The 282325-nt window shown below is 43.4% G+C and overlaps 14 protein-coding genes and 1 pseudogene across 35 annotated transcripts in view; 8 read left to right on the plus strand and 7 right to left on the minus strand.

Annotated features, from left to right (window-relative positions):
- Nucleotides 1-66879: 66879 nt before the first annotated feature.
- On the plus strand, nt 66880-93592 carry CTDSP2 (CTD small phosphatase 2). The gene is made up of 8 exons (XM_027855124.1): nt 66880-66982; nt 85719-85867; nt 87124-87162; nt 87819-87920; nt 88817-88873; nt 90666-90758; nt 90879-91064; nt 91429-93592. The coding sequence occupies exons 1-8, from the start codon at nt 66919-66921 to the stop codon at nt 91552-91554; spliced, it is 816 nt and encodes a 271-aa protein (XP_027710925.1). The 5' UTR covers nt 66880-66918; the 3' UTR covers nt 91555-93592.
- Nucleotides 93593-95800: 2208 nt separating this feature from the next.
- AVIL (advillin) lies at nt 95801-124715 on the plus strand. The gene is made up of 20 exons (XM_027855123.1): nt 95801-96770; nt 99600-99697; nt 101384-101458; nt 103473-103669; nt 104171-104279; nt 104634-104744; nt 105921-106123; nt 106650-106728; nt 106836-106934; nt 107872-108025; nt 108155-108255; nt 108761-108898; nt 109023-109181; nt 119393-119572; nt 120779-120924; nt 121088-121232; nt 122126-122314; nt 122662-122730; nt 123664-123789; nt 124452-124715. The coding sequence occupies exons 2-20, from the start codon at nt 99632-99634 to the stop codon at nt 124563-124565; spliced, it is 2460 nt and encodes an 819-aa protein (XP_027710924.1). The 5' UTR covers nt 95801-96770; nt 99600-99631; the 3' UTR covers nt 124566-124715.
- Nucleotides 124716-126629: 1914 nt separating this feature from the next.
- On the minus strand, nt 126630-137314 carry TSFM (Ts translation elongation factor, mitochondrial). The gene is made up of 6 exons (XM_027854926.1): nt 136446-137314; nt 135889-136041; nt 134103-134231; nt 132534-132656; nt 131810-131897; nt 126630-127216 (listed from the first exon to the last, which is right to left on the minus strand). Exons 1-6 carry the CDS (start codon nt 136500-136502, stop codon nt 126810-126812), a joined length of 957 nt encoding a protein of 318 aa, XP_027710727.1. The 5' UTR covers nt 136503-137314; the 3' UTR covers nt 126630-126809.
- A 231-nt stretch (nt 137315-137545) lies between these two features.
- EEF1AKMT3 (EEF1A lysine methyltransferase 3) lies at nt 137546-148330 on the minus strand. Its single transcript, XM_027855037.1, has 3 exons — nt 147812-148330; nt 147497-147608; nt 137546-138477 (listed from the first exon to the last, which is right to left on the minus strand). Exons 1-3 carry the CDS (start codon nt 147980-147982, stop codon nt 138095-138097), a joined length of 666 nt encoding a protein of 221 aa, XP_027710838.1. The 5' UTR covers nt 147983-148330; the 3' UTR covers nt 137546-138094.
- On the plus strand, nt 144924-145978 carry LOC114037923 (annotated as a pseudogene).
- A 1099-nt stretch (nt 148331-149429) lies between the features above and the next one.
- On the plus strand, nt 149430-153535 carry METTL1 (methyltransferase like 1). Of its 3 annotated transcripts, none has more exons than XM_027855021.1 (6): nt 149430-149572; nt 151260-151423; nt 152162-152346; nt 152429-152542; nt 152753-152854; nt 153008-153535. In XM_027855021.1, exons 1-6 carry the CDS (start codon nt 149466-149468, stop codon nt 153125-153127), a joined length of 792 nt encoding a protein of 263 aa, XP_027710822.1. In that variant the 5' UTR covers nt 149430-149465; the 3' UTR covers nt 153128-153535. The 3 variants fall into 3 exon arrangements, with proteins under 3 accessions (XP_027710822.1, XP_027710823.1, XP_027710824.1); XM_027855022.1 differs by having other exon boundaries at nt 149479-149568; XM_027855023.1 differs by lacking the exon at nt 149430-149572 and adding an exon at nt 149772-150692.
- Nucleotides 153536-154359: 824 nt separating this feature from the next.
- LOC114038025 (25-hydroxyvitamin D-1 alpha hydroxylase, mitochondrial) lies at nt 154360-160271 on the plus strand. The gene is made up of 9 exons (XM_027855096.1): nt 154360-154793; nt 155566-155756; nt 156440-156642; nt 156861-157061; nt 157160-157332; nt 157877-158049; nt 158369-158447; nt 158820-159017; nt 159433-160271. Exons 1-9 carry the CDS (start codon nt 154599-154601, stop codon nt 159586-159588), a joined length of 1569 nt encoding a protein of 522 aa, XP_027710897.1. The 5' UTR covers nt 154360-154598; the 3' UTR covers nt 159589-160271.
- Nucleotides 160272-163383: 3112 nt separating this feature from the next.
- Nucleotides 163384-167270, minus strand: MARCH9 (membrane associated ring-CH-type finger 9). The gene is made up of 4 exons (XM_027855095.1): nt 166914-167270; nt 165563-165718; nt 165118-165310; nt 163384-164280 (listed from the first exon to the last, which is right to left on the minus strand). The coding sequence occupies exons 1-4, from the start codon at nt 167268-167270 to the stop codon at nt 163946-163948; spliced, it is 1041 nt and encodes a 346-aa protein (XP_027710896.1). The 3' UTR covers nt 163384-163945.
- A 3260-nt stretch (nt 167271-170530) lies between these two features.
- On the plus strand, nt 170531-173295 carry CDK4 (cyclin dependent kinase 4). 2 transcript variants are annotated; one of them, XM_027855046.1, is made up of 8 exons: nt 170531-170616; nt 171034-171258; nt 171413-171548; nt 171661-171828; nt 172020-172129; nt 172357-172407; nt 172536-172671; nt 172884-173295. In XM_027855046.1, the coding sequence occupies exons 2-8, from the start codon at nt 171041-171043 to the stop codon at nt 172977-172979; spliced, it is 915 nt and encodes a 304-aa protein (XP_027710847.1). In that variant the 5' UTR covers nt 170531-170616; nt 171034-171040; the 3' UTR covers nt 172980-173295. The 2 variants fall into 2 exon arrangements, with proteins under 2 accessions (XP_027710847.1, XP_027710849.1); XM_027855048.1 differs by lacking the exon at nt 170531-170616 and adding an exon at nt 170739-170785.
- Nucleotides 173296-173465: 170 nt separating this feature from the next.
- Nucleotides 173466-176167, minus strand: TSPAN31 (tetraspanin 31). 2 transcript variants are annotated; one of them, XM_027855049.1, is made up of 6 exons: nt 175991-176167; nt 175385-175552; nt 175034-175114; nt 174601-174732; nt 174226-174339; nt 173466-174048 (listed from the first exon to the last, which is right to left on the minus strand). In XM_027855049.1, the coding sequence occupies exons 1-6, from the start codon at nt 176051-176053 to the stop codon at nt 173974-173976; spliced, it is 633 nt and encodes a 210-aa protein (XP_027710850.1). In that variant the 5' UTR covers nt 176054-176167; the 3' UTR covers nt 173466-173973. The 2 variants fall into 2 exon arrangements, with proteins under 2 accessions (XP_027710850.1, XP_027710851.1); XM_027855050.1 differs by having other exon boundaries at nt 175385-175399; nt 175991-176165.
- A 7142-nt stretch (nt 176168-183309) lies between these two features.
- On the plus strand, nt 183310-200175 carry AGAP2 (ArfGAP with GTPase domain, ankyrin repeat and PH domain 2). Of its 4 annotated transcripts, none has more exons than XM_027855101.1 (19): nt 187457-188588; nt 190784-190842; nt 191763-191850; nt 192032-192117; nt 192316-192463; nt 193034-193168; nt 193593-193702; nt 193970-194128; nt 194338-194424; nt 194531-194635; nt 195148-195310; nt 195552-195668; nt 195918-196046; nt 196780-196839; nt 197084-197232; nt 197598-197688; nt 197968-198190; nt 198331-198586; nt 198961-200175. In XM_027855101.1, the coding sequence occupies exons 1-19, from the start codon at nt 187457-187459 to the stop codon at nt 199165-199167; spliced, it is 3504 nt and encodes a 1167-aa protein (XP_027710902.1). In that variant the 3' UTR covers nt 199168-200175. The 4 variants fall into 4 exon arrangements, with proteins under 4 accessions (XP_027710905.1, XP_027710902.1, XP_027710903.1 ...); XM_027855102.1 differs by having other exon boundaries at nt 195555-195668; XM_027855104.1 differs by lacking the exons at nt 187457-188588; nt 196780-196839 and adding an exon at nt 183310-183601.
- Nucleotides 200176-213996: 13821 nt separating this feature from the next.
- On the minus strand, nt 213997-224442 carry OS9 (OS9 endoplasmic reticulum lectin). Of its 3 annotated transcripts, XM_027854969.1 has the most exons (16): nt 224250-224442; nt 223555-223731; nt 222881-222944; nt 222677-222753; nt 222338-222436; nt 221860-222070; nt 221638-221742; nt 221341-221441; nt 221097-221148; nt 219391-219479; nt 218849-219097; nt 218167-218356; nt 217450-217614; nt 217031-217146; nt 216679-216733; nt 213997-216589 (listed from the first exon to the last, which is right to left on the minus strand). In XM_027854969.1, the coding sequence occupies exons 1-16, from the start codon at nt 224409-224411 to the stop codon at nt 216558-216560; spliced, it is 1944 nt and encodes a 647-aa protein (XP_027710770.1). In that variant the 5' UTR covers nt 224412-224442; the 3' UTR covers nt 213997-216557. The 3 variants fall into 3 exon arrangements, with proteins under 3 accessions (XP_027710770.1, XP_027710769.1, XP_027710768.1); XM_027854968.1 differs by having other exon boundaries at nt 213997-216733; nt 221638-221739; XM_027854967.1 differs by having other exon boundaries at nt 213997-216733.
- Nucleotides 224443-259201: 34759 nt separating this feature from the next.
- Nucleotides 259202-269493, plus strand: B4GALNT1 (beta-1,4-N-acetyl-galactosaminyltransferase 1). 2 transcript variants are annotated; one of them, XM_027855015.1, is made up of 12 exons: nt 259202-259340; nt 259581-259715; nt 260757-260975; nt 262370-262543; nt 262679-262785; nt 263362-263399; nt 263560-263740; nt 264014-264112; nt 264232-264422; nt 264620-264760; nt 265767-266007; nt 268493-269493. In XM_027855015.1, the coding sequence occupies exons 3-12, from the start codon at nt 260758-260760 to the stop codon at nt 268708-268710; spliced, it is 1608 nt and encodes a 535-aa protein (XP_027710816.1). In that variant the 5' UTR covers nt 259202-259340; nt 259581-259715; nt 260757; the 3' UTR covers nt 268711-269493. The 2 variants fall into 2 exon arrangements, with proteins under 2 accessions (XP_027710816.1, XP_027710817.1); XM_027855016.1 differs by lacking the exon at nt 268493-269493 and adding an exon at nt 267677-268098.
- SLC26A10 (solute carrier family 26 member 10) lies at nt 269440-277900 on the minus strand. Of its 7 annotated transcripts, none has more exons than XM_027855014.1 (18): nt 277541-277900; nt 276915-277025; nt 276093-276250; nt 275559-275723; nt 275172-275324; nt 274934-275016; nt 274546-274693; nt 274351-274464; nt 273986-274063; nt 273812-273907; nt 273182-273288; nt 271309-271378; nt 271098-271214; nt 270921-270954; nt 270762-270844; nt 270253-270307; nt 270040-270146; nt 269478-269619 (listed from the first exon to the last, which is right to left on the minus strand). In XM_027855014.1, exons 1-18 carry the CDS (start codon nt 277884-277886, stop codon nt 269581-269583), a joined length of 2064 nt encoding a protein of 687 aa, XP_027710815.1. In that variant the 5' UTR covers nt 277887-277900; the 3' UTR covers nt 269478-269580. The 7 variants fall into 7 exon arrangements, with proteins under 7 accessions (XP_027710811.1, XP_027710810.1, XP_027710808.1 ...); XM_027855013.1 differs by having other exon boundaries at nt 270034-270146; XM_027855010.1 differs by having other exon boundaries at nt 269440-269619; nt 270034-270307; nt 275559-275702.
- Nucleotides 277901-279969: 2069 nt separating this feature from the next.
- ARHGEF25 (Rho guanine nucleotide exchange factor 25) overlaps nt 279970-282325 on the minus strand; it is an 8204-nt gene continuing 5848 nt past the window's right edge. For 4 of the 6 annotated variants that reach the window (XM_027855119.1, XM_027855115.1, XM_027855116.1 and 1 more), the window contains 4 exons: nt 282042-282242; nt 281631-281811; nt 281080-281360; nt 279970-280320 (listed from right to left, as the gene is read on the minus strand). In XM_027855119.1, the coding sequence (XP_027710920.1) occupies nt 280252-280320; nt 281080-281360; nt 281631-281811; nt 282042-282242 (732 nt within the window). In that variant the 3' untranslated portion in view covers nt 279970-280251. The remainder of the gene's footprint in view (nt 280321-281079; nt 281361-281630; nt 281812-282041; nt 282243-282325) is intronic. The other 2 variants (XM_027855118.1, XM_027855121.1) reach the window with 1 other exon arrangement.

Genomic DNA, 282325 nt, shown 5'->3' on the forward strand with positions numbered 1-282325 from the left:
CCAGCAGTCAAGGAAGAATCCACCTCTTTACTTCTTAGGAAAGGGAAGAAGAGAGTATGGCACCTAGCAGCAGAGGTATTCATCCAGAAGAACTTACCTCATCCAGCAGTTGCAGAGTCAGTTCCAGAGAGTTTGAGGCATGGTTGAGGAAGCAGAGATGAACACTTTCCAGAGAGAAACAAACACAGGGAGGTAGTCCCTCAAAGCCAGAAATGGCTTCAAGGAGTGGAACCTTGGGCATCCAAGAAGAGAGTCAGCTAGGGACTCCAGACAGAGCTAGCCCTGGCAATCAAAAATTGACCCTTAGAGAAGAGCAGACTCTGGGAACCCAGCTAAGAAGAGACATTGTGTCCGAGGGGGAAAGGATTGTGAGGCCTCAGCTAGGAGAGAAAAACTTGCAAGCCTGAGAATATTGGAGGAATGGCCTTGGCCATATGTATTTCCTACATGGTTGCTTCACTGCCATTTGCCCTGTTATTGCCTGCTCTTCCTATAGATGTTGTGAGTATTTGTGGAGCAGTGTACCCCGAGTTTATGGTGAGAATGTTTTGTAATGATTGTTCTGTCTATGCCATCTTAGTAAATAAGAGCTAATTGTGCCCGATGGATTTTTGTTAATGGAAAGCATGCCTACGGGAACTCATGACTCTTGGTTATTTCCACTCAGCATATCAGTGTGAGTACAAGTTGGAAGGGTATCCCAGAGAGTGTGCTATACCTTCTTCACCTCTTTTGCCTCTTAAAACAAAAAGAGAAGCCAGGCGTAAGTGTTTTCCCAACCCCTCAATGCAATGCCAAGAGTCATTAGGGCCAACCTAGGAGAGAACATTAGAACTCTAAATCTCTCTAGCCCCAGGTAACACACTACAGAAAGAAATCACTTTAATATGCAAGGGACTCACCTGATGATTTTTCCATACTGATTCCCCAAGAGAACTACATAGCTACCATCTCCCATCTCTACTTCCTCCCACACATTGTCTATACTAGGATGTAAAACTGGATCCTGGCCCAAATGAGTGCTGGCAAACTAGCAATGTGGTCGATCTTTTGTCTTAATAGTTGAGAGGCTCTCTGAGACTCCAGCTTCAAACCTTTTGCCTCACATACCTTTCCCTTCAGTAGTCATCCTGTTCTCTAGATCCCCAGCTTCTATATCTTCTTCTAAGCCCCTGTTTTAGTTTCAGTAACACTTTCATTTTCAAATAGATCCTCACCCATCTCCTATAACGAAGAATAAGAGGAAAATAAAGCAGTTCAGCAAAACTAACCACCACATCAACTGAGTGACAATATATGTAATGTTTCACACCCACAGTCCCCCACCTCTGAAAAGAAGTGAGTATGTATTTTTCTCCTCTCATCTTCAGAGCCAAGTTTAGTTTTTGTTTTAACAATTATACAGCATTCAGTCCTGTTTTGCCTTTTTCTTCTTTCTAATTACATCATTGCAGTCATAGTGTATGTAGTTTTCCTAATTGTATATGTTTATGTTTCCTATTTGTATATGGTTTTCTTATTTCACTTTGCATCAATTCATACAAGTTTTCCCACGCTTCTCTTTACTTTTCTTAGTCATCTTTTTCTGTAGCACAGTAATGTCTCAATACAGTCAGATAACTACAATTTGTTTAGCTGTTCAGTCAATGGGCATCTACTTTGTTTCCAGTTCTTTGCTCCTATAAAAAGAGCTGCTAAAATATTTTGGTGTATATGGGACTTTTCTCTCGTTCTGTTTTTCACCTCCCTAGACTATATGCCTAGTAGCAAAAACTTCGAGTCAAAGGATGTGGATATTTTAATGACTTTCTCAGCACCGTCCCAAAATGCCTTCCACGATGGTTATAACAATTCACAGCTGCTAGTACTTTTTAACCTGCAAAAATGTGTTTAAAGAATCATTGAGAAAAGGATTAATTCCTAAAGCTAATCTCTCTATGTATCTTGCCCCTTTCTTCCTCCTTCTGTCTAATTCAAAGTCGTCTGTCTTGGCCACAATTGTTTTTCAAGGGGAAATAAATAGCCCCTATACCCATTCACTGTCAGTATGGGTTTGCTTTCAGTAGCCTAGCATGGTCTCCAGTTTCAAAATGAAATTCAAAGGGTTCACATGGTCTACTTCAAGGTTTGGAGAACATTATATACAGTAACAACTCTTATTTATATTGGTTTACATAGCATGCCCTCTGGGATACCTTTTCAGACTTGTACATTTGGGGATTAAATCCCCCAGAGGGCTCTGCTGCTACCTTGGGTTATAGGGCATCTCACAGTTCTGGGATCCTAGTATTATAGTTTGAGAGCCCCCACTGGTGGGCTTCCCATTAACAATCAATCAGTAGACACAATTAACTCATAAAAAAAAAGCATTTCCTAAGATGGAATCATAAGAACAGCAGCTACAAAACATTTCTCCCCAACAACCCTGGTGCATACTGTCCTACAAATTCACACAGCATGTGAGAAGAGTGGGCACAAACTGAGTACAATGTTTGTACATACAGAGAGAACACTAGGTAGGGCAATTTATGACTCCAGTACTACAGGACCACAAAGTCCTTTTTCTCCTCATGGAGTCCTCATGCAGCTCTCCCCAAGATGTAGCATCTCTGCTGGGCAGATTGCTCAGCTGGGTTTCCAGAGTCTGCTCCTCTCCTCAGTTCTTGATTGCCAGGGTTATTCCTCCCTCAAATTCACAGGATGCTTTCTTCTCTGGTGTCAGGAGCGATGCTTTTTGAAGCTATTTCCTTGCTGCCTCATCATATCTGTGTCTATCTACCTGGAGACCATGGGTCTCTTCTCTCTTCCTTGAGTCAGTGGAGTTTGTGAGCTCAGCTTTTTAAGAGTCCACCAGGGGTGTGGCCAACCTTGTTCTAGCCAAGGGTGCTGGCCCTTCTGATTCAATCAAGGAGAGTTCCTTTACACATCCTTTCTCACAGTCAATGATTTGTGTGCTCTATTCAGGTTTTCAAGGAGTCCAGTTGCTTGGGTAAGTTTTACCACTTTCTCTTCTAAGCTATTTATTCTTTTTCCAATTTTTTTCTGCCAGAGTGTTTATTTGTTTACCTCTTGTTTCATTTTTTTCTAGGTATTCATGTAGTCCTCATGGAATCCATTTTTTTCCTTTGAGTCTCTACTTACAGAGTTATTCTCTCTTAGTTTGGGTTTTAGGGCATTTCTAGATCTACAATAATTTTCTATAATGGTCAATGTCTTCTTTGGTTTGTTCATCTCTTCCACCTTAGTTCCTGAACTGGGGCTTTGTGCTATGGCCAGGCCCCACTCCTTGCTGTATTTTTGGTGGAGTGGTTAGCCCTGGTTCGTCTCACCCTGAGTTCCCTGGGTTCTTGTGCTGACCTCTAGTTCCCAGGGTTGGGTTCCCTTGAACCTTTGAGTTCAGATTGTACCTTGGAACCCATGGGCCTGAGTCGTCCTGGTTTGAGTGCTACCATGCTGAATTGGTAGCTATAGCACCCAGAGCTTCCAAGGTCTCCACGCTGGGGCTTTCTTGAATGCTTCTAGACACAGAGTTTTACATATTACACATATCTCAGGCCCTTCTCTGGTTTTACTGGGAGACTACCAGCTTGGTTGCTTGACTGATACTGGCTTTGCTAGTGGCCCATTTTTCCTACTGCCTGTGGGCTTCTGGCTGGATTTTTAGGTTTTTGCTGGAGTAGGTATATGAGAGCTGGGTGGTCTGCCTCCTATTTAAGCAGCCATCTTGGCCCTAAACCTCTTCTTACTCCCTAATGGGATGACAGGGTTTGGCATTCAGCTGCTCTTCTAATTTCATTAGGAGAAACTTTTCCACACTTATAAAGGGATAACATAAATTAACAGTGGGGTTTTTTTTTGCACTTCATTAACATGTCATTGGGGCAGCTAGGTGGCACAATGGATAGAGCACCAGGCCTGAAGTCAAGAAGACCTGAGTTCAAATTTGGCCTCAGACACATAATAGTTGTATAACTCTGGGCAAATCACTTGCCTCACTTTCCTCATCTGTAAAATAAGCTGGAGAAGGAAATGGTAAACCACTACAGTATCTTTGCCAAGAAAACCCCAAATGGGGTCATAAAGAGTCAGACATACCTGAAAAGACTGAATAAACAAACAAAAAATGTTGTTCCTAGCCCATTACTTCTGTTATCTGCCTTTTTTGCTTTCTATAATTACATGGGGTTTGGGGAGGAGAGTAAATCTTTCCCCTCACGTTTACAGAATAGTGAATTAATATTAGAGGATCTCTGATTCTTAGATTCATAGAATATCAGAGTCAGAAGGAACCCTAGAAATCATTTTGCACCAGCTTTTTATTTCCAAATGAGGAAACAGGCTGAAAGATATAGAAATACTAGCTACAGAAATACTAGCTGTTTAATGGAGAGAGGTCTGAATTTGAATGCAGGAGACCTGGGTCCTAATTTTCCCACTCACTAAATTCACTAAACCTTAGACAAGCCCCTTGCCAACTATGAATCTCAGTTTATTAATCTATAAACAGATATTTTTGGACCAAATAAGCTGTAAGATTCCATTCAGCTCTAATACCTTTTGAGGTTACTTGGTAGAGTTAGTGGCAGAGCCAACAGTATAATTTCTGGGTGTCTTTCCCCTTTTTCTTTCTTCCACTTGGGACACATATTAAAAAGACTTTAGCACTGGGAGGAAACTAACTCAATAAAATAGTAGCTGAAAATAAGATTGGGTCAGGGTCACCCAAATCATTATTGCCTATCCTACTTCATTCAATGGAAGAGAAAATATCAAAAAAATGCCAGGCTACTCTAATGCTGACTATAGTACCCCTTTCCAGGAATATAACCAGGGAGGAGCCTGGGTGCAAAGGGGCAGGTAAAGAGAACTGGGCATTTTTCCCTGGGTGTGCCTGGTGTTCACTGGGCTATGAGAGAAGATCACTCATATCCACCCTGAATAACCCTCCAGTGACATTTCCAGGGAAACCAGAAAAGTTAACAGGCAGGCACCAAATTCACAACATTGAAAATGCCTAATTATCCTTACTAGTAAAGTAAGTGTATGAGCATATAAGCCACACCCTGTCCTCCTCCTTCCCCCTAATCCCTAGGTCTGAGGCTGCCTCAGGGGAACAGCAGGAAATCACCCACCACCACTGGGATGAGGTTGATGAAGAAACCTCCTTACATTTCCCTCTAGGATTGTAAACCTTGAACCACCAGCCTTGATCCTCACAAAGGTAGTTTCTCTCTGATTCTCCCACACAACAGGTCCAGGCCGTACGTCTTCCCCCAACACCCCACCCATGCTTACAACACAGACTTCCTAAAAGAACAGATTACAACCATGTTAATGTGGGATATTGCTTCCCAAGACCCGCTGGAACAAAGGCCACATATGAATAAATGTTCAAGGGGAGCTTGTCAGGGCTCCAAAGAAATATAATTATAGTGAGGCAAATCCACACACAGCAGCCACACCTGGCCACACACTAAACCTAATTTCTTCTTTTCAAACTGGGGAGAACTGAGAGACAGGAAGGCAACAAACCACAATTTGTATCATTTGAGGAGAATCTATAAATATAACAATGAGTCATTTTGTAAAATATAATTTCATCCAAAAGGCACACACACACACACACACACAGAGATACATATATACATACATACAAAAGAGAAAATGGGCTCTTCTGCTATTTCAGGTTAAATTATTCAAAGGTGTTCTGCCAAAAAGAATGAAAGAAGGCATTTGTGGCATTAGACAAGCGTTTGGCTTTCCCTATCAAAATCAAAGCTGCAAGTTCGACCCAGATTTTTTTATATGAGTCCTCTCACTTATCCTATGGCCCTTTCATCACAGGACTCTTCCTGCCAGGATCCTCATGTAGGATGACGTTTCCATTACTCAACAGTATTTGGTTAAACAGGTCACATTCTAGAGCTTCATCCTCTAAAACGTTCCAATCCTCCAGTGTGGCGTAGAGATGACCATGAGCTCTTCAAACCTCAGCCAGCAGAATAGAAGCCTGGCCGCAGTCTAATACTGACTAGCCTATCTAATTTCAGAGGCTCATCACCACAAGTATGATCATTGAAAGATGAATTTTTTGGCCATAACACTCACAAAGGCCTTAGTGGAACTACGAACTGGTTCAGTGGAAGGAACGTAAACATGGAAGAAATTACAGAATCTTGAAATATTTTACCATCTGCCCCAATGGAGTGTATGCTATTGGAAAGCTGATGAAATCATATTCTATTCAGCTTCCTGCCCTTACTATTCAATCTGAGCACACAGTACACGATGGACAGGCAGTTTGGAGGGACAACTCTTCACTGTTTATTTTCATTTCAAAGCATACCTTAAATGTAATTGTTTACTTTTTTCCCAGTTCTCTTGGAAAGCTCTAAGAAAGCTCATTCCCTGGGCTGGATCACTACTGCTCTCAAGGGACCTGATTGCCTAAAGGCACAGATTGGCCAAGGTGGCCAGTAGCTTTCCTATGGCACTTTTGGGGCAATAGGCAACTATAGGAAAAGAAGAACATTTAAGCTGCTAGCTAGTGGTGTGCTGACAAATGTTTAACAACCAGCTCTCCAGGGGGGAAAGCTTGTACCCATGATACACTTTAATCTTAATCTGAATTATTAACATTTTCTCCATCACTATCTAAAGTCAACAAAACAATAAATCAAGCCCTGACTTGTATGTTTTGTCAATATCTAAGGAGTAAATGCTCATACTGAAAATTTTAACAATTGACTCCTTAAAGCTGATTCAAACTGAATATTGCTAGCCCAATGTCATCAGTAATATGTGTTCTCCTTCTTGCTCTTTCATCAATACACTGTCTGATCTTGTGCAAACCATTTGATTTCTCTGTGCCTTTGTTTCTCCTCTTCTTTTTCTCTGCCCTATATTTGAAAGATGGTAAATTTTTCTAGGGTATGAGCCTAGAATGAAGAAACATCATCCCACTATATTTTTCAAAAGCTTGAATCTATCTCACCACTTTTGAGTAACTCCAAAACATCCTAAGATGGTATTTTTACCTATCCTCTGTCTTTATTCTATTTTCTTCTCTCCTCCTCTTTCCCTCTTTTTTTTTCATATTTCTATAGCATTCTCTCTCCCAGTCCTCCAATCTGTACTTTTATTTTTAGGTTGAGTTACCAGAAGGGTGTATTACAGACTCATTCTCAAAATTGTTACTTATACTTACTCTCAAGCTTCTGGGGTCACCTAAGGAGCTGTGCTACTAGTACTGTTGCTTCTGAGCTCCCACCAATGTGCTTCTCATCAACAATGAGCTAGTAGATATCAATTAGGCTTTAGGAAATGTATTTGCTAATATAGTGTGGTAAAAATAGTTGATATAAAACATTCCACCCAAAAAAGACTGGGGCACACCATCCCACAAATGCAAACTGGCCCATGGGAAGCGTGGACTCAAAATTAGAGCACAATGATGGTGAAGTGCATGTGTAGTATACAGATGTGTCAAAGAGATCATTTATAACACTTGGTAGTTTACAGTCTAGAAATCTTTTCTTGAATCCATAGCCAGCATCTTTCTCTGGTGCAAGGGATCGGGTAATTTTTTTTGATTAATTAATTATTTTAAACAGTCTTTCTTTTTAAATTGAGTCCCAAATTCTCTCCCTGTACTCCTCCCCCACCCACTAAGACAAGTGAAATGATAGCAGTTAATTATACATGGGAAATTATGCAAAGCATATTTCCACATTAGCCTAAAAAAAAAGCAAAAAAAAATTATCCTTCAATTTGTACTCAAAGTTCATCAGTTCTCTCTCTGAAGGTGGATAGCATTTTTTTCATCATAAATCTTTTGGAGCTGTCTTGGATCATTGCATTGATGATTCACCAATTCTTTCACAGTTGATCATCATTACAACACTGCTATTACTGTGCACAAAGATCTCCTGGTTCTTCTCATTTAACTGCATCAGTTCATATAGGTCTTGCCATGTTTTTCTGAAACCACCCCTCTCTTCATTTCTTATAGCACAATAGTACTCCATCACAATCATATGCCCCAACTTCTTCAGCCATTCCTCAAATGATGAGCATCCCTTCAATTTCCAATTCTTTGCCACCACAAGAAGGGCTGCTATAAATAGTTTCATGCATATAGGTCATTTTCCTTTTTCTTTGATCTCTTTGGTATACAAGTCTAGTAGTAGTATTTGCTGTGCAAAGGCTATGCACAGTTTTATAGACCTTTGTACATGGTTCCAAATTGTTCTCCCAAATGATTGGACTGGTTCACGATCGCACCAACCTTTTATTAGTGTACCTATTTGTCCGCATCCCCTCTAACATTTGTTACTTCTGGTAAGTGTGAAGTAATGCCTCAGAGTTGTTTTAATTTGCATTTCTCTAATCAATAGTGATTTAGAGAATTTTTTCATATGACTATAAATAGCTTTGATTTCTTCTTCTGAAAACTGCCTTTGACCATTTATCAATTGGAAAATGGCTCTTATTTTTATAAATTTGACTCAGTTCTCTACATATTTGAGAAATGAGGCCTTTATCAGAGAAATTTGCTTTAAAAATTTTTGAGAATACTTTACTGTCTGTGGTGCATTTTAACAAAATGTAGTTTCCCTGATTATCTCTTTTAATTAGGTCTATTTTTGCTTTTCCTTTGGCTGAGATCACGATTGCTACCTCTGCATATTTTTTACTCTGGCTGAAGCATAACAATTCTAGCCTTTTATTTTTAACTCTGTGTGTGTCTTTCTGTTTCAGGTTGGTCTCTTATACACAACATATTGCTGGATTCTGGTTTCCAATCCATTCTGCTATCCACTTCTATTTTATGTATGAGCTCATTCCATTCACATTCACAGTTGTAATTATTAATTGTGTATTTCCCGCTATCCTATTTTCTTCCATTTATCCTTCTTTCTCTCTTTTTATCTTGTTCCTCCTCAAAAGTCTGTTTTGCTTCTGACCACTGTCTCACTTAATCTGTCCTCTGTTTTATCATTTCCACTCCCCTGACCCCCATCTCTCCTATCCCCTTCCCTTCCTATTCCCCTATTGGGTAAGATGGACTTCCATACCCAACTGAGCGTGTATATATATTCTTCCTTCTTTGAACCAATTCCAATGATAATGAGGTTTGACCATTGTCTGCCATCCCTCCCCCCACCCATTTTTCCCTTTACTATAAAAGCTCTTCCTTGCATAACTCTTTAATGTGAGAAAATTTTCCCCATTCCACTTTTCCCTTCCCCCTTCTCTAAGGATATCCCTCTTTCCCCTCCCCTTCATTCTTCTTTGAGATCATTCCAATATAATCAACTCACCCTCATGCCCTCTGTCTATGTGGAATCCTAACTTCCCTAATAATAACAAAATTCTTAGGAATTAAATGAATCATCTTCCATACAGAAATATAAACAGTTTAACTTTTTTGAGTACTTTATCATTACTCTTTCATGCTTACCTTTTTATGCTTCTCTTGAGTCTTCTGTGTGAATGTCAGATTTTCTATTCATTTCTGGTTTTTTCATCAGGAATGCTTGAAAGTCCTCTATTTCATAAAATATCCATTTTTCCCCCTGAAGGATTACATTCAGTTTTGCTGGGTAATTTATTCTTGGTTATAATCCTAGCTCTTTTGCTCCTTTAACATGGAAACTACTAAATCTTATATGATCCTGACTGTGATATTTGAATTGTTTCTTTCTGGCTGCTTACAATATTTTCTCCTTCACCTGGGAGCTCTGGAATTTGGCTATAATATTTCTGGGAGTCTTAATTTTCGGTTCTCTTTCAGGAGATGATCAATAGATTCTTTCCATTTCTATTTAACCCCCTAGAGCTAAGATATGAGGGCAGTTTTCCTTGATAATTTCTTGGAACATGATGTCTGGACTCTCTTCGCGATCATGGCGTTCAGGTAATCCAATAATTCTTAAATTAACTCTCCTCAATCTGTTTTCTAGGTCAGTTGTTTTTTTAATGAGATATTTCACATTCTCTTCTATTTTTTTCATTCATTTGACTTTGTTTTGCTATTTCTTGAAGTGTCAGGCCAATTAGAAGGCTTTTTATCATCACACAGTGCAAGTCCCTAAATCCCCATGGCCAAAAACTGGCTCTCCACAAGTTTTCATGTGGTCACTTGGACTAGAACCAAATAGAGAATAACCATGCATATTCTAAGGACTGGTTCCCACAAGCCTCCATTGCATTTCCCTTTCCCCCCTTATTCCTCCCTCCTCTTTTTCCCCCCTATTTCGTTTTTCTTCCCCAGATCAGTGTTGACAGAGAAGAAAGCCATCAGGGTAGTTGTATCTATGAGATTTGGGGGAGAGGAGGAAAATAAGGAAAAAAGAAAGCTTCATGCCAAAAAATCCCTTTTCTTCCCCCCCTCTTCTAAAGTGACTTCTCCTCAGGCACCCCACCTGAAAACAGGTGTGAATCCAAAAAGTCATAATTTGGAAGATATCAAGAACCTTTGTGCCACCACTCCGTACTTTCTCCCCAGAATGCTCCAAATGTTCATCATCCCTCACCCAGAGTGAGGGGCAAAAAGAGGGAGGATTTCATTGAACTGTAGATTTAGAGCTAGAAGAGACTTTAGAGGTCATCTACTCCAACCCTCTCATTTTACAGAGGAGGAAACTGAGACTAGCACGGATTAATGGCTTGCCCAATGTCACACAATTAGTACAGAACCAGGATTGAAATCCAGGTCCTCTGATTCCAAATACATCCATCTTTCCAGGGCTACTTTGCATGTGATATCTAACCTGACTAAAACTTGTTTTGCCTAGGAGGCAAAAGATGCATCACCTAGAACTGTGAAAAACCAAACAAATCAATAACCTTCACTTGTGTTAAAATGAAGGGGCTGAAACATAAGAGGAAAGACCAATAAAATGAAAAATAACATTGCACAATCACAATGATCAAGTCTGTCTCCAGAAAAGAGTTGAGAAAATATATAGGTTGGGACATACGGATGTGGAATATTGTATATATATGGTCAGAGATTTGATAGGTTTGTTGATTTTGCTAAATTGTCCATTTTCTTTCCCTTCAATTTTTCTTGGGGGAAGGCAATCGGGATTAAGTGACTTGCCCAGGATCACACAGCTAGTAAGTGTCTAAGGTCAGATTTGAGCTCAGGTCCTCCTGACTTCTAATTTTTTTTTTTTTAATAAGGAATGACTTGCTGGGTAGGGGAAGGTAAGCAATATATTTGGGAATGAATGTGATATAAAAAACAAAGTCAGGCAAAAGGCATTCAGTAGAAATTAATTTTAAAATATGTCTTTTTAAATTAAGAGGTTGGAATAGGTGATTTCTTAGGTCTCATCTAGCTCTAATTCCTATGGTTATACAATCCATGAATAGAGAGCCATGGGCTCCCACCATTGCCTTTTAAGTGATTTCTGCCTTCTACCCTAAACTATCTATGCTCAAAGCCCTCTAGGTTCATTGACTTTAAAAATCCTGAACCTTGTAAAAAAATTTATTATATTAAAAATAAAAAAACTCTTGAACAAAATAAATGCACTTTGAATAAGAGAAGCTGTTGAGTAGAAAAAAAATACCTTTCTATCAAACATCTCTGATAAAAGTGATATTTCAAGATATGTAGGGAAACTTACAATAAAATAGTCAAGTAATGCAGAGACCCAGGATCATGTAGACTTTGGAAAACGACTGAATCTGATTAGTTGGCATTCAAGAATTGAATTTGCTTGCAGGTTCCAATGGCCTTGAGGAAGGAACTTCTGCCACAGTTTTGAGATGCTAAGACAGAAAAGTTAAGAGGCAAAATCAAAACAAGAGCAGAGGAATGAGAAGACTGGAGATTGAGAGATGAGAAAGGCACATGTCAAGACTGGACAGGAGCTGAGATCAGGCCAAATCTGCATTTGTAGTTTTGGCAGAGACTGAAGTCCAGTCATCAGCAACTTTCTTCCTCCATTTTTCTCAGAGCATTGTGCTGGAGAAATTTTTACCCCTAGTTTAAATGTCAATTTTTTTCTTTGGAAATTTTCCTCAGACCATCTGGAAAAAGGATATAGAAAGAGAGAAAGAGATGACCTTATCTGTAAGCTCCAACACAGCTTTTTAGTAAACAATCAACAAAAATATATTAAACCAGGCATTGTGCTGAGCATTGGCGATACAATGAAAGGTAAAAAAGCTGTCCCAGACCTCAGAGAGCTTGCATAACTTGTTTGAAAGTTGGTGTTTTTATATTACTTGATGCTGCTAATAAATTACATACTATTTACAATGATTTTTTCTAAGGCTGTAATTACCATATTCTAGATTGAGAGGGAAGATTATTCCATGAGAGAATACATTTTCCCCAGTTTTACCACAGAGCAGGGTCTGAATCAATTAAAGAGAAAGTTTCTGCAATTTTGGCAATTTCTGAAAATAATCTAAAACATACTTACTAGACTGCCTTTGAACCCTGAAAAAAGAGAATAAATAAGGAGATGAGCCAGTAGTGGCCAGGGGTGGGATTGTTGTAGGAAGGCACTGGCATACTTACACTGCAAAAGAGCAACAAGAGATATTTCTCAAGAAAGAAGTAGACAAGGGATATAAGCAAGAGTTTTCAAAAAAAGAAAATATAATCAATAACCATAAGAAAAAAATCCACATCACTAACAATAGAAATTCAAATTAAAGTGAGTCTATTTGCTAGTTCCTCATCTGTAAAATGAACTGGAGAAGGAAATGGCAAACCACTCCAGTATCTTTGCCAAGAAAACCCCAAATGGGGTCATGAAGAGTCAAACACAACTGAAAAGACTTAAACACAACAACAAAAGGTTCTCCCTCCATTGTAGGCCGGGACTGACCACGCCAGTCCCAAACCTCAGATTTGGCATTAGAATGAAATTAAATGCTCGGGGATCTAACAGATGAGTAAAAGAGATTTACTCAGCTATATCGGGGGCAAGATATTTAACAAAGATATTCTGCAATGACATTAGGCTGATTCAGCTGAGGACAAGTCCTCTGCTTCTCTGTTACTCTCGGAGAACCACTGGTCATGCATCAGGTCCCAGATGAAGCTACTCATTGGCCTTTTGTACTAAGGCAACGAGGAAACCATATCAATGGCCTTAGCCTTAGTCCTCAGTGTCAATTAAATCTCAATAACAGTTTCAATACATTTAACCTGCATGGGGCAGAGCCTTAGATACTGTTCTCACTATAACTTCATACTCATCAAATCAATAAAGATGACAAAAGATTAAAATAAATACTGGAGTTATGGGATGATAGCCACACTAATACACTTCTGGTTAGCACTGTGAATTGGTCCAACTCTTCTGTATATGAGTTTGGAATTATCCAAGAAAAGTTATTAAACTGTTCATACCTTTTGACCCCACTATTATGTATATAACCCAGGGAAGCAAATCACAAAAAGAAAGGTCCTAGATATGCCAAAATAGTTAAATAATTACCTTTTCTAGTAGCAAAAAGCTGGAAACAATCACTCAAGGTGCTGAGGATACAAAAAGAAACAAAAGACAAGTCCCTGACCTCAAGGAGCTCATAATACAACAAGAAAATATATACAAAAATACTATATAGGATAAATAAAAAATAATTAACAGTGAGAAGGCACTAGAATTAAGAAAGGTTGGGAAAGATATCCTGTAAAAGATGGGATTTTAGTTGGGACTTAAAAGAAGCCAGGGAAGGCAGTAGGAGGAGATGAGGATGAAAAGCATTCCAGGCATGAGGGACAGCCAGAGAAAAAGACTAGAACTAAGAGAAAGAGTGTCTTGTTCATGGAATAGCCAGGAGGCCAGTGTCACTGGATCAACCAGGAAATGGAGGGAGTAAAATGTAAGACGACTGGAAAGTTAGGAGGGGAATAGGTTATGAAGGGCTTTGAATACCAAGTAGAGGATTTTGTATTTGATCCTGAAGGTAATGGAGACAAAATGGAGGTGGGAGGGGGGGGTACATGATCAAATCTATGCTTTAGGAAAATAACTTCAGTGGCTAAATGGAGAATGGATTGGAGTGGAGGAGAGATTTAAGGCAGGAAGACACACCAACAGGCAATTTCAACAGTCCAGGCATGAGATGATGAGGGCCTATGCCAGGGTATGGCAATGTCAAAGGAGAGAAGGGGAAGATATTACAAAGGTGAAATTGACAGGCCTTGGAAAGAGATAGAATGGGGGTATAGGGGAGAGTGGCTGACTGATAGTGAGGATTTGAGGATGACTCCTAGATTTCCAGCCTGAGGGCCTAAAAAGATGGTGTTGCCCTCTACAGTAATAGAGAAGGTAAAAGGGAGAGAAGATTTAGGGGGAAAGAGAATGAGCTCCATTTTGGACATATTGAGTTTAAGATGTCTGCTGGTCACCCAGTTCTAGATGTCTGAAAGGCAGTTGGAGATGCAAGATTGGAGGTCAGCTGAGAGGTTGAGGTAAGATGGGTAGATATGAGAGTCATCAACATAGAGATGGTAATTAAATCCACGAGAGCTGATGAGATCACCAAATGAAATAGTATAGAGGGAGAGAGAAGAGGACCCTTCACAGAAGTCTGAAGGACACCTATGGTTGTAGGGCATGATGTAGATAAAGATCCAGCTGAGACTGAGGAGTGGCAAGAGAAGCGTAAGAGGAGGTGGAGCTAAGATGATGAAGTAAAAGCAGGAACTCGCCTGAGCTCTCCCCTAAACCCCTCCAAATACCTGTTAAAAAATGACTCTAAATTCTACAGCAGCAGAACCCACAAAAAGACAGAGTGAAACAAATTTTCAGCGCAAGACAATCTGGAAGGTCTACAGGAAAGGTCTGTTGCACTGGACTGAGAGAGGAGCATAGTCCAGCATAGTCCAGCCCAGGCCACACCGGCATAGATCAGGCCCCAGAAAACCCAGGGCAGACCTCAGGAGACTGAATCACTGGCAGCAGTGACGGTTTGCAGACTTCTCAGCCCACAAACGCCAAAGACAACTTAGAAGGTCAATAGGAAAGGTCTATTGGACCTGGGTGAGAGAGGAATGCAGTCCAGCCTCAGCCCCAGCAAACCAGGAGCAGGCCTTGGGAGTGACTGAATCAGCAGCGACAGCAGCAGCAGCTGCTTCTGGAGCTCTCAGCCCACAGATGGTAAGGGGATCGAACAACTGGTCAGAAGGAGATTACAGGGGTCTCTTTGCTAGCCCTGAGAAAAGACTCTGTTGCTTTGCCCATACTCAGATCTGGGTCACAGTCCAGGGTGGGAGTCTTGGGGTGAGGAGGAGCACTAACATAGCAGAGCTTCTGGCAGCATTGGAGAGGGGACCCTACTCACAGTTCCAGTGCAGCCAGGAGAAGAGTAAATACCTCTCCATAGTTCATACCACCTTGAAAGAACTGAAAACTTACAGGCCCCTAGAAGTATCTCTGAGAACAGCTGCACAAAACCCCTGAAGTTTGGGAGAGTTCTCCCTCCACACTGGAAGCAGAGCCTTACCTTAACAAAGAGTTAAAAAAAATCAAGTAATATGCTGGGAAAATGAGTAAACAAGAGAAAAAAAACTCTGACTATAGAAACTTACTTTGGTGACAAGGAAGATCAAATCATACAACCAGAAGAAGACAACAAAGTCAAAGCTCCTACATCTAAAGCCTTCAAGAAAAATATGAATCAGTCTCAGACCATGGAAGAGCTCAAAAAGGATTTTGAAAATCAAGTAAGAGAAGTAGAGGAAAAATTGGGAAGAGAAATGAGAGTGATGCAAGAAAATCATGAAAAACAAGTCCAGGTTGCTAAAGGAGACCCAAAAAAATACTGAAGAAAATAAATAGACTTAAAAAATAGATTCGGGGCAGCTAGGTGGTGTAGCAGGTAGAGTACCAGCCCTGGAGTCAGGAGGACCTGAGTTCAAATCCAGCTTCAGACACATAACACTCACTAGATGTGTGACCCTGGGCAAGTCACTTAACCCCAATTGCCTCACACACACACACACAAAAAAAAATAGACTAGACCAAATGGTAAAAGAGGTCCAAAAAGCCAATAAGGAGAAGAATTACTTAAAAAGCAGAATTGGCCAAATCAAAAAGGAGATCCAAAAGCTGACAAAAGAAAATAATTCCTTAAAAATTAGAATGGTGCAAATGGAAGGTAATGACTCTATGATGAGAAATCAAGAAATTATAAAACGAAACCAACAGAATGAAAAATAGAAGACGATGTGAAATATCTCATTGGAAAAACAACTGACCTGGAAAGTAATCCAGGAGAGATAATTTAAAAATTATTGGACTATCTGAAAGCCATGATCAGAAAGACAGCCTAGACATCATCTTTCAAGAAATTATCAAGGAAAACTGCCCTGATATTCTAGAACCAGAGGGTAAAATCAAAATGGAAAGAATCCACCCATCACCTCCTGAAAGAGATTGCAAAAGGAAAACTCCCAGGAATATTATAGCCAAATTCCAGAGTTCCCAGGTCAAAGAGAAAATATTGCAAGCAGCCAGAAAGAAACAATTCAAGTATTGTGGAACCACAATCCGGATAATACAAAATTTAGCAGCTCCAACATTAAAGGATTGGAGGGCTTAGAATATGATATTCCAGAGGTCAAAGGAGCTAGAATTAAAATCAAGAATCACCTATCCAGCAAAACTGAGTTTAATCCATGATGGAAAAAAATTAACATTCAATTAGATAGAAGAATTTTATGTATTCTTGAGAAAAGACCAGAGCTAAATAAAAAAATTTGACTTTCAAATACAAGACTCAAGAGAAGCATGAAAAGATAAACAGGAGAGAGAAATCATATGAGATTTATTAAAAGTTAGACTGTTTACATTCCTACATGGAAAGATAATATTTGTAACTCATAAGACCTTTCTCATTATTAGAGTAGCTAGAAGGAGTAAATATAGACACAGGGCACAAGTGTGAGTTGAATATTAAGGGATGATATCTAAAAAATAAAATTAAAGGGTGAGAGGGGAATGTACTGGGAGAAAGAGAAAGGACAGGTGGAATGGGATAAATTATTTCACATGAAAGAGGTAAGAAAAAGCTTTTACAGTGGAGGGGAAGAGGGGGGAAGTGAGAGGCAATGAGTGAACCTTACTCTCATCGGAATTGGCTTAAAGAGGGAATAACATAGACACTCAATTGGGTATAGAAACCTGTCTTACCCTACAGGAAAGTAGGGGGGAAGGGGATAAGAGAAGGAGGGGTGATAGAAGGGAGGGCAGATTGGGGGAGGGGGTAATCAGAAGCAAACACCTTTGAGGAGGGACAGGGTGAAAGGAGAGAATAGAATAAATGGGGGGTGGGATAGGATGGAGGGAAATACAGTTAGTCTTTCACAATGTGACTATTATGGAAGTGGTTTACATGACTACACATATATAACCTATATTGAATTGCTTGCCTTCTCAATAAGGGATGGTGGGGAGGGAGGAAGGGAGAGAATTTTGAACTCAAAATTTTAAAAACGAATGTTAAAAACTGTTTTTTACATGTAACTGGGGAAAAAATAAAATACCAAATTAAAAAAAAAAGAGAAGCAGAAGAAAACCTAAAGAGAAGAAAATGGGTGATGGAAACAGTAGGTGCCTACCAGTTGGAAGCGATTAAGCTAATTGTGGTACATAAACATATTAGAATATTCCTGCTCCATAAGAGTCATGAATATGACAAATTCAGAGAAACATTAGAAGACTTTTGTAAACTGATGCAAAGAGAATAAAGCCAGAATAGTCAGCCAGCCAGTCAACAGGCATTTTTAAAATGCTGAGGATACAGGGGGCGGGGGGGGGGGGGAAGGCAAAAAAAAAAAAACCCAGTCCCTGCCCTCAGAGAGGTCACATTCTCATGAAGGAGACAGCCTATAGACAGCTAAGTACATATATGATATATGCAGAATACATTAGAGGTGATTTCAGAAGAAAAGAACTAGTGGGAGAGAGAGCAGGGGGGAGGGGTACTAAGAAAGGCTTCTCATAGAATGTAAGATTTGAGCTGAGTCCTGAACAAAACCAGGGAAATTAGGAGTGAGAGTTGAGCAGAGAGAGCTTTTCAGGCACAGGGCATAGCCATGGAAAAGGCACAGAGTTTTAAAATGGAGCATCCTGTGCAAAAATTACTACAATATGCAATGACTATAACAACATCAATGAAAATAACACTTAAAGACATCAAAATTCTGATAATATACAATAGTTAATCTTGGCCCCAGAAACCAAAAAATAAAACACGTTTTTTTGTCCTCAGCAAAGAAGTAAGCACTGACCAGGAATGTCCAGTATTTCAACATGGCTGGCAATTACAGTCACTGTGTTGGTTTGTTTAACTGATTAATTTTGTTAAAAGAAAAGGTACTGGGGGCAGTTAGGTGGCTCAGTGGATAGAGCACCAGACCTGGAGTCAGGAGGCCCTAATTTTAAATCTAGCCTCAGACACTTACTAGCTAGCTGTGTGACCCTGGGCAAGTCACTTAAGCCCCATTGCCTCCAAAATTAAAAAAAAATTAAATTTAAAAAAAGAAGAGATGTACCATTGGAGGTGGAGTTATTGGGGAACCAACAATGTGAAAATCAAAAACTTTCCAAAATGTTTTAATAAATAAAAGAGCTATCTCCATTTTCCACTTGAAAAAAAGGTTTAAATGTAAATTTTTTTAAAAATCCCAACAACCTTACCAAGCCCCAGGTGCTCAGTACAGGGGTATGTAAAGTTGAAAAGTGTGAGTTATCAAAGATGCTGCTAAGAATGTGTAACTACATCACTACAACTCCCAGAATACTCCCATGGAGGTGTAACAGTGGAAATAAAATAAACATGAAAAACCTGGTAAAAAAAAATAAACCTCTGAAAAGCTAAAAAGATGCCTAACTTCCCACATAGTTTGTCAAGGATCCCTCTGTCTGAGCATGTGAGCTCCAACTGGAGAGAACCCAAGGACCCCAGAGCAGAGTTGTTACTTACAGCTGCTATCTTCTAAGGCTTTTTTGCAAAGAAGATCAGAGCTGGTGCCTATCAGCAGTACACTAGAGTTCCCTCAAAGACACATACCAGAAATCTGCCAATCCTTACATATTTCACCTGCCTACCAGATTGTAGAGGACTCTAAATGACAAATAGAGGAGTCTATGTTTGATTCTCAAAGTTTAGCTAGTCATTATATTTTATTGCATAAAAGAGTGACATGGTCAGACATGTACTTTAGCTTTTTAAAGGCGGTGGTTGAATAGAGGATGGATTGGAGTAGTGAAAGACTTGATGGAAGGAGACCAATTAGGAGGTTATTGCAATAGTCTAGGTGAGAGGTGATGAGGAACTGAACTAAGATGGCAGTTCTATGAGTAGAGAGAGGGGGATGGATTCAAGAGGTGTTATGGAGGTAAAAACAATGATATTGGTTAATAGAGTGGTGATGTGAGATGGGGGAGACTGAGTCAAGGATGACACTAAGGTAGAGAATATGGGGCAGCTACATGGCTTAGTGGATGGAGCACAAGGGCCTGGAGTCAGGAAGACCTGAGATCAAATTTGGCCTCAGACACTAACTAGCTGTGTGACCCTGGGCAAATCACTTAACTCTATTTGCCTCATTTTCCTTATCTGTAAAATGAGCTAGAGAAGGAAATGGCAAACCACTCTAATGTCTTTGCCAAGAAAACCCCAATTGACATCACGAAGAGTCGGACATGACTACAACTACTGAAAACAACAACAGTGACCGTGAGTAACTGGAAGAATAGAAGTGGCTTCTTCTGGCCATGTCCTTACTATACCACCCATTCCTCACCACCACTTCCTGGCCATCTCCATGAGGTACCATCTGCTTTCCAGCACCTACCTCTGATCTCTAGTTCCTAACCCAGTGACTATGAGCTCTGATCAGTGAGTATTCACCCAACCATATTAGGTCTCAGGTCTCCCGCAACTTCTCAGTTATCTTCATGCCATGCTGTCATCTTCGTACCCTCCACCACCCCCTTTACACCCCTCAGTTCTGAAAACCCCTGGCTGCCTAATGAATAACCCAGGACATCTTAAACTTGTGGCATAATGTACTAATCTAGCTTAGTCCCTTCATCCAACATCTGGCAGTTTATACACATCAGGATGCCAGTCTTCTTCCATACCGCCAACATGATCTGTCTGCCTCATGTCTTTCCCCATTCTGATCCATCCTCAATTCTTCCACTGAAGTGATTTTCCTGAAGCATAGTTTTGATCAACTGGGGCTGCCTCCTGTTGTCTCCAGGATCAAATACAAAATGCTCTGTCTGTCATTCAAAGTCCTTCATAACCTAACCTCCTCTCAACTTTCCAGTCTTCTTATACCTTACTCTCCAGCATGTACTATTCAATCCAGCAACACTGGCCTCTTGGTTGTTCCATGAACAAGACATTCCATCTCTTAACTTCAGGAACTTTCTCTGGCTGTCCCCTATGGCCTGAATGCTCTCCCTTCTCTGCTCTGACTACTGACCTCCCTGGCTTAAGCCCTAACTAAAATCCCACCTTCTGCAGGAAGCCTTCCCCAACTCATCTTAATTCTAAGGCTTTCCCTGTTAATCATTTCCTATTTATCCTGTATATAGCTTGCTTTGTATATATTTGCTTGTATGTTTTCTCCCCTATTAAATTGTAAGCTCCTTGAAGGCAGGGACTGTTTTTTGCCTCTTTTCATATCCCCAGTGCTTAGAACATTGCTTATGGGACTTTGTGATGATACCATCAACTGATGGTTCCTTTTTGGTTTCAGTCTTTTGAGACTTTCCCTATTTCACCCAGGCAGGAAGTACAGCAGCCACTCACAGACCCAGTTCTGCTATTGGTATACATGGCAGCATTGACCTACTCTATTTCCAATGTGAGCCTGTTCATCTTTTCTTACAGTTGCCCTTCCCTGGGTGGACCATTACTCTTGGAGGCTCACCATATTGTGTTAGACTTAGTGCAGACACCAAATCAGCTTATCCTACCACAGCTCAGAACTCTCAAGAAGGGATTTACAGGCCTGCATTAACTTCAGATAGTTTCTGACACCTTACAAATAAATCCCAGAGGGAAGTCATTTAAAACCATCTCCAAAAGGTCAGGAGTCTCTGAGTTGGGTTCTGTGCATTGATCTTCAGAGTTACCCACATCCTGCTCATGAAGTAAGAATGTGGCAGTCCTTGGTCTAACCATTCTGAAAAGCAATTTGGAATTATGCCCAAAAAGCTATTAAACTGTGACCCAGTTTAAACTGTGACTATTCAAACCCTTTGACCCAACTATGTCGCTACTAGATCTACACCACAAAGAGATCAAAGAAAGAGGAAAAGGATACATATATAAAAATATTTATAGTAGTTCTTTTTTGTGGTGGCAAAGATTGGAAACTGAGAGGACATCCATCAACTGGGGAGGAATGACTGAACAAGTTATAATATGTGAACGTGATGCAGAACTATTGAGCTTTAAGATATAAAGAAGGGGATGGTTTCAGAGAATATACCAGTTTCTGAACTTTTTTTTGTTTTTGGGTTTGTTTGTTAGGTCTTCAGGCAATAATTCCTTAGACACTAGAGAGTCCTCAAAGTCAGATGTCCCTAGACCCACCACTGAGGTGGAAGAGTCAATAAGTACTCTCTCAAAGCTCTCTGTTCTCATTATTCTCTTATTTTCCTGTAAGTTTCCACATAGTAGGCTTGGATGCCAAGGAGTCCAGATACTGAACCCCAACCCTGCTGCCTGCTGTATCCTGGTAATTCTTCAAGCAGACCAGAATTGATCCCAGTTGATGCTGACAAGCAGAGATTTCACCGGAGCCATGGGACTGACCATCCTGATGGTACTCATGGCTATCTTGGAAAACTTCAAGTTCACCCCAAATCAAACCCCAAATTCAAGTAGTCCTTTTCACCCAGGCCACAGAGGCCTTCACCCCTGCATAGACTGAGTAGGAATCTTCATAGCTCTTATAGAATCAATTAGTCAACAAAAATTCATTAGGTGCCTACTACGTGCCAGATACTGTGCTAAGTACTGGGGACACAAAGAAAATCAAAGATGGGGCTCCTTCCTGCCCTTGAGGAACTCACAGGCTAATGGGGGAGACAACATGCAAACAATTATATACAAACTCCATAAAGGATAAATAGGAAATAATCAATAGAGGGAAGGCACTAGAATTAAGGAATATTGGGAAAGGCTTCCTGTAGAAGATGGGATTTTAGCTAGGGTTTGAAGGAGTCCGAGGAAGCCAGGGGTTGGAGATGAAGAAGGAGAGAATTGCAGGTATGGGGAACAGTGAGTTAAAATGCCCAGAATCAAAAGGTGGAGCCAAGTATTGTATGAGGACAAGGAGGCCAGCATCACTGGATCACAAAGAACATGGGGAAGTAGGAGGCAAAACTTGTAAGAAAACTGGAAAGTTGGAATGGGAGAGGAGGAGAGGAGGAGATTATGAAGGGCTTTGAATACCACAGAATTATATATTTGATCTAGGTGATAGGGAGCTCTTAGTTTATTGAGTGAAATGGGGATGGAGGGAGGGGGAGCATGACACCATCAAACCTAAATTCAGTCTTTTGGAAGATCAATTTGGCAACTGAGTGGAAGGTGGACTGAAGTTTGGACAGATTTGTGGCAGACAGACTCACCAGCAGGATACTCCAACAGTTCAGGCAGGAGGTGATGAGAGTTTGCAGGTACCAGAGCAGCAACAGTGTCAGAAGATGGAAGGTGGAGTACAAAAGAGATGTCATGCTTCTCCAAAAGCTATCCACGTCCAGAGAAAGAACTATGAAGTTTGAATGCAGATTGAAGCATACTATTTGCTCTTTTTTTTCCTTCTGTTTTGTTTTGTTTCTTCTTTATTGTGGTTCCTCCTATTGGTTCTAATTCTTCTTTACAACACGACTAATGTGAAAATATGTTTAATAGGAAGGTATACGTAAAGCCTATATCAGATTGCATGCTGTCTTGGTGAGGGAGACAGGGAGGGAGGGGGAGAAAATTTAAAGCTCAAAAGCTTATGGAAGGGGCGGAGCCACGATGGCAGAGTAAAAGCAGTGACTTGCTTGAGCTCTCCCCCAAAGCCATCCAAATACCTATAAAAAATGGCTCTAAACAAATTCTAAAGCAGCAGAACCCACAAAAAGCAGAGTGAAATGAATTTCCAGCCAAAGACAGCCTGGATGGTTGATCAGAAAGGTATATCGAGACGGGCAGGGAGAGGAACACAGTTTGGTGTGGGCGCGCAGGCCACAGCGAACCTAGGGCAGGCCTCAGAGGACTGACTCGCAGGCAGCTGTGGCACTTTCCAGACTTCTCAACTCACGAATGCCAAAGACAACTTAGAAGGTCAGTGGGGAAAGTCTGTTTCTGCGGTGCTGAGAGAGAAGGACAGTGGGGTCCCAGCTCCATTCCCCAAGCACGGCCCAGGGTGGCGGCTGCCTCCTGAGCTTCTGGCCCACAGACTGAGGGGGAATCGAGTGGCTAATCAGAAAGGGATTGCAGGGATCTCTCTGCTGGTGCAGGATTCTCTTGTTTTGCCCGTGCTTGGATCTGGGTCACAGTTCTGGGTAGTGGTCCTGGGGTGAGGAGGAGTGCTGGCATGGTGAAGTTTGCAGTGGCTGTGGAGAGGAAACCCTCCTCACAGTTCCAAGACAGAAAAGAGTGCTCATAGACCAGAGCACAGGCCAGGAAAGGATCTGAACTGAAAATTTACAGGTCCCTAGAAGTATCTCTGAAAACAGCTGCACAAAACCCCTGAAGCTTGGGACAGTACATTCTCCACACTGGAAACAGACTCCTACCTTAACAAAGAGTTTATAACTCAAGTAATTGGCCGGGATCATGAGCAAGCAGCGCAAAAAGAGTCAGACTATATTATCTTACTTTGGTGACAAAGAAGATCAAAACATACAACCAGAAGAAGACAACAAAGTCAAAGCTCCTACATCCAAAGCCTCCAAGAAAAATATTAATTGGTCCCAGGCCATGGAAGAACTCAAAAAGGATCTTGAGAAGCAAGTAAGAGAAGTAGAGGAAAAACTGAGAGTGATGCTAAAGGAGACCCAAAAACAATACTGAAGAAAATAACACCTTAAAAAAATAGCCTAACCCAAATGGCAAAAGAGGTCCAAAAAAGCCAATGAGGAGAAGAATGCCCTAAAAAGCAAAATTGGCCAAATGGAAAAGGAAGTCCAAAAGCTTACTGAAGAAAATACTTCCTTAAAAATTAGAATGGAGAAACTGAAAGCTAATGACAATTTGAGAAATCAAGGCACTGTAACACTAATCCAAAGGAATGAAAAAACAGAAGAGAATGTGAAATATCTCATTGGAAAAACAACTGAAGGGGCCACTAGGTGGCGCAGTGGATAGAGCACTGGCCCTGAAGTCAGGAGGACCTGAGTTCAAATCCAGCCTCAGACCAAACACTTGACACTAGCTGTGTGACCCTGGGCAATTCACTTAACCCCAATTGCCTCAAAAAAAAAAAAAAAAAGAATTCTTATTTGGGGGCAGCTAGGTGGAGCAGTGGATAAAGCACCGGCCCTGGATTCAGGAGAACCTAAAGTTCAAATCTGACCTCAGACACATAACACTTACTGGCTGTGTAACCCTGGGCAAGTCACTTAACCCCCATTTCCCAACCAAAAAAAAAAAAAAAGATCAATTTAAAAAAAAAACTGACCTGGAAAATAGATCCAGGAGAGAGAACTTAAAAATTATTGGACTATCTGAAAGCCATGATCAAAAGAAAAGCCTAGACATCATCTTTCAAGAAATTATCAAGGAAAACTGCCCTGATATTCTAGAATCAGAGGGCAAAATAGAAATTGAAAGAATCTACTGATCACCTCCTGAAAGAAATACCCAAAGGAAAACTCCTAGGAATGTTGTAGTCAAATTCCGGAATTCCCAGGTCAAGGAGAAGATATTGCAAGCAGTCATAAGGAAACAATTCAAGTATTGTGGAAACACAATCAGGATAACACAAGATTTAGCAGCTTCTACATTAAGGGTCCAGAGGGCATGGAGTATGATATTCTGGAGGGCAAAGGCGATAGGACTACAACTTAGAATCACCTACCCAGCAAAACTAAGTATAATCCTTCAGGGTGAAAAATGGTCATTCAATGAAATAGGGGACTTTCAAGCATTCCTATGGAAAAGACCAGAGCTGAATAGAAAATCTGACATTCAAATACAAGACTAAAGTGAAACATGGAAGAAGTAAACAGGAAAAAGAAATCATAAGAGACTTATTAAGGTTGAACTGTTTACATTCCTGCAGGGAAAGATGATATTTGTAACTCATGAGTCCTTTGTCAGTATTAGGGTAGTAGGAGGGGAAAAAATTATATGTGTGTATAGATAGATAGATAGAGGGCACAGGGTAAGTTGAAGATGAAGGGGTAATATCTGGAAAATAAAATTAAGGGGTGAGAGGATTATACTGGGAGAAGGAGAAAGGGAGAAGTAGAATGAGGTAAAATATCTCACATGAAACAGACATGAAAAGGCTTTTACAGTGGAGGGGAAATGGGGGAAGGTGAGAGGGAAAAAAATTTTTAAAAACAGCTTATAGAAGTGAATGTTGAAAACTAAAAATAAATTAATTAAAAATAAGAAATAAAAATAAGAAAGAGATGTCATGAAGGTAAACTCAACAGAATGATAGGAAATATGATCAAATGCTGTAATCCACTGTCCGACACTATAAGATATTTGATATCTTCAGTGTTCATAGTCACAGGTGCACAAGGTCCTATGCATCCATATGGAAAAGACTTAGGAACCATGACACAGTTTAGGTTCTTCAAGGTCTGGGGTTGTCCCCTTTCCCCAATTGCACTGGCATTTTCCAATGTTAATTCAATGAAATTCAGCTATTATATATTCAGCTAATATACTGTCTCTCCTCTAGAGTCCAATCCATGAAAGTGGAATACTATATATATTATGAAATCTATCTGTAGAGAGACAGAGACAGACAGAGACAGAGTTGGAGAGAGAAAGACAGAGAGAGGGAGAGAGGGAGAGAAGCAGAGAGAAGTGGGGGAAGAGAGGGGAGAAGAGAGTGAGAGGAGATAAATTTTAATTAATTTTTCCTCTTTTTCTTTAAAAAAATTCTTTGCTATATCTGTGACTGTCTAGTCTACATTTTCAACCAAAAATAATTTGACCTCTTTAGATGCTGTTCTTGAATGAAGATGCTGTAGCTTCTGGTCCCAAGCCTCTTCTCCCTTCCAGGAGGTGTGGCTGTGCAATTGATTAAGCCATCTCCCAGCAGAACTGCTTTGAGCTCCAGCAGTGTAGTTTGAGTAACCCTCAAAAGCCTTTCATTTGACCACAGTAGCCCATATCTGCCTTGAAACCTTGAGGCTAATTTCAATTGCCTCAGCACGCTGCCTCTCTTCATAAATCTGTCCTCTTTCTGTTGGTACCACTCCTAAGTAGGTGAGATATTGTTGGGTCCATACAAAGATAATATACATCGTAACCCTAAGAACTTAAGCCATCTGAGTCCATGTCCATGTCCTCCAATGACATTTCAACCCTGATCACAGACCTCTTGCAGCAGCTTCTCCAACCTTAAAACCGAATCAGAGATCTTTACTCCCTAATGCTGAAAGGTAATTAAGAGTTTTACCTATGTTCCATTGGCATTCTCAACACAACCAAACTGGCTCTCCAGCACCTACATCGATTCAAATATGGTGACTTCAGAGAGTGGAACTTTAAACTAATATATATTGTAATGGGGTCCCCCAGGGCTCTACAAAGAAGTATCACATTTCTCTGCCTTAGACCTGTATCACCCCCTCGTCATATCTGTGACATATGCCAGCCAGGACTCAAAGGATTCTTCATGTAGTAGATGGGTTTGTCAATGAAAAAGAACCGAAACTTTCAAAGTTGAGTCTCTTGTAATAGAACAAATGTGGTAATAACAGTTGTCCAGAGGATTTCTGGTTAAGAAGGCCAACATGTAAGAACCTAGACAAGCCCAGCTACCCTAGCAAAGATTTTAAAAATGTACCAGATGCTTTTTGTGGTAGCAAAGAATTGAAAACAAAATAGATATCCACTGATTAGCTATTGCTGAATAAATTATAAATGTAATAGAATATTACTATGCTGCAGAAAACACTGAATATTATGAATACAAAGAAGCATGGAAAAGCTTACATGAACTGATACAGAGTGAAGTACAGCCTAGAAATAATATATACAATGACAACAACACAAATGTAAAGAACAACAAACACAAAACAACTGAAAATCAATGTTGCAAAATTACAGGGAACAAGTGTGGCCCCAAAGGAGAAATATGAGGAGACACTCCCACCATACTACATTGCTCGTGGGAGGCTCGTGATCGCGGAATATTGCATATACTGTAAAATTTAGGTAGATAGATAGAGATTGATTTTCCTGATTTTTCTCTTCTTTATTTTTTCATCTAAAAAATTCTTTGTTCCTATGGGTCTTCTAGAGAGTGAGGGGAGAATTTAGCAATATAAAAACAGAAAATTTCAATACAAATTTAATTTTTTACTTAATTGTTATTTAATTTGATTTATTTAATTTAATATTTAATTAATTTAAATTAAATGAAATTGCTTCCAGGTGAAGCAATGGTCAATAAATACAAAGGGAGAAACCAGTAGGCTCCTCCACTCCAGTCTGAGACTGCACAAGGAAACAGCTAGAAGCCTATGGAGCTCTCCGAGAGGGGATGTGTCAAAAAAGCCTAAAGCCAGCAGGGTATCTCAGCCCTGGCCTGAGGGAGCTCTTGCAGGGGATGAAGTCAGTCCCCAGAAAGATACTGTGCAAGGAGATGGGGTCCTCGAATATGTCTGAAGCCAGCACTCCCATAGTAACCATGGTAGGGGACAGAGTCATCTCCCAGTGGGTGACTACTCAAAAAAAGAGATTGTGTAGCATCCAGCCAGTCTGAATGAGGACTCTTAGGGTCCCAGCCACTCTCATTAAAAGCCACCCCCACCCCCCGGGATGGAATCTGGTCCAGACTGCCTACCTGCATGGATCCAGAGCTGAGAGGGGCCACTTAGTGAAGAGGGATAAGGAGCAGAGCCTGGGTCTCTTGGGCCCAGCAGCAGGTCTTATTGTTAGATGTGAATGGAATGGAATGGAATGGAATAGTAGAGTACCATAAGAAATGACAAAAGAAATAGATTCATAGAAACCTGAAAAAACTTATATAAACTGATAGAGTGATATGAGAACAATTTATACAATGACTACAATAATGTAAAAGAAAACAACTTGAAGAGACTTGAGAATTCAGATCAGTGCTGGGACCAATCACAACTTCAGAAGACTAAGGGTAAAGCAAGTTTCAGACCTCTTGGCAGAAAAGTGATGGACTAGAGGAACAGAATGAGACATGTATTTTCGGGCACAGCCAACATGTTAATCTATTTTGTGTGACCATACTTACTTGTTAAAAAGGAGAAGAGTTTCTCTATCAAATAGGTAGAGAGTGATGGGAGAAAGAGAGTGAATATTGATAGTGATGCCAAAAATAATAATAAAAGAGGGGAAAGAGCATCCATGAAACATTGAAAATTACACAGAAGAGAGCAGAAGAAAGTTCAGAAGGGGACACAGAAAAACAGGGAAGTTTTGTTCCTATTATATTAAAAGTAACATTTAAAAATCTAAAGCTGAAAAAATTTTAATTTTAAATTTAAAAAAATAAATTAAATTTGATTTGCCCCCTCTGAAGTTTCTGAGCCATTTATTTTGTTAAGCATTGCTCACATTCTCAACTGTTTTTAATTTCATTTGTGTTTATCTTTTATCTCCCCTATAAGTTTGCAAGCTCTTTGAGGGCAGGTTAGAGGAGATCTAAGGGGTTTTTTTTGTTTTTTGGAGTTTTTTTCAGGTAGAAAGCAAGAAGCCAAAGGACAGGGAGAGATTGAAGATGTAAGGAGAATAGAAATGATTGATGGAGTGAGGTTCAGAATGCACAGGTGAAGGGGTTAGCCATGGTGAGAAGAGCCACCTATCTCTGAATCAGAGAAGAGAGAATAAGTAAAGATACTGAAAAAGTTTGTTTTGTGGAATGATGGTACAATGGGAAAAAGTTGTGGGTTTAGAAGCTTAGAACCTGGGTTCCTCTCTCAGCTTTACACTTGGTTCCCATGTAATCTTTGCATTTGATACCCACGTGACCCATGTTACTTTCTGACCTCAGATTCTTCAAATATAAAATAAGGATTGTACTAGATGATCTCTAAAGCCCCTTCCAGCTCTAAATCTATGAGAACAATCAAAATGGCCTTGATATTCTTCATTAAGTGACCAAAGAGGACTGAGATTTCATCATCTCTTAAAGGAATGCAGGGAGGGATTGTGGAGAAAGAAATAATCTCAGAATCAGCAGTGAGGTCCTGGCTGAGATCAAAAATGCTTTTAGATCTTTCTCAAGAGGAGGTATAAGATGATGGGCTTCAACTCAGAAAAGACTTCAGGGAGCATCTAGTCTAACCATTTATTTTGTGAATGAGGAAACTAAGGCCCAATGAAGTCAAGTGACTTGCCCAAGATCACATAGTAAGTGTCCTAGCCAAACATAAGGGTTCTCAGGGCCCTCCTCCTTGTGCTACCATAAGGCACAAGAGTAGAGAGTATCACCCTGTAGAAAGATTTTAGAAGAAACGCTCCTGGCAAAGGAGCATTCCCTGAGTGGCTTCATGTTCCCAGAACAGAAATGGAGACTCTGAAATAGAAACCAGGACACTCTTCCTCCCCACCCTTGCCATCAGGGTGTTTGGTATGCTTCGCACTTCCTGCTGGGTTTCCTTCTTCTAAATGCTCTAAAATTTCAAATCCAAAGGTACAACAAGGCCAGCAGCAGGATAAATAGCCCCAGTGAGCTGAGCTGAAGGGCTGGGAGCTTTATTTGCATCTTTGGAAAGGAAAAAAAACATCTCTGAAGGCTCCTAGTAGCAGCTGCAGCCCAAAGACTAGCACTTTAATTCTACAGCTGCCAGAAATAGGCCCATCAGGCCTGAAATATCCCTGCATTTTGTGGCTGGTACATGCATATTACCACCTCTGATTCATTATAGGCTGGAGACAACCAGGAATCAGTAACTCCTAGGGATGGAAGGAGGGTTGAGATTGGTGATAGGGGATGGGGGTGGGGAGGGTGCTGAACAGCAAGCCTCTACAACTAGAAAGCTCCTGAAGAAAGACTCAAATAGATAGGACTTCACCAAAAGCAGAGCCTCCTGATTAATAAAAATGCTCCCAACATGTAGAAGACATCCCTTTAGGAAGGCAACATGGTATCAGAGAAAGCATAATGAACTGGAAGAGGCCTGGAATCTAGTCCATCACAAACTTGCAACGTGACTTTGGACAAGACTCATCCTTTTTCTGGACCTTATCTGTAAATCAGGGGGCTAGACATAGGAAGCACTGATTTGGTGAAGAATGCTACATGAACTGATGCAGTGGGAAGTAAGCAGAACCAGGAAAGCAACATACACAATAACTGCAACAATGTTAGGGATTCTTAACCAGGGATCCAGGAACTTCTTTTTTAGGTGTTTTGATAATTACATATCAATATAATTGGTTTACTTCGTAACCCTGTATGTTTTATTTTAGACATTTAAAAACATTATTCTAAGAAAGAGTCCCTAGGTTTCATCAGACTACCAAAGCATTCCCTAACATATAAAAGTTAGGAATCCTTGATGGAAATGGAAATGAAATAGGAATTGGAATTGTCATGGAATTATAGTGGAATTATAATGACCAAGCTTGGGCCCAGGAGATTAGTTGAGAAAGCGTATCTCCCTCTCTTCTTTGCAGAGTAGGGGGGCTATAGATGTGGAAGATGATTGGTATCTTGGTTAGTTTTTCTGATCCGCTTTTTTCTTTTCTCTACTTTTTATTCCTTGTTACAAGGGATGACTCTGTGGAGAGGATATATTATGAAATGAAGACAATATAAAAACAAAACATATCAATATTAATTAGAACAAAAATAAATAAATAAATAAATGAGCAGCTTGGACAAGGTGATCTTTAAGATCTCTGCCAGTTCTAACTGTGTGATTGTGATTTGACCCCAAGGAGGTAGGGTAATGCCAAAGAAAAAGTAAAGTGCCAGCCTGGGAATACCTGGGGCTGATAGACAATGAGGAAAAGAGTCATTAAGCCTGAAGTCATAAAAGTCCCAAGGATATAAAAACATTCTGACAAGGGTCACAGGTAAGAGTTAACCATAGGTAGACAGACTGTCGAAGTCCAAGAAGTCAGAAATCAGATGGAGAATCATGCCTCCTGCCAATCTATGGAAAAGTGGTAAATTACAGATCAAAAGAGATGTAAGGATGGGGGTGGCATGCTAGGTAGCATGTAAGGATGGCAGCCACACAGTGCAGTACAGAGAGAGCACTGGGCCTAGAGTCAGGAGAACCTGAATTCAAATTTGGCCTCAGACACTAGCTATGTGACCCTGGGCAAGTCACTTAACCCTGTTTGCCTCAGTTTCCTCATCTGTAAAATGAGCTGAAGAAGGAAATGGTAAACCACTCCAGTATCTTTGCCAAGAAAACCCAAAAGGGGGCATGAAGAGTCAGACATGACTGAAAATGACTGAACAACTGGGGTTGTAAAGGAAGCGGTTAGGTAACCAATTAGAGCAAGAGAGCTTCACTCAGTTAAATCAGCTTGAGGCCTCATCAATGCCTATCCTTATTGAACATTGTTCTCTTGCCATGGCTGAGTAAATCTTCTTTTGTTAACTGTTGAAAGGCCTGCAAGTATAGAATTTTGTTCCATTATCAAACATAAATTATGATGCTCAGTATATCACTAATGAAGACCTCCAAAGAAAAACAAGAGTAAAGGATGCTATCAAAGAATTGTATGATATGGAGCATCTTGGTGGTGCAGTGGATAGAGCACCAGCCCTGGAGTCAGGAGAACCTGAGTTCAAATCCAGCCCAGATACAAACACCATAATACATACTAGCTGTGTGACTCTATGCAAGTCACTTAACCCCAATTGCCTCACAAAAAAAAAAAAAAAGAATTGTATGATAGAAAGAGAAGACGGACTGGTCCCATGGCAAAAAGGAGGGATGATGGGAAGGCTGAACCAGAGTGCTCCACCGGTACCCTAGCAGTGTCTAGAAAAGTTGAGGAAGGCCAGATCAGAAGTGATACCTCCCTCCTTCCATCATGGGGAGCTGCAATCAAAATGATTGACCCCTAAGCCAAGAATAGCCACTCAGTCCAACTCAAAAGTGATAACTAGGCAATCTAATGGTCTCTTTCTCATCTATGTGTGGGTAATCTGTAAAACTCTTGAAGTTCTCATGGGGAAAATTGGAAGGTTTCTTTCCCTACCACTGAAAGTATAGCAGCTTCATGGCATCAAGAGCACATGCATTGTAAAAAATGATAAAGTTTCAGAGAAACTTTAGAAGATTTATATGAACTGATACAGTCAGGTGAGCAGCATCAAGAGAACAATTTATGTGATAATGACAACATTGTAAAGACAAACAACTTTGAAAGACTTAGGAACCCTGATCAACACAACCACAATTCCAAAGTACTCATGATGAATACACAACTCCTGATGGAGAAATGATGAACTCAGAATAGAGACTGAGATTTTTTTTGAACATAGAGAGGCCCCTAAGTGGCACAGTAAATAGAGTGCTGGGCCTGGAGTCAGAAAGACCCAAGTTTAAGTCCTCCTTCAGACCCTTATAAGCTCTGTAATCCTGGGTAAATAACTTAATCTCTGCCTTGAGTTTCCTCTATTGTAACATGAAGATAATAATAGTATCCACCTTCCAGGGTAGTTGTGAGGATCAAATGAAATAATATTTATAAATTTCTTGGCACATAGTAGGTCCTTAATAAATGTTTGTTTCCTTCCTTCCAAATTCAGGAATTTGTTTTGTTTGACTATACGTGTTTGTAATAGGTAATTTGTTTTTCTTGTTTTCTTAGTTGGGGGAGGAGAGTAAGAGATGGAGGAGAGAAGATTTAGATCTAAAATAAATTTTTATTAAAATTTGGGACAATTTTTTTAAAAGAGTATATGTACTGGACTAGATGAACCTGTGACTAGACCTCAAATCTCTAGTGTCCTATTCTACTCTATGTTTCTTTCCCTGACCACTGATGACCAAACAGTGATCATGAAAAATGGACTATGTGGAAGTAGTTGTCTTTGAAGTTTAGGAGTTCCTGGTTTCCTCAATTGAAGTTAACTGGCAGCAAGAGGATTTTTCTACAACTATACTCTCTTGAGAGAAGGTAACCACTCCCAAGAAGATGAGCCCAAGCCATGCACTGGCTTGCCCAAAGCTTTGTACTTTGAAGGAACTTCTCTGAAAGGGAAGAAGTGAGGAGACAATGAAATTGTTATTCAGGAGCCCTACAATATGTTTCTTGTTTTGATGTTTTAAGTATCAACCCCTCAGAAAAGTATAATAGGAGTTTCTAAATCACATTTTAAGTCTTTGTCAATGTGGGATGAGCCTTTTGTGTTTTAAGCATTTCCTTTGAGTGGAGAAAATAAATAGCTGTCCTACACCCATTCTACCTTGTACTTAGAGCATCTTTCTAGAAGGGACCTTAATAATCCTCTTCTAGAGAGACCTTAAACATGCTCCAAACCTAAGCTTAAGTGATTTTTCCCTAGGGCTTAGGGGTAAAGGCATAGTCAGGGGCAATGAGAAAGAGCCTGGCCCCTTTCTTTAAAGACCAGGTTCCTCCAGGACTCAACACAATGCTGAGCTCAGAGCTGGAGTTCCTTAGTTGGAGAAGGTATCTCCTGCCCCATGGGCCAGTACTGGTTGTGCCTTTTAGCACTCACCTTTTTCATAGTCTAACTTGTAGCCTAATTTAGTGGAACTGTGAACTGACGCAACCATTTTGAAGAGCAATCTGGAATATGCCCAAAGAGTTATTAAACTGCCTGTACCATTTGACCCAGCATACCACTACTAGGTCTGTTTCCCCAGATGATTAGGGAAAAGGGAAAGAACCTTAATGTTCTAAGATATTTATAGCAGCTCTCTGTGTGGTGGAAAAGACCTGGAAATTTCAGGGACGCCTGTCAATTAAGGAATGGCTGAACAAGTTGTGGTATATGATTGTGATGGAATACTACTGTGCTGTAAGAAATGATGAGCTCGATGACCTTAGAGCTTGATGATAGGGAGTAAAAACAGTGGCTTGCTTGAGTTCTCCCCCAAACCCCTCCAAATACCTGTAAAAAAATTACTCTAAACATGTTCTAGAGCAGCAGAACCCACAAAAAGGCAGAGTGAAACAAATTTCCAGCCCAAGAAAACCTGAATGGTTGATAGGAAAGGTCTGTTGTGCTGGGCTGGGAGTTCAGTGTGGGCCACGCAAGCAAAGATCAGGCCTCAGCAAACCCAGAGCAGGCCTCAGGGGACTGAATCAAGGGGAGCTATGGTGGTTTCCAGACTTCTCAATCCACAAACACCAAAGACAACTTGAAAGGTCAGTAGGAAAGGTCTGTTGGACTTTGGTGAAAGAGGAGCACAGTCTGGCCCTAGACCTGGCACAGCCCCAGGGCAGTGGCTGCTTCTGGTGCTCTTGGCCCACAGACGGTGAGGGAATCAAGTGGATGATCAGAAGGGGATTGCAGGGATCTCTTTGCTGATATAGAGGCAAGATTCTCTTGCTTTGTCTGTGCTTGGATCTGGGCCATTGTCCTGGGTGGCAGTCCTGGGGAGAGGAGGAATACTGGCAAGCCTGAGCTTGTGTCGGTGGTGGAGAGGGAATCCTCCCCACAGTTCCAAGGCAGAAAACAGTGCTTGTGGTCTCTCATAGACAAGAGCACAGGCCAGGAAAGGAGTAAACACCTAGCTTTTTGACCATACCACCTTGGAAGAACTGAAAATTTACAGGTTCCTAGAAGTATCTCTGGAAATAGCTGCACAAAACCCCTGAAGCTTGGGACAGTACATCCTCCACACTGGAAACAGACCTCTACCTTAACACAGAGTTTAAAAGTCAAGTAATTAGCTGGGAACATGAGCAAACTGCGCAAAAAAAACTCAGACCATAGAATCTTACTTTGGTGACAAAGAAGATCAAACTATACAACCGGAAGAAGAAAACAAAGTCCTACATCCAAAGCCTACAAGAAAAATATGAATTAGTCTCAGGCCATAGAAGAGCTCAAAAAGGATTTTGAGAAGCAAGTAAGAGAAGTAGAGGAAAAACTGGGAAGAGAAATGAGAGTGATACAAGAAAATCATGAAAAACAAGTCAACATCTTGCTAAAGGAGACCCCAAAAAATACTAAAGAAAATAACACCTTAAAAAATAGACTAACCCAAATGGCAAAAGAGATTCAAATAGCCAATGAAGAGAAGAATGCCTTAAAAAGTAGAATTGGCCAAATGGAAAAGGAGGTCCAAAAGCTCACTGAAGAAAATAATTCCTTAAAAATTAGAATGGAGCAAATGGAAGCTAATGACTCTATGAGAAATCAAGAAATTATAAAACAAAACTGAAAGAATGAAAAAATAGAAGTCAATGTGAAATATCTCATTGGAAAAAACAACTGATCTGGAAAATAGATCCAGGAGAGATAATTTAAAAATTATTGGATTACCTGAAAGTCATGATCAAAAAAAGAGCATCATCTTTCAAGAAATTATCAAGGAAAACTGTCCTGATATTCTAGAACCAGAGGGTAAAATAGAAATTGAAAAAATCTACCAATTACCTCCTGAAAGAGATCCCCAAAGGAAAACTCCTAGGAATATTATAGAATTCCAAAGTTCCTAGGCCAAGCAGAAAATATTGCAAGCAGCCAGAAAGAAACAATTCAAGTATTGTGGAAACATAATCAGGATAACACAAGATTTAGCAGCTTCTACATTAAGGGACCTAAGGGCTTGGAATATGATATTCCAGAGGTCAAAGGAGCTAGGATTAAAACCAAGAATCACCTCCCAGCAAAACTAAGTATAATCTTTCAGGGGGAAAAATGGACATTCAGTGAAATAGAAGACTTTCAAGCATTCTTGATGGAAAGACCAGAGTTGAATAGAAAATTTGACTTTCAAATACAAGACTCAAGAGAAGCATGAAAAGGTAAACAGGAAAGAGAAATCATAAGAGACTTACTAAAGTTGAAGTGTTTATATTCCTACATGGAAAGATGGCATTTATAACTCATGAGACCTTTCTCAGTATTAAGATAGTTGGAGGGAAAAAAATATAGGTATACATACATTATATATAATGTATATGTGTATGTGTGTGTGTATATATATATATGTAGACAGAGGGCACAGAGTGAGTTGAAGATGAAGGGATGATATCTAAAAAATAAAATTAAGGGGTGAGAAAGAATTATACTGGGAGAAGGAGAAAGGGAAAGGTAGAATGGGGTAAATTATCTCACATAAAACAGACAAGAAAAAGCTTTTACAGTGGAGGGGAGGGGGGGTAAGGTGAGAGGGAATGAGTGAATCCTACTGTCATCGGATTTGACCTAAGGAAGGAATAATATGCACACTCAATTGGGTATGGAAATCTATCTTACCCTACAGGAAAATAGGGGAGAAAGGGATAAGAAAAGGGGAGATGATAGAAAGGAAGGCAGATTGGGGAAGGGGGTAATCAGAAGCAAACACTTTTGAGGAGGAACAGGGTCAAAGGAGAGAATAGAATAAATGGGGGGTGGGATAGGATAAAGAGAAATATAGTTAGTTTTTCACAACGTGACTATTATGGAAGTGTTTTGCGTGACTACACATATATAGCCTATATTGAGTTGTTTGCCTTCTCGGTGACGGTTAGTGGGGAGGGAGGAAGGGAGAGAATTTGGAACCCTAAGTTTTAAAAACAAATGTGAAAAATTGTTTTTACATGTAAATGGTAAATAAGATATACAGGCAATGGGGTATAGAAATCTATCCTGCTCTATAGGAAAATAGAAGGGGAAGGGGATAAGAGACAGGAGGGGGGATGATAGAAGGGAGGGCAGATTAGGGGAAAGGGTATTCAGAATGCAAACCGTCTTGAGGTGGAGGGAGGGGAGAGATGGGGAGAAAATTTGGAACTCAAAATCTTGTGGAAGTGAATGTTGAAAACTAAAAATAAATTAATTAATTTTTAAAAAAAAGAAAAAGAAAAATATGGATAGACTTGCATGAAATAATGAAGAGCAAAATGAGTAGAACCAAGAGAATTTTGTATATGGTAACAACAATATTATTTTAAGAACAATTTTGAGTGACTAAGTCATTTTGATTATTATAAATAGCCAAATTAACTACAAAGGACATATGAAGAAAGACACTATCTGTATCCAGAGAAAGAACTGATAAAAAGAAGTATGTATAGAATGACTTTACATATATATATTATATATATATATAATATATATAATGTATATATACATGTCTCTGTGTGTATTTGTTTCTAGTGGTAGCCATGGACGGGGGTGGAGGGAAGAAAAAAAGAGGAAAAAAAAAGAAAGTTACATGATAACTTTATTATATATTGAAAAGGAATAACAAGTTGTACATAATAGATTTGCAATTTCATGTATAATCATTTTTTTCTATTCTATTTCTTAAGTTCAGAATAATTTAAAAAACAAATAATTTGTAGCCTGTTTGTTGGCCTACCAATCTTAACTCTCTTGCCATATTATAAACTTCCTATCATTGTATTTCCAACAAGGTCAGTGTGTTATCAAGTGAATGCCTCAGTTTCTTCTTTCCTTGTATATAAAATGGTGATAAACATAAGGACCCAAGGAAAGTTTCAATGAGATGAAAGTCATTTGAAAGACAAAGGCCCAAACTTACTTTAACCCATCCAGCCATTCATCAGGACACCTCAGGCTGACACCTTGATCTCATCCATACTGCTGTCTATCTCTCTCTACTAGGAACAGACCATCCTATGAGAGTTAACTGAGAATATGCTCCACTACCCTCACGGCCACAAATTAATTGACCTATTTTTTGGACTTCCCCAGAGTGGAGGATAGACGTGTCCGGATCAAAGTTTGAGTAAGTTATCCTCACCTCAGTCCCCTGTATTTAGCCAGCCCCAGACTCCAAGACCACACTTTATCCCAGCCATCCAATCACCAGGATGCCAAGGCCTAGCCCAGATGTGAGGAACCTGCAGCGTCGAGGTCACATGTGGCCCTCTAGGTCCTGGGGTGTGGCCTTTTGACTGAATCCAAACAAATTGTCCTGTGAAGTTTGGATTCAGTCAAAGGGCTTCACTTGAGGATCTACAGGACCACTTGTGGCCTCTAGGCTGCAGGTTTCCCACCCCTGGCCTAGCCAGTATAAGCATCTTACCATCTTCTCTGCCATCACGTACCTACTACCATTCCTCATCAGCTCTTGCTTATTGCCTCTTGGCCATGGAATAATAATCAAATGAATGACAATCTACTGCCCTATGGCTCCATCTACAATCTGTAAGTGACTGCATAGGCCGGTAGTTATAGAATGACCCAAAGGGATAACCAGTCAGAAAGTGGAAAGATTCTCATCTTCCTGGAAATAGCCAATCTGTGCAACACTCCACCTTTACATTTTCAGACACAAACATCTTTTTGGCACCTTTATCTACTCTTTTTTTTCTGTGACTACTTCAACTATGGGAAGTGTATGGGGGGGTAGTAGGGTCACACACATATGGAGAGGATGATTAAAAACTTTACTGAGAGTGCTGCTCAATGAGAAAAGTACCCACTTGTCTAAACCAAAGTTCCTTTTCCTGGCCTCCAATCTTGTAAAATGCTGTATTCCCCTAATAGTATTTAAGTTCTTTGAAGTCTAGGACTGTTTCTCTTTTATATTCTTATCTCTAGCACCTAACACAACGCCTTGCACATTATTAGGCAGCCAATTTATGTTTATTGATTGATTAATTGAAATGTATAAATTTATACAAGCACTTCTTTGAACTATTGTCATTGTATTGTACAAATAAGATCCTGAGTTGGGGAGCCCACATTTCTATCCCCACTGGGGAAGAACTGCCCCAAGCAATAGCCCCAGGATCTCCCAGAGGCTCTTCATCTCCTTTAATAGAGACAAGAGAATGGCACAGACATAGAGCACTTAGATTTTAGCAAGGCATTTGACAAAGCCTGTGAATATGCTCATGAGAAATACGGAGTGAAGTTGATTCAAAACCTGCTGAGCAACTAATTCTGAAGAGTGGTGATTAATATAGCTGAATGTCAGCTTGAAGAGAGGCTGCTAATGGAATTCCCACCCCACCCCAGAGATCTGATTTTGACTCTGTTTTGTTCAGTATTCTTTATCAAGGTCTTAGTTAAAGGCATAGATTATCAAATTTATGGAGAGCACAAAGAGAAAAGGAAAAGCTACAACATCAGGGGCTCTTGCCCTTTTTTTGTGCCATGGACACAACCTGGCGAAATCTATAGACCTCTCAGAATAACATTTTAAATGCATAGAATAAGATACTTAGGATTACCAAAAAAAAAAAAAACAGATTGAAATAAAGATGTCATTTTTTCCCATCTCAAATTCATGGATTCTCCCTCCTCCCATCACACTCCCCGCCCCAGGAAATCTATCCATGGACCCTTGGGGATCTGTGGACTCTAAATTAAGAACTCCTGCACTGGATAAAAGAATAGAGGTTCAAAAATGTCTTGATAACTAGACCAAAGGCAAAATCTAAATTGATTTGTTTAATAGGAACAAATATAAAGGGTTCAAAAATCAGTTGTACAAATCCAGGAAAAAGAAAGCATAGTTAGACAACAATCCATTCGAAAAATACCTAACCAAGTTCAATATAAATGAACAGTAGGATATGGCAGTCAAAAGAAGCCAAAGTGATGTTAAACCACATTTATTGAAATGTAATCCCATGTTAAGCTGGATTAATTAAAGCAGTGGATGATGGTCCCACTGTACTCAGACTTCAACTAGAGACTAGCATCGTGCTCTGTTCTGGAAGTTACATGAAATTTAAGGAAGTGCATTGGTACATTAGAGTGTATCCACAGGAAAGTGTCTAGGTGGCTCTTGAATTGATGGAACCTCAAATGGGATCATGAAAAGACAACAACAAAAGGGATGTTTAGTCTGAAGAAGAAGTGACTTTGGAAGACCATGGTAGGACTGTCCAAGAAGAGTTAGAATTGTTTTACTTAACCCAGAGGGCAGAACTAGGAAGGGAAGCTATAGGCACAGATTTAGGCTTGCTGTAAGCCAAGTCTTTCTAACAATTAGAGCTGTCCAAAAATGGAATGAACTGCTCCAACATAAGGTCTCCATCCCTATCCCCATCCCTCCATCTGGTGGAGGTTAGATGAGCATTTATCAGGTATACTATAAGGGATATTCCTGCTCAAGTAGGAACTGGATTAGTTGACTTCTGAGGTCTTTTTGGAGATTTTTGGATTCTAGGAAATCACCCTGTAAAGCTTACAGCCCAATATAAAATGCAAGTTGTTGTTACTATTATTATTCTCCTCTCCCAGATGTGACTGACTAAAGTTTTCCTGCCTTTCTCCTTTTCCTTCCCTTCTCCATCAATGCAGCAGTCCCTGGTGCTGCCAGCCACTCTCCACCACTGCCCCTACTCCTGGTTTTTCCACTTTTCACTTTACCCAATAGCCTATCCAGAAGGAGGAGAGGAGAGGGAAGGACAGGAAAACAAGAGAAGACAAGAGAGAAGAAAGAAGGGAGGGGACAGGCTCTCTGCTTCTCTGACATTAATCCCAGGGTTCTTCTCTGAAATGTAAAAGAATCTTAAATTTGTTTCTTGTGTTGTGGTCTAATGAAAGGAAGAACAGGACAGAATGTGAAGGGAGGCTTCCAGTGCCTGTGGCTACTCCTACATTAGCAGAGAAGGGCTTTGGAAAAGAAGCTGAGATTTCATTCTCTTAGTTCTCAGCTGGACCCAGGAAAAGAGCTCTGCTTTGGAAGAGGCACTGGGTAAGAGTGATAAAAAAGAAACAGATGAGCAATCCCCTGAGGCCTAAGCAAAAAAAGGAAAACGGTGGCAAAGGAACTGGCCCAGGATGAGAGGTACCCTATCCCTTCCTAACTCTTCATCACTACCTTCTCCTAACTGACCTAGAACCCCCACCTCTCCAGTCCTCAGTCCCAACCCTGGTACAGGCTATAGACGCTACTGCTTGGAGCTCAGGACTGGGTGTGTTGCCCATCCAACTGCCAACAAGGACAAAGGTTGGGAAAAGTCCTGCTACAACCTGCCTATATGCACTGATGCTGTCCCAAGCTGGAACGCTGAATGTATTTTCCCAGAGAAGCATTACAAGGAATGCCACTGTAGTACCATTAGTGTTATGCTGTAACAATAATAGCTAGCCTTTATATGGTGCTTGAAGGTTTGTAAAGCACTTTACAAAGTATCTCATTTTATCCTCACAACAACCCAGGGAGGTAGGTGACATTATTATTATCCTCCATTTTACAGATGAGGAAGCTAAGGCAGATAATGCCTCATGTTCCCACAGTCACACAGCTAGTGTCTGAGATTGGATCTGAACTCAGGTTTTCCTGACTCCAAGTCCAGCATTCTATCTACTACAACACTTAGCTGCCCCTAATGCAGGTCTCCCCTGAGACGAACTAGCCTTTGCCAACTAGCCTGGGAACCTATTATAGCATTTAACGGTCTCCTGATGCAAAAACGAGTACCAATTTCTGGAAATTTCTGGAAAACAACTCCTAAATTGGAGATTTCCTTGTAGGATATTCCTACAACAATCATGTAGTGTCTATTCAATTCGACTCAAATTTTTAAAAATCTTTATTTTATGTAATGCCCAAGTGGACATTCCAGGGGACTGGAATGAATTGACAGAGAATCATAATGTGCTTAACATTCCCAAGTGAAGGGTCCCCTTAGGATGACTATCTCTCCCTACCAAGGGGAGTGAGATGGTCCCAGAGTCAAGAACACCGGAGTTCAAATCCACCTCATATGCTTACTAGCTCTGTGACCTTGAGCAAGTTAAACACTCCCTCATTGTCCTCATCTGTAAGATGGAGATAATAACAGCACTTACCTCACAGCTTCATTGTAAGGATCAAAAGAGATGAGTGGTCTGCCATTTCCTTCTCTAGCTCATTCTATAGATGAAGAGACCGAGGCAAACTCAGATTTGCCCAGAGTGACATAGCCAGTTAAGTGTGAGGCTGCATTTGAACTCAGGTCTTCCTTACTCCAGACCCACTTCACTACCTAGTTGCCTCAATGCCTGGCACATAAAAGATGCTTTAAAAATGTTTGTTACGTTTCCCTTCCCCCTACCCCCTATACCTAAAGCCATGGTCCAGCTGCACTAGTAAAGAGCTCATTTAACTGTAAAATCAGCTATCCTACTCCTTCCCACTTCCCAGACTGGCTTCTCTAGGCACAAACAGTAACACAAGCCCTTTGCTCTCTGGAACAGGCTGGCTGCCTCCTGCGCCCCACCCTCCTCAGCCCTCTTCCCCAGACGGGCAGCATGCTGTCCTGGAAAGAACACTGAATTGGGAGTCTGACTCTGACTCTCCCACTTCCTAGGTGGGTGACCTTAGGGCCTAAAGTTTAGGCAAATAAATCACTCAACATCTCCAAGACTTAGCTTCTTCAGCTGTCAAATGAGGGAGCTAAACCAGCTGATGGCTTAGATGCCTTCCAGCTCCAGAAGCTATTCTAGGCAGATGAAGAAAAGATACAAAGATGAGAAAGACACAGCCCCTAGCCTTAAGGGGTTTATAAAAGTTCAATTCAATGGACATTTATTAAAAGCTTACTATGGGCAACAAGGTCCCTTCCAACTCTGACATTTCTGCTCCTCAATTTGATCATTTTTTTTCATCAAAAAAATGTATATTGAGGTCACAAGTTGAGTATCTGCTAGGGTTCTCTAAAGATTGCCATCCAGTCTTTGTAAGATTTTATCTCCTCCTTCTGAGGGAATAATGACTCATAAGTTCATCCCTCTCCCCCAGTCCCAAACCCAAATGTCTCAATCAAATCAACAAACCTTCCTGGGCTGTTTCAGGAATGGACATTCCAGGGCCTGCATAAGTTAGACACAAACTCAGCATCCACGGAGGGCTCTCCAATTAGGAGTTGTTTTCCAGAAACTGCTACTCATTTTTGCATCGGGAGACTGTTAAATAACAGGTTCCCAGGCTATATATTGGGGTTTCTCCCAATATATAATAATCTTAAACCAGGAGTGGGGAACCTTCCGCCTAGAGGCCACATGTGAACTCCAGGCCACAGATTCCCCGACCCTGACTCTTAAACCATTTCCCTAAACAGCTCTCTGGGCAGGGGCACAATCCTCCAAGAAGCACTTTGATTTCCAGGGTTTCCAACAGATAGGACATTGACCTATCGGGCGCCTCCCAGACCCTGTTCTCCCTCTGCAGCCCCCAAGGACATACAGTCACAATCCCTTCCACTAGCTAAGACCTAGCCTAGACCAAAAGAAGCCAAGACTGGGCACAGTTTCTCTCTCTCTCTGCAAACCGAAGCCCAGACATCTGAGTTTGTGCAATTAGGGGGTGGGGGTGGGGAGCCGCCAAAGAAGACAAGGTTTGTGTGTCTTGTACGGACTGAGTGTGTGTCTGTGTGTCTTGCGCTTCCTGTGCCCATATCTTGTCTGGTTTTGTGTCTGTGACTCGTGGCTGTGCCTTATTTGTGACCTGTGTGCCTGCATGTCAGAGATGTTTCTGCACGGATCTGTACGTGCTTGTCTTGTGTGTCCATGTGTACCGTGGGTCTGTGTATCTTACAATGTGTGCGTCTTGTGTGCGCTTGTGGGTGTGTTTGCTGGAGCTGCGGGTGGAGGAGGACTTCGTCCAGGAGCGGCTCCGCCTTGTCCAGCCTCGGAAGCCCCACGCTCCTCGAGGGAGCCCCTAAACGGGGCCCCGGCCCAACCCACCCCCGCTGGCCCCATCCCGCCCCCGCTGGCCCCAACCCCTCCGCGTCGGAGGGAAAGTTGTTGCTCAACGCTCAGGAATGCAGAGCCCACGGAACAGCGAGAGGAAACAGCTCCGAGGTTACAGCGGAGCGGAGGGGGCCGCGAGGGGGGCAACTCGCTGGAAACGTAGACCAAATGTAAACAACATCTCCGGGCAGCGAGACGCCCGCCCTGAGCCGTCTCCCAGCAGCCAGAGGGAAGCTGGGAACAGGCAGAAAGCACGCCCCAAGTGTAGTCAACAGACCTGGCAAGGGGCTCCTGCAACCCGGTCCCCTCCTCTCTCCTTTCCCTCCCTCTCCCCTCCCCCTTCCCCTCCAAACCCATCCACTAGTCCTCGCTTCCACTCTCAGTCTCCAACGCACACCCCACCCCCTAAACTCCCTGGGCTACTGGGGTCAGAAGGTGTTTGTTAACTGCAGAGTAGAGGACAGTAAATAAGCCTAGTGTCCGGAAAGGTGATGGGGGTGGGGGACACAGAGACAGCAAGGTGGAAAAAGAAGAGAGAAGAAAGAGACAGAGAGAGAGAATGGAAAGAGAAGACAGAAGACAGAAAGGGAAAGAGAGAGAAAACAGGAAGAAAAGAGGAGGAAAGAGGATAGACAGCTAAGAGAAAGAAGAGGCGAGAAAAGGAGAAAAAAAGGGGGAAAGAAGAAAAAGAAGGGGAGAGAAGAGAGGAAGAGAAGAGGGGGAAAGAGGAGAGAGAGGGAAGGGGGAAGAGAGAGAAAAAGAGAGAGAGAAAGATATGTCTGTGAGTACTGGTGTGGCTTAGGCTTTTATTTTTTCCAGGGACATTTTTAGTGCTACCCTTTATAATGTGCCAGGAGAGAATCTGACACCAGATGGCTTGTTTTTGTTGTTTTTTTTTTCTTGTGTGTTTTTTTTTTTAAGGAAAAAAGAAATCAAAAGGGAGGGTGAAAAATATTTTCCAACTGGTAGTGATGACAGCATTTTGGAAAAGAGGCCCAGGGAGCTGTGGAGAAGATATTTCATAGAATTATAGATTTTTAGGGCTGGAAAAGAGCTGTGTGTTCAATTTCTGTCCAGTCTTCCTCCTGCCTTCAACTCTGCCACCCAGGAGTCCACCACAAATGAAAGGCTATATTACAGCCTGTATTACAAATGAGGTGAAGGAGATGTCATCTTAGGAAACTCCTTTCTAGATTCTTGAGCTCTCTTCAAGTTCAATATGTCTCCTTTGCTGAGAAGAGGACAGGCCCTGAAGAGACTGTCTTCCGACTCTTGGATGCTTACACCATTCCTGGGTTCATGCTAAAACAGGTGTTGATAGGATGATCACAGAAATACCTGGAAATCCGCAAGCTACAGCTTGCTCCCTCAGGAACATCCAGGGAAATTGCCAACCAGACTGTGTCTTTTCTGGAATTCCCCTTAAATCAAACCCAACCCTATTTCTTGCTTGAGGCAGGCAAATGAAGATGGAGTCCTTCATTTCCAGAGTGACAACAAGGATTCTTCATTCAGAGTCTATGGGTATAATGTGTAGATTTGGATTTGGAGGATTTGGAGTCAGGAGGACCTGAGTTCCAGTATTACCTCACAGTATTACCTGTGTGACCCTGACAAGTCATTTATGCTCTCCTGGCTTCACTTTTTTCAACTATAAAATGAGGGAGGGCTAGATGCCAATCTATGATCCTATGGCCCTTTAAAAATAATCCCCAATGAGGTCCCTCTTTGAGCTCTACACTAAATATTTAAAGGGGGGGAGGGCAAGCAAGAAAAGTGCTTTCCTGTTCACAACATGGGTAGCATACAGCTCGACCTGACCTGATCAAGCAGAAATCAAGATCGACTGGAGGGGCAAAGGGACAATAGCTCATTCTTTCTCTCTTCACTCACATGGGGGTTCCTTCCGTTTTTCTACAATTTGCCAAACATTAAACCAGACCATCAGTTAACATTAATCCCAGGTAGTCAGGGATTAATCCTTCAGCAGGGGCTCTTAACATGGGGTCCCTGATCTTGACTCTAAAAAATATTTTGACAACTGTATTTGAATATAATTGGTTTCCTTTGTAATCCTGTGTATTTTGTTTTATACATTTAAAAACTTTATTTTGAGAAGGGAGCCATAAGCTTCCCAGCCTTCCAAAGCACTCCATAGCACAAGAAGGATTAAAAACCCCTGTTCAAGAAAAAAGCCAGTCCCAATGTATTTACTGTGTGCTTTAATAGACTGAAAGGTCTACAAAAGTACAATCCACTGAGGAAAACAGACTTGAAACAATATAAGTCAACAATTATATATGGCATTTGAAGATTTGTAAAGTGTTTTACATATATTATCTCATTTGATTCTCACAACAGCCCTATAACATTGGTACTATCATGATCCCCATTTTACAGATGAAGAAACAGAGGTACAGAGAAGCTAAGTGACTTATCTAGGTTCACACAGCTACTTAAGTGTCTGAGGCAGGATTTGAACTCAAGTCTTCAATCAGTCAAATGACTATGTGCCAGACATTATACTAAGCATTGGGGACACAAAGAAAGGTAAAAGATGGTCTCTATTCTCAAGAACTTATAGTCAGGGTCTAGCACTCGATCCACTGGGCCACCTAGCTCATACAAGACTATGTTTTCATAGTACTATGGAAGTTTAGATAAGGATGAGTTTGGAAGTTTTGGAAAGGCTTCAGAGAGGAGGAGTATGAGTCAGAATTTGAACCCAGGTTCTCTGACTTGATACATCATATTTTCCACCATACCGACTCCATCCATCCCATTGCCCAATCCTCCATCGCAGTATGGAGCCCAAATTGTTTAGCAAAATATCAAAATTCTGCTTCAAGGAGCATTCTAAAGCTAAAGATCTGGGACTGAAGCCAGAGAGAGAAGCAGGAGCCAAGGGCAAGAGGAGGAGTTTGCAGCAAGAAGTTTAGTTTATATGTTTTAAGAAGGACCTAAGATAGAAATAAAAGCCTAATATGTACCAAAATATTAATAGCTACATTTCTCTGGCAGCAAAAAAAAAATGGAAACAACGTGAGTGCCCATCATTTGGAAAATGGCTAAAGAAACTGTGGCACGTGTGATAATAAGAAATGATGTATAGGATAATAATAATAAGTAAGTAATAAGTAAAATAGGTAAGATAATAAGAAATGATGAATAGAAAAGCTGAGAAACCCAAGAAAATTTGTATGAATTGATAAAGAATCAAAGAGTAACATAGACACCAATTGCAATATTATAAATGAAAACAAGGAAGCTTAATGTTGTACGTTGTAAGGATGGGCAGAATATTGTCAGACGTAATCATTATATTAAGTGATTTTGCTTAACTGCCTGAAACAGAACCCTACAGGAGAACACAGACTTAGGTAAATTATGTGATACAGTTAACATGTGCAACAGAAGTTCAGAATAGTATGAATCCATATCTGGAATGTAAACACTTTGAGGGCTACGAGCATATACAATATAATATACAGACGTGTGAGGTTCTACCACAGTGCCTAGCACATGGCAGAGCCCTGAAGAATAACTCCAAAAATATGTGTTGGTTGGTTGAGTCACTATCAGGAGGGCAGGCAGGGTTCTGATACGGTAGAAGCCATGTTATATGAAGACAACCTGGATTGGGGGAAAGCTGAAAACTATAGCATTGGCAAAGATAACAAAAAATAGCGAATATTGGAGGAGGAGTAGGAAGGCAGGCACACTAATGGGTGCTGATAGAACTATGAACTGGTCTAGCTGTTCTAGGAAACAATTTGTCATTATTTAAAAAAAAAATCACTAAACTGTACATACCCAGTGACCACTATTAGGCATAAGACTCCAAAGAAGTCAAAGACAGAGGTCCTATATATGCAAAAATCTGCATAGCAGCACTTTTTGTAGTAGCAAAAAAGTGAAAGGCAAATGGATGAATGGATCAACAAATTAAGAAGACCAGAATAAAAAAAACAACAACCAGATGCACAACCTGAATATTATAGATTACAGAATTAATTTGAAGCAGATAGGTGACACAGTGAATAAGGCTCTGAACCTGAAGTCAGGAAGATCTGAGTTCAAATCCACCCTCTGACACTAGTTGTGTGATCCTGGACAAGTCACTTAACCTTTGCCTCAGTTTCCCCAACACTAAAATTGGGGATAATAACACCTACAGCTATCTTTATATATATATATGTATATATGTGTGTGTGTGTATGTATGTATATGTATGTATGTGTATATATATGTATGTATGTATGTATGTATGTAATCACCTACACCTATCTTGCAGGGTAGTTGTAAGGATAAAATGAGATTTTTTTAAGTATGTAGCACAGTACCTTGCATAGAGTAGGTGCTATATAAATGCTTATTCCCTTTCTCCTTCCCCCTCCCCTTGAAAATTAAAAGAGAACCAGATCAAGTACCTTTCTTAGCTATGACTTGGGAGAGAGCCGGAGACAGCTAGGCATCACAGAACAATGAGCTATGAATCAGGAAGGACTGAATTCAAATCCTGCCTCAGACACTTAGTAGCTGAGTGACTTTGGACAAGTCAGAGAGTCACCTCTCTGTGCTTTAGTTTCCTCCTTAAAATGAGAGTGATTGTACTTGATCATCTCTCTTAATCTATGATCCAATGATGATGCCCAAACGGGGAAAGAGGCAATCAAATGCTCCAACAAATCTGTGATGTCATCATTTTGGGAATTCTCTAATGAAGATTTGCACCCATCCATGCTTTCACATCTAGTGCAGCTCTCATTCTTGTCCTCCTGAACTTTTGCCCTGGGGCTGGAGGAGGTTGGGAGGGAGTCCACTAGATGTGTTAGAGGCCCCTCCTCAACTGTGTAATTCTTAGCATCCTCTGCCTCTTTTTCTTGCCACTCTCACCAATACTCTTAGGGTGACAGGGGCTACACAGCCCACTCTTCCAACTCCTTTTGCCTCTTCAAGAAGAACCTATGAGCTCTCCTTCCATGAAATTGGTTTGATTTATAGCAAGAACATCAAGATTGATGTGATTGATTCCTCCATCAATACATCTACTTGTTAGTCATTGAATAATATTTTCACAAGTTGGGTACCAACAGTCAAGTTTGATTTTTTTACACCTTCTGCCACCATCACTGAAGAAACAGAAAAAAGCCACACAGGACAGAGGGCCAGTTTTTCTTTCTTTGCTTGATAGGTTGGCATGGACCAAAAAACTTCATATCCATAATTAGCTAAGCTGGTTCTCAGAAAACAGAATTGGTCTATTGCCAAAGCCATTCTCAAAGCTTCTCTAGCATGGAAGAACCTGCCAGCATTTGTGATCTACTGACATAGTCTTGGGAAACCCATGGTCACCTCCACACTACAATGAGGCATCAGAGTAGTACTTTTGTAAAGAGTCATCCTTACAAAATATGTGAATTGAGGGGACTGTCAATGAGGGTATTAGTAGGGAACAAGTAGGCTGTGGGGATAAGTCTTTAGACACTTGAGACCATAAAATAACAATACAGCAGGTTTGTCAGAGGCTTCTGACTCCACCAGTGAGCCCCTCTCACTGTGCCCTGACCAGCCAGACCCTGGCACCCTTATCATCTTGAGGCCCTTTAAAAGAACATTAGGAGGAAGTTTTGTGAGAGCCCTCACATTCTACTCAGAAAGCTGGGGTAGATTCACCAACTAACTTCCTCTAATAATAAACCAGAGATATTCCTTTACTCTCAATCTCTTCCTCTGCGGCTGACACGTACCTCCCCCTTGCTTTAGGATGTGTGAAGTGTTCAGGAAGACTGGTGCCTCTGGTGTGAGGGCTTGCCAAGTCTTTTTCAGGACCCCTTAGCCCATATCCACTTTTGGTGTCTGCCTGGTTCATCCAACTCTCACTTGTCACTCCAAGAAGCTGTAGCTCCAGGGCCACACCCTGATAAACCATCTCAGTATATGGGCTAAACCAGGTTGAGGATAACCCAACAGGCCTCAGACCTATTGGTGAGTTAGGGAGATGTCTACCGCAAACATGTAAAGGCTTCTCCTGGCAAAATGGGTAAATGAGAAGAGTTTGTTTCAATAGCCATAAAGAAAACTGATGCAAGCACGGTGGAGCACTCAGAGTTTGGTCAGATATCGAAGATACCAAGGTCATGCACTGCATCCCAAGCTATCACCAGTTGTCCTGACTTTTGTTGTTCCACTGGACCACTATGACTCAGGAAGAGAGAATAAGGCTGACAACTTTGTACAACTCTGCCTCATTTAAATCCACTTCACCAGCAAGTCAATACATCACCCATGATGTCATTGATTCTCTTCAAAAACAAAGACAAAGAGGCAGCTAGGTGGTGAAGTGGATAGAGCATTGGCCCTGGAGTTAGGAGGACCTGAGTTCAAATCTGGTCTCAGACCAGACACTTGACACTTTCTAGCTGTGTGACCCTGAGCAAGTCACTTAACCCCAATTGCCTTGCAAAAAAACAAAAACAAAAACAAAAACAAAGGACAAACAACAACGACCTACTACTTTGTCTCAGAACCTACTACTTTCTTCCTCTGTTATCCTCACTTGCTACAAGCCCCTTCCTGTCCTCAAGGGGAATAGGAGTAATGAGGTAGAATGGGGACATGGCTTGTTTGGAATTGGAGCTCAGAGGAAGACCCCTTGTCCAATTCCATCACTACTCCCTTCCACTGGGTCCTTCACTCCTTCACAATCTTCTTACCTCCTCTGAAACCTGCATTTCACCTAAGATACCATATTTCCCACTGCCTTCTTCCATCCAGGGATTCATCTTCAAATCCTCTTACCTCAATGAGAAAGGAGGAGGACAATGTTCCCTGCTCTCCAATTCAACTTCCACACTATTAATCTAACACAATCACTCCACTTTTCTTTTGAAGTTTTTGCCAAATTGTTATGCCGCCCTCTTCAAAGTTCTGATACTTTTCTATTTCACCATTATCTATCCAGACAACATAGTTCTACCTTCCTTGAATTCAACCCCTAGCTTGCTCCCCTCTACATGTCTTGTCATTCTGCTTGGTAATTTCAGCGTTCACTGCACCCTGCCATCCCCTCCAGACATGAATGTGGCTTTCCTTCTTTTCAATGCCAAACTTTTTGAAGGAATGGTCCTCACTCTGTTTTTATCCCTTGCTACTAACCCTATGTACTCTCTCTTCTCTATCCCCTAACATTCTACAGACATGGTTCTCTCAAATGTTGGAGGATTCCGGGAATGTGGCAGAGTAGGTCAGAAAATTCCAAGCTCTCCAAATTTTCTTCACAAATAGACAGAACATGGCCTCAAAATGAATGTAGGGTGGCAAAAATAAAGGGGTAAAGCAGCTGTCCTCCTAAGACAACTGAGAGGACCTCAGAAAAGACAGGACTTCTAGGGGCTAAGGTTTGGTTTGAATGGAGTATAGACACTTCCAAGCCAACTCCAATGAATCAACAAACAGCAGATCCTGGGGGCAGCTCTTTTGGAAGCTATCTTCAAACTCCAAAACCTTTTTTCAAAGCTCATTCTTGCAGCATTTGACACCATTGAATACAATCCATTTCCTTCTTTGGAATACTTTCTTCCTTGACTTCTGTGATATTTCATTACATACTTAACCCACCAACACAGGTTTGTTACTGTCATCTGTGATTATCTCTGGAACATAACTTCTATCTTCCTTGGTTTCAGTATCTGGCCTCATGAACTAATCCCTCTTTTCTCGTCTTCAAGCACTCCTCCTCTACTGGCTCTATTCATACTCTCCCAATCCTCAAATCTTTCCTAAAAACTCTTCCCTGGATAGTACTACTCCTCAGTCTGTCATTCTAACTTGTTCCTCCTCTTCCCTGCCAAATTTATAGAAAAAAATAGTCTCCAATCACTGCCTCTCCTTCCTCACCGCCACCCATTCTTCAACCTCCTGCAATCTAATTATGTCAGCCATTCCACTGAATCTACTCTCTCCAAGGTCAACAGGGACTTCCTAAATTAAAAATCCAATAGTCCCTTTTAAGTTCTCATATACCTTGACCTTTCTGCCGCATTTAACATTGCTGACCAGTCTTTCCTTGATGCTCTCTCTATCTTTGGTTTTCCTGATTCTTCTAATCCAGGAAAACCTGAACTCAAGTTCTACCTCAGAACTTGGTCAAAATCACTTAACATCTCAGTGCTCTAGGCAGCTCTTAAAGATCGAAGTTCTTAACCTTCTTTGTGGATCTTGGACCACTGTGGCAGTCTGTTCAAGCCTACAGACCTCTTATCAGAAATTTTTAGTCATAATTGGAGGAAATTATAAGTCTCAGTAAGAGGATTGTGTCATTCTTTCATCCAAGGTCATGATACCCTAAAATCTATCCATAGACAGTTGGGTTTCCATGGACTCATGATTAAGAACCCCTGCTCTAAGACTATAAATTAAAGAGAAAAATAAGTCCAACATGCATGGATAGAAGGAATTTCTAACCTGGGAGTTCCCTATACCAAAAAAATCAAAAGTTCAGTTATCTCTTCCCACCCTCTAAGTGGGAACATCTCCCTCCTCCCAAGTTTGGTCATTGGACCTCTTCTCTTTTTACTCTATACTTTGCCATCTGACTCACTCCCAATGGCTTAAGCACCACATCTATGCACAGGACTCCCAAATTTATATCTCCATCTCTTGACCAACACCTTTCCTATGCTCTCATCCTGTATTTTGAGCTTCTCTACCTCGATGTCCTACAGAAACCTAATACTCAACAGGCTCAAAACCAAAGACATCATCTTTCTCCTAAAACCTGCCTTCCTTCCTAACTTCCCTACTTTTGTGGATAGTATCCCCATCTTTGACTCTGGCCAAGAAAAGCCAAGCTAAAGCTTGCATATACAGAAATGGAAGCATTGTGTTTCCATCTCATGAACTTGGTTTGCAATTTGTGGAATCTGGCCCTGTGACCACCTGAACTATGCAGCCTCAGGCTCTGGTGCTTTCAATATAGCCCTGAGAAAATGGGGAAGGAAGGTGACCACTTTACCAGCCCTCCAGAAAGCATATTCAGCACTTGGCAAAAATGACCAAAAAATAGCAATAGTCAATGTTGAAAGGGTTATAGAATGATACATTGTTGGTGGAGCCATGAAATGGTATAATCATTTAGGAAAGCAATTTAGAATTACACTAATGTAATAACTAAAATGTCCATAACCTTTGAACCAGGGACTCCATTACTGGGTTTATAGACCAAGTAAGCCATCAATGAGAAGGAAGTCTCCATATATACCAAAAGATTTATAGCAGTGATTTTTTATAAGATCAAAGAATTGTAAACATCAATTGGGGCATGGCTAAACAAATTGTGATACATGAATTTAATGGAATGTTATGATTCTTAAGAAATGATATATGTGGGGGCAGCTAGGTGGTGCAGTGGATAGAGCCTTGGAGTCAGAAGGACCTAAGTTCAAATCCGGCCTCAGACACATAACACTTACTAGCTATGTGACCGTAGGCAAGTCACTTAACCCCATTGCCTGACCCCCCCCCCCAAAAAATTACTATTTGTTATATGGAATGGCATTCTGGGAGGGGGAGGGGAAGGGATAATGGGGATAACTATGATGATTATAAGAAACAGAAGACATCAATAAATTTTATTTTAAAAAAAGAAAGTATATTCAGTCTTTGGATGACATTATAGCAATCTATAGCTTACAAAGTATCTACACATACAATATTTCATTTGATCCTTGAAACAACCTGTAAAGTGAGTAGGACTTGATTATCCCCATTTTATAAATAAAGAAATTAAGGCTTAGAAAGGTTAAGTGACTATCCAAAATCATACAACCAGTAAGTGGCAAATGTAAGATTCAAACCTAGGTCTTTTAACTACTAATCCAGCATTTGACCCTGGGTACCCCATGATGTGACAGTATCAGAATATGGCTCCCCTAGGACACTCCTAATTTCAGAAGACAAGTCATTTGGACCTTTTAGGGGTAAGGAGGTCCATTCCTGAACTTCTTATATTAGAGATACAAACTGTCTTATGGCCCCTTCCCCTGATTAGTTCTCCTCTTTATTTCACTCTGGGGTTCACTCTTGCCTCTCTGGACTTCCAAAAATATTTTTTTAATTAAAAAGAAAGAAGAGGAAAAAAATCAGCAAAACCAGTCAAGACATTGTAAAATAATAACAATAAAATCTATACACAATATTCCACATCCATAGATCCCTGCCTCTACAAAAGTTCAGAGCCTCAGGACCTTTGGAGGCAGCTGTTTTTGGTTTTCCCCTGTTGCTGGGTGGAGTTTTCCTTTTAGATTGGGTGTTTTAAGGCAGGATCTCTGGGTTGAGATTCTCAACTCTAAGGGTGACCTAGACAATGAAAACTTTGACCATGCAGGCTTCCTAAGCCACCTTGATTCTGGTGTGGAGGGGTTGCCCAGCTTAGTTTCAAATTCAGCAACTTGTGTCCCCAAATGGGATGAGATAATTTCTCTCTCCTATCACAAGGTTAGAGCAAGGATTCTGAACTTGGGTTCTGTGGATAGCTTTCAGGGGGCCTGTGAACTTGGATTGGAGAAACAAAATTACATCCTTATGATCACCAACCGTCAGTTTTCTTTGTCATATCAGATGTACTTTAGGCCCTGGCTTCACCAGACGGCCAAAGCTCTTCCAATGCCTCTTCTGGCACAAGGTCAAAAAAGAGCTGGGAGTTAGAGATAGAGGAGGGGGATGGGGAAAGGGAGAAGGAGTTCCAACCAGTTGGGATCCACCTGAAATCCATCCCACCTTCTAAGAAATCTTTTTCTCAATCCCTCTTAATTCTAGTGCCTTTCCTCCACAGTTATTTCCTATTTATCTTTTATATAGTTTGTCTGTACAGAGTTGTTTGCTCGTAAGCTCCCCCTATTAGACTGTAAGTTCCTTGAAGGCAGAACTATCATTTTGCCTTTTTTTTTTTTTGTATCCCCAGCTCAGCATCTGGTAAGCTTATATAATAAGTTTAATAAATGCTTATTGACTAACTGAAAGAATTGGGCCCCCTCCCTCCACAGTCACTTGCTTGGGTTGCCAAAACCACTCTGAGAGGCAAAGGAATACCCACTACACAGAGAGGGAGGAGGGGAAGAGGAAGGAGGATGAGCCAGCAGCAAATGCTGGCAGATGCAGCAAGGTATGTTTTGCTCTGGTGAAGTAACCTGTAAACACAGAAACAGAAACTCTATCTGGTCCTATCACTTCCCTATTTAGGAGCAGGGCTGGATCGTGCTACTCTATTAGCGGCTGCCTCTGAGGGCACCACATCATGAGCCCTCACCTTTACTATATAGGTCATCACCCTTCTAGCAATTTGCCCAATGGGAAGGCAGGGAATCCGAGAACTCATCCTTGCCTCTCTTTCCTGTTTTATTTATGTTTGCCCTTCTCTCTGAATAACAGTCAAGCTATAACTTCCCGTTTGACATCTATCGTAGAGAAAAGTTATGCTTCTGTCTCCTCCTTTCCCCATTCTTCCATTCCTCCCTCCTTTCCTCCTCTGTCAGTGCATGTGAGTATTTGTCTCTCCATGTCTTTAACCACCAGAATCTCTTTTGTGCTTCTCTGAAACAGGGGTCCTTAACTTTTTTGTGTCAAGAACCCCTTTGGCCGAGTGGTGAAGTTTACAGATCCCATCTCATAATAGTGTTTTGTGTGTGTGTGTGTGTGTGTGTGTGTGTGTGTGTGAGTGTGTGAGTGTTTTAATTAATAATGGAAGGAAATGCTAAATTTAGTTAGAAGACAGCAAAAATGAAGATGAAACTTTTTCCCCATTCAAGTTCCTGGACCCCACACCTGAAATCTGTTCGTACATCTATGGATAGGTGGATCTCAGATTTAGAATCCCTGCCCCAGAGCCTTTTCCATGTTTCCTGCAGTAGAATAGGATGTATAGGTTTTAGGATTAAAGTACTGGATGGCTCTGTCTCAGGAATCTGATCCCTCAAGGTTAGGCAAGGCCCAAAAGAAATGCCTTTTTTCCTCTCTGTTTTGCCTAGAGAGATCAGAAGCTCTTCAGACATCTGGTGGGGAAAAGGTCATTTTTGTGTCTCCCCTGAGAAACTACAGCCCTGGTATCCAGTTTAGGTGTCCAAAGGGGAATGCCTTGAGAAAATTCAGGACAACATCAAAGCCACTCTTGATTATCTCCAGTGATTAAGCAAAGTCTTGGAATTTAACCTCCAAAATCCTAGCATGGTGTGTGCCAACAGCAAGTCTGGGCACAGTTACACTCTATGAGAGGCCACACTAGAGTTTCATTAGGCACTAGGAAGACCCAATTTCAAACTCTTCTTGGAGTATCTGAGTATTTATAGATTTAAGGCCTCTTGGACCAATAGGTCCAGGGGTTCTTAACTTGGGATCCTCACACCTTTTCAGGAGGTCCATATTTTGTACAAATTTTGTGTTTTACCAATTTGATTCACCAAGGGGGATCTGAAACCCAAGGGGACAGTGGATTATTTCCAAAAGTAGACTCAATCCTGAGAAGGTTATCAAAGAGTAGAGCCAATAGTCTGTGACACAAATCATTGTGTGTCACTAATAGAGGGGGCATTTGCCAGCTAAAACGCAATACTTATTTCTGTTCTAAAAAATATTAGCATTTTCTCTTCTGTTCATGCGAATTTCCTCATTTTATATACATGTAATACAAGAAGAAACAGGCTCTAATGAATGTTGTTATTTGAAGGCTACGTACTCTGATTCATTCTATGGGATCCCTTGAGGGATAGATTTTAGGGGGTACATTAACTGGATCAGGAAATAAATTACATCTTCATTTTCACTAAATTTTGGCTTCCTTTATCATCTTATATATCTTTTATTGTTCGGAGAAGGATCCACAGATTTCACCAAACTGTCTAAGAGGTCCATGACACAAAACAAGTTAAGAACCCCTATAGGAGACTATAAATTCCATAAGGCAGAGGTAGGGACTTATCTATCTTTGCATCACTTCCAACTTTGAACATATATCTGTACGTCGGTGGATCTGTTGAGCTCATTGATTTGGGAACTCCCTCCCAGAATCTTAACTAGGAAATTTTCATGCCCACGATTAGGACCACAAATCACACACACAGGACAAGCAGCTGAAAGCTGACCTCAATTAAGAGGGCAGGGGCTCCATGACACCAGTGTGAATCTCATACTGGGAAGGTTAAAGGTGGGAGGGGGGTGGGCACAAAGGAGGGGAGACTTTTGACACCTGATAGTTTATTTTAATTATTCTTGCTAAATAGGCTTACATTTGCTACTGAAATTAGCACCCTCTAAATTCGGTAGCTCTAAATTCAGTATGTTTGCATTCAGCACCCTGGGGGATAAATAAAGTTCAGTTCCCTTTACCCTAGTTATATCTCTGCTCTCTGCAATGGTGGGATTGCAACCCATCCACATCTCATCCTCTTGTCCCAGTGTGTTGTTTTTCCCCCTAGATCATTTGACAATGTACATATTTGCTGATACAGTATGCAGACCTTTTCATCAATTATCCTTCTTTCTTGCTACATGACCAGCCCATCTCCTTTTCTAGTCATACACCTATCTCTCTGTCGTCAGCCTTTATACTTCCTTTTTGTGTGTTGTCTTCTCTTTTAGAATATAAGCACCCTGATGGCAGGAACTATCTTTCTTTGTACTTGTATTTGTATCCCCAGAGCTTTGCACAGTGGTGCTTAATAAAGACTTGTTGCTTGGACTTTTCCTGTGCAGCTCCATATTGATAATATGTTCAATTCAACTCAACAAACATATTTTTCCTGCTATGTATGCAAGATGTTACACTGTGGGAGATACAAAGACAAAAGAGTCCCTGCCCTCAAGGAACTTACAGTCTATTTAGGGGGGTAGAGCATGCCTACTTGCAATAAAAAGTATTACAAGGAAATGCTAAATAATATCAAAAGGAAGAAAGCACCAAGGGATGGGGGTGGGAAGTAGGGGGAGGATCCATAAGGCAAGCCAGGTGGCATAGTGGTTAAAGTGCTAGACTTGGAGTCAGGAAGACCTGAGTTCAAATCCAATCTCAAGACACTTGCTAGCTGCGTGACTCTAGGCCAGTCATCTAACATCTCTTAGCTTTAGTTTCTACATCAATAAAAATGGGGATAATATTAGCACCTACTTTACAGTGCTGTTGTTAGGATCAGATGAAAATATATGTAAAATGCTTCGCAAAGCTTAAAGAGCTATATAATAATGAACAATTCAAAGAGGAGAACAAGAAGGATGCAGGAGGCTGTATCTCAGTAGCATTTGAGGGGTTGGAATTTGAGGAGACAGAAGTAAAGAAGGTGTGTGTGTTCTAGACATGGGGAACCCCTTGTTCATGGAGGCAGGAAAGATGGAACATTGTACAGGCCAATTTGTAACAGATGATTTGTAAATGAGGGCAAAGGGACTATATGATATCAAAATTCGACTGGAGGGTAGGAGGAAACTTCCTCAATAATGAGGAGAGCTTTAAAATGCCAGGCTGAGGATTTGGATATTTTACCCTAGAGGTAACTAGTGAGCCATTTAAGATTTTTTTGTTGGGAGCAGTACATGGTAACATCTGTTTTAAGAACATCAACTTGGCAGCTGGGCAGAGGATGGAAAGAAGAGAAAATATAATCCAGGAGACCACTAAAAAGCCATTGAAGATTGTCAAAGATGGCAAAAGATGGGAATAGTCAATGTTGCAGGGACTGTGGGAAAATAGGCACACGCTATATATAGTTCATTGGTGGTGGAGCTATGAATCAGTACAAACATTTTGGGAAGCAATTTGGAATTATGCGAATAAGATAACTAAAATACCCATACCCTTTGACCCAGTGATTCCATTACTAGGCTTATACCCCAATAACGATATTGATAATAAAAACCAAAATATTTACAACAATACTTATTCTAATGCCAAAGAATTGGAAACAAAGTAGATGCCCATTGATTAAAGAGTGATTAAACAAATTGTGGTACATAAACGTAATGTAATATTGCTTTGCTATAAGAAATATGATGAATACAAAGAGACATGGAAAGATTCCCCAAGAACTGATGCAGAGTGCAATAAACAGAGCCAAGATAACAATACACACATGATGACTGCAACAGCGTAAACACAAGGAACAGTCACATAAAATTCCAAAGTGAATGTTGCAAAATTACAAAGAACTGAGGTGGCTCTGAAGAAGAGATATGGGAGGTATACAGGTAGTTAGTCAATCAATAAGCATTTGTGAAGCACCTACTATGTACCAGGCATTGTGCTAAGCTTCAATGAGACATAAAACCAAAAATAAGACAATCCCTTCCGTCAAGGAGCTCACAAGCTAACAGTGGAAGACTCAGAACTGGAGGGCACGACAAAGCCCTGAAGAGTACAGGCAGCAGAGAAAGGAAGGAACGGCTGGACCAGGCCCCCTTCTCAGATGGAGGATCTAGCTGGAACTCTCTGCTCTTCACTTCCAATCTGAAGGAGGAAGAAGGCTCCAAGGGCAAGGGATACTGACTAAATCTGAGTTCCAGGGTTGATGTGATCTTGCAAGACAATGAGGTTCCTAAAGACATAATAAAGTATAGAATATTACACATATTTTCAGATTTTTGAAAGTGTATTTTATTTTGATATTTTTATCTTAAAATATTGTTATATGGGATGCTCTCTGAGAAGAAGAGGGGTACTGGAGAAAATTATGGTAATGTAAAAAAATGACATAAATAAAAACTTTTTTTTTTAAAGAGGCCATTGTTGCAGTAGTACAGGTAAGACGAGATAAGGGAGGGCTTGCTTTCACACTTTACTGAGTAGAGAGAAGGGACAGATATGAGAAGTGTTGTGCAGGCATAATCAACAACAACTGATTGGCTATGGGGGTTCAGGGAGGTAAAAAGAAAGGGAAGAGAGTCAAGGAAGACTGACAAAGCTGCAAACCTAGATGACTATAAGGATGCTTGTACTAATCAACAAAAATAGGGAAACTCTTGAAGATTGACAAGTTTTGGAGAAAATGTAATCTCATATTTTGAACAGCCTTATTTATTGCCCATCTCCATTGCCCTTTGGTGACTTGAGATAGCCCAGGCAGCCTAGTAAAGACAATTTTGGATTTGGAGTCAGAACGACCTGCATTCAAATCCTACCCTAGGGGGCAGCTAGGTGTCACAGTGGATAGAGGACTGGCTCTGGAGTCAGGAGGACTTGAGTTCAAATATGAACTCAGACACATAAAACTTACTAGTTGTGTGACTCTGGGCAAGTCACTTAACCCCCAATTGCCTCACAAAATAAATAAAAAAACAAATCCTACCTCAGATATTTAACTACTTGTATATAACCTAGGACAAGAAACTTAATCTCTCTGTGCTTTATTCAGTTTCCTCATTTGTAAAATAGCTGCGTGGGGGAGCAGTTTGTGAGGATCAACATGAGATAGCACATACCAAGAGCTTTACAAACCTTAAAGTTACAATATAAATACTAACTATGTACATTGATTTCCTCTTCTGTCAAATAAGGATAATTATTATGCCTACCCTATTCATTTCTCTGGGGCCATTCTCCTCAACATCAGTAATAACTGTGAACTAAAGGGACCATGTGCCCTGGCCAGAGACTTAAGTTAGTGAAGATTTGAGCTTGAAACAAGAGTTCCCTTACTCTGTTTTGGCAATCTAAAGACGATTAGACAGACCAGCAATAGTGACTTCCTCAAGGGAGCCTTGAGGCCTCTAGGGAGTTGTTACCACATGCTCATTACTCCTTACAGTTTGTATCCTAGGTATTAATTCACACTCCTTTGCATGCAATTTGGCAGTATTTCTGTCCATTCCTGGAGCCTTCATGATTCTCACACCAGACTGGGATCTTCTGGGAGTCACGGGCTATGTACACTCCTCGGTGTCTCTTATAGAAAGTAGTATAGCCACTACAAGATTCTATATACAAAGATGGCTCTGAGCCACATTGTTGGCTAAGAACCATGTTAAGAAAAGTGGCAGGAGGGGCAGCTAGGTGGCTCAGTGGATAGAGCACTGGCCCCAGAGTTAGGAGGTCCTGAGTTCAAATATGAGCTCAGACACTTAATACTTACTAGCTGTGTGACACTGGGCAAGTCACTTAACCCCAATTGCCTCACCAAAAAAGAGTGGCAGGAGAAAGCCCTGTTATTAGAATGGGGCAGAGGAACAAAAGGATTTTTTCCAGCAAAATGGAAATTGGTCATTTTAAAATTTAAACATTTTACCAAGGAGGAAAATAAAACCTCAACCCCCATTTTAAGAATATGACAGATAAAAAATGTTGTTCCTCCCTTCCCCCTTAATTAACAATTTTAAAATCAGACCTGCGGTTTCAATGGTGTAGGGCGGTCCCCTCTCTATTGGTGATGGTCTGCACTTTCCCTGCAAGTTATATAGTCTCAGTTGCCAGGGAGCAATGAGCAGTTTTATTGACTTGCCCAGGATCACAAACCTGGAGATAGATAGATACATAGATAGATAGATAGATACATAGATAGACAAAAAAATAGATTTGTATATATGTGTGTGTTTGTGTGTATGGTTCTGGGACTCTATCCCCAAGTCTTCCTGACTCCTAGATCGTCTCTCTATCCACTATGCTAGGATGCATCTGATTAATGAATCTAGAACATGCAAAAAAAAAAAACCTGTTTTAGAAGTAATATAAAATATCCCCTTGTTCATAAGCACTTTTTCCTCACTCTGACCTCAACAGTATTCTGATACATGCATCCCCTAGCTCCCTACTATACTTATCAGAGTTTGTCTTTTAGCTAACTAGATTGTAAACCCCAAGAAAGCAGCCTCTTCAAGTGTTCTCTTGTCTATACTTTCTAGTCCCTCAGAAGCTCTGAAAACAATGAATTCTTAAGGTTTGTCAAATGGAAATGAATTGTCCCTCAAATGTTTAACTTCATAACTTTGGTCACTTTCAGTGAGAGGATCAGGAATGGACCTGTGATTTCATTAATACAAAAAATTCTAGATGAGGAAACTCCTCCCTTATGAGACTGGTCAGAACCTTTTCTGCTAGGACTATGGGCTAAGAGAACTGTCTATACCATTGAGCAGTTAAAATGTGACTTGCCCAAGGACACACAACCAGGTAAAACTTGAAACCTAGGGCTTTTCAGCTTGAAGGCCAGCTCTCTAGTCACTCTTCCACATTGCCTTGAGAAAAATGTCTCTCTACTCACTTTGATTATATAAAACTATAGATCTGAAAGGTAGATTAATTTAGTACATTCTTTAAGGGTAAAGTGTTTTTCTTTTTTGTCTTTGTAATCTTAGAGCCCATAGAGTGTCAAGCACATCTTAATAAAATGCCTGTAGGTGTGAGGTAACATCTCACACCCATCATATTGGCTAATCTGACAGAAAAGGAAAAAAGACAAATGCTGGAGGGGATATGGAAAAATAGAGACACTAATGCACTGTTGGTGGAGTTGTGAGCTATGAACCATTCTGGAGAACAATCTAGAACTAATGCCCAAAGGACTACAAGACTGTGAATTCCCTTGGACCCAGCAATACCACTACTAGGTCTATATTCCAAAGAGATCAAAGAAAAGGGGAAAGGACCTATATGTACAAAAGTATTTACAGCAGCCCTTTTTGTGGTGGCAAGGAATTGGAAATAGAAGGGATATCCATGAATTAGGGAATAGCTGAACAAGTTGTAGTATATGATTGTAATGGAATACCATTACGCTATAAGAAATTACAAGCAAGATGGTTTCAGAAAAACTTGAGAAGACTTATAGGAGCTGATGCAAAGTGAGGTGAACAGAACCAGGAGAACATTGTACACAGTAACAGCAATATTATAATGATGATCAACTGTGAAAGATTCAGAGTACTGATCAATACAATGACCCAAGACAATTCCAAAGGACCCATGATGAAAAATGCTATCCACTTCTGGAGAGAAATTAATTTCTGAGTACAGACTGAGATATATTTTTTCACTTTATTTTTATTGCCTTCCCCAACATACACACACACGTACACACACACACACCATGGCTAATGTGGAAATATGTTTTGCATGCCTTCATACATATAATGGGTATTGTATTTCTTGTCTTCTCAATAGGTAAGGGAGAGATGGAGAGAAGTTGGAACTGAAAATAAAAATTAACAAAAATTTAACCAAAAAATGCTTATTGTTTGACTGAAAGATTGGACTTAGAGTCAGGGGACCCAGGCAAACTTGAATTAGCCTCCTATGCTTATTTCACAACTTGTAGGACTACAGGTTTAAAAATAAGTCACATCACCCCATCCCCACATTCTCCCCTCAATACAGTTTCACTGGTGAAATGGAGAAAATAATATCCATACTACTGAGGACCCTTTTTTCCAGGGCCCTAAAATGTGTGGGTTATCATTCTTATTGTAGCACCAATCCCAAAGCCCATTGGTATGGAACTCTGTCCTCATTGATAGAAATGAATGCACTGTCCTATGTGAGGGTCGGGGGTGAAGTTAGTGAGAGTGAGAGCTGGCCTCTCTCATTAGTTACATTAGTATATTGAAATGGCATTACTATATAGATGGGCACTCATGTGCTCATGAATCCTCAGGCACATCACATAATTAAGATAATGTATGCAAATGTGTTCTGGAAACTTTAAAGGGTTATTAAAATATAATTAGTGTTAATAATTATATATCTCTAGGTCATTTCCTCCCCCTCCCCAATATGGATGGAGTTTGAAAGAATGGCAGAGTGGCTTATGCTAAATTTAATAACAGTTATATGTAGGGCTAAAGTCACATAAGGTTATAGTCTGTGATCTGCTTAGAAGGAAAAACAAGTCCTAAGGATGCCCAGCCCTTATCTTCTAACTGGAAGGTAAAAAAAGTTTCACGGGTAGGCAAAGTGACAGTGAAATCATAGCCAAGCACTGTGCGAGGCACAGGGGATCAAAATTTAAAAGTGAGTGAGATAGTCTCTGCCTTTGAGGAGTTTCCATTCTACTAGAGGGATATAATACAGGCATGGGTAAATAAATACAGAATACATACCAAAAACTCACACAGTAATTGGCTGGGGGCCATTAAAGACTGGGGATATCAGGAAAGGTCTCTTGAAGGAGGTGGCTGAGCCTTCCTTGAAGGAATTCCAAGAGGCAGAGGTGAAGAAGGAAAGCATTCCAGGCATGAAGGGCAGCAAAGGAACAGACATAGGAGATTGAATGTCATGTCATGGATATGGAACAGCAAATAGACATTTTTGGCTGGACTACAGAGTACACAAGGAGGAGTAAGGTGAGTTAGGTGCAGATCAGCCTGGATAGGCTGAGGCCAGATTGGGAAGGACTTTATGCCAAACAGAGAAGATAGCTAGAACATTTATTAAGCACTTACTATGTGTCAGGCAAAGAACTATGACTTAATATGTATTATTTAGGAATGTCGATTCAGATGTACTCTTATTTGGGAATATCAATTTGGCAACACTATCCAGGATAGTTTATAGAAAGGAGAGACTGGATATGGAGACACCAGTGAAGAGATTACTACAGTAGACAAGGCAAAAAGGTGTTGAGGGACTAGATTAGGGTAGTTGTCATTTAAGTAGAGAGAAGGATGGACTGGGGAAATGATGAGGGTAGAATCAAGTCAAGACTTGACACCAGAGTGGCTTTGGGGTGTGAGATCCAAAATTAAGGATGACTCCTGGATGAATGGTGGCATGGCATCCCCTCAACAATAAACCAGGGAAATTTAACAGAAGGATGAATTTAAGGGATCATGAGTTCTGTGTTGACATGCCTATGAGACAGACATCTAGGTGAAGATATAGAACTGAATCTCAGGAGAAACGTGAGGGCTGGGCATGTAAATTTGGGAGTCATCTGCATAAAAGTAATACATGAATCTAGAGAGGTTCTAGAACCTGGAACTCTGTATGTTGACACATATGGGATGGGATACGAATGAGAAATCTGAAAAGGAGACTTAAGAAGTCAGACAGGCACTAAGACAGCATCTTCTAAACACCACCCCCGCCCCCACCCCAAGGAAAGTATCCAGAAGGAGAGGGACAAGAAAGGTCAAGAAAGGATGAGAACCAGAAAAGGCCTATCTGCAGTGTTTGACACTATTAATACTACTAGCACCCTTCTGCACACTCTCCTTCTGGGGGTTTCTACATGCTGCCCTGTTATCATTCTTTTACTACCTTCCTAACAAATTACTGGTAACCACGATGTTTCAATGACTGGCAGAGAGTTAAGCCACAAGGGTTTGAAAAGTGAGTGGGAGGTGAGAAAGCGGAATCTAGTAGAGATAGCTTTTTTTCCCTAAGAATTTAACTGTGAAAGGGAAGAGAAACATGGTGATAGCTGAAGAATGGTAGGGTCTAGTGAAAGTGTTGTTTTGTTTTGGCTTTCTTTTTTCTTTTTAAGGCTGGGAGAGATCTGGGCATGTTTGTCGTCAGCGGATAAAAGAGGTTGAAAATTAGGAAGAGAGAGGATATCTAGATGATCTGAATAGAAGACCCTTGGGCCAACAGGATCAGTTTTCCTCATCCAAAAAAATCAGAGGAGCGTCTATATCACAAGATTTAGGCTCTAGCTAAGGGCCCTTCCAGTTCTAAATCCTATGATTCCATAATTAGAAACCGGCCCAGTCTTGAGCAAGAGGAAGGAAGGGGAGGGAAGATCCGAGCTTATATTGGAGCAGATATTCACAACTGTGGGGTTTGGGGGGGTGTGTAATAAAGAGTAGGAAGAAGGGAAACTGGGGAAATTCCCATGCTCCAAGGTTCTTCCCTCGGAACCGCCTGGCCTGGGGGACAGGGAGACCGAGCAAAAGGGATTGGTGACTTTCAGGATCCCTGTAAGTGCCATCAGAAGAGCGGCACAAGGTGTGGAGGGGCTCGCTGTGCGCTTGTCCTAGCAGCATCCATGCTTTGGATCCCTCCAGTCCAGTCTCCACCCTCCAGGACACCGCCCCAAGTTGCTCAGCCTCGGGGACCCCGAGAGGCGGAGTCAACGAGGCGAGGTGACCCAGACTGACAGCTCCTCTTCAGCTCCCGAGCGCTGAAAAAAAATTTTAAAAACCGTAGAGCCCTAGACTCTCCGCTTAAATAGGCAGGGGGCGTGGCTAGGGGGAGGAGGTAGAGCCTGGGACCCGGAGAGGCGTGGCTCGAGACGGCTGGAATGTTGTTGGGTCCTCGCACCGCATAGTAAAGCAGGGGCACGCCCTCTTTCTCCAGCCTGGCCAATCGGAGCGCCGGAGCGGTTTCAAGTCTCCCCCGCCAGCCAGCCCGCCTCCCACCCCACCCCCCTCCGGGATTCGCTTTTTTTTTTTCTTTTTTTGGATAACAAAATTGCTAAAGCCCCGGAAGCTTCGCCAGCCCAGCCCGATCGCACGTGAGGGGTCCAGGGACTAAGCGCGCTGCCCGAGTACGGGTGGCGCAGGCTGGGTCCCCGAGCGGGAAAAGCCCGGAGGAGAGGGGAGTTGGGAGGAGGAGAAGGAGGAGGGGGTGGGTACAGCAGCCGCGGGTTGTTTATCTGGAGTACGGAGGGAGGGGGGGGCCTGGAAACTGCCCCGTGTCCCATTTCCTCCTCTTGTTTTCGCTCCGGATTCTCCATGTTGGACCCCAACTGAGGAGCCCGGAGCTGCTGCCGGGGGATTCGGGCTGGGGGGACCTGGGGGGGGTGGGGGGGAGCCGCTGCCCGGGCCGCCGGCCCTCCTTGCAGGCCGCCTCCCTTCTCTGCCTTGGGGAGGGGGACGGAGGGGGATGTGAACAGCCCAAGGAGCCGCCTCCGCCGCCGCCGCCGCCACCGCCGCCGCAGCAGCCCCAGAGCCGGCCCCCGCCCAGGCCCCCCGTCCCCGCCCGCCCGCCCACCCATCCACCCATCCCGGGCCCGCGGGGTTGTTAGATGGAACACGGCTCCATCATCACCCAGGCGCGGAGGGAAGACGCCCTGGTGCTCACCAAGCAAGGTAAGGCCGGCAACTTCGCAAAACTTTGCAGCCGCCGCCGCCGCCCCCTCCAGCCCTTGGCGCCCGAGCCGGGGTCGGGCTCCCTCAGGCCCGCGGCCGCCCCCGCAGCGTCCCCGCGCGGCGCTTCTCCCAGGAGAAGGGGCGGGGCGTCCCCGAGAGCTAGCGGGGGATGGAATGGCCCTGGCGACCCTCCCCCTCGGAGGGGCCCGGGGCGGCCGCCACCCCCGAGGGGGGGAGGGGCGGGTCTGCGCGGCAGCTGTCACCCAGGCCCCGGCCTTCCGCCCCCGCCCGAGGAGGGGTGGGGGAGGAAGGGGTGCCTCGGGTGGGCACCCACGCTGGGAGGCCCTGCGCCGGTCCCGCCCACTCAACCCCGGGCCCGGCCCGGCCCGCGCTCGAACTGGGGAGGGGGCGTTCTGGGATGGGGTGTGAGCCAAAATGAAGCAGAAATCTAGGTTCTCCTCGCACGCCTCTCTCCCGCCTCCACCGTCTCCCCATTTGGGGAACCCCGAGGTCCTCCCCGCAGCCCCGGCGGTGGCCGTGACCGTGCCCGGTTAGAACTTGGGACCCAAGTTCACAGCCCGGGAGCCGAAGATGGAGATGGGGGGGAGGGGGAAAGAAGAGGAGGAGGGGCGGTCTAGACCAACTGAGCATCTCCACCCGGGACCCTGGCTTCCCAGCCCCACCCATCTCCGCCCCCACCCGCGTCCCGCTCGCTCGGGTTTAGCCGGGTCCCCGTCCCGCCCGTTTGGTTGAGCCAAGGAGTCTCTGGCCGAGCCGCATCGGGCAAGCTGGAGAGGAGGCCCCTCCTTCCCTTCCCTTCCCTTCCCTCCCCGACCGGGCTCCCCCGGGAAACAGCGCTGCACAGAGCCGCGTTTGTTTAGCTCGGGAGCTCGTGTCCCCGGTTACATAATTCTCCTGATGGCATCAGACCCCGGCGTGGTTCTGAATCGCGCAGTGACAAAGTGGGAGTTTTCCCGGGTCAAGCGCCTGGATTCTCCCTGGACCGTGGTCCTGTCAAAGGGAGCAAGGAAGGAGACAGGGTCTCCTACGGCTTGGGTCTTGCTCCGAAGGATGTCGATGGAGCCGCGGGTGTGTGGGGGCTGGGGGCAAAACCGGCCAAGTAAGGTAGAAAGATCATAAATTTTTAGAGCTAGCAGGAAGACAAGGAGGTCAGGCAGTTTAGGTCTTTCAGTTTCCAAACATCCCTTCCTTTGGGAAAGGAACAAGAGGAAAATGGGTGGAAACTGTCTTGTGGAGGAAAGAGGTGTAAAGATTAGGAAGAAATTCCACTGGGAGGAGGAAGGGGAGTTCTTTTCCGTGGGTCAGCCTTTAAATTCGAAGCCACTGGGTCTGTCTGAGCCAAGAAGGGGGAGCTGCTCAATGTTAGGTGAGGAAGGAGTAGATATTGTTGAGGGAAGGGCCTTTGAAATAAAGATTGAGTTTAGACATCCTTGCTCTGATGAGGGGGAGAATGTCCCATCCATTCCTATAGAGATCTAAAATAAACCTTAGAGAGGATATTTTGATTCAGGGAGTGTGGAGATTCTGGCTTCTTGTACCATGTCTGAGCTGTGGGTAATTAATGTCTCTTCACATCACTCCTATTAATAACTCCCACTGTCTGAAATTTACCCATTCTCCCAGTGTTAACTGCCCCAGAGTGCTTTACTCAGGGCAAATAGAACTGGTTTGATGGGTTTTAGCTATTCCTGGGTTCCATTCTTTGAATGAACTGGGGCTTAGTTTGTGCACCCTTCATGTATCTCTCTCTTCTCTGTCTAAGCTGACCACTTCCTTAAGTAAATATGTCTTCCCAGTGGGCAAAAGCCTTCTAGAGAACCACTTGCAGTGGTTACACTGGGGTGTCCAATTTGTGTTTAAAAACTGTTTGTTGCATTTGCAAACAAAATCTGACCCCTCAATATGAGAATTTAAAGTCTTTGACTACTTGAATTTGTTGTACTTTATTTCTTGAACTGTGTTGTCTGATTGTGATCCTGCCTTCACTTAAGGTGAAGCTGGAGAGGAGTCAAGACCTCTAGCAACTTGTGATGGCTTGCTGAGGTCCAGAGAGGTGGGAATCCTTCCTGATCATCCTTAGGGGAGAGGCCCCCAGAAGCCTGGCCTCTCTCATTTGACATGATTAAAAGGTAGAGAAGGTATCACTTGGGTGTATATGATGCTCCCACCCCTACCTTCCCCCTCCCAACCCCCCCACAAGGAAAATGAGTAGTAGATAATCTCTCACACTGGGAACACATTTTGCCTCCTTAAGGTTTATTTATGGTTACCTCAATACACTCCTACCCTGCAACTGGTTGTTACTGGAGTTTTGGGTGTTTTGGTTTTGGGGGGAGGGCAATAGCCAGCGTTCAAAAGTAGACTTGATGAAGTTCTGCTAATTACAGAATCAGGATATGAGCTAAAAAAAAACAACAACTGTACAAGCCATTTAGTCCCACCACCACATTTTGCAAAGGAGGAAACTGAGGCCCACGGTCACACAGGTAGTACAGGTCATATTTTTGTTATGGTGAATACTGAAGAAGACTGAAAATCAGGGAATCCAGCTCCTGAATGGCAGTTAGTTGTTCACATGGCTTAGTTTTTCTTGGGTAGCACTCTGAACATGCCTCGAGATAGATAGGAGCTTTCAAACCAGCAGGTTAGTCACACATTCTCCCCATCTTTCTGTACCATTACATTCCAGTGTGCCCTCTTAGTTCTTTTAACTCTGGTACATCTGACCCTAATGTAACAAATTTCAAGTCAACTTTAGGACAGTGCCACTAGTAAGTCTTTAATAAATGCTTGTTGATGTTTCAGATCCCTTGTCTTTAACCAACAGAGATTGGGATAAATCACATTTGGAGAAGGAAAAAGGAAGCCTGGGGCAGTTTACTCTTAACAAATTGTTCTTAGCCAAGGTCTGTTCAAAGTAGAAATCCAAAGGCATCTGTATTTTAAAATACAGAAAAAATTTTTAAATGTGTATAAAAATTATTTTTAAAAATTTAAAATACAGAAGCCTAAAGCTATCTGTATTTTATGTATTTATTTCTTTTGTTTAGGATTTTATTCCCTGAGCATTGAGGCTCTTGCCTGAAGTTTGTTGATGATTCAAAAGTAATTTTAGAAAAAAACAGCAAAATTCCTTAAAGTAGTAGAGGAAAATGTGTGTTCATCATCTCAAGACATGAGAGGAATGCCTTTTCAGGGCTGTGCATACTAAGGCCTTTTGGACACTGGACTGTCTTCCACTGAAAATGTTTAAATGCCGAAATGTAATTTTAGTAAAAAGAGACTGTCCTGAGATTAGCTTATTATGGGGGGAGTGATTGCCTAGATGTGTGTTTGGAGAGCCAAGGAGATAAGTTGTCCCTAAAGCAGACACACCCAATATAACCCCAGTGAACACACAGTGCTGGTGCCTCCAATGGGACCTCCTTGTTTGTCGTCTGTGGTCATTCGCCTCAGGGAGAGAATAAACCTATGTTTCCTGTTGTCACATCAGGAAATTGTCATTGATAGTGAGGATGGATTCTTCTGAATCTGGAAACCTAAAATATGAGCAGCTTAAAATAAATGCCACCTTTTTCTAGTTTGTTTTCCTCTACTGTGAAAGGAAGAAAATCCACCTTCTCTCAGGAGAAAACAAAACTAAACCAAAAGACATTTCCATTGTATGTGCTATTTAAAAGACAACAACAGTAACCCAAAAAAAAACCCTTAGAACCAAGAAAAGGATCTGGATTTGGATCTGAGCATTTGACATGTTTGGTTTTCATACTGGGAAGTGTTCTTTACCACAGTCAGCAGTTTCTAGAATTCAGGGCCCGGCTTCTCATGGGGCAGCTCCCTTCCCTTTTTTCATCCTGGCCTCACCTTTTCCTTGTGGCCTCATCCAGACAGGTTCCCTTCTTCTGTCTCCCTTGGAGCCTTCCCATGCAGCCAGATCCCAAGGGGGCTGGTGCTTGGCTTTGCTCATTGTTTGAGAACCTACCTTCAGGAGTCGCTATTAACTCAGCACTTTGGGGGACTGAACTTGGATGGGAGTGCTGCTGCCTTCCATGTTCAGTTCGTTATTAAATTGATTATTGGTTTGGAGTGTCCAAAGAAAGCCACTCCCAAGGTCTCTGGGTACTGTCCTCGGCAGCATTTCCTGTCCTCTCAGTCCCCAGCTCTCTCCAGGAAATCTGTGGGAACAGAAAGTCCACATACTGTAGGTAAAATGCTTTACTGTCAAACTCCATAGAACTTAATGATTTCTTCTTTTTGTCAGAATTAGTATTTTGTTTGAAATCCCAGTCTGCAGGACCGAAAGGTAAAGCAGAGTTACTGCCCCAACCTCTCAGTAATAAATTAACGAGAGGAAAGCAGGAGTCTAAAACCTTATTAGGGAAGGAGGACGAAAAACACAACCTCCCCCCCCCCCCAATTTTTTCCCCTGAAACCCCTCTTATAGACAATTTTTTTTCTTTCTTCTGACTCCAGTATTTAGATGACTAGACTGTTTTGAAATGAAAAAGGCTGAGGGGGAGTTAAAGGGTCAGGACGAGAACTGTCAATACTTCGGCCATAATGCAAATAGTTCTAGATTATGTATGTCATCAAGTCCTTTTCTCAGAGAAGAAATCAAAAAGAGTCTGTGATAAAGGAGGATTCCTGACAGAGAGGGATGGGCCGTCCCCCCACCCACCCACACATCTGTAAGGCTCGGAAGCAGCCTTATTACACAGATATCTCCTTTGCAATAGTAAACCTTGCTGTTGGATTTTACCCATGGGGGCGGGGTGTGCCCAGCAGGATGCTGGTAGTGGGAGACATTACTTTATTATGGAGGCATATCTACAAATGTAATTTAATAAACATTTATTAACCACCTAGCAGTGAAGGTACAAAGAGGAAAAAAAACAACCTTCTTTCTGTCAAGGACCATATGGGACGGGGGAATACAGTGTATACAAAGATAAGTAAATACAAAGTAATTTGAGGAGAGCGGGAACACTCACAAATGGTGGGACTTCATGAAAATAGTACCTGAACTGAGTCTTAAAGAAACCAAAGGTTCATACGGGTAGGAGGTGAAGAAAGAGGGCAGGGCAAGCTTGGGGAAGACAGCCCAGAGATTTGAGTTGGAATACTGTTTTTCTGGCAATTGCTCAGAGTCTCAAAAGTGAATGTGATAAATACTTGTAGTAACAATTTACCGTACTTTAAAAAACAACTTCAACTTGCTTTAGGATTCTATGAATTTTTTCCCTGTAAGATTTGGACTCCTTTTAAACAATTTTAGTACTGGAAGTGAAAAGGAAACAGGGATTTAAATAAGAAATAGAGGTTCTTAAAATACAGTTTCCTGGTTATTACCACTTGCTATTTAAAAAAACAAAACAAAACAGTTAAATCGACAGTCTGAACTGAAGATTTAGATTAGCTAATATGGAAGGTTCATTTTAGCTCTAGACCCATAAGATCCTATGAACTCAGGTTTTTCATTGTTCATTCTGTGGGAGTGAAAGGGAAAGCTTATATATCTTGGCCAGCCAGTTCCACATCCCACATAAGAGGGAGCAGTAAATTTGTTCTGAGGTGATGGGATCCCCAATTTCTGAATTCAAGGTGGGCAGGGATACCATGGAATTCCTGCTTTTTCCCTCATAAAGGAAACATCAGAAATTGTGCTGGGCTCCAAATAGAGGAGTTTACCTGGTAAGTTCCTTTAGCCCCTAAAAATGCTTAGAGCATGGTGTCTCTTCTGTGCATTTGTCCTGCAGCATGCTTCAGCTCTTGACATAGGACCTGGTTTGGTATTTGGTCACCTTTGTTCCTCACTGCCCTAGTAATCCCAGAGTAATAAAGGTGATCACAGTACATGTGGATGCCAGGCTAACTTCAAGCCTAGGGACATTTACAGGAAATCACAAATCACAAAAAAGTGTTTTTTGGGGGGAGGAGGATCACTGAATTATAAGTGGAACAGAGGTGTGTGTGAGACACACACAGAGTCCTAGGGGGCAAGCCTAGGATATTGGAAAGGTGAGCATAAGGGTGGTAATAATAATGATGGCTCACATTTATGTAGAGCTGAAAGGTCCTGTCTTCATAATAGCTCTAGGCGGTGGGTGGTAGAAGGGTCATTATCCCCATTTTACAGATGAGGAAATGGAGATTAAGAGAGTGATTTCCCCCACTGCCACAAATACAGATCTTCTGTATTGCACTGCCTCCCTGAGCTACCTTATGAAGGAACATCCTGTGGCCTGGGATGGTAGAGTAGAAAGAGCATAGGGCTTGAACTTAGAAGGCCTACGGCACGGTAACTTTGTCACCTACTTCCTGTGTGACCTCAGTTAGGTCACGCCACATCTCTGACTTGGAGGGAGTATTACATTACATGGTCTCTAAAGGCCTTTTTAACTCGAAAATCTTACATTCACATGACTCAGGAATCTCAGCCAGTCTAAATGAAGTTATATTAGATGAATGGACCAGAGCAAAAAGAGGAAAGAATTTAACAATTCTAAGGACTATCCAAAGACATGCTTAAAAATTGGCTATTTTTCTTTAATTTGGTTGAGTCCTTTTTCCCCTTAGATAAGATAAAGAATGTTAGTGGGGAGAAGGAAGACTCATACTTTGTTTCCCTCTGTGGAATCAGAGCCTTCCCTGTGACGGAGAACACAGGCTCCTTGCTAGCCACCAGATCAGCCACCTAAGACAGCCTCCTCTTTAGAGGGGGGCAGAAATCCCTGTAGCTAAATCTTGCTACCAGGAGATAGATGCTGGTAGCTCCCATTGGCCTAACTTTTTTGGCCTTAACCACAGCCATGTCAAGGACCTTAAGTTTTAAACACAGGCTATTTGTTTATAATGAGAAAGAGTAATATTAATTCAGAAAAAAATTCATGATACTCTGTGTGTGTGTAAGTAAAAGGGTTCTATCCAACCCAGGCTGAGCCTGCCTGACTTACTTAGCTAAGATTTCAAAAGCTGAGCCCAGCCTATCATGACTCACAACTACCCTTGGATCTCAGCTCAGCTTGTCTACCTCCATCCTGGTCCAAACCAGCCCTTTCCCTATGCCAAGCTTTAATTGTTAAAAGCTGCCAGGGTGACTGGCCACCATTTACTCTTCCTTCATAAGAAACTACAGCCCAGCCCCAATTTTTTTTTTCCCTAGGCCTCTGGAACTTAGAAGAACACCACCAAGGGCTCTATTCTTTGATCTTGTTGGGTAGTTTGAGTTCAAAGAATGTCCTAGACATAACAATCCACTATGGTACATCCATAGTCTAAAACCCCCAGGCCCAAAAGTTCTTCCTAATAATTGCTAACTTACAACAAGCAAGGGAAAAAGGAAATACAGTAATCAGGATATATGAACTGGTAGAAGCAATTTTCCTATCATTTAAAAAATTGAACTCTTTTTTCCTCCACATACCCCCCCCAAGCTGTTTAGCACTAAAACAAACTTGGAGATAAGCAAGGAGTCACACTCCCATTTCCCTTTGATCTGACTAGATTTTTCAATTCCAGCTGAGACCTCAGAAGCAGAAATCATAGGTAAGAATTGAAATGGCCAGTGAGGAGGAGTGTTTTTATCTCAGGTTGTCAGGCATCCTTTCTGCATCTCCCCCATCTCCTCCTAGGTCTGCATCTTCTGAAGGTAGAGTGGCCTCCAGCCATACCACAAAGGGAGAGCTTTCTCTCCTTTGACCATCAACACATCTTTTCCACTGACTTCTGGGAGTTAGCATGTTGGTAGCTGTGCCAGGGGTTCAGTATCAGTAAGTGAAGTGTCTGACGAAGGTCTTGATGCCACTGCTGTTCAGTTGGATTTGGGAGTAAATGTCACCATATATACTTGCTTTTTTTTCTAAATACTTAAGAATGTCCAGATAGTCTTTCCATCCTTGTCTGTTCAAAGGGATGTTAAATTTGAATTTTATTAAATTCAGCAAGTAGTTTTCAATCTTCCGTGTGTAAGCACCAGAGATAATGAGACAAAGATTAAAAAAAAAGTCCTTGCCATAGAGCTTACATTCTACCAAGAATACTGAAGAAAGTGGAATTCTTTTCCAGAGGAGCATGGATATAGAGCAGAAAAGGACCTTAAGGGTCAGCTCGTTTAGTACTATTTTACAGATGAGGTAATTGAGGCTCAAAGACCCTCACACAGTCACACTGTAAGGTGACAGAAACGGGTTTGAACTTAGGTCATCTGACTCTAATTCTGGTACTCTTTCCACTGAATTATGCTACCTTCCACTTGAGTTTCTGAATTTTCTTCCCTGATGTGATTATCTGAATATCTTACAAAAGCCCCGGGCCGCCTAGATGAGGAACTGAGTCTAGAAAAAGCCCAGCAGGAAGCCTGTGCTCCCAGCCTTTATCTGGACCACAGCATCAGCATTTATTTTAAGCATTCTACAGCTGCTCTTCCCTCTGAGTTGTTTGGACAGCTACTTCTTGAGAGGCTGATGCTGAAATCTTGACAGAAAGTGTCTCATCATATTTCAGAAATTACTGGAATTTTTCCCCTCAGATGAACAGATCTCTACTCTCTTAGGAATCCCTTTGGGGGAGGAGAGTCTCTCTTCCCCCTTGATGGTACTCATGTCAAAAGCACAGAAAGGCCCTGTGCTCTAGGGTCCACTAGCATCAAAGGAAATGGGCATCTAATTGTATAATAAGGCTCCCTACCACCAATGCCCACTTCTTAAATTCTCAGCATTGCCTGTCCCATCAAAGGGAGAGAGGGGTGGATGTGTACATCTGTTTTCAGCTCCCTCAGAAGATGTCTACTGGCCCTGGGAGTGGCTCTTCTTTTCCCGCCCACCCCAGTTACCCCGGGGAAAATGGAACTAAAGAGAGCGCAGTACTTATAAATACCGGGGGAAGTTTTGTTTCTCATCTGCCCCCATCTCTGTTTAGTGCATAGGCCTTTTTACGAGCACCCGCCAGACTTTGAATACAGTTTTTCTGAGTTCATGGCTTTTGTTTTTGTCCTGTTTTTTGGCAGAGCTGCTGAAGAGTTGGCACTATATAGATATCATTTGGGGAATCCTGAAGCTGCCATCTCTAGAACCAGAATTGTAGTCCCATTTAATGATGCCTGGTGGGCAGGGAAGGAGGCCAGGGGCCAGAACAGGGACTCCAATCCCATTCCACATCTCTGCCTCCAATCCCACACCCATGCCCGTTTCAAGACTAGGTTAGTCAGCAGACTGCATTCTGGACCCAGGACTCCCTTGACTTGTCCATGGCACAGACTAGGAAAGTAAAGAGAGATTGAGCACAGCATCAGCTTCCCAGAGGAAAAGGATGATGGTGGGGACAAGATTTTCCTCATGGTTACCATTACACATGAAAGACCTTGGCTGAGAGAGAACTTCCATAGCCTGTGAAGGGCAGAAGTTCTCCAAGTCTTATTTAAACGTGTTGAAACTTTGAGGAGACCTAGAAAAGGTAGTTATTTGCTTAATTAACTCTACTTCCTTCTCCCATGGCTGAAGGAAACTCTGCACCTGTAGTCCCCAATTTCTTTTTGTTCTGGCATCCTCAGGTGGCTTAGAAAGACTTAAATCACAGCTGGAGAGCTAGAAGGAACCTCAGAGATCATCTAGTCCAACCCCTTCATTTTACAGATGAGGAATTGAGGTGCATGGAGGTGAAGGGGTCACACAGGTCACACATCAGATACAGGATTTGAATCAGGGTCCTGTGACTCCAGAGCTAGTGCCCTTTTCACTGAACCCTGCTGCTTCCCACTTGACAATATTTCCTGGGTATGGCGCTGTCCAGTCCTCAGCTACCTCTCTGAGCTGGCTACTTGTCCATGCTTCCTAGTGTCTCATCTAGTATTCAGAGGTACCTATCCTGCCACTTAGCATTTCAGGGCCTACGCCTAGAGATTGCTAGAGTTGATTCCTCAAAGATAGCCAGGGAAGTAATCTGCATTTTGGAGGAAAGGAGGGCACAGGACACAGATCCTGAGAAAGTTGTGCTTTGGCCCCAAGATGCAAGGCATTGAGCCAATGGCAGGATGGAAATGCTCCAAATTTTCTTCCTCTACCAGTAGCCTAGGGGAGTCCCCTTGAAGAGGCCATTTCGTGACCAAGTCCCAGCCTCTATTTAGCCATCAGGAGGAACCTGTTGGGGGGAGGATGGAGAGAAAAGATGTTTGAGGGAATGAACCAAGAAAAAGCATACCTCTTTGACTTCCATGCTTATTAGATTCTCAGAGATAGTAAAGAACTTTCAGAATCCTCCTTTGGTTTGGTCCTGAACCAGTGTTTGGCCACACCATTGCTGGGATGTGAGGCTGGGGACTGTAAGTGACAATATTGCCAACATTCAGAAGAGGATTAACTATTTCAGACCATTCCTGGCAGGTAGCATTTCTGCCCTTAAAAAAAAAAAAGAAAAAGAAAAAGGTGAGAAAGTGTGTGTGTGTAATGGGAACCAAATGACCCAGTTAGATAGTTTCATCTGGTGCTTTTCTCTTATTCAAAGATACTGACCATCCACCTAAATACAGTATGCCCAGTGGATACCCATTTATCAGATTTCTTTAAGTGGGGATTACATGTGGGTTGGACTAGGTATCTGTAACCTTTCCTTCAGCAGAACTGCCACCCCAACATAGGCTTGAATCATAGTATTTTAGAGCTAGAAGGAATTTTAAGAATTGAGTCCACCTGTTTTCTTTCTCATTAGCGTGAGATTCCTGTGAGTATGCTAATTGAAGGGTAGAGTTCTCAGAGAGGATCGGGGAATTGTTTTGATTTTGAGAGGGTCAAGGGATTATCAGAAATAGGCTTTTATTTGGTCCTAGCACCAGTGAGGCATCTGCCTCTTTTACACTCTGTGAACTGCTCTTCAGGACCTCTATCCAGCCCTGTGGGAGGCCTCATGCCTTCCTACTGTGAAGCCTGTGCTTATGGCCAACCGGTGCTGCTCCCTCCTCCCAGGCTGGGTCTGCTACACTCCCCATCCTGAAAACAGATTGTCAGAATCAGAGAAAGCAGGTGTTTGGCGACAGCTTGACTTGCCAATGTGGGGATTCTCCCAATGCCAGAACACTCCTGATCCAAAGAGGTGCCTGGAGGGATCATGGGCTTCCTTTAGGAGGGAAGATTGAGAATGTTGATGGAATAGGAGCTGGAAAAAGAGAAATGGGGAGTTGTCTTCCTGGAGAAGCCTTCCCAGCCTCAGTCTTCTTTAGCCTTTGGAAACTATTAGCTTATAGTAAAATTACAGATCTGGCCTGTGCTGTAAAGTAGTCAGAAGTGTCCAAGATCCTTGGCCTAGAGCAGTCGTCTTCCGTGACTGAAGAGAATATCTCCCCCTTAATCCCAGTGTACCACGACCTCCCCCCCACCCCCCATTTATGCTGCTTGAAGACAGCTTCTTGCACCTGGCTTTGAGGAGCACAAAGCCTGAGGCTGAACTGAAAGGAATGATTTGAAAGGCTAATTGAGTGAAGTTTCAGATCCCACTCTGCTGTGTAGTTTCCCTCTTCCCCTTTAAACCAGCTAAACAAAGCCAGAATTGAGGGCCTCCCACCCCTCCCAACCCCCACTGACTGCTCTTTATTGTCCTTGCACTCCTCCCCCTATGGTCTCTGCTCTGGAGAACAAACCAGGGCAGTCGATGAGACTGTGGGTTGGAGCAGAGTTCCCCAACCCTCGAACGTTACTTTGCCTGCTCAGGTAGAGGAGAGCTTAGGCCAGAGCTGGAAGGTTTATCAGCTCACTTACCATCCCGTGGCATTTTCTTGCTAGCCTCTCTTGTCCTCGGGTGTATAGCAATCTATGGGAAGAGTGAAATAATTGAGCATCATTTCCCCAAATTAATAATACCTTGAATTTGTGTAGCACTTTGCCCAAGTTATTTTTAGAGGCAACAATATCTCGTTTGGCCCTCATAATAACCTGGAAGGTAGTTAAGATCATCATTATTATCACCATTTATAGCTGAAACTGAAGCATAAAGCATCTAGGATTTGCCCACTAAACCCACACCTAATTTAGTGTTCTTTCCATTACATTAAGCCTGGGTGCCTTCATGTTTTGCCTCTCCAAACTAAAAATGCAAGTCCCTTTTATCAGTCCTCAACAGGACATGATGTGAATTGTTAGAATTACATGGCAAAGTGAGGGCCAGGCAGAAAGGAACAGGTCCTCCAAAAATGGAACTTCAGGGAGAATTGAGGGAAGCAAAAAATAAGGCATTCAAACAAATGAAGCTAAGACCAGGGATGGAACCCATCCTCCACCCTTCCCACTGCCCAGTAGTGAAATTGACTATGCTGACTGGTTTAGAAGAGCTACCCTTTGTTTCATTTCCCTCAGGACTGTGGCCCTATTTAAATCAAGGATCAGACCTGGTCTTGCCTTTGGGGTGGAAGTTCTTTGTGTCTTATAAAGTTCATCAACTGACAATCATTGTTATATTTCCCTGAGATCCTCAATCCCGTGATATTTCAGAGCTTGGAGGGAAAAAAGGACCTGACTAGCTGATCTGAACATAGACCCAATGCTGCTAATCTTGCTAGTCAGACAGAACTGTCTAACTAGAGGAGGAGCTTAAAGGGCCTTAGCCCTCACTATGGCTAATGCCCTTCTGTGACCCAGAGGCAGCTACCCTCCCCCCTTTCACTCCCTGGCTCTTAGGAGTCTGTCTTTAGAAAATGCTGAATGCTTTTTTGGTCTGTCCTGTCATGGAGAGAAACCTGGAATGTTTGACTTTTCAAAAAATACGTTAGCCAGAGAGCTAAGTCTCCAGTTGTGGATTGTGGTTCTGGTCTTAATCTTTGAGCTATGGCTCCCTCTTCTGTGCTGTGTCATTGCCATCAGAGCAGAACAGATATAAAAAATGACTGCCTTAGAACTAGATTTCTAGTTACATAATACACAAATACATACACACACACTAAAATAAAAACAACAGAAAAAGCCAATGAACTTTACTCTTAAGTACTGGCTGCTGTGTTCTGTGTCTGAACAGTTAGCTTTTTGTAGAAATTCAATAGAGCTGGAGCAAGAGCACCAAGTATCGCTTCAGCCATCTTATACTTAGACCTTGCAAATTCCTAAAACCAAGATTTTATGGGATCCTTCCAATTCTGAGATTCTGTGATTCTGGAATGGAGCTGGGCAGATGGGAATGAGCCTCCCAGGTTGATGCATGAGAAAACCAAACTGTAGGTAGGATTGTTACTGGTGAGATCTTTCCAGTTTCCCTGATTTTAGATATTGGAGTAATATAAGAGAACTCTTATATTATAATATCAGAGAACTCTGGCCCCAGCCCACCTTAGGTGGTAGATGGACAGCAGGGAGTGGAGGAGGAAAGAGAACTCTGAACTTTGCTGGTTGGAAAGGTTGTGGGTACTTAAACCCTCTGTTTGTGGTCTCTCAATCACCCCAGGCTGCACCTGCCGGAAATCCTCTGTCTTTCATGTTGTTGCTCATGTTGAATGGGAGTTAAGTTACTGAGCTGGGTTGTCTGATATCTGGTGCTGACGGGTAGCTGTCCTACTATTCCTGCTTCTTGGTCCAAAGGAGTAATTCGTAGTTTTGTCTTTTCTCAGAAAGGGCTGTCATAGAGGCTGCCCAGTAAGAAGTGGAAACAGTTGCTCTAAGAATCCAGTTCTGGTAAGGCAGAGGATGAAGACTGTGGGTGAACATTTGGGACCAGAATCCTAGAGCTATCTGTGATCTTTCCAAATGCTTTACCTTCTATGCTTCGTCCTTTCTCTACTGCCCCACAAACAACAACAACAACAAAAAAAAACCCAAATGTCTGCCCTGCAAAGAGAGACATTTATTTTAGCCTTTGATTTTCTTTCTTCCATGTAACTTTCACTTCGGTCAAGTTGGCTTGGTGGCAATAGGCAGAGTGGAAAACACTGGCCTTTTAATAGCTCTGTGACCTGGAACAAACCATTGCATCCTTCTTAAATGGAGATAATATTTATACTGCCTACCCTGTAGGATATCATAAAGAAAGTGACTTTGACTTCATAGACACTAAATAAATCTTAGCTACTACTACCATATTGTGCTTGTTTGAGCTGGTCCAGTGGACCTGGCTTCCAATCCTGGCTCTCTGTGGCACTGGATAAGTTACTCTTTGGACCTTGTTTTCCTCCTGTGTAAAATGAAGGGTCTGGACCAGGTCTTAGGTCCTTTCTAACTCAGAATTGATGGTCAATGGCCTAACACAGCTAGGATAGACTACAGAACTCAGGACATTTCAGATGTGAATTTCCTTTCGAATAAATCATTTGTAGGTAGGGCTTGTTGGAGCTTTGGCCACATTGCTGTGCTGAGTGGGTCTCTTGCACCACCTGCTGACTAGGACTTAGCATTGCTTATTTCTTGAGACTTCATTAGCCGTGCTGATTGAGAGAGAGCAAAGTCAGAGACATTCAGAAATGGAAAATAACTTATAATCATTTTTTGTTTCAGTCCATCAGCAAGCATTTGTTAAGTGAAAGGTTCTGTAAAAAGGAAGGAGAGTACGAACACAAAAGTAAAAAGTTCCTGCCTTTAAGGATTAAGGAGCTTTTCTTCTAATAGGAGAGATAATATGAATGTACAGAATATACACAAAATAAATACCAGGCAGTTTCAGGAAAGAAGGAGGACACTAGTAGCTGAGGGGATCAAGACAGGTTTCATGGAGAACATGAGGTTTGGATGATTCTGGAAGGAAGAATTCCAAGAGGTGAAAGTGAGAAGAAGGGAGGGTATTTCAATCATACTAGTCAATCAGTACAAAGGCACAGAGAATCATGAATAAAAAAAAAAAATAAGCAGGCCAGTGACTAGACCAAAGAACATGTAAAAGAGAGGAAGAAGCCTGGAAAAGTAAGAAGGAGCAGGCTTCTCGTAATCACTGGGTACCAGTCAGTGAAATTTATATTTGATCCTAGAAGTAATAGGAAGCCACTGGAGTTTAGGAAACCTAGTCAGATCTGTACCTTAGTAAACTCAAGTGAGTGGCTATGTGGAGCCTGGATTGGAGTAGGGAGTCAGTATTACAATAGTCCAGGTGAGGTGAGAGGTAATGAAGCCATTAAGTGGCAAAAGTTAGAGATGCTAGAGATGTCACAGGGATAGAAGCAACATTTTCCATGAGTAGATATGTGGGATAAGTAAGAATGAATAATCAAAGATGACTCCAAGGTTGTAAACCTGACTGACTAGAAGGATGGTAGTACCTTCAATAGAAATAGGGAAATTCAGAAGAGGAATGAGTCTGGGAGAGAAAATAGGAGTTCTGTTTTAGACATGTTGAGTTTAGGATGCCTACTGGACATCCATTTCAAAGTATCTAATAGAGAGTTGGTGATGTGGGATTAGAGCTCAGGAGAAAGAGTAGGGCTGGATATATAAATCTTGGAATAATTTGCATTGGGGCAATAATTGAACTCATGGGAGCTGAGGTCACCAAAAAGTACAGCAAGAAAAGGTCTAGAACTGAATCTTGGGTACACCCATAGTTAGGGAATGGGATAGGTATGATGGTCCAGCAGAATTAACTGAGAAGGAGAAGCCTGTCAGGAGGAAAATCAGAAGTGAAATGTGTCAGGAAAATCCAAAAAGAACAATAAATCCAAGAGGTAAAAGCAGTTAATAAGGTCAGATGCTGCAGAAATGTCTCAAAGGATGAGGTTTAAGAACAGGCCATTAAGTTCAGCAATTTAAAGACTAATGGGGAGAGCAATTTCTTTTGAATGATGAGGTCAGAGACCAAATTTCTGAGGATATAGAAGAAAGTGAGAGGCCACTCATGGTGTGGAACACCTATAATCCCTGCTACTGGGAAGGCTGAGGCTGGGGGATCTCAGGAGTTCTGAGTTGTGGTGAGGTAAGCCAATCTAGGTGTCCATACCAGGACAGAAATGGAATAGGTCAAAGCTCCCATGCTGAGATTGGGCTTGTGAATAGCCACTGCACTTCTGGGATGAGTGAGATAGAAAGGCCCAGTCTTTTAGAGGGAATGGAGGAAGTGAAAACATCACAAGTAATAGATTTTATTTTTTAAGGAATTTGACTGAAAAGGGGAAAAGAGAGTGAGGATATCTAATAGTCATTAGGATAGTAAGATCTTGTGAGGGTTTTTTTTTTTTGGTTTTGGTTTTTTGGGGTTTTGTTTTGTTTTTAGGCAATTGGGGTTAAGTGACTTGCCCAGGGTCACACAGCTAGTAAGTGTCAAATGTTTGCTCTGAGGCTGGATTTGAACTCGGGTCCTCCTGACTTCAGGGCAGGTTCTCTATCCACTTTGCCACCTAGCTGCCCCTGAGGATTTTTCAAGGATAGAGAAGACGGGTGTATTGGTAAACAGCAGGCAAGGAGCTAATAGAGAGACCCTGGAAGTCAGGTGGAGTATACACAATTTAGTGGAGAAGACTGGAGGGGAAGGGATCAAGGCTGAAGGTAGAGGGGTTGACCTTGAAGGGCCACCTCTTCATCAGAGACTGGAGTAAAGAAGCAATAGCAGGAGATGATATCAGGAGACTTTGAAAATAAAGAGGGAGAAGAGGGAGCTCCCAGTAAATGGCCTTGATTTACTCAGTTAAGTGGTGGAAAGTGTGGGAGGAGCAGTGGAGTGGATGACTTGAGAACAGAAGAAGAGGGTGAATTAGCTACGGTGGTGAAGAATGACAGAGCTGAGATTAGATAGAAGTGGAGGAAATCATGCTTCGTTTCATGACTTTCCTCCAGCTGAACTCAGTAGCCCTGTGAATTAGAGCGGCCCAGAGTTGGGTTTGGTAAGGCCTGAGCAGTGATAGGACAAGGAGCAAAGGCACCTACCTGAACTGGTTAACTTTAGAGTTGAGATTGGGAAAGAAGGAGCTGGTAGCCAGAACAGGGGTGATGCCATGGGAGGAAAGTACTAAGGGGGTGGAGAGATTGGAAGAGATAGTGAAGATAAAAAAATAGATTTAAGAGTAGTAAGGCTTAGGAAGAGGTGAATGATAAGAGATTATGATTGAATAAGGAAGTTTAGGGTTCTCAATCATGGAAGTGAAAACTTAGAGATGATGACAAGACCAAGGGTATGACAATCCCTGTGTATAGCTGAGGTAAAGTGGAGGATAGGTCAGGGGAATTGAGTAGATTGAGGAACTTGGAAGTTAGGCTGAATGAAGGAACACCATGTATGTTGAAGTCCTTAGTACCAGGGCAGGAGCTGGTATGGAGAGAGAGAATGTGACCCAGAATACATTGAGAAAATAGGGAGAAATGTCTGAAGGTCAATAGATAACTACAACCAGGATGTGGATTGGACCACAAACTTGTGAACCTCAAAAAAAGGTTGCTGCAACAGGGAGAAGAAATATTCTGACTCTTCTTTCTGGGATCAGTGAGTTGGGGAAAGGCAGAAGGTGGTAGTGTGAGAGATGTGGCCAATACTGGGAAAGGATGGCCAATTATGCAGTGTAGGAGTGAGGGATGTAAAGAGCCAAACAGGTGAGTGGATGGTAGGAAATGGAAGAAGCATGACAGAAAGAAGTCTAAATTGAAGGCAAGTTTGTTTATTCTAAAGCAGGAATTGCAGAGGTAGATACGGGGTGGGACATTTTGGATACAGGACTCAGGGGGATAGGAACAAGAGATGGGTTTTCCATGCTTTCAGTCTTCCCCCGAACCCTTGAGCTAGCTAGTAGAAATGTTGTTATCTCCGTTTTACAAGTCAAGAATTCAAGACCTAGAAAAGTAGAGTGATTTGCCTAAGGTCATCAAGATAGTGGTATATCTACAGTTTGAATCTAGATCTGCTGACCCTAAGTCAGTGTTCTTTCTGCTGCACCAGACTGTCCATCAGGTGTGGCCAACTAACGAACTGTACTTTTCTAGACAGTGGATAGGTCTCCAGCACGTGAGGTGGACCCCCTGTGGTGGCTTTATGGCAGGAAATGGACAGGACTTATATAGGATGGACAGACATGGATAGGTTGAGATCTGCATTGAAGAGAGTGAGATCAGAGATGCATTAGAATATTGGGTTAATCTTACTGCTGTGCTTAACCTAATGTTAAATTAACCGTATTCCTCAGATTTACATTGGTTAGGTGGTAAAGGAACACAGTCTGCTGAGCAAAGGTGAGGAATGCAGCCAGGATTTGCTATAGATAGCCATTGCAAGTGGATAATGCATATGTGAGTAATTGAGTGTTAGTTATACATCTTCCGAGGATATTGGCAGTGGGAGAGGGGATTTGAGGGAAAATAAAGCTTAATCATCAGAGTTTGTGGTTTTTCCAGGGGCTTTTAGCCTGATGGTGAATGGGAACTCCACTTTGGGTAAATCAACTAATGGGCTGGGAAATCTGACCCTTCTCTATTGGGGAGGGATGGTTGTACCTGAAACACTTTGGTTTTGGGTCCCAATTACTGCCATTTCTTTGGTCTTCTTCAGTTTAACTTTGTGGATGGCTTCAGTGTATTAGGTGCCAGAAGCCACAGCTCTAGGGTAAAGTAGCAGAATGCCTGAGCTCCTGCCCTGGCTTCATTTTCTGGAATTAGGAGGAAATTCTCTGTACCTCATTCCCTTGCACAAGCACCTTGGAGCTTCTCTGCCCACCGAATGAAGTTGGCTGGGGGAATAAATAAGAACAAGAGACTCTGCCATTATGGGCATCCCATAGGAATGGGAGGAGTAGTATCCAGATACATGCCCTGCAGCTCACACCTTGTCACTATCTCTGTTCTAGGTCTGGTTTCCAAGTCCTCTCCCAAGAAGCCTCGTGGACGTAACATCTTCAAGGCACTTTTCTGTTGCTTCCGTGCCCAACATGTTGGCCAGTCAGGCTGCAACAATGAGCTCGCCTCATACAAGGAGGAAACCAACACCATTGCCAAGGTAATAGGGATGCCCTGAGAAGTGGGGGTGGGACTGTAGAGGAAAGCCTTGACCCACATATGTCCCTCATTGACTACCCCAGTAGAAATTAGGGGTCTCTCCCTTCTGGTAGTCACCTCTGTCAGGCCAACTGCAATGCTCAAAACACTTCTTCTAGCCCACACCCATATTCTCTTTCTCAAAAAATCAATCCCCAAGTCTGCTTCCTTTTAAGGAAGGCCTTCCATGATTAACCTTACCAACCTCAATTCTCTCCTTTACTGTATTGAATTCTCCTTAGCATTTAATGGACTTAGCTTATACTACATTAATCTGCATTTCTATATAGTAGACTTTGCAGCATTAACTCTTTTTTTTTTCCCATCAGCTGGATTATACAATCCAAAGAGAAGGAGAATATGTCCTCTATCTTTATGGATATCTTTACGGCCAGATCTAGCCAATTTAGAGCGGCAACTTTTATACCTCTTCGTAGCCTTTAGGTTTTTTAGACTTGGTTATGGTTGTCTTAAGAATTTGAGTTTATGCTTCAGATATTTGGGGACCATCTTGCTGGAAAAAAACAGCATTTAGAAATCAAATTAAAAAAAATCATATTCCCCTAAAAAGACTGTTGTTCAAGGTTTCCAGGGATATCCACATAAGTTTGGGTGGGCCATCAAGACCCTTAATGCACCAATCCCGGTCACAATAAAGTTTTAATAAAATAGGTATTAAAAAAACCAACTATTGTTCCAGTTATCATATAACTGGAAGGTATGTGATACATATGCTTACATGGAGGCCCTTGAGTTCGGGGGCAAAGCATGAAACCAGAATTCCAGTATTTTGAATGAGCTCAGACTCTGAGTCTGCCCCTTACACACATTATGTCCTGGGCCGGTCCCTTAATCTAGCTCTGTTCCTTAGTATCTTTTTTTAAAAATAGAGGGAGCTGAGAATTCACAGGCCAGTCCCAGGAAATGTAAGAATGGAAACACAATTTTATTTAGGCCCCAAAGCCCCCTTTCCTTCTTTTGTGCTGCCCATGTCTCCAAAGGTCTTTTTTGCATAACTGGTGTGGCTTTAACTGTAGGGAGCCATTTTACACTGCTCTGGAGAAGAAAATATAATAGTGCTTCTCATTTCCACCAGGTGATTGCAATATGCAGGGGGAGTGTTTTTTAGGTCTGGTGTCTGAAACAGAAGATGCAGAGAACACTGGAAGGGGAAAACAGGAGCTTCTTTCACTGATACGTTTCCCTTTCTCTTTCTAGTCGGATCTCCTCCAGTGTCTTCAGTACCAGTTTTACCAGGTATTTAAATTCTAGCAGTGCCATTCTGAGTCCGGCCTTGGGACAAACAAGTGCCCAGGCCAACTTCTTGCCTTCTGGAGAGCTTTATAGGAAAGCTAGAAAATCCCTAACGTCAGCTTTGGGGGATTGAAGCTCTTGTCTCTGTTGGACAGTGGGCACACTGTGGGGGTGAGGGAAAGAGTAAAGAATGCTTCCTTCTCAGACCCTCTAACTCTAAGAATATAGGGAGCAAAGTATTTTTACTGATGCCACAAACTTTTCCATCTTGAAATTGATGACCCTGCCCCGTATGTCAAACTGGCAATTCATCCTATGGACAATTCTTTTTCCCGGGGAGAAGTTGTCAGGTTTCTCCCCGATAGATCACGTCTCTGGGGAGGTTAGGAAACTAGGAAATCTGCTCTGCTTAGAGTTTTCATGCATGACGAGCTCAGGGAATAAAGACTTTTTTCTTCTTTATCCAGCACACTCCTTGACTGCTTTCTCTTATCAGGGTTCCTTTTCTAGGTGAATCCTAGAGTCTGTTTTCTAGCTCAGCCAAACTTTTCATATCCCTGGGCAGGCTGTGGCAGTGCTTCTGTCCTTTGCAGTTTTCCTGTGGGGAACCTAGTTTTCTCATTTGGAGAAGTCACAGCAGCTTGAGTTTTTATTTTCAGATTCCAGGAACATGCCTGCTCCCAGAGGTGACACAGCAAGACCAAGGAAGAATCTGTGTGGTCATTGACTTGGACGAGACCCTTGTGCATAGTTCCTTTAAGGTAATCTGACTGCTCAGGCCCCCTTGCTGTTCCAGCGTTCAGGCTGGGAGGTTCGTGTGGTTACTGAGACGAGGTGAGGATAGTGCAGGCAAAAGCTAGAAGAGACTAGAAGAGTGCCTTACACATGGTGGGTGATTAATAGATATTTGTTAGATAAGAAAGAGGGACAGACAGGCAGGAGGGAAATACCTTTTGGTATTTGGTATTTCGTACCTCAGCTTCACAAGCTCTGTGATTGCCGGATAAATGTCTGGATACCAGATTAGTTAGCTGTAACTCACCTTCCACTAAGCCAAACAGAACTTAATGCTGTTGTCACCCTAACTCAGGGTATAGGCAGCAGGTCTAAATAAGTTGAATAAAGTCCTCTTCTCTTTCCTTTCTCTTAGTTTGCCTGAGAATCTTTTTAATTTTACCTAAAATACTGGTGTTATGTGAACCCTGCAACATTGGGGGGGGGGATAGACGACACAGGTAGAAACGTCTGGCCGGGGATGAGCGTAGTGAATGTTGCATCTAATTAAGATATCCCCTGCTTAGTGATTCAGGGAAGAAAGAAAGAAAGAATCTTCCTTAGACTTCCAGGTGTTCAAACAACCTTCTGCTTTATGCCCAGGAAGAGAAAGCAGTGATGAAAACATGGGGGTGTGGGTGTGGTGTGGGCCTTATATTCCTAAACAAGTTTGTGAGATGCAGAGGTGTTTGATGTGGGGTTTGCAGCTCTCTAAGCCTGAGTGACCTTTTTAGCTTTTGTTCATCTTATCAATCAATAGTAGAGGAGAAGTCCTCCTTGCAATTTTTTATCAGTAAATCCAAGATGGAGCCAAGACTCAACTGAGAATGGGCTCCCCACTTTCTGGTATGTTGACCCCTTCTTTGACTTTTCTTCCTTCTAGCCAATCAACAATGCTGACTTTATAGTGCCTGTGGAGATTGAGGGGACAACTCACCAGGTAAACAAGACCCTACATGTTGATGGGTTTGTGGCCTGGGGCCAAAAGTCACTGTGGATCAGGTGTTAAGCAGCAGTATGATAGTGGGAGTAAACTAAAGATCAGCAGTTCATCAGGTTGGCTGCCTGCCCAGGGCAACAACCAGTCAGAAAGCCTTGGGAGGGTCAGGACAGATTTCGGGGTGGACACTGGTGTCCTTATGACCTGTTGAGAGTTCGAAGAAAACCATCCTCAGAGATGGTGATGAGGCTCTCCTGGTCACTGTCATGGCATGACAGGGCTTTTGTTAGCCATTTTACTATGATTGGCGCTGTGTAAGCACCTGTGCTTCCCCCTTTGGTCAGATGAGCACTCCTTGGTGGGGCCTAAAGAGACCTGAGTTTGGCCCTCAGGGCCCTCGAGCTAAGGACACAGAATACACTCGTGAAAAAGACTGGCCATGTACAAAAAACCATATAAAGGAGGACATACTACAAGGAATAGACAAGCTTAGAGTGATCTGATGTAAAGTTGAGCAGGGAGAGGTGATTACGGGATGGGTTCCTAGAGAAGAGCTTCCAGTGGGGTTTAAGGGTGGAAAGAGCAGGGTGTGATGCTTTGGCAAAGAAAGGAGGAGGCCGTCATGCTACTCTGACAAAATGGCATTTGTGGAATGAGCAAGCTACTTCTATAGGACGAGCATACTGGCTGCAGATTTCTGTTGCACAATAGCGAGAAAAGGCTGGTGAGGTGGTCCAGCCTTGGAAGGAAGGCTCTTGGGTCCAGTAGAATGCTGTGGAGTGACAGGATGAGACATTGTCTAGCTCCTCTGTTTATGTAAGATGAATTGCAGGAGGAGGAAAAGAAAAGCAGAGAGACCAGTTAAGACTTTGTAAGGTCTCACAGGTAATTATAATATACCGACAGCAAAAGTAAAAACATGTAAACTAAGATGTTCTCAGAAGCCACAGATAAATGTTTTAGGGGAGGGGGCAGCTCAGTGGTAGAGCACCAGCCAGGTGCTCAGGGGGACCTAAGTTCAAATCCAGCCTTAGACACTTGACACTTACTAGCTGTGTGACCCTGGGCAAGTCACTTAACCTTGATTGCCTCACCAAAAAGCAAAAAAAAAAAAAAAAAGAAGTTTTTGGGGTAGAGGATAAGTACATAATTGGAACAGCTGGAGAAAGAGATCCAGTAAGTGCTTGTAAAGGAAAGACTGGGAGCAAGGATGGTAAGCACAGGGGGCTTTTGCCCGTCAATTCAGCAGTGATTTTGGAGGAAGTGGAATTTGAGAGCAAGGCCACTTTTAGCCCACCACTGACTCCAACAGACTGGCCACCCAGAGCTGAAGAAAACAGGAAGATCCAGCAAAGGCTGTAGCCAGGTTCAAGTAATCCAGGATAGGCTGTGTCCAGCTGCTGGCCTATTCTTGATTACTTGTTTCTGGAGGCAGCTGACTGCACCCTACCAGAAGCAGACACTCCCAGGACACACCCCGAACCCTGCCCACCATGTTTCCATTTTCTACCTTGGGCCATGGAAATGGTCTTGGCCCCAAGCTGACAGACGGAACCTAGTGACAAAAGAAAAGTATAGGTGAGTGATGCTGACCAACCTGGCCATGGTCAGTAGGGCTGAAGTTTTCTGTTCATGGCAGCCCAGTTGCCAAGGACAAGTGAAGTCTGAGCACACATTGTTGTTCTTTGGAACAGGTTGGGGAAAGAGTCAGATGACTGGTTTTAAGCTTTAACTAAAACTTCGAAACCTTTGCAACTTTCCCCCTTCTCACAGTTCCCTCTGGTTTTTCCAGGTATATGTGCTTAAGAGGCCTTATGTGGATGAGTTCCTGAGGCGAATGGGGGAGTTGTTTGAGTGTGTCCTCTTCACTGCCAGCCTGGCCAAGGTATCTTGGGATAGAGTGGAGGGCAACAGGCAGAGAAAAGATCGGTGCCTCTGCTAGATAACCTGGGGTACACAGGAAAGGAAGGACGGAACCAAACATAGATTTCCTCTTTCTACACAGTATGCTGACCCTGTGACTGATCTCTTGGACCAGTGTGGTGTGTTCCGGGCCCGCCTCTTCCGGGAGTCTTGTGTGTTCCACCAGGGCTGCTATGTCAAGGACCTCAGCCGATTAGGGAGAGACCTAAGGAAAACCCTAATATTGGACAATTCTCCTGCCTCATACATCTTCCACCCAGAGAATGCAGTGAGTACACTTGAGTCTCAGTTCATTCCAGCCCCTGGCTGATAGTTGAGATGGAGGAGGAAGGTTAATAGGCTTACATTCTGTTTATTGTGTAGAGTAAGTTGAGTTGGAAAAAGGCAGTTAGTGCCAAGAGCCATTCATGAAGGTTTGTCTTCTAGAGCTTGTGGAATACCCGGGAAGGTTATTTTAGTCCCTTTTTTAACTTTCAGAGGTAACCTTTCCTAACTTAAGGAAGGCTAACAGGACTTAACCCACATTGAAAAGAAGGATGGGAGAAGTCCTGAAATCCAGTGAACTCTCCACCTGAAATCCAAGGGTGCTGGCCAGCTCTGTCCTGCTCATTCTGCTTGTTGTTCTTCTACAGGTGCCTGTGCAATCCTGGTTTGATGACATGGCAGACACGGAGCTGCTGAATCTGATCCCCATCTTTGAGGAGCTAAGTGGAGCAGAAGATGTTTATACCAGCCTTGGGCAGCTGAGGGCACCGTAGCCTTCTCAAGCTGGGCGGTGTCTAGGACTGCAGAGGACTGTGACACACTGTGCCTTCGCTATCAGCCAGGAAGGGATGGCGGAAACAGGAAGCAGGGAGAAACAATTGTAAAGTGAGTTAGGGCAGGTTAGATGACAATATGGGCAAACAGCAGACCAGTGACAACTAGTACCCCCTGCTCCGTGACCTGGGCGCTAGAGGGACACACTTGTGAGCATGTATACGTGTGTATGTGTATGACACCGACACGTTCTCTCCTTGACATGATGATTCAGGTGGGGGAAGAGTCAAACAATCAAGGGTCGAATGCCCCTGAGCCAGAGCTCATCTCCTGGAGAGTCAGTCCAAGAGCCATTGACCTCTCATGGGAACAAAGACCGTTCAGTGCTCTATTGCCAAACCTCGAGTCTTTCCTCATATGTAGGGCCTGTGCCAAGGAGGTGAGGATATGCTGCTTTCAGCATAATATGTAGGCAAACTGGCACCAGATCCAAATGCACACTATTCAGAAACTTTGCTCGGGACCCGTGGTGACCTTGGAAAAAAGATTGTTTCTAAAACATCCTAGGAGCCTATACCTTAGCCTCACAAACGTGGCCATGAGATGAGGGTCAGGTCCAAGGGGCCATCACTGCCACCTGCCAAGAGCTCCTTCCTGGCCTTCTCCCGCTAGCCTTTCCCTCAACTTCGCACCCCAGTTACATTTCTGAAACCATGGACAAGAGATCTCCCCTACCCTCAAAGGAGGACAGAGAATTGATTTCACTTGATGGGACTCTGTTTTAAAGTTCTCTTTCTAAAAATGGATTGTGGGGCTTGGTTTGTTGCTGAAAGAAGCTTGGGCTCTGGGCTGAAAGCTAGGGGATGAGGGAGTCAGAGGCTCAAGAGGAATTTTCATAGCCAGAATTTCTGTTACTCTGAGTCATGGATCAGATTACAGATCTTGAGAGAGGTCTAGAGAACGATTCTTTTCAGGGATCCTTCTTCAAAGGAACAGGAAGGAGCCGTTTTAATGCCATTGGAGCTCTTCCAGTTCCTCGAGCAGAATCCTTTCCCATTTCATCTTCCAAGCAGTTGACTTTGGGGAGGGAGGAATGGTGAGGCCTTTGCATGGGCAGCCCCACAGCACCTATGTCCTGTAGACAGGAAATAAACAAGAACCAACGATTGGTTCTCTTCATTGTGGTATACTGGCTTCCTGCAAATGCCTTAGTAACACAGAAAAGAAAGGAGACCCAAGGCATGCTCAGGTGTGAGCTTTCTAAATAAGTATGCACTTCAGAGTCAGCGTGATGTTAGGGGCTCTTTTTTTAAAAAGCATTCATTCTTATTAAGCCACATGTACAAAATGGAATCGTTTTCCAAGTTTGGAGAGCTCTGATGTATTGGGAAACACTTTTGGGGATTTCATAAGGCGAACCCCAAGTAAGCAGCACTATCTTGTAATCACATTCTGCTATAGCCTTGGCTTCTGCTGGAATGGGTGTGGTATGGAATCTAAAGGAAGATCACGTAAGAGGTAATTAGGAGCCAATTTCCTTACCTTTCCCTGAAGAAACTCCACACTGCTTCAGGTACAGTACGCTTAAAACTTAGGATTCTTCCTCACCATTCTCTTTGACTTTCAGATGCTTTCTTGGGGTGAGGAGAGCTTCAGGAAATAGCCAGTTGGATGAAAATCAAGGGGAGAGCAGTTTTTTTGTGTTTTGGTGTGCATTCTGGTTATAGTCTCTCTTTAACCTAATTTTTGGTGCCAATTCTGGTTCCCTCCATTGCTGTTTTGTGGTTTCTATCTTTTCTCCTTGGTTTTTATACCAAGATGGTGCCATGGAGCACATATCCAGGGACCTAAAAGCTTTGTAGATCTAGAACAAAATTTCCCGAGTCCATTTTTTTCTCTCTAGCTACTTCTCGGATGTGGCAGCATTTCCTCAGACTGGTTCTCTTGAATATAAATGGAGGGTAAGTCTGGGTGCTGACAGAAACCTGCAAACCAACAACCAAAAAAAAAAACCCCAATCATCAATCCCACATTTAATGCCAAATTCAATGGCCAATTATCACAGGAGAGTGGGGGGGGGGGGGGGGGAAATAGATTTTGAACTTAATCCTCCCTACCTCCAGGCCATTCATTATCTACTAGCTTCTCAAGGTTGAGTGAGCAGTAGTCAAAACATTCCTGACGTCTGGTCCAAGCCCACCTGCCTTTGCCATTAGGGGCTTTGAGACCTGGACCTCCTGAAACATAACATGAGCAATAATGAAAGACAACTGCTGAAAGACATTCCTAAGCCTCTATTCCGGGCCCCTTTGTGCCACCCTCTTGCTGCCCTGAGTCTGGTACTAAAGAAGGTAGGGGGAGGGGTAATGCTGACATTCCTATATATTGTCTCTACTGAGATGCCCTTTAAGTGACCTGTGACAAATATTGATATTTCCTGGCCCACTGGTACATATACTCACTGTATTTCATAGGAAGCCCTGTGTACTTGGCATCCCTGCACTACAGCCACTAGTTTTTACTCAGCTGTAAATATGTCATGCGCCCTGGCCCCTCTATCCAGTCTTCATGGTCTTCCAGCTAAAGCATGTTCCCTTAGAGAACTGTCACCTCATTCACCTCAACCAGATTTGAACAGGACCTTATGCTAACCCTGCCAGAAGTAGTTTGAAACAGTAGTTTGGGAAAGTTTGGCAGGGTTTTCAAACCCTGGTCCCAAGAGAAGTTATTACTGAAGTAATGGCAGGTTTACTCTTGGAATGAGCCAGGGCTAGGGGTAAAAGTGTACTCTTTCCCCTGTGGGTCCCAGTGGGTACACTCTTTACCCCCACCCCTACTTTAAAGAGGTCAAGAGTCCTTAAGCAAGTGGAGGGCTTCTCTCCAAAGGGTGGCCAGAGTTCTTTACCTCACTTGGCTATGAGCAGAGCTCAGCCAGGGTGCCCTGTTTAAACTAGGTCTCAGCTAAAGAGCTAATGCTTCATTAGAGAGATCTTCCTACACATAGATCAACCATTCCAGGAATACACCCTTCTGCCAAATTTCGTTCTTTATGTTGCCTCTTCAGTGACACAATAGTTGTCTCTGTTTGGGCTTCTCTTTAGAAAGAGCCTGATGTTCACATCCCTCTCATAGGGGGAAGCTTTAAACAAAGGGCCAGTTTGGGAAAGAGTCAGGGTTAAGCATCTCAACTCTGCACATTGTAGAGAGGATGCTCTTCAGAGGCCTGTGGATCCCAGGCTGGGGAGGCAAACAGAGCAATGTCCTGGACCTGAGGGAGTTTTGAGAATTGGACCATGAACTCGAGTGTTAAATTGTTGAACAGGGAAAGAAATATCCTTGGGTAAATTTGCCTTAAGAGTTGTCTGGGACTTTTAGCTCCCTCCTGCCTCCCAAAGATGTTGACTATTTTGTAAACTTGTAAATTTACCTTTACTGTTTTATATAAGAACCCAGAAACTTTGGATGTGCTAATCACGGAAAGTCTAAAAAAGTAGCCAGCCCCCTGGCCCTGCCCTGCCCCATTGCCTTCTTTCTTGGGAGCCCCTTGTGCCATATTAAAGATTTCTCCATGCCCAAGTCATGGGTAGAGCATCTCCCTCTGTATTGAACCAGTAAGGTTTGGGAAAATCGGGAGACTAGGTACCTCTGTACAATTCCCACTGCCTCCAGGGTGTCTGGGGAGAAAAAGGGGAACCCAGGGTGTTTGGCTTGTTTGTTACTGCAGAGTTTCTGGCTGTCATGGAGTTCACTCATGACTCAGTCTCCTCTGCAGAACGGGGCTTCACTCAAACCTGGATTCTACAGGGGGTGCTAGTTGGCCAGCTCCCTTCTCTAATGAATCCAGGCCTTTTTCCCTGTAGAGGACACACCTTTCTCTTCCAGCCTCAAAGGCAAGCTTTTCTACTTGGAAGGACCCTAGGTATGAGAGTTACTCTTTCTTGTGCTGCTTTTCCAGTTGAGGGAATGCTGGATTTGGAGGGTAGAGGGGGGATTGCACCCCCACATCACCTGTGCTATAGGATTGTGACTACCCTGGTTACAGATTAATGGTTTCTTGGAGAAATTTGTTTTATTCCAAAACTTGAAATGTTTGACGCCATTAAGTGTCTGTTTATATTTTTGGAATATTTGTATTACTTGCAATTAAATAATAAAAAGGTTTTTTTTTTAAAAAACCCAGCCAGGAATATGGCCTTGTGGTTGTGTACTCCAGCCAGCATGGGTGCGTGTTGTCGTGCAAGGCGCCGATTCCCAGACATGCTACATGCTCGCAGGACTCGAACCAACTGCCTGCAGCCTAGAAAACCCCCTCTGGTCTCAACATTGGGCTTCCCCGAGGGTTATATGAACGCTTCCTGTCCCCTGTCCCCTTCCCCCACCAGGCCATACGGAACTATTCCACCTGCGTCTCCTTGTTGAACATCAATCCCCGTTTTACTATTGACTTTCTGTGAGAGACTGAGGAGTGCAAAAGAACCCTGAGGTCCCATGCATTTCGAGCACTTCACCTCCCCATGAAAAGAGCTAAGCCATTCTGTTGAGACTGAGGGTAACCTCAAGGATGTTTTTTCAGGGGAAAAAACCTCTTTCCCAATAACTTCGTCTTCCTTCCAGGCTTCTCTTCCAGGTCTTAGGGCTGTGTCCCCCGATTTTATTCCTCACTGTGGTAGCAGTGTTCTGGCTCCAAGTTCCCAGGGTCCTATTCTCAGCAGAGCAAGTCCAGGATTTCCTGGTACTGTGTCTGTTATTTGTTTTGGCTTTCTATCTGTCATACAGTATCCATGAGCCTAATGTATCCCCATCTATAATATGGCTAATTTCATATCTGCTTTTCCACTCCACCCCACTTCCTGCATTATTGATGGGCTGTGCACTTTAGAAAATCAATTAGAATAGGGTGTGGAAACAGAGTTAAAAGAGAAAAGAGGCCTTTAAAAGTCTCCTGGTTTTTGCTATTTTGAATAGGCGCACATAAAGCCTTCTCTTCCTAAGTCCAGCCAGGGACCAGCCTGGCTGTGATTGGCCAGGACTGAGAAAATGTGGTTAAGGTGCAAATATAAGCAAATATGAGCCATTGTCAGGTCAGCTATCCTGAGCAAAGAGCAAGGATCTGGTACCATCCCTCTTCTGTTTCTCTGGATAAATTTGGTCCTTACAAGCTACCTGCCTCCGACTTACAGGGAGATTGAAGAGTCTAGTTTGGAGAAAGGACCAGGTAAGGTTGGTTTGGTTTATAGGTGAATATCGTTCTCGAATTCGGAGGGAACGATCCTGTACAAATCCTGGAAGATTTTAATTACTTTTCTTGGCTTTAGTTTTTAAAAGACTTTTGGGGGGGGGTAAAGAATAAACTTTATCAGATAGAGGTGGGTGGGGGGCAAGTTATGGTGAAGATGGGCAGGATTGAGAGGATTCCTTGGATCCTCCAGCTCTCTGTTGGAGAAAGATGGGGTGGGTGAAGTAATGGGAGGAGACATCCGTAATTCATTTTGAGGTGCAAAGGGTATTCCCTCCAGTTTAGGGCAGTGATTTCTAATGCTGCACTTGCAATCCCCTGGGTGTCTACAAATGGCCCAAACCAAAATGAAATCCAATTAAAAAATGATTATGTATGGACTAAACAACTTGAGTTAGGAAGGTGCCTGGTCATAGGGGTGGGTGGGGCAGGCAGAAATAATGGGCTTCAAGAATTCTGTATTTTAAATTGAATTGTATTTTTGATGCAGTTTCATCTTCAAGTTATTTCCTGCAGATGGGTGGAGGAGAGGGTTAGGGAGGAATCAGATGGATTAGCAATAGCAGTAGTAATTGGAGGTAGAAACTGCCAAATGCATGTGGCCAAAAGGAATAAATCAGGAGTTTGAAAATACTCCTTTCAAAAACCTTGACTCTGCTTTGACTTCAGAAACCAATATTCCTAATTAAACAATTCCAGTTAGTTTGGTTTTTATAAAGGCGACATTTTGGTGTCTCCCCACAGGGCTACAGGTTTTTTGGCCTGGGTCCCCGTCCCCAAAGCAGATTATACTGTAATCTGCCTTTAGCAACTGGGGGCTGAAGGTAAAAACGGTTAGTTTGGGGGCAGGACAGAACACCACCTTCTCTGGACCAATTATTTTTCCAACTCCTTCCCTAGGTTCCTTCTCTGGGACCACCGAGACTGTGACCTTTACATTTGCTATCTGAAAGGGAAGGATGGCTTCAAACAGAAATGGGATCTATTCTCAGTTGAATATATTGTACCTGCTTCATTTTTAATTTGTTGATGAATTGGTCCTGTTACTTTGTGAACTAGAAAAGTTGGGGATGAGAAAAATTAAGTTTCTTCAGTGCTTCCCTTCCTTGTCTGTCTCCCCAGTCTTTAAATTAATGTTGGAGGAAGGTAAGGGGCAGAGCACCAGAGGGGAGAGAAAATTCTCCATATCAACTAGATATAGGGCATTAGGTCCAGGGTAAATTCCTGCAAGGTGGGGCAGGGCAAGTTGCCCAGTGACTCCTTTGCTTCTGTCTGCTTTTCATCACCATCCATCCTCTGACCCAAAGCAAATAGATGAATGATAAAGAAAAAGATCCAATTAGATTTTCTCATGATAACCCTATCCCATCACCAATTGTAAAAACCTGTAACAATTCCTGTAGGGTTGCTTTTCCTTTAGTGTGTATCTGCATTTATTTATAAACTCCATCATCCTATTCCTTTACTGTTTGTAGGTGAGAAGGAATTTTCTCCTATTTCTGTCAAATATAACATGTTAGATTATAAGCCTAAATGCCAAATCCATATCTCTAAATTATGTAAAAATACAAGTTTAGATATAGGTGCTTAATTAAATATTAAATAAATGCATGTAACAAAGATACTATATGGCCTACAGGGACTTCCCTTCACCCAAGGGCCAAATAGCTAGCTGGAGCCAACTCTTCCCCAAAAAACATGATGGAGTCAGTCATCCCGGCCTCCTCAGCACCTCGTCCCTACCACCCAGGTGGATGGGGCTGAATTTACACCAAATTCAGGAGACTAGACCACACCCCCTGCTTGACTGTGCCTTGCACCTGGGGCCTTTTGTCCTTTGCCTAGCCCTGCTGCTCTGTTCCCTTTTCATTCATGGGGCACCAGGGAATCGTTGCAGTGACTCAGGCTTTTGTTTGGTTTTTTAAAAATGCAGTGAAAGGAGGAGTTGGAGAAATAATAACTGCCATTTATTTACACAGCATTGTATAGTTTACAAAGTGCCCTCTCTTCACAACCAACTCCTAACATAGGAAGTACAAGCATTATCATCCTTGTTTTACTGATGAGGAAACCTGGGCTTACACACTGACCCCACAGCCCCACTGCCACAATAGTAAGTGTTAGGGCAGCGGCCTGAAGACATCAGGAAACCTGTTCCACTGCACCCCACTGACTCTTAACAGAGGAGTAGGGAAGACAAGCAGTTCACGGCATGGCATGGAGCAAAGAACTGTTTTGAACTTAATTTCTGGATAGCATCTGAAACAATCTTTTTTTGGTGCCCCTGTTGAATTCAGACAAGACTTTAAAGGGAAAAGAGGTAAAAAACAGAACAGAAATGGAAGCCAAAATTCCTGAGTTCAACCTAAATCTGTAAACCAATTCATTGTGACACTTTGGACAAGTCGCTTCTTCAACAGAAACAACCATGGACTTCCAGTCAAAAGAGACCTCTGTTCAAATAACATTGTAAACACTTGGGAGCTGTGTAACCGTGGTCTATTCACTTAATTTTGTGAGCCTTAGTTTCCTCATCTGTAAAATAGGGATAATAATTCTTGTAGTGCCTATGTCACAGGATTGTCATTAAGGATTAAATGAGATAGTGTCCATTAAGTATTTTGTAAATATTAAATCATGACATAAATGTCATGCTGTTACTGTTTTCCTCATCTGCGAAAAGGTCAGGAATGTCCCACAAGGATATGGAAGGATAAACTGTGATTGGGAAGATACCAAGAATGTTTCAGAAGAAAAGTACTGCATAAATGCTCAGTGTTGGGATGTCTCATTATACCTTTTCCTCAGTTACATTTTAGTTTAGTCCTGAGAAGAACACCATGTCTCTGAGTGGCGCCTTCAGGGCAGTGGGCAATGACCCAGGAGTGATCACTTGGAGAATAGAGGTAAGCTGGGCTCCCATGGTCAAAAATACAAATTCTCAGCCTCTGTCCTATCTACCAATTCCCATAAGCCAAGGGGCCTGCCTGTGGCATGAAACCATCACTAGGCTCTCTTGAATGTTGGTATCAGGCAGAAACTTTGGTCTACTTTGGAAAGCTTCTTGACTTCTTATCTCTGGTTTGGAAGGGTAGTGAAAGACCGGAGTAACGTGAATGAACTGTGCTTGGCTATGCCTGACTGCCCCTGGCACCTAAAGGAAGTAGATAAAGGCCTATCTCACATGCTGAACAGCAGCAACTGAGACAGTAAGAATGATCTTTGGTCTACATTCAACTTGGAGAATGTATTTTTAATGAAGGCCCATAAGGCCTTCATACTCACCTTGTCATGGCAATAACAAGACTTCCCATAGTAGGCGTCCTTCACTAATTGAAATAGAGTGCCCCATTTCCTATCTGAGGAGTCAGGAGCCAACATTCTGTAAAAGATTCCCCAGCCCCCAGAGCCATGATGAAGGTGGGGCTTTAAGTGAAAGCGTTAACATCTGGGTAAGGGAAGGGGAAGCTCCTTGCTTAGGGAGGCAGGACACCTCCTCTCCCAAGCACTCCTGAGATTGTCATCCCCGTAACTTGCTCTTTAGAATTCCGCTTCCAACCCAGCCATGGTTGGGGGAATAGAAGAAGACTCCTTTCACACAACTGCAACAATGGTTGGGTCTCTTCCAGGATCTGCTTGCCTTTCCTCCAACCCCAACAGAGGCACTGGGTGGATCCCCACCGACTGAATTTGCCCCAGGTTGTAGGATCAGTTATCATTCTGCCCATTTTCTTTCCATCATCACTGAGAGAACATGAATCACAAAGCCTGGGGATTGTCATCTGACTGGGCTTTGGGGTTGGCCTGTAGCTGTCCCCTTTAATTTTGAGTTCCAAATAAGGCTAGCAATATGATATCAATTATACATAAGTCATGCAAAACATAGCTGTCCCCTTTTAGCAGAATCAGCTCATTCCCAAGGGACAAAACTTGAAGTGAAATTCCCAAATGCTAATCTCTTACCTTGTGGCTGGCAGGGGACTCCTGGTTATCCTGGTTTAGCAGCAACATAAGGGAGCTGTGCCTGTATGGCAAAATTGCTTGGGGGCTGCAGGGGACTAGCTCCTCTCTCTCCCCAAATCTGGACAAGTCTCAGCTCCAGGGACTGGCCTCAGGGCTGTGCTTCCCAGGCATAAGTAATGGCCACACTATGCTACAAAGAGATCAGGATCATTATTGTACCTACTCTTTTGTTGAGAGGCCGTGTGGCCTGTTGAATAGAGAGCCAGCCTTGGAGTCAGGAAGGTCAAGGTTGAAGCCTTTCCGCCGCCCCCACATGGGGCAAATTAACATGGGCAAATTACTTCACCTCTCAGGGCGCCAGACAACTCTTATCTGCAAGGGTGGAAAGAGTTTCCCTATCCGTTCCTTTACTAATGAAATCACAGGTCTGGATCAGAAGAGTACATCCCTGACAGGGCTGGGGTGGAGCGTTACCCTGGAATAGAGGAGGAATTGGCTAGGTCCGTACCCCTCGCCAACGTTCTGGGTACTTCTTGGGTTGGGAAAAGCAAAGATGGTAGAAAGACGAGCAGCCGGGTAGAAGGAATGCAGACTGGTATGTGCCCCTCACTCACTTTTTGTCCTTCCAGAAAATGGAACTAGTGCTGGTGCCACTGAGCCTTCATGGCAATTTCTACGAGGGAGACTGTTACGTGGTTCTCTCGGTGAGCAGACCCTCGTCCCTAATCCCCTAGCCTCACTCTCTTCCGCTGGTCATCTACTCTCAGGAGCCATGGAGACACCTGCTGGTGGTGGAGGGTAATGGCCCACAGGAACCCTGGGACAAGCCAATTATCTTCTGAGCATCTATATACAAATGCGTTTTGCAGTGTTGTGGGTTTACAAAGATCAAAGATAATATAGTTCCTACTCTCAAAGATCTCATAAAAGAAATAACACAAACAATAATAATACAAGGTATCATATGCTAAATTCATAAGAGCTTAAGGGAGATTCAAAAAGGATGAGACTACCTAACCTGGGGGACAGTGGGGCAGACAGAATATGAGAGGGCTTTCTGGAGAAGGTGTCATCTGCATGGAACCTCAAAGGAAGGGAGGGAATTCCACAGGCAGAGACCATTCCTGGCATGGAAGCCAACATGAGCAAAGACACTGGCAAGAAAGGACAGGATAAGATCAGAGAATGCTAAGTAGTCAAATTTGGCTCAGATGCAGACTGCAGAAGGGAAATAGGCTGAAGAGGTAATTTGGAGACAGATTGTGTAAGGTCTTGCATGCCAGGCTAAGGGGCATATATTCTGGTGGCTAAGCAATGAGGAGACACCAAAGCATTTCGAGCAGAGGAGGGCCAAACCTACATATTACATGTAGAATCTCACTGTAGCAGTCCTGTGAGAAGATGAATTAGCGAGGAGAATACCTAAAGACAGGAAAATCAGTTATGGAATTATTACAATAGCCTTCCAAGGACGTAATGAGGTCCTAAAGTAGAATGGTATCTGTGGGGATAGAAAGAAGGACAAAGGCTGTAGAAAAAATGGGCAAAACTTAGCAACTGATTCCAATGTGGAAGGTGAAGAAGAATTACAGAGCAGGCTATATGGAAGCAGGAAAAATTAAAGATCATCCTGAATTCTTCATCCTGAATGAAAGAATGGGAAAGTTATGGTGCCAGTGAAAGAGTGGGAAGTTAGGAGGAACACGTTTGGGGGGAGGCATGGGGAAGAGGAGGCAAGGGAGATTAACTCCATTTGAGGCTCAGGTAGGACAACCTGCTGGCAGTGTCCAGCTGGGAGTTAGAAATGCAGCACCGCAGCCCCAGGGAGTGGTCAGGGCCAGAGGTGATCCCTGAAGTCAGGAACGGAGGAAGTCAGCAAGGGAGAGAATGATCTATCACTCTAGAGCTCCCAGACTTTAGAAGTCCAAGGTGCATCCTCAAAATTGACCTTTCCTATTCAATTCAAAGGCTAAGGAATGGCAGAGCTGGAGTGGAGAATTAATCTCATTAGCCCAAGAAAGGTCCCTAGGTCTGGTGTTAGTCAACAATGATCTGGCCAACCACTGCTTACATAGTCCTTCCCCAGATACCCTGGAGGGATACAAAAGGTCCAGGTCCTAGCTTCAAAATGACTTCAATTGAAAAAGGACAGTACAAAAGCAGTTTTAAGCTTGATCTTCCCTGTATATGACTGTGAAGTTAACTGAAGAAAAAGGCCAACTAACACATAGGTGCAAGTTAATGGTGCAAATTGTGTACTTAAGTACTTGAGAATACCATAATGGAGAAATGAGATTTGGGAGTATCAACTCTAGTAAAAATATAGACTTCTAGAGAACAGAAACTAATCTTTGTATCCTCAGTTCCTAGCACAGTGCCTTACATATCATGTTTAACAAATACTTGTTGAATAAAATGGGGGGTGCTGTTAAAATTCTGAAGGTACATCCTTTATTTTGGCTTCTCTTTGTTGTCGATTTTCTCACTTATCTTGAGGGACAGCAAAATTTCTTTTTCCAAATGTAAGACTAGATTTGGGCCACCAGGATTTGAACAGAATAACTAGATGCATTATAGATTTCTACTGGGGTCAATTGACTCTTCTCAGGGACAGTAATCCAGCCCCCCACCCCACCCCACCCCCAATACGTCACAGTTCCGTCAAAGCAGAAAAATGAGCCATTCCCTAATTCCACAATCTTTTTGGGCATCTGTCAGACCCGGAGATCTGGAAGTCTCTTGTGCCAGGATATCCACTACTGGATTGGAAAGGATTCTACCCAGGATGAGCAGAGCTGTGCTGCCATCTATACGACTCAGTTAGACGACTATCTGGGTGGTAGCCCAGTGCAGCATCGGGAGGTTCAATATCATGAATCGGAGACTTTCCGAGGCTACTTCAAACAGGGGATCATGTGAGTAGAAATCTGAACTGGACTGTTCTTGGGCTCATCCTCTCCCTAACTGGGCATTTAATATGAACAAAGCACAGCACCGTGATGAAAACAATACAGTGTTTGGCAAAGGAAAGAGAGAGTAGAGAATCACAATGGCATTTTTAATAGAACTCATAATAGTTCCTTCCTTTTCCCAAGTGATAAAGCTCCTAGGGTATCCATTACAGCAATGATAACTGAAGAAAAGGCTGATTGGTTTTAAGTACTGATGGACTGGATAAAATGTGGAAGTTAGTCAAAGAAAGCTTTCTGGAGGAGGTGGGCCATGAGTGGGTGGGAAATTCATTCTTTTCCAGTAGAGCAGTGATGCCAGGAGGGATTTGAAGGAGGCCTGACATGACAGCCAGAGGAAAAGGCCTCAGATACTTACTAGCTGTGTGACCCTGGGCAAGTCTATTAACCCCAATTGCAAAAACAAAACAAAACAAAACAAAAGCACCACCTTTGTCTATCCCTCAGCTACAAGAAGGGAGGTGTGACCTCTGGGATGAAGCACGTGGAGACCAACACCTATGATGTGAAGCGTCTACTGCACGTGAAAGGGAAAAGGCATGTAACAGCTACTGAGGTAAGTTTTCCAGGAAGTCAACTCCCTGAGGGGCTTTATTAGCATCACGTAGCCAGGGGTTCTTAACCTGAGGTCTGTGAACTTGTTTTAAAAAAAATTTTTTTTTGATAACTGTGTTTCAATATAATTGGTTTCCTTGGTCATCCTTTGTATCTTGTTTTATTGATTTAAAAACATGGTTTTGAGAAGGGGGTCGATAAGCTTCACTAGACTGCTGAAGGGATCCAGGACACAAAAAAGGTTACAACTAAGCTGACTGGCTCCCATCCCTTCTGCTTATTCTAAGGAAGGTTGAGATCTGTTCACAATATTTTAACAGGACTACCCTGAGCAGTCTCTATCTCTAACCTGTAGGTAGACCTGAGCTGGGACAGTTTTAACCTGGGTGATGTCTTTCTGCTGGACCTTGGAAGAATCATCATCCAGTGGAATGGCCCAGAAAGCAACACTGGAGAACGGCTGAAGGTACTGTTGCTACTGCTCACCAGAGGTCTCTCTTTTCCTTAGAGTCCCCAGGGTGTAGCTTAGGGTCTTTCAGACATGGTTTCTGGCTTTCTCTGTAATTATTATTAGTATTGTTATGATTATTACTGTTACTTATTATTTCTACATGCAAGTCGTGTCTGTGATTTAAATTGGACCCCTACTTTTTTTTTTTTTTGGTGGGGTCTGGCCTGGAGACAGTAAATTCCACAACAGGTATTTATTAAACCTATCACGTGAAAGGCACTATGCTAGGCACTGGAACTACACAGGCGAAAACAAGAGTGCTGAGTGAAAGGAGCTTAACTGGAGGGGGTACGTGTTGTAAGATGTAGACAAGAAAAACCAAGCTAGCCAGCACTGTTAACTGGAAGGAATGGGAGAGGTTTCCATTGAGAAGATGGTATATGAGTGGACCCTTGAAAGAAGATAAAGATTCTAAGAGGCAGAGATTAGACACGGGGTATGTATTTTTGTGAAAAGACTAGAGGTCAGAGGTGGAATGTCAGGTCCGGTGAATAGTCCAATCTGACTGAAAGTTCACAAAGGAGAGTAATGTGAAATATGGCTGAAAAGGTAGGGTGAAAGCAGATTATGGAGTTTGTATTTTATCCTAGCGGCTTTGAGCAGGGAAATTACATGATCAGACCTGGACCTTAGGAAGATTAATTTAACATCTGTATAGAGGGAGGAAGGATTAGAGAGAGGATACTGGAAGCAGAGAACCTAATTAGGAAGCTATCACAGTAGCCCAGAAAAGAGGTAACAAGGGCCTGAATTAGAGTGGCAAATGTGTGAAAGGAGAGAAAAGGGTGGATTTTATGGAGGCAGAATTGACAAAAAAAAAACAAACTAGTAACTGACTGGATATGCAGAAGGAAAAGTCACAAATGACTAAGCTTTTGAATTCAAATCACTAGGGAGATGATGGTACCCACAACAGAGAGAGAGGTTAGTTTGGAGGGAGGATTTTTCTGGGAAGATGAGTTAATGGAAGGATATTACTTCCAGTCCAAGGAATTAATGACTCATTCTCAAGACCTTTTAAGATACTAAAATTCCTATCTCCTAGAACTGAGGCTTGTTTCTTCAACAGTACTCAAGCTCCTGTGGTAAGGCAGGCACACTGAATCTCTTCCTTGGACTCTCTTACGGTAGGCGATGCTCCTAGCAAAGGATATTCGGGACCGAGAGCATGGGGGCCGGGCTGAAATTGGTGTCATTGAGGGAGACAATGAGGCAGCCAGTTCAAACCTGATGAAGGTCCTTCAGGACACACTAGGAGAACGCTCCCTGATCAAGCCTGCAACCTCTGATGAGCTCTTAGATCAAGAGCAGAAATCAAATATCACGTTATATCAGTAAGTGGCCATTTCCTACTCCTGATTGGAGACTAAGGAGTCCTCTCATAAATCCAGATACCTTGGATTATCTCTATATTGGTTTCTGAGATTTATAGCTTTCTTCTGATCCCTCTTCAATTCTAGTATCTATAATAAACATAAGTACCAAAGTTCCTCCACTCAAACATCTCACCACTTATGTTTGTGTTAATGTTCTGGCGTGCTACTTCTTATTCATTCTTTGAGTTGTACAGGTGATAGTAGAGCTGCACCATGAAATAGATACTCAACGTCCCTGAGGCTCTGGAAGGGATAAGATTTGGGGGAGAAAGATGTAGAATCCTCAGAATAAAGGGAACATTAAAAAAAAAGGATTTAAAAGTTAGCCTGCCAGGAAACATGAACTCCCACAGAACTGGGAGCAATAATCCAAATCCTACAAAGAAACTGTCCACCAAAGGAAAGACAGGAAAGCTACATTTAGGCAGTGAGATTCTGCTGAGGAAAGAGAACCCAAATCAACACACGTTTCCCCCTTCTCTAGTGTCTCTGACTCAAGTGGGCAGCTGACAGTCACAGAAGTATCCACAAGGCCCTTGGTCCAAGATTTACTGAATCATGATGTAAGTACAACACAGGTAGACTCAGACTGGAATAAACTGGAATAAGAGTAAGGCTCCCTCACTGTCCCCACCAGTGGTAATGTCATTCATCCATCGGAATGTTTCAGGATTGCTACATCCTGGACCATGGTGGAAGCAAGATCTATGTCTGGAAAGGAAGGGAAGCCACCAAGAATGAGAAACAGACTGCTATGTCCAAAGCCCTGGTGGGTGCAATTCATATACAAAATTGGCTGGATGATTTTGTGCAGTGGAGAGAAAGCTGGATTTGCAGTCAGTACTCGGGTTCCTCAGACACTTAACCTGTAACCTTGGGCAAGTCAACCTATCTGGGCCTGCTTCTTCATCTGTAAAAATGATAGGCTTTGACTAGGTGACCTCTCAGGTCCCTTCTAGCTTTATATCTATGATAATATGATCCTATCAATCAACAAGTATTTATTAAGCTCATACTAGGTACCAGGCACTATGCTAGGTGTTGGGGATACAAAACCTAAATCAAAACATGTCCTGCCCTCAAAAAGTTTACATTTGAACAGGGGGATGATATTGACTTAGTGAGTAAATTATACTACCAACTGTGTGCCACACTATAGGATGAATGTCGGGACAAAGGGAGAGAGATATAAAAAATCAGCAAGGATATAGTGCTAAACCCCAAGGAGTTTATGCTTTATTTGAGGAGAAAGGACACAAGTGGATGCACCTTTTGAGAAACACAAAGTAATAAATGAGCAAATTGATAGAGTACAAAGTCAGTAAATTACAGAAATGCTGAGGCATGGAGTAAAGAAGTTTGCTCACTATAAGCACAAAAAAATGTTGTGACAGTCTAACAGAAAGATGCCAAAATGTTTTCTATGAATACATCCTGGGGGTAGGCAATTCAGTCTCCAGTTAGAAGTGAGTCAGCAAAATTATTTTAAAAGGGTTGGATTTAGGAGGAGAGAGGGAACATACAGGGGGAAATTTAGCCTATGTTAAAATACAAGGTATCAATAAAATTTTATTTTTAAAAAAAGTGAGTCAGCATGAGTTTGACTTCAGGAGGAGAGCTGTCTTAGCACCTGGAACCGAAGGGGTGAGTCACCAAGCAAGCAAACAAACCCAGTAATGACTAATTCGCTTCTCATGGGGCTACAGGGCTTCATTAAGATGAAGGGTTATCCAAGCAGCACCAACGTGGAGACCGTCAATGATGGAGCAGAGTCCGCCATGTTCAAGCAGCTGTTCCAGAAGTGGATTGTAAAGGACCAGACCTTAGGCTTAGGAAAAACCTTCAGCATGAGTAAAATTGGTGAGATTACCTCCCCAAGTCTTTAGCAGTGACAGGAATTTCCAAAGGTCATCGTTGTTCCTGTTGTTCCGTGTTTGTTCCTAACTGTGTGTCTCACTTACTTGACTTCTCCTGAAATCTTTTCTACAGCCAAAGTCATTCAGGATAAGTTTGAGGTGACTCTGCTTCACACAAGGCCAGAGACAGCGGCCCAAGAGAGAATGGTTGATGATGGGAATGGAAATGCTGAGGTAAGACAAGCAACTCGGAACTGAAGGAAGGTAGCAAGCGTACTCACCAGTACACTTCAAATAGAATGTAGGTTCTACTTCTCGTCCCCCTCCATTCCCCCACCCTAACCCCCCATTTTCAATTCTGGGATCTTAGGCATACCCTTCAAGAAACAGCAAAATCTGCAAGGGTGGTTTTCCCCCCATAGTTCCTCTGGGTGATTAGAGGTAGGCTGCCAAATGTGTCGTTAGCATTTTTCCTTGCAAAATGATCCAAATAATCGGCCAGCCTGTAAAGAGCTTAAAGCCATGATCTGATGCACCTGATAGCCCCACCCCTAAGAGAGGAATGGTACTAAGGATGCTGTGTGTCTTTTGAATGATGATTACGCTTGAAACTGCCCCTCTGCCTGGATCTCTTTTCATTGTGGCCTAATTTGCTTCAGGCTGTACTAATTCATACAGCTGGCTCCACATCTAACAACACAATCCCTATGTGACTTATGCATCTCACTCCTTTGTCTAGGTCTGGAGAATTGAAAATCTGGAACTAGTTCCAGTTGAACGTCAGTGGTATGGCTTCTTCTATGGGGGAGACTGCTACCTGGTTCTCTATACGTATGAAGTGAACAACAAGCCACATTACATCCTGTACATCTGGCAGGCAAGTCTAAAAGATAACCTTCAGTCTGGAATCCAAATGTATCATCTGCTGTCTTTTGCTTTGGACAAGCAGCAGGGATCCATCTCTCCTGCAACATATCTGTCCTCTCTTTTCTGTATGGTAGGGTCGGCACGCTTCCAAGGATGAGCTGGCAGCTTCAGCTTACCAAGCCGTGGAGCTGGACAGACAGTTTGGGGGCACTCCAGTGCAGGTGTTGGTCAGCATGGGGAAAGAACCACGCCACTTTATGGCCATCTTCAAAGGAAAGCTTGTGATTTTTGAGGTGAGGTCTCCTTCTCCCCTCTCCTCCCTAAGAAAAATTACCTATGAGTTGGTATGCTGAAAACCAAACTAGAGTTTCTATGAACGAGCTATAAGAATTATTAGTCACTGACACTGAGGAAGGGAGAAACAGGCTTATCAATCCATTTTGCATACCCTTGCCAGATAAATCTAACCTGATGGCACTTTCCTCATGTCACTCCTTTACTAATGAGCCCACGATGGCTTCAAGTTCAAACTCCTCTACCTAGCTTTGGGGGCCCACCATAATCAGGCCCATCCTACCTTTCCAAACTGTTTCACACTGTTCTGCACATGCACCTCTCAATCCTCAGACTGGTCTCCTCATACATCCTCCCTACCCACACTCTTGCCCACCACATACTGGGCTTATTCTTACCTCCTGGAGTGCTTTTCCCTCCATCCTAACAAATTCTAACCATCTTTCTCTACCATGACAATTTTCCCAACTACTCCAATGCATAATTTCTCCTTTATCTAAACACCTTTTGCACTTACAGTCAGCATCTCTCAGTTTAACACATTATTCCTCATATCACGTTAGTCCTGTCTTTCCAACTAGTTTCTTGGCTCCTTGAAATCAATGAATCCCCTTTACCTCTCTCTGAACTTGCCATTGCTGATTTCAGTCATTCTCATGGTTTAATGATCACTTCTTTGAAAATGACTAATAAGTCTTTATCCCCAGCCCCAACCTTTCACCTGAGCCCTAATGCTATATTTCCAGTTGCGTACTAGGTATCTCCACCTTTTTGCCCCATTGGTACCTTAGACTCACAACATTCGGATCTGAATTCATTGTCTTCCACCCGCCCTTCCAACTTTCTCACAGCTTCTGCTGATAGATTTAGTAAAAGTTCCATTCTTGACAGGAAGAATCAGCAAGCTGACAACCAACATTTTTTTTTTTATCAGCACCTCACACCTACTATCTAGTCAGTCAACAAGTTTCTATTAAGCACTTACTATACACCAGGCACTTTGCTAATTGCTGGGAATATAAATACTAGCAAATACTAGCAGTCCCTACCCTCAAGGAGTTTCCGTTCCACTGGGAGAAGACAGTACACAAAAGGCAACTGAAAAGGTGGTGAGGTAGGGATGTTCTCCACTTGGAGTAAGGTAAAGAAGATGAGTTATCTGTGCACCTGGAGAGGAATGAAGACATCTTTGGCTGGGCTGCTTCCTTAAGTCGGGCAGTGGATAGAGCACAGAGCCTGGAGTCAGGAAGAATCATCTTCCTGAGTTCAAGTCTGGCCTCAGATAATTACTGGCTGTGTGGCACTGGGCAAGTCACTTAACTGTTAGCCTCAGTTTCCTCATCTGTAAAATGAGCTGGAGAAGGAAATAGCAAACCACTCTAGTGTCTTTGCCAAGAAAATTCAAAATGGAGTCACAAAGAGTCTGAAATGACTTCTTAATTTGGAGGTTCTGGGAGAAACAAGTGAGGCCTCAGAGTTAGAAAGTACTTCTAGGTAGATCAGATTAGATAATTGTAAAGCACTTAGCATAATGCCTGGTACATAGTAAGCTACTGTAAATGTTAGCTATGATAATTATTATTAATGTGAGAAATACTAGAGATGAGACAAAGGACTATGAAGTACAGGAAGGGGGACTGAATTTCTCCCCTAGATACTCAAGAGAAGAAAAACAAAATTTGGGGCGCAAACTGAGGGACCTATCCTTCTAAATTTTTGCATTCTAAGTCCTAGGGTCCCATGGTCTGCCTGCTAAAGGTATCTTTTAACTAAAGCAACACTATGGCAACTTGTACTTTTATTGTATTGCCTTTTGCAGAGAAACCTGGAGGGAGGAATGACTGAAGGTGGAAAACCAAAGTCGGCCTCCAAAGTTTCAGTTCTGTCTTCCAGGGTCCCAATCCAAGCCTTCCTTGGGGCTTCCTTCCCCACCCGCCAAAGAACAAGGAATCCCCTGTCATTGAGGCCATGTGCAAAGCCCATCTCAATAAGCCTTCAACTAAAGCAGGGGGAGTGGGGGAGGGGAGAAGGAAAAGGCATAAAAGAGATGGAGGAAGAGGGGAGAGGGAATAAAAAAAGAGACATAAGATATCTAATGATGGAAAAAGGACGGATAGAGTCCATTGACCCTCTTGGCAAAAGACCACCACTTTATCTGATGAGAAGAAACCTCATTCATGGTACCAATTGCTGGAGTCTGTTTTGATAGGACAGTTGGATAGAACGGGCAATGCTGAAAACAATAGTCCCTTTTATTTGATGCATTTAATGGAAGGCCACGTGGTTTAACTGGCTATAACCAAGGAAGCATAGAAGAGCAAGCAGTGGCAACAAGGGAAGCACACTGAGAACTATGTGCTCTCCCTCCCCCAAATTGGGACAGCAACCAGCTTATCTATACAATGGCAGTCTGCCAATCCCCGGCAGAACGTCATCAGCATTCACCCATTCCAACTAGGACTGGTTGGGCAGGGAAGGGATTCATCAAAGAGTATTACGACGGAGCTGTCAGGTCAGTCTTCAGGCTATGATAGGAAGGCGTCCATGAGGACCTGGCAAGAAGTTGGCTCCCAGGACTTGGCACATCATTGTCCCAAAGTCACACTGGGACTTCTGGGTCCATTTCCCCTCCATGTACCTTGGTGCCACTTAGAGAAGCTAAAGAGGCATCTTTACAGGCAAAGCATTCAGATTTAATTGGCTTCTTACCTCTGATGTCTTAGGTATGTGTATTTGTGAGGAGGATGAGAATCTGGAGGATTCTAGGCATAGAAAATTACAGATACGGGAATTCCAGAAGGGCAAGGAGGAGAGATATGGCCAGGGCAGAAACAGCCTGTAGATGGAAAAAGATTCATCTTCTTCCACTTCGCCCTACCAAAAAACAATAACAAAAACAAAAAAACAAAACAAAACATGTTTTTTTCCAACCTTCATAATATGTAGGTATCATATAGCTTTGGTGTAATCACATCGATTTCAGTTGTTACCATTATCTAAGGGACAAAATACAAGCCAGTTCTTAATCTAGCCCCAGCCTACCTTTTCCAATCTTATTCAACATTCCTCCCCCTCCTCCCCATGCACAGAACTCTGTTCTCATCAGGTAGACCCCTAGCTCTTCCTTTATCTCGTCCCTCTGGCCTCTGTGTACTTTTTCAGGACGTTTCTCAGGCCTAGAATATCGTGTCTGTCTCTTTAAATTCTTGTCCTTCAAGATCCAACTCAGATCACATTTTCTTAATAAACAGTTCTTAAAGAACATTTATTAGGCACCTACTATGAGCAAAGCACTGAGGTTACAAAGGCTAAAACGAAGTTGTCACTGTCCTAAGAGTTTCATTCTCCATGCAACCTTTACCAATGCTTCAGCTGGAAGCGATCCCTCTCTCTCCAAAGTCTTGTCCTCTCCTAAGTGCTTGTAACACTCCAACTTGTATTATAGTTACTTGTGTATGACTCATCCACTTAGCGAGCTGTAAGCTCCTCTGAGTGAGGCTCTATGCTAGTTTTCATCTTTGAATTCCCAGCACCCAGCAGGCAATATTTAAATATAAATATTTTTATTGCTGCTATGATCAATTATAAATTAGATACTTCATATAATAACCCCCAGTATCCTCACCATTGAAGCCTCCACAATGTTATCATCTCCTCAGAAGATAAGTAAAACAGCATAAAATTGATCATAGTTAAAAGTATGTGCAAACTTACTCTGAAGTAGGTTTCCTTGTTAAGAGATGAAGGTGCTATGTTAGTATCATTATTGTGAAATTTTTAATGAGTTTTGTTGCCACTTAAAGTTGTCTTCATTTATATAGCTGTAATAATTGTGTATGGGTTGGTTGGTTGTTGTTTGTGTGTGTGTGTGTGTGTGACTCTTTTGACCATTTTGCTATCACTCCATACTGGTCTTCCCATATTTGATTTCTTATCAATCATTCCTTATGGCACAGTAAAATTCTGTAAATTCATATGCTTTATTTTTTAGCCACTTCCCAAGTGTTAGGCCCCACACTTCTGTTTACAATATTTTGCTGTTACTAATAATGTTGCTGTTTTCATACACAAAGGTTTTTTTTCTTATTGTCAGTAACTTCCTATGAGTACAAACAATAGTGGGATCACTTTTCCTGCATCTCCAACATTAAATTATTCCACTTTTGCCAATTTGATGAGTTTGTTTTAGAATACTGTTTTTGAGCACTTTTAAAAATGGGTGGCAATAGTTTCTTCTTTAAAAAATTCTGTCACGGGGGCAGCTATGTGGCGCAGTGGATAGAACACCGGCCTTGAAGTCAGGAGGACCTGAGTTCAAATGTGACCTCAGACCAAACACTTGACACTTACTAGCTGTGTGACCCTGGGCAAGTCACTTAACCCCAATTGCCTAAAAAAAAAAAATTCTGCCCGTAACAGGGTCAAAAGAGAGAATAGAATTAACCAGGGGGATGGGGGGAGGAGAGAGGGGGGACAGGATGAAGGGAAATATAGTTGTTTTTCACAACATGATTACTATGGAAGTGTTTTGCATGACTACACATGTATAACCAGTATCAAGTTGCTTGCCTTCTCAATGAGGGTGGGTGGAGAGGAAAGAAGGGAGAGAATTTGGAACCCAAAGTTTTAAAAGCAAATATTAAAAATTGTTTTTACATGCAACTAGGAAATAAAATGTACAGGCAATGGGATACAGAAATCTATCCTGCCCTACAGGAAAATAGAAGGGGAAGGGGATTAGAGAAGGGGGGGGTGATAGAAGGCAGGGCAGATTAGGGGCAGGGGTATTTAGAATGCAAGGTGTGTTGGAGTGGAGGGAGGGGTGAGACAGGGAGAAAATCTGGAACTCAAAATCTTGTGGAAGTGAATGCTGAAAACTAAAAATAAGAATAACAACAAAAAAAATTCTGTTCATATCTCTTGACCATTTATCTACTGGAGGAATGGCTCAATTCTTACAGATTAACAATAGGTTTTGGATATGACTTTTCTAAAGATGTCTTGTGCTAAGACTTTTTTTCTCATTCTGAATTTTTTCTTCTGAGAAGTTGTGACACAGTAGTTAGTCAGAAAGACTTGGGTTCAAATCCTATTTTTAATATATACTGTGTACTTCAGACAGCTCTCTAAGACTGTAAGTTGCAGAGGACTTGCTGGGCTGCATTAATAGAGGGATTTTCCTCACCCAGAATTCCTTTCAACAATGAAATCACTGGTTTAAGTAAAAAAAAAAAAAACATATTCTAATTATTACTTTTATTGGTATAAAAGCTTTTATGTTTACATCACCAAAGTAGTCTATCTGGTCTTTTTTTTTTTTTTTTTTTTTTTTTTGCTTTTTTTTAGTGAGGTGATCAGGGTTGACTTGCCCAGGGTCACACAGCTAGTAAGTGTCTGAGGCTGGATTTGAACTCAGGTCCTCCTGACTCCAAGGCCAAAGCTTTATTCCCTGCTCCACCTTGCTGCCCCAATCTGGTCTTTTACATTATGTGATGGCATCCTTTATTCATATTTGTTAACAATTTAACTCTCCATTCTCTTCTTTTTAATGGATTCCCAAATATATAGTTTCAAACTGGAACTTACAGTTGTGTCCGTTGTAGAATTCTAGTGTCAACCTCTTTTTTATCAAACTGCTATCCAGTTTTTGCAGCGGTTCTTGCTGAAGAGATCTTTCCCAAATATTGTGTTCTTATTGTGTTCTTTATAAAGACTCTATTACTGCACTAATTTCTAAGACTTGCTCATTGTAAAGTCCAGAATCCCCCTGGCTGGGGAATCCTGTATGTCCCCCATAACCATGGGATGTTCTTTTTGATACCAAAGGAAGAGGCCAAGAATCTCCAGATTTATTGTAGGTAGTAGTTTAATCAATCATTATAAATATTTATAAAACAGGGGCAATCTTTGTTCTGGGGTGGCCGTCAGACAGTTCAGTGGATCCCTGCAAAAGAACCCTAAAAATTCCCATGGTAATTAAAGAAAACAAAGGGAGGAGGAGCTAGAGAGTGCATCACTACTGATTGGTGGATATTTTTTATTTGCCAATGTTATGCCCAAACACAAGTTTGTGTATTGATCATGTACCAGTCACATATGGGTCACAATCTTCTTGTAATGGCTTTCATAGGTCAGAATATCTTAAGTTATGACTCAGTGTCTAAGTTATGATTCAGTATCCAAGTTACGATTTTTAACAGGTTAGTCACCATGTTGGGGCTTCTACCTTTAACAGAACTTAAGTTTTTACATCTTCTCTTTATTATGTCTTTATTACTGTATTTTATGGCTTTTCCCCAATCGGGACCCCACACTCATCTAAACTATTCCATTGATTAATTTATTTTTATTTATTACCAGATAGTTTGACGATTATGGCTTTAAAATTTGAGTTATGGTAATGTTCAATTCCTTCATTCTAATTTTTAAAAACTTTCCTAGGTATCTTTGACCTTTTATTCTTCCAGATATATTTTATTATTTTGTCTATTTCTAAAAGTATTCCCTAGGTAATTTGATATTCAATGGTTGTCAAATCTTGTCCTTTCTATGTCCAGAATATCTCTTTCATACAACGCCTTCCTCTTTACTTACTCAACACTTTGGTTTTGGCTCTCATTTCTTCTTGCCTGGATTATTTTAATTCTTTCTTGAAAATTCTGAAAAACACACCAAATAAAATTAGTATTTCCACATACATAACAGAAAAAGAGGTTGATATATGAAACTGTAAACCTCTATTGTGTATAGATTCCTTTTATTTTTAAAAATATAATAAATTTAAGACGTAACTTTCAAAGTCTTGCCTGGACTGTTGCAAAAAGCAGTTCTAATTGGTCTCCCAGCCTCATCTTTCCCCACTCCAATCCATCCCACAAACAACTACCACAGTGATTTTCTGATGTCAAACCTCCTAACCCCCAACAAACTCTGGTGGCTTCTTATTGCTTCAAGGACCAAAAATAAACTTTTTTATTTAACATATAAAGATTTTCTTATTGTTCCCATGATTTGATCTTTGACCTGCTCATTATTTAGGATGTCATTTAGTTATGCATTTTCAGTTCTTTTGCAAGGCTCTGTAACCAATGTATGTAATATTCCTACCTTTTGTCTGCATTTCTAAGGTCTTTGTGCCCTAGCATTTAGTCAATTTTTGTGCAAATACTACAGGAGCCTGAGAAAAGTGAATTCTTTAAAAGTTCCATTCAGAAATCTCTACAGGTTTACCAAATCCAGTTTTTCTAACATTTTGTCCAAACCTGTAACTTCTTTTCTGTCTTTCGATTGTTCAAGCCCTTGCAGAAAACATTACTGCTTTCTAAAATTAGTATCTTATTTCTAGGACTTTTGTTATTTGTTAGCTTTTGCTTTAAGAATTCAGTTGCTGTATTCAGTGCATATACAGTTAATGTTAATATTTTTCATTATCTAATTATTTAGCTTAATTTTTAGGTCTCTAAATTATATGTTTTCTATTGCTTATCCACAATCATAACTACAAATATTGCTTTTTTAAAAATTCATCTGAAGAATAACAGATTTTATTCTAATCCTTTGCTCTGCTTAAATCTCTATGCTTTAAATGTGTTTACTGTAAGCATCAAGTTAATCAGATTTTATTTTCTAATTTAGTCAGCAATGTTTCCTTTTTATTGGTATAATCAGCCCATTAACACTTAAGAGTATTGTTAAGATTTTCCTTCCATTAGCTTCTTTGGTATTATTTCCCACCCCACCCCGCTGCTTTTTTTTTTTTTATGGGTACACAGTGCCATACTGCCTATTTTGTGTAATAACCAAGTCTTATCTCCTTATGCTAATCCACTAACCCATCCATTGTTACCACTCTCCCAACTAACTTGTAACTAAATATAGCAAAACTTATCTAACACTTTGTAATAATTCAATATTATTCTGCAGACAGTTCTTGCTTTACTCAAGTGGACCATTCCACAGCTGTCTGTAAAGCAATTTTTATATAATATGAATTTGCTCGAAGACATGGGGGAAGAAGTTGGAAGGATATATGCCCATGGAGAGAGGGGGCTGGCACATGGTCCAGGGAATACAGTACTGTACCATAAATTTAAGATAGATTTTTTAGGGGGCAGCTAGGTGGTGCAGTGGATAGAGCACCGGTCCTGAAGTCAGGAGGTCCTGAGTTCAAATCCGGCCTCAGACCAAACACTTGACACTTACTAGCTGTGCGATCCTGGGCAAGTCACTTAACCCCAATTGCCTTTAAAAAAAAAAAAAAAAAGGTGTTTTTTTGGGAATGTGGATTTCTTTCAGAATTCTTTATGTAAAGTCTAATTTTCATAATATGAATTTATGTAAAGCAAGAACTGGCAGTATATTATATAAAAAGTATTCTCCAATCTTTTAAAAAAATCATTCCCCAGGTATGTCGTTTGTCAATCATCCTTTCTCTTCTACTTCCTATTTCTGTTTAATCTTCACTAGTTGTACCCAAATTTTTAAAATATAATTTCTCTTTCCACCTTCCCTTTTGTCCTTCAGATGTTCTAGTTCTGTCCATTCCCATTTCAAAGGATACTTTCCTCAGTCCTTATTTTCAATGACCCTAAGTATGACTTAGAAACTACCTCCTTACTGCTCATAAAGACTGTCATTTTTCACTCACTACTTGTATTCAAAACTAAATCATCATATTTAGCTTCAGCTGCTTATTCATGTACTCACTGTATCCAATTTCGGCTGTCAGCAGGAAATACATTTTTGTACCTCACTGAAGCATCATCCTTTCCCATGCTGGTATAGCCTTAATTTTTTAATATGGGTAATCTGTGGTTGCAGCCAATTTCTCTTTTTCAGCATATTCAATTCCAGCCTCTTCTTTCATTTCTCACTGTCAATGAGTAGTTTTGCACAACTCAAACTGGTGCTTTTTGATGTGTGGACTGCTTCCTCCAGGCAATCTGCAAGATTCTCTTTAACACTGAAGCTCTAGAACTTGGCAACTACATTTCTAGGTGAGTTAAACTTGGGGTTCCTTCCCGTCAGTGTTCTGTGGATTCTATCAATTTACATTCTGCCTTTTAATTTTAATATTTCCAAGCAATGTTCTTTGTTTCCTTCGATATAGCATTCAACCTCTATTTCTTTAGAGACCAGTAATTCTCAGACTGTCTCACCAAATTCTGTCTTCTGGATTTACTGTACTGATTTATAGAGATCTGAAGTTTTCCGCCAGTTTTGCTATTTTTTAATTTTGCTGTGTTTTTTTTTCTTCCAGTACTACATGTTTTTATTCTTTCTGATCCACACTACTCATTGGAAATTATCTGCCTCACTGAAATTTTCCATTGTCTTTTCTATGTTGTCAGTTCCTGTGTTCCTGTCTTGAATTCTCTCTCCAATGGTCTAATTTTATAAATGCCAGTTCTTCTCTTATATCTTAAAGTGATTCTGGACCTCTCTGAAGGTTCCTGTTAGATGTCTACTCCCTCTTCTGGAGGTGTGGATATTACTGTTGTAGTCACATTCCTTCTTTTTGGAGATTTAGCCTTACTTTTATTTCATATTACATATTTATTGTATTGGTGTTTTTTCTTTATTCCTTTCTGTGAGGTTTGTCGTATGAAAATGTCTCTTCTTTCCCCTCTTTTTTGGTTGTTCTTTCATTTAATTTGGTGCATTTGTCACTTTTCTGATAGAGTAGGGGACCTGGGGTTGGTTGCAACCACTCATTCTGCCATTTTGCTAGAACTCTTACTGAATATATTTAAATAGGTAGCCAAGCACAGTAGAAAAGAGTACTGGCCTTGGGATGGTGACATGAATTTGACTCCCAATCCTGAAATTTACAAGCTGTATGACCCTGTAGAAATCAATTAAACTCTATGAGCTCCACTTTCCTTTTCTATAAAATTAGAATATTTACAATACCTCAGAAAGTGCTGAATGGAAATCACTTAACACACACATACACATAAAATTATTATTGTGCATCCCCAAGAGTACCTCATATAGAGCTAGACATACTACAGGTATTCGATAAAAACTTAATGATTAAGGAACTCACAAGTAGTTTCCAACCTATAAACTTTTAATATTTTAAATCCATGGCTAATTTGCATTTGATCTTCTATGTTCCTCTTAATGCAGGCTACTTTTTTCTCTATGGCATCCCTAGCCAGAGTGAACTGTGAACTGACAGGCTCAAAGTTTTTTCTTTTCTCCATAGGGTGGAACATCCAGGAAGGTAAGTACCGAACCTGACCCTCCTGTGAGACTATTCCAGATCCAAGGGAATGACAAATCCAACACCAAAGCTGTGGAGGTACCAGCATTTGCCTCTTCCCTGAATTCCAATGATGTCTTTCTGCTGCGGACACAAAATGAACACTACCTCTGGTATGGAAAGGTAAAATGGACTGGCATTCTTCCTCTTTTCTCCCTCCCAATAGCAAAGTCAAAGGAAAGGACAGACAATGAATAAAGAGCCATCTTCCCCAAGGGATCCTAAAAAGAAACATAAGCATTTCATATAATTACTTTTCATCAGAACCTCACATCGTAAGGCCAAAGGAAACACCAGGGAAGACCAAACTCAGTTCTGTGATCTTCATTAGGATGCAAGCTGGATGTGAAGCTCTTTCCATCTCAGTTACAATGACAGTTTAGTAATTATTTGTACTCTACAGATAAAATTGTAAACTAATCATTTCCATTCCCCAATTCAAATTTGCATGCTCATTCAAAAGCATTAAAAATGACTTTAAAATAGAGCTATGATGATGGCTACTAAAATCAAACTGAAACAAATATAGCGCATGTCAATCTATCCTGTAGATGAAAGAATCTTGCTATTACAGATAATTCTCACTTTACATAAGTTGACCATTCCACAGACCTCTACATAAAGCAATTGTTATGTAATTTGAATTTACCTGAGTATGTGGGGAAAGGAGGGAAGGAGGAAAACAGGAAAGGGGCTATGTGCCCATGGAGGGAAGGGACCACCACATGGTTCAAGGACACATGGGGGCCAAGGATAGAGAATGGAGAGCTTGAGGAACATGCAGCAGCCAAGGACAAACATCCAGTACCTGAGCACTGACAGATGGAAGACAGACATGGTGAGGCCAGACACACAGGCAGGTGAGCAGAGCAGGGCAAGGGTCTCAGTCTCAAGTCAAGCCCCTAATCCTGCCATGGCCATAGTGGTAGTCTCTCTGAGCATCCATTCTTCTACTTTCACTTGGAGGGGGTTTTATTGGTGGTGGTGGGGAGGCCACAGAATGCCAAACTGAGTAGCAGCATCAGAGAGAACACAGTAGTGTTCTTTGTAAATTTCTTTCAGAATTTTTTACATAAAGCCAAATTTGCGTAATGTGAATTTATGTAAAATGAGAACTGTCTATATTCCTTCCTTTCCCTAACTAAAACAGAATAACCTCCATATTCAATTCTCTCTCTTTAAAAGCACTACAAATAACAATAATCATATTTCTAATCACTGGTGGTTATGGCTCAATACCTAGCCTATATATGTTAAGTCCCATAAGTTTCTTATTCTACAAGCAGCCCAGGGTAGGCTAAGGTTCTCCTATTTTCATTCTAACCCCAGGGTTCCAGTGGTGATGAGCGAGCAATGGCAAAGGAATTAGCTGGAGTGCTCTGTGATGGCACTGAGGACACCGTGGCTGAAGGACAGGAGCCAGCAGCATTTTGGGACTCACTAGGAGGGAAAGTACCTTATGCCAATGACAAAAGGTGAATCTGAGGACAGAATTATCACCCTTCAACTCTTATACTAAACATGCAGGACTAACAAATAGCTCATCATATTGAGATTATATGATATTTTAGGTCCCATAAAGCTCCAAAATTACTTTTCAAGTAAGCTTGTTTTCATATAATGGACTTTACCTTGCAGACTTCAACAGGAAATCCTTGATGTCCAACCCCGTCTCTTTGAGTGTTCCAATAAGACTGGTCGTTTCATTATCACTGAGATCACAGATTTCATACAGGATGACCTGAACCCAAGTGATGTGATGCTCCTGGATACCTGGGACCAGGTAAGCAGCATCTATAGGGCCCAGAACAGATGACAAAGATTCATACACTCTGGCTCGTCTGCCCACAAGTCAGGAATAAACCACTTCAAAGGACAACAGGTCAATTGCCATAGTCAATGGGATAAGCTGCCCTTTTTGTATTCTTCTAAGGTGACAGAGAGCAGTAACATGCCTGGAAACTCAGCCTAATATCCTAGCAAATACGGTAATTTTTACAGGTTGCTCTACAAAAGTTATCTTACAGAAAGAACTTTTTTTCCACTAAAATTAACAGCAAGCCCTAAAATTTAAAAAAAAAAAAAAGAGAGAGAAGGACGAGCTAGAGAGTAGTCATAAAGTCAGTCTTCAAAGGCAGCCCACCATTCCTCTTCATTCAATTTATTTCATCTGTAAAACATAGCTACCCAACAGACTCTTTGATAAGTAATCCATGTGAGGAAAAGTTTCCCAAGGATACGAACTCCTGGAAAAAGGCCTATGTCATACAGATTTAAGAAGTAGTATAATACGATGGAAAGACCTATGGATTTGGTGATAGAGGATCCAAGTTAAAATTCCACTTCTGCGAAAACTTACTGCCTTATTTGTAAAATGAGGGTTTTGGACTTCATAACCTCTAAGGGACCATCCAGTTATAAACCTGTATTACATAATACATATTATATATATATTTTGATCCAGACCTGTGAATTCCATCCATGACGGAAATTTCTTCCACCAGTATAAACAGGCAACTGTCTGTAACTTATAGTCTTAGAAAGTTACCTGGGATACCAAGAGGTCTAGTGACTTACCTAGGGTCATTAGCTAAAATAAAGTCATTCTGACCTCAAGGCCAATCACTATTTATGCCACCATCTAAAACATAAAATATTAAATCTTTAACACCACAGGTATTCTTATGGATTGGTGCTGAAGCTAATGCCACAGAAAAAGAGGGAGCCTTCACTTCAGCCCAGGAGTACCTACACACTCACCCCAGTGGCCGGGAGACTGACACACCCATCCTGATTATCAAACAAGGGTTTGAGCCACCCATCTTTACAGGCTGGTTCTTGGCCTGGGACCCTCATATCTGGAGTGTAAGCAGCAAGGAAGCAAATGAACAAGAGAGCTACTGAGAATCTCCTGGGAGGATGTGGTCATTGGTTTCTATCCTACTTCTTATCTATCACAGCAACCAGTATATTCCCAAGGGCAGGCTCTATATATGCTTACAAGTTACTTACAAAACAACTAATTTCCTTATGTTGAATGCTATTTCTATACTAATGAAATGGAAATCATGTTAAGCAAAATCTTTCCCTGCAAATGGATGAAAATAAGGATTCTCCTCCTCTGACCCATGTGCTGTCTCTGAAAGAATATGTTCTGGGTGACAAATGACCTTTCCTTACAACCTCACCCTGTGTGTTCTATATTCCCACAGGAAGGCAAATCATATGAACAGTTAAAGGAAGAACTGGGAGACACTGCTGCAATTGTGAGAATCACTACTGTGAGTTGGACTTATTCTCAAAGATATCATAAAGGGAAAATGGCTCAAAGCCAGTCTAGGCCAGTCCATTTCTACCAGAAATAACATTTTCATTAGTTGTTTTTTTTTTTAATAGCTAGCAATTACATAGCACTTTAAGGTTTACAAGAGGCTTTTACAAATATTTTACCTTTACAACAACCCTGGGAGACAGGGTTCCTTTTTTGCAGATGAGGAAACTGAGGCTGACAAGGCTAAGTGACTTGCCCAGGGTAACAGCTTGTTAAGTGTTGAGGCTGGATTTGATCTCAGGCCTTCCTTACTCCAGGTCCAGTGATCTATCCACTGGGCCCCCTAGCAGCTTTTGTTGTATAATCCAACTAACACCCTAAGTTACTTATATCCGTTTAAAAGGATAAAAGACCACCAACAGGGTGGAATGATTTGCCACTAATATTTTAACTGTCAGGCTATGTGTTTTCAGAAGTAAATAGTCTGCCCCCCTATCTTTTACCCTCCCCAGTTCTCAAACTCATGTTACCAGACACTCCATTTAAAAATTATTCAAACTGCCTAGCACTCTGCTTTACAAACGTGAACAAACACCGTCACCGAGGCAATGACTTTCAGGTATGATGTCCTGATCATGAAAACAGCACACTGTAACAGTTACACACAGCACGCAGGAATATGCTGTTCTCTGAGTAGATTAAACCATACGGAAACAGTATGGACACGAGTCAAAGTGCCACAGCAAATGAAGTAATACCAGTATTTAGATGAGATTTAAAATCCCTGCATGCATGAAAAACTCCCCAGCTCTAAAATTTAGCAGATAATGTGATCTTCCAGGGGAGGGGTTAACAACAGGAGAGCATGGTTGTTGGGGCAACTGGAAAGCTGGCTGCTCTGCACAATCCTTTACTGTAAACACATGCAAATCTCTCTTTCTAGGACATGAATGGTACTTCCCTCTCTCTGAATGCTGGTGGCACTGAACAAAAATACTACCCTATAGAAGTGCTGCTGAAAAATCAGCAACATGAGCTACCTGAGGATGTAGACCCTGCCAAAAAAGAGGTCAGTACAGGATTTTCTTTCAGGTACAAAAAGGTCCTGCTCTCTGTAGTCTGGTTATTCCTACTGAGTATCTTTAATTGAGAAGAACCTCTAAACTGGAATTCCTATAATGCATACGATCTTGTAACCAGCTTCCTTTTTTGGGGGGGACGGGGGGGAGATGAGGCAACTGGGGTTAAGTGACTTGCCCTGAGTCACACTGCCAGTGAATTGTAATCAACTTCTTTAAAGAAGCTGGAGAACTCAAATTAGACTGGAAGCGTATTAGAATTATGTTTTCTCCACTTTATCCAATGTTTGTGGCTCATATATCATTTATAACCCATTTTATAGTTATATATACATATATATATATACACGCATACATACACACACATGTAATTGGCACAAAACTCACCATTCTGCTCAATGAGACAATATTCCACACTATGCCTACTTCTTCAGTCCAAAAATATGATCCCAGATTGCTAACCATTTACACCAAAAAGATAAAAAAAGTCTCAATTTTTTCCCCCAAGCTTAAGGGCATAAATTGTCATCTTTCTCCCTCCAGCACTTATAAAGGAGATATGTTATTCAAGCAAAATACTTTCCTTCTACACTAACATATGCCTGATCCTCCAGAACCTCTAGTTAGAAATGTTCTGTTTTATCTCTCCTAGAATTACCTCTCTGATGAAGACTTTGTTGCTGTATTTGGCATCCCAAGAGGAAAATTTGCCGCATTACCTGGCTGGAAACAGCTCAACCTGAAGAAAGAAAAGGGGCTTTTTTAAAGAATGGAAGCAAATGCCTATCTGCGGCAATACTAGAGAATAGATAGTGCCAATTACGAGGGAAGAATTTGTCTGTCTAGCACAATATACTTGGCTACTTAGAGAAGCAAGAGAGTTTTGCAAAGTGCAGCATGTTAGCTAGAATGAATCTTTGCCATTATTTAGTTGTTTAAATACATATAATAATTATCTGTTCTGACTTGCATGATCTGCATGAATTTAGAGAAACCAGAGCAGAAAAACAAAGACATTAAGTTAGGTAGTTCACACATAACTTGCCAATCCTAAAAAATTATCATAAGGACAATGGTTTAATGTTGGTGTTCAGACATAAGGTTTAGATATCAAGATCATTAATACCCCCCCCCAAAAAAAAGAATTCACAAGTCACTGAAATCTGTAGGCAGTTTTCATACACCTCCTGGTAGGTCCCAGACATCTTTTCAAATCAAGGCCCCTCTGTAAGAGGGAATGATATCAACATCCTCAATTGCTCATACAACAAGTACTGCATGAATTTCACATCTGTGGAAAGTTTTTGTACTGGGAAGTTTGGGAGAGTGGAAATGAGAATAGAGCAGTATCTATAGTAATAGAACAAAGTTTGTCCAATAACTAAGAAACAAAAACATCTTGGTCATGCCAAAAGATTCAAGCAAGAAAGAAACCATTTGGTGTTCATTTCAGTAACAAGTCCAACACCACATGGGTATGTGGACCACTAGAGACTTATCTTCAAAGTATGCCATAAACATCCACAAATGAGCCACATTTTCCAGTGAACTCTGTATTTTGAATCAGTTTCAGATGGAAAGGAGTCCTAAGTTTAACACAAATTACATTTTCATTAGTTTCTTATGACATAACTTCTACAAATACCTAAATCTGTAACCTTAGAGGCTGATGCAAATTATAAACAAAGGTAGCAAAATTGTTCTCCCATGTGTCCTTGACACAGCTGCCAAATTGCTTTTCCCAAAACACATATCTAATTTACATCACACCTCTACTCAAATTGCCTTTCATCTCTAAGGATAAAATACAAAAAGGTCTGCTGGTCATTGAAGATCCCATCAGGCTCCCACCCACCTTTCCAAATTTATTTTATAGTACTACTCCAAAAACATAAAGTTTCTTTAAACTAAACTGGCCTACTAGCTATTCTCCTAATTTGATGTGCTATCTCCCATCTCTCTGTCTTTTCCCAGATTTTCAGAGTTGTTTTCCTTTACAATAATCATTGTACAACTTGTCCTCTTGTTCTGCTTACTTCACTCCACACTGGTTCACACAAGTCTTTTAAGGTTTTTCTGAATCTGACAATCAGAGAAGAAAAGGTACTGCGATCTCCATCCCCACCTCTGCCACTTAGAATCCCTAGATTCCTTCAAGGCTTAACTCAGGGTACCATCTACTACAAGAAGGCTTTCCTGAGTCCCTACAGTCCCTAGCTGTTGGTACAGTTGTGATGCTACTTCATGTGTATTCACTATAGCTTTGGTCATCTTGGCCCAAAGTGTACTCCATACACCCCACCTCAACTCCCTCCCCCAGCAAAAGCTCTCTTAATTCAGGGATAGTTTCCTCTTTTTGTCTCTGTATCCTAAGCACCTAGTATACTGCCATGCACAAGGGCAGTTATGTTAGTGGAGGTGAATTAGGATAATTATGGGTGGAAGGAGAGGGCTCCGGCAGCCCATAAAAAGTTACCTGAGCTTAGGTGAACAGATTTAATGGGGTGAAGGAGAAAGAGCGTCTCAGTGTCCTTGGGATACTTCTGGTGAGGTTTCTCTAAGATATTTACTATTTAAATTTGCTTGGAGCCATTTACTGGAGCTAAAATGAATGGGAATGACCAGGGGGAAAAGCAGAATTAAAACACACAGGTCATGATTTCACTGAATACACAAGATAAGCAACTCCAAGTCAAAAGGCCTCACACATTCCCAATAAAGTGACTTGCTCTTTAACAGGCTCAGTCAGGGGCTGTCACCGACACAGTGAGTCAAATTCATGACATAAAAAGCTAAACCCACAACTTTTAAAACAAGGAAGACGGCGAGATTCTATAAGGAGGAAAGCATCTTTATTTAGAGCTACTGCATTGAATTACCTTTTCAGTTTTACCATAAACCCAGAGAGAAACAGCTCACATGTATTGCTGAACCAATGATCAAACCAACCCCCTCAAGACATCGAGTGGCTCAGTTAATAATATTTTAAGGTCCAGAATGTCTGCAGAATCTATTCTGTTTTTGCTGCCCCTGAATCTTCTCCACATTCAAACCTCAAAAAATCTACCACAGACACACCCTGGGGCTTTACATACTGTCCCAACGTGATGCTAGGGTCCAGCAAATAAGGCTGGGCGAGCATCTTTGTTTCCTCTTCTCCACCAGGCTCATCTTCCATTGAGCCTACAGACAAAGGAGCCATTCCTACAACGTGCTGACCAAGCCGTCGGCCAAGGTCTTCAAGATTGGATTTCTCTTCAGATGTCTGGCAGATGACTAGTGCGCCATATTTCCCAAGCACCATGTTACCAAGGGAGGGACTGTGCACTGCTCCATGTACATAGGAACCAATGTAGAATCCATTTGGTACAGTCACCCATGCAGCTCGCTTAAGAGTCAAGTTTTCTCCCAGTTTGCCTGCAGAAAAACAAAACTTGAGCAGAGCTATCATAATCATCATGTGCACAGAAGCTGTCTCTGCATGTTTTGCACAGATGGCCATCCATGCCTGGAATGTGCTCCCCTTACTTCTGTCTAGAAGAATCCTTGGCCTTCTCTAAGTCTTTTCTGAAATTACCACCCTCCCCTACACTAATGGGGCTCTTTCCCTCTTGAAATCACCTTTGGTGTAACAGTACATCATTAACAAGAGAGAATGAGACCAGGCACCTTTCACAACTATAGCTAGGAGAAATTTTCACCAAAAAATAGAAGATTGATCAACGGAGATAAAATGGGCAACTTTGATGACATAAAACTAAAGAGATTTTACGCAAAATCAATACAGTGAGAATTAGAAGGGAAGCAGTTGGCTGGGGCAAAATCTTTGTAACAAATTTCTCTAATAAAGGTCTGATATCTAAAACATAAAGAACTAATACAAATATGTAATAATGACCCATAAAAGGTAGGTCAGTCATAAGAAAGTAATAATTCTCAAAATAAGAAATATAAGCAAGCAACAACTATATCTAAATATAAGTAGATTAGAGCAACTCAGTGTACCATCTCACCTCTATCAGATTAATGAAAAATGACAAAAAAGGAAAGACAATTGTTAATGGAGCTACAAAACAGGCACACAACAGTGTTGGGGGAACTGGAATTGGTCATACCATTCTGGAAAGCAATATGGAACTAAACTATGACTTCTGACCTAGAGATATCATTACTATACATATACTTCAAAGAGATCAAAGAAAGGGAAAGAACACATAGCTACAAAAATATTTATAGAAGCATTTTTGTGGTTGTAAAGAGCTGGAAACGAGGTGGAAGCTCATTAATTGGAGAATGCCTGAACAAATGATAGTACGTGAATGTAATAGAATATTGTGCATTAACAGAAATGCCAAAAGGTGCATATTTAGAGAAATCTGAAAAAGAATTATAAGAACTGATGCTCAGTGAAATAAACAGAGCAGGGGAATAATTTATACAATGATTATGACACCATAAAGGAAAACAACCTGGAAACACTAAGAACCCTGATTAATGCAAGCACCAATAACAACACCAGAAGATTAAGGATACTAGCTTCCCCTCTTAGCAGAGAGGCAATGGACCAGGGGTGTTGAATGAGACATAAAATTTTCGGATATGCCCAATGTGGGAATTTTTCTTGCTTGTTTATACTTATTTCTTATAAGGAAGGGATTTCATGGAGAAAAGGGAGTTGTTGGGGGGGAAGAAGAGTGATAATGATGCAAAAAAAGAGATTATCAATTAAACATTTTTAAAATACACAGAACAGAGCAGCAGGAAGGAAAAAAAAAGATAACTGAGTCAGTGTACTACCATGTTAAATATAACAGATACTTAAAAAATAACTATATAATTAAGAGTCAGTTTCATACAGTTTTCCTTTTCCTCTTTTTACGTGGATATGTTCATGTTGAAGATTGTTGAGTTCTTAATTAAAAAAAAAATCTTAAAGCCCAATTCAAATAGTACTATTGATAGAAGGTCTTTCCTGCCACTCCTAATCTCCCCCCTCCCCATTGGCATTATTGCTCTTCTCCTCTTGAAATAACTTGGAATGGGAGAAAATAAGATAAGATATTTTCAAAACTATGGTTAAAGGAAGAAGAATTCTTAATTAAACAAAAGATAGTCAAGATTATCATAAAAGACAATAGACAATTTTTACTACATAAAATTTAAAAGGTTCTGAACAAATAAAATTAATGAAGAATTAGAAAAGAAACAATGGAATAGGGAAAATACATGTATAAATATTACCTAAGAGTCATAACCAAAATATATAGGGAAGTGACACAAATACATAATAACAAAAGCAATTCCCTAATACAGGTGTTAACAAATTGCAGCCCATTGGCAAAATCTAGCCCGCCCCATTTCTGTACAGCCAGCTAGCCAAGGACAGTTTTTATGTTTTTTAAAGAATGTTTTATTGTATTATATATTTGTGTTGTATTTTAAAATGTTCTTGGCTCTCTGGCTCAGGGGGCAGGGAGTGGGTGCTGATTTGGCCTGCAGGCCATAATCTGGTGATTCCTGCCTTGTCTAGTAAGATAAGTGGCCAAAAGATAGAAACAACTCGCACAAGAACTACAAACAATAGATGAACATATGAAAATATGCTGCAAATCACTAACAGCAAAAGAAAAGCAAATGAAAATAACCAAAATTTCACCTTACACTATACAAATTGACAAAAATAACAAAAGAGGGGAAACAGTAAATGTTGGGGAGCCTGTGGGTCTAATACAGGTACACTGATCCACTGCTGGTAGTTATGAAGTGATCTAAACATTTTGGACATAAATTTGAAACTCTGCAAGAAAAATAACTAAACTGTCCTTACCCTTTGATACAGTGAACACAATCCTAGATATAGACCCCAACAAAAAGTCTAATAATTGTTAAATAAATGATTATACAACCAAATATTCACACCAGCAATCTCTGCAGTAGCAAAGAACTTGAAACAAAGATGGTGCACAACATTTGTGACTGACTGAAAAATCTAGGCTATATAAAAGTAATGGGGAAATGTTGTGCAGTTAAAAATGTTAAATATGAGGAACTCAAGAGAATCATGGAAAGATATGAACGAACAGACACAGAGCAAAGTAAGCAGAACCAAAAGAATAAACATACAACCAGGTAAACAAACAAAAAAATCCCCAAAAGGATGTCAAATTGTGAATAACTAAAAAACTAATGAATAGCCTAAAGAACAGATGATGATCTGAAGGAACAGTTTTCAAATGACTATGACAAAAGAACAAATAGCATTCACGTACAATTTTTAAAAAATTTTTAAATGAAGTTCATAACCATGTACTTTGTGTTTACTTATACGTGTACATATTTCATGTCCCCCAGTAGAACATAAGCCCCTTAAGAGCAAGAACAATTTCTTTTCGGTCTTGGCTTTTCTAGCATAGTCAGAGCTTTGTTCAGAGTAGGAACTTAGTAAATATTAACTGAATGGATATGCCACAGAAAAACTGGCAAGACTTATATGAACTGTTGCAATGTGAAGGAAGAAAAGACAGGAGAATATTATACACAATAACAGCAATATTTTAACAATGATCAATTGTGAAAGACTTAGCTATTCTGATCAATACAATGATCCCAGACAATTCCAAAAGACCAACAATGAAAAATGCTATCTTCAGAGAGAGAACTAACGAACTCTGAATGCAGCATGACATGGATTTTTTCCCACTTTATTTTTCTTGCCTTTTTTTTTGGCAACATGGCTAATATGGAAATATGTTTTACATGACTTCACATGTATATTAGGTATCATATTGCTTGTCTCCTCAATGGGCAGGGGAGGAGCTGGAGGGAGAGAATTTGGAACTCAAAATTTTCAAAAATGTATGTCAAAAATAAATAATTTTTTTAAAAAATATGAACAGATATGCCACTTTAGACAGACAAAATCTCAAAGTGATATGACAGGGCAGAGCAAAAATCCCAAACTTCATTTTACCCAACAGTTTAAATATGTATTCTCCCACAAAAAAATACTTTTTCCCAGAGTTATTCACAAGCAGCAAAATTTACCTGGAGTTTCCCTTTTTATCAGTACTACCATCTAAAGAAGAAACAAAAGAGCCAAACGGGCAGGGGAGAAGAGGATGGAACAGTAAAGAGATGTAAATAATTAGCTCTGATTTACTCAAGGGAACAGAAACATACATAAATATATACCCCAGACAGTTATATCTTAACGGTATAAAAAAGAGATGTCCAAAAAAAAAGATATCCAGAAATGAAAACTAATTTTGAAAACAATTCAAGAAATCTTAATAGTTACAGTAATTCCCCAGAAAAAAACCAAGGCTAAAACACCCAGATTCTTCCAAAATTACTTAACAAACCCCCTATACTTCTTTGTAACCTGGTTCTTCATCTATGAGTCACTAATAGTTTGCAGACAGTGTGAGATGATCTGGTAAAAAGGACCATCCTCATTGTCAGGAACTTTAGAGGAGCCCCTGGTTTCCAGCATCCCACAACCATCCTCCCCCTCCCCCTACTCCCCACAAGGGGAATGCAAGTTAAATCAAAATTCCCCTCACCACCACAGCAATCCACTTCGGGCAAGTTCACTAGAAAGGTTCCCACAACTCCCTAACCAATCAGTCTTTCCTTGAAAAGAAACATGATGCCCAAACAACTAGACAGTCAAATGCCTATGGATTCACATGTGTAGAAGCCTGAATAGCTTATAATCCTACTCCTATTACTATGATTTTGGTGCTTTGAGAAATTATCATCAGACTTTTGGGGGTTTTTTTGGCTAAGCAATGGGGTTAAATGACTTGCCCAGGGTCACAGCTAGTAAGTGTCAAGTGTCTGAGGCCAGATTTGAACTCAAGTCCTCCTGACTCCAGGGCTGGGTGCCTTATCCACTGTGCCACCTAGCTACCCTTATCATCAGATTTTTAAAAAATAAGCCTGCCTAGTAGGAACCACTTCTTGATTTCTATTCTCAGCTTCGGTCTAGGGTCTCCTGCTAGTACTCACCAATAAATAATGTCAACTGGTCCTTGAGAGAGTCTTCTCTGTTAGGTCCAGCTCTAAGCTGAGAGAGCTCAGCTGTCTCTAGAAAACCCTGAATAAACACAGAAAGGAAAGAAAGATCAATTTGCATAACACCAAGCTTACCTGAACAACACTAATCTCTTCCAAATAAAGCAACTTAAGCTTTGTTAAGTGTAAATTTATACTAATACCATTTTCTCTGTTATATTGGTAATATTAGACATTTATAACATTTTTTATATACATCCTATTCCACCACTAATGCCAGTCCCTTTAGAATATGAACTCTGCCTCTCAGGGAGGATTCTAGCTATTTTCAGAGTTCAAAAGGACCTCAAAAATCACTTAGGTCAATCCCACCATTTTATAAAAGGAAACGTGCCAAGAGAGGTGGAGTTCGGCCATACCTGACTCTTGGTTCACATTCTTCTGCCTATGCTACACAGTCTTATGAAATCCCACCATTCTCTACATAAAGTAAATGTTTTTAGATTCCATTAAATAACATTTTATTCCGTGTCTCTGCTCATGAGACAATCTGAGGGACAAAAAAGTGGTGTGGGTAATTGTTTTGTCAGCTGGACAAAAACATACTAAAATTGTGTCTTTTCTAGTCTGACCATCTTGTAATGCCTTTCTCTTGTCATTTCAGAGGCAGAGTCTGGGTTGAGCTGTGTGCTCCGGTGGACTCTATACCCAAACTCACCTTGCTGTATGTGGAGAGCTGTTCCCTCACACTCTGACAGTACAGCATGGTTCCAAGGGCCACTTGTTGGACCAGTTGTTGAAATTTTAAATTTCTAGAAACAAAATCTGTCTCACAGTTCACCTGTGGGCAAAAATTCATGATGTAAACAATGGTTTAGTGGCAAACTCATAAAAAAGAGAAAGGTTTATTTAGTACAACCCAAAGTAAGGCTAGGTTGTGTTTCAGACATAATTGCATCTTTCAAACTGCCATTATTAATTTCGCCAGTAGAAGACCAGAAAAGTGTCTTTTGCCAGGATGGATTATGCAACATATGCCAGTTTAGAAGGTCTTTTCAGAACATTGCCAGTGATGCCTTAACTGTGGGTTTATTACCAACCTGGACCTTCTCCCCTTAATTGCATTTCCTGTCCTCTGTTCTAGACTATTAGCTAATTTGTCCACTCCTTTCTCTTTTTCTGATCCTTTATCCACAATGACACCTAAACTACTTTCCATGTCTATTACCTCTCTCCACCAGCTAATCTACAAAATTTCTAACCTCTTCAGGACACCCTTCAAGATTAGACAAACAAGATTCCTATCTACCTTGAAATTAACCATTCAAACATTTAAGAAGCACCTGCTAAGTACGTGAAAACCACTAAAGTCCTAATCAGAATGTGGCATGGAAGTAACGCTAAGATCTTGAAGGCTGTGCCAGTGGGAGAAAAGCTCTGCAAGGTCCTACCAAGCTGGAAAGGTTTCAAGTCCAGGCCAGAGACGTCTGTTATTTGTCTGTTGTCCAAGGACCAAACTAGCTAAATTTGGACCAGACTGGCTGAAGGGCAATGAATTTTTTAGCTGAAACATGTCCCAAACACAATTTGCTAAGTTACAGAGAAGCTGTGTCTAGCATCAGGAGAAGGACAGCAACAATGATGAAGGTAAAGGTGTGGAACACTGAAGTTATGGGCAAGGAATTACCCTTAATACCAGGAATATAAAGATGAAGTTAATCATGTGTCTTCACTCAAGGACTTACACCCTAGGCAACAGAGGAAATGAGGGCTAGGAAAAGAGACTAGACCTATGATTTCCCTGGCACATGGAACTCCCAAGTGAGAAATTCCCTCCACGTAAGCAGGCCAACATCTTCTCTGCAACTTACTGTCTCAAGCAAGTTGTCCAAGATCACAAAGCCAGTCTGAGTCAGAAGTGGGACCTGAATTCCCCCCTCATGGCTCCAAGACTAGCTCTCTATTACACAATACTGCCTCTCAGAGGTGAAGAGACAAACACAAATTAGAATAAAAGTGCATGGGAGAGGTACAAAATAGAATGAGAGAAACAAGATGGGCCTCTCTTCGACACTCCTTTGTGTATTTTCATATAAAATGATCTATCACTGAGACCATGTCTACTGATTACTTTTGATTACACTGCCTACTCAGTTTCATTATATTTTAAACAGCTCTTCTAGAGTTTATCATTTTTTCCATCCAAAATATCTAGTACAAGTATGGTAAAATAGTTGAGGACTAACAACTATTCCTGGAAACTGCTACATGTGAGGGAGGGACTCACCTCCACCATTACAGCTGAATTGCCTTCTCGTAACAATCCAATCAGCCCTTCCTTAGTTTTTCTTCCCTGAAGTTTAGTAGCTTTGCTCCATCCTTCCTTCTGGGCCTGCTTATGTAGCCAAGCTTCTGCCTGCACATTATAGGAGAAAACAAACAGAAAAACAGCATTTCAGACATAGAATTCTGGAGCTGCAAGATTCTAAATGTTTCCCTGTCTTCAATTTCTGCTTCCTCTGAACCCCAAATCATTTAATAAAATGCTAATCTGGAGTGTAAGACAAAAAACAAGTCTTGTAACAATGGGTCTCTGAGACAAAGGGGCTTCGTTTCCTGCTTCTAAATAGCTGAATACAGTTACAGCTCTGTAACAGCTAAGGCAAAATATTCAGAATAATAGCAAATGATATTTATTATATAGTACCATCCTGTATTATCTGCTTTACAAACTTAGAGAAAAGCATGTATTTGGCCAATACAGAAATACATTATGCATGACTTCATATGTATAATTGATATAATGATTGCCCTTCTCAATAGGTGGCTGGTGGGGGGGCACCCGGGGCTGAAGGCAGGGAATGTGGAGCTCAAAAAAACTTTTTGAATGAATGTTAAAAATAAAGGTGTTTCCCTACACCCCCCCTTCCTCCCCACTGCACACAAGAAAAGTATGTATTATGATCATTTTGCAGATGAGAAAACAGGATCAGGGAAGTTAAATGAGTCTTCTACAGCTGACCATCAAGACATGTACATTAAGAGTATGTGAGTCCAAGTTCAAGCTTCCTCCTACCACATCCCAAAAGAATTTACCACTTGAGAGGCACAAGGGTGTCTTCCTCCTAGGAAATGTGGGACTAGCAGTAGTCCTGAACTCAATTCCTCCCAAACTAAGGCAGCATAGGTTTTGCCTCTTATAGTGAATAAAGCATTAGATTTGGAGTCAGGAAGATCACTTAAATCCTGCCCTTAATCCCTTACTGGGTGAACCAGTCAAGTCACAACCTTAGTTTCCTCCTTTATACCTCTCAGGATTGTTGTAAGGTTCAAATGAGGTAATGTGTATAAAACCCTTTGCACACTTCAGAGTGCTATATACGTGTTAGCTCTTACAGTTTTTACTGTAGTTGTCTCCCTGATGTGAATACCAGCACAGTGCCCAGAACATAGTAGCTACTTAATAAATGTTGACTAACTGCCTGATTGAATGAATGAGAGTTATGATTCAATGACACTTTTGCTGTAAAACAAATCCATTTGTTAAATTAGCTTAAATCCTGATTAAACACCATTAAGGTGAAAACAAGGGTACAAGAGATCTTTAACCTACAGTTCTTAAACTTTCAAAATGTTGACAAAATACAATTAAGTTCCTTTAGAATCTTACGTATTTTACTTCATGCATTTAAAAACATTCATCTGAGAAGGGGTCCACTGGCTTAACCTTTCATTCATTCAATAAGCATTTATCAAGCTATGTGTCAGGCACTACACTAAGCAACGGGGGTACATAAGGAGAGGAAAGACAGTCCCTGCCCTCAAGGAGCTTACAACCCAATAAATTCACAGGACAGTCACAGGGGTCAAAACAAGTTAAGAACCTCTTCTCCGGAATTAGAGGACCCGAGTTCAGATCCAGCCTGGCCTCTTCCTATCTGTGTGACCTTGAACAAATCAACTTAACTCCATCTAAGTGTCCATGTAAGTGGATGTCAGTTGAAGTTCAATTAACGGGGCCTCAGTTTCCTTCCCGGTCCTCAGAGGAGGGGACAGCTCCAGGCCTCCCTCACCTGGGCCAGATCGCCACCACAAGCGTCCAGCGCTTTCTTGCAGTTGGTGAAGGAGTAGCCAGTCTTACGCCTCAGTTTCTTCAGGTGCTCCTTGCTGGACGAAGCCTCGGACCCCACGCCTCCCGCGTGGAAGGGGCGGGACCCCAGGGGCACCTGGGGGGGGACAGGCATGAGGTGAGGGGGGGCAGTGGGAGGGAGGTGAGAAAAGAGGAGGGGAGGCAGGAGGAGAGAAGGCAACGAGGAAAAGCAGGGGGGAGCAGCCTGGGGGAGGGGAAGGTGGCGAGGAGAGGGCGGGGGAAAGCAGCCGAGGTGGGGGGAGGGAAGGCTGAAAGTGGGGAGGGAGCAGGGGGGGCGAGCAGCCTGGGGGGGGGAAGGGAGGCTGGAGGTGAGGAGGAGGCAGGGGGCGAGCAGCCTGCGGGAGAGGCTGGAGATGAGGCGGGGACCAGAAGAACGCAGCCTGGGGAGCAGAGGAGACGTGCGAAGGAGGAGGCGGGGAAGAGAGCTGGGCCGCCCCGGGCTCCAGGGAGGACTCGAGCTCCGCCACTACATCCCCTTACCGGCCGGCTCCGGGGCCCCAAGTGCTGAAAAAGGCGCAGCGACCGAAAGAAGGACATGATTTTTTTTCCGGCCAGTGCAGCAGCAACTCGCCTACCCCAGCACGCACGCGCGCGAGAAGCCCGGGGGAAGTGGAGGGATAGAGACGAGGAATCTACGGAGCGGCGGCTGGGACAAACTCACGGTGCCGGCCCTAAACTAGCGACCCCTTAAGGACAGCGCCACCTGTCGGCCAGAGGGTCTCTGGCTCGTTGGGCATTCAAGGGGAATGGAACGTAGAGCAAGGATTGGTCACAGCTGGAAAGAGGATGCGTCGTGTCATCGAGACAACTCTACAGCAATGGCCAGATGCAGTAGTACGCCAAGGCTACCTCCAGTGAAAGGGTGGGGAATGCTGGGGGCAGGAATAATACCTCACATTCATGCAACACTTAAAACACTTGGCTCACAATGCCCCCCGCCCCCAGTTAGTTAGGCGGAACAAAGTCACTCCCATCTTATAGATGAGTAAACTGAAGTTTAGAGTTTCCTTTTTACATAACAGATCCAGAGACTGAGCTTCTTAAGAGCAAAGACTGTCTTTTTGCCTTTCTGTGTATCCCCAGCGTTTAGCACAGTGCCTGGCACATGGTAGGCACCTAAAAAAAAATGCTTTCCAAGTCCAGTACTCTTTCCCCTAAACCATTCAACCTCTTTTAGAAAGCAATAGGCTGTACCCTAACTCCCCTCACTCCTAAAATGGGAAGCTTAATCTGCTTAGGTACTCCATTCCCCTGTGTTCCTGAGTATAAAACAGGTAGTCTGAAATTCTTTTTCTTCCAAAGCTTAAAAACATAAACTTTAACCTCAGACACTTGACACATACTAGCCGTGTGACCCTGGTAAGTCACTTAACCCCAACTGCCTCAGAAAAAAAAAAAAACAAAAGCAAAACAAAAAACAAAACAAAAAAAAAGAGATCCATTGCATCTGCTTTGAATAAAATAATTAATAAAAACATAAACTTTAGCGCCTTAGATACATTAGATACTTTTCATGATCTTCTCTTTCCTAAAAAAGAAAAGAAAAACAAAACAATAACAAAGACAAAAACAAAACAGAATTGAGAACATGCCTGCCACCAGGGTAAGCGCATGAATGAATGAGCATTTATTAATTGGTTACTATGTTCAAAGCACCAAGCTAAGTGCTGGGGATACAAATAGAAAAGCAAGAAAGTCCCTACTTGCTGTGGGAGAGACAGAGTCAGAGGCAATTACTCTGCTGACAACCCACAATATTCCATCCTTCAGGTCAGTTTCCCTACTCAGCCCCCACCTCTAAGAACAGGAGCTGGGAGCCTTCGTTTTGACAACCCATCAGGGCTTTTGTGAGGGAGTGTCTGGGGCTTCCAATAAAACGATGCCCGGTATCAGTCTAGAAGAAATGCCAAAGTTAGTAGGATGGGGAGAAAAGAATCCAAGAAAGCAAGGAAATGAAAGCATGGAACACCTCGCCCAGGATCCAGGAATCAGCCATGTTTGGTCATTATGCATGGGTCTCTATATGCTAATACTCTTCACCTCTTTCCAATACCAAGAAGAGGACTGATCAGAGGAATGTGTGTGGTCAGAAGCGAGGAAGAACTGGATGTGGAGGCACAGGGGAGCCTTCAGCCTCCCCTGTGTGTAACCCTATATATGTTAATGTTCTCTTCCTCATCCCGCTGTGCCAGCTCCAGCTGAAAATGCTGGGGTAACATATCGTAAAAAAAACTCTCCGTCCTGTGCTCTTCCCTCATCTTGGAGGCCAGATAGATGGTGCCATTCGGTCCACAGAGATGTTTTAGGGTGCCCAGGAGCAGTGGAAAGGTGGGCTCCAGATACACGATATCAGCCCCTAACACCAAGTCATAGTCTTCAGGAAACACACCCTGGTCTAGCCCCCAGGCCAAAGCTCGGACCTGTGCCCGGCCACCAACTGGTATGTTAGCTTGAACATTTCCCTGAATCTGCTCCAGGGCCAGAGGCAGGTCAGTGATGGTGACGTCTCCCCCTGAAAGAGAGAGAACAGAAGAAAAGTGAGGTCTAGGGACCAGCTAAAGGATCATCATTCAGAAATGTCTAGAAAAATTCCAGTTCTCAGCACCTTCAGAAAAGCGATTCCTTATTGCCTTGCAAAATTCAACATATGTATGGCAGATGGGAGCACTGATAAAGCACTTTAAAAATTGCAAAGGTACTTCGTATATATCATTTTTGATCCTCAAAACAACTCTCTGAGGTAGGTGCTATTATTATTCCCATTTTACAGATGAGAGACCTGAGGCAAACTGAGGTTAAGTGACTTGCCCAAGTCACACAGCTAGTAAGTGTCTGAGGCAGGATTCAAAGGCAGATCTTCCAGACTCCAAGTCCAGAATTCTCTCCACCATATCACCTGGTTATCTTAAATCACTGTGCTAGATACTGAGGAAACAAAGGTGGAAAAAAAATTAAAATACAGTCCTTGTCTTCAAGGAATTTAGAGTCTATTGGGGGGGAGTTGATATATATGTATGTAAAAGGCAGAATTCAACAAGGACAAAATGATGTCTTTCTAACATAAACTCAGCCAGAAATTCAAGTATTCCCAAACTGTATCTCAGCAACCTCATCTTTCAGTACTGTAAAAAAATGGAACTCTAACCAAGTCAATTTTCTCTATTTACCCCTTATTTAATGTGTGTATTTGACTGAGAATGGCCTCTTCCCCACCACACCTTTCAGTCTTATCACCAACTGCCCAGAAGAGTATATACCTATATTAAAAAGGAATGGGTTGAAAAAAGTAGTTGGAGGAAGGATACAGTAATGGTGGAGTACAGAAATTGTTAATAGCAGTTCCCTGTAAAGTAATTGATTATTAAAGGGGGTGAGGAGAGAGAAGGATATTCCAACTGGGAGGGAAAGAGCATTTAACAATAGTATATAAGGATATACTTCCTGCCTAATGCCTAACAGGATACCTGGCACATAATAGATAATAAATTATTGTTGATTGATTGTTCATCCCAACTCTTGACTTCATATTTGGGGACTTCAACATGAATGTTGATGTCCTTTTGAGCATGGTAATCTCCCAAATCATTAGCCTCCTTAACACCCATACTCTTCATCTTCACTCCCCTTCATACACACCACAGGAAGGGTCAAACAAATGTATTAAAACTCCCTGACTCTGAACTTCCAACTTCCTATTTTCTTTCTTTTGTTGGTTTGGGTTGGTTTTTTTTTTTTAGAGGCAATCAGGGGTTAAGTGACTTGCCCAGAGTCACATAGCTAGTAAGTGTCTGAGGCCAGATTTGAACTCAGGTCCTCCTGACTCCAGGGCTGGTGTTCTAATCCACTGTACCACCTAGCTGACCCCCGCAACTTCCTATTTTCAGACTCCTATCTTTCCATCTCTTGTTCTGAGTCGCTCCTCTAATACCTAGCCTTTGTGCTCATCATGACTTGTTGTCCCTCCTCTACCACTACCACCACTCACTGCATCTTTATCCTCTTAATCCATCATCCTGACTTCAATTTCCTTACTTTTTCATCACATTGTCTAGTACAAGGTAAATAAATGCTAGATGACTGAACGATTCAACCCCAAGTTTGACCACTTCAACTGTATATCATCTAATCTAGAATCCTTTGTCTTCTTGTCCTTTCATTGGTTATATGGTGCCAAAACCAATATATAAGGGATTACTTCTACCATCCTTCTCCATTTACACTCACCAGCTACTGAATATTTCTATGAAACATCACGGGAAAATACTGACTAGGTTTCCTACAAGCTTACGTCATCAAATCCTTCACTTACTTAGTAAACTGGAATGGCTCCTCCCTATTTCTTCTAACCTCCAAGATAGTTGTTAACAGGGGAGTTTTCTAGCAACACAGTTTCTAAACTTCTATCTTGACATACCTCATGCCTGATCAACCCTTTCCTATTGACTGCCTCTACAAAGTGCTTAGCTCAGAACCTGGAACATATTAGGCACTATGTCAATGCTTATTCCCTTCTCCTTCCTTTCACTTGGATTTTTACAGCTTCTATTTCTTCAGCTCCAGGATTCTTCTGCTCCTCCAGTCAGAAGCTCAGGTCCTGACTTTTAAAGATGACCTTGAGACTTGGCCTATCATTCTTCATCTTATCCAATCTGATTCACTTGAGTGATAAATGGAACTTCATAAAGGGAACACTTGACCTCCATTTTGGCCCCTGCTCTGTGACTAAGAACTGAGTTTTCAAGAACTATTCATTCTCTCTCATAAGTATAAACAAAATTACTGCAAAAGAAATACAAGGCATTGGGGGAGGAGGCACTAGCAGCTGGGGAGATCAGGAAGGATTTCATTCAGGTGGACTTTGCTGAGTTTTGAAGAAAACTTGTTTCTAAGAAGCAGAGGTGAGAAGGGAATGAATTTTAGGCTTGGGAGATTGTGATAGCTTTGAATGACAAACAAAAGAAACTATCTTTGAGCTTAGAAGAAATAAGAAAGAGCCATTCCAGTTCATTAAGTAAGGGGATGACAAGATCAAATCTTTGCTTGAAGAAAATAACTGACAGTTTTGTGGAGGATGAATTGGAGAGGGGAGAGACTTGAAGCAAGGAAACCAATTAGAAGGTTATTGCAACAATTCGGATAACAAGGGTTTGAACTAGGGTGGTAGCCATATGAATAGAGAAAAGAGGACAGATTCAAGAGATGTTGTGGAGATATCCCCATCCTCAAAAAAAAAAAATCATCCATCTCTACTAGTTATCATCCTAGATCTCTCTTCCTTTTCATGGCTAAACTCCTTGAGAAAGCCATCTACCATCAGTGATTCCACTTTCTTCTCACTCTCTTCTTAACTCTCAGCATGCTGGCTTCCTACCTTATCATTCAATTGAAAGTGCTCTGTACAAAGTTAATAATTTCTTAATCACTAAATCCCATAGCCTTTTTTCAATCTTCATCCTTCATGACCTCTCTGCAACCTTTGACACTGTTAATCACTCTTTTCTTTCTTTTAAGTTTTTGTGACATTATTCTATCCTGGTTCTCCTATCTGTCTGACTTCTCCTCCGTGTCCTTTGCTGGATCTTCATCCAGACTTTACAGTCCCTCTAACTTTGGATGTCCAGCAAGGCTCTGTCCTAGACCCTCTTTTCTTCTCCCTCTATACCTTTTCATTTGGCAATCTCATCAGCTCCCATGAATTCAATTATCATCTCTGTACAGATGATTCTGAGATCTATTTATTCTAGCCCTAAACTCTCTCTTCTACTCCAGTCTCAAATCTTCCAATTTAATATATCCAAAATTGAACTCATTATCTTTACCTCCCCCAAACTTCCCCTCTTCCTATCTTCCCTAATTTGTGTCATCCTCAGCTTCTAACTCTCTCTGACCCCTTTCCCTTGCCATATCCAATCAGTTGTCAGGTCCCTCAATTCTTCATCCCTTGTGTATGCCCCCTTCTCTTCTCTGATGCTGAAACCACTCTAGTACAGGCCTTCATCATTTCACACCTTAACTACTGTAATAACCTTCCAGTTGGTCTCCCTACCTCAACTTTCTCCCTACTCCACTCTATCCTCCACTCAGCTGTCATTCCTAGCCTCCTTCATGTCTCAGCTAAAATCTCACCTTCTGGAAGAAGCCCTTCCTAGTCTCTTCCCTTAATGCTACTGCCATTCTGCTGAGATTATCTTCAATTTATCCTCGATATATCTTGTTTGTACATAGTTGATTACATGTCGCCTCTCACATTAGACTGTGAGCTCCTTGAGGACAGGGACTACAGCTGCCTTTCCCTGTATCCCCAGCACAGTGCCTGACACATGGTAGTTGATTAATAAATGCTTGTTGACCTTTGATAGAAACAACAATATTTGATTAGATGTGTGGCTCGAGGGGGAGTAGAGAATGAGGATAGCACTGAAGCTAGGAAACAGATTAGAAGCCAGATTTACAAGGGGTTTAGAAGTGAGGGAGAAGAGAGGAAGTGGAGACAATGAATGCATTCAGTTTTTTGAGGAGAGATGTAGGTCAGTGGCTTGAGATGGTAAAGTCTGTTGATTTTTTTTTAAGTTTGGGAAAGATTTGAGTATGTTTGTAGATAGCAGCCAAAGAATCAGTATATCAGGAGAAACTGAAGACTATAAAGAGAAAGGATGCTTGCAGGAGCAAGTTGCTAGAGAAAATGGTAGGACGTTGTCAGTACATGTAGGAGAGATGGCCATTGTGAGAAAAGCCTACATCAGAGAAAAACCTCCCTATCGGAGACTGGAGTAAAGGAGAAGAGAACAAGGCATGATGGCAAAAGCTTTTTTGAATTGTAGAAATGAGGAGAAAAGGGAGTTCATAAGGAACAGCCTTAATTCTCTCAGTAAATTTTGAGATGAAACTCTCAGCTGAGACACAGGGAAGAGATGTTATGTGGCAGGACTGAAGAGAAAAGAGAAGGTTTTGGGGCAGCTAGGTAGCACAGTGGATAGAGCACCCACCCTGGATTCAGAAGGACCTGAGTTCAAATCTGGCCTCAGACTCATAACACTTACTAGCTGTGTGAGCCTGGGCAAATCACTTAACCCCACTGCCTAACCCAAAAAAAAAAAGAGAAGGTTTGGAACGGATGCCATGAGAAGAATGGAGAATCAGTCAGGGAGGAGTAAAAGGTTTACTTGCTGCAAGGAAGGCCCAATTAAAATTAAATAACATGAATTTTAATGGACTCAAGTCAAGACGATCTCCTGACAAATGGAGACAAATGGTGGTGGTAGTCCAGGATTGGGTTTGACAAGGCTAGGGCAACACATACTAACTTCTTGTTAGAACTGTCTTAACTATTATTTCATGAACAAACATTATAAAGTTAATTTTACAAGGCATGAGTCTAAAAAGGGACCTTAAAGATAGATGGCTTGAGAGATGCCAAAGACATTGTTTTCCTGTCATGTATGGAAAGTTAAGAAAGACAGAGACAAAGATGGGGAGGCCTTCTTTCTTGAGGGAACTGTTTTAACATTTATCTTGTAACCAGGATGAAGAAAATGCTTGGGGAAAAGACTTTATTTGGAACATTGAGTAAATGAATGAATGAAAAAGTATTTCTTTTGTTTGTTTTTTTGTGAGGCAATTGGGTTAAGTGACTTGCCCAGGGTCACACAGCTAAGTAAGTGTTATATGTCTGAGGCCGGATTTGAACTCAGGTCCTCCTGGCTTCAAGGCCAGTGCTCGATCCACTGCACCACCTAGCTGCCCCATGAAAAAGTATTTCTTAAGAATTTAGTATGTGTTCCTCTTTCTGGTGGTTCCTCCTATTAGTTCTAATTCTTACTTACAACATCACTAATGTGAAAATATGTTTAATAGAAATGTATATGTATAGCCTCTATCAGATTGCGTGCTATCTTGGGGAGGGAGGTGGGAAAGGAGGGGGAGAAAAATTTAAAATTCAAAAGCTTATGGAAGTGATTGTTGATAATTCAAAATAAATTAATTAAAAAAAAAGAATTTAACATGTGAGGGGCAGCTAGATGATACAGCGAATAAAGCACTGGCCCTGGATTCAGGAGGACCTGAGTTCAAATCTGGCCTCAGACATTTGATATTTGATATTAGCTGTGTGACCTTGGACAAATCACTTAACCCAATTGCCTCTGGAAAAAAAAAAGGAAAGAAAAAAAGAACTTAGTATGTTCCAAACACCATAAGGATGCAAAAGCAAAGACTGCAAACTAAATGGTAGAACTGTGTTTCCAGAAGTAAGAAGTCATTTGTAGTTACAGTGATATTTGGAGTGGGCTCTGGCTATGATCATTCTCACAGCTAAAATACTGTAAGTGATTATATTAGTTTTATTATTTATTCCATTGTTAATAAATTAGATATTCAGTAATTTTAATATTTATTTAAGCCTAGGAGATTAAAGTTTTTAATTTAAAGAGATAAGAGTAACTACTATTAGGAAAAGATGTTTTTCCAATTTATTAAATAATATTTGATAAACTGGTAGGGGCTCTGAGATTACTTGATATGATGGGAAATATGTTGAAATTTTATTAAAGAGAAAATATGCCAGGAGATACTATCTGGCAGCCAAGATGGTGGCTGAAGGGAAAATTAAATGGAGGGAAAAGAAATAGACCAGGGACAGCAAAACAGTGGAAGATAGGGTGAGCAGTTCCTCATCTGCAAAGTATCATGTTGGACAAGTGGCCAGCTGCTTGTTTCAAACCAAGCCCTTCAAGAGTGGCAAGAGGGGCAGCTAGGTGGCACAGTGAATAGAGCTCTGGCCTTGGAGTCAGAAGGACCTGAGTTCAAATCCAGCCTCAGACACTTAACACTTACTAGCTGTGTGACCCTGGGCAAATCATTTCACCCCAATCACTTCACCAAAAAAAAAAAAAAAGGGTGGCAAGAGCCACCTGGTGTCTCTGTTTAGCTCCTCATCTATACAGGTACAGTAACCCATCTATGTGGCTGCTAGAGATCCAGTTCCTTTTACAGGCTAACAGTAAGAAGAGAAAACATAATAAAGATGAAATTGCATTCCACAGTCAAAGAACTTTTGCTTCTATTTAACAATTATAGTGAGGGAGCTCTCTGATGCAGATAAAAGGTTGGCAAACAGAGAAAGTGCCTTGGTATCTGCTGATCTTGAAGAGGAAGAAGGAGAAAAAATGCAAGTTAAACAAATGAAGAAAAGGAAAATTTCTCAAGCCAATAATAACGGCAAAACAGCAGATGGTAAAATACTTGATAATTCAAACTATTCATTTGAGGCAAATAAAAAAAAGATTCGTGTCAATGAGACAGAGGAAAGAATAAAAAATAAAACAACTGTATTTGTGGGAAATTTACCTGTCATCTGTAAAAAAAAAAAAAATGAACTGAAGTAATTTTTTAAAGAGTATTGACAAACAGAATGTGTACAATTCTGTTCTTTGATTCCAGAAAAAAAGTACTTTATCCAAAAAAATTGCTGCAATAAAATGTGCAGTTCACCCTGAACGGAAGAGTATTAATGGTTATGTTATTTTTAAGGAAGAAAGTGCTGCTGAAAAGGCACTGAAAAGAAATGGTGCTCAGATTGTAGAGGGATTTCCCATCAGAGTTGAATTTATATCTGACACTCCTTTGAGAGGCAACAGGTCAGTATTTATGGGAAACCTCCCTTACAAAATTGAAGAAGCTGCTATTCAAGAGCACTTCTCCGACTGGAATTGTTTTAGCAGTAAAAATTGTGAGAAACAAAGTCACTGGAGTTGGCAAAGGCTATGTGTTCTTTGAGAATACTGATCCTGTACAATATGCTTTGAAATTAAACAACTCTGAACTCATGGGAAGAAAACTATGATCAAACTTTATGTTAATAATAAAAAGGTTAAACCACCACATATTCCAGGCAAAGTTTTGGAGAATTCCACTAAATTTAAGCACAAACTTAATTTCCTCTTAAAGACACAGGATAACATTCTCAAAATACATTTGCTGGAGAAAAAGCTAATCCCTTGAAAAAAAAATGGCAAAAAAAAGTGGAAAAAATAAAATGTGCATGGAAAAACAGAAATAGAGAGTCAGTCTGAGACTTATCTACTTGTTGGATAATTTACTAATAAAGCTGTGTTCTATGAGACAGACAGACAGGCAGACAGAGAGATCGGAATGAAAAGATTAAAAGTGGGGACAAGCTGAGTAGCAGGCTGAGAGGTGATTTACAAATCACAAATTTACAAAGTTACAAATCATAAAATTACAAAGTTGGTGACTATGTAACTTTGTTACACAGGGAAGTTGTTCTCCTAAACCTAGATACACTGAAGAAAAAGAAAAAAAAAACAAACCCAGAGCCTGTATATTATAAATTCCTTCTCCTCCCCTACTCTAAACCTCAAAATCTCTCATCATCTCCCATCCTCTCTTCCTTTGCATCAGTTACTAACAAAGAAGAGGCCCTTCATGGGGCAGCTAGGTGCCGCAGTGGATAGAGCACCTGCCCTGAAGTCTGGAGGACCTTAGTTCAAATCCAGCCTCAGACCAAACACTTGATACTTCCTAGCTGTGTGACCCCGGGCAAGTCGTTTAACCCCAATTGCTTTAAAAAAAAAAAAGAGGCCCTTCTTGCCAGGGCAGCCCCTCTACTTACATTCTTGATCTTATTCTCTCCTGTTTACTCTAGGTACTTCCCTGCTCTAGCCTTTCTTCCCCCTTCAATATCCCCTTATCTACATAGGCTCCTTCCCTGAAAGGTCTCCCTTATCCTAAAATAATAATAATAAAAAAAAGGAACAACAAATCTTCATTTGAGCCTGCCATCCCCTCAAGCCAATAACCTTTACCTTTTTTTTTTCTCCCTTCTGGAGCCAAACTCTAATACATCATGGGATTCCATTTTTTCACCTCCCACTTACTTCTCAATCCTCAGTAATGAGGCTTCCCACTCTGCTACTTAATTTAAACTTCTCTCTCCAAGATTACAAGTGATTGCTTAAATTCTAAATTCGTTTACCTTTTTTCAGTCCACATTCTACTTAGCCTCTTTCAGAAGCTTTTGACATTGCGAACCACGAGGAGTCCCCAGGAAAACATGCCTTATGTCATATTATATAACATTTTCAGGACGGTATAGAAAGGCAGAAAGGCTGGGGTTCCCCCCCCCCCTTTCTTTGTATCCCTAGAGCTTAGCACAGTGCCTGGCACATAGTCGGCACCTAATAAATACTTAATGACTTGAAATAACTAGTATTGGTTGGTGGACTGGCCTTTTGAGTCAGTCGGACTGAAACAGTTGTGTAACCACAGGTAAATCACTTAACCTTTCAGTGTTTCAGATAGCTCTCTAAAACTATAAATTAAAGACCAGCTTACAAGCTGCATTAGTGAAGGGACCTCCCACAATGGGAAGTCCCTAAACTGATGGAATCACTGATTGGACTCCTTCATCCTTGGGGGGGGAGGAGACAGGATAGAGTGGCTCACAATACAGAGCTGGATAAATTAACTCAGATCCTTTCAAATTGTGAGATCTATGATTCCAGCTCACCTACCTTGCAAAGCTGCCAGAATGCCCACGATACCAGTCCCAGCGCCCAGCTCAATCACCTTCTTGCCTCGGAAGTCGAGATTTTTCCTCTCGAAGTAACTGCATAGGCTCAGCGCCTATAGGGGGGAGGGGGAGGGAGGAAGAGAGATTTTGGGAAGAGAAAGCAGGTCGTTGCCTAATTACAGAGGAAACCCTTCCTCTGCCCGAACTAGAAGATCCAGAGTGGGGTAGAGAAATAAAAACACCGCAGACCCGTTGCTTCCCTCCCCTACTCTCCTCTCCCTCTGCTGACCACCCAGTACACCCCGGGAGTCCTCACCGCTTCCCACACAGGCGCAGCCACCCCAAGCCGAGCCCCGAAGCTCTGTCTGATGCTCAGCACATGACCGCAAAAGTGGAACTGAGTCTCTTCTGTGTAAGAATCAGCGAAGAGCCCGTCCTCCTGAGGGAACACGGTCTCCAACTCCAGTTCGGAGTCTGACTCCGACATCCCGGACAAAATGCCTCGGGGAGTCAAGCACCAGCCCAGAGGGACTCCTCTGGACGCCGGCCAAGCTCTAAAAGAAGGGGTGGCTTCCACGTGGCCAGGCAGGAGTGAGACCCTGCTGCCTCCTACTAGGAGGAAGGGGAGGTCAGACCCCTGGCACCCCCAGCCTACTAGGTTCCTGTACTCTCGGGAGGCGGAACGAAGTAGAAGAGGTCTGGCCGCCAGCCCAAGCTCCTCCTACCCTACTTCCTCGAACTCTAGACTACCATCTGCGACTGGCCCAGACACCTGAGACCCGGGAATGGTTAATGCTATGCTACGTGGCAGGGCGGGGGAGGTGTCCTAGTCCTCTCCAGACAGTGGAGTTGTGGTTGTGACAGTAAAAAGAACACTCAGGGGTCTCATACAATTCCCGACCCTGGCATCTTACTGGCTCTGTGACTTCGGGCAAGTCACTGAACCTTTCTGGACCTCAGTTTTCCCAACTGTAAAATGGGAAAATTGGACTAGATGCAAGGGTCCTTAATTTTGGGGGTGTCCTGGACCCCTTCGGCAGTCTGGTGAAGCCTATAGACCTCTTCCTTTTCAGAATCATGTTTTAAAGTGCATAAAATACATAGGATTAAAAGGAAATAATCATTTTAAAATATAATTATCAGAAATTTTTTAAACTTTGTTTTTGCAAGGCAACCTGGGTTAAGTGACTTGCGCAGGGTCACATGGTTGTTAAGTGTCAAGTATCTGAGGCCGAATTTAAACTCAAGTCCTTCGACTCCAGAGCTGGTGCTCTATCCACTGTGACACCTAGCTGCCCCAGAAATTTTTTTTTTTAAATTCACAGACTACAAGGTAAGAACCCTGACCTAAAGTCATTTCTATCTGTTTTAAAAAAAATCCTAAATTCTAAATTTTACTGTAGCAAATAAGACATTAAAAAGCTGGTAAGATACGGCGAGAAAGAGCTCTTGCAGTGGAATTTGGAGTCCGACGATCTGGGTTCAAATCCCCATCAGTGGGACTTACCCCAACTTACGTCTCAATTTCCACGTGTGCAAAATGAAAAAAAAAAGTTTAGTTTCTTATATGGTCGATGCGGAAATTTCACCTGTTTCAGGGATTTTTTTTTAATCTACTTTTTTTCTAATGGGGGTGAGGTGAGAAGTAATGAAAATACATTTTTGTTCAGAAAAAAAGTCTTATAAAATAAAATTTTAAAATGGGGTGGGTTATGTGAAAAGTCCTAGTTCTGGTTCCCTTCTAGCTCCAGTTCTGTTGATTTTAAAGTTCCAAGACGGATGCTTACCCATTGGCACGCTCCCTTGCCCGCAGTCCCAAACGACGTCGGGATTTGGGCCCGGTCCCTTTAAGGGGGCGGGGCCTGGCGGCCCACCTCCGTGACGTGATGTTTACTTCATCACCGTGCGCCGGGGGCCGGCGGGCGGGTGTCTCCACGTGAGAGTCGCGGAAGCCCTGGGACCCCGGAGCTATGGAGGGCGCGGAGCTCGGCGAGGAAACCCCGGCCGCAGCGCCCCAGAAGCGCTTCTACCGACAACGAGCTCACTCTAACCCTATGGCCGACCACACGCTGCGTTAGTGAGTTAGGCCCTCCCGGGGAAACTGGCTCCCTAGTCCTGGAGAAATCTGCTCCGGCCCCGGGTGACCCCCGAGCGGGGCGGTCGCGAGGGATCTGGGGGGACGGACGGACAGACGGGGAGGCGGGGAGTGAGCGATCGCAGAGCTGCTGGGGCCCCGCTGCCGTTGGGGTGTCAGAAGAGTGGGACCTCGGCAGCACGGGAGGCCGGGGCTGTACTTCCTCAGTGGGGTGCCGGGAATTTGGCCTCAGCAGCATTGGGGGGCCAGGGCTGGACCTCCCCTTCCCCCATAGCAACAGCAGGGTGCAGGGAACTTGACCTCAGCAGCATTCGCCCAGCCCCCATAGCCACAACGGGGCGCAGTGCACCTGACCTCAGCAACGAGGGAGGGCTCGGGCTGGACTGCTGTAAACTTGGCCTGAGAAGCAGGGGTGGGGCTGAGGCTGGACCTCCCCTTCTCCCATTATGGGGTTGTTGTAAGACTCAGAAATCCAGGATTCCATGAGTGTGACCTTAGAGTCACAAGTCAATTTTCTCTTATATCAATTTAAGCAGCCCCTCCAATCTTTCCTTTTCCTAGGTTGCTGTGGTCAATAAAATCATTACCTAGTGGGCACCCTTCTGATAATGGATCTTTTCTTACTTAGCTAAACTGGTCCTCTGCCAGAAAACACAGCCTGTCAGTGACTCCCAACTCAAAGCCTTTTCAGCTTGGTAAAAATCCACCAGTGTTTGTCCTCCACCTTTGAGAATGTTGAATCACCTCCCCACACACTATAGTGCTTCAGAATAGGATGTTTCCCTCATTTTGTCAAAAAAAAAAGGGAGTGATAATATTTATGCCTCCTATCTCTGTGAACTGAAAAGTGCTTTGCAAATTAAGGCTGACAACAATTTAAAAAAAACCCCCAGCTATTATTTATATAGTACTTTATGGTTTAGTTTAAGAGAAGGAAGGACAGAGATGAGTTGGAGATAGAGACTAGAGTGGAGCAGTTCAAATTCAGTTAAGAGGAAATGGAAGAGGAAAAGGATTTGACATGTAGGCTGAAGGAGTGAGAAGGAAGAGGACTTGTGGGTGGATCTGGTGATGGGAGAGAGGAGACAATAAATTGGCAGAGGTAAGTGAATAAGCTGGATGATTGGTCCATTAGACAGGTTGTAGAAGCTTTGTTGCCTTGCAGGGGGAGAAGGGGTTGTCTGTGGTAAAGGTTTGAATAAGGAGGTAAATAGAGGCAGAAGAACTTGATAGGTTAGAGTGAACTTTGATCCTTTTGCCTCCACCTAATAAACTCATTAAGAACAATTTTACCTCAGATAAATAATAACTGTACTAAGACTCCAGTTCATTGTGTCAGATCCCTCCCTAAAACACACCCCACTCCTCCCCCCCCCCAAAAAAGAAAAAAGATTTCTACTTTTTGCTACAAGAAGGAAACCAGACCAACCAGTGGTCACACCAAATGTTAGAAATTAGGATGGATGGGTCAACAGGTCAGACCCTAGTGGGGGTGGTACATTTCTTCAAAATGAGCCTGTGATTCACACTGGGGGTTAAGGGTGTTTTCCATTGTATCTCCTTGAGGCCAGAGGGCCCATTGTTTATGGGAAAACTTCCTTTCATCCCACCCACGGTACCATTTCTGCAATTTTTTTACTCCCCTACTCACACCACCCTCCCTCCACAGCCCTGTGAAGCCAGAGGAGATGGACTGGTCTGAGCTCTACCCCAAGTTCTTTGCCCCACTGACCCACAACCAGAACCATGATGACTCAAAGGATGAGAAAGAAGAGGGAGCTCAGGCCCAAGTGGAATTTGCAGACATAGGCTGTGGCTATGGTGGTTTGTTAGGTAACGCTTTGCAGTGGCCCTGTCTCCTTGGGCAGGGGGAAAAGGGAGGTGAGACTAAGAGGGCCCAGGCTCTTCTGCCTGTGCAGCAACTTTGGTGGGGGCTGTAGTTTTGGCCTTTCCCCTTCGGACCCAGATGTTGACTCTATGACATTAATGTCTACCCCCCACTCAGAGCCTGTGGCCTTTGGCCAGGAACAGGGAAGGTGCTGCCTCAGATGCCTCTCTAAGCCAGGGATGACCTGTCTGGCCCCTCCCCCTGACCACAGTCCCTACATGAGGCATCTTAATCTGCCAGGTATCGGGTCAGTGAGTCGGTCAACACGAGCGTCAGAGATCAGCCACTGTGTCCAGTGATCCTTAACCATCTCTCTCAGGCCTCCCAGGAATTCTTCCCTCCTTCCATGACTCTTCTTGTCCCACCATCAGTAGTGTTGTCCTGTCCTCTCCTCTTTATTTTCTCTCAGTATTGATATTACACACATACACACAGTAACTACCCATACTGTTCCTGATCTCTGATCATCTCCCCTTTTTGCCTTCAGCTGCTTCCTGCTCTATCCATCTTTGTAGCTTCTTATTCCCACGGGGGCTCCAATGATAATACCCCATTCATTCAAAACATTTCCCTTGGCCCATTTTCTATTCCTAGTCTGGGTAACAATCTCCCCCTTGGATTGGGGCTTTCCTACCCATTTAGCTTTAGTATGTGATGATTCTGCACCTTTCATTTTCACCCAGTGGAACTATCCCCGATGTTCCCAAACACGCTGATCCTTGGCCTCGAGATCCGGGTAAAGGTCTCAGATTATGTTCAAGATAGGATCCGAGCCCTTCGATCTACTTCTGGGGGTGGCTTCCAGAACATCGCCTGTCTTCGTAGCAATGCCATGAAGCATTTACCCAACTTTTTCCACAAAGGGCAGGTGAGATGGGGCACTGGAGACGCTGGGTTTTCCCAGACTTCGTGGTGAAAGCTGGTGTCTCACCATCCTATCTTCCTCACAGTTGACAAAGATGTTCTTCCTCTTTCCTGACCCACACTTCAAACGGACCAAACACAAGTGGCGAATCATCAGCCCTACACTGCTGGCGGAATATGCCTATGTCCTGAGAATTGGGGTCAGTGTGGATCGGGAGGAAAGGATGAAAGATTGTGTTGGGGACCTCACTTTTAGTTTATCTCTGCTTAGAGTTGGACATTGGGGCAGGGGGTTGGGGTTTCCTTCCATAGTCTTATGACTACCTTATTTAGGCTTCCTACCAACTGTTCATGAGGTAAAGACCCGATTTTATCCAGTCACACTGACCAGTGGGATGGGGTCTCTGCAGGGGCTGGTATATACCATCACTGATGTGATGGAACTGCACAGCTGGATCTGTACCCACTTTGAAGAACATCCCTTGTTTGAGCGAGTACCCCTAGAGGAACTGGTGAGTTGGGAGGCAGATGGTGCTGGGGAAAACAAAGGGAATAAGTGGGATGGTCTCGAGCCAGCACAATACTGGGAGTATGGGATGAAGGTTTGTGGGAAGGCAGAGACCTGGGAGTAGGGGAAGATTCACCTGGAGTTTTCACTCCCCTAGGTTGATGACCCTATTGTGGGACGTCTTGGTACTTCAACTGAAGAAGGGAAGAAGGTTCTTCGAAATGGGGGGAAGAACTTCCCAGCCATCTTCCGGAGAATTCAGGACTCCGTTGCCTAACGACCAGCCCCTGCTCCACTGTGGCTGGACGCTGACCTCTGGCCCTGCCATATCTAGATCTATTCTCCCTGTGTCTGGGAAGAATGACAGAGGCTCTTCTGCCTTCTGAATGGAAGTGGGCATCTCTGTGCTGCACTGTTTCTGCTCCAGGCCCGGGAGCTGAAGTGAGGAGGGAAGGGACGGAGATGTTCTGAGCAGCTTCCTTGACTCCTTGATTATTCTTCAGGCCATTTTTCACCAGGAAGCAGATGGAAAATACATACCTCAAGCCTAAGACAAGTTAGAAAGTGTTCCTAAGTTAAAGGAGACTGATTCTTTAGAACCCCTTTCAGCCAGGATGTGCTCTGTGTAGCTGGAATAAGGAAACATGTTGCACTGCCAGCTAAACTTCTTGCTGGGCTCAGATCACTTTACTTGTTTGTGTTTATTTTGCTGTGCTGAGGACTCTGTGTGTGTGTGTCTGTCTGTCTAAGCCTGCTAATGCTGCTGTCCACGTAGAAGGCGAGCTCCAGGTTTCCCTCCTTCGCCATCGCAGCTCCCACTATCTGTGGACTTCTGGCTGTCTGGTGGTCTGAGACTACCTTAGTGACCACCTTTGGAAAGTATAAGGGGAAGGCATTTTGAGACAGAGGTTACTGTCCCCTCTATGTTGACCTTTGATTATATAGCAACCATAAATGTGGAAATAATTGGCTGATGAGCCAAAGAACTTGCCGTATCTCTTTGTAGGCGTGATCAGTAAAGAGTGCAATTCTGCTATGAAAAGACCCTGTTGGGCAGCTGACCAAATGGTGATCTTCTGGAGGGGGCTGACTGACCCCAAACCACCTTGGCCATATGAACTTATTGAGATTGACCACCATCACTCCAAACCCCACTAACCTGGTCCCATATCTATTAAAATGTTGCCTGGACTGCCCCCACCTTTCTCCTTTCCTCTCAGCACACACTGAGCCACCCTTCACCCACTGTTGTCTTATAAGAGAAAGGAACCAAGTACCTCCTTGGCAAGAATGTACCGTCCAGGAGCAAAGAAAACGAGAGCAGAGGCTGCTGTGTCTGTTCCCTGGACTTGTTAGAAAAGAGGGAATTCCTTAGGGAGGGGGAGGGGGAGGTGACTTGGCTCCTGAGAAGGGTGGGAATGCAAGAGGCTGGCTTCGATGCATCAGCTCCCCTACAGTGATTTATTTTTAGTTGGGGAACTTGGGGTGGTGCCAGACCTGAAGAAGAAACTGAGGAAGGGGGGTAGGGCAAATCAGGAATGAGTAGGAGTGTTTCTGGGATATATCAGTTGAATTCTCTCCCTGCTTAGGGCATTCACTATGCAAATCATGAAACCTGGACAACTAAAGAGAGAAGAGATTGGTTGGAGTGTGCTGGAGGGGGTGGCTCAGATTTAAATAGGGGCTGGAGGGGTTAGTTAAGATGCTCTGAACACGCGTACGCGCCCCAGTATTTGCTGCATTTCACTATGCCCCGGACCCTCAAGCTGGCAACACAGGTGTCTCAGCTTACGCGCTTGATTCCAGAACTGGGTGTAAAGCTGGGCTTGAAGGGCAGGAAGAGAACCCCATCGATCTTGACAGACCTTCCTGGCCCTTCTACCCTCAGCTTCCTAGCAGAACTTTTTTGCAAAGCGGGGCTGTCGCGTCTGCATGAGTTGCAGGTATGGGGTACCCCCACGTCTGCCCGGGCAGGTGCAGGGTGGCTGAAAGAAAGGGTATTTGGGATTCAATTGAGGAGGCAGGTGGATGGGGAAACATTTATTTGATGTTAGGAAGAGTGTAGATTGATTCAGAACTTTGGGGGACCGATGGAAACATCAAAGCTAACTAGATAAAGACTTGAATCAGCAAAGTTAACCAAGTACAGGATTTCCAAAATCAGCACCCAACTTTAGAGAGAGAGAGTGTGTGTGTGTGTATGTGTAGACACACAGTCGTACATACATATATATGTATGTATGTATGTATGTATGTTTATGTAACATACTGACCAGCGACTGGATGCAGGTTCCCAGGTCTGGAAAATGGGAGACCTCCTGAACTGACAAGTACGTTTAGGAGCATTGTGGTGGCTGGCACTAAATTTAATCTGCGAGGAGACTGCAGCTGCCTTGTAAATATCCTAAAGGTGTCCTCAGTCCCAGCTGCCACCCTAGTGGACTTTCAAAACCAGAATAAAAATTGTCGAACTAGTCTTAGATTGAAGGGAAGTTAGCTTGGAAAGTTAACGCCCGCGCCCGGCCCCTTCACTCTTGCATTTCCAGGGGCTGGGAAATGGGACACGAATTTGTAGCTCTTGAAAAAAGTGCGGTGGCTGATGGAGAAGGGGATGTAGGGGTCTCAGATGATACAGACTCCCTCAAGTCTTTACCATGGCAGCCGAGATTTCAGAACAAGGGGGAGCGGGATCTCAAGGTTCTCACCTTGCGCCAGGTGCAAGATTCTGCCCGCTTCGGTCCTGTGTGGTTTGCCAGCTTCGGGCCAGTGCAAACGGTATATTTGGCAGCTCCTGCCCTGATCGAGCAGCTGCTTCGACAGGAGGGTCCCTATCCCGAGCGCTGCAGCTTCTCCCCTTGGGTGGAGCACCGGCGACGCTGCCACCGGGCCTGTGGACTGCTCACAGCGTAAGTCTCCCCCCTCAACCCCTTAATGCTTTGGGGCACCCTCATCCAGAGCTTCTCTCCATCCCTTCACCCTTGACTACCTAGCCTCACCTCAAATCTCCCTACTTCCAAAGGATTTCCAAGTGTCCCAATTCTGCAATCTTTCTTCATTGCTGGCTTATCCTGTTCTCTACACGTCCATATTTCTGCCTTCTTATCCCTCCTCCACCCCTCAACCCACCCAACTGAACTCCAGGAACTCCCGTGACTCTTTAACCTTCTAATTCCCCGGCCTCAGTTCCACCTTGGACCTTGTTTTTTATGTTCTTTCACTGCGCTAGGCTGAGGCTGGAAGTGAGGATGCGCTCTCCTCCCCAGTACCTGATTCGGCCCCAAGGGGCTTGCGAGAGGAGTGGAGAGGAGGGACTGAACCGACTGGAGACGCTCTGACTCAGGGATCTCGGGAAATGGGGTCGCTGGAAGGCAGGAAATGAGTAACTAGGGACCAGACGAGGAAGGAGGGAAAGAGCCTGGAAGAGAATGTCTCTGCACCCTGAGGGCGCAAAAGAGTGAAGGAGACAACCCCCTGGCTCACCTCTCCCCATCAGACTCTGTAATACTCTAGTTCCTTCTCTGCCGTTGGGTAGAGACCCTATGTACGCCTTCTCCACCTTCCTTACACCACCCTTTCCGAACCTCCTCAGGGAAGGAGAAGAATGGCAGAAGCTCCGCAGCCTCCTGGCCCCGCTTCTACTCCGGCCCGGAGCCTCCGCTGACTACGCGAAGACTCTGGACAGTGTTGTTAGCGACCTGGTGCGACGGTTACGGAGACAGAGGGGCAGTCTAGGAGGATCATCAAACCTCGTCCGAGATGTGGCTGGAGAATTCTACAAGTTCGGCCTGGAAGGTAGGGCCTAGGGTTTGGGGATCGAATGTCTCCTCTAGTGTTTAGTGATTGATCTTGGGAAGAGTAAGGGAGGAACGACCTTCTGGGCAGGTGAGACATTCTCTCACCCTCTCCAGGCTGCGGAGGCAACAGGGGTCGGTGAGCCTGGTTGAGAGCAGAGTTTGTGGAGTCTCCAGGGTTCGTGGAGATTCTCGCTAGATTGTAACATCTTCCCACAGGCATTGGGGCCGTACTCCTGGGCTCCCGGCTAGGATGTCTGGAGCCTGAAGTGCCCCCAGAAACAGAGAGTTTCATTCGTGCAGTGGGCTCGGTGTTTGTGTCCACACTGCTGACCATGGCAATGCCAAACTGGCTGAACCGGCTCTTGCCTGGATCCTGGGACCGCCTGTGTCGGGACTGGGACCAGATGTTTGCCTTCGGTGAGGTGCCAGGACAGGGTATTCATAACCAGGGATGGTGGACTGAAGAAAGGACCACAAGGAGGCTCTAGGGGGTCATCGCCTTCTTTTCCATCCAGCCCAGAAGCACCTGGAGCAGAGGGAGGCTGAGGCAGCTACAAGGCCCATAGGGGAGCTTAAAAATACCAGTGTATCTGGACTTCACTTGACCCACTTCCTGTTCCAGAAAGAGCTGCCATCTGCATCTATCCTTGGCATTATTGCTGAGTTACTGCTGGCTGGAGTAGACACGGTAAGGCTACTCACACTTTGACACCTACTAGCGGCAAGGGCACTTTTCTCAGTTTCCTCATCTGTACAGGATCGTATATTTAGAGCTAGAAGGAACCTCAGAAGTCATCTGGTCCAAACCCCTAATTTTACAGATAAGGAAAGTGAGGCCTGAGTAGTGACTTGCCCACTTAGTAAGTGGCAGCACTGGGCTTTGAACCCATGTTCTGTGACCTCTTTCTGCTAGGAATACCTGTAGTACCTACCTCACAGTTATGTGAGGCTCAAATGATTTATGTAACAGTACTGTTTAAAATTTAAAGTGTTATTATGTCAGTTTTATTTCTGGAGCCCTTATATACCTTTTACAGAGCAAGAATACCTCCAAACTCTCCCCTCCCTTATAGATGGTTCAGCTTTAGTCACTGAATTCTGGATACCTCCAGATCCTGCTGCTAGTTTAGGGTTCCCAAATTATTGCCTGACCCAAATCCTTACCTTGAATAGCTAATGTCTGTGAATTGTGGCCTGTAGATTCTAACCCGTCTTGTTCATGTCACTCCCAGGTCTCCAACACACTTTCCTGGGCTTTGTATGAACTTGCACATCACCCAGAAGTTCAGGCTGCACTCCATGCTGAGATCATAGATGCCATGGCTCCTGGGTCTTCCACCCACCCCCCAGCCACTACCTTGGCCCAGCTGCCCCTGCTGAGAGCTGTAGTGAAGGAGGTGCTGAGGTGAGAGGGGGTAAAGCCCTGGAAGAGGCATTGAGGTGAAGTGGTAAGAGATGATTAAGGAGGCAGTAGAACAGAGTGGGAACTCATAAAAGAAAAAGAATATGGGGAAATGGAAGGGCAGTAGGAAGAAATCAATCATCCTATTAATAGAAGTGACAGAGTGGTGGGAGAAGGAATATAACCAGAGGCAGTTTACTTGGAAGATCAAAGAAGTGTCCTCCAACCTAATATAGGGCAAGAAGGGAAGGGGGGAAGATAGGAGAGAGGCTGCCAGCCCTCAACCTCACTTTGTTGTCCTCTTCTCAACTCTGCATCTAAGGTTATACCCGGTGGTACCTGGGAATTCCCGTGTCCCAAACAAAGACGTCCATGTAGGTGGTTATATCATCCCCAAAAATGTAAGTAGGACCAGTGAGATCCTCTTGAGTCTATTCCCCATCCCACTTCCCCGCTTCCCACCAGCCCTAGCTGAGCCCAACATCTCTGTCAGATCTTTATTGAGGTCCCTGCTCTGCATTCTAAACTCTGTAGAGTCCTCCCCAAAATAACAGTGCCTTCCATCAAGTAGGTACTGATTAAACATTTGTTGAGTTGACTTGGAGGTCAGAGGATGGTCAAAATATTTCTAAGGGAATCCCTAGAGAATGCTTTCTGTAGCCAGAACTCTCCTGAACCTTTCACTCCCAATGACTAACACATCTGGCCCAACCCTCTTACTTCTGTCCCTGCTAGCTAGTCTCTTCATTGACTGGTTTTTCTTTTCTCACCAGACTCTGGTTACTCTGTGTCACTATGCCACATCTCGAGACCCTGGCCAGTTCCCAGAACCAAATGCCTTCCACCCAAAAAGATGGCTGGGGGGACAGCCAGCTCCTCATCCTTTTGCCTCCCTCCCCTTTGGCTTTGGCAAACGCAGCTGTATAGGAAAGCGCCTAGCAGAGCTTGAGCTAAACCTGGCTCTGGCCCAGGTGAGTGTTCTTGAGAAAGATCCCTCCCTACTGAACCTACCAGCTTTCTGTGCCCCTCACTCCCACCTCAGCCCAAGCCTTAGAGGGTCGGATAACTCACTTCAGTCCTTTTAGACTCCAGTCCTTACAATGTGAAGATCACTCCATAAAAGATTCCTCGAGAGAGCTCCAGTACTCCTTTCTCCACCATTAACAAAATAATTAGCAAAATAATCCTGTCTGGTTCTGACTATTTCCTAGAAGTGACCCCTCTGTTACTAATCCCCTCAATATCATCTATTCTTTGATACTGATCACTCCCAAAATTTGTCACCTCAATGCCCATGGCACCCTTGATGTTCTCTCTCCTAATGGTGGCTGTGCCCACAAGTACTGACCATCACATACAGTAATTGCTTCCTCCCTCCCGTTCTAGATCCTGATCCACTTTGAAGTTAGGCCAGAACCAGGTGCTGGGATCATAAGGCCAATGACCAGGACAGTCCTGGTGCCTGAGAGAAGCATCAACCTGAAGTTTGTTGACCGACAATACTGTGATTTATCTCAGTTTTCCTTCTCCCCCATTCCTTGATGGAAGGGGAGTAAATAGACACAAGTCTTCAAAATGCCTGGAAAACCTTTCTTCCATCTTCTCCATGGGGAGGACAAGGTCCTTTTGTGCTGAACTGAAGAATGACCAAATCAAAGACCTTGAGACACACCTGGACAAAGGACAGGAAAGTTCATCTGTTGAACATGCACTATGCATTTGGTCCAGACCAGTGAGAAGGGTGGAATATTGTAGGCCACAAGAGAACTTGTTAATTTCAGCCTTAAGCCACATGGAAGTAGGGTCTAAGCTATATGACTCCATCCCTTTCCATCCATCTTCTCTGAAGCCCTCTGAGCATTGGTCATATAGCCACTTGTCCTTGGCCAGTTAAGCCTGGAGCCTTAGGCCAACCCCCAACTCAAGATTTCTATCTTACATCAATGCCAACCCAAATCCTGCCCATACTCCCTTACACAGCCTTTTTTGTATTATGATTCTTCATACTTTTGTAATTAAAAAAATAATATCCTCCTGCTACCCTGAGTTTCTCTGTCTTGCTCTCCACTCTTCCAGCTTTGGGGTGGTAAATCTGGATCTTCCCACCTGCATTGGTTTCCCGGGCACTGGAAGTGATCTGATGAACACTGGGTGGTCTGAGCTCTTGGAAGAGTGTTGCATCACTAACCCAGGCATGTTACTGTCTGCTAGGGGGAACAGCCAAGCCTGGCTTCCTATAAAAATAAATAAATAAATAAAAGAGCAGGAGGGCCTGGAGAATCAGGCTTCTAACCAATGGATTAGACAAATCAAAGAGGAACAGAGTTGCAGGTTTGAATAAAAGTGTTGGGACACCACAGAGATGACTAGAGGGTGTTAGGTGGTTTCCAAAGGGGGTACCTTTGGAAATAGAATGGTCAAAGCCAAAGGGACTTTACAGAATAACTCTCCAATTCTCTGAGATAATTATTTTGAGATAATCTCCTTCACAGGGCTGACAGAGATCAAAGCATAGATGGAAGTTGAGAATGATGGAAGGAATAACAGAAAAAAAAAAAAGACAGGTACAGCCATATTTTCTGCACAGAGATGATGTATACTGAATATGGGGCCAAGCAGAAACCCTCAGGCACTGATACAGGAGGGGTAAAGGCTGATTAGGCAAAGGGAATCTCTTAATTTTTTGACTCAGCATGCCCCCCAGCCCTTCAGATTCTGGGCACAATTCTACCCCTTGTGATTTAAATATGGATTAACTCATCTTTCTTCTGCAATAAATCTGTCAGTAATCTCTACCTGGTTCCACCTTACCCACCGAAGTAGCTCAGGTAACCAACCCAGTCAGGACTTGCCCCCTTTCTTACCACCACCACCACCACAAATCAGAGTGGATCAAGTTTCATTTCATACTTCCTCTTCTCCCTTTCTCCTACTAACCATAGCTCAGTGGGAGACAGGGGGATCTCTCTTATCCCAGGCTTCTGAGAGAGAATATGCATAGAAAGTTCATAAAAATCCAGGACTTACAAGCTCTTTGTATCATTGTGCAAGAACAAAGATGTGTGTATATTAAATACCATTGTTCTCCACCCTCCCCATCACTATTCTAGATTCAAAAGCCTGTGTATGTTAGGACCTTAACCAGACTGCAGACCACTTGTGACTCTAGGTTCAGGGTTTTGCTTTTTTTTCTTTTCTCCCCAGGTTCAAGGCAACCTAAACCCAGTTTCTCATCCCCAAGTCTAGGTCTGAAGAGATCAGTATTTATCATTAACGCACCTGCCCATCAACCTGTTGCAGGATTACCCAAAATAGTACTCAATGACCCTTCCTAGAGGAGCAATAATTTCATAAATATCCTAGTGTACACAAAGACCCCCTAAGTTGGAAAAGGGAACTGTTCTGTTCTCCCACCCCCCCATGCCCCAGTCTCACTCTCAGCCACTCTACTGAGGCCTTTTCTCAGAAACAGGAGGAAGGGGAAATGCACTGACTCACTTGGCCCAGACTCAGGCCCTGAAGGGTAATATGTATGTAAGTACTTGTATCTGTTTGAGCCTCAGTGTGAAGCCATTACTCAATGGGAGAGGGCCTGGAGGTGGAAAGGATTTGGCAAATACATCCCCAAACCTGTATGTCTTTGTCTAAGCATGTCAGCGAATGTGTATGTGCTAGTGGTCACTTTCTGGAAAAAAAGCTGCCTTGTGGATGAAGGAGTGCAAGTACCCTCTCTTCAGGAGGCGGAATTGCCCATTAGGAAGTGAGTTTTACCTTAGCCCCCTACCCACTATGGCCTGACTTCAGGGATAGGGCAAAGGAGGTTAGGGTATAAGGGAGGATAGAATTCAATAGTGACTGGAAAAATAAGTAGTGTGGGCAGAAGGGCAGTATGTCCATGCCTCTACATGACTTAGAATAAAAAGAAAACATTTTCCTTCCACTCAGCTCCCTACATCACTATCCCACTCCCACTCTCTAGCTAGTATATCGGACAGCACCATGGACAGCACCACGGTTGGAGCTGGGAGAGGAAGGGGATCTTTCAAGCTGAGGTCTCAGCTGACCAGGAAGAGCTGAAGGGAAGTCATTGTAGTCAGTGCAGAAGCATTTCCCCAAAACAACCCCTTGGAGGATGATCAGACTTTCCCTACAGGAAAGGGATTATTTCAACCCTTTAAACTCTACTCTAGAGTCCATTACGTTACCTGAATATTCTCATTGCTGATGAATAATTCACTTAGCATGACAGCATAAACCAGAGGGCACATAGTCTCAGGGCCTCCTGAGTAAAGAGTGACCAGGCCTGGTATTGACCCATATTCAGGTTCAGTCCATAACTGCTACTTGATACTACTCAAACACTGTCAGTAGACAATATCCTCTCACAAATGGTCAATAATTCACATCTAGACCCCTTGGGGGGGTACAGTTTGACACACATTTGATAAAACTTATAGGAAAAGAATGAGATAAAACTCTAATCCTGCTGGTTAATACAAACTGCCTGAGTAAACCCAGGTCTGAACTAAGACACGTAATTATTGGAAAGGCAACATAAATCAGAGGAAGCTGAGGGCCCAGAGGCTATGTTCATGGAGGCCAGCATTGGTCCAAGTGAATAAGGATTCACCTTATACCATTAATCATTGAAAACACTGGCCTGAAAGGGAGTTTTCTGACCCAAAATGTTGACAATAGAATTTCTGCCTTCATCCACTTCCCAGATGGAAGAAATGATAGGATATCTAATCAAATTTATCCCTAACCTTCATCCGCACCTTATTCTTATGGGTTCTCACACTTAGAAAATGACAATTTCCTACATTTATATCATACTTTTCTAATGCATTTCCACGTCTATCACATGTCCCATTACAAAAAACTCCAAGATACTATCCAAAGGCCACATTATTTTGATGTTCAGTGATTTGGTGTATAGAATGCAACCAGAAATAAAAGGCCAGGTCTTGGAAAACATTTGGTCATTGAGAAATTTTCTTTGCAATGGGAATTTACCTACATCTCATTTTCCTCACACCAATCCTGTGAGATAGATAGGGAAACTGAGGCACAGAGGAGTAGAACATAGGCCTTCTAATTTCCGGGTGTATGATTTTTTTTCCCCACCAGACCATTCTGAGCCTTGCCAACTATACAATTAAAGTGAATTATTCACCAGCAAGTGTTTGCTAAACCACTTGGAATAAATCATTATGGATTGATAGGGAGAAAAAGAGTTAACTTACTAAGTGCTTCAGGATTTGCAACCTGTGTAGACAAAATCTCTCCCCAAACCTCAAATCTTCCCACAATCCTCTGACAAGAAATGAGCCTCCATTTGCATATAAATGACTCTTTATGCCTTCCCCTCAAACAAGAGGGGGTAGGCAGGGGTAGACCCCCCTGCCCTCATGCAGGGAGCAGGAGGTGGGTATACATTAGTCTTATTGCCAGATGCCCTGTGGCCATAGAGTAGGAGGGGTGGGTGAGTTGGTAGCCCCTTCCTCCTGGCACTGGCCCCCCTTCACCAAATCATCCCTGTGGAGCGGGGAGCCAGAGGCCGTGTGAGCTGAGGTAAAGATGATTCTCTCCACTCTCTCCAGGGGAAAAGATGTTCTCCCCACTTCCCAGGAGGATAAGCGGCCGTCAATGAAGATTGAAATTTCTTCCAGGTGGAATCTTTGCCCCAGGGAAAGATGAGTGATCAGTGGGAGTCATATTATCTCCAGTGGTCATGTCAACATCAGAGATTCCTTGATATGTGGGGGCAGTCAGGTACGGGAGCAACACCTTGTCTAGGTGGAATCTCCACTGGTTCAGGGCAGATGCTCAGTAAGGGCTGGACCACATCTCCAGCCAGTGCACTGACTTTAGGGTCCTCCTTTCCTGAGAGTGTAGCTCAGACAGTAGTGACCCTCATGACAACCTCTCGGCCAGATCGGGAGCTGGAACGGGCATCTGGTGGCCGGAGCTGTCCAAGCAGGTGCAGAATTGTGTAGCCACAGTGCTGGGGCAAGAGCGTCCGGACACGCTGGGCAGCTGGAGGGCGGCCAGTGGCCCCAGGTGGGGAACCTGTCCGTGAGGTCCTGGGACCTGGCTTCCCTGCCATCCCCACTCCTGCATCCCCTCCTAGGTCCTTGGTCTTGTCATAGTTCAGGACCTTCCACTGTTGGTTCACTGCCTGCCAGCGTTTGAAGATGCGGTAGACAGAAGAGCCCTCATGGACAATGAGACCTGGTCAGGAAGGGGGTCAGAGGTTGGGTCAACTTTTCATTGAACTCAGGGCCAAGGGGAAATCCAAACCTGATTTTTCCCCAGACTGAAATAGTAAGAATTAATAGAAGCACTAGGGTAGAGCAATTAAAAAAAAAAAAAACAAGTCTTGGGGAAATCAAGGGGGTCTCTAATTAATCATAATCCAGTTAAAGGAGTGCTATAATTAAAATCAAATGACCTGGGTTCAAATTTTCACTCTGAAACTAATAAGTTTAACAACAACAATTAATAATAATATGTATATAGCACTTTGATAATTGCAAAGCACATTAGAAATACTATCTTACTGTATTCTCATAATACCCCTGGGTGGTAGGTGCTATTATTATAATTTTAATTCGTATATATTATGTTCTATAATTTAATTATAATTATAATTTTACAGATGAGGAAACTGAGGCAGGAGAGTTAGGATGAGACTTTAGGCAAGTCTTCTAGTGTCTCTGAATCTGAGTTTCCTCATCAGTAAAATGAGGGGGGTTGTATTAGATAACCAGAAGGTCCCTTCCAGCTCCTGCTCTAGGACCCTATGTTTTTTCTTTCAAATTGTCCTTAAGCTGAGGGACAGGGGATAATTAATTAATTCCATGTCAATTTATTATTACTTATTATTAAGCACCTACAGTTATTAAGCACCTACAGCTATTAAGCAATGTATGCAGAGTATACATAGTTTAGGCGTAAACAGACACATAGTTTAGATAAAATATAGTTCCTAAAATCGCCCACTCTCCTACGTATGATTTTAAAGGAACCTTGGGGACTTCAGGTAGGTGGGACTGGATGGTCTCTCACCAATGCAGACGACATCCATAAAGCCGTACATGCCATAGCAGATCTGGAAGAGCAGGTCCTGCCGCTGCCACTTGGCTGATGGACTGAGTGAAGACCAGATGAGCCAGGAGATGCTGGCAACAAGGAAGAGGGAGCCCAGGACAATGGCTGCGATCTGGACTTTCTCAATGACTGTCAGCGAGATGGCCTGCCACTAGAAAAGGAAGGTGTTCTCAGAGAGAACCCTGGGGACACCAGGTCTTGCTGGTTACAGGAAGCAGGGTCATGATAACAGGAGGCAACCATGATAGGGAGGGCCTCAGTGACCGAGAAAGAATCAGGATGACAGAGTACCTGTTGTGGAGTGACACGGGGAAAATGTAACCAGGACTGGCTTGGGGAGGGGGAGGTCCCAGAGCCCCTACCTCTACCATTAGCCTAAGGCCCCTCCCCCTGTACTTCTCACCTGCAGTGGGTTCTTGGTACTTATTGCCAAGACCTGGTACTTGAAATAGCAGAGTTCACAGCTCCAAGATCCCCGCTCACTGATCCATCGGATGAGGCAAGGCTGGTGGGTGCATCTAACCGAACCATCACACCGACATGGGCTCAAGAGCTCCCCCTGAAGGTAGGGAGAGGAGGTAGGACCCAATCACCCATCACCTCATCTGAAGAGAGAAGAATCGTTTTCACCCCCCTCCCCATGGTAGAGAAACTCTCAACATTAGAGATCCATATCAGAGATCCAAATTCAAGACCCTCAATGGAAACCATTCATCCGGGACTGAAGGAAGAGCTCATACTAGAGTAGGGAGGAAAGTCCTTAGATTGAAAAAGAGACTGTTCCAAGATCAGAGAAACCAGTGGGAGAGCAAGGAGACCTAGAACATCTCTTTTCTTGGAGTCCTACAGAATGTAGTTTGTGTAAACCAAGGAGATGAACAGGGGTAGAGGGGAGCTACAGTGACCTTAACTAAGCATCAGTCACCACCCCTCTACCTCCTACCAATATAATCTTAAAACACTTTACAGATCTTGCAGTAATTCAGAGAATTCTATTACTGTATCTCCATGGGATCCCAAAAGAAACCCTTCATGCCAGACTAGGTCTGCCCTCAATCAAGGAAGGGAAATTCCCTCTGAGCACTTTGGGATAACAATCCTTCCCCAACACCCTCCCCTTTATGGGGAGCTCCCTCCAGAACAATTTAAACAAAGAATAATCTTTGTGTGAAGAATGGAAGTTGCTGAATTGAAAGCAGAGAAAGAATCTCCCCAAAGGTTAAAGATGCTGAGGAATAAAGGGAGCATAGAAGCTCCAACCCCTACAACCAAGGCTTGCTTTTCAAAGACCAACCCTTTCCTCTGCCTCTATGAAGGATGGCCCCTCCCACAGCCTACTGAGATAGTAAAGTGTGGGGAGGTGGGGACGGGGTACAGTCGGCTGTTTTGCCCTGATATCTCCCTCTCTCCCCAAGCCAGTTTCCCAAGCACACAACCTCTCATTCTTTTCTGGGCTAGTGGACCCCTAACTTCAACCCGCCCCTAGGCATCATTCCTATCTGGCCTTCTCCTAGGTACCCCCTACCAGTTTCTGGTCCTGGCATCCCCCAACCATTCTCCCAGGCCCCCTTCCTTGGTCTCCCCTCTCTGCCCAGACCATCACATTCTCCAGGCTCCCTGACACTACCCCCTTTACCCCTCCCCATCTTCCTCGGTTTCCCCAGCTAGGTCCACCCAGTGTTCCCTGTCCCCCTCCCCTCCCCTTTTCATCTCTTTGGTGCCCTGCTCCCAATATCCCCAGGCCCGGGCCTGACCTGCTCTGGCCCCTGGAAGCAGATCCGGCACTGGGGGGTTCGGAGCCCGCTGTCCAGGCTGCTGCTCAGAGACAGGGAGTCCAGGCCGCCAGGGGCAGGAGGTGGAGGAGGAGGGGGCGGCGGCGGGGGTCCAGCCCGAGCTTCCTTGTCCCCCGGTCCCCGGGCCCGCGGCTCCGACCCGTAGTACTCCTCGTCGTCGCCGTCGCTGTCCCGGGCCGAGCAGCCGGCAAAGGGCCCCCAGCCGCAGCCGGCTCCCCCGCCCCCCCGGGGCTGAGGCTCGGGCCGGGGCCGCCCCCCGCCCGTCAGCACCAGCAGCTTCAGCTCGTTCAGGAACATGCGGAGCCGGGACTTAAGCATCGTCCGGCGCGGGGAGCCGCGGGGGGGAGGGGGACCGCCGCTCGGGGGGGGCGCGGGGAGGGCGGTGTCGGGGGGTCTGGCCGGGGGAGGGGCCGAGGCCGAGGAGGGGACGTCGGGGCCTGCGAGCTCGGCTCAGCGCTGCCTCCTGCCCTGCCCCAGGGCTGGCGGCCCGGGGGCCATGGCCGGGGTCCTCTAGGGCGCGGCGCCCCGCGGGGCCGGGGCTGAAGCGGCCCGGGTCCCCGGGGTCACGGGCCCGGGTCCTCCTACGGCGGGGCCGCCCCCCATCGCGGGCCGCCGGGCCCCGGCCCCGCTCGGGCTCTGGCTCCGGCTCCGGCTCCGACTCGACCCGTCCGCTCGGCCGTGGCAAATGGCGGCTCCTTCCGGCGGCGGCGGCGGCAGCGGCAGCGACAGAGACCCCCCCCACCCCCACCCCCCGGAGCGGCGGGCTGGCGGCGGGCGGGGAGAGAGCCCGGGAGCCGGCGAGGGAAAGAGGGAGGGGCGGGGCGGGGAAGGGGAGGAAGGGAGGGAGGGGGCCGCGGCTGCGCATCCCCGCCCCGCCCCGCGCGAGCAGGTGGCCCCGGGGGCGGGGGCGAGCGGACCCCGCGGACCGAGGGGCCGGGCGGGGGAGTGGCCCAGAGAGCGGGCTGGGGAAAGCAGTGAAGAAGGTTGAGGGTGAGGGTGCGAGGCTGCGGCGGGGGTAGGGGATGTGTGCAAGGGGTGAAAGGGTTCAGGGGAGAGGACTGCATGTGCGGGGGCAGGGTGCAAGAATGTGTGTGCGTGCGTGTGCGTGTGTGTAAGGAAAGGATGGAGACAGGTAAGCGGGCTGGGGAGGTGGAGTGAGGGACAGAGCTGGCATTCTTTTTTTCCATCTCACGTAATCAGAAGCTGTACTAGGTTAAGCAATCTCCACATACCCTGCCTCCGGCTAACTGCCCCTTCGCCTCCTTTAAAGGCCATTAATTCCCCTCTAACCAGCCCAGGGCGCCCCCTCCCCCTATCTCAGGTTCTTCTGTTAAGCCTTTGCAAGTTCCTTCTCTTTCCCTTCCCTTCCCCAGTCTGGGAAAATGGAGTCTGGGGAGTCCTTTCGGTCAAACACACTGGGAAAAAAAGTAATTAGTAAAAGAATAATTAACAGAAGGACTGAAGGGACAGAGATAGGGAGGGGCACGCAGCAAAAATCAGAGCTTCCCTGATGGAGGGGAGGGGAAAGAGTGAACTCAATAATATATTTCGGGTTTTTTTTTAATTCAGTTTTATTTTGTGTTCAGTTCCAAATTCTTTCCCTTCCTACTCTTCCTTCTCCATCCATTGAGAAGAAAAATAAAACCTATCAATAATATATTTTGAATGAATGAATGGAAACAGACTCAAAGAGAAAGTAGTTGAAATAAAGAATTTGGGGTCGAGAGTGAACTGGGGTGGACCTGTATAATGGAGGATGTAATAAGAGGAAAGTTTAGTAAGCACTGTGTTAATTTTGTCTAGTGTTAACACTACAGTGTACAACACTACACCACTCCCAAGAAGCATACATTCTAATGAGGGAGACAATATAAGTCAGTCTTGACAAGATAAATTAAGTCCTTTATCTTACCTTCCTGAAGGCTCACCAGCCAGTCAGCTCTTGCAAAGTGACTAATGTGTAAATATTCCCTTCAATCTTCACCCCTATTACCTCAGGATTTCCCACCCCAAACTAGTACCTCTGCTACCCTCCTTAATAGAAATCTGGAACAGGAAGTAGCTCTGAGGGTCAGGGGGAAAGTGTGTTTACACTCCTATTTCACTCCTGAACCTGATTTTCTTTAATGCTTAAGTCCCTCTTTCAAGTTTGAAACTGTTGCAAAGGGCTTAAGAGGATGATGGGGAAGAGAGGCACTGAAGGCCCTAATTGGGACACTGAATATTACCCACCCCACATCAAAGAATCTCTAAAATGGAATTAGAGCTAATACAGACAGAAAAAATTGAGCGGCAAACCCATTTGTGAGTAGATGTGTCTTTCCCAATCCCCCTCCCCAACCCTTTAGGATTAAATGAGGGTAGGGGAGAGGAACATTTGGGGCAGGGATTGTCAGAAGCTCACTTTGTTGCAGAATGATGGCTTAGGGTATGAGAGGGTTGCAACAGGGTGGGTGGGGGGAGGACTTCGGTTCAAATCTCCCTTCTGTCACTGTGTGACTTTAGGCAAGTCATATAACTGTCCTGAGTCTCAATTTTCTCACTTGTAAAATGAAGGGGTTGGATTAGATAAGCTTTGAGGTCTCCAGCTCTATAGCTATGGTCCCATTTATCCCTGCCTTACCCATATTTTTGGTATTCAGCCTTATACTTGCTGGGTCCTATGTATGTACAGAGCTGTATTCTATGCTTATGGATACTTTTATAATGAAAATCGAATCTGAGATTGAGAAGGAACCTTAAGAGGTAATTTATTCTGTTCTCCCCATCCTCTGTACAACATCTCTCATGGCTGGTCATCCATTCTCTGCTTGAAAACTTCAAGTGATGGAGAGCTCATTCCTTTTCCAGGTAGCTATTCTCAAAGTTGTACAGCTGCTGTTAACGTTCTCGGTCAGACCCTCTGTAACTTCCTCCTTCTGCCTTCTAGGGCCAAGCTGAAGTCGATTCCCTCTTCCATGAGGCACTCAATGCTTTTCTTGTCTATACCTTTTTTGGGGGGGGATGGGGGCGGTAGAGAGGGAAGGTGGGGAAGGAGGATGGAAAGCAAATTCCCAATATGAAGAAATGTCCTGAGAATGCAGGAGACAAAGAAACGAAAAGACAACCAGGCACAGAGACAATCAATTTCCTTTAGTCTTCTACCCACCACAGGGATCTGGGTGGCCTCGGTTGCCATGGCACCACCCTAGGGCTCCTCCCCCTCACCGGCCCCCCCACCTCCTTAGAGACCGTGGAGGCTAGGTCACATGACCCCTCCATAACCACACCTCTGCAATGTCAGTGGGTCACATGTGGTAGCAACAGATCACGTGGCCAAATTCCCTTCTCTTGTCCGGCTTGCTCCCCGCCTCCCCATCACCCAGTTCTTGAGCTGCCCTAAGGCGCATGAATGGCCAGTCACGTGCTCCCTCACGTCCCGCGTGCGCCAGTCTCTCCCTCCTCCTCCTCCTCCCCGTTTCCGCGCGCCGCCTTGGCAGCGCCGGTCACGTGGTGAGGGTGTGGGCGAGGGATCCACTCTAGCCCCCGGGAGTCTATGGTGAGGCCTGCCGCGTCCGGCCCCTCGGGACCGAGTTACCCTGCATGGCTCCGCCGAGGGCGGCTCGGGTGCCTAGATAACGGTCCGTCCCCGCCCCACGCGGCGCGGGCCCCAGCGCCGGAGGAGGTGAGTGCGTCCTGGGCCGCCGCGGGCTCGGCGAGGGGCCGGGCCTTTCTCCGGGAGCGGATTTTGCCGCGGAATTGGCCCGAGTCCCCGCCCCCTGCCCTCCCTCCTTTCCCCGCGTGCCGGACCGGGAGGCCGAGCGAGCCGGGCTGCGGGGCCGCCCAGCGGGCGTGTAAGGGCGGGGAGGGGGCGCGTGGGCTCGTTACTGGTGTGGTGTAGACGGGGGAAATGGGGGCGGAGGGGCTCGGACTGGTCTTAGCCCGGCTTAACCGTGGCTTGTACTGTGCCGTTGCCAGAGTTGGTGAAGGGGCGGTGAAGAGGATCCCGTTTCCCCGGAATGGTCGGCAGGGGCCATAGCGTAGGGCACCCCAGCCTGGCCCGGGTCGGAGCCGGTGTGTAATTGTAGCCGCCTCCTCCTAGGCACAGGATGGACATTCCTCGGTATGAACCAGTGGCCGAGATTGGTGTTGGTGCCTATGGGACGGTGTACAAGGCCCGTGACCCCCACAGCGGCCACTTCGTGGCACTCAAGAGCGTGAAAGTCCCGACAGGAGGAGGAAGTGGCGGGGGCCTGCCTGTCAGCACTGTCCGGGAGGTGGCCCTTCTTCGGCGGCTGGAGGCCTTTGAGCATCCCAACGTGGTCCGGTGAGATGAGACTAGAGGGTTAAGGGTGTGGGAGGAGGAGCATGGGGGGAGGGCATGCTGTACAAATAAGACAGAGAAACCGGAATTGGTCAGGAGCGCAGCAAAGAGGACTGTGAGGGAGCGAGCCTCCCCGGTAATCATCTGCTCTGATCAGGCTGATGGATGTCTGTGCCACTGCCCGAACTGACCGAGAGACCAAGGTGACCCTGGTGTTTGAACACGTGGACCAGGACCTGAGGACGTATCTGGACAAGGCCCCTCCACCAGGGCTGCCCTTGGAGACCATTAAGGTGTGAGCCTAGGAATGCTGGGGGTGGGGAGGTAAATGGGAATGAATTTTGGAGAGGAGGTATACATAGTCCCCAGACTTCTTGGCAATGACCTTGTCACACTTTCTTCCAGGACCTAATGAGACAGTTCTTAAGAGGCCTAGACTTTCTTCATGCCAACTGCATTGTCCACCGTGACCTGAAGCCAGAAAACATCCTTGTGACTAGTAGTGGAACAGTCAAGCTGGCTGACTTTGGCTTAGCCCGGATCTACAGCTGCCAGATGGCACTCACACCTGTGGTCAGTGGGAACTCTTAAGGAGTAGTAGTTTATTCTGGAGGTGGCCAAGAGAGGAGGTGCGAATGATGAAGTTGGAGGAGAGGACAGCTTGGTACAGAAGGGAAATTTTGTGGGACTTCCTATATGTCAAAGCTTCATCCCTACCCCTTTCCCATCCTCCCCTTAGAGGTTCCTTTTTCTGTCTCTTTCAGGTAGTCACTCTCTGGTACCGGGCTCCTGAAGTTCTGCTGCAATCAGCATATGCAACACCTGTGGACATGTGGAGTGTTGGCTGCATCTTCGCAGAGATGTTCCGTAGGAAGTGAGGAGCTCATGAGACTTCACTCGCTCCCCTTCTTTAGTCACCAGAAAGCCTCAGTTCTTATCCCTCCTATACCCTTCCCGACACAAAAGTGCTTTCCATCTGTGAAAGTGCTCTAATGACCCCTGACAATTGTTACTATTCTTGGGACCTCAGTGATTCTCTCCCCCTCCCCTCAACCACTCTAGACCTTGAATACTATTCTTTTATCCTTTTTCTGCCTTCAGGCCTCTCTTCTGTGGAAACTCTGAAGCTGACCAGTTAAGCAAAATCTTTGAGTAAGTGAATAGAAAGCTGAAGCAGGGTTTATCATCCCATATCCTTCTGTGGAAGGCTTTTAAGAGTCTTGTGAAATTGGGGAGAATCCAGGGCAAGCTCTTAATCACAGGTCTCCCTTATCCTACAGTCTGATTGGGCTCCCAGCAGAAGATGATTGGCCTCCTGATGTTTCTCTGCCCCGTGGAGCCTTTACTCCTTGTAGTCCCCAGCCTTTACAGTCTGTTGTGCCTGAGCTGGAGGGACCTGGAGCACAACTGCTACTGGTAAGGGGCAATGGGGAGAGTAGAGAGACAACCCTCCCTTTCAGGGAATTCAGAAGGGGCAAAGCACAAATACGATGTGAATCACAGATGGTAGAAGGTTTAAAAGTCATGAAAATTGGGAGAGAAGGGGTTGGAAAGGAAGGAATCCATCCTAAGGATGGTCAGAGAGGTCTTTTCTATTACTTCAAAACATTCTAACGTTCTTTTTTCAGGAAATGCTGACCTTTTGTCCCCACAAACGAATCTCTGCCTTCCGAGCTCTGCAACACACTTATCTACAGACAGCTGGGGAAGGGAACCCAGAATGACTACTGGAGGGACTGTATCCAGGACCAATACAGAAGGAAGAAGAAAGAGCTGTCATTTCCCCTCCTCACGGACACTAGGATCACTCTTACTGCCACCATGATGTATGGCATTACAAGGCAGGAGAGAGAGCATGATCCTCCATACACATACCCCTCCCAAATCCTTAACCATTTTACACAGAATCTTTTACTGCCTTAATGACATTCCCCTATCACCAATGCCCTTTGTGAGACATCCCTCTCTGAGATTTGGGGGGAGGGGGAGAAGGGGGATTTATACAGGAAAAAAAAAAACACGAAGCTGGTCTGGTTTTTATGTTTCTGGCTCTGATTAACTGTGAATCTGCGTTTTAGTGGGGGATGGAAATAAGCAACATAGTTTAAAAGTGACTGAATAAGGCTTTTGTGGAGTAATATAAATAACATAGGGCCTGAGAAGTTAATACGGTCTTCATTTGAAGACAACATAAAAATAGCTTATGCAAATACAGGGTTAAAAAGGTTTATTTTTTACATTCACTACACTATCCAAAAATACAAAGCCTCTGCTTTCAGTGACATGAGAAAGTTGTCACCTTTGGAAGACCCTTACCCACCCACCCCCCAAGGAAATCGCTTCTATTCTGGGTGATTGGCTGTGACTTGGCTGTGATTAACCTTGGAAACTTGAAATCCTGGGCAGGGTAAGACAGATCAAGCCAGTCTAGGAGAAGGCTGGCAGAGCTGGAGTTTGCAGGGGGCTTCTTGCCCCATTCAATCACATGCACTTGATAAATAGCATGCCCCTTCCTGGGGGTATGGGGGTGTGCTCAGAATCTTCCCAACTTTGCCTGTCCCCAAAACTTCATGTCAAGGACAGAAACCTAACTGTCCAATCAGCTTAGGGGGTGTAGCAAAGAAGGACCTCTTCCTTCTTCCTTACATGGAAAAGGCCTTGGGGTCCCCACCATGAGGGGGAGTGGGGAAAATGAGGGTCAGGAGCATCAAGAGATCTTTATAGGAAGGCACTGGGGTTTGCTCGAGGGTCCTTCTGATTCCGGAATCTCATTGCTAGCCACACACCCAGGATCTGGGAGAGGGGGGGAAATGGAGACATTTTAGAAGGAAAGAAATGTAAGTGGTAGTGTAAGAGGGAGAAGTAGCACCCATATACAGGGCATTCAAACCCACACTAAGTTTATAGATAACACTTGGGAAAAAGGGCTGATGTAGAGGATAGGAAGTCAGAAGGAAAGGAAGGCCTCACCTCTGTAAAGCTGAAGAAGAGTCCAACACCCCCTAGGATTTTCAGTGCTTCATCTGAATGCTTGAGGAATTTGTCTCCACAAACCTGGCACTTTGGGCTCTGGGTCTTACAGAGCTAGAAATGAGAGGATTCAAAATTACGGTTCTTGGCAGATAAAAAAAACTTGTCCGACCCACCCCTTCCAAGTGGCCATATTGATCGAAGTGGTTAACCAGTATTAATGTCAACTGATCATCACTCAACCTTCAACCATCCCTCATCTTGCCCTCTTTTCCAGCCATTCATTCTTCATCCAGCTTCTGTAATTTCATAATGCCAATCCCCTTCCCCCTCTGGACGTTATCCACTGTTATAATCCCCAGCCCCCATCCTCACTGCAGTGCAGAAGGTATAGTCCTGGGAGTATAAGGTTGTGGAGTTGAAGAGGCCACAGCAATCCAAACTTGTCTCCAGTTCATTCCGTGTTTTGTTAGTCATGACCAACCAATAGGTGCTGATGACATCTTTCTGGTAGAAAGAAAGAAATGGAGTACTAATAAAACAATCCAAATTCTAACTGATAAGCTTTGTGCCCCAATTCATCATCTGAGGAGCATGGAACAAAACCAAGGGTCTGCGGTGTTAACAAGAGTACAATGATCATATATATTAAGATTTCTGTTTTCCAATCACTCAAATCCCAAACTAACCAGAAATCTAGGGTTTGGAGTCAGGAGACTGGAAGTGGTAGACTCTGAGAGATTCTTAGAAGGAGGAAAAGGAGGGATAGAAGCTGCTGGGAAGAAGAGTAGGGAAATGTGTCCCTTACCTGTGTGTTTCTGTTAATTGCCAGACAGGAGCAAGAGATTACAAATTGGAAGATGAAAACCAAAACAAGTATGATCATATACTGAGAGTGGGACTGAGTTAAGGAAAAAGTAACCAGAGACATTCACTTTAATCATATCCATCAATACTTTTGGTCTCATGCCATCGTGAGAAACTTAAAAGGAAAACCAATTGTTTGTTCTACACTAGGGAAGGAGGTAGTTGTCATTAAGTAAGGCATGATTCTAACAAACTACCTGGAATCCCCTGGACATTTTTCCTTCTGCTTCTCAGTCCTCCACAACCCCTGCCTTCTTCCTCTCCCCCTAGAATGCTGGCCAGATCAGGATACAAAGAAAAGCAGGACCTGGTGGTGGTAGACAGCACCGATGAGACCAACCACGGCAATCAGGAGGAGGAAGACACCCACCGCGATGACTCCCCCGATGATGTGGATGCTGGACACCAGCCCCAGACCCTTGCCCCACGCTGCCACACCAATCAGCAGCAGCCCCACCAGCTGCGAGAGGGGAGGGGGCGGGGGAAGGTTAGGGCGCAGGGCGCGGCGGTGGACCACGAGGGCTGGGGGCGGCCACGGAGGGGTCCCGAATGGGTCTGCAGGCTTTTCTGGACCGACCAGCCCTCCTCTCTCCCCCACTCCCCACCCCCGGCATCGTCAGGACATCGAGACCTGCTAATGGAACCTTGGGCTCCTTTCCCCTGCCGCTCTGGGGAGAGACTAAGACACTGGGACTGGAGGACTGACCACACACCCCGGCCTCCCACCTCCCCGGGTGTTCCCATTCCCCCATCGTGGCCGGAAGCTCTCTCCCTTCCACGGAAGTCCTGGGATCTCCAGCCCGCACTGCTCCCCCCGGAAATCCCCCTAGGAATCTTCTTGGAAAGCCGCAAGGGACCTTCTCCCCACCGGAAGTCCCCCAGGGACCCCTCCCCTCACCATGTAGACCACGTTGAGCGCACACAAGGCATTCTTGGAGCAGGCAAAGCCGCCACAAACCATCTTCCCGGCTCTGGGGACCGGGATCCCGACGACTCAAGGGTGCGAAAGGTCTCGGGGACCGTCCGCTAAGGCCCCGGCGGCTTCTGTCTCTTTAAATCATCTTCTACCAAAACCCCGCACTCTGCGCCTGCACCGTCCCGCCCCTGCCTCCGGATTGGTAAGGCCCCAGGCTCACTTCATCATTCGATTGGTAAGTCTGTCGATCAATCGAATCAGGAGTCACCGCCCAGGGCTCCCGCTAACACCGGCCCGTTCATCATTGGGCGAGATGTAAGAAAGGGGCGTGGCCTCCAGTGACTCCCGTAGAGGACTAGGGCTGCTGCTGCCGCTGCTGCCGCCACTACTGCTGCTACAAAACCCCGGATGACTGTGGACCTCCCCACGAGAGAGAGGCTGCGAGTGGAAAGCTGGGCGGGGGGGCTGGAGCAGAGCCGGGCGCTGAGGTAGAACTGGCACGCGGGGGGGGAGGGGGGAAATAGGGGGCTGAACGCAGAGAAGGGCGGGGCAGCAGGGCCCCACCTCTGGGAGATCGCCCCCCCGAAGCCCCTCCCCCCAGCTTGTCCCGCAGTGACCTCATGGGGAGGTTGTTTTGTTGTGGCGTTACACTCACTGTCTGGACCCCGCCCAAGGCCTGCGAAATCGGGCGGCGGGCCACGGGAAGGCGGAGCCCCGGCTGGAGGGATGGAGAGACCTCGGCAGTCACCCAGCCCAGCCTCTCCATTTTACAGACGAGAAAACTGAGGTTCAGGAAAGGAAAAGAGAAAGTGGGCTCGTGTCGTGGTGCAGGCAGTAGAGACAGGAAGACTTGGGGTTCAAATTTTGCTCCAGATGACACTGCCCAGCGGTTCGAGCCTAGGCCAGTCACTTAATCTGGATGGGCCTCAGCTTCCTCATCTGCAAAATGGAGATAATAATAGCTTCTCTGCCCCACAGAGTTGTGAGGATCAAATAAAATAACGTATGTAAACCGAAGTATTATTATCATCCTCATCTTGTGCTGGAAGGCACATTAGGCATCTTCTAGTCTAATCTCATAGATTTAAGAATTAAAAGGGAGATTAGAGATTATCCAATGACCAATCTTTTCATTTTGTAGATGAGGAAACAGGCCCTGAGAGCTGAAGTGACTTTTGTCAAAACGACACAAGTCTTTTTGTTGTTGTTGTTGTTGTTGTTGTTTTGTTTTTTGGTTAGGCAATGGGGTTAAGTGACTTGCCCAGGGTCACACAGCTAGTAGGTGTTATATGTCTGAGGCCGGATTTGAACTCAAGTCCTCCTGAATCCAGGGCCAGTGCTCTATCCACTGTGCCACCTAGCTGCCCCTGCACAAGTCTTAATTAAGCAGAACTGCTCAGCTCCTAACTTTGTGTTTCCTCTGTAAAAGAGAATGGTATTTACAGTTGTAAATGACAACAAGAAGTATTAACTGGGAGGGGTGATACCAAAGATAAAGGAGGTAATAGCAATAGAAGACCTAGCTGCCCTTGGTGAATTCTGATCACATGACTCAGATGAACTACATCCTGTGGTCCAGAAAGAACTGTCAGATGTGACTGCTGAGCCACTGTCAGTTATATTTGATAGAGCATGGGAAATGGAAGAGACAGTACAAGACTGTGAGGAAGGGTTTTATACTATCAAAATGGAAATTTTTAAAAACGGAAGAGAACACAGCATCCAAAGGATAGGCCAAGGAACTTGAGTTTGATTCCTGGAAAAATTCTAGAAAATTAAAGAAATGATTGACAAACATCTGAGAAGGGAAGCAGTGGTTCCAAAGAGCTAGGTCATGCCCGACTATCTTCATTTCCCTTTTTAACAGGATTACTAACCTATTAGATGGGGGAGAATGCTGTGGATATATTTTACCTAGATTTTAATAAAGCTTTTGATAACTTATCTCATTTATTCTTGCAGAGAAGATGGAGTATGGGTTGATGAATACATTCAGATGGCTTAAGAACTGGTTGTGTGAAATAAGAAATAGCTATTATAATTCAACATCACCATTACAAAAGGTCTCCACTGGAATAAGAACGTCAGAGATCTCTGCCCGGCGCTGTTTAACATTTTTATCAGTAACTTGGACAAAGGCTTAGATGGCATGCACATCATATTTACAAAGGGCACTAAGCTGGGAGGTTTAGCTAACACACTGGATAATAATAATAGTTGTTCTGAAAAGGATCTTAGGGTTTTAGTGGACGGCAAGTTTAATGTGAGAGCAGTGTGTTGGGGGCAGCCAAAAAACTAATGTGATCTGCATCAAGAGGAGCATAGCTTCCAAGAATCCTGAGAGAGGGTGATAGTCCCTCTGTGTTCTGCCCTTATCAGACAGATCTCATCTTCACTCTTGCATTCAGTTCTGGGTGGCATGATTTAAGGAGGACCTTGACGAGCTGAAGAGCATTCAGAGGAGGGTAGTCAGATTGGTGAAGGGCCTTGAGTCCATGATAAGAGAATCTTTTGGAGGAACTAAAAACTTGTTCATCCTGGAGAAAAGAGAATACGGGGGACGTGGTAGCTGTCTTCAAGTATTTGAAAGGGTGTCGCATGGGGGTAGTTAGATTTGTTCTGTTTGGCAGAGAATAGAAGCAGAGTCCTGGATAGAAATTCCACAGGGGTCAATTACAGCTTGATGTCAGGAGCTAACAAATGGATCTCTTTGGAGGTCTTTAAGAAGAACCTTGACAACCATTTGTTGTGTATGCTCTAGTGGGGAATTCCTTTGATGTATGGCTTGAACTAGACACTGATGTCCTTTTCAGCTCTCACATTCTATTGATTCTAATTCCAAATCCAGTATTCTTTCCACTACAACATGCTGTATGTACCCAGATCCTTTCCTTTCTAGGATAGGAAGTTACCAGCCTTAGTTTTCGCATACAGACTTCTGATTTCATCAGTGTGGTTTAGAACTCTTGGTATAAAACTCCCTCTGCTGTTGCATATTTATTACTTGCAGTCTTAGAGAGTTGCTTGGGACACTCATAGGTTAAGCACCTTAATAATGATAGTATGTGTCAGAGGCAGAAATTGAACTAATTCTCCCTAACTCTGCGGCCAACCCCTCTATTCATTATGTTAGGAGATGCCTCTCCTAGTACCTTTTGCAAAATTCAAAAGGAATGGGACATTGAGATAGCTGCTCCCCACCCCAAACCCAAACTCACAAAACTTCCAGGTCATGTGAGTAGCAAGATGGCAAACTAAACATTTTCTCTAATCCCTATGACTTCTCCAAAACAGAAATTATGTGCCAAAGATAAAGCAACTTCAGCTGTTTACATCGTTTAGGACACCCAGAATCCAGAAGAAGGTTAAACAATAAGGACAACCCCAAACCTAGGAACTGACATTCATTGACCCTGAGCTCACTCAGCACCCCTTCTGCACCTCCCACACTACCAGCAGCAAGGATGTACTAGCAGACCAAGGAAACCACACAAGTTTGCATCAAAACCCACCCCTACACTCCAGTCCCTCCGCTCTTTCCAGTGCTGTGGAGACCCCAGTTCCAGGCTTCAGAAATTTCTTTGGTCCTCAACAGCCAACTTGGCCACATCCTTCAGGAGTAAAAGCCTGCTGGGAGCTGCAGAAGTACCAGTGCTGCAAAGCTCTGAGCTGCTGGTTCTGGACCAGAGAACTGAGGAGCCGAGGGAATGGGACAGGTCACCAGGAAGGAACACTGTGCATGCCAGGGGCTGTATAGCATTCCACCAAGGCTGAGGGAAAGAGTACAGCATCCAACTGGGGCTAGTTCTGACCACCCGAAAATTAGTTGGGGTAAAGACCTAGGCTAGTGAACAATGAAATGCCCAATGTGGGAGGAACCTGAGATGCTTTGAGATTTAGCCCCCAAGGAAACCACAATCAGAGGGGAGGGGATCAGAAAGTGAATGATAAGAAAAATAAGGGGGCTGGGGAGCAGAGAAAGACTGAAAATACCAAAGATTCATGAAGAAGAAATCTCAAACTCCTTGAACATAAACTAATAAATCGACAGAAAAAAACAGTAACAGTAGAAGGAAATATAGCCTCCAAATATAGAAAATTAGTGCAGGCATCTATGAATAAATCTACAAAATGAAGGAAAATGATCCAGCACTTCATGAGATAGAGGACCCTATGGAATGTGAGGAGAACATGGAACCACAACATGCTGTTCCTGAGTGGTTTAAAAGAAATGAGAACTTTGAGGGCAGAATTTATAGCTTGCACAGCAAAAATAATGAATAGAATAGAAAAACTTGAATCTTCAATGACAATCTGCACCAAAGAAACAAAAGAGAGAACAATAGATTGAGAATGCAAATACACAAAAGTGAAGGACAACCTAGAAGAAGAGAAGCAAATAGTAACATTAACAGAGTTTCTCCATGGGCAACTACAAACCCAAGCATATGTAACCATGTCTTATGTGTGTGAGGAGGTTGAAATGTACTTCTTCCCAGGCGCTATGCTCTAGAGACTTTTAATGATGGTGCCACTTTCTCCAAAAAAATTTCTCTAAATCCCAGGTGAAAATGATCTCCCCCTCATCAAAACTTTCCAAATACTTCACATCTGGACTTCCTCTTTGCACTTCTATCATTCTGTCTTGTATTAGTTATTTTGTGTATGTGACTTCCCTTCCCCCCACCAGGATTGTAAACTCTGTAAGTCTGCATCCTTATTTATCTTTGTGTTTCTTTGTGTGTGTGTATGTATGTGTGTGTATATATGTATTTGTGTATATATATATTTATATATATATATAAATAAAATCTTTGTATATGGGTTGGGTAGCAGGTAGTTAATGTTTCTTGCACAATAAGGACCCATGTAATTACAGAATGTAGTATATAAATGTATTGAAATATTACTGTGCTATAAGAAATGATGAATATGATAAAAACAGAAAAGCAGGGGAAGACATATGAAACGAAAAGTGAAACTGGAAGAACTGGAGAAGCCATAGACACAGACACGTGTGCTATAAAACTTTAATGAGCGAAGCCTGGCCCCAAATACCTGGGAGAAAATACCTCCCCTGCTTTTTTGCAGAGATGGTGGTTATGGGTAGAAAACACTACAAATAATGTCAAACTTTTTTAATATGTTGGTTAGTTTTGCTGAACAACATTTTTTTCTCCTTTTTTCTTTTTGATTCTTCTCTCTGGGAGAAGAAAAGATGCTTTGGGAAATATTGATATAAAACCAAGCTCACTAGCTCACTACTAATTTATATTTTAAATAAAAATTTCTTGAATATTTTGTTGAACTAAAGGAATTCAGGGAAGATACTGGGAGAGCATGAAACATTGTAGAATGTTAGAACCAGAAGGGACCTTAGCATATAATAGCCTCCTTGTTTTACTGACATCCATGGACTTGAAGTGGTTTGCCCAAAGCTGTACAAGAAATAACAGAGGGGCAGCTAGGTGGCAGGTAGGTGGTGCGGTGAATAGAGCTCCAGTCTTAGAGTCAAGAGGATCTGAGTTCAAATCTGGCCTCAGACACTTGACACTTAATAGCTGTGTGACCCTGGGCAAGTCATTTAACCCTGATTGCCTCACCAAAAAGAAAAAAAAAAAAGAAGAAAAAATAGCAGACTCAAAATTTGAATCCAGATCTAGACCCCCAGTTTAGTGACATTCTTTCAACTAAACTGTGCTCCCTACTTTCCTAAGGTTCACCCTTTTCTTCACCTCCCCCCTATCTTGAATGGTCAAGACACATTCATGTAAATTCACCTTGTACCTATGCAAACATGCACATTCATTACCACAAAGTACAGTTGGCATCAGTTCAGCCCACTATAAAAATCGATATGAAAATAGTCCCATAACACAAGCACACATACCACACATGGATGTGTTTGCAAGACATCATAAGTCAGGTGATTTTTAACTTCACTATGCATATGCACACCCAGGTAAATGAGGCCACAGTCGGGAGGCCTCTGAATAAAGTCCTGTGGCAAGAGACCTAATTCATTCTTTCCTGGAGTACAAAGAATCTGTTTCCATTTGTGAGGCTAAGACTTAGGAAAGACCCTCCCCCACCCCCAAAGCTGTAGGCATTTACTGCCCCAAGTCCCAAGAAGAAGAAAAAGCCTTATAGTAAGAAATGAAAACTAGCCCTCTCCCTATCCCACAAACTGGACTGCGTACCTTGGGAAGACCCTGAAATAGGTACTACTTCTCCTGGCCAACTCACTTGAGGAGTGAAGTTGATAATCATCCTTTCCCATGTTCCCTTTCTAAATTCTTCAAGTAGTATATGGCAGACAGGCAAGTGAAAGGAAGTTGGTTAGGACTGGAGATTAGGAAGAATGGTGGTGGTCTTAGGATGATAGGTTTTAAAGTTTGAACAGACCTTAAAGATCATTTCTTTGTTTCTTCAAACGGAATGATCACTTTAGAAAGTGCTTCTAATTAACTCCTTTTTTAGCCTATCCTTCACACACTTCTGTGTAACTCCTTCTCACACTTGGAGTTAGAGTAGAGGAAATGTTTGGGGGAGGGGGCATTGTTTGAGACCTAGGGTGACAGAATAGGGGAAGGATAGAAAATAAAGATCCGGTAAATGTTGGAATGACTTGAGAAATGTGCACATTAGGTAGAGAGACATATGCAAATGAGCAGAATGGGCTTGGTCCTGCTAGGATCATGGTCTATTAGGCCTAACTCTGGTCTGTTCTGTTTCAAATCATTTCCACCATCAACTCCCGAGTCCCCTAGACTCACAGAATCTTTAACTATTCTCAGCCTTCTTAGTTGTTCTCTTTCCAGAATATGCTCCATCTGGGAAGGAAAGAAGGAAGAAAAGGAGGTGGGGAGAGAGGGATTGGAATGGCCATGGTGGGAAGAGCAGGGCCAGATTGTGTACAGACTAAGTATGCAAGGTTGCTAATATGAAAGGTTATGAGTGTGTATGCAAGTTTCTGAATGAATGTATTCATTATGTTGAAACTGAATGTGTAAAGCTGTAAGCTGATATGCAAGGCTGTAAGTGTGAAAGATTCAATGTAGAAGGCTTGTTAGTTAGTGGTTGAAGACACCAGCTGTTCCAGACTACACCCATGATAATTCCTGCCCTGCTTTCCCATAACCAACACCTTCTACACTAGGCATTGGCTTTCAGCATTAAGGCGTCTCCCTTCACCTGGTTGGGGAATCCTGTCCAGGGCTGCTTGGTGGCCTACATGACAACACTAGAGGGGGTGTGAGGGAGGTGCAGCAGTTAGTGCTGTCTCAGACTGTGGGTTTGAAGCACGACAGTCAGGAAGTGAGACTGACAGACAAACGGAAGGGCGGGTGGAAGCCAGGCACACGGCTGCTTCTTGGGTTGGTAATGGTGGGCATGGGTCAGGGGGCCAAAGGGAGCTGCTAGCCTGGCCAGAGATGCATGCCCAGAGGCAGTTGGCCACAGCTGCAGTAAAGGCAGAAGTCAGACGGCATGAGGTTGCCAAGCGGCACCTGAACCTGCTCAGAAAGTTGGCAGAGAAGGTGAATGAGCCACAGCTACGGGAAGATATCAAGACCTCACTGGATAATCTTAGAGGTGAGAGTAGACCTGGTGCCCAACCTGAGGGTATTTGAGGATCTGAGGAGGGGGGCTTTGACCTATTCAGGTTTCACGGGTGAGTTAATCACTTCCTTATCTCCTAGCACAAAAAGGGCCTCTGGGGAAAGGAATCCTATTAAGGTTGGGAGTGGAGTGAGGTTGGAAGAAGCCCCAACTTGTCTTTCTGTCACTAGCTCCAATAAGAGGTCACTAATGAGGCGACTTTCAGCAGTGAGAAAACCCAGACAGTTGCTGCTGCTGGGGGGAAGTGTAGCTGTGAGTGACCCAATCCCTTACCTAGAGAGACAGGGACAGGAAGAAGCTTGTGGTGAGAGGACTTCTGGGGTAAGATCATTTGATTCCCAAATTCATTCCCAGTACCCACCTGCTGAACCATGGCCAGGGAGACAAATATATGTGTACATGTACACACACATTCTTAGACATGCATATTATGGCATATTTAGACAGTGATATACACAGAGTCTCAGATATTCAGAAGACATATATGCTCACCAATCTAGAGACCCCCCCCTTCTTGTCTTCTGTCACTTTTCCTCAATATTCTCTTGTTCCTGTCTCCCCACCCCTGCTTCCGCTCCAGCTCATTAGCACTATTACAGCAAGCAATGACAACACAGGGAGGAAGTGTTGCCATAGCAACACCATCTGCCACATCCTTCTGCCCCTTTTCACCCCCAAATCCTGTGGTGAGGGCCTAGGATGGGAGAAAGACTTAGGCAGTAGCAAATCACCTCCACACCTCCACATTACTTCCATCAACAGAGTCTGGCCCTTTGGGCTCAAAAATCTCCAACCTCCACATTTGAAGTATCAAAGAACTAACCAAGAACAGTCCAAGTTTAGTCTAGGATGGGGGTAGGGGCAGGATAAAGAGGGAAGTAAAGTGGAAACCAGCATAAGTTTCACCCCACCTCCAATTTACGTCATTTTTTCCTACTCTCAACTGTCTTCCAATAGAGTTTTCTGGTGTGTTTAAAGGAGATTAGGGCTACTCTACTCAGAATCTTTTCCCCAAGATCATCTTTCTGGAGCTTAATTTATAGAAAATGGGGAAACAGTAAGAGGAAAATCTACCACCCACACATTTCTCACTGAGTGATTGGTTTTTCGATTCTTTTACTGTCTCTGCTGGCCCCTGAGTGGTGAGGATACTACCCATATTTCCCCTCTACCCTCCACATTACCATGGGGCCACAGTTGCTGCATTCCAGTGACAGGCTCAGAGCTTCAGGTTAGAGCTATGAGAGTAGGTATATCCCCCAGGGACATTCTGGACACCCTGTCTGGTGAGGACTGGTATGCCTAGTCAGGACATTAAGCTCTGCCTCCTTCAGCAGAGAAGGGAGGGGTTTTGAGTGTGTTGTTATGATAATACACAGGCTCTGCTCGAAAGAAGGAAAGGCATCTCTGTGGAGGCTCCCTTCTCTGAAATTCCCGGGCGACCTCAAGAGCTAGGGTATGACAGTCCCTCAGAGATAGTTGTACCTATTATACAGAAGGAGAAACTGAGGTCCAGGAATAGGAAAACAGAACAGAGGTGACAACTCTCCTACCCCCATTCTCTACAGACATAACTACAGAAAGACCCAGGTGTTCAGGCGCCCGTGTCCAGGAGAGGGCGACATCTCGGCTTCTCCGAGTCCTTTTGTAAAAATGCGGGGAGCCGACCCCTAGGTTGGGCGCTGAGGGAGGTCGGGTACAAGAGCAGCTCAGAGAACAAATTCTCCCACCCTCCCCAGCCTGGTCCCTGTTTAATTCCCAACCCGGGCCTCGCTCCCCGGCGGCTCCTGCCTCCAAGAGCCGCCCACGGCAACTCTTATTATAGCCCAGGCTGCGTCAGGGGGAGGGAGAGAAAGGAAAGGAAGATGGGGAGAATGTTTGGTTCCCAAGGTTCGGAGGAGGGGTCTGGAGAGGCTCCGTCCAGTCCCTGCTCCACCTCGCCCCAGGGCCAGTGCCTTTCCCCCTTATTCCGAGACGCCGACCCTATAAAGGGACGCCGGGGTTACCCACCTGTATCCCTTTTCTAAAAAGGATATGAATCCCCTGATTTAGGGTACCAGGAGATTTATAGAGCCTCGCCCAATCCTACCCCCATTCGACTGCCCTTTCAAAAAAGGCAACAAGCCTAAGGAAAATGGGAACCTGGGAGTTCTCAGCTTCCATTCTCTCAGTGAACCGCCATCTGCCGGACAGACACACCGGCGTCACTCCCACATTGTTGGGCAGCAGTACCTAGCTGGGGCTTCCCTCACCCCAACTTTTTCCTCAACACACCGTTCTTTTCCTTTCTCCAGAGGTCCCCTTCGGCGCCCCTGCCGTCCACTGATCCCTCTTCTCTCATTATTCCCGCTGTTTCCCGGGTACTTTCGGAGCCATGGTTGCCATGGATACAGGATGCATTTTTGCGAGAGTGGAGGGGTGTAAAGCCACAGATTTACACCCTCCTCTCCGTCCGAGAGTCTTTGATTCACTGGCGTCCTGGTGTCCCCTCACCGCCGCCCCCTACGTTCCGCCAAACAACTTGGTGCCCCGTTTAGTCTCCTCGGGGGAGCGGGGAATTTGGAATGCCAACATCCCTCCAGGATAGATTTGGCATTGGGCAGTCGTAGCCTACTTCGCAGGGGTGAAAGGGAATGAGGGGCTCAGCGTAGGGAATCCATGCACCCGCTTCAGTGAGAGGATAGCCCAAGTCCTAGTTCGGCTCGAGGTGAGGGTCTCTTAGGAGAGCAGGGTCGAAAGGCTTCCGAACTTCTTTCTTCAAAGAAACCCCGCAGCTTCTCCCGCTTGTAGTTAATGCTCTTCCACCTACATTCGTGAACCCCTTTCACCACGTCCAGCTGCTCTGGGGAAGGGGAAAAGCGGGGGTCAATGACTTAGTCTACTTAAATCCAGTCCGGGATTTGGGAAGGAAATCCAGTCCGGGATTTAGGAGGGAAATCCAGTTCTGGATTTCGCATCGTCCATTTAGACAGCCGGGCTGGTGTGTGTGTATGTGTGTGTGGTGGGGAGGTGGGGGGGAGATTTAGTTGGGAGGGGGGGGCGGCAGGGGGCCGCCTCCTCCTCAGTGTGAGGGGAGCACCCGGATACATCGCGCAGCCGGACCGAGCCGAATCCCGGTGAACCCCCGCGAACCCCCGGACCCTCGCCTAGACCCCAAGCCCCTCCCTCTCCCAGACCCTCCGGCCCCCATCATCCTCCTGCATCCTTCTGCATCCTCCCCCCCCCCCGCCTTCTCATTACATCTCCATCCTGCATCCTATCCTCCCTGCGCCCCCGCGTATCCTCCGCATTTCCCTCACCCCTTGCATCCCCTTCCTCTGGACCCCACCCCCAGTCCCTCTCCCCTGCTCTCCATCCTCCACCCTTCTTCCCCTAAGCACACCCCCAACCCGCCAAACCTCATCGCCCCCGCACTCCATCTCTTCGGCCTCCCCCCCTTCCCTGGCATTCCTGATTCCCCCACATCGTCTATTTGCCCTGTCTACCCCCTCCTATTCTCTCCCCCTTCAAGACCCCATCTCTGCTTCTCCTCACGGGTTGGGGGATGTGAGGTTACGCCCTCGCCTCCTGAGAGCTGCACTAAAGGTCCCGGGCCTCGGAAAGGGTTGGGGGTGCAGGGTGGGGGGCATGGAGAGGAGGAGCCCTGTGTGATGGGAGGGGGGCGCTCTCGGAATAGGCGGAGGCGGCGGGGACCTAGGAGCCTGGGCGGGGGTTGAGCAGGGGACTGAGTCCAGCGACAAGCACGGAGAGCTACCCCATGGCCGGGCCTCCCTGAGCCAATTTGGGGGAAGCCCCCTCCCCACCCCAGCCCGGGGGTTTTGGGGCCCCATGAGCCGGGGTGCGGGCGCGCTTCAGCGCCGGACAACGACCTACCTCATCTCGCTGACCCTGGTCAAGCTTGAGTCTGTGCCTCCACCGCCTCCCTCACCATCAGGGGCTGGAGCCCCGATAGTCAGGGTACCAGAGGGAGGAGAACCTGGAAGCCCTCGGGGCGCAGATGAGGTCGGCAAGAAGCGGCAGGAACGTCTCTTCCACCGGCAAGATGCACTGTGGATCAGCACCAGTAGCGCGGGGGCAGGGACAGAGACCCTTTCCCTGTCCCCTGCTCCAGCTAGCCCGGCCTGTCCGGTCTCTCCTGCTCCGGGTCGCCGCCTCTCCCTTTGGGCCGCCCCCCCTGTACCCCCGCTCTCCGGGGGACTGAGCCCGGACCCCAAACCTGGAGGGGGCTCCACTTCTTCCCGACGCCCACTACTCAGCAGCCCAAGCTGGGGGGGACCGGAGCCAGAGAGCCGGGGTGGGGGGTGCGTCCCAGGCTCCTCTTCCCCCCACCCCGGCACCGGCAACCGTCGACTCAAGGTGGCGCCCCCCCCACCTGCCCCCAAGCCTTGCAAGACGGTAACCACGAGTGGGGGCAAAGCCGGAGGGGGAAAGACCGCAGGGAGTCGCCTGTCATGGCCAGAGAGCGAGGGCAAGCCGCGGGTCAAGGGGTCAAAGAGCACTGCTGGGGCTGGAGCCCCAGCCGGAGTTGGGTCTGGTGTCGGAGCAGGTGCTGCAGCCGGACAGGGTGCTGGAGCCCGAGGAAAGTTGTCCCCACGAAAAGGCAAGAGTAAGACGCTGGACAACAGTGACTTGCACCCTGGGCAACCCGCTGGCTCTCCTCCTCCTCAAGCGGCCCCGGCAACTCCAGCCGCCTCTCCAGCAGCCTCCTCCACCTCCCCTGGGTTTCCCCCAGGGCCTGCACCTCCTATCACTCTGGAGCCGCCTGCTCCTGGGCTTAAACGGGGCCGGGAGGGGGGTCGTGCCTCCACCCGCGACCGTAAGATGCTCAAATTCATCAGTGGCATCTTCACCAAGAGTACCGGGGGACCCCCAGGTCCAGGGCCATCTCCTGGACCCCCAGGCCTCACCTCCAGCAGTGGGTCCCGTGAGCTGCTGGCTGTAGAGCTTCGTGCCTCCCCGAGTGAGTAAGGCCAAGGAAAGCGGAAGGGGGAGGGGGAGAATTGAACCGTAGGGCCTGAAGGGTGTCACGGCTAGGACCTCAGTGCAAAAGCTTTGTAAGCCTAAAAGACTCATATAAATGTCAGTTATTATTATTATTCTAACTCACCAGCACAACCTGTAAGACAAGCTAGAATAGGAGTGCAGGCCTGAAAGAAAGAGAGTGGATTGGGCTCCTGCTTACTGCTTGATGACCTCTCAGTGTTTGACCATATGCGGAGGGATGCAACAGGACTCACTGGGTGTCCTTTGAAGACTAGGGGAAATGGGAGAGGGAGCTTGATTAAGGGGGAGTGGCTAGCTTCTGTGTCTGGCTATAGGTCCCAGCTAGAGTGAATCAAGCCTGCTGGCAAAATGTGTCCTTGGTCAGGGTGAGAATTAGCAGTCATTTGCAGATTCCCCCAGGAAGCCAGGCATCCCTAATTCCAGCTTTTGCCTGGTACTTAGGTCAGAGAAATGGAACCACATGTGTTATTTTTTTTAACCCCCAAAAGGAATTTGGTGGAAGATGAGGAAGAGGAGAACTGAGAGGAGGTCTGTGATCCTGTGCACTTGGTGGCAACAGGCTCCACCACTAGTTTGCAGGCAACTACTCGCCTGTGCGGGCCCTTCTGGGGAGGGCAGCAGGCCAGTGAGATGGCAGGGATTTTGTCTTTTGCTCAACGTCCTGGAAGCAGAAGCAGGAGTGGAGGGGAAGTGTGTGGGCTGGAACTACTGGATATTTAACTGCAGAGCTGGAGATGGGGGTGGGTTGTGATAGGGGAGAGCTTCACTTCCCACTTACCCTCCCCCTCCCACACAGAATCAAGTTCAGATCAGCTGGGGTCCTGACTCAGTGAGTCAGGAGTGATGGAGAACTGCACAGAAGTTCATGCTCTGGTTGTATTTGTTGTGTTTTTAGCTTTGGCTTTATTGGACATGAGATGTAGGGGAGGCGTGGAGTTGGTCTGTTCCCTCTCCTGGGAGGCTGTTGGGGAGCGGGGGTGGTGGCCCAAAGTTTGGCTCCGGAGCTGTCAGGAGCAGATGGCTTCAGATCCGCTTGCTCCCACTGCAGCTGCCCCACCCTGGGAACGTCCAGGCCTCCAGTGTCAGGCTGTCAGACACAGGGGACCAGGCTGACTGGAACTAGGCAGGAGCACGGGATCTGGGGGGATAGGGATGGAAGAAGCTTCCCCAAACCTTCTTCCTACAGCAGCATCTTGCCATAGCTCACAACTGGAAAGGGTCAATGCTCCCTGTTCTGCCTGAACTTCCCTTCCCCAATTTGTTATTGGGTTTATGACCTGGCCAAACCCTAGAGGGATGAAGAAGAGGGCACATTTTAGGAGGGAGATGCTCCCTGCACCCCCTGAACTTCCTCTCTCCAATTTGCTACTGAGGTTCTGATCTGGCCAAACCCTAGAGGGATGAAAAAGTGGATGAATTTTTAAAGGGCCTTGGTTCTTTCCTTTCAGTTAAGTTTGAGGAGTGTGGCAGGAATCTACTACCTGGGGTCTGACCTGTGTGTGTGACCTTGAAAGGGGGAGGAATTCTAGACATCCTTATCACCACCATTGCAAGCCTCAGTTTCTCTTCTCTAGGAAATGAAGGTTGAGAGGTTCTTCCTTTCCTCCTTGGCTTCCATCTTCTACTCAATCCCTGCACCTAGCCTCAGGCTCTGTTTCCCCTGGGAAGCAACCCCACCCCCTCACATTGTAAACCTGCTGGACACTCCTGGCCCTCCTCTTAGAGAAGGGGCTATCCCGATCTTGGCAGACACCAGTTCTTCTGGGCTGGGATGTGGGGGGACACACAGTTGAGGATGTGCTTTAAGGGAGATGCCAATGTGAAGTATTTTTGTCTCTCTGGTTCTGTTGCTAAGCAACCTCTGAGCGGCAGCAACAGCTGTGGGGAAAGCAAGCTTGATGGGGGTGGAGTGTGGACCTCTGTCTTAGCATCTCATTCCCTAGCTTTTTCAACTCAAGGGAAGTGACCCATCTGTAAGGGGAGGGGGCTGGAGGAGGAGTGGGAAGGCAGAAAGGTATGGGAGTTTGCTTTTGTGTGTGTGTGTGTGTGTGTATTTTGCTGAAATGCTCGCTCTTTCATTTTCACGTGGGCTTTTTCCATCAGGTCTGGAAGGCCAGATCTAAACTTCTCCCATCCTCTGTCTTCTTTCAGAAGCTGTGGTCAATAGCCAAGAATGGACTTTGAGCCGATCCATCCCTGAACTGCGTTTGGTATGTGAGCCAGAATCCTTGACAGTAGGAAAGTCCCTTCCAAGTTTTACTCTCTCTCCCATTATATTCTCTGCTAACCCCTCTCCTCTCTTTCTATGAAGATGAGGAATGGTGGCTTGTGATCCTTCAGAATATTCCCTTCATAGTCCTATATTCTGTCATTCCCTATCACCTCATCTTTTTCTTGTCCTGCCCAGTAGTCCCCATCCAGTTTCTCTTCTTATTCTTCCTATGCTTTTCTCCTCCCACCTCCAGGCCTCTCCTCATTTTAATATCTTCTCCCACCTTTTCCTTAAATAAGGTCTTCTATAGTCCAGAACCTGAAACTTGAAACAACATTCTAACTGGTTTGAGAGTGCTTATCTTCCTTGAAAGAATAGGAGACTCTATTTTGTTGATGTTTCTTTATGTGAGGTCCACTTTGATCCTTGGATAATTTTCTGCTATTAGAATCACAGAATCTCAGAGTTGGAAGGGATCTTATCTAGTTCAGCCTATATCTGAATAGGAGTCCCCTCTACAACACTCTACTATAGAATCATGCCACATTAAAGTTGGAAGGGAGCTTAGACATAAGCTAGTCCAATAAATTCATTCTACAGATGAGGAAACTGAGGTCCAGAGAAATGAAGAATTTTGCCCAAGGTCATATAGCTACCAAGTGGAGTCAGGACTCACACTCAGGCCTTTTGACTCCAAGTCCAGTCCTTCCACTACACCATGTTGCTCTCTTAGTTCTCCCTATGCCTTCCCCCAGGCTCTTATCCAGTCTCCACATTATCCCTTCTTGGACAATTGGCCACTGCCAATCATTTCAGATTCCATGAGGGTGACATTCCCCCATCATTCCAGATCCAGATCTTCTTAATCCCCTTGGTCTTTGTTCTACCAGTGACTTCATATCACTCTCTTGTTCACAGGGTGTACTGGGTGATGCCCGGAGTGGGAAGTCATCTCTCATTCACAGATTCCTGACTGGTTCTTACCAGGTGCTAGAGAAGACAGAGAGTGAGTCCTTGGGAATTGAAAGGGATTGGGTGGGGGAAGGGAGTCAATAAATCTCTGAATCAATGACCAAACTATGGGACCTCCCTGTATATACAATATGTGGAGTGTGTGTGTGTGTGTGTGTGTGTGTGTGTGTGTGTGTGTGTGCTACAACCCTTTTCCCCCTAATACTCTTGGACAGGTGAGCAGCATAAGAAGGAGATGTTGGTAGATGGACAAAGTCACCTACTGCTGATCCGAGAGGAAGCAGAGACACCAGATGCCAAGGTGAATGGGGAAGGGAAAGCAGAAAGGAGACTGGGTGGTGGTCAGACTTCTGGGGAAGCAAAGTTGGTGGGACCGGAGGGGAGGAATCATCTTTTTCTTGCTGCATCCCTTCCTGGTTCTCACACTTGGTAGAGTTGTGACAGTATAAGGAAGGATTCCTCTTTCTGTCTGATCCCACATTTGTCTCTCCTCATCTAGTTCTCAGGCTGGGCAGATGCTGTCATTTTTGTCTTCAGCCTGGAGGATGAGAACAGTTTCCAGGCTGTGAGTCGTCTCCATGTGCAGCTAAACTCCCTTCGTGGGGAGAGCAGGGGGGGCCTTGCCCTAGCACTGGTGGGGACACAAGGTAAGGAGATGCTGGGGAAAGGGCACACCTGGAGGGGAGGAACAGAGGAATCCCAAGTAGCTGTTCGATGTAGAGATATGTAGCCAAAAGAGAAAACAGGAAAAACATGATGTCTTCAAGTATTTAAAGGGCTGTCATGTAGAAGAAATATTAAGTTCACTCTGCTTGGCTCCAGAGGACAGAACTCGGAGCAATGAGAGAAAGTAGCTGGAAGGCAGAATTCAGCTCAATAGAAAGAAAAACTTCCTAATATTCAGAGCCGTCCAAATAGGAAATGAGCTGCCTTGGGAGTCAGTGGGTTCACCATCATTAAAGTGGAAGGCTGGAGGACCACTTGTTGGGACCACTGGAGAGGGGATTTCTGTTCAAGTCAATGTGAGACCACGTGACTTTAGGTCCTTTCTGACTCTAAGATTTGGTGATTCTGTGAAAGTGAGAGCCAGAGCAGGATTCTCTGAATAAGTTCCCCATTTCGGTTCCCTAGCCTTTAGTGGACAGGATGTTTCCTGTAAGGGCAGAGTGAAAGTGGGAATGTATTTCTTTGCTCATTCACCTTTCTCTCCCCACCAGACAGGATTAGTGCTTCCTCCCCCCGGGTTGTGGGGGATGCTCGTGCCAGAGCTCTATGTGGGGAAATGAAGCGATGCAGCTACTATGAGACCTGTGCCACCTATGGGCTCAATGTGGACAGGGTCTTCCAGGAGGGTGAGAGAGATGCATGTGTACCTTGGGGGGTGGAATGAGGTATGGATAAGATCCTTGAAGATGTGGAAGTGAGGAAAGAGTGAAGATGTGAGTGACGATGAAAAAGAGAGTTTGAAGGGAATGAAGAAGACCAAGAAAGGCTCTAGGTTAATGTAGAAGGGCAAAGGGGGCTTGGGGAAATTGATGGGGCTAAAATGAGTACAGGGATAGAGTGTGTGTTGATGCATGGAGAGTTGGGACATCAGTATGGGTTTGTTTGTTTTTCCAGGTCCAAGGGGTTTTGTGTGTGTGTGTGTGTGTGTGTGTGTGTGTGTCTGTGTGTGTGTGTGTGTGAAAGAGAGAGAGAGAGGTAATGTGAGGAGGCACTGTAGATAAGTGAGAGGAAGTGTCAGTCCCTGTAATGCTTTTCCCCTACCTCCTACAGTGGCCCAGAAGGTTGTGACCTTGCGAAAACAACAGCAGCTCCTGGCTGCCTGTAAGTCCCTGCCCAGCTCCCCCAGCCACTCAGCTGCCTCCACCCCTGTGGCAGGGCAGGTAAGAGAAGCTGGTTGGGGAAAGTGAGGGAGGACAGGAGTAGAGAAGCTGTGAAATATTGGGTTAGGTTTAAGGATAGAGATGCTGGAGGATAGGTAAGGGGTAAGACTTCAGAAATGGTGAGGAAGGGGTGGAAGTGATGTTGACTCTAGTAATGTCCCTGATTCCCCAGGTAAAATGCCCAGGATCAGTTTCCCATTTCTACTTGTATATGAGTTTGAGGGAATTCTAGATACTCTTCTTTTGATTCAAATATCTTCTCCCCAGGCCAGTAATGGGGGGCATACCAGTGACTACTCATCATCCCTTCCTTCCTCACCCAATGTTGGTCATCGGGAGCTACGGGCTGAGGCAGCTTCTGTGGCTGGCCTGAGCACGCCAGGTTCTTTGCACCGAGCAGCCAAACGTCGAACAAGTCTTTTTGCGGTAGCGCATACACTGATCTCCTCACCTTCCCTACACTAACAACCACACCATTAGTGTCTCCCTTCCCTGTTCCACCAGCTCTGTCTTTTTGACCTCTCTTTCTCAGTTCACTCACTCCCTTCATCCCTTCATCCCTTCCTCTTCTGTCCTCCTGATACCTTCCACTTTGTCCCCAATCTACTCTGTCAAATAACAGTAAACTATTCCAGAATCGCAGGGGCAGTGACTCTGAAAAGCGGAGCCTGGACAGCCGAGGGGAGACAGCAGGAAGTGGCAGGGCAATCCCGATCAAGCAGGTGGGCAGTTTAGGAAGGATCCTGTGACTGGGGGTAGGGGGAAACACCTTGCCCACACTAGGTTGCGCCTTAACTTTTCCTCCATCCATCTTCATCCCCACCCCAGAGTTTCCTGCTGAAACGAAGTGGAAATTCCCTGAACAAGGAATGGAAGAAGAAATATGTGACACTATCAAGCAATGGATTCCTACTATACCACCCCAGCATTAATGTGAGTGCCCCCCCAACTCTGAAGTGATGATTCCTCCCTCACAATTCCTAAGAATCACCTGGATAATCCCAGTCAATTGCTAGTTACCTCCTTCTGGAAAATCTCCCCTCTCCAGACCCCATGGTTTTCCTTAGCCCCTGCTGCTCCATCCCCCAAGGAATCTCCACTGTGTATTATAGAAGTGCTAGTGTTTAATGGAAAGAACTGGGGACTTGGAGTCAGGGAAAATCTGGCTTCAAATCCCATCTCAGACATTATCATTTATGGGAGGTCACTTCAACTGTGAGCTTTAGTTTCTCTATTCATAAAACAGGATGCTTGTAGTATCTATGCTTTGTGGGGTTTGGGGAGAATCAAATGAAATAATGTATATAAAATGATTTTCAACCTTTCAAGTGCTAGTTAAATGTCAGATTATCATTATTTAGATGCTTTCCAGAAACCCGAAGATTTACAGTGATGCAGATATTTTCTCTTACCCCTAACCATGTGGGAATCCTTTTGTCTCTCAGGATTACATCCACAGCACTCATGGAAAGGAGATGGATTTGCTTCGGACAACAGTAAAGGTACCAGGCAAGCGACCTCCTCGGGCCATCTCAGCCTTTGGCCCCTCTGCCAGCATCAACGGGCTTGTCAAGGATATGAGCACTGTCCAGATGACTGAAGGCACTGGTGAGGGGGTAGGGTCAGGGGGAAAGGGGCAAGGGGAGATCATTGGAATTTGTCAGCAAGGAGACAAGGTAGGGGAGGAGTGAGAGATAAATGAAGCAATGGGAGCAGGGGGCAGGTGAATGTGGAGATAATGGCAGGGGAGGGATGAGGAGACGTGGTAAAAGCAAGAGATGGGGGAGCAGAAGGATGAAGGAATCTTATTGAAAATACCCCTTTCTTTCCTCCCATCCTCTTCCATTAGCAGACATTCCCACTCCCACCCCTACTCCCAGCCCCAGTTCCCTGCAGCCACCCCAGGACCAAACATCAAAGCATCTACTGAAGCCAGACCGAAACCTGGCTCGAGCCCTCAGTACTGGTTAGTCTTGCCTCTTCTCAAAACTAAATGCTCATTTCTGGACAAAATGGGTGTGGAAATGGAGGTTGGGGTAGTGGAGGATCCTTGAGAAGAGAGAGGAAGACAGATAGATAGAGAAACATATTTATCTGAGGAAAAGAAGAGATAAGGAGGAGGAGGGAATCCCCCTAGGGAAAAGGATTTCTTTTCATTAGTGAGAGGGCAAAACTGATTCCGGGGAAACTGAGTCAACTATGCATCCTCCCAAAGACTGTACACCATCTGGAGACTTAAGCCCCCTGAGCAGGGAACCTCCTCCTTCTCCCATGGTGAAGAAACAGAGGAGGAAAAAATTGACCACACCATCAAAGACAGAAGGCTCTGCTGGGCAGGCTGAAGGTGAGGCCATGGCAATGCAGCCCTATTTTTTACCCCCCACCTGAAACCCTGACTGGAGTTCCTGGGGTGGTGCAGAAAAAGTGCCTAACCTTTGTTCTCTTTTGCATATTTTTATATCTACTATGAACATTTTGATTAAAAGAAAAATGGGCATCCCCCAGTCCCTTCTCCCTAGTGAACCCACAGCTCCTGCCCCTTTCTTTCCAAATGACCCCCATCTTTCTCTCCCCAGCCCTCCAACCTCAGTCCCTCTCTTCCCAAAACTCACCGAGATCTAAAACCTTCCTTCCTGCTCCCCTAAATATCTGCTCCTCTCAATTCATCGCCTCATACTCCCCCACACACACCTTGCTCTTAGCCCCTGTTGCTCAGGGCCTGGATTCCAGATCTCCCTACTTTCACTGCTCTCTGCTTCTGCTCCACTCTGCTCTGGGGCCACTGACCTTTAGTTCTGCTTTCTCTCCCTCTGTCTGTCTCTATTTTTCCTACTGCCCTTGTTACCCTCTCCTCTTCTCTCTTCTGCTCTCCTCTCCCCTCCTTTCCTCTCCTCCTACTCTTTGCTACTCTTATTCTCTCTGTGTGTATCTGTGTCTCTCTGTGTGTCTCCACTTCTCTGTATTTCTCTCTGTCTCTCCTCCCATCCCCTTTTCCCCCTGTTCTCCATCATCTGTCTCCTTTTCTCTATCTCTTCTTTCTCTATTTCTCGTCTGTCTCCTTCGCTTCGGGAAACCAGCCAAGCGCAAAATGTGGAAACTAAAATCCTTTGGTAGTTTAAGAAATATTTATAAAGCAGGTAATAAAGTGGGGAAATTGGGAAGGGCACTCAGCTGGGATGCAGGGGTTGGGGTGCACCTGCTTCCCCTGCATGTGCCTGGGCTTCCTGCTCCCCCATTCTTCTTCCCTCTCCCATACTGCTCCCACCCCACCCTGCAGGGGCCCTGGGATGGCCGTCTGGGGAGGTGGGGAGAGGGTTTGGGGAGAATAGTGTGTTAGAGTTCTACTATCCTGTTCTGCCCCCCCCCCCACGTTCCCCTCAGAGGAGAACTTCGAGTTCCTGATTGTATCAAGCACTGGACAGACCTGGCACTTTGAAGCTGGGAGCTTCGAAGAGAGAGACTCCTGGGTTCAGGCCATTGAAAGCCAAATATTAGCCAGTCTGCAATGCTGTGAAAGCAGCAAGGTCAAGGTGAGGACTGGAGGGGGAAGGTAAAGTAGAGGAGTCAGTGCCTGGGGAAAGGTACTTTAATTGTGGTGGGAGATTAAGGATCATAGTTCACAGGAAGAACTATTGAGAAAAGAACTTTGGATTTGTGGTCAGAAAATCCAGGCTCTGACATGCACTCTTGCCTCTTAGAGTTGTATCAACTCAGATGTTGCTTAAAACTTGAATCTCAGTTTCCTCTTCTGTAAAACGATGAGGCTATACTAAAATGACCTCGAAGGTCCTGCCTAGCTCTAAATATGTACTATGACAGAACCCCTCCATCACCATGTTTCCAGGGGATTGCCTGCAAGGATCACTGCTAACCCTAGGTCTCCTTTTGCCCTTAGCTACGCACTGACAGTCAGAGCGAGGCTGTGGCCATCCAGGCGATTAGGAACGCAAAGGGAAACTCGTTGTGTGTGGACTGCGGAGCTCCCAGTGAGTGAGGGTGGAACAGATGAGTGGAGGTAGGGGGCGGGGTGGCTCGGACAGGGCATTTGGCTGGCGGTGTGTATATTTATGTAGGGAGATAAACGGACCTTGAAGAGCAATGGGGCCAGGGTTCCGGGAAGGACAGGGAGGGGAAAGAGAATCCCTTGGTTCCTGAGGTGGGGTAGAAAAGGACTGAGGTCCAGATGGTGGAAATATGGAGGTTTGGGATGGGTATCTCTGAGCAGCGAGTGTGAAAGTGACCCATGCTGTCTGTCCTACCCCCAGACCCCACTTGGGCAAGTCTGAACCTGGGCGCGCTAATCTGCATTGAGTGCTCAGGAATCCATCGAAATTTGGGCACTCACCTGTCGCGTGTTCGATCCCTGGACTTGGATGACTGGCCCCGGGAGCTGACCCTGGTGCTGACGGCTATTGGCAACGACATGGCCAATCTCATATGGGAGAGCGACACTCGAGGCCGAGCCAAGCCCACTCGGGAATCCTCCAGGTGCGAGGAATCAGGGAGAAGAGAGGGGGAAGGAGCGGTGGGGACTGGATGAATTGGTTTGCGGAAGGGGAAGACAATCTCTAAGGAAGGAGAGGGCCCTTCCCTCTCCCCCACCTCCCTCTATCTTCACGTCTTCTCAGGGAGGAGCGAGAGTCGTGGATCCGGGCCAAGTATGAGCAACTGCTGTTCCTGGCACCACTGGGAGGTCCGGAAGAGTCCCTGGGCCGCCGCCTCTGGGCCGCAGTGCAGGCTCAGGATGTTGCCGGGGTGCTGTTGCTCCTGGCCCACGCGCGGCACGGGCCGCTGGACAGCGACGTGGGAGACCCGCAGCTCCGTTCCCCGCTACACCTAGCGGCAGAGCTCGCCCATGTGGTCATCACACAGCTGCTAGTCTGGGTATGTGGAAGGGGGAAAGGATCAAGAGGCCTTCTTAGATAATCGAGGACAGTCAAAGGAGACCGCTCGGAATGTGGAGCAGCACCAAGGGCAGAAATGAGAAGCAGCGTCCAGCTTTCCAGTCTGTCTCTTCCATGTCCCCCTTAGAACCAGACTGGGGGTGGGCGAGATCTACAAGGAGGCTAGGCTTTGCTGGGAAGAGGGAGAAGGATCTCTGAGACATAATTCGTTATCTGGAAACCCCTTTTAATGAATCTGTTTCACTAATACACTAACCCTGGTTTTCACAATTGTTTCTATTTCATTGTGGGTGGTTGCTTTGTTGCCCCTCTTCCAAGACCACGGAACGAACACTTACTGTCTCTTCTTCTCAGTACGGCGCCGACGTATCTGCTCGGGATGCTCAGGGCCGCACCGCATTGTTCTACGCTCGGCGAGCTGGGAGCCAGCTCTGTGCGGACATCCTGCTGCAGCACGGCTGCCCGGGGGAAGGAGGCAGCGAGGCCACTACTCCCAGTCCCCACCGAAGGAGCAGCGCCGCGAGCGTGGGCCGCGCCGATGCTCCGGTCGCGCTGGTATAGCGGCACCACGCGGACAGACACACTCACACTCCCCTACAACCTGCCCCAACATCTGTGCTCCGGGAAGGGACCTTACCAGCCCCCACCCACGCCCCACGCCACCACCACAACCGACCAGGCACGGACACCCTCCTTGTGGACTGTTGGACACAGATTCACTCCTCCCTTCTCCACGGGCACGTTCCCCATCACGCACACACAGCGGACACTGAACCCTAACTCCCTACAGCACCGTCTCTTTCCCTTACCTGTTCCCTCCCAACCTTCCCCTCTCCAAGGAACACAGACTCCCGCACTCTCCCTAGCCGAGGCATGGAGACCCTTTTGTGCGCATTAACCGCCCCGGTTCCCCAGCCGAACACACCCGATTTTTCTCTCTCCACCTCGGGAACTCATCGCGTTCCTGCAAGCGTTTGGAAAGGGAGATTGACCCTTGCTACTTTAACACGGGGCTCTTGGACCTATCCTCTGCTGGCTCCTGGGAAAGCGGGAAAAAAGAAGTTTGCCCTTCAGATCCAGGATGACTCACGCTTCCTTCCCGCCCCCATTCGTTGGACAGTTCGGCCCCCAGAGCCCAATGCCCAGGCTGGCTCCTGGGGAGAGGGGAAGGTATCAAGGTGTTGGGGGGGGGGGGCGCTGGTCATGGGAGCTGAGGGCAGTTCCGGGGGATAGAAGGCTTGTTCATGGGCCCCTCCCACTCCCTCCACACCTGATTTCACTGCCCAAAAACAGGGGAAGTGGGCAGCGAGGGGCAGGACCCCGGCTACCCATGGGGGTGGGGACCCCAACCCTTTCCGTGAAAGGGACCAATGGGGGGAGGCTAAAATAAAGACCCCTCCCTACACACCCACAGCCACACTCACATACACCCACGGATGGACTGGGGCTGGGGAGCCAGAAGCCTGGCTTCCTCTCTCCACAACAGCTAGAGAGGGGTGATGAATGAGATGGGGGCTCTTGGAACTGGGGAGGAAATTGTAATTTATTGCTTTGTGCCCCCTTGGGAGAGGGGGCTGGGGAGGGGGGAGGGCTGGGACTGGGGAGGGGGGTGGGCTAGGGGAAACCTGGGGGGGTGGGGGGTGCTCTTGGGTTGTGAGTGTCTGTGACTGTGACTGCCTAACTGTGACTGTCCAGAGCCCGTGGTGTCCTGAGCCAGAGGACACCCCAACCACGGGACTCCCTTCTCCCCCAAGTTTCACCCTCCCCTCCCTCTTGCAGGAGAAGCTCTAGATCCAGCCTCCCGCCCCTCCCCCCACCAGACTCCCCGAAACTTTCCAGCCAGGTAAAGAAGTAAAACCGGCTGGGATAGGTCCCTGTTGGCCTGCTACCCCTTCCTCAAGCAGGTCGGGATTTCCCTGCCCCCCACCCCTTTATTCACCATAGCCCCAGGGCCAGTTGGTGTCAGTGTTCTGGGTTTTTTGTTTTATTTTGTTTGCTTTGTTACCTTTTTTGTTGTTGTTGTTTTGTTTTGGGGTTTTGTTTTGTTTTTTTTGGCTAAAATACTTTGGAGAGGACTAGTGTGTTTGGGGAGAGGGTGGAAGAAAGGGGCAACGGGTAATGCTCCCCCCACCATTTGCCTTCCCTGAATCAGGTGGTATGAGTCTTCTTCAAACAATTAAAAAGGCAGTGATTTTGACTGGAGGAGTGTAGCTCTGGTCTGTCTAAGGGCTGAGGGCTGGACCTTTCATATAAGCATAGAATCTGAAAGTTATTCTAGACCAACCCATAGAAGAGCAGGAATCCCCAGGACAGAGAAAGAGTCTGACAGATATTTAAATTGATAAATAGTTTTTTTAATGATAATCTCATATTTTCATAACATTTTACATTTACAAAGTACTTTCATATCTCTCATCTCATTTGACCCTCACAGTGATCCTGTGAGGAAGATAAAAACAAGTACGATATATTATTAACCCCATTTAACAGATGAAGAAGCTGAGGGTTAGAGATGAAGAGACTGATCTGGTGCAAGGGGGAGGAGACATTTAAAGTGAGGGTCCAGTCCAGTTTGGCTCTTCCAAGCCTGGGAAAGGTGGGGAATATGAGGTGGAGGTTGGGAAGTAGGCATAAAGCAGACTACGTCAGATACTCCAGTGTGTATGGCAGCTCAGGCCCTATGTAGTAGGAGTCAGAGCTGCCAGGCTATCAAAAGAGCCTAATATGTAAAGAGTCTTGGAGGGCTGCATCAGTTAGTAAAAGTATGCAGAACGAGGGCCACGGGTCAGGGAAGTGAGGAGAACCAATGAAGGTGCAGGGAGACTGGGCATGGGGCCTGCCCTTCCTGGTCTTGTTTGGTTCTTTCCTTACTCTAATACCCTCCTCTTTCCCCTTTCTTACCTGGGGTATGGACAATACAGATAGTACAATTCCAGTTCAGTTGTTCAGTGGTAGAGCTTGAGTAAAAAAGGATGGGGGGGTCACACGCTCATAAGTGTCTCTACTGTAGATGGACTACACATTCATCCACTGCATGCAGCAAAGGACCTGAAATCTTTGCACTGGTTTCCAAGGCCTGCATGGATCATGGGAGTTTAATGCCTTCTGTATTAGCATCTAGTGAGTTCCAGCTCTACTGAGGGTCAGTGACTCTCACTCAGATAAAAGAGTGGTTGTGAAGGAATGAACCTAAGCAGGCAAGGTAACACAAGATCTGGTCATCATCTACCTTCACTTCTTTTTTGGATGGGTGACACTGAGTTGCCTGGTCTCAAGGTAAAATTGGTCTTGGACCTCATCAAGATCAACTCCAGAGGTCTCAGGTCTATGTCCTCAACCAAGCTCAAACAGGTGTCTGCTAGCAGCACTTTGAGGGCACAGTTCTGCAAAGTTCCAGGTTGACTAATCCAGAATAGCAACATGATTGTGCCTGGGAATATGCCACTGAAGGAAGGCTGTTTTGGCAAGGGGTAGAGAGATGAAATGGATATGCTGGAGGGAAGGGGAGGAGGAAGACAGCAGGAATGGACACCTCCATATCTTAAGTTACCTTCCAGATACTGCTGCATGCAATACAACCTTTGGCTATAGCACCATCTAGCACCTAGGCAGTAAGTTAGTCTCCCCTTGGCTTATCTCTAAACACTTTTAGTGGTGGGGAATAGCTGAGTCTGCAGTGCTGGCTGCCAAGAAAGGTGGGTGTTGGCAGCACTGCTGGGGAAGGGGTTGATGAGACACATACTAGAATGAAGACTGGGCAATGGGGGTAGAATGAAGCAAGTAGTCTGGGGAAAGGCTATGAAGAGCTCCTTCATTTTCTATCCCACAACCTACACTGAAGGCAGCAGAGAACTGAGTTCTATCATCTACACCAGACTTGAGGTAAACCTTTTCCTCTAATGGGATACACAGAAGCCCCAGTTCTACATACTCTTCCTGCTTCCTAGTTCAACAGTTTGAGCACAATTCAATTTAACAAACATTTATTAATCATCTCTTATGTACTGGACCTGTGCAAGATAAGACATTATCTCTGGCATCATGGAGGTTAGAATTCAGAAGCAAATATTATATAGAAATAAATCACTATAATATAAAACAATATAAAATAAATTCATAAGAGCAAATAAAGTCATGTGAGGTCTGATGGGTAAGGGTTCCCCCAAATGGGGGAAGATCAGGAAGGTCTCTGGAAGAAGGAAGCAGTTGAATTACACTTTTGAACAATGAATAGAGATTAATGAGATCATAGATAGAGATTTGGAAAGGACCTCGTAGACAATTTAGCCCAATCCTTTCTTTTTACACATGAGGAAACAGAGGTTAAGTGGTTCAACCAAAGTCACACATGTAGTAAGCAGCAGAGGTAGAATTTGAACTCAGGTTTTCTCACTCCAGAACCCGTGTTCTTTCCACTGTGCTACTTAGCCTCCTTCAGCAAGTAGAGGGGAAGCTATTCTAAGGACAGGGGTAACACGAGCAAAGACACAAAATGGGGTAATTGTGGGGTGAGTATGGGCAAAAGCAAGTGGTCCATTTTGACTCAAATGGAGCATAAATGTAAAGGAGTGAGCAACATGGGACACTATTGGAAAGGTGATGCCAGATTGTAAAAGTCCTTGAATTATGGGCAAAAGAGTGTGAACTATACTTAGAATCACTGAATCTCAGAGTTGGAAGGGCCCCATGAGATGACATCCTCTGCACAGCATTCCCAAGGACCAATTATCCAGCCTCCACAGAAGATTTCCACAGATGGGAAACAGTATCTACTGAAGCAGCCTATTCCACTTATGGACAGCTCCAATTGGTCAATCAATTGATCACTGTGCAAGCATTTTAAGCACCTACTATGTATCAGGAACTATACTAGGCACTGAGGAAGTAAGAAAGGAATACATATTTATTAAACACTTTATTAAGCCACTATATGGCTGGCACTTTGCTAAGCACTTGACAAGGAACAGGGAAATGGTCTCTGACCTCAAAGAGTCTACAAGCTAGCCAGGTAGACAATATGTGCTTATATAAATATATATGAAAATAAATAAAGGGGACAAATAGTGGGATAAGGCCCTAGCAGGGATCGGAGGTCAGGGAAAAACTTCATGTAGAAAAAAAGGGGGCACTTAAATGGAACTTGAAGAGAATTAGGAATCTTAAGAGTCAGAGATTAGGAAGAAGTACATTCCAGGAAAGAGGGAGTGGGGAGAGATAGGGGGATAAAGGCATGGAAAGAAGAAATAGAATATCTTGTATGACGAAGAACACTAAGGCTAATTAAGGGAGTTATGTGTAAAAGGGGTTGAAAGTTATGTTGGGATGAAGTTGGGAAGGGCTTTAAATGACCAAAGAGTTTACAGCTGATCCTAGAGGTAATAGGGAATCACAGGAGTTGATTGAGTAGGGAAATTACATGGTTAGGCCTTCACTTTAGGAAAAGCACTTAGGCAACTACGTGAAGGATGGATTGGAGTGGGAAGAGACTTAAGACCAATAGGGCTGATAGAGTAATCAGGAGTGATAATGGCCTGAACTAGTTCTGTGAGTGTAGAGAAGATGTGTAGAAAAAGTGTAGAAACAGATGCTAGAGATGTTCTGGAGGTACAAACAACAAGATTATGCACTTGACTGTATAAGTGGGATGAGAATAGAGAGTTGAGGCTGCAAACACGAGTGACAGGAAGGATGGTGGTGCCCTCCACAGAAACAGGGAAGTTCAGAAGAGTAGTGGGTTTGCGGGAAAGCTAATGAATTCTGCTTTAGACATAATGAATTTGAGATGCTTGTTGGACATCCAGTTTAAAATATCCAATGGACAGTTGAAGATGTTGAAGTTCAGGAGAGACGTATAGGAAATAATTAAACCAATATAAACTGATGAGGTCACCAAGAGAGACTGTAGAGAGGAGAAAAGAGGAGAAAGAAGAGAAGAGAATGGAAAGGAAGAGAGGAGAGTCTAGGATAAAATCTGTAGACTCACAGATGGGAAACGTGATATGAATGATGATCTGACAAAGAAAAAAGGCACCTAGGTGTCAATAGATTACTGAAATCATGAAGACCTGAGTTCAGATCTTGACTCAAACAATTACTAACTTTATAACTGAAAGTCTCCTAACCTGTCTGCCTCAGTTTCCTTATATATAAAATGAGGATAATAATAACACAAACTTCCCAGGGTTGTTGAAAGGAGAACATGAGATGACATTTGAAAGTACTTTGCAAATCTTAAAGCATTATATAAATGCTAGTTATTATTATGATGATCTGACAAAGGAGACTGAAAAAGAGCAGTCAGAGAGAAGGAGGAAAACCCAGAGATAGCTGTATCACAAAAACACAGGAAGGAGATAATGTTCCAAGAAGAAAGGTTGGTCAGCAGTGTCAAATGCTGCAGAGAAGTCAAGAAAGATAAAGATTGAGAAAAGGTCATTGGATTGGGCAATGAAGAGATCAATGATGATGTTGGAAAGGATAATTTCACTTGAGTAATGAGGTTGGAAGTCAGAATGCAGAGGGTTTGAAAGAGAAAAAGAAAGAAAGTGGAGGAAATGAGTATAAATTTTTCCTCCCCCCCCAAGTTTGGTTAAGAAAAGGAGAGAACAGACAATGGTGGGGATTGTAGGATATAGCAAAGATTTTTCAAGATTGAGATGAGCATGTGTGTAAGCATCAGAAAAAGAAATAATAGGGAGAAAGTGAAGACAAGAGAAGAAGGTGTATCATAGTGGGACAATCAGCTAGAGAAGAGGGAAAGAAGGGGATTGAGAGTACATGAAGAGAGCTTGGCCTTAGTAAGTACAAAAGCTGCCTCTTTCTCAGAGACTGGTAGATAGTTTGCGGATGATATCAAGGGTTTGTAAAATATAAAGAAGGGGAAAAGAGTTCACAGCAAATGGCATTGATTTTCCCGGTAAAGTGTGAAGTTGAGGTCCTCAACTAGGAGGATGAAGGAGAGAAGGGAGAGTTTGGAATAGATACTACAGGGGATGGGATAGGAAATTAAATAGGAAGAAAACCATTGCCTTGCTACAGTGAAGGACTATTTGAGGTTTTGCTGTTTGTTATTCAGTCATTTTTCAGTTGTGTCCCACTCTTTGTGACCCCATTTGGGATTTTCTTGGCAAAGATATTGGAGTGATTTGCCATTTCCTTTTCCAGCTCAATTTAAAAATAAGGAAAGTGAAGCAAACAGGGTTAAGTGATTTGCTCAGGGTCACACAGATTGTAAGTGTCTAAGGCAGGATTTGAATTCAGGAAGATGAGTCTTTCTGTCTCCAGTCCCAGAATTTCATCCACTGTGCCATGAGCTGCCCTACTATTTGAGTTTAGATAACATCTAGCAGACCCAGTCAGCATGGTTGTGTGACTTCTAAGCCAAATGGTAGGAGTAATACAGAACTGGGGTTTGGCAAGGCATAAATTCAAGAAAAAAGGATAGTTTGGAGTTGAACTGGTTAACTCAAAGAAAAAGATAAGAAGGCAGCAAAGTGAAACCAAAGCCAAAGTTATGGCCTGGGAAAGTACTAAAAGGTAGAAAGATTAGAGGTCACAATAAGGACAAAGAAGAAAATTTCAGAAGAGAAAGGCTGGGAGAGATGGAGTGATAGAAGATTATAATTGGATAATAGGTTTTCAGAATTCTTCATTATGGAAGTGGAGCACTGTGGGTGCAAGATCAACGGTGTGTCTATCACTGCATGTAGCTGAGGTGGGAGTGAGTAGGTCATAGGAGCATGTACCAGGTGGAGGTAAGTAAGTAGGGCATAGGAGCTGGGCAAGGTTGTGCTGGTAATTTTAACAACCTACTCTCTTGTGAAATAAAGTGCATGACACAATTTTAACCTGCATTTTTAATATCTCCATTACTTTCTTATGTCTAGACAATCAGCAAGACAATAAATCAAGCCCTGATTTGTAGCATTTGTCATTTTCCAAGGTGTAAATGCCCATCCCTGAAAATTTTAAAATAGGCTCTTAAAAGCCAGGATAAGCTGTTTTCAGTTCATCTAGCTACTTTCTCTCTACCCCTGCCCTGGGTAAATTGAGGAAATAGGAACTTAATAATAGTTGATATTTATCTAGTGCTTCAAGGTTTGCAAAATGCTTCACATATATTTTCTCATTTGATTTCACAGCAATGCTGTGATCTAGGTGTTCTGGTTGTTCCGATTTTATAGAAAAGGAAACTGAGACTGAGAGAGGTTAACTTACCCAGGGTCATAGAGCTAGTAAATGTCTGAGGTGGGATTCAAACTCATGTCCTCCTGACCCTGATTTTATACACACACACACACACACACACACACACACACACACACACACGCACACACAGAGAGAGAGAGAGAGAGAGAGAAAGAGAGACAGTGTGTTTGAGGGAACACCAACATGTATACTGAAATCTAAAACAAATTATTAGCTGCTCTTTTTTTTGTCAGAGAGAGAGAATTCCAGTAGAAATATGGGTAATTAAAACCCCCCATTACTAGTACATCAGGCCTCTGTGTTGGGCTTGTGATGTTTCCCTAACTCCCCATCTATTTCTTCTTTCCGGAGCAGAATCTGATGACAATATTATTTCTGTTTCTGCTTCCACTGATCCATGCCCTCACATGTTCTTTACCTTTCATTTCAGTTCCTCATTCTCACTTGGACCACTCAAAAGATTTGTGAAATAGGTACTATGGTATCTTCTTTCCTATTTAACAGGCAAGCAAAATGAGGCTCAGACAGATTAAGAGGCTTGCTTGCACATGGTCATACAACTAAGTAGTACTGAAGACAAGATTTGAAGGCAAGTCTCATCTTCCTCCCAAGGCCAGCACTCTTTGAATCATACAACACTAGCAGAAAGCCAATCCCTGGGCCATAATGCTAGATCCCATGGTACAGATGTATGGAGCTAGGGGGCCAAATGTACCAATACCTGAATGTCATTCTAGTTCAAGAAAGCCATGTTTTCGTAAGGAAAACAAAAGCACAAAGAGGAGTCAGCAATGACAGACAGCCTTAAATCCTTAAGGAAATGGGCAAACTAGAGAATAATAGGATGATAAATGCTTTTGTTTTTTCCTCCACAGATCTCCAACCCAATGCTTTCCACCATGCTTCTCTCTTTTGGTTTCTGAATCTCCTCCTGAGAATATTTTGTTTTCCCTAATCGGCACCATTACTTCATCCCCTTCCCTTTGACCTATTCTGTGCCTTTTGAAAAAAAGTATAGCTTTCTGGGGCCATACTCTTGTCCTGGGTCTCATTCATTAAATAGCAGCACCGAGGCCAAGTGATACTTATGAAGAAGCAAATTATTGTTTCAAAATTAAAACTAAAGTAGAATTAAAAGGCCTTAATGTCCTAAACATTTTAAAACATTTTAAAAATGAGGCCATTTAATTAAGCCACTGGCTATAGAATCAAAATTAATTGCCCAGGTGGCAACTAACTAGATAACACCAGAAGATCCTAGTAATTCTACAGTATTTCAGATACAAAATAGCCTTTGCATCTGTTCTAATAACATTGTTTGACCCCTCATTTCATGCACTACCTTCATTTCATTTTGCATCCTTGAGGCTTTGTTACTGATATATCATGTTTTAACACCATAAATATATCTTTAACTTGTTTTCTGTTTCTGCTCTTGCAACTATAATGAAAGATGCAGTTAGAGATAATTGCTTTGAATTCTCTAGAAACTCCTTGGCATGGTATATAAACCACTAGATATCATCCTTTAATTGGGATTCTTGACTGATAAGGCAGAATCCATAACAGCCAAAATTCCTCCTAGCAATTGCTTGATACATTAATAAATCTGTTTCTAATAGATCTGATCCCCTAAAATACAACACAGTAACTCAATTAATTTGCTTCACCACTTATGTCTTATTTGTCTTCTTGTACTAGTATTTCTAGCTCCCCTTCCATGTTTTTTTCTTCTGTTTTTAAAATAAATTTTATTAGTATCTTCTGTTTTTACATTGTCTAAAGTTCTTCCTGTATCTTTCCCTATCACTCTCCCAGAGAACCATCCTCTATAGCAAATAATTTTTAAAAAAGGAAAACAAAGTATCAGCAAAACTGATCAATACATTAAGAAAATCTGACTTTATGCAACGTCCTACACTTGTAGACTCCTCCCTCCTCCATCTCTGCAAAATGGTGGAGGTATCTTCTCACGTCTCTTTTTTGGGGTTGCACTCATTCTTTGTAAGTTTGTAGTCTTCATTTTCAATTGTCTTGGGATTGTTGTTTTCATTTACAATGTTGCATGATATACATATATATGTATGTATATACACATATGTATATGTGTATGTATTTCTTAGCTTTCATTCACTTTGTATCAGTTCATATAACTCTTTCCATGTTTCTCCTTCTCCATCACATTCTTTGTTACTTAACAGCAAAGTCATATTCCATTATTTACATACCACAAACTTGTTCAACCATTCTACAATTGATGGGCATCTACTTTTTTTCCCAATTCTTTGCTACTACATAAAATGCTACTATAAATATTTCGGTGTTTATAAGGTCTTTCTTTTTAACAATAATCTCCCTAGGGCATATTCCTAGTAATGGAATCCCTGGGTCAAAGAGTTTGAACATTTTAGCCACTTTATTTGTATAATTCCAAATTTCTTTAAAGAATGATTATAGTAATTTATAGCTTCAAAAAGGCATTAGCATGCCTTCCCCTCCCCCTCCCAGATCCTCCAATATTGGGCCTTTCTTATTAACCATTCTTAATTTATATATAGTCAGCCATCTGAGACCTTGGAGTTTAATTGTTGGCTCCTTCCTTGGATTTCATCTCCTGTGAATTTTCAGTATGAAAATAACAGAAAGGCTCTGAAGAGGCAGAGGGGAACCCTGATGTGTGTTAGGAGGTTGAGGATATGTATGGTATATATGAAATAGGAGACGGGGAAAAGCATTGAACATTTGGAGATAAGAAATATATATGAACTAAGGAGATGGATAGACAGACAGAGAAACAGATTCACTTGACAGAAAAGAAGCTAAGAAATACTGTATGTAAGAGATTCCTGAAATGTTTCTCTGCTGATATTCTTCCCTTTATATTTTATCTATTCTTCCTAGCATCTAGTCTGGTGAATATATTAGCAGGTTTTTTCCTCCCCCTTCCTTTTCAGCTTGAAGGCCTTTTGATTAGATTTGAAGGACTGCAGACAAATATATTTTTACTATCTCTTGTTGAACTCCATCCCTGGCCAGGAGCATGTTGTTCAGATATGTTAAGCTGTGGTCCACAAGTCCAAATCCCATTTGCTGAAACATAGCTGTAGAGCCAAAGGGGACCTCAGACATCCAGAACAATGTTCTCAGTTTATATATGAAGGAACTACAGCCCAAATATACTGATTTGCCCAGGGTTATTCATGTAGTAAAATCCAAGATTTGAACCTGGGTCCCTCAGGCTCCAAATCCAGCACTCTTCACTACACTATCTTATTAACCAGCTGTTCCCTTCCTGAGTCCAGCTTTCTCTTCTAAAGCTTTTGCCTTTGATTAGCAGCAGTGATGAAAATACCAATTGTTTCCCCAAAGTCTTCCATTTCTTGCCCTCAAACTCTGCAATCTTTAGTGATGCTTCCTAGATTCCTTCTAGAAGCATCATTTGCGTTCATGTGAATCACCAGAAGTGGGTAGTAGTTATCTAGTTTGACAGGTCTTGGGAGGTTCTCTGTCACCTCCCGGATACATGCCCCGGGAAGACAAAAGACCTTTCTGTTGTTATCAGGTCCACAAATAGCTACCTCAGTATCATGCCTCTCAACTATCTCTCCTTGTCCTATTTTCCAGGTCAGTTGCTTTTGATATCAGATACTTGATATTCTCTTCTATTTTTCAATCTTTTGATTTTGTTTTAATATTTCTGTTGTCCCATGGAGCTATTGATTTGTTTGGTCTATTTTTAATTTTGAAGAAGTTTATTACTTGGTTAAGGTTTCTGTTCCAAGCTACTTATTCTCTTTCCAATTCTTCCTTCCAGACCACCTATTTCATCTTTTTATCTCTTTCTTAATTTCTTCTAGGTCAGGGTAGGGAACCTACAGCCTTGAGGCCACATGTGACCCTCTAGGTCCTCAAAAACAAATCTTGATTTGTTCTGTGAAGTTTGGATTCAGTCAAATGGCTGCACTTGAGGACCTAGAGGGCCATGTGTAGCTTCAAGGCTGCAGATTCCCCACCTGTTCTAGGTATTCATCTAGTCCTGAAAAAATCAATTTTTTTTTCTTTTGAATCTCTGCTTGAATTCGCTATAGGGTTATCTCCTTTGATTCTATTCTTCCCTTCTGGATTTTGGATTATCTCTGGATTTAATATAATTCCCTATAGTGCTCTGTATCTTGTATTTACTTATCTCACCTTAGTTCCTTTGTACCAACACCTGAGCTTACCTCCTTCTGTGCTTTTGGGTGGGGTAGTTAACCCTGCTTGGTTTCAACCTGGATCACCTGGGTTCTTGTGCAAACTTCCACCTCCCCAAATTAGACCCTTCTGGATCTTTGAGGTTCAGAGCACTGGACCTTCAGGGCCCTGTAGAGAATCTCAGGACTGAGTGCTGGGGACTTTAGAATCTCTGGGCCTTTGGTGTCCCAGTCTGAGTGCCTCACTGACAGCAAGCACACCCAACTGGTCTCTGCTACTCTACTTTGACTTCTAAGATCTACATTGTGCACCAATCACTTGACACTTTCTTGTGGAGTCCCTCTGCTCCTATTGCCTCTGGACAGTGCCTTGCGTGTTTGCAGGGTTTCTGGTTGTGCTGGGTAGCTTTGATCTTATTTGCCAGCACTGGCACTGGCTTTTCTGGTGAGTGAGCTTTCCTATGGGTTTCATGCTGACTTTTTTTTTTTCCATTTCTGGGCTGAAAGAAGTTATCCACTATAGTTTCTTGGTGGTTTTCTTGATCATTATTAGGTCTGGTGACATTTTTAGGTTTTGTTGGAGGGGAGGGGGAGTTGGTCTGCCTGATTCCATTCAGGTAGCCGTCTTGGCTGGAAATCCCCTAAGTGCCCTCTCAGCATGGAGTCACCAATCCCCACTATGCTTTTTTTCTTCCTCTAGCCATCTTTCATTTGAGAGTACTTGTGGATACAGATTATCATTCTTTGGAAGACGGGTGGCTTCTTCCCTATCAAACAGTCCAGCTCCCTCCACAATGAGAACAGCATGTTTAAAAGATTTTGGTATTTTTGAAGAGCTCCAAGTGTTTAGTGATCCCTTTCTCCTGTGTTCTAGATCATAGCCTTCCATGTTCCAACCTCCTGACACAGATCAGGATTCCCTTCTGCCTTTTCAGATCTTATTTGTTTCCACATGAAAGACCCTCTTGCACATTTTAAAAGAATACTTCATGGGGGCAGCTAGGTGGCACAGTGGATAGAGCACTGGCCCTGGAGTCAGGAGGACCCGAGTTCAAATCTGGCCTTAGACACATAATACTCACTAGCTGTGTGACCCTGGGCAAGTCACTTAACCCCATTGCCTAGCAAAAAACAAAAAAAAAACAAAAAAAAAAAAATAAAAGAATGCTTCTCCTTGATAGCAGAATGGAAAGGTGTTCCTTGAGTCCCTTTGCCTTTTCTTCCAGGAGGCAGACCCACCTGAATTTTAAGTAACTGACTTACTCACAACAAATCAAATATCCCATAGTCTAAACAGCTCCCTGAAAATTATTCCCAGCTCCATACCTGCAGGAAGTGAAGTCCTCAGTTCTCTGTTGTTTTTGCTGTTACCTCTTTTGGAGAAGAAGGAGGCAAACAGAGATTAAGAACCTTGCATAGGTCACATAGCTAGTAAATGTCTGAGGTTGGATTTGAACTCAGATTTTCTTAACTGCAGGCCAGGGCTCTACCTACTGCACCACCTAGCTGCCATCTATAGATGGACAGACAAATTCAACAAGTTTCCTATCCAGGTGAGAAGCTAGGCAATATATATTTTTTTGCTTATTTTTCCACATCTGGATACAGGTAGATCAATCTCATGATGTTGCTTTCACTTAAAGGAACATATAGCAACTATGATTCCTAGGAATTGATAAGGCTATGTCTCTCTTTAAGTAAAGAATGCCTCTTTATCTCCAAGTAGTTGTCTCAACCCTAATCCAGGTTCACACCATGCAGTTATATATAGCAGTCCTATTTTTGAACCTAGTTGTTCTCTTCCCCACCACCATTCCTTTTCTCCTTTCCTACAGATATTGGAAGGAAAGGCTATACACTAAGTGAGGTAGATACCATCCTCTTCTACTACTGCAAGGACAGGGTCTTCCTCAGCCACACAAGTCCCTCAGTCCTGTGACCCTCCTCCAGGACAGAATGCTACCAGCTATGTCTTGGTTAATAACCCAAATCTTTCTATAACAAGGAGGGCAAGGCTGGATCTTTGGGATGGTTTTTTACTAGAATACCACTAGTAGAGGAAAAATGAGGATGGAGGCTCGGATACCTGTTTTCCAGCATTCTCTCTTGCTTACCTCAACAAGGATAGTTGTTACATTCATACAAACATGGAGCAAGACTAAATACAGCAAGGTTATCATAGGAGATCCTGAACTTCAAATAGGAAGGCATCTACTCAACAAAGGCTATATCTGAAGTATTATGTTCAGCTCAGTGTACCGTATTTCAGAAAAATTATCAATTAACTAAAGAGCATCCAGAGTTAACCAGGACAGCAAAGTACTTGGATATTATGACATACTAAAATCAATTGAAGTTAAAAGATGTTTAGCTAGGAGAATACTTGGTCCACTCAAGCTAATAGCTAATAGCTGTCTTGAAGCATATCAAGGACTGATTTATGGAAGAGGGTAATTCCCTCTAGGTTTGTTCTACTTGGACCCAGAGGATACAGCCAGGAGGAACAGGTATAGTTGCCAAAAAGCAAATTTAGGCTTAAGCTAAGGAAAAATATACTATTAGAGCTATCTAAAAGTGAAATGGATGGCTCAAGGCAAGAGTGGGTCCCTATTTCCCGGAGGTTTTTTCAAGCAAAGGCTAAATAAACACTTGTCAAATATGTTTTAGATTCTCCTTCCAGGAGAGGTAGGACTAGATGCCTTCTGAGGTTCTATACACCTCAGACACCAAAAGTGGTAGTTTGTCTGGCCCATTTCACCAAGCTCCATTTGCCCTCAGCTACTGTTCCCTTCATGGAGTTAGGACAATAGCTATACAATATTTATTGCACACCTGCTTGGACCTGCGCCACCTCCTTTACTGGTGTCTTAAGATGACTGTCACTGGTCATTTTCAAGCTGGCTCCTGCCTTGCTCTTCCCCCACAGTGAGTTTTTCCTGAAATATTATCTTATGGTTTTATAATGTTTCAATACACAGTAATAACACAATTTCCAATCCAAAAAGGGCATTTTTTTTTAACAACTCCCCCTTCCAAAATTTACAAAAAGAGAGAACAATTCTTTCCCATTTACAGCTATTTTCCAACTGTAGAAGTGGTTTTGGTTAACATATCTAGTCTGAGTCTTCTCTGTCTTCATAATTCTTTAACTGAAGGTGTAGTTCAATGAATTGAAGCAAGCAGGGTTTATAAGGTTCCTGCTTTCTGCAAGCAGCTCCTGGGGGGAAAAAAATCAACACTCCTTCCAAAAGAAAAAAAAAATTCTGAAAACAGTTTGCAGTTGCAACTTTTGATTGAAAAAATGGTGGTGAATAGCCAACCATCCACAGGTATCTAATATATTTGTTACGGTAGCAGCCTCCTTCAAGCTCAGAGACTCTCTGGGATAACACACCTGCTCTTCATGAGCCTTCACTTCCTTGTGACGAGAATCTCAGTTTGCATCACCTGTCCCAGTGGTCTGTCCGTGACATGCCTTCAATACCAGACCCACTCATGTGAAGCAGGCTCAGAGGTTTTGCATTCCACCACTGGCTCCTGGGAGGATGAGTATGATTTCTGCAGCTGAATCCCAAAGCCCCTTCCCCAGGGTTTCTTCCTTCTCTCTCTCTTGCTGCCACCAGCTCACACCTGACTCCCAAGGAAATCTGAAGGTTTCTCCTACCCTTGGGGTCAGCTGTTTGCAAGTATGACTTCCGTTCAACCAGTACAAAGTCAGGGTTAAAGAGCTTTACAAGATAATTAAGGCAAGAAATAAATTGAAGCAACATGTCAGATATGGAACCATCACTTCCCAAAGTTATAGGGATACTTTTCATTTTAATCCTTTCTAACCCTGGCTTTACTGTCACCTTCGACCTCTCTTTGTGCCCTATCCTTCAATCAGCTGAATATATTTTTCCTGGATCTCCCTAAAGTCTCACCCCTTTAGGTGAAACAATTCATGGTCCCCTAGCTACTATCTCAGTCTATCAAAGGCCCATCTCATGTAGCTCTCGAACTTCATCTTTTCAAAGCCTTCAAAACTAGCCCTTATCATGGTTCTCTCCCAAAGTGTTCAGAACTATCTTTTCAAGCATCATAATTGGCTCCTTCTGGCACCTCCTACGAAGTTCCAATTGGCTGGAAAGACTGACAGCAGATGGGTCCAATGAACATTTCATATCAATCTCTGCCAGGCTATTAGCTCTGTTGCTGAAGATTGACTCCTCCTTCCCTACCTTCCAATCCTAGTAATTTTCTTAGAATCATATATTCCAAAATTTTAAAATATCCCAATGCTTTATGGTGATAATAACAACCTAATTTCCTCCCACAAGAAGAAAACATCAGGTGTGCAAGGAAGACAGAAGGATGGAGAGGACAGGAGCAGATTCCCTTGGTGGGCTTAGGTTGTGTTGGGGGGGGGAGGAAAAGATAACCTTAAAAAATTAGGAATGGGAGGGAAATCCCTTTCTAAGGCTGGTTATCTACACTGCAAACACTAACTACCCCGGTTTCAGATTTTAGACACAAGGTGGAAGGAGAGGAAAAACCAGTGCCAAGGAAGCAGGAGTTGAGAACAGCCACAATAGGGACAGGTAAAAAAAAGAAGATAAAGCAGAAAGTGTCTGAGCCTTGCTTAGGCCTAACTGCTTTCTGCCATGAATAGTTGTGTCCATGTCACTCCCCCCACCCTGAACAAGTGTAGTAGTTTGAAAGTCGAATGAGAGCAGAATCGGAAGAATGTATCCCCAAGCAAGAAGCTGAGCAAGGTAGAGGTGAGAAAAGGGGTTCCTTCCTTTCCTCTGGACAGGAAACGCCCTTCTCTAGGCAAAGTGTGATGAGTAAAGAAAGCCTACCTCTAATAGACAGACAGTTTCAGGGTCCAGTTCACTTTATTAAGAAACCTGATTATTCAAAAAGAGGGGACAGGGAAACCCCAGTTCCTAGTGGTGAAGGCCTCTCCCATCTCCTATGGCATCACAACCAGAGGAGGAAGTTGCCTCTCACCCTCACCCTCCAAATCATAAGCAGGAGAAATTACTGGGAGAATTCCAATTAGACATCATCCCATTCTAAGCATGGGAGCAAAATAACTCCAAATAGTAGGAGGTGGGAAACTCTCTAAGGGAAGGAGGAGTGGGACAGGCATACTACTGGGAATATTTGCAAATGAGTAACACCCCAGGATAGAGCAATCAGGGCAATTCAAGCCCTATTAATGGTCACTACTTTCCACCCTGCCTTAATATCCCCTGTAATTTTTTTTTAATAGGCCACAGTACGTCAGGGTAGAGAGTGAGATAAAGAGCTAGAAAAGGATAAGTGGAGATTTAGGGGAAAGAGCTAAAGTTGGGAAATTACAGGAGAGGGAGAAGGCTACACTAATCTTGAGGGGAACCCTATATCGTTACAAACATCTTGTAACAATAGCATGCTAAATCCCACCCAGCCCCAATACCCCCGATGAAAGAACCCCTCCCGAGTCCCCTGGACTCCACAGCTCGGCTCCAGTCTGTTGTTCCATTTCTGGGGACACTAAAATGGGGGTTCGGTGCAGGTGACAGGTTAGAGAGGTTCAGAAGGACTCTTCAGAGTGACTGTGGGGAGAAGGCATCTCAGAAGTCAAACTCCTCGTGGTCCCCAGTTCCCTCCTCCCCTTGGGGCCCCCATACTCGTCGGTAATTACTCTCCAACTGACGCTGTCTTTGTCGCTCTTTCTGGGCCTCCTCTGCTCCCTGGATCTGAAGGACAAAATGAAGGGTAGATGAGATGGGACATATCAACTGAAGAACCAGAGGAAGCACTAGGAACATTTGACAAGAAGGTGAAGGACAGGGGCAGCTAGGTGGTGCAGTGAATAGAGCACCGGTCCTGTAGTCTGGAGGACCTGAGTTCAAATCCAATCTCAGACCAGATACTTGACACTTACTAGTTGTGTAACCCTGGGCAAGGCACTTAACCCCAATTGTTGCCTTGACAATAAAAAAAAAATTTTAAAAAAGGGGATGAAGGACCTGATTGGAAGAGAGGTGCCTCACCAGGATATTGAAGAAAATCTCCTTCAGGTTCTTGGTGTCCTCATCAGACAGCCAATGTCCATCCTCCTCCTCAGTCTCTCCAGCTCCTGGACGAACAATCTTGATCTCAACTTTACCTAGGTGAGGGGCCAGAGGGAGAGAAGAGAGTTAGAAAGCTCAGCAGGGTTTTCCAAAAGATGGCTCCCCTCTCCAAAGGTCCACCCACAACTTCCACTTTCAACCATGAGCCTCCACTTAGAGTTGTCTCTCCCAGTTGGAATGTTTGCTCCTTAACAGCAGGGACTCGCTTGGCATTCTAGAAGCTTACCACTGGGCCCTGCAAGTGCTTAATAAATGTTCTGTTGTGTGTTCCACCCGCTCCTTGGCCAGCCCTCCCCCACCCCCCAGCCCTCCCAGTCCCCCAAGTCTCTCTTTCCCACCTTCAGCTGTGAGCCCCTCCCTCTCAAGCAGGTCCTTCACCAGTCCCTCTATATGTTTCACTTGTGGATTTTCCCTCTTCATCTCAAAGACAGACAGATCCTGATTTGGGCCTCCAGCACGGAGTCTGGTGACCCGAACTCTGACCCGGCGCTCAGTTTCCTCATCTTTTGGAGAACACAGCAGTGGCAGGTGGAGCAGGGAGAAGAAGAATGGCATATAAGGAAACACAAGGGAATGGAGAAGACAGAGTCAGAAGTCATTAAGTCAGGGATAAAAGGGCCATCCTTATTACCAAGCCCCACCTACTCTTCTACCTTGTTATAACAATCCTTGTGTACATAATGGTTCCAAAATAAATTAGGCCAGTAAGCTCTCCAACAAACCTAATGGGTTCCCTTCCCATCGTCATTCCCTATCCCAATCTAAGCCCTCTTTTATGTTGGCCATTATCCATGGGATCCTGAAAAATGAAGGGGGGGGGTTAGGTATAACTATAAATTCCATAAATGAAATCCATCCATCAGCAATGAACTTATCCATTTTTGCAAAATGACAGCAACCAAGTGCAGAATCCCATGCTGGATGGGTCTGGAAACCAAGCCAAGATGAGCCGGCTCATTTGAAACTGATGGGTTTGGCATATAGGCCTTGAGAACAAGGTTGGCTGAGGAGTGCAGTAGTCACTGAATTTTCCGCTTCTGAATGACTGTTCTTACCTGTGGACTGAGGCGGGGGAGGGCTAGTTGGAGGGGTAGTACCACCATCCACGGGTCCCTCCCCCTGGTCAGCTCCCTGCCTTCCATCCATCCTCTGAATGAGCTTATTAAGAGTGGATGCCAAGGCCTGGGAGGCTTGGCTACGCTCTGTTGCACTCCTCGGCTCTTCTGGGTCCAGCTCCGATTCTGCCTAGAAACACCCAAAGAAGTGGGATGGGGGGAGGGGAAGGAAGAAGTCAGAGGCAGCTGTGGGGAGTTAAGGAATCCAGGCCCTCGGCCCCCTGGATTGGGGTCTAATAGAGGCTCCAACCCCCTTTTCTCCCAAGCCTTATAACCCTCCTTCACAGCTGAAGAAGGTAGCTGGGGTATAAAATAAAGATTACTAAATTTAGATCCAGAGCACCTGGGTTGAGTCTCATCTCAGTCATCAGTTACGTGCCCTTAATCCCTGAGCCTCAATCTCCTGATCTGTAAAATGGGGATAATAATATTTATACCAGCTTTCACAGGGTTTTTGTGAGGTTCAAATGAGAATGAAATGCACTTAAGTAAACTACTGAAATAGTATGGAAATGTTAGCTATCATTATTATTTATCCCTTCTGCTCCTATCCTATCCTCTGTGATCCCACTGTCCTCTCCTCTGTCTCCCAGGATGGCATCGGACTGGTGACATGTCTCACCTCCTGGATAATGTTATCCAGCTCCTTCTCCATCCCAGTCTTCACCTCAAACCGAAGTCGGCCTCGGTCTGAAGGTAGCAGCATTCCTTCTAGCTCCTTTTCAAATTCCCCCAAGAGTCGTTCTTCTTCATCCTCTTCTTCCTCCTCACTCCTCTCTTCTTCACCACCATCAGCTTTGACCTCTGGCCCCTCCTGGGTGTTTTCCATAGTGGTCTCCGCATCTCCTTCCTGGACTGGGTTTAGTTTCCCCTGTTACGGGGAAAAGAAAAGCTGAAGGGTGAAGGTGAGGAAGTAAGGTCCAGAAGGGGACAGATAAGAGCCAGATGTTTGTCAGAGTGGTCCTGAGAAGGTCTCAGGAGAAATAAAAGGAAGGAGGGGGTCTTTATAGGTTTGGGGGAGGGAGAGAGGACAGCTAATTTAGAAGGAAAAGACTCAAGGCAGGGAAAATACACGAGAAACCCAGAACAAATAAATTAAGTTGCCATCACAAGAATAAATAAAGGCACACCAGAGACAACACTCTATCACACTGAGTGCCATACCTTTTTTGTCCCACCTTTCAGTTCTTCAATGAATCGAACCAAGTCTCCTGGATTCCGAATGACTTTGACCTGCACATTGTCGTGGAAACCTGGAGAAAAAGGGCAGGAGCATATCCAGTTCGTGTAAAACCCTTTCCAGATTTTTTGGGATGAGGTGAAGAGAAAAAAGGAGGGAGAAATAGAGGAGACAGATTCATGCCCTCCCAGTTACCAGTCTAATGGGTGAAATAAAGACTCACATAAAGAACTCAGGTAGCTGGAATGTTAAGAGGTACTTAAGAGGAGTGAGTATTAAAAGGCTCTGGATTCCAATCCCAGTGTGGCCACATACTAGCTATAGAATTTGCCAACCCAGGTCTCTAAGGCTCAGTTTTGTCATATAATACCTGAACTGTCTATCTCAAAGACACTTGTGAAGATCAAATCAAATAAAATGAAAGCAAATTGAAAAACCCTACACAAATGTAAGGCACTTATTACTGATACTGCTAAATCAAATGAACAAGACTTATGTGTACTATCTGCAAGGTACTGCGCTAAGCACTGGGAATACAAACACAAAGAATGAAAGAATCTCTACCTTCAAAGAGTTACATTTTATCAGATAAGACAAAGTGTACATATTTAAGTGCCTACAGAATAAATACAAAATAAAAACAAGGTATTTAAATATAAGATAAGGAAGGAAGGAAGGAAGGAAAGAAGGAAAGAAGGAAAGAAGGAAGGAAGGAAGGGACCCAGCAGGTGAGGAGAGAATCAGGAAAGGGTTTATGTAAAAAGTGATTCTTGAGCTGCCCCTTAAAGAAACTGAGGGATTCTCAGAGATAGAGGTAGGGAATGAGAGTAATCCAGGCAAGGGGGATTGATTGGCAGTTCAGAGTCCAGAAGGGAAAAGAACAGAAAGAAGGCCAAATGAGCTAGGCCAGAGAGTTCTGGAAGACATATGTATAATGAATCTGGAAAGGGCCAAGTTGTGAAGTGCTTTAAAAGTCAAAGGGAAGAATACATATTTTATCAAGAGGCAATAGGGAGCCACTGGCAATTGCTGAGTCAATAAGTGACATGGTCAGACCTGTGCTTAAGGAACATCCTATAGACAGCTGTGTGGTGGAAGTACTGTGGTGGGGAGAAACTTGAGGCAGGCAGATTTATTAGAAGAGCAAGGCAAATAGTCTAGGTGAAAGGTGATAAGGGCCTGAACTCAGGTGACTATGTGAGTGAATATAAAGGAAGAGTCATGGGTGAGAGAGACACAGGGGTAGAAACTGCAGGATTTGGCAATTGATTGGACGTGTAGGTAAGGAGGGGGAAGAGAGGAGGGAGAGAGAGGAGGGAGAGAGAGGAGAGGGGAGAGGAGAGAGGAGAGGAGAGGAAAGGAGAGGGAGACCAAAGGGTAGACAAACAGATGGCAGTGTTAATATCCCACAGGCTTGGCTACTAAGCTACAAGGCCCTATTATGCCATCACTTGTACTCTGCTCAAACTCTGTAGTTTTTGGAAGGACTAGAGGGAGAGTTCTGGGGGGTAGAGATAGGATTTTCCTAGGTCCTACATGCCCCATTAGACCCAAAGAATTAAATGGTTGTCCAGAAGCCATTCCTACTGAACTGAGAATTTGTGCAAAAGCCCTGTCATGAAGGCTACCCACAACCTCCTCTTCTGGTTTTTCCCAGTTTCCACCCACAGTGTGAGTAGAGCTAACTCACCATCTACAGGATCTGGTGCTGGACCTTCCTTCTCCAGGTTGGGGTCCTGCTCCTAATTAGGGGGGAAAGAAAGGTAGATTCTAATGGCTCTTTGCTTCCTCCCCCAAACTACCCAGCACCCAAGTGTATCCCTCCACGTCAGGTAAACTTCAGGTATCTTATGATGGTCCTATCACAAATGACCCTCACTACCTCATCTCTCTCCCAGTTCAGAATGGACAACCAAAAAGAAGTTGGCACTTACCTCAGCCTGAGCCTCTTGCTTTTGGGGGGCTTGTTCTTCAGTCTGAGGGGGCTTGTTCCAGATATCTGATTCACTGGGGTCACCCTTGGGTGGGGTCACACCTGGGAGTGGGGATGGGACAAGGCAAGGTCTGAAGAGAAAAAGATAACAGAGGGAACTACACCTGCACCTCCTCTGCATGGATCTCAACAGGTGGAACAAAGGGGTCAAGATATGTGGCACCCCCTTCCCTTCCCAGGGGCTACTATAACTAGCAGGGAAGAGTCACGTCACAGGATAACTGAGAGGAAATATGACCTGTTCCCTTTGTATTGAGGACCCCAAACTTTGTCTCACTCCACATTTCAAGGTCTGGGTTGTGAAGCTTCTCAGAGATTTCTTCAATTTTATGCTTTGCATCTACTGGAGAAAAATTAAAAGGGAAATTAATTGGAGATCGTAAGAAGACTAGGTGTTCAAAATAATCCCTCTCCCCCCACTCCTCTCCCTCAAATATATCCCAGTACCCCTGAGACTCACACACTTGTCCCTGGATATATGCTCCATACTGCTCTGGCTGTAAGGTAGGGTGGCATCGGATGGCCTGGGGAGCAGCACTTGGAGGAGGCCGAAGAAGAGGATGCGAGCAGAGTCGAGGGGTCCGAATAGTGAGCACATAAGAACATGACTGAGGCTCGTCTACCCGATCAATGTAGTCACCTGAAGCATCTGAACCTTCATCACACAGAAACTGACCAGGAGAGAGCAGGTTAATTCAGGAAGGATTAGGATAATGTGGGGTTTATTGTTGCTACTGGGGAGTGGAAGGGGGAGGTTTGAAAAGGGGAATAAAAACCTTCATTATATAGAAAATTAACTAGAGTGACAAGGCAGAAAAAGGAGCATCAGATCATTAAGTCTTTGGGGACTGGCCATTAGGAGACAATTCTGCTCTCTACCCTCAAGGTTCAAGTGGTTTGTCATGAGGAGAGATTGGTTTCCATTTCCCCAAACTCACCCGGACTTCAGTCTCTCTGGGTCGCCCATTCAGGTCACACTTGGAGCCATTTCCATAGTTCTGACTGTGGTAGCGTTTCAGACGGTGTTGCTTGGAGGCCTGATATACAGAGGAGGCAAGAGAGACTAAGAGGAGGGGGACATACAATAAAGTAGGAGGGGCAGCCCAGAAAATGCTAAGATTTTTGAAAAAGACCCCAGGAGCCAAGTCTGAATGGGCATTCAACCCCGAGAAGCCAGTTTGACTAACGCAGACCCAGACCCATTGCCTATTCCCCAGAGTTTTCAAGACTCCAAGCAGGATCCTTACTTTCCCTCCCAACCCTCCAACCACCACTACCTTGGCAGTCTCATCATCCCAGTTGAAGGAAGATTGATAATATCCAAGATAGAGAACAGAACCTTTGATCTCTGAATCTACAAGAAATACCAAAGGGGAGAACTGTTACTCTTCTTTAAGGGAAGAGGTCAGAATAAAGTAGGCTACCCTTCATAGAGGATTTTAGAGGATTTAGTGGAAGAGTTAAGGAATTAGAGGAATCACCTTCCATGTGGTATTGTTGTATGTGGCGTCCATAACAAAATTCATATGTCCACCAGTCCTTGGTCTAACAATGACAAAGTTAACAGTCAGTAGGGCTATGGGGGGGGGGGGGTGTCTGTCCAGCTTTCAAGATCCTTTTGTCCTTTATACTTTCTGCAGCAGGGAATCCTTTATGTTCTCTATGGAAGGAGATCCCTTACTGCCCCTTGACCTCCCTGTCTCCAGGTCTTCCTTCAAAGTTTCCTTGAAGTCTAAACTTCCTCCAGCTGCAATTTCAGCTCCCGCCTCCCCCCCATTCTGCCTTTCATGAGAAGGGGAAACAACAGATTTTCCCACATCTCACTTCTTTAGAAACCCTCAGATTTTAATTTTATCCCCATCCTTCAACCTTTCCCTCTCCAGATGAACCCCTCCTCCCAAACTCTCTAACCTCAACCTAATACCATAACTCCTTACACCCCAATACTCTAGTAGGTTATACTTGGGATCTATCCTGAGTATAGGATTATTTTTGTCCTCATCATCGTCTTTACTCTTGTGTGGTGTGTTTATGCCCTGGCCTAGTCCCTATACCCTCCTTCCTAGACAGCCAACCCTCCAGGCTTTCCACTCAACTAGCCACTCTATCTAATTTGGTCTCCTGCCCTCCTTCTCCCTCCTCCAGCCCCATTCACTTTCACTAAGCAGGGTGCATCTCTCATTGGGTTCAGCAACTCAGGGACTCCAGGCCCTTTATAAGGAGGGGCCTCCTCCTCATGCTCCCGCTGGAAGTGAATGGCTCCAGCTGGTAAACGGCATTCATATCGTTGTTTGTACTTGGAGGAGACAACCATGACCTCTGAAGACTGGCTCTGGAAGAGGAGAGAATAGGATTTGGGGGTTTGGGGGTGGAATAGAGGGAGAGAGGTTGGCAGAGATCAATGACGACAACAATGACATCCCTAGCCAAGCCTGGAAGACGAACGCAGTCAATGAGGGAAATGGGAACTATGTCTAGGGCTGTCCGTGGGAGGGAAGAGATGGCATGGGCATCGTCCGCACGGGTGTGTTCCGTGCATTTTGTTCCTTTCTGCGACACAGAGAAGCCAGGCGGGCTTCCCGCCTGCATTCACACAAGGGGAGCCAGGTTCTCACTTCCCCTTTCGGGGACTCAGTCTCCCCATCTGTAAAGCGGAGGATCTTAGGCTGGGTGTCTGCGGTCCCCAACCCTCCTCCGCAGAGGGATGGAGTGACGTCTCCCAGGGTCCTCCTCCATGCCCCCTCGCCCTCGTCTCTCAGGGTCCTCAGCCTCCTTTCGCCCCCTCCGCGGCCCCCCCCCGCCCCTTGCGCCAGCCCCCCCCTCTTCTGCTCCTGCTCCCCCGAGGCTCACCTGACCCCCGATGACAGGCCGCGGCAGGATCTCGATGCCGTACCGCATCTCATTCAGCTCCTCCAGGTTCAAGCTCCCGACGACGCAGGCCGGCAAGTCGGACAACAGCGGCCCCAGGAGCAGAGGCCATAGCAGCTGAAAGAACAGCGACGTCGCCGCCATCTTTCGTCCCTCGGCCCTAACCGGAGAGCACCCGCTTCCGCCCTGAACCGGGCAGCCGCCTCGCCCTTCCCCCTTACGTCTAGGGGTTTCACTGGTTCTCCCTTCTGCCCGTCATAGCGGCTCGGGCTCCTATTGGGTCTATGTGATGTCGGGCTGTATGCATGAGAGAGACGCACTGACGGACGGACGGGAGGACTGACAGAAAGATGGACGGAGGGAGGGACAGAAAGACAGGCTGACGGACCAGGGCGGGGGTGGTAGGGGGGGGGGGGGCGAGTGGGAGGAGGTGGGCTTCGGCTCTGTGATTTCTAAAGCCTCTTACCTGCCGAGAGTGGATTGGCTGGAGTCAGCGCTGAATCAGCCAATCAGTAGCTAGGTCAGTAGCTCCCCTCTAGAAGGGGCGTGCCTGAGCGGAGGACCCAGGGGCCGAGGTATCCTCCTGGCCTCGACTAGCTGTCAAATCTAATCAGTCAACGTTACCTCTACGGCTGGGCGGGGCACAGAAGAGGAGCTGGCCAGCCCCTATGCAGCGGGGCCGGCCACCGACTGGCTGGAGCACAGGGCCGGGTTCTCCGACCCTGAATGTCGCATAAAAAGAAGGGTAGGGAATAAGCATTTTTGAAGCGTTTACTATGTGCTCGGAATAATAAATATAAAAATGAACCTCTGACTGCACTGTTAGCTATGAAGTAATGATACCCGAAGTCATAGCTATAATGACTTCTAATTGTTACCATAATGACAAGAAGTGCTATGTGACCCGGGGCAGGTCGCTTAACCTCTCTCATCCTCAGTTTCCTCATTTGCAAAATGGAGATAATAATAGCACCTACCTCACAGGGATGTGAAAATGAGATGACACGTGTAAAGTGTTTTGCAAGCCTGAATACTAGCACTAATAATTAATAATGCCCATTTAATTTGTAACACTGGGAGCACCCTTCCTCCCAAAGTCTTTGAAATGGACACCCCACTGCATCTCGGGCCATCACCAGTCATCTTGATTTTTGTCCTGTCACTGAAATTTGAGATTCTGGAAGAGAGAGTGAGGTTGACTACTTTTCCCAACTGTGCCTCACTAAAATCCACTTTATCAGCAAGTCAACATATCACCTATCACATTGTGATGTCATCAGTCCTCTTGGAAAAGGGAGGATGAACAACAGTGGTGATTTGTTGGGCCAAGATTTCTGTCTCCTACCAGGCAGATATCGCCTACATACCCCTACCTAATTGCCATGGTATTCTGGTGATAGGGATATTGTGAGGCTCAAATAAGATAATGGATATAAAACATTCTGCTAACCTTAAAGCACTATATAACAATAATAATTATTATTATTATCATTATTATTATTATTAGCCTACAATCTCCAGGCCTCTAATCTGGTGATAACTTCATTTCTCTGAGCCTTCTACTGCACTCCTGCTTAGTTCAGACAATATTTATAGAGCAATACAGGAGTGGACTGATAAATATTAAATAACTGGGCTCTCCAAGGGTAAAAAAAAAAGTATTCACAAACACTTTTAAGGTTAATTTGCATTATTAAACCTTTTTTAAAGTCTAGATATTAACAAAAATAAACAAATCAAAGCCTGATTTGTAGCAATTGACAATTTCTGAGGTATCAATACTCAAACTGAAAATTTAATAATCAACTCCAGTTCAAGCTGGCTCCAACACACCCTTGCCTTCAAGAAGCAACAGTGGTCGTGGAAGAAGGGGAACAGATGCATATTAACCAAGAACACGCCATTATAACTGTGCTGGAGGAGCTACCTTGAGGCACTGACCTGGGATCAAGGCCTAACCTATCTCTGGGTTAGCTGGTTTTGAGCTGAAGACGAGAGTAGTGAAGGAAGAACTATGTCATTATCTGAGGGCAGTGATTGGCCAGATGCAAGCTAGAGAGACAATTTCAAGCTAAGGCAATAAATGTGTTTCTGAGGCAACCTAGGTCCCTTCAGCAGCCAGCTGTCCACCATTTGTTTCCTATTTATCCCCCAATAGGGAGAGAGAATGGGACAGAATTTTTTTTTTATGATCCCTTCTAAAGTCAAATCAAAAAGCATTTATTAAGCACTGTGCTAAGTGCTGAAAATACAAAAAAAGCAAGATTAAAAATAACAATAACAAAACTAGCACTTACTCTCAAGCAGCTCACAGTCTAATGGGGAAGACAACATACAAAGTTGTACAGACAAGCTATATAGAAGATAAATTGGAAGTAACCAACTGAGAAGAGACATTAACATTAAAGGGGACTGGGAAAGGTTTCTTATAGAAAGTGGGTTTTTAGTTAGGATTTGAAGGACTGTAACCAGTGGAGATGAGGAAGAAGAACATTCTATGCATAAAAGACAGCCAGAGAAAATGTCCAGAGTCAGGAGATGGAATGTCTTGTTCAAGAAACAGCAAGGAGACCAGTGTCACTAGATCAAAGAGTACACAGAGAGGTGGGGAATAAAGTGTAAGAAGACTGGAGAGTAGGAGGGGGATACATTATAAAGAACTTTGAATGTCATATGATTCTATATTTGATCCTGGAAGTAACAAAGAATCACTGGATTCTTTAACATTTTGGGGGTTAGGGGTGTGACACAGTCAGATCTGCACTTGAGTGGAGCACAATCTGGAGTAGGGAGAGACTTGAGGCAAAAAGTTCAACTGGAAGGGTACTGCATTAGTGTAAGCATAAGGTGATGAGGACCCATGCCAGGTCTGGTGGCAGTATCAGAAGATAGAAGGAGAGGTATATGTTATAAAAGTAAAATAGACAGGATTTGGCAACAGATTGGCTATGGAGGGGGGGAAGGATAAAAGAAAGTGAGGAGTGAAAGATGACACCTAGCTTCTGAGCTTGAGTGACTGGGAGGATGGTGGTGTCCTCCACAATAAAAGAAAGATAGGAAGAGAGGAGACCTGTGGGGAAAGATGAGTTTAGTTTTGGACATGTCAAATTTAGTGGGCATTATTTGGATAAAGATCCAATGAAGGAGATTGAGAAAGAGTAACCAGAGAAGTAGAAAGAAAACTAAGATAATATCGTGTCATGGAAGCCTAGAGAGAAGAGAGTATTGAAGAAAAGAGGGAGATTGGCAATGCCAAAGGCTGCAGAGAGGTCACAAAGGATGAGGATTAAGAAAAGGCCATTAGATTGGGCAAATAAGAGATCACTGGTAACTTTAAAGAAAGTAGGCTCAGTTGAATGATGAGGTGAGTGAAGGAGAGATTGTTAATGCATAAATAAAATTAATGCAATGTAGAATATAAAGGGAAGTGACTGGATGGAAAAATATTTGTATCAAATCTCTCTGATAAAGGTTTAGTAATGCATACATATATGTATATCTCACAATAGATCAAAAGATTTGAACAAACAGTTCTCAAAAGAATTGCAAACTATTAACTGCGTGAAAGAATGCTCCAAATCACTAATAATAAGAGAAATGCAAATCAAAACAACCCTAAAATTTTACATCATCCCCTCAAAATTGGCAAAAATGTTAAAAGATAGAAATCGTCATTGTTGGAAGGGCTATGGGAAGATTAGAACGATGGTGCATGTTTGTGGAGCTGTAAGTCAATATAACCACTTTGGAAAACAATTTGGAATTATGCAAATAAAGAAACTAAAATGTCCATATCCTTTGACTCAGAGGTTCCATTAGGTTTACACCCCAAAGAAGGCCATGGATAAGGAGGAAATTCCCATATTTAACAAAATATTTGTGGTGTTGTTCTGTCATTTCAGTTGTGTCTGACTCTTTGTGATTCTACTTGGGGTTTTCTTGGCAAAGAGAAGCAAACAGGGTTAAGTGACTTCTCACTTGGCTGAGGATCACATGGCTAAGTGTTTGAAGCCATATTTGAACTCATGAAGATGAGTCTTCCTCCCAAGCCTATCCACTTTGCCACTTAGTTGCACATAAATATTTATACTAACATTTTTTGTAAAAACAAAGGGAAACAAAGTAGATGCCCAGGGAACGGCTAAACAAATTGTAGTACATAAATGTAACAGAATGTTATTGCGCTGTTAGAAATAACTGATGTGACAAATACAGGGAAGCATGAAAAAATCTACATGAAATGATTCAAAGTGAAGTAAGAAATAAGAAAAAATAAATAAATACAATGACTACAACAATGAAAACAGAAAGAACAACCATTAAAAAACCAAAAGTGAATGTTGTAATTTTTTTTAAAGCATGTCTTTAAAGAAGAAATTTGAGGAAACATCCCCACTTCTCCCCTTTGGGAGGTTCACAAGTGTTGACCATTGCACATTTTTTCAATGTTTTGATCAACTATGCTGAGTTTTTTTTTCTCTTTTTTGTATTAAAAAAATATTACTTGTTATACGGAATGGCTTCCAGAGAGGGGAAAGGGGAGATAGAGGAATACTGTAGGAGATTATAGTGATGTAAAAAAAAATTATCCATAAAACATTTTAAAATTAAAAACATTAAAATATTTAAAATAAAAACATTAAAATGGGTGTGGGGACGGGAAGACCATTAGTAACTTTGGAGAGAGCAGTTTCAGTTTAATGATGAGGTGGGAGAATGTGAGGAAAGAAGTGAAGGCACTGGTTATAGACGGCTAGACTTAAATTAGTCTACAAGTTGAAGTCCATTTCCCTAGCTTTTAGTTTCTATGTTATTCAAACTGTTATCAAGGAAACTAGATGACGTTCTACCCTGAAACTACCGGTGAAAGCACCAAATGGGTTGGGGGCGGGGCTGGGAGGAAGGAATCTTGGAATCTTAGGAGGGACGGAGATTTTGATTGTTTTCTTCAGCCTTGGGCTACGGTGGGAGGGGGGGTTAATTGGAGAGTATATTTTCTAATTAATTAGTTTCCGGGGGGCATATGAATCCCTAGATCTGCAGAGAAACCCCAAAAGACCACAAGCCAAAGAAGACACACTGTGTCGGGAACAATTATTTTGCTGAAGGCACCTTGCGCTGATGCTTTTGTGCTGTGGCTGCTAAGCCTGATAGAGTAGACTTGTGAGAGAAATGGGACAGTTGCGTACGCATGAGCTTTTGACTAGACTACTTGGTTGAAAGCTCTTGTTTTGCGGTCATGAGACTTCTTGCCTTGCTCAAGCACTCCCCCAAGTGGCTAGACATGATATATATCTATATCTATATCTATATCTATATATCTCTATCTATATATTTGTTAACTACATATGATCTATCACCGTACTCAAACTGTTCTCCCATTCTCAAGGGACAAAAAATAGACGGAACATCTGATCCTGCTCACATGTGTTTGCACAAGTTTGGGTCACTGTGTATTGATCAAAATCATAGCTCAGAAATATCCAGCAAATGTGTTTACTTTTACTTATCATCCTGAGGACTGGTTAGTTCAATGCAAACAAAAACTATAACAAAAAAAAAAATTTAATCAAAAAGCATAACAAATAAAGAAAAAATTTCCCCATGTCTCCATGGAGTATCTTGAGCACAAAGCACATGTGACCAGGAAACAAACATGAAAGGAACACATGAGGCCAAAGTACATTATGAAAGAGCATGCATGTGGTTTGTGCATGGGTAGCCAGAACAACTTACACTTCTATAATACTTCCCAGCCACAGATTCCCTATATCATTGATTCTCAGTATGGTCCAGAGACCCTTTCAAGGGGTCTACAAGATCAAAATTATTTGAATAACAGACTTTTAAATTTAATTTCAATAAAAGACTTTTTAATATCCAATTAAATAAATATAGATATCCATAATCTATATAAGCAAAAGCTCTTGGGAGGGTGAGCTTAATAATTTTTTGAGTGTAAAGGAGCTCCAGCCTTGGAGTCAGGAGAACCTGAGTTCATATCTGGCCTCAGACACATAACACTCACTAGCTGTGTGATCCTGGGCAAGTCACTTAACCCCATTGACTCATTAAAAAAAAAAAAAAGGTGTAAAGGAGTCCTGAGACCCCAAAGTTTGAGAAACACTGCCCTATGTCATTTGAATTGCTCTCTGCTGCCCTCTCGTGGACATAATTAGTCATGCACTGTTTCTGTTTTCCTGGCATCAGTGCTGTGCCCCTCTGCTGGCATGGGAGTTTCAGAGCTGCACTCTGCTACTAGCTGCTGGGTGTCAGCTATTTACTATCTGCCAGAATTTAGCTACTGCATCTTAAAGGCCATCTGCTACTTTCTGCTACCATCTGTTAAAATCTAGTGGCTAGTAGGAACCTATTTGCCAAGGGCAAGCTGACTTAACACTTTGTAGTCTAGGGCTATGAGCCACCAGCCAAGAAACCAGCAAAAGCCAGCAGATGACTCTAGGCCAAGATTTAATCTGTTCTCTTAACCAGTTTTCTCTTGGTATTAAATCATAGTCTTGTGTTCCAGAAACTATCTAACAGATATTTTATTTTACCTGAACAAATTTTTAAAAGATTTTTATTTATTTCCTTCATTCTATATCATCTACATTTCTCTCTACCTTGACAAAGAACCATCCCTGATGACAATTTTTTTAAAGGATGAAGAAAAGAAAAAAAAATCAGCAAAAGCAATTCATATCAAATTTACATAAAAAAAATCACACATCAAAAAATTCTGATATATGCAATCTCTGCACTTGTGTATTCCCACTTCTTCAAAGGAGTTGGGGGAAGTGTCTTTTCACATGTCTTCTCTAGGGCAAAGCTTATTCCTCACATTTTCCTAACAGTTTTAATTGGTTTTGGTTGTTTTTTTCATTTACTTTGTTGAGGTCTTTATGTATATTGTTTTCCTGGCTCTGCTTGCTTCACTTTACGTCATTTCATGTAAGTCTTTCCTTGCTTCTCTGTGTTCATCATGTTTGTTTAGCACGGTAATTTCTAATAGCACAATAATATTCCATTGTGTTCATGTACTGAATTTTGTGTGTTTGGCATCTATTTTATTTCCAGTTCTTTGCTACCTCTAAAAGTACTGCCATAAACATTTTGGGGTTTTTCTTTTTTTAATTATTGATTGTCTTTGGGTATATGCCTAATAATGGAATCTCTAGGTCCAATAGCATGGACATTTCAGTCACTTTTATTTGCATAATTCCAAATTGAATGGTTGTATCAATTCACAGCCCCACCAACAATTCACCAACATTGTACATATCTATCCACAACATCTCCAACTGTAACTATTCCCTGCTTTTGTCATCTTTGCCGATATGCTGTATGTGAATTAAAACCAGAGTGTTGTTTTGATTTAAACTTCTTTTATAATTCTTGATTTGGAGCATTATTTCATATGGTTTATGATGTTTACAATTCTTCATGTGAAAGCTGTTTATTCATATTCTTTGACTGCTTGAGCATTAAGCAATGACCTTTCATCATATGTATTTCTATTGGTTGTCTATATATCTTTGATATCAAACTATTATCAGAAATATTTTATACAAGGATTTCCCCCAGCCAACTACTTCCCTTTTTTCTAGATTAATTTAATTCATAGAAGAGCTTTTCAATTTTATGTAATCACAATTATCTATTTTATCTTTTGTAATTGCCTTCGATTAATTCATGCCCTATGCACACCAATAAAAGGCATATGATCTATATCTCTCCTAATTTTTTAATGTTACATTTTAAATTCAGCTCACATGATCATTTTTAATTTATTGTGGAATATGGTATAAGATGTCAGTCTGAACTTAGTCATTTTATCTGAATATTAGAGGTTATACCATCAAAAAAAAAAAGTAGAAGAGAAGCAAGTCAGGTACCTTTCATTGCTATGACTAGGAGGCAAATTCCTAGTCAAACAAGGGATAGCAGCAAATACAGAAGATAAAATAGATTATATGTGTGCATATATACATATATGTGTGTTTGCATGGGCAGTTAATAGAAATATAGAAAACCAATACCCATTCCCCAATAGTTATAAGGTCAAGGGACATAAACAAATAGTTCTTAAAAGAGAAATTGCAAACTATTAACAACCATATGGAAGAATTCACCAAGTCACTAATGATAATGAAAATGCATAGCAAAATCACAGGAAGGCTCTAGCTCACATCTAGCAAACTGGCAAAAAGGATAAAAGATAGGAATAGTCTGTGTTGGAGGGGTTGTGAAAGAGGGGCACACTAATTCCCCTTTGTTGGTTGAGATGTAAATTTTAACAACCATTCTGGAAAGCAATTTGGGATTCTGCAAATAAAGTCCATGCCATTTGATCCAGAGATTTCATTATTAAGCATATGCCCCAAGGAGATCGATGATTTTAAAAGAAGAAAGGACCCAGATGCTCCAAAATATTTATGGAAGCACTTTTAGAGTAGGCAAAGAACTGGAAACAAAATGTACGTCCCTCTATGGATAGCTAAACAAATTGTGGCACACAAACGTAAGGGAATATTGCTTTCTGCAAGAAACAATGTATATGATGACTGTAGAGAAGCATGAGAAGACATATATGAAATAATTCAAAGTGAAATTAGCAGAAACAGAAAAACTATACACATATACACACATATACACACATCTATGTATGTATATACATACATACACACACTTGCATACAATAACTACAATGTAAATGGAAATAACAAAACAATTGAAACCCAATGCTGGGAAATTGTAACAATTGAACTGGACTCCAAAGAAAAGATACAAAAAGATACACCCCCCCCATTTCTTCTAAAAAGGTAGGAGCCATGGGCCACACAGTATCTTATAGCAGACATTCTTTTATATATTGTTTCACTATGCTGAACTTTTTTGCTTTCTCTCTCTCTCTCTCTCTCTCTCTCTCTCTCTCTTTTGTTTCTCTTTATCATAAGGTATGGTTCTTTGGGAGGAATGAGGGAGAATAAATTGGCTAATATGAGTTGTATAAAAACAAAAGATAAAAAATTAAATAAACTGCTGCAATATGACAATGACTGAGCTTGGCCCCAAAGAAGAAATAAAAAAAAGTTCTCCTGCTTCTTTGCAGAGGTGGACTATGTAGAGAACTATGGATGTGGAACACCTTTACCTAATGCTGGACTTTTAAAATGTGTTGATTAGTTTTTCTGATTTTTTCCCCCTCCTTTCTCTATTCTCTATTCTCTATTATAAAAGATGACTCTCTGGAAGTGTGGAGGGATGTATTATGTATCAAGAGTTTAAACTTACTCTTCTAACCCACATGCACACTAGCAGGTCCTCAGCGTAGTTGGCTACATTTTCCCCTTTGGGGTTTTAGTGATAACGCAGAGAGGCATTGAGGTTTTCTCCAGTACTAACAGCTTAAGCCTCCATTCTAGTGTGTTTTTCCCAACATCAGCCACCAGTAATGAATGCCCTGATATAATTTAATGCATTGCTGTCTCCTCCCTATGACCTACAGGCAATTGATATCAATTAGCTTTTATAAGGGATATTTACTTAGAAGTAAGAAGTATAAACACATCTCTTTCTCACCCTCACCCCCAACCATGGTAGTAGCAAACATGTTAAGTTTGAATCCACCTTCCTCAGGGATACACTCTCCTCTCTATTACCTTAGTACCTAGGGGAAATGGACTCGAATTTAACATGGTTGCTACTAACACTTCGTCCCATTAAGTTCCTTTCCAGGTGTGATATAACCAATGAAGAAGTTGCTCCTTTGTTCCACTGCTAGGCTGGGTCCCAAAGGTCACTCACAATTTACTCCTCACCAAGCAACTGGCAAACTCTAATACAAATACCACTTCCTCCTTTAGCTCTTCTAACCTTCCGAAGTTCACAAGATCATAGAAGAGTCTGTTTCATCTCCTATATTCATTTACCTGGGAGCAGGAAAGACTAAAACACAACCATGACAGAAAACTAACAGTATCATGTGCACATAGCACCATTTGGCCAGTTCATGCCTTTTGTAAGGACTCTCAGTTCCAGCTCAGCAAGCAGCCAATCAAAAAGACTTCAGCACACAGTAAGCAGACAGGAGGACAGGAAACAGTCACAGAATTTCTGGTAATGTTCTGAAAGAGAGAGCATGGCCCCTTCATTACTTGTCATCACACACTTCTAGAAGCAGGCTCCCCCCAACCCCACCTCCCCACATCTGCCAGCAGCTGGCAGAACCTATTATGCATGTTCCTAGGACTAGTCCCTCATTGGCAGTCCCTTATTATAGTTGAAAATGTAGTTGTTGTAGAAACAAAATAAATCAATAAAATATTCTCGAAAAAAATAAAAAGAAAGAAGAAAGGAAACCCTTTAAAAATCTTGTTAAATTTGATTTTTCAATCAGGATCACAAAAACCTATTCTAAAGATTCCAACAAAACCCTGCAGGAGCTGTGTGGAGGCTGGGGTGAAGAAACTGCCTGACTGGCATACAGATGAAGCAAAGGGCAAGAACAAAAGGGCTAATGGAAATAGGTAGGGCTGTCGGGCTCTATATTCATGACTGTATTATGCATACTTGCCAGCCAAGAAATCCCTGACTTTTATGTTGCGTTTTTGCCAGCACGAATTTTATCAGTCTTCATAGATTGTCAACAATCACATGAAGGAAAAAAAAAGATTAAAAATCACAATACAAATTGAAATAATGTTGAGATTTCACCCCATGCCTATCAAATTAACAAATATACCAAAGACAGACATAATCCAAAGATGGCTGAACTCTGTTATAACAAACACATTATTACTGTTCTATAGATTTGTGTATTGGTCTAATCTTTTTGCCCCAGAGCACTGACATTGAGGGTGGAGTGGAGAAGGGAGGGCAGCATACTCCTTCCCAAGAAAGCCAGCATCCCTATATTTCACTGTGGCTCTTCCTCTAGAATTTCCCATGCCAGTTAATCCCTCCCTTCCTATCCTGTAGGGTAGAACAGGAATGCTCCCTCTCTCAGTTCCACATGCCAACAGAAAGAGCCACAATAAAGGTGGCTTTCTAGTCAATTGCTCATCTCTAGATGGGGAAAAAAAAATTTACAACTCTGCACCAAATACATATCTTATATGCTAAGGAGAGTTTTAAAAGTAAGTATAACAGCATGCCTTTGGGGTTGTTTTCTTTTTTTCCTTTATTTTATTTCATTGAAAATTAAATACATAATACAAAAAGAAAAAGAAACATATTATAAACTTAAATATAAAATAAGAAAAGAAAAAAATGTCACGTGCACAGCAGAACATAAGAGAGGATTCAAAATATATAGCAATAAATTTCCACTTTAAGAAAGCCTATATCTTAAATACTACATGTTGTGTTGAGTTTTGGGGTTGTTGTCAATAATTAAATAACCATTTCTAATCCACTATCCTTTGTTTTATTTGGTTTCTTTTTCTTACTGTATTTTCTTAAATCATCTGAAATCTGTGTTGCCTCCACAAAGGCTTCTAAATCTGCACTCACAAAAACTGGGTTCAATCCTGAGGGGTGGCCTGACCTCTAAAAGAGAGGAATCAGGCTTTTGTCTTCTCTCTGACTTGCTATATCCCTACCATAGAATAGGACTCCAGGGAAAATCCATAATACAAAGGTTCAATATGGCTCATGTCTAAGGGTCTCCCCAGGAGGGATTATCAGACTCCCTTCTCAAAAAAAGGAATCATTGTATAAAAAAGAAAAATAACAGGTATAAAACAACGATATATTTCCTACTCCCCCAAAAAATGTTTAAAACACAAAAGACTAATAAACATGCATTAACAAGTATTTAAAACATAAAGGGATAACCCATCACCATCAATATTATTTTTCCAAAAGTAAAAGGATTTTATGGGATTATGAACTGATATTCTACTTTATCTCAGAGCTACAGTGTCTGAACAAATCACAAGGTGAAAATCTTCAGATCAGCTAGGCATGGCTCTTCAGTCACTTTGTTGGTTACTTTCTCTTCCTAAAAATGAAAAGTTGCAGAAAGCAGCTGTTATTGGGCACCCAGCACCAACTAGAGAAAACAAGAACTCTTGGACTCATGAAATAGTTGTCAAGGCTGGTCATAGGGAAAAAAATACAAAGGCAGAATAAGGCAGCTAGAGATTCAGGCTCACTTATAAACATGCTCTCACTGCCATGAGCTCAAGTTATGAGCCACTATTATCACTATGAAAAGAAAAACAGAGAATTCCCCTCCCCCACCCTTGCTTGAAGTCCAATGGGAGTGAGCAGAGTCCCAAAATGACATCTTTAAAAGAGGATGGAGCATCTACACAGCTCTTCTTATAACTTACTGAATGACTGCTTTTTTCTGACTCAGTTGCCAGTCATCTTTGACACCACTATAATCATGGGGACGAAAGTACCATCAAGAGTTGCTGGATCAGACATCTTGTTTAGACTTATGTCCTCAAAATTCATGCCTGAGTCTCTGGTTGCCTTATTTTACCTCTGTATTTTTCTTCCTCTGTGATTAGCCTGTGATTAGCCAGCTATCTCATGAGTACAAGAGTTCTCTGGTTACTAGGTTGGTGCTAGGTGCCCAGTAACACTTGCTTCCTGCAACCATTCATTTCTAGGAAAAAAAGGAAACCAACAAAGTGAAGTATCTGTTCCACAAATATGGATGGGGTCACTCATTTTTAATTATCCAATGAGTCACTGACTCTTCCTGCTCTAAGGAATAGACTCCCTAAAAATTAGAATTAGGCTGAATAGAAATCAATGATTCCATAAGAGAGCAACAAATATTGAACAAAATCTAAAGATTGGAAAAAATAGAAGAAAACATAAGGTATCTGGAACTAAAACAAATGACCTAGAAAACAGGTCAAGAAAGAAATAAGAACAATTGTATTCCTCAAAAACCTATTTTTCTTAAAAGCTTGGACACTGTATTTCAAGAAATGATAAATGAAAACTTCCCAGGCCTCTTGGAACCAGAAGGCAAAGTGAAGATACAAAGAATCCAACAATCATCTCCTGAAAGAAACACCAAAAGGGAAATTCCCAAGAATGTTATATCCAAAGTCCAGAGCTTCCAAATCAAAGAGAATAAGAAACAGAAGGAAAGAACAAGCAACCAGAAAGAAAGATTGAATTATCAAGTAACCACAGTCAGCAATATACAAGATCTGGCCACTTCTACTGTAATTGAAAGTAGATCTTGGAATATAATACTCTGAAAAGCAAATGATGTGAGCTTTCAACCAAAAATAACTCCCCAAAGCTGGCTATGATTCTACCAGGGTGGGGTGGGAGGACTAGGAAATAAATCTTTAATAAAATAGAGACCTTTCAAAGCACTCCTGATGAAAAGAATAGAATTACATTATAATCTTGAAATGCAAACACAAGTGTCAAGAGAAACCTAGAAAGATAAATTTATTTTGGCAACTGAAAGAGTTGTTTGAAATTGTAATCCTAATATTCTATGAGGAGAGTAAAAAGTGTCCCTCTGGAACCTTAATGCCTTCAAAGGTATTGAGGGAACTAAATAAGAAAAAAACAAAGAATCTGGGGTGGGGTGGGGTGTGGATTGGCTATGTTCTGAGCATTTTAAAAAGTGAAAGAGAAGAGAAAGTAGGAAGAATACACTGGTGTAGAAAATAAGAGGGCGTGGATTTTGCTATGTCTAATAATTAGAGTACATGAGAAGAAACATGGAAAAAGGGGTGAGAGGAATGAGCATCAAATGAACCTAATTTTTATTTGAAGTAGATGAAGAAGGGTTGAACATACACACAAACACTGATATAGGTGTGCCTGCACACACACACACACACACACACACAAAGAGGCTGGTATAGAAATATACCAGACAAGGCAGAGCCAAGATAGCAGATTAAGGGCAGCCACCCAGCTGAACTCTCCCAACATACCCCTCTGAACAACTTTAAATAATGCTTCAAATTAAATTGTGGAGTACTAGAGTTAATAAACAGTCAGGGTGAGATATTTTTCTGGCCTGAGAAAACTTAAGATGTTGGCAGGAGAATTCTGTGACACCAGGATGGAGGCCTGTGCAGAGTGCCCACACACAGACATGGCAACAATGATTGTAGCAGCAGTAGTTCCACGAGCTCTCAGCCCAGAGATGGTAAGGGGATCAGACAAGTAGTCAGAAAGAGATTACAAGGAATATTTTGCTGGCATTGGGTAGAGCTGATACTGATTGGCAACTCTATTTCCCAAATGCAGTTCTGGGCTGCAGTTCCAGGGCAAAGAGGAACACTGGTGGTTGGTCACAGGGGAGCAGGGGACCTCATCACATTTCCAAAGAAAAGAAGGGCACTGTGGCTGCAAGCGACCAGGGGTCCTTTCAGGGTAAAGACCAGAGTGCAGACCAGGAGAGCCACACCTCTCCCAGGATGACAGCACCTTGGAAGCATCAACAACTTGCTCTGAAAGCGCTAGCTCTGAACACAGCATGAAAAAGCCTTGGGAAGTGCTATCTTACTCTCAAGTGAGCAGAGTTTTACATAAACTTCAAAGTCAAGAAATGGGCTAAGAAAATAAGCAAACAACAACAACAAAAATTGATCATAAAAAGTTACTGTGAAGGCAGGGAAGGCCAAGACATGAACTCAGAAGAAGACAACAATTGACAACAGCAAAAAAAAAAAAGCCTCAAAGAAGCATGCTAATTGAACACAAGCCCATAAACCTGACAAGAATTCCTGGAAGAGTTAAAGAAAAATAAAAGTGGCAGAGGAAAAATTGGGAAAATAAATGAGAGTGATGCGAGAAAATTGTGAAAAGAGAATTAATAGCTTGGAAGAGTCATAAAAAATACTGAAGAAAATAAAACTTTGAAAAACACAACTGGTCTAATGGTAAAAGAGGTATAAAAATTCACTGAAGAGAAGAACTCCTTAAAAAAAAAAATTGGCCAAGTGGAAAAAGAGGCACAAAAGCCCACTGAAGAAAAGAATTCCTTAAAAATCAGAATTGGGCAAGTGGAAGCTAATGACTACACAAGACATCAAGAAACAGTACAACAAAGTCAAAAGAATGAAAAAATAAAATAAAATGTGAAATATCTCATCAGAAAAACAACTTACCTGGAAAACATATTGAGGGGAGATCATTTAGAATTATTGGACTACCTGAAAGTCACAATTAAAGAAAGAGCCTAAACATGCACTTTTATCTTAGATCCAGAGGGTAAAATAGAAATTGAAAAAATCTACCAATCACCTCCTGAAAGAGATCCCAAAATGAAAAATCCCAGAAATATTATAGCTAAATTTCAGAGCACCTAAGGCAAAGATAAAATACTTCAAGCATCCAGAAAGAAACAATTAAATATCATGGGGCCACAGTCAGGATCATACAAGATTTAGTAGCTTCCACATTAAAAGAGTATGGAATATGATGGTCTAGAAGGCAAAGGAGCTAGGATTACAACCAAGAATCACCTACCCAGCAAAACTGAATGTAATCCTTTAGGAGGAAAATGGATATTTGATGAAGTAAAGGACATTCAAGCATTCCTGATAAAAAGACCAAAGCCAAATAGAAAATTTGACATTTGAATAGAAGACTCAAGAGAAGCATAAAAATCAAATCTGACCTTGGACACTAGCTGTGTAACCCTGGGCATTTAACCTCACTTGCCTCCAAAAAAAGAGAAAGAGAGAGAAATATAAAAAAGTAAATATGAAAGAGTAATCATAAGGAACTCATTAAACAGTTTACATTCCTATATGGGAAGATAATACATGTAACTTCTTTTTTTTTGGTGAGGCAATTGGGGTTAAGTGACTTGCCCAGAGTCACACAGCTAGTGAGTGTTATGTGTCTGAGGCCAGATTTGAACTCAGGCCCTCCTGACTCCAGGGCCAGTGCTTTATCCACTGTGACACCTAGCTGCCCCAATACATGTAACTTCTAGGAATTTTATCATTATTAGGCCAGTTAAAAGGAGTTTACATTGACAGAAGGCATAGGTGTGAGTCCATTATGTTGGAATGATCTCCAAAAAAAGGTGATGGGGTGAGAAAGAGGAATGTACTGGGAGAAGGGAGAGGTAGAATGGGGAAATTTTTCTCACATAAAAAAGGCACACAAGAGCTTTTACAATGAAGAGGGAAATGGGGGAGGTGAGCCTTGGTCTCATTGAAATTAGTTCAAACAGGGAATAACATACACACTCAGTTGGGTATAGAAATCTATCTAACCCTAACAGGGAAGTAGGAAGAGGATATAAGTGAAGCTGGTGGCCAGGGGTGAGAGTGGGGAGGTTGATGGAAAGGAGAGTGGATTAAGGGAGATAGTAATCAGAAGCAAAACAGACTTTTGAGGAGGGACAGAGCAAAAAGAGAGGGAGAAAGAAGGATAAACAGGGGAAAACCGGAAAAAAAATCATAATTGTGAATGTGAATGGGATGAACTCACTAATAAAACTGAAGCACCTATCAGAATAGATTAAAAACCAGAATCCAACAGTATATTGTTTATAAGAAACACTCTTGAAACAGAGAATCACAAATAGAGTAAAAATAAGGGGCTGGAGTAGAATCTAATATGTTTCAGCTGAGGTTAAAAAAAAAACAGGGGTAGGGGCAGCCAGGTGGTACAGTGGATAGAGAGAGTACTGGCCCTGGAGTCAGGAGGACCTGAGTTCAAAACCAGCCTCAGACACTTGACACTTAATAGCTAGCTGTGTGACCCTGAGCAAGTCACTTGACCCCATTGCTTAGCCACAAAAAACAAACAAACAAACAAAAAAACCAGGAGCAGTAATCACGGTCTCAGACAAAGCAAAAGTAAAAATAGACCTGATTAAATGAGATAAGTAGGGAAACTACATTTTGCTAAAAGGTACCATAGACAAAGAAATAATATTAATATCAAACATATATATACCAAATGGCATGCCATCCAAATTCTTAAAAGAAAAGCTAAATGAATTACAGGAGTAAACAAACAACAAAACTAAACTAAACTAGTGGGAAACCTCAACTTTCCCCTCTCAGAACCAGATAAATTTAACCATAAAATAAACAAGAAGGAAGTTAAGGAGATTAATAGACTTTTAGAAAAGTTAGATGTAATAGACCTTTGGAGAAAATTGAATAGAAAGGAGCATACTTTTTTTCTCAGCTATACATGGCACCTTCACAAAAATTGACCATGTACTAGTGCATAAAAACCTTACAACCAAATGCAATAAAACAGAAATAGTAAATGCATCCTTTTCAGACTACAAGGCAATAAAAATTGTATTCAATAAAGGGTCATAGAAACAAAGATCAAAAATTAATTGGGACCCAAAGGCCCCAGCTTTTGGGATAAGAACTCACTATTTGACCAAAACTGTTGGGAAAACTGGAAAAGAGTATGGCAGAAACTAGGCATAGAGCAAAATCTTACACCATATACCAAAATAAAGTCAAAATGGGTTCATGATTTAGATATAAAGACTGATACTGTAAGCAAACTAAGAGAGCAAGGAATAGTTTACCTGTCAGATTTATGGAGAACAGAAGAATTTATGACCAAACAAGAGATAGGGAACATTATAAAATGCAAAACGGATAATTTTGATTACATTAAATTGAAAAATTTTTGCACAAACAAAGCCAATGTAACCAAGATTAGGAGGGAAGCAGAAAACTGGAAAAGAATTTTTACAACCAGTGTTTCTGATAAGGGCCTCATTTCTAAAACATATAGAGAACTAAGTCTAATTTATAGAAATACAAGTCATTCTCCAACTGATAAATGGTCAAAGGATATAATCAGGCAATTTTCAGTTGAAGAAATTAAAGCTATCTATAATCATATGAAAAAAACATTCTAAATCACTATTGATTAAAGAAATGCAAATCAAAACAACTCTGAGGTACCACACCATACATGACAAAACAAGAAAATGATAAATGTTGGAGAAGATGTGGGAAAATTGGAACACTAATGCATTGTTGGTGGAGTCGTGAACTGATCCAACCATTTTGGAGAGTGATTTGTAACTATGCCCAAAGGATTATAAAACTATGCTTACCTTTTGACCCAGCAATAGCATTTCTAGGGCTGTATCCCAAAGAGATCATACAAATGGGAAAAGGACCCACATGTACAAAAATATTTATAGCAGCTTTTTTTGTGGTGGCAAAGAACTGGAAACTGAGGGGATGCCCATCAATTGGGGAATGGCTTAACAAGCTGTGCTATATGAATGTAATGTAATACTATTGTGTTATAAAAAGTAATGAGCAAGCAGACTTCAGAAAAACCTGGAAAGACTTGTACGGACTGATGCTGAGTGAAGTGAGCAGAACCACAAGAATGCTGTACACAATAACAGCCAAGTTGTTTGACGACTAACTTTGATAGACTTAGCCCTTCTCAGCAATGCAAGGATCTAAGACATTTCCAAAAGTCTCATGATAGAAAATGCTATCCACATCCAAAAAAAGAACTATAGAGCTTGAATGCAGATGGAAGCATACTATTTGTTCTGTTTTTTTCTTCTGTTTTGTTTCCTCTTTCTTGTGGTTCCTCCTATTGGTTCTAATTCTTTCTTACAACATGACAAATATGAAAATATGTTTGGTAGGAATGTATATGTAGAGCTTATATCAGATTGCTCGCCATCTTGGGGAGGGAGGCAAAGAGGGAAGGGGAGAAAAATTTTAAACTCAAAAGCTTATGGAAGTGATTGTTGAAATCGAAAAAGAAATTAATTAACAATAAAAAATTAATTGGAAACTAAATAATCTAATCCTAAAGAATGAGTGGGTCAAAGAACAAATCATAGAAACAATCGATAATTCCATTAAAGAGAATGACAACAATTAGACAACATACCATAATTTATGGGATGTAGCCAAAGCAGTACTTAGGGGAAATTTTATATCTCTAAACACTTGCACCAATAAATTAAAAAAGAGCAGATCAATGAATTAGGCATGCAACTTAAAAAAAAAAACCTGAGGGGGGGAATAAATTAAAAACCTCAAATAAACACCTGAAATCAAAGGAGAGATTAATGAAATTGAAAGTAAGAAAACTATTGAACTAGTAAATAAAACTAGAAGCTTTTTTTTTTAGGGGGGACAATAAAATAGATAAATCATTGGCTAATTTGATTAAAAAGAAAGAAAGAAAACCAAATCACCAATATAAAAAATAAAAAGTGTGAATTCACCACCAATGAAGATGAAATTATGGGGCAGCTAGGTGGTACAGTGGATAGAGCACTGGCCCTGGATTCAGGAGGACCTGAGTTCAAATGTGGCCTCAAACACTTACTAGCTGTGTGACTCTGGACAAGTTATTTAACCTCATTGCATAGTCAAAAGAAGATGAATTTAAAGCAATTGTTGGAAGCTATTTTGCCCAGTTATGTACCAATAAATATGATAATCTAAGTGAAATGGACAAATATTTACAAAAATATAAATTGCCCAGATTGATGGAAGAGGAAATAGAATACTTAAGTGCTCCTATCTTAGAAAAAAAGAAATTGAACAGACCATAAATTAGCTCACTAAGAAAAAATCCCCCGTGCCAGATGGAATCACAAGTGAATTATTTCATGCATTAAAGAGCAATTAATCCCAATACTATATAAACTATATATTTAGAAAAATAGGCAAAGAAGGAGTTCTATCAAATTCCTTTTCCAACACAAATATGATGTTGATACTTACACTGGAAAGTGCAAAACTATTGAACCATTTTCCTAATAATATTGATGAAAAATTTTTAAATAAAATACTATCAAAAAGATCACAGCAATATATCATAAAGATCATACACTATGACCAGGTAGGATTTATACCAGCAATGCAGGGCTGGCTCAATATTAGGAAAACTGATTATCAGAATAACTGACCATATCAATAATAAAACCAACAAAAATCAAATGATTATCTCAATAGATGCCAGACAAGCTTTTGACAAAATATAACACCCATTCTTATGGGTGTTAAACTAGTTAAAAACACTAGAGAGCATAGGAATAAATGGAGCTTTCCTTCAAATGATAAGTAGTATCTATTTAAAACCATTAGTAAACATTATCTGTAAAAGGGATAAGCTAGAAGCCTTTCCAGTATAATCAGGGGTGAAGCAAGGATGCCTATTATCACCACTATTATTCAATATTATTCTAGAAGTGCTAGCTATAGTAATAAGACAAAAAAAAAGAAATTGAAGAAATTAGAATAGGTAATGAAGAAACAAACCTATCATTCTTTGCAGGCAATTTGATGGTGTACTTAGAGAATCAACTAAAAATCTAATTGAAATAATTAACAACTTCAGCAAAGATGAAAGATAAAATAAACCCACATAAATTATCACTATTTCTATACATCGCCAACAAAATCCATCAGGAAGAGATAGAAAGAGAAATTCCATTTAAAATAACTGCAGACAACATGAAATACTTAGGAGTCTACCTGCCAAGGCAAACCCAGGAACACAATTACAAAACATTTTTTACATAAATAAAGTTAGATCTAAATAACTGGACAAATATTAATTGCTCATGGGTAGGCAAGCCAATATAATAAAAATGACAATTCTACCTAAGTTAATTTACTTATTCAGTGCCATACCAATCAAATTACCAAAAAAAAATTATTTTATAGAACTCAAAAAAAATCATAACAAAGTTAATTTGTGTGGGAAATGATTAATTTAGACCCCTACTTAGTATCATTCAGTTGAGTTTGATTCCATAGGAGCGGTGATTACTGTTGTACTTGTCTACCGATCTAGTGAATCCACTTGTTTAACCGAAGCATGATGAGTAAATGACTGAGACCAATGTGGTGGAGGTAACTCAATGGCATGAAAACTCTCCCAGCTATTTTTAATTGTACCTCCACCCTTGTTATCCATTTGCTATAGCACTTGGCCAACAGGTCTTTGACCCATGGGTGACGCTACCTTCACATTGCAGGTATTGCCTATGAATCTATTGCCCAATATGGGGCCAATGCAAAACCATCAGGTCTGCCCTTATTTGGAGAGTCTCTACCAGCTAATCTATCACAAGCATGAGCTGAATGTTTTCCTAGGTCAAGATATAGATCTATCAGCCAATGAGACTACGTGTTTTAGTTTGCCTCTTTTATATCATCTGTGTAGCAAGTTCTATAAAAGTAAGACTTTCCTACTGTCTGTCTGACCCTGGGCAAGTCACTTAACCCCAATTGCCAAAAAAAAAAAAAAAGATCAAAAAAATTTAAAAAATTAAAAAAAAATAAGACTTTAAGGAAAGTGGGCATCTCAAATCGTGAGGAAGATCTGAGATCCACTTCATTAGACGGGGCCATGGACCCTTTAATAAAGTACTGCTGGCTCAGAGCTCTGCCTCAGTTTCTTTTATTATAGATTGAACAAGACTGGACCCCACATTTGAAAGAATAACAAGGGAATCAATGAAAAAATCAAATAAAAAATGTGAAGTAAGATGGCTTAGCAGTACCAGATCTCAAACTGTATTACAAAGTGGTAATCATCTGATAGGTTGAAGTATCATATTATGATCAGATGACAAAAGCTTGAACTTTGTCCTTTTTGCTGCAGAAAGTATCTTTTTTAATGTTGGCCTTTAAAAAATATGTATGTGGCATTTTAAATTTAATCTAACAAAATGAAAATGCTATTGGTTCTTGAACAGAAACAGTTTCTGGCCTATGCACTCAAGACTAGAGAATTATATAGCTAAAAAAGACTTGGATAGCAGAGTCTTCCATTACTGAGCCTAGGGATGGGCTACAAAATTGTATTTTTTTTTTGTTTGTTTTTAGTGGGCTTCTGCAGAGAATAAAAGACAAAGCTCTTGCCAGAATTTCATTTTAACTTATTTTCTCTTCATTTGTAAACTTCAGTAAAACTGTTCAATTTCTCCTATTGTAGCAGGAAAGGGCATGTGAAAAGTAAAACTAAACTCTAAATGCAGTTTTATGTATCAATTGCATGTATATAAAAGATTCAAAGATAACCAGCACATCTCTGTATATGTTTTGTACGTACGGTACAATGCTTAATGTGTTTCACATTTGATGATGTTCTCCTTTGGGAATTTTAGTGTTTGTATATAGAAAAGGGGTTTAATAACTCATCATGGTTCTGATTTGTCTTGCATTCATCATTTCTTAAAATGACTGTACATATACATGTTCTTTGTTGTTTTTTGTAACAAAAACAAAATGAACCATGCAAAAAAAAAGTGATAATCATTATATCTGACAAAAAATTGCTGGGAAAACTAGAAAGCAGTTTGGCAGAAACTAAGTACACATCAAAATCTCACATCATACACCAAGATAAGGTCAAAATGGGTACATGATTTAGACATGAGTTATAAGCAAATTAGAGGAGCATGGAATATTTTACCTGTCAGATTTATAGACAAGGGAAGAATTTATGACCAAAAAAGAGACGGAGAGTATTATGGGAAACGGGGGGGGGGCACCTATTTGCACAAAATATTTGTAACAACTCTTTTGATAGTGGCAAAAAATGTGTTTTTCTTGCTTTTTTTGAAATATGGCTGATATGGAAATATAGTTTGCATGATTTCACATGTATTAGTTATATATTACTTGTCTTCTCAGTGGGTATAGGAGGAGGTGAGAGGGAGGGAGGGGGCAAATTTGGAACTCAAAATTTAAAAAGAAAAGAATGATAAAAATAAATATTTAATAAATAAATATTTTTTTTAAAAAAAGAAGAAATATATCAGACTAAATAAGGAAATAAGGGGATAGATAGCAAGAGAGGGGATTAAGAAAGATGATAACAAGGAGGGAATAGTCATAACCTAAACAGATTTCCCAATCCCAAAGGGAGGATTAAATGGGGGAAAAAAAGATTTAGAAACAAAGACGGTGCCCATTGAATGGGGAATGACTGAACAAATTGTAGTATAGGAATGCAATGGAATATAAGTGTGCCATAAAAAATTATGAGTTCATTTTAGAGATTCCTGGTAAGTATAAACTAATGATTAGTGAAATGAGCAAATCAGAAGGATAATTTATATAAGGACAATATTGTAAAGAAAAACAGCTTTGAAAAACTTAAGAACCTTGATAAAAATCAATGTCCAGAGGACTTTTGGAGCACCTCTGATGAAAAAAATATCATCCACCCCCTGACAGAAAGATGATGGATACAAAGTATAGAAAGAGACATACACATATTTTACAGATAGTCACTGTGTTGATTTGTTTTGCTTAACTAGGCTTATTTTTTCCTTGATTTTTTAAGTAATATTTTATTTTCCCCCAATTACATGTTAAAAACAATTTTTAACATTTGTTTTTTTTTATTTTGAGTTCTGAATTCTATCCCTCATTCCCTTCCTCTCTTCCCTCCTCCATCCCTGAGATCTATAGATTATACATGTACTATTTCTTAAAAGTTGTTTTTTTTTTTAGGTTTTCATTATGGGGGGTGGGCAAGCTGCAGCGTTGGGTAGAGTTAGGATTTGCAACAATGAAGCACAAAAAAAAAGATCATTGAAAAATTTTTCCTAAAATTTGCTGAACAAATGAAGCACAGGAAAGTTAGATAGTTTTGAAAAGTAACATTGAAATATATATATGCAAATATATTAAAAGATAGCATTATAGAATAGGGATTCATGGTTTCATATACAATCCTTTTTTGTGTATTATGCTGAGTATATAGAAATATTCATTTTTTAAAATTTGGACTTTTTTAAATTAAGAAATAATTAAAGTAAATTTCCTACTGAAATACATTTGGCTTTGGACTTCCTCTTCTGGGTTTGTTTTTTACTAATCTTAAGTGAATGGGTCCAAATTTGGAGGTGATTTCTTATGTTCAATTGGTCCAAAAGTCCTAGGTCCTTTTGGCTAGACCTGACTAGAAACAAAGGAGGAATTGAAAACAACTATTCCAGTGTTCTTGGAAAAGACAATTACCAAAAAGAAGAGTTTAGGACTGACTCATTTTTTCAGAAGGCATATACTGGAAATTGTTTGGACAGTGCAGAATAAGGTAAAATGGGGAATATCTATTTGGTAGCCCCACAAACTGCTTTATGTTCTAAGAAGATTTGGGCATTAGCCTCCAAAGAAACAAATATAGTTATAAGTTGTCTGAATAAAAGATGATAGAACAAGTTATGATCTCGTGAGCTTCAAACAGTTAGAAGAACCACTTCTTTGTTGCCAGAGGTCCCAAAGCCTTCCAATAGATGAGTTCGGTGATGAGGCAGCCACGAGGAACGGACTGCTTCATTAAGAGCACAGGTGAACTGAACTAGCAGTCAAGACACGGTGTCATACAGTAAGGCAACAATCCTAAGGTATGTCACGCCCAGAAGTGAACTTAGTGGAGACCCTTCTCAGGGAGAAAAGGACAACAGGGCCAAGAAATAGACTTCTCGCACCAACTCCTTCCCCACCCCATTAAGTTTGAGTCTGTTCTCTTTTGATACTGAGTTGGTGTGTAGATGAGACAGTGGGTTCAAAGTTTGGGAAGTTGTTCTTTGGTTCTTGCTGTGCTATCTCAATAAATATCCTCTTGCAAAAGCTAATTGATTTTTAAAAATTTAATAGTGTCATTTTCCAATATCATGTAAAGACAATTTTCAACATTCATTTTTGGAAATATTTTGGGTTCCAAATTTTTCACCCTCCCTCTGTCCCTTCCCCGAACCCAAGACAGCAAGCAATCTGATAAAGGTTATACATATGCAATCATATAAAACATATTTCTACATTAGTCATTTTGTGAAAGAAGAAACAGAACAAAAGGAAAAACCACACACAAAAAAAGTGAAAATAGTATGCTTCAATCTGCATTGAGACTCCATCAATTCTTTCTCTGGAGGTAGACAGCAGTTTCCATCATGAGTCCTTTGGAATTGTCTTGGATCACTATATTGCTGAGAAGAGCTACATCAATCATAGTTGATCACTGCATAGTGTAACTGTCACTGTGTACGATGTTCTGCTTCTGCTCACTTCGCTCAACATCAGTTAATGTAAATCCTTCCAGGTTTTTCTGAGATCTGCCTGCTCATTATTTCCTATAAGCTAATTATTGTTAACTGGTTATTTGATATTGAGGAGATGTTAGCTGAAGGTTGATATGGGGTTGAAGGGAAAGAGCAGATGGGAACTTGTGAGAAATAGTATTAGAAAGGCACCTCTAATCCCTCAAGGTTATCCGTAGAACTCTAAGGGGAGATGTAGTCAGCCTTGCTCTGGGGAGTCATACTGCAATTGTGAATGGGATTGGAAGAGTGAGCCCCAGAGCCTATGTGCTGTATTGTATGTTCCTTTCCTGATTTACATTGCATATTGATTACTTTTCACTCCCCCTTTGGGGAGACCTAGACATGAACACTAAGTGTTTTGGTAGAGGTTTAATGAGCTGAAAAGCAGATCATGAGCTTCTTGAGGGCAGGGGCTATCTTCTGCCTTTCTTTGTATTTCCAATGGTTCGAATAGTGAGTGACACATGGTAGGCGTATAATAAATGTTTATTGACTGACTGAGAAAAAGTTGACTAGACCCACTTTCATTAGAGGCCAGGATCCTCCCCAGAACTGAACCTATGATGAAGTAGATAGAGTACCTGGCCTGGAATCAGGAAGACTCATCTTCCTGAGTTCAAATCTGCCCTCAGACACTTACTAGTTATGTGACCTTGGGCAAGTCACTTAACCCTGTTTGCCACAGTTCCTCATCTGTAAAATGAGCTGGAGAAGGAAAGGGCAAATCACTCCAATATCACTGCCAAGAAAACCCCAAATGGGGTCACAAAGAGTTGGACACAACTGAATAACTGACCAATAGAGGAGAGAAAGGGGAAAAAAAAGCTATTCTTGTTCATGAGGGACTTACATTTCACTGAAGGGATAAAAGGATTTAGAGGAAGCTAAATCCCAGGATTTAGAAAAGACTGAGCTAACAGAAGGACCTTAGAGATCATTCAGACCAACCCCTTTATTTTATATATATAGCTCATAGCATGGAGACTGTTCCAACTCCTATTCCCATTAATGAGTTGGGTCTCCACAATGTGACTACTATGTCCCCTCAGGGCTCCAGGGGTAAAGGTTGTTCTAATGGGGATAAGCCCCTACTGGTGTACTTGTAGCTATAAGTTTCAATTGAGTCGGCCACATTCAGCTAGCTTTTCAAAAGGAGTATTTACTAAAGAATTATAGTAAAAATAGTTGGTATAAAACATCCTCACAAAAGTTTATGATAGGGGCAGCTAGGTGGTGCAATGGATAGAGCAACAACCCTGGAGTCAGGAGGACCTGAGTTCAAACTGGCCTCAGACACTTGATACTTACTAGCCGTGTGACCCTGGGCAAGTCACTTAACCCCATTGTCTAGCCCCCCCCACAAAAAGTTTATGATATACTTACATATAGAATCTAGAGGAAAGTAGATTCAGATTTATTTTCTTTAATTTAATTTAAAATGCTTTTGTTACATTTGAAATTCTGAACTGTCTCCCTCCCTGTCTCTCCACCCTGCACTAGAGAAGGTCACCATTTGGCAAAGCTTTATAAATATATGTAAAACAATACTATACATACTTCTACTTATCATTTCTTTCTCTGGAAGTGGATAACACCTTCCTTCATAGGTCCTTTGTAGTTGGTTTGAATATTTACATCATTCAGAATAACTTGATTATTTGCAATTATTCTTCAAACAATATTGCTGTTACTGTATACAATGTTCTCTTGGTTCTGCTCATTTCATTCTTCATTATTTCATGCAAGTCTTTCCATGTTTTTCTAAAATCAACCAGTTCATCATTTCTTACAGCACGTAGATGCAGATTTAGAGAATATGTGTAGCATGGAGTAACTCATGGCCCCTGGAAGTCCTTTTGCTGGAGTCCTCAAGATGTTCACCTTAGGTATGGTATAGCTGTTATGCTGGGCTCTTTGTAGAACACTGAATCCTCATTCAATCTGTCATTGGCTCCCAATGCACAAACTGCTGCTAGATAATCTGGGATGCTACTTAGAATGGCAATGAAAAGAGGGGAAGGCTTCCAGATATCCAAAGTTCATGAAATCTTCCTTCAGTCAAGAGGAGGGGGAGACCTTCCCCCAATTGATTCCTTCTCAAGATTTTCAAAAGAACACTGTCTCCTTTCTACCTCCTTGAATATTTCAGGTTTTGAGCTTGCTCCCAAGTTTTATTCAGGTTCCATAGGACATTACCCAGTTTTCTCAACCAGTTCAAACACTTCCTATGCATTGTCAGCCCAGCTGATTAAGGAATTATTCTTCATCTTGTATGTACTGATAAAAAGTGTAATGAACAGAACCAGGAGAACAATTTATACAATAACAACAATAACGTAAAGACAAACAACTCTGAAAGACTTGGGATCTCTGATTAACACAGTAACCAGAGGACTCATGATGAAAAAGGCTATCCACCTATAGATAGAGACTCATGGACTCAGAGTACAGACCAAAGCATGTTTTGTTGGTTTGTTTGTTTTTTTTGGGGCGGGGTAGGGTGAGGGGGTTGGACATGGACAGTGAAGGAATTTCTTTTGTTTGACCATACGTGTTTACAATAGATTTTGCTTTTCTTGCTTTTTCAGTGGAGGAGGAGAGGGGAAGCTAGGAAGGAGAAACTTTGAACCTGAAAAACAAAATAAAATTGAATTTTTTAAAAAAAGAATTTTCTGCATTTAGTCTAAAGTCTATGATTGATTTATTGATTAACAGATGTTCCACCTGGTTAAAGCATCAGCTAACATTTTATCAATTATTTTAAATGGGCTAGGACGATCACATTGATTTATTCGATCAACTACCATCCTTATATATTCAACCTGTACTCATGCATTACCTTCTTACTTATTAGAATTATAATTTTTCCCTGGGCTCAGTGATGATGAGGATTATGATGATGATGATGATGATGGTTCAGAAAGAGAGAAGCTGGCAGAGCATGTCTTATGTTCACCATGTTCTTTCCCTTTTCACTGGAACTGACACAAAGCTTTGAGAAAGAACAGAAAAATGATGGCGCTTCTGTGAGGATGAACAAGACTGGAGTTTACTTTTTTCTTTATAGTGCCTCTCTGAGAGGTCTCCAACTTGCCATATATAAAACTGGGGCAATCAGGAATTGCCACTAGAGGCAATGCTAACTTTGAATTAAAAATGCAGACTTCTCAAATACCAAACTGGGAGTATGGAGTCAAGTGCTTTTGTAATAGGACCAAAGGGAGAAGACTTTAGAACTATAGGTTGTTGGACAGTGGTAGCAACAGGCTGACCAGGCCTGAGACACCCACTGCCATTGACTATAGGACTGGACAGGGAAGAGAACATTTTGAGTGTCCCTAAACTGTCAGCCCCCTCGGATCCCAATAGATTGATGAGCCTTCCCTTGTCCATACTCTGTGGCCCAGAGTTGGGATCCCAGAAATACATATCTCTCCACACTCCCTTATTTCCTTTCTATGATTTGCAGGGAACTGATGTTTAAGAATTTCCTGGCTGTGCCCCAAAATTAGAAGGGTCAATAGGAGGAGTTTGGGGATATGGTTGGAGGTAGCAGGCTCTCTATCAGAACAATTGATATTCTACTGTTTCATTTTCATAATCTTCAATAAGCACGTGGCCATAAGATGTTGCCACATCATGTGTTTGATGAAAATATTGACTAAGAAAGGAAGTTCTAGGTATGAGGCAGGAGCTAAAATCATAAATTTCCTATTTCTCATGTCATCTCATTGCTAAACTCCAAATTCAGTCAGTGTGGGTTTAATATATTCAGCATAGTTTTGGTTTGAAGCCATCTAGACATTTACAGGTGGAATGCCTTTGATTGCCACAAAACATATTGTAGCCTTTTGGAAGGCTATCCTAAAGGCATGGTGGTAGAGTGAATAAAGAACAAGCCTTGGAACCAGGAAGATCTGATTGGATTCATCTCCCATTCCTAATGCATACTGAGTAGGAAATAGTAGGCATTTACTTAATAAACATATATACTAGTGGGAGAATGTGTCACATTCTTTGTGGGGAAGAGAGGAGTTTAATACAAATTTTTCTTACGGTAATATCTTAGTAAGCACTCCTTTTGAAAAGCTAATAGAATACAATAATCATGTCAGGAAGTACACCAGTTTAGGTTCCTGAGCTGCAGCATTAGAACAACTCCCAAACTACTCAGGCCTGCCCCTGAAGGGACATAATAGCCACATTGTGGGGACCCAGGAAGTCATTTAAACTCTCTCTAGCCAATTTTCTAAAATTGTGGAGAAAGTACCAACTTACATTGGAAGAGGGAGTTTCTTTATCTGAGTATTCTCCGAATATTCCCCAGTATCTATCCCTATCCCTCCTACTCATGTGCCTGATAGAGAAATCAGATGATACATTGCTTTTTACTCAGCTTATGGTTGGCAGTATAGGAACTGATTTGGGCTGCTTTACACTACTTCAGGGGCACCATAGTGCATAGAGTGTCAGGCCTGCAATCAGAAAGACTCATCTGGCCTCAAACACTTCTAGCTGTGTGACCCTGGGCAAGTCACTAAATTCTGTTTGCCTTCGTTTCTTCATCTGTAAAATGAGCTGGAGAAGGAAATGGCAAACCACTACAGTGTCTTTGCTAAGAAAACTCCAAATGTGGTTATAAAGAGTCAGACATGACTGAAAATGACTCAATAACCACAAAGGCACTATTTCAGGGGCCCGGGTGTCACCTGATATGCTACAAAGTGTTACCAAGAAACCCAACATAAATCACATGAGGATAAGAAAACTAAGGCCCAGAGGGGACATAGTAAATAGCAAGTTAGGATGCTAATTATGGACCTCTGACTTACACCTAACAGAAAACACTCTGTGTGGTTTTTTAATATTATTATGAACTTAATAAGTTTCAACAAGAATAAGTATTTTATAAACAAGGCCAAACCCTAGCCTTTAATAAGATAGGCCTGCAATAATTAACAAACAATAAGCAAATCAAATGCATTTATCTATGTCCTCTTCCAAATCTGTCTAGAATTCTGCCACACTTAGCCTAGTTTTCCTTCCTTTCACGTTTTGTCTTTTTCTTCTTTCTTAATAGAAATATAACCACTGTGTTTATATTTCTGGCTCAGTTGGTTTCCTTTTGCATGACCTCATTGGTCTTTTTCTATAAGTTGCCATAATCTTTCTTTACATTAATAGGCCATAACTTATTCAGTCATTTTGCAATTGTTGAATGTTATTTCCAACTTTTTACTTTTACCAATGTTTTTGTACATATGAAGTCTCTTCCCCCCCAACCCCACCCCCATGACGTTTTTGGGATACAGTCTTACCCACAGAATAGCAACATTTTAACATTTTATGATTTATTTTATGTTGCCACATTGCTTTATCAAGATGTTTGTACCAGTCTACAACTCTACCAATCATGTATCTCCAACTGCCCATTGGATCTTTCGGAATGCATGTTCAATAGACATTTCAAATTTAACATGTCTAAAACAGAACTCATTTATCTTTATCCTCCAAACTACATCTTTTCCAAACTTCCCTGTTTCTATTGAGAATATCACCATCCTTCTAGTCACTCAGGTTTGCTACTCTCTCTCACTTTCACATACTCTTTCAGTACCAAATCTTGTTGCTACATCTACAACATCTCCCCTATCTATCTTTTTCTCTCCGTTCATACAGCCACCATCCTAGTTCAGGCCCATATAACCTCTCAGCTGAAGAATTGCAGAAGCCTCCTAATTCATGTCTACAGTCAATCAATGAATAAGTATAAAGTCTTACTGTGCACCAAGCACTCAACTAATAGATGAGGATATCCTCAAAGAAAAAGCGAAATAATTTCTGCCCTTGTGTTGAGTAAAATGAACTGAGGCAGACTGAAGCAACATTTTCTTCAGAGCAAGATAACAGTTTATTAACAGTGACTCATATAGCTGCAACCTGGGCATGATTGATGTATTAATTATGCTAGCTGAAAGATCCCAAGCAACGGTTTACAGGATCTTTTAAACTTAGGTGTGGCTTCCTTCTGATTGGCCTGACAGTACATCATTTGGACCACCCTAGGCAAAGGTAAGACAATCCCTATTGGTAGAGAAGATGGGTTACTTTAGTTGCCCCCTATTTGGGATATGGGAGTAATCCTCAAGTGATAGGATTATTCTGCAGACCGTGGGTGTTGTCTGCAAGACTTTGATTTAATCAACTTGAATTTGAGTTGAATTGAGTGGATGGTGGGTGAGGTGGTGAAGGTAGACTACAGGGGCAAGATACCGACTAAAGTAATATAACTGAGACTCAAATGACCAGAGGCTATCTGAAAAAAGGGTGGAGGTAGTTATGAGACAAAAGCTTAACCTTTAGGCAAATTTGTCCAGCAGGTAGATCAAGGGGGGAGTTACTCTGGTAAAGGGATAGGATTATTCTACAGACCTTGGGTGTATTCTGCAACCCCTTTGATTGAATCTACTTGAGTTTGGATTGAGTGGGTGATGGGTGAGGTTACAAAGGCGGACTAAACTGGGACAAGCCCAGATAGAGACTCAAATGATCACCATCCGAATAATGGTTGGAGGTAATTACAAGACAAAAGCTTAATCTTTAGGCAAGTTTCTTCAGAATGTAGGTCAAAGGGGAAGTTAAAAGGGTAAGGGGTTTAGACTCACACAGCATAGGAGAATATTAACCTATATCAGCTTGACTAAGTTTTAAAAATAGAATTAAAATCAATTTTCAATTTTATGCCCTTAAGGAGATTATATCCTAAAAGGGGAGAGAAAATATGTAAATCAGAAGAGGCAAGATAATAGAGTAGGGAATTATCTGCATAGAAATGATAAATGATCCCATGAGAACTGATAAGATCACGAAATGAGTGAGCATAGAAAACTTGATGTGCCTAAAGCATAGTTTTAACCGTGTCACTCCCACACTCAACAAATTCCAGCATCTCCCTATTACTTTTATGATCAAAAATAAACTCTTCTATTTTTCTTTTAAAGCCCCTCACAACCTGGCTCCAACCTACCTTTCTAGCCTTATTATACATCACTCTCCTCACAATCTGAGGTTGAGTCAAGAGCTTCTTGCTCTTCCTCATATACACCATTTCTCCTCTCCTCTCCTGCCTTTCACAAGATGACTCTCATGACTTAAATATATCCCCTCTTCACTTCCATCTCTTAGAAATCTTTGTTTATTTCAAAACTCAGTTCCAGTGATGGGGTTCAGGGGTTCAGAGGTGCTAGGACTCCAATATCACAACATGCAGGTCCTGCCGGAAAGAATTCGACCCAAGCCTTCTTTCAGCCAAAGACAAGGTTTATTAGAACATCTGTCGTATTGGGCAGACTCTTAAGGAGTCTGAACATGGGTAAGCAGTGGCTAGATTATAAGAATGCTAGCAGTGGCTAGATTTTAGGAATTTGAGCATCTTAATGGAGACAAGATGGATTTTATATACAGAAAGCCTGTGGGAGGGACCTAGGAGTGGCCAATAAATTGGGGTGAACAGAACTCCTGGGACCTGGACCTCATGGCCAATGGAGCCTAGCTAGGATTAAGAGTGGGAAATGGCCAGGGGCCATACATAGGGAGGTAAAACAAAGGAAGGTCAGGCTAGATTAACAGAATTGGGAGATTGGGTGTAGCCACAATGAAAGGCCAGGTGATGGGATTATAGCCTCAGGCTAATGCCAGAGATTTGACCACATGGAAAAGTCCGGGGTTTTTCCTTTCTGGGGCCCAGATCCCAACCCCAACACCAGTACCACCTTCTCCAGGAAGCCTTTCCCAATTTTCTCAGTTGCTAGTGCCCTCTCCCCAAAAAATTACCCTGGTGTGTGTGTGTGTGTGTGTGTGTGTGTGTGTAGGTGTAGAAACAGAGATAGAGATAGAGACAGTCAAGTCCTGAAATAAATCAAACTCGTAAGTAGAAGAATGAAGTGTCTTTAATTGAGATAACAGGGTAGCAAACCTGCCACCCTGGGGGCTGTACCACCAAGCAACCTACAGGAAAGGTTCTTATACTTTTTAGAAGAAAAGGAGCAAGGGGTCACATTAGGTAGCAAGGCTTGGTCGTGAGATGCCAACTGCTCTAGGCAATCCATGCAAGAATACCCACTCATTCTGGTTAATTTATCTAACTTTCCATAAATCTCGATGAACAGGATAAGGACATTAGGAGCTGACATCCAACTCAAGCTGAGGTTCCTTTACAAGGTAAGATCTCAGTGTGGGAATTTAGGGTGTGGTTCAGAGTAGGAAAGTAAGGAAGTTAGGAGAATGTTGATCAAGAGGGAGTGGCAGTTAATAGGTAACTTTACATTTGATATTAAGTTTTCTGTCAATATATAATAGCAAATACTTTTATATGTACTTTCCATGTTAGAATGTATGCTCCTTGAAATCAGGTTTGTTTGTCTTTTTTTTTTTTGTCTTTGTATCAGCAGTTAGCATAAGACCAGAAGCACTTACTAAGTGCTTGTTGAATAATTACATTTTTATTCATGATCCTAATAACACTTTGAAGTACTAAACTGACCTTGTTAATGACTGACCTCTCTATGACATTTTCAAGACTGTTTAACTTCAAATTTTATTCTACTTTTGTTTCATCATTTCACTCATTTCCCAATATTACCCCACTTTTAACCTCACCAGTGAAACTCCCCTGGCATTCATAGCCAGGTCTTCCTGACTGCAAGTCACAAGCCCAGCACATTATGCTCTATCTACACAGCCTTGTCTCCTCCCACCACTGAAATTTTCTTTAAAGTAGATGATGGCTGGGAAATAAAGGTGCTGGACTAGGTCAAGGGTTCTTCACTTTTTTTTTTTTTTTTTTGCACAACGGACCCCTTTGGCTGTGCGCTGAAGTCTTATGAACCCCTTTTCTCAAAATGAATTTTTTTTAATAATTGAAGAAAATGCTAAATTTCAGTTAGAGGTTAGTGAAAATTAATTAGGGAGAAGCAGGTAAGTGGTTTAGGTTGGGGCCTGGGATAAAGAAAATCTGAGTTCAATTCCAGTCTCAGATACTAGTTGTATGACCCAGGCAAAGTCACTTAACTTCTATCTGCCCCTGTTTACTAGACTGTAAAATGAGGCTAATAATGGCACCTACCTCACAGGGTTGTTGTAAGGATAAAATGAGGTAATGTTTGTAAAGTCTTCTGTAAAGCTTAAAGTGATATAGAAATGCTACCTATTATTGAAATAAAGATATGATTTTTTCTTTCTTATCCAAGTTCATGAGCCCCTTGACTTATCCAAAGACTGGAGGCATGAGCAAGGAGTGTTGTTTCATGGACCTCAGGTTAAGAATCTCTAGACTTGATGTCTCAGACTAAGGTCCTTTCTAGCTCTAATATGCTTTAATTACGATTTTCATTATAAGGCATCTTCGCCCCTCCCCCCATAAATCCCATTACCTTATCCCTTCACAAATCCTATGAGTGAGAAGATTAAGACTTTTGGGGGCTCTAGGAATCGCCGAAGGCTGGAAGTAGGAGGGGTTAGGAGTTATTGGAGAATTACCGAGATACTCCTAAGACTTAAAATTACAAATCAGATTCCAATCTACATTGCAAAGGAAATTTCCTCAGAGTGAGTTCCTAACCCTTGAAATCAACAATCCAGCCAAACAAAATCGGGCGGGGGGAGGGGGCGAGGGGCAAGAAAGAGAGACGGAATCAAAGAAAAGCAGACATAAAAAAATCTCTGAGGCCAAAGGTAATCTCCAGGTTGGCACACTGGTTCTCTGGGCGCGTGAGCCTTTTGGTACCCACTACAATTCACTGTTCTTCTGGCTTCCTTATGTTTCAATTGTGGTTCTACCCACTCCCACGAGAGGGCAGCTACTCTCGCATTCATTATGTCACGAGCCGGAGCCCAAGCCCGAGACAGTGCGGGAGACTAAGCTCCAGGCTGAAGAAGTGAGGGGTCCGGGGGACCCTTCCTTAGAGCCGGAGGCTGAGACTGAGTCAGCGAAGCAGCAAGCGGGTTGTCAGTCCGAGCGCTTGGAAAGACAGGTAAAGGCCCGGAGGAGACCTTCGTCTCTATGCCTTTGTTCGCGGAGACCCGGGACTTGAGCACTGGGGAAGGCCGGAGGCGGAGGGATGCACTGCCGTTTCTCCATCTCCTTTTCTCCTTTGGGAATCAGTTGTCTCCTCTACGCCTTAGTTTTCAAAGCAATTGATAGCTTGAAAGGAGGTTATGTGAGTGGGAGGGGTGGCCCCTGTGGGACAGAATTCTCCCCCACGCATTCGCAGCTCTCAGACTCCTCCCAATCTCGGGCCGGACCCCCTTCCCTAATGTCTCCATGAGGACTCTTGGACCTGGCTTGGGTACCCTACGGAGAAGAGACCGAGATACTGATACTGCCGAGGCTTGAGACTGCCTGACAGGTCAATACTGGGAACTGAATGTGTGTGAAAGAAGCTGGGCAGACGAGCTGGGGGTGGGGGAGAGTGCAGTTCTGAGCCCACCCTTGGAGTTCTCTCTCTCTCTCTCTCTCTCTCTCTCTCTCTCTCTCTCTCTGTCTCTCTCTGTCTCTCTCGTTGGGAGGTAGGGAGGATGGAATGGCATGGGCCTAGAGGGGAGGAAGAGAGAGAACCATTTTCCCCACTCGTTTCTCCACTGCCTCACTCCATCCTTGCCTGTTTCCTCTCCTCCTGTTCCATATGCTTGAATCTGCTTCTTCCCCACCCCCATCCCCAATCAAACCACCTCAGCTATGTTACTAAGGGATGGAGGAGTAAGGAAGCCCCTCTCTGCTGCTCTGGGTCTCCTCTACTTTCACAACTGGAAATATCCAATTCCTAGAGCTTCCTCTGGGTTGTGGTCACTCCTTCGGCATCCTCCAAGTACAAATAGCCTAACCTGGCTCCAAAGCCTCAATTTGCACACATTCCATTTGGTTCAAGGAGCAGGTAAGTTAGAAAACAAGCAGGACCTGGTAGAGTGAGAAACTCCAGCAAAAAAAAAAGGGGGGGGGGGGGAAGTTAGAAAGTTATCAGGACCTGATAGTGGGGGATTCCAGGGGAAAAAAAGGGCAGGTTAATATTTAATCTTAAATTCCTTTTAATTCATTTACCAATCTTAAGTGTGTGGGTGGAAAGGATTGGCTGTCTCGGGATATTCAAATAGGAATGCATGAAACAAAGATTGGGAGCCAGGGCTGGACAGGAAAAGGTGGTGCAAAAAGATGTATAGGGAAAAGAGGGTGTAGAGGCAGGTCTTGAGATGAGGAGTCAGAAAGTTATGATACAAAGTACTAGTCTCAGAATTATAGATGTAGAGCGACATAGACATAGAGGGGACCTTAGAGATCTTCTAGTTCAAGCTGATGGTACAGGTCAGGTGTTACATGGTACAGCTCCACTCACTCAGTGGGCTTCTTCTTTTTGCCAGTTCAACGGGCCTCTTTCTCTTTTCTCCCATTCTAGAATGAAGCTAGGCCGAAGATTGGTTTGTAGCTTCCTGCTACTGTTCCTCTCTGCTGCCCTGGGTCTCCTTTACTTTCACAACCGGAAACATCTACCCCCTAGAGCTTCCTCTGGGTTGTGGTCACCTCTTCCTAAGTCTTCCAAGTTCAAATACCCTAACCTGGCTCCAGAGCCTCGATATGCACATATTCCCTTTAGGCTTAAGGAGCAGATTGTTGGGTAAGTTAGAAAACAACCAGAACCTGGTAGAGTGGGGGACTCCAGCCAAAAAAAAAAAAAAAAAGGCAGGTTAATATTTAACCTTCAATTCCTTTTGATTTTTACCATATGTTTTCATTATTCTTTTGAGAAGCCCTAAATGAAGTGGGCAGAGTACTAGAGCAAGAGAGAGTAAATGAAACCACAGGTGATTTGAGCTGGAAAAAGAACTTTTGAGTGCATCAAGTTCATTACCCTTATTTTGCAGAAAAGGAAACTGAGGCACAGAGAAATAAAATGTATTTGCCCAAGGTCACACAGCTAGCTAGCAGCAGTCAAATGTTGAATACAAGTGTCCTGACTCACAGGGCCAGTATATTTTGAGTTAGAGGACCAAGATTCAAATCCCAACTCTGCTGCTTACTACCTTGATAGCCATTCTCCTCTTTGGGCTCCAGTTTACTCAGCTGCAAAAATTGGGGAAGAGACTAGATGACCTCTTTTTCCATCTCTCCATCTATGATCCTCCAATTGTTATCCAAAGACACCTAAATCAACAACATGGTGGGGGTTTTGGTGGAAGACTGTATTGTTTCAAAGCTCTCCCTTATCTCCTGGAAGTGGTCTGCTGCTGTGACTACAAATACAGTGTGGATGGCAGAGGACAAGGATTCATTTGGCATTTATGGGGGTGATTTGGTTAAGCACCATTTGAAATGGTTCTAGAAGGTTCTAGGATCTAGGTTCTAGATCTATGAACGATAGAGTAAAATCTCAAAGCTGGGGTCCAGCTTCTGGTGCTACTCTCCTTCAACCTAGGGGTATCTCCTTGATAAGAGCTACCTCTATATCTTAAGGCAGCTGGAATAATATCATAGCTTTACACTTCCCTGAGACTCTTGAAGTAGGGAAAGGAGGGGAAAGTTGCACTGACTCAAGGTTTGAACTGCATTGGGTTTGTTTGTGATGGTAGGTGGCAACATTTCTTATAGTTAATTCTCAGTGATACCACCTCCTTCCCAAAGACATGATTTACTTTTTTTTTTTTTTTAAAGCAACAAGGGTAAAGTGACTTGCCCAGGGCTATACAGCTAGTCTGAGGCTGGATTTGAACTCTGGTCCTCCTGAGCTCAGGGCAGTTGCTCTATCCACTGCACCACCTAGCTACCTCATGATTTACTATCTAATGAAAATTAGACTTTGTGAAAAGAATTCTAAACCCTCTAAATGAGACTAAAGTTTAGGAGCCAGAGTAAAAGACATAAGTGTTTAAAGATAGGGTTGACAGGCAAAGTTTGGGGGCACACGATTTTTCTGGAGTAGGCTTGGTAATTACTGTGTGGCAAGATTTAAGAAGGCAAGGTGTTGAAATGTCCTTTCTTTCTCATCCGCTACTCCCATCCCTTCCCCTCCAGGTTGCTGGCACAAAATGCCTGCAGCTGTGTGGCCAGCAGAGGAGGAGGACTTGGCCTTGCTCTCCCATTCCAACGGCAGGTGCATGCATTTGACTTCACATCAGCTTATGGACCTGAGGAGCTGCTGGAAGCCACAGTTGCAAGAGACCGGGAATACCAAGCTTTCCAGGCCAGGTGTCAGGGAATCGTAGGGGAGGGGAAGGGAGAGGATGGGTTCTGGGAAGGGGGAGGAGAGAGGTCTGAGGGTGGGAAAGGATGGAGACACCAACTCCCTCCCAGACCCCATCCATCCAATCTGACCGTCTCCAGGGTCCAGTCCCCAGCAGACCAGATACTCATCGCTCCAGCTAACTCCCCCCTGCAGTATCCCCTGCAGGGTGTGGTGGTTCAGCCCCTAAAGACCATCTTGGTACCAGGTAAAGTAGGTGGGGGCAGGGAAAATGAGAGGGCATTGCAGTGGAGGATTGTGGTCATTGGTTAGGCCTGGGAGGGAGCTGGGATAAGTCTGGGAGGGGGAGCTGAGTGATCTGAGAATATAAGGTCATTTAGGGAAAAAATAGTGGGAAGCCTTGATGGGGGAAGATACTAAAGAGGCTAGGGAGAAAGGTTTGTTGAATCTTAGTAGATAGGGAGAACAATTATTCCTCCCTAGGGAGTTAAAAGGAAGGTGTCTGAATGGAGACTGATGTGAAATTGGGAAGGGAGGAGAGCCAAGATCACCAGCAAATAAATATTTGACTGAAAATAAGTTCAAGGAGCAGAGAGAACCTCCAACCTGAGGTGGTCATGTGATACCCAAAGTGCCTTGCATGGGAGGGATTGGAATTGATTGGCCTTGGAATGGAGAGGGACAGCCCCCTGGTTGGGGTGAAGACAAGAAGATGGAGGGATAGAGAAAGCGACAGAATGAATTTCAGAGGGTCTGACCAACCTGGTAAGGTTGCACTTGCGCCTGATGTGATATTTTCCCTGTCTCCCTCCTCTGCCTCTAGGTCTGAGCCTACAAGCATCTAAGCAAGAACTGTACCAGGTGAGAGAGGTGAAATAGAAGGATGGCATGAGATGACATACTGGATGAGGTAGTAGATTTAGGAAGCCAGAAGGTAGAGGGGTAATGGGGGGAAGGCAGAGGAAAGCACAGGGGTCTAACCCTGCCAGGCTCTGACTCTGTCCCTTCCGCACATTCTCAGGTAAATCTCTCAGCATCTCTTGGCACCTGGGATGTGGCTGGGGAAGTGGAAGGAGTGGTACTTCGAGGAGAGGGCCAGCTGGAACTCACTCTCTCAAGCCCAGAGTTAGACCGACTCAACAGACAACTTCAGCTAGTCACTTACAGTAGCCGGATCTACCAGCCAGACACGGCAGACACAGGTGGAAAGGCAACCCAGGCTCAAGGGGTGGGTCAAGTGGGAGACTAAAGATGCCTAGAGCTGTGGGAGGTGCTAGGACACAGTCCAGAGCCAGATATCTAGACAATAGACCCACTGAGCTCAGCCCTTGGAATGAGAGGTAAATGAAAGGGTCATTGTTTGGCTTGGGCAGAGAGCAACAAAGAGGGAGAGAAAAAGAAACCCAATCTGCAGTCATCTCCTCCCCCTTCCCCCCTTTCCCCCCCATACATACTTCCCTTCTCATCCTCCCCAGCTCGGTTCTCCACCAATGGCCATGAAGCTGTCTTCACTGTCGGAATCAAGCATCCACCCAGACCTCGGCTGTACCCACCTGGGCCAGCCCCTGAAGGAGGTAAGACTTGTGTCAGGGTCAGACAAGAACTAGGGAGGTGGGGACGGGGATGGTGAGAAAGGTTTGTTCTGCTAGGAATCTCACCTGTAGTATGGTTCTTCTGCCCTCCCCTACCCCAGCCAAGTATAACATCAGTGCGCTGGTCACCATTGCAACTAAGACCTTCCTTCGCTACGACCGTCTCCGCAACCTCATCGCCAGCATCCGGCGTTTCTACCCAACAGTCACTGTAATCATCGCTGATGACAGTGAGCGACCAGAGCCAGTCAATGGCCCTCATATCGAGCACTACCTCATGCCCTTCGGCAAGGTCAGCAACGGGGTATTATTAGCAGAGCACAGTGGTGCTGAATGGGTGGGAGACAGCCCTATAGCAATTAGGGGAAGAGGTACAGTATATATATCTGAAGGAGATGGTGGACACAGGTTACTGAGAAATAGTGGGAGGATGGAAGAATATGTTTAATTGCTACCCCCTCCTCTCCTAACTTCCCTCATTTCCCCTAGGGATGGTTTGCAGGCCGAAATCTAGCTGTTTCTCAAGTGACCACAAAGTACGTGCTGTGGGTAGATGATGACTTCATCTTCACTGCACGGACAAAGCTGGAGAAGCTTGTAGATGTGCTGGAGCAGACATCTCTGGACTTGGTATAAAAGGGATGAGGATGGGGAGGGGGGGTAAGAAAAGGTAGAGAAGATTGAAGAGAAAACTTGGAGGGCAACCTGGAGAGGATGAGTCCTATGGAGATGGAGGGAGGGCACCTGGGAGGTGTGTGAGGCAAGAAGGCCAAAGGAATAAGCTGTTTATATAAAGCCTACATGTCTAGCACTGTGCTAAGTGCTTTATCTGATTTGCTCCTTACAACAACCCTGCAAAGTAGGTACTGTTGTCCCCATTTTGCCCCTGAAAAAAATTAGACAAACAGAGCTTAAGTGACTTGCTCAGGTTCATACAGTTAGTAAGTATCTGAGGCTGGATTTAAACTCAGGTCTTCCTGATCCTGGGGGCAGCTAGGTGGTACAATGGATAGAGCACTGGGCCTAGAGTCAGGAAGACCTGAGTTCAAATCTGACCCCAAATACTTACTAGCTGTGTGACCCTAGGCAAGTCACTTAACCCTGTTCGCCTCAGTTTCCTCATCTATAAAATAAATTGGAGAAGTAAATGGCAAATTGCTCCAGTATCTCTGCCAAGAAAACCCCAAAGGGGATCACAAAGAGTCAGACCCCATTGAAACAACTGAACAACAACTTCTTTCTGATCCTAAACCCAGAACTCTATCCTCTGTGCCCCCAGCTGCCTCTCTCCAGGCTAAAGACTCAATAATGAAGCGTTCTCCATCCCCAAAGGGAGCAGAGGAAAGGGGAAGGGAGGTTTTTAGATATCTAAGAGCTAGTGGGTGAGGCCAGAAAGAGCCTACCACTAAAACCTAAATGGCTAACAGCCCAGGCCTATGTAAGGGCATGCGGGGTAGGTATGAGAAGGAAGGAGGGCCCTCCCTGCCCAATCCACCCTCATTCCTTCATCTTCTTTTCCTTGCCCTTCACCATCTTTCCTCCACAATATTTCACTATGTCCACTTGCCTCCCACTTCCTGGTATATAACCCTGAGTCTCCTGTCCATGTCCTCTGTCTCCCTTTTGCCTCTTTCAGGTCGGGGGAGCAGTTCGGGAGATCACAGGCTACTCCACTACTTATCGACAATTGATGAGCATAGAACCTGGTGGGCCTGGTTGGGGAGACTGCCTCACCCAAAGGCGAGGCTTTCACCATGAGCTCCCGGGTTTCCCAGGTTGTGTGGTCACTGATGGTGTTGTCAACTTCTTCTTGGCTCGAGTAGACAAGATTCGAGAGATTGGCTTTGATCCTCGACTCAGCCGGGTGGCCCATTTGGGTATGTGACATTTCCCTCCATACACCTGTAAGCCCTCACCTCCACTGGGGTTTGATAAACTAAAGGGTACAACTGAGTACCTGAGTCTTGGTGATGGAAAGTGACTCTAAAGCAGAGCTGGGAGCACAGAGGGTGAAAAATGTATAAGGGCACAATGAGGCAGACTAGGAAAAAAAATTTTTTTAAATAGGTACAAATATTCGGTTTCTTTTTTAAAGAATTTTTTATTGGCATTTGTTTTTATATCACCTATATTTCCCAAAGTAGTCGTACCACCCTGCCCTGGGGTGTCCTCCTTTAATGACAAAGAATTTTTTAAAAGGGAGGAAAAAGGGGGCAGCTAGGTGGCACAGTGGATAGAGCACCGGCCCTGGATTCAAGAGGACCTGAGTTCAAATCTAGCCTCAGACACATAACACTTACTAGCTGTGTGACCCTGGGCAAGTCACTTAACCCCATTGCCTAGCCAATAAATAAATAAATAAACAAACAAATAAATAAATAAATAGATGGATAAATAAATGAATAAATGAATAAATAAAAGGGAGGAAAAGTTCAGAAGAACTAACCAAGTTATTCAAACTGTTTTACATTATCTGTGGTGTTTCACCCCCTCAGTTCCACACATCTACAAGGAAATGAGGAAGGAGCCTTCTTATCTCTTCTTTGGAGCCAGGCTTGGTTTTTATAATTTCATAACATAGGTTCGGTTGTTGTTTTTCTTTCCATTTACAATGTTGCACTCATGTGTATAGCTTCACTGATTCCACTTTACATCAGTTCACATCTTCCCATGTTTCTCTGTATTCATTGTATTAGTTTTTTTATAGTACAATAATATTCTATATGTTACTTTATCATAACTTGTTTAGCTATTGCTCAGTCAATGGGATATGCACATAATTATAATGCAAAAAAAAAAAAGAGCTTGCATGTAGGTATTGATTTTTTATTTTTAAATAAGGTTTGTCCGTTGTGGTAGAGTGTAGTTCAATTGTCATGGTATCCAAAGGGCCTGTTTTCAGATCTTGTCCTAAGCACAAACATGTCTCCTTGCTTTGATCCAAAGCATTTCCCCTCCTCTTCCTGTCTCCATTTCCCAAGAGCCCAGTTCCATCCTTATATCCCTAGAGTATGAATGATGAGTGACCTCCATCACTACTACCTCCTGTACCATAGATCGATAGATTTGAAATTGAAGAGTTTCTTTATACTTAACAACCTCAATGGTTCACAGACACCCTGCACTCTTTTTTACTTTTTTAACCAGATTGTGCTTTTCTTCAGTATAGGGTCTTCCAGTGTGGAACCAATGCAAATTGGTGTCTACTCCACAACTTAGAAAGTTGCCTGGTGGCACTGGGAAGTTATTAATTGCCTAGGGTCAAACAGCCAGTCTATGATAAAGGTAGGACTTGAATCCAAATCCTCTTGATTTGAGGCCAGCTCTGTATCCACTAAACCCCTCTGCACATTTTTATTACACATGAATTTTAATGTATTGCACATGAAAGAAAAATGGCATTTCAACTCCCTCCAGCAACTCTCCCCACCAAGGTGGTAGATACTCCGTTTCCAAGAATAGAGAGATAAAAATTAAGAAGAGGAAGAGCTAGGGATCTATAATCTTATCCCTTCTAACTTGAAGTTTTTTTTCTTCCTTCTCCAGTCTTGCCCTTTTCTACCTTAGGTTCAGGCAAGAGAAATGAAGCATCAATTGAATAGCTATGCCAGCCAAGAAAAAGTCTTGTATTTGTATTTTGTTAAATTTTCAACAATGTCTTTTGTTTTGTTTTGAATGTGATAGTCATTTCCAGATAGACTCCGCCCCTTCCTTTGTAGCCAAGAGAAAAAAAGAAAAGAAACCTTAAGCCAAATGGACACATCCACCCTTCTGACAGATTACATAGCATCCCACAGCCTTAGTTCCTTGTCTTTCCAAAGAAAGCATGCATTTTTCCATCACTTCTCCTGGGCCAATATCGATCATTATATTTAAAGTTCAGTTTCATTTTATTGTTATTTTCCTTTATTTTGTTCTATCATTGTATGTATATTGTTTTCCTGGTTCTACTTACTCCATTCTGCATAAATTCATATAATGCTTTTATTTCTCTGGATTCCTCCTCATTTGTTACAGTGAAATAACTTGATGTTATATGAATATGCTACAATTTGTTTAGCTATTCCCCAATTGATGGGCACATGCTTTGTTTCTAGTTCTGCCTATCAGGTCTTAAATTTACAAAGCACTTTCAACTTGTTACCTTACTATCCATTTTATTTGACACTCAGACAACCTGTGACAGATACTCATCCCAATCTTATAGTCAAAGAAATAGCCTCAGAGACAGGCCTGCAGGCAAAACCTTCCTGGAACACAAAAATCCCAGATTCCTTTGCCCTGTTGAGTAGGGTAGGCCCCTACTCTTCATGACCTTTCACAGTGTCTTCCTCTTTTTCTTTCCCTTTTAATTCCCCCAAGAATTTTTCCTGGATGGACTTGGCTCCCTTCGTGTGGGCTCCTGTTCCAATGTCATGGTGGATCACGCATCAAAGGTGAAATTGCCATGGGCAGCTTGGGGGACTGAGGCAGAGATTTATGCCAAATACCGGTATCCAGGAGTCTCGGATGAGAGCCAGGTGGTCAAACACAAACTGCTTTTCTTCAAACATCGCCTCCAATGCATGACCTCAGATTGATTGGCCTAGTAACCATAGAATGGCTGATGTGATTGGACATAGTGGCTGCCTGACTGCCCTTGGACCACTCTACAGAACTATACACTCTACCTGGTCACAACCTGCTCATCAACTGGGCTGACCACCCAAGGACTGTTCAAGGACTAACCAACCCTTCAGATTCTTTGACCTTGACCCAATCCCAGGACGTGAACTGATCCTGGTGCCTTCCTCAATGCCCAAAGGTACAACTGGAGCTATGACCTACCTTCACCAATTTGGTGACAACAACCCCCACCCCCAGCCCCAATCCAGTACTAAGCCCTCCATTCCCTATTCTTATAGAGTTATTACTACCCTTCTAGTGCCAAAGAGCCTGAAGGTCTCTAAGAGCCAAACTGAACCCACCCCTCAAGTGGAGACCCTTTCCCCTATCTCTTTAAGAGTGGAGGCTCCCGATATACACAACCTTCCCTCTTTGTGCTGCACTCTGTGTCTCTAGACCAGAACTCTATGTACCATATCCAGTTCTCCTCACTCCCACCACACCTCCAGGAGAATTTTGACCTCAGAGATAGAGTAGGCCCCTGAATAGAGGTCTCAAGAGGGGTTATTGAACAAGTCAACAGTTTTGTGATGTCAGTCTTGTCTCTTCAAGGTTGAAGTGGGGGAAAGGGGTCTCTAAGGGACATCTATTGGAGTGTTCAGACCCCAAGCCAGGCTAGAAAGGGCTGGCATTTATCATGTTGATCACAGAAAAGCTCACTTCATTTTATTGGTAACATAAATAAAGAGGGAGGCCCAGCCCAGTTTTTTCCTCAGTGGCCTTAATCTCTCCCCAGTACATCCATCCAGTGCTACTGGGATTCCTAAGAAGCAGAGCTGCCAAGTTCAAACCCAGACCATGCAAGTCTTTGAGGCCAGAGGCTCCTGGAAAGGGAAAAGGGAACATCAGGGGAGAGTGAGCGGAAGCATTCTGGGAACATACCTCCTGCCTCCCCTATCATCCCTTGTGAATCTAGGTGTCAGAGTGGTCTGGGGAATTATGTTCTAGAGGATCCTCCCTCATGCTTCAGGCCAACTCTCCCCACTTGAGTCCTCTTTTAAGAAGTGCTTCCCCACCCCCTTGCTCCTTCCCTCAATTTTCACTCTACCTCATCAGCTTTTGCATCCCAGTCACATGCTCCCTCACCTCTAGGTTCCCCATTACCCTTCTTCATGCATGTCCCTCCTCTTTGGCCACTCCTTATCCCATTGTCTAGTTTCCTTTTCCTATCCACTTCATTATCCCTAAGACGACCTTCACCTCATAATCTTCCCTCCACCAACCCCTTCTCCCCAAACCTTCACCAGATTCTCCAGTGCATGGGCAGCTGCATCTTGGACGCTCACAAAAAGTTGCTCTGGGGTCAATATGTCCAGGAGCCCAGCCCTGGTTAATGTCCCCAGCACAGGAGCTGTGCCAACAGAAAGAATGGTCAAAGCCCCAACTCTGGCTTCCACCTCCTACCCCACCAAATAATTCAAAGCATTTCCAATTCTCCCCAGTTTCGTGCATCTTACCATTACACTGGGCCAAGAGCAGGTGAATTCTGGCTGCACTGCACTGACTAGCCAGCTGGTGAAAGGAAGAGTTTTAAGATGGGTTAGAAAAAGAATAGTTGCTTCAGTTGCCCACTATTTTCAGGACCAGCTCCAGCTATGATTCATTTCTTTCCCCTGCTATGACACCCTCAGATGCTATAATGTCTCTCTCTCTCTCTCTTCCAATTCTGGAACCATAATGAAATCAACTCTGTAATTGCTCCATGAAAGAAGGGTATGCCAACCTACTCCCTGGCTACTCCTCTCATGGTTCCTTTAACTTTCCAAATCAAAAGATGCTTCCCTGGTCAGATATTTGTTTTATTTCCATATTAGAATGGAAGCTCCTTGAGGGCAGAGACTGTCTTCTATTTTGTATCTGTAACTTCAGCGCTTAGCACAATGCTTGGAACATAGTAAGCGCTTAATAAATTTTTAAAAATTAATTCATCCCTTTAACTGCCCCACCTCAACATGCATACACACACCTGCACCAACTCCCGGGCTCCAGCCACATCCACAAAGATGATACCACTACAGTCTAGGATGACAACTTGAAGGAGTTCCGCTCCTGGAAGGGGCAGTGTTATTTTTATGATCTTCCTCCTGTCACCCTAAATCTTCCCAAGTTACCTTTCCCATCTTACCTGTCTCAGCTGATGCATGTGACTTTGCAAGTTCCTAAAGGAAGAGAAGGGGTGATTACCGGCCCCCCAATATGCTCCCAATTAGTAAACAGTTCTCTATTCACCTGTCTACCCACCCCCCCATCTGACCTATCACATCTGCCCTTTAAACCTTCACCTGTACTCCTGCTTCCTCACCTCATCTTGCCTCTCCAGCCCCAGCAGCTGCCCCATAGTTTGACGAAACCTGCCTCTGGTCCCAAAATAGAGTGGGGCAGGATATCTGAAGATTCGTAGTCCAGGAACCTGACAGAGCTGGAGAAGGTATTTACAAGACCAAAGAGTCAATAAAACATCCTTTCTAATTAAAATCATTCATCCCTCCTTTCCCCAACCTCCTCTTGCCCACCTTAGAACGTTCTCTGACTGGACAGAATAATTCTCTTCCCTTTACTTGTCCAAGTATCAGACATTGTATCCTGGGAATCAGATAGAGAGGAGAGTGATAAAAAAAAAAAAAAGCAGGGCCATCCTTATCCTTAGAGCATGACATCCTAGTATTGGGCATATGCAAAAAGAAAATCACAGAAACTCAACTTGTCAAAAACTGAATTCATTATCTTTCTTCCTAACTTCCATATTAGTAGGAATGTGCTGTAGAGAGAAGAACTGGAATTTATATAACACTTTAAGGTTTGCAAAGTGCTTTACATCCATTATTTCATTTGAACCTCCTGTCACCCCCTGCTTAATACTATCAAGGTCACCATCATCCTCCCAGTAACCCAGACTCAAAACCTAGGTGTCATCCTCATCTCACTATCTCTTACCTCTCCCTTCCCCCCTCCACCCCTAATAAGCGATCGGTTGTCAAATCCTGGAGTTCTGATCTTTGTAACATCTCTGATGTAGATTCCCATCTCTCCTCTGACACTGCCATCCCCCTGGTAAAGGCTCTCATCACCTCATGTCTTGACTATTGTAATAGCCTGTGGTTGGTCTTCCAGCCTTAAGGCTCTCCTCACTCCAATCCATTCTCCACTGAACTGTCAAACTGATCTTCCTAAAGGAAAAGTCTCACCATATCACCCTCCCCAATTACATAAACTCCAATGATTCCCTATCACCTTGAGGATCAAACATGAAGTCCTTTGGCTTGTAAAGCTTGTCATAGCCTGGCCCCTTCTATCATACACTCTTTTCTTATGCTCCACTTCCCTTCTAATACTCTTCCATATGGTGACACTAGTCTCCTTGCTGTTTCTCGCATATGACACTCCATTTTCCAGCTGAGTATTTTCGCTGGTTGGCCTCCATGCCTGGAATTCTCTCCCTCAGATGTCTCCTGGCCTCCATTAAGTTTCAGTTAAAGTTCTACCCTCTGAAAGGAGCTTTTCTAAGCCCTCCCTAATTTTAGTACCTTCACTCTGAGATTACCTTCAATTTATTCTGTCTATATCTTGTTTATATGTATATATGTGTGTGTGTATATGTATATATTTATATATATATATGTGTGTGTTTGCATATTATCTCCCCATTAGATTGTGAGGGCCTTGAGAACAGGGGCTGGTTTTTTTTCCTTTCTTTGTATCCTGCAGCACTTAGTACAGTGACTAGCACATTGTAGGTGCTTAATAGATTCTAGATGACTGACAAATATCCCCTATATTGATATATACCAAAATGTTTATGACAATATTTCTTGTATCAAGTGTATCAAGAACTGGAAATAATGTGGGTGGGTGTCCATCAAAAACTATGGTATATGAATGTAATTGAAAATTGTTGAGCAGCAAGAAATGATGAATATAAAGATGTCAGAGAAACATTTAAAGATTTGCATGAACTGATGTAGAGGGAAATGAGCAAAAACAACGAGGAGAAAAGAACAATATACTTAAATATTATAACAGTAAGTGGTAGGAAACATCACTAAAAGGAAGTTGAATCCTAAGTAATGGAAAAACTATTGAAGGTCCTAGAGTAGAGATAAGGAAACATACTTCTTCCCTCACAACAGAGAGGTAGGGGCAGGAAATACTAGGGCAGACTATGGTGTACCTTTTCAGAAGAGGTTTCTATCAGATATTTTTGCTTAATTGTTTTTGTCAAAAGAGAGGGTTTGATAGAAGAAGTGGAACAACTATAATATAAAGATAACAGGCATCAATAAAATGTGTTTTAAAAAGAAAAGAGAGAAAGAGAAGTTCCATTAGGAGAGAAAATATTTCAGATCTGATTCCCTTTGGCAAGTTTTGAGCTCAATCTCCATCCCCTACCTCTGTGTACGGCAGACTACAGTCATCATGGAGAAGATTACACCTATGGCAAGGCCCAAATCCACACTCAAGGTCACTACAGCTACCCATGTGACCAGCCAAACAGCCTGTCAATCATGGGTGGAGAGAGAGTAAACACAAGGAAAAAACGGGTGAACAGTGACATCTAATTAAGGAACTGAGGGGTAGTGACTGTCAGGTCAGGGTTTTGGGTGAGGTAAGGCATGGAGGAGGAGGGAAGGAAGTGAATGGAAGAAATGGAATATCTGGATTGAGGGTGGACACAGTTTGCTCATTACAGGGTACAGCAGTTATACAGGCCAGAGATCAGGCAGCAGCTTAGAGTGGGGCAACTATAACCTTTGGGGTATCATGGTACCTGGGAAGGGTTCTAACCCCACCATCTTCCTTCTCTTTGGTAAACCAAAATTTTGTTTAGGGGGTTAGTGTAGGATTTAGTCTAAGAAGGGAACGGTAAACAGGGAAGCACTATCAGGAACAGTCACAATTAGCTAGGGTAAATAAGAAAGGAAGTAATGTTTCATTGAATTGAATTGAACTGAATTAAACTAAGTTGAGTTTAGCTGAGTTAAATTGGAGAGGCTGAGGGACCCTGGTGTAGTCTCTCACAAAATCCATCTTGCTGATATGCCACAGATGGGGCAGCTCCTGCATCTGGAAGAACATCTGGCGCATGCTGGAAATGTTGATGCAGGCAAGGACAGCCTAGGATTGGGAAAGAGAGCTCAGTATCCCAATCCCATCTCAATGTGCCTTTCCCCAGCCTCTTCCACAATTTACTACCTTGGGCAAATAGTAGAAAAGAGGTCCCAACCACAGTAGCACTGCTAGGACAACTGCACAGGAAAAGAGGCCTGCAAGCTGGAAGGGAAGGAAGTGGAGGTGGGGGAGAGAGAAACTGTTCCTCTCATCCCCATAAACTTCCTGAAACCTGTGTACATCTTCTAACACCATCCCTTTCCCTTTATTTGGATGTTTCCCCACACCCTTTATGGTGGTCCTTCTTCCTACCTAGACATCCCAGACCCTTCATATGTTTCATTATTTGATCTAAATATCCTCCCTTAAATATTTAAATAAGGGAGGAGTCCCCTTACTTAAATGTCCCCCACATTACCTCTCTAGTCCTTGGTACTCTCCACTTTTACCTGTGTGTGTCCCCCTGCATCCACTAGCAAACTGGTTGTAGCTAAGGAGGCTGAGTTGGGGAAGCAGGAGAAGAGTGAGGAGACAAGGTTGGAGACACCATGAGCCAGGAGCTCCTGGAGGTAAAGAGAATATTAGGATTAGGGTGAGTGGCTTGTAATCAGGCTAGGATCAGGTGTCAGAAATCTGAGTCACACCTGGTTGGGGTTGATGGCATAGCTGTGCTTGTCGGCATAGATTGAAGCCAGAGACACTGATACAGCAAAAGTAACCAGTGCAATTGGAAGGGAGTAGGCAAGAACCAGGGGCAGTGTAGACAGAGATGGTATCAATGGTTGGGAGAACCTGGAAAAGAAGAGATTAGTGGGAGAACTAATTGTAGTGATAATGAAGGTGGTCTGTAAGGCCAGGGGATTCCTTTGGAGAGTCTGAGGGACAAGAATTGGGTAGATGTTGGGTTAGAGGGTGGACAGCTTTGGACCCTGGAGAAATTGGAAAGGGATGTGCTTTTGAGTGGGAGAAGAGTTGGGGATAAAGGTAATACTATGAAGGACGTGAGCCAGGGTTTTCTCTGTTCTGTCTCACCCAACTGGCAGTGACCCAACGATTTGTACATTGTATCTTGTGTCCAGAGAGGAGGTAAAACAAAGGAGAGAGGCCAAGAGCACCTAAGGAAGAAAGACAAGGGGGGTGGAGGGTGGAGCCTTTTCAGCTGGGAGGAAGAGGTTAAACTGGGGAGGTAGGGAGCAGCAAGGTCTGATTTTAGACTGGAGATCTGAGGAGGGGGACAGGACTCAGAGAATGAGAAGGGTAGTCCTCTCACCATGAACACCTCTCCTGGGATCGGGGTAGGCAGCCTTTTTCGGAATCTCACGTTCAGCTCTTTGACTGGTACCAGTAGCGCCAGGCTAAGGGCTGAGATGGTCAGTTCAGCTGGATTGCTCTGGGGCAGCGCAGTAAGCACCGCGGCCAGCGTCTGCGATTGAGGCACATATTAGCGGGGCCTCCTTTCACCCCTGACGAAGTCCTCTCGATAACCTGATGGCTTGGTCTCTCCACCCAGCACCATCGCTCTAGCCAATCTTCCAGCTCTCCTGATTCACCTCGACCTTTACCATAGCCTCACACCCCGCCCCAGCCCCAGAACCTCCCAAATACACTGTGGTGTCTCCTTCCTCAAAGTCCCTGAGGCCCCTTCCTTCTTCTCCACCTTGAAGAGGGCAAAGTAGCCGATCTGCCGGGGGAAGGGCAGTCCCAGAAGACTCTGAAGCTGGGACACAAGCACGTGCACCGCGGCCCCACTGGTAAGAGCCTTGACCACGGGCTCCGACAGGAAGGTGGACAGGAAGCCGAGCTGCAAAGCGAACATCCCTAGCTGCCGGGGAACGGAGGAATAAAGTCAGGGGGTTGATGGGGTAGCAAGGGAGTGGGCCAAGGAAATGCAGGTCATTCGCATCTCGTTTTATCACTATCTTTCCTATTGTGGTCCTCCATGCAAAAGAGGTTGGGGTGGAGAGGCGAAAGGGCTGGTTCTGATCTTCAAGGAGATGCCACCCCGCACCCCCGCAATTCCTCAACACACACGCACCATAGTCCCAGATATCCCGACTCCCTTTCTCCTCCCTCCTCCAACATTCTTCCTCTTACCATGAATCTCTTCCTACCTTCTCACCTAAAGCAGGTCCCTGGGGTCCCCCTTCCCAGCCTCCAGTTTCCTGCTGACCTCCCCCTCAGCCTCCCTCACCATCAGCGCTCCGCTCCAGAAGGCGATTGCAGCCGCCGCCCCAACCCTCTGCAGGTCCAGCTGCATTCTGTCAGTCGAGCTCAGGTTGCCCCCTGGGGGCTCTGGGACTAGACTCTCTACTGCTGAACCTGTCATAAGGCTGAGTACTGCAAAGGTTCCTGCAAGAAGGAGGGGGGAGCTCAGAGAGAGATGTAAAAGATTACAGGGAGAGCCAACTCTAAGGTGCAGAAAATCTGGGAGCCTCCTCCTCCCACCTTTTCTTCACGCTCCCTTCCCCCATCGTCCCGATCGCCACCCCCTCTCCAGCTGCTGGAGGGATTTGGCAGAAGCCACAGGCGAGCAACCATCAAAAGAGCTGGAAGTGGCGCCGCCAGCTGGCGATGAGTCGGAGAAAGATTTAAAGTCCTGCGGACAGCATCTGTTCCTCAAGGATTGGGTTGGCTCGGGGTGAGATGGGGGATGGGAAGAGGGAATCTAGTAAGAGCCCTGGGGCTGTCTGGCAACCCCCTCCCCCTCCTGTTTCGTCCCGTAGGCTATTTGCTACACTTCTGAGACCCTTAAAGGCTGAGCTTAATGTTCATTTTAACCGAATGGAAACGTCAAGGAAAGAAAACACAATTTTGTCATTTGCTTGGGGCCTACAATTCCCTGGAGGTTTCCTGGATCCAGGGACCATAAGGGAGTGAGATTGAGTGGAAATGGTCACAAGGAACTCTGCCAAATAGGGATGGAATTTCCACCCGTTTCCACTCCCCCTAGGAATTACAATAGAATGCAAGTGAGGCTGGGGGCATAACATATGAGGGTGCCCAGATCACTCACCAGTGGATAGGTGTCTTCCTGTACCCAGGAAGGTGTAGATGAGGACAGGGAAAAAGGAGGTATAAAGTCCAAACACAGGGGGCACTGAGGTTAGGAGGGCAAAGGCCATGCCTAGTAAGGGGAGAGATGGAAAGGTCACTCTGGGACGGATACCCAGGCACATCAAACCTTCTTATTCTGTGCTCTCAACAAAAGGGGAAAATTGGCCCTGATCTTAAGGATCTGTTAAGTATACTTAAATGGGTACTGCTGAGAGCCAACCTGCTCTTAGGGGCCCAAAGTGTGGATTAGGTTTATGCATCCGTGTCCTGAAGGAGCCCTGGGAGGCACCCCCTGGGGTTCTTGACAATTCCCTCAGCCAGAACAGGTAAATGACTTCTTCCACAAGGTATGGGATGGGGGGAAGAATCTGATACAGGGTGACCCATAAAACTCAATTGTCCCGACCTCCAAGCCTAGAGGAATGGGATTGTCAAGGGGGCTTCACTCTAATCTAGACTCCCCACACCTCACCCTCCTTGATACATCTCCAGATTCCAGCGTCCCTTCAACCCGCTTGAAGGCTCAATTCTCCCACCCTGACCCCCTCCCTAAGAAGATCCTTCTAGTTCTCACTGTCCCCTCACCCTGCGGCACATGCACTACGCCCACGGTGACTCCGGCCACAGCATCTCCGAGCAACCAGGTCCTCCAGGGGTACCAGGGCAGCCAGGTCAAGGGAGGAAATCGGGCCCGGAGCAGCCTCCACGCCTCCCTCCTGGAGTAGGTCCGGAACAGCTTGTCCCGAAAGCCCCGCAGCAGCTGATCGCGTAAGGGATCTAGACCCTGCTCGGTGCCGCCAAAGTGCCTCTGAAACAGTGCCTCGGTGAGAGGGCTTAGGACACCAGGCACTGCTTCGGACCCAGGACTAGCCACTGGGTCCAACTCCTCTCCCAACACCGGACAGGACACAGTGCTAGACGACTCACTCATTCTGCCCTGGTCTACCCTCCTCCTCTAGCCCAGACTTATGTACCCCTCCATCCCGTTTCATAGAACCCCGCCCAATGTGTGGGGAGGGAACCCCCTAGCTCCACCTTTTCGGAGTCATACAATCAAGGACTAGGGAGGGGTACATCTCCCCGGGGAATCCTATCTAGGGGCGGGGAAGAGATCCTGGAGAAACACTCTGGGGGTAGGGGGAGGGAGAACGTTGCATATCTGGCCATACTTTCCCTACCCTTCCCCAAAACTTCAATCATAATGGATGGGGAAACAGGGGCTGGAAGGACACGAGAATGATGCCAAAGGAGAATCCTTATCACTTCCCAAGAATAGAGGTCTCCCAGCATTAACTATTCTCCTTCTTTCTCTTTTCTCTCTTTTCCTTGTAAGTGTTATGAACAGGAACTCTGGGAAGAGAGCAGTTCAGATTTCGCCCCTCCCCATCCCCAAAACCACAATATTCCCAAGAGGAAAAGGAGGGGACAACGATTAGTCCACCCCAAAATTCAGAGACAAAGGGACAGAGTACAGTTCAAAAGTCCTCCATTAATGCCACATAGCTGGGGTGGGGAAGTGGGGGGATAGTTTAGACGCTAAGTTCATTATGTTGGGGGTAGATGCTGAATGTATAGGTAATATGGCATATATTTGTTTTTATTGACTCTGAGTCACCAGTTTGGGTAGTGGTTATTTTATTGAATTTTAAGGCTGTAAGGAAGTTGCTGTCCCTCAGATCATCTGATTCCAATTCTAATTTCTTCCTGATTGTATTTTGCTTTGGGGAAATGGGGGGGGGGAGCAGTTGTAGGGTACAAGAAGAGCTCTGAAGATAACCCTCAGCCTTCTCTAAAACTGGACACTCCGTTGTTCCTGGCCCAGATAAACCCTTTTGGTCTTCCTGAACCCAAAACCTAAATTCATAATCCGACTTCTGCTCCACCCCATGATAGCCTTTGAAATTCCAAATCTCAAGAACCTGTAAGACCCCAGCCACTCACCCTCTGGCCCCCCAAGTTGCTGGCCCAAAAACCCTGGGGGTCGGGTGGAGCTAGGGCGGCCTCTCTTGGCTTCAATTCCTCCTATTGTTTCCCTTACTTCTTATCGGGTGCTGCGTCCTGTCCACCCTCCTTAAGACCCCTCCTCCCATTGTCAGCAGAAGGGGGGCATAAGGTCCAGGTCCAAAGGGAAGCTCTGGCCCTTTGCCCACTCTAACCCCACAGCCCCTCCTACAGAGAATTCCATTGTCTGGTGAGGAAGCACAGCCCCATGTGATGGAGCCCCTAGGGGACAGATGGACACAGTAGACATGCAGACAAATACAGACCCAGGACCAGGGCAGCTGGACACAGTTCTGAGTCTCTTTCTTTCTGTCCCTAGTCCTTGAGATCTGGGATATGAAGGAGTGGAGGCTCCTTCTGAACTTCTCAGAACTTCCCTTGGATCCCAGGTCTGGAAGATGAAGCATCAGGAATTACAGCACCAAAAGTAACATCACTGTCCAGGTTTCCTCTCCCCAAAATTGGGAGCTGGGTGATCACTTAATGAGGACTTCAGAGGAAGGGGAAGAGGGCTTTCCCCCCAAGATTCTCCAGTGATGGTGGTGAAAAGCTCAGTCCAAAAAAGGTATATTTAGGATTTTGCCTCTTTAGCCTCTGGATGGTGGGTTGTTGGCTTTTGTTTTGTTTTGTTATTAAGTAGTTGGGAATGGGAGGGAAAGGAAAAGATGAGATGGGGAAGATCACACAGGTTTGGAATTTCCAGTGTAGCAGGTAAAGAGGAGAAGGTCAATGACATGTATAACAAGACTTTAGGGTTAAATCATTAAGATTCCTAATGATTATTTAGCTCCCAGGTCTGGGGTGAGAAGTTCACGTAAAAGCCCATTGATTTCAAACCCTTTGCCCCTTCCCCATCTCCACACCCACTCCAAATGATTCTAGTGACTTCACTCCTGTACCTTTTCCTCACTCCCTCCATCCTCAATGATAGAGCAAAATCTTTATTTTCAGGAAACAGACAAATCAAAATAAATCATTACATTCTATCCCTTGCCCCCTTACCCACCCACCCATACTTCTTCCTTTCTTGGGGCTTGCTTGAGTGATACATTACAGATGGAGGAAAGCGAAGGGAATCTGTATCCCCAGAGTAGAGAAACAATCTTTATGTACTAGAAATCTTTCTTAAACTTGACACCATTCCCATCAGTTTCACCCACCCCCAGCCCAGCCCTTTCCATTCAGCTGAGGACTGAGGAGAAGAATTAATTCAAAGACAGTGCCCAAGAGAGGGGCCTCATCCATCACAAACTCAATGGCAAGCTACCTATCCCCAAAAGGTGAGAGGTCACCAGTCATAGCTCATCTTCATCCAGCTTGGCCAGCCGTGCCTGGCAGATAGGGTCTTCAGGTGCAGGAGGGGCCTGAGTAGGGTTAACAAGGTCCAGAAGAGAGACAAGAGTCAAAGGGTAAGAAATTCAGAAATTGACACTCAAAAATTTATCAGAAATCTCTAACCCTTATTCTCACCTCCCGGCTCTGAACTTCTCTTAGAATCCTCCAGACTCAGTAGCCCTATGAATGCCAATCCCTAACCCCTACCAACCAGATAATTGAGGGAGAGGGGCTTAACATTAAGTCAAGTGCTTATTGACTTGACTTGACTTGGAGGGGAAAAGAGTAGAAAGGGACAAGCCAGGCAAGAAGAGAAGGATGTTGGAAGGGAATGGAAGGGTGAAGAGGGTATTTATATAGACAAAGAATGAAGGGAAGATTATTTCTCATATAATAACAGATGGGAGGTATATAGCACTTTGTGGTTAAAAAATTCATACCCATTGTTTCTTTTGGTTCTTACAGGAACGTTTTGAGGTTAGCAAGGTGGTCAGTCAGTCAGCTAGCATTTATGAAGCACCTATGTGCCAAGCAGTACTAAGCAGTGGGGACACAAAGTTGAAACAGTCCCCACTCTCAAAGAGCTCACAGTATAAGTGTCATTATTATTATTCCAATTTTACAAATGAAGAAACAAACTCAGAAAGCCAGAATTCTAGGTCCATCTTGTTTCTCACTATACTCTGCTGCATCCCATATTATTTTCCTTCCCAACTCTCCATCTCCTAAGATGAACCTCTCAATTTTCCCCATATCCCATCACTGTGGATGACACTCCCTCCCCATACCTGTTTATTCTGAGGCAGGGGGCATTCAGCCACCCCCACTGGGGGCAGCAACAGGGAAGGAAGGGAGCCATTGATGGGTGTATGTGTGCTGACTGGGACTCGGTCCCCAAGCCGGGATCGTCCAGGGCTTCCCCCCACAGACCCTCCTATCCTTCCCAAGCTGTTAGTCTGGCTCTCCCGTCGCTGGTATTCAATCGGTGACTGCAGTGCTGGGATAGGGAGAGGAACAAGGAAGATGGAATGGCAGTCATACTGGGCCCCTTCCCTGGAATCTCTGCTGTCTAAAACAAGAATTCACATTTATATAGCACTTTAAGGTTTGCAAAGCCCCATTCTTCAATGATACTGGCTCCCCCAGGAGCTAACTGGAAGGTTCATGTGGGAGTCTGAGTTTTACAAAGTCAATTTTACTTTGTAATTTGCATCAGAGGGTCAGAAATTGGAAGTGTACAGACGTCAGAAGTCAGTCCTCAGGATCAGGAGTTAGAGGTCAGAGATTATCAGGGAATTTGTAGGGTAGAGAACCCAAGGTTGTTGTAGTGGTCTCTTACCATTAAGGAAGTTCCTCTGACTTTCCAGCATCTGGGCTATATGCTGAGTCCAGGCCTCACTGATTGTTGGATCTGAAGCCTGTAGAATGTAGCGCTGGACACCACCCTCTGGTCCTCTTGAAGTCAAGATGAATCGGCAGGGATCCCCCTGAGTGTTCTTCTCCAGGCCCAGACAGCTGACCTGAAGCAGTTTATGTGGATAGGAGGGAAAACAGCTCAGATGCTTCTAGAGTTTCCCCAATCTCCCAGGTCCTGATTTCTAAAACTGACCCTATCCTCCATGCCCCCTTATAAACTCTCCAACTCTCCAAACTCTGGAGATCTTTTCTCAGGGTCCCTCCCACTCTTTACCAGCACCACACCAAGTCATCTCAGAGTCCCTCCCACCTCTAGGACCCACCCTTCCCTCACCTTGATGCTGTTCTTATAGACGTATCCAGGTTGTGTCCCACCCTTAACCCCTCCCCCTAGGGCCTCGCTGAAGATGATGATTTGCTCAAAGAGGAAGACACGTCTCTCTCGACCCCGGGCAGGGAGCAGCCCCCCTGCTTCTGGTTCAGTAACCCAGAATGTGTCCTGACCCAGGAGCTTCCCCTGGGTGGTCAGCTTGCCCTAAGGCCAGAAGGGAAATAGTCATGATCATAATTAGAAGATTAGAAGATGGACACTGGTCAGAAAAGGCTAAGAGGGAGAAA

This window comes from Vombatus ursinus, unplaced genomic scaffold, assembly GCF_900497805.2.
Source record: "Vombatus ursinus unplaced genomic scaffold, bare-nosed wombat genome assembly UNPS02010769.1, whole genome shotgun sequence".
In the NCBI taxonomy this organism is placed as follows: Eukaryota; Metazoa; Chordata; class Mammalia; order Diprotodontia; family Vombatidae; genus Vombatus; species Vombatus ursinus.

Bases quoted from the DNA above. Each gene is read 5' to 3' on its own strand.
- CTDSP2 (XM_027855124.1), top strand. From the start codon at position 66,919: ATGGAACACGGCTCCATCATCACCCAGGCGCGGAGGGAAGACGCCCTG. The intron at 88,874-90,665 runs GTAAACAAGACC...TGGTTTTTCCAG, and splicing joins TTGAGGGGACAACTCACCAG to GTATATGTGCTTAAGAGGCC. The intron at 90,759-90,878 runs GTATCTTGGGAT...CTTTCTACACAG, and splicing joins TCACTGCCAGCCTGGCCAAG to TATGCTGACCCTGTGACTGA.
- AVIL (XM_027855123.1), top strand. From the start codon at position 99,632: ATGTCTCTGAGTGGCGCCTTCAGGGCAGTGGGCAATGACCCAGGAGTG. The intron at 101,459-103,472 runs GTGAGCAGACCC...GGCATCTGTCAG, and splicing joins ACTGTTACGTGGTTCTCTCG to ACCCGGAGATCTGGAAGTCT. The intron at 104,745-105,920 runs GTACTGTTGCTA...CTCTTACGGTAG, and splicing joins ACACTGGAGAACGGCTGAAG to GCGATGCTCCTAGCAAAGGA.
- TSFM (XM_027854926.1), bottom strand. From the start codon at position 136,502: ATGTCCTTCTTTCGGTCGCTGCGCCTTTTTCAGCACTTGGGGCCCCGG. The intron at 136,042-136,445 runs GTAAGGGGATGT...GTCCCCCCCCAG, and splicing joins TGGGGCCCCGGAGCCGGCCG to GTGCCCCTGGGGTCCCGCCC. The intron at 131,898-132,533 runs GTGAGTTTGGGT...GTGTTTATTCAG, and splicing joins AGCTCTCCACATACAGCAAG to GGTTTTCTAGAGACAGCTGA.
- EEF1AKMT3 (XM_027855037.1), bottom strand. From the start codon at position 147,982: ATGTCGGAGTCAGACTCCGAACTGGAGTTGGAGACCGTGTTCCCTCAG. The intron at 147,609-147,811 runs GTGAGGACTCCC...TCCCCCCTATAG, and splicing joins CTGCGCCTGTGTGGGAAGCG to GCGCTGAGCCTATGCAGTTA. The intron at 138,478-147,496 runs GTAGGTGAGCTG...TCTCTCTTTCAG, and splicing joins CATTCTGGCAGCTTTGCAAG to GGGGAGACGTCACCATCACT.
- METTL1 (XM_027855021.1), top strand. From the start codon at position 149,466: ATGGAGGGCGCGGAGCTCGGCGAGGAAACCCCGGCCGCAGCGCCCCAG. The intron at 152,347-152,428 runs GTGAGATGGGGC...TCTTCCTCACAG, and splicing joins ACTTTTTCCACAAAGGGCAG to TTGACAAAGATGTTCTTCCT. The intron at 152,855-153,007 runs GTGAGTTGGGAG...TCACTCCCCTAG, and splicing joins GAGTACCCCTAGAGGAACTG to GTTGATGACCCTATTGTGGG.
- LOC114038025 (XM_027855096.1), top strand. From the start codon at position 154,599: ATGCCCCGGACCCTCAAGCTGGCAACACAGGTGTCTCAGCTTACGCGC. The intron at 157,062-157,159 runs GTGAGGTGCCAG...TTTTCCATCCAG, and splicing joins GGACCAGATGTTTGCCTTCG to CCCAGAAGCACCTGGAGCAG. The intron at 158,050-158,368 runs GTGAGAGGGGGT...TCTGCATCTAAG, and splicing joins GTAGTGAAGGAGGTGCTGAG to GTTATACCCGGTGGTACCTG.
- MARCH9 (XM_027855095.1), bottom strand. From the start codon at position 167,270: ATGCTTAAGTCCCGGCTCCGCATGTTCCTGAACGAGCTGAAGCTGCTG. The intron at 165,719-166,913 runs GTCAGGCCCGGG...CCCTACCTTCAG, and splicing joins GCTTCCAGGGGCCAGAGCAG to GGGGAGCTCTTGAGCCCATG. The intron at 165,311-165,562 runs GTGAGAAGTACA...TTCCTTTTCTAG, and splicing joins GTACCAAGAACCCACTGCAG to TGGCAGGCCATCTCGCTGAC.
- CDK4 (XM_027855046.1), top strand. From the start codon at position 171,041: ATGGACATTCCTCGGTATGAACCAGTGGCCGAGATTGGTGTTGGTGCC. The intron at 172,408-172,535 runs GTAAGTGAATAG...CTTATCCTACAG, and splicing joins CAGTTAAGCAAAATCTTTGA to TCTGATTGGGCTCCCAGCAG. The intron at 172,672-172,883 runs GTAAGGGGCAAT...TTCTTTTTTCAG, and splicing joins CTGGAGCACAACTGCTACTG to GAAATGCTGACCTTTTGTCC.
- TSPAN31 (XM_027855049.1), bottom strand. From the start codon at position 176,053: ATGGTTTGTGGCGGCTTTGCCTGCTCCAAGAATGCCTTGTGTGCGCTC. The intron at 175,553-175,990 runs GTGAGGGGAGGG...CCCCTCTCGCAG, and splicing joins CGCTCAACGTGGTCTACATG to CTGGTGGGGCTGCTGCTGAT. The intron at 174,733-175,033 runs GTAAGGGACACA...TCTTTCTACCAG, and splicing joins CAATTAACAGAAACACACAG to AAAGATGTCATCAGCACCTA.
- AGAP2 (XM_027855101.1), top strand. From the start codon at position 187,457: ATGAGCCGGGGTGCGGGCGCGCTTCAGCGCCGGACAACGACCTACCTC. The intron at 188,589-190,783 runs GTGAGTAAGGCC...GTCTTCTTTCAG, and splicing joins AGAGCTTCGTGCCTCCCCGA to AAGCTGTGGTCAATAGCCAA. The intron at 198,587-198,960 runs GTATGTGGAAGG...TCTTCTTCTCAG, and splicing joins TCACACAGCTGCTAGTCTGG to TACGGCGCCGACGTATCTGC.
- OS9 (XM_027854967.1), bottom strand. From the start codon at position 224,411: ATGGCGGCGACGTCGCTGTTCTTTCAGCTGCTATGGCCTCTGCTCCTG. The intron at 222,754-222,880 runs GTGATTCCTCTA...TATTTCTTGTAG, and splicing joins ACAACAATACCACATGGAAG to ATTCAGAGATCAAAGGTTCT. The intron at 222,437-222,676 runs GTAGTGGTGGTT...TCTGTATATCAG, and splicing joins GGGATGATGAGACTGCCAAG to GCCTCCAAGCAACACCGTCT.
- B4GALNT1 (XM_027855015.1), top strand. From the start codon at position 260,758: ATGAAGCTAGGCCGAAGATTGGTTTGTAGCTTCCTGCTACTGTTCCTC. The intron at 263,741-264,013 runs GTGGAAAGGCAA...CATCCTCCCCAG, and splicing joins GCCAGACACGGCAGACACAG to CTCGGTTCTCCACCAATGGC. The intron at 264,423-264,619 runs GTCAGCAACGGG...CATTTCCCCTAG, and splicing joins ACCTCATGCCCTTCGGCAAG to GGATGGTTTGCAGGCCGAAA.
- SLC26A10 (XM_027855007.1), bottom strand. From the start codon at position 277,886: ATGAGTGAGTCGTCTAGCACTGTGTCCTGTCCGGTGTTGGGAGAGGAG. The intron at 274,694-274,933 runs GTGAGACAGAAC...CTTCTTTTCCAG, and splicing joins GTTGGGTCACTGCCAGTTGG to GTTCTCCCAACCATTGATAC. The intron at 269,620-270,033 runs GTTTGGGGAGAA...TTCCCTTTCCAG, and splicing joins CACTGGAGAATCTGGTGAAG to GAGCCTCTGGCCTCAAAGAC.